Below are 243,032 nucleotides of genomic sequence, written 5' to 3' on the forward strand. Positions count from 1 at the left end.
GGTGCTGATGGCTCTTTTCTAGACACACAATTACATGAATTAAGTGCTTACAGAGAAGCTCAAGGCTGAGGCTGCTGGGGAAGGATCCCAGCAGGGATTTGTCCTGGTGACAGTTCAGACACTGTCAGGATTCCCGTCACATAAAAATGACAGATTTCTAACCTGTGACAAACACAAAACAGTGACTTGTCCATGACCAACAGGAAATAAGGTTTCACATCATTTCTACATTGTTCTCGTAGTCGTGCTGAAAGGAAAAGGTCCTCTTTGAAGCAAAGTAATTCTCCCCCTGCCATGAAATCAAGGTTATTTCAAGGTTTTATAGTTTCCTGTTGGCTATCAGAAAACAGGAGGGAAAATCAACAGCAATCAAACAAACCCAATCCCTCTGATTTCCTAGGAAAGGCAAATTAGGTGTTAAGAAGCACTTTTTCCATAACCCCAAGATGAAGGGTAATTGGCGAAGGAGCCTCTTTCTAATGAAGGCATTTACTCTGCTTTGCAAAGAAAAGCAAACTATAACTGGCAGGTTTTGTTTCTTTTGGCATGTGCAGCCTGCAGGATCTCAGCAATCCTCAGGCGCTGCTGTGCTGGGGTTGGATCATTTATAGGTGCTGAGCAGGGGTCAGTCCTTTGGGTACTTCAACAGCAGCTGCTGAGGATGTTTTGGATTCAGGAAGTGAGTTTAGCTACGGTTCAATAGAAAGCATCCCCCTGAGGCAGGAGAAGTGTCCATGGTCTGTCAGCCCTCTGTCCCTATCACTGATAGCTTTGAGTAAACCTGCAGGTCCCCCTCCTCCCCATCTGCTTCAGAAACCTTGCCACGACTGGGGACCGCAAAGGAAAACCACAGTTCCTGTGAACAAGGAAACACAGGTGGGAAATGAGATTTATTGATGTCAAAGATGATGGAGAGAAAGCTTAAGGTCATTTTCTTGGGGTGTTCCTTGCAGCATCTCCCAGTCTCCCCACCAGGCACCCACCTAACTCTTCATTTGGAAAACATTGCCCATCCCTTAGGAAAAAACCCTGGAGCAGCCAGAAAGCTGTTTCCTCCACCAGAACTACCTGGAAGAGAGTAAAAGAAGTGGGGAGGAAGGAAGCTGTAAAGCAGAGGAAGCTCTAAGGCGTTCAAACCCTCATTACGGTGACGCTCAGGAGCTGGAAAGGAATAAAAGAGTCTCTGGCCTTTGTTCACCACTGGAGCCACGGTGCTGAAACAGATGAGCAAGAACAATTAAACTCCCACCAGTCCTGGTTTTTCCTTGATGATTGTGAGGTATTTTCTCAACATGAACTCTGAATAGTGTGAAAATAATAGTGTAAATACTTCTCTGCCTCCAGGGAGGAAGATGCACATAAAGGGGTTTTCCTGGCTGGGTTGTGCTGGCAGCAGCCTCGGGTGTAAATTGCTGCTGCAAGGAGTTCAGGAGCCACCCTTGGAGAAACACTGGAAGGAAACGTGTCCTTCCCACCTTCCCTCTATCCTTCAGCTAATTTTGTATTTCTCTTTCTGGCTGTGCTGCAGACAGTCATGAACGTGGGTGATTTGCCATCAGATAAATTGCATGCCATTAGCTGCCTGTTTAGAGACCATATTTCCTCTTTGTGATGAGAGCTCAATATCTTTCCAATGAGTTATTACTCGGAGATCTTCTAGACCTGGACTTTAAGTACCAAGCAATTACTGTGCCGTAATTCCAGGGCTGCCCACCTCCCTGCTAGACACAGTCTCTTAAGCCTCATCAGGTTGACTGAAGGAAGCTTTTTCAGTTTTAAAAGAATGCCTTAATGGCAGCTGTTAAACCAGCTCCATTTTCCATCCTCCTTTGCCATCCAGCCCCGGAAGCATCACCGAGCCCCAGCCTGCAAACCTGTGCAACCAGTGCCAGACTTACTCCCCAAACACACATTTCTCTTTTATCAATGAATACAGCAGCAAGGAGCAGAAAACTCAGAGCTAAAGCCCCTAATGCAGAGTTCATGGTGCAGTGGAATGGGAACAGTGAGATGGGATCAGCAGGATGGCATACAGTAGGATGCTGTGTAGAAGGACTGAATCACTACAATGGGATGCAGTGTAATAGGATCCTGCAGGATAGGATGCAGTGGATGGGATACAGAAGGAGGGATCAGCAGGGTGAGATGTGGTGGGATAGGGGCAGTGGGATGGGTTGCAGCAGGATGAGACAAGTGGGGTGGGATCCCAAGGGATGGCATGCAGCAGGATGGACTTGGAAAGTCTCCCAATACACTCACAGAGGCATCGTGTGCCTGACCCTGGCCACTCCTGGCTGGGAAGCGACTTGTTTGAATCAAATCTCTTTCTATTCCTCTTACGACCTCATTCCCTCTATCAGGTGCAGGAATAGCACCCTATCCTGGGACAAACTGGCCCACAGTGAGGTTTGTCTCTGCCTTTTCCTACCCTAGAAAAAAATACAGGATTATGCTTTGTGGCGCTGGGGTTTTTCTGACTGACCAAGCAATGGAACAAACCTGCAGATATATTTCAGCCTCCCAAAGTGCTGACGCTGAAATGTACCCAGGAGATCAGGCTGATGCTGAGAGTATTTTAAATAGATCAAATAATCATTGCTTTTTGAAACCAGATTTTTCTGTTTCAGGCCTCGGGCAAGTAGAGTTCAAGTGCACTTCTATAGTGCATTAACCACGTATTAATGAAGCCCACATTCGCCGCTTGCGATTTTCAAAGCTGCTCTTGGTTTTGAACTGTAATTGTCACTGAGAAATGGCAAAACAAACAGCAATTAAACTGGGAAGGGGAATGACAAAAACTGTGCCAGTAGGACTGGAGCTCATAAACCAGCATTGGTGATGTGTACACATTAAACTGCTGCCAGTTGCTGGAGACTGGAAGCACAGAAGTGCCTCGTTTGTCTTTTTTGCCTTCCTTTTTATCACGTTTCTGCAGTGTGAGCAATGCTCATGGGTGAAGGCAGTTTTGTGCATCTGCAGCCAGACACATGAGGAGTCCCCAAGACATCCCCAGGCTGAGGTGGGGATTGAGGCTGCTTCTCTGGGATCCAAGGAGTCTCTGCACCCAAGGACCCCAATGGAGCCACAGCACCAGGAGCTCCCTTCTGGCATCACTGCCCTTTAGGAGTGAGCTACAGGATGAGCCCTGAAAACTGCTTCAGCTTCTCTAAAAAGATGAGAGCTCTCCCACAAGAGGACGTTTTTGTTAGCACGATGCTACTAATGTGACACTTTCATGAAGGTGACACTGTCCCGGCAGGATTCTTTTCCATGGGATAATATATCCCTGGCTGGAGCTGGTGTGCAGATAACAACATGGGGTCATGTATTTCGTGTGGTATTGTTAAAGAGAAAACACCAGCCAGGCAGTGGTGACCAATTACTGTCAGCTCCTACCTGCAAACAGGGAAAGATTCCCTTTCCTAGGAAGGAGAAAGAGAAGCTATGGACTGGACTTAGTGCTGCAGCAAGGGAAATGGTTATAGCAATTTCTGTGTCTGGAAAAATTAGGGGCTGAAATGTTCCCTGCCTGCTCTGTTGGGCTTCAACCTTTATATCTGATGTGTTTCAGACTGGTTTTGCTTTACCTTACACACCCTGTTCTATTAAAAACAAATGAGTGCATTGTTGAGACCTACACTCACGCAGTGTAAGTAGCTTGTACAAAAGTGTTTAGCAGCACATGGTTGCTGTCAACTCTATAAAGATGCACTAAAACTACTGAAGCATCTGAAGGGTTGGATCTGGCAATTACCAGCATCGTAGGCAAAATAAAAACCTCTCTGCATCACCATTTCCCACTAATTTAGTCATTGTAAACCAGAGGGATTTGGGATGAGAGAAAATGGAAAAGGTCATTTGCCTTTTCCTGCCTGTGAATAAAACCTAATATGTCAATTTTTAACCTATAAGGACAAATCAGGAGCAAAGCTCTCAGCTCCCTCATACAGGAGAGTGCTTCACTTGTTTAGGAGACCAGCTTTAACTGCATGCTCAGGTAAGCTTAGTTTTTAATCTGTAGCTAACACATTTAAAATGGTTTTATTTAACTAATAAAACCCAGGTTTGATGCTGGTTTTGTGGCGTCTGAAATTGAAAACCAATTTCCATCTGAATAGACCATAGCACATGTTGTGAGCATAAAGTTAATAATAATCTCATAAAAAAGAAATACATATTCCCTATACTATAACATAATAAAATGCAAACACAAAGCATTGCCATAAATGTACATTAAGCTACATAACTGCTTAAGTAACCTCACATACATAGTGTTCTCTTCTATACAGCAAAAAAGGAGTTGTAGAAGAAGTAAACCTCCAGATTAGTGGCTACCAACCAAGAAGAATTGAGTTAAGAAAGTAAGAAAAACTTACAAATGAGGAACAAGATTAAAGCTGATCATTTAAACTGAGCTTTCTGCTTTGCTAACTTAAATCATGATTAAAATGTATAGCTGAAATCAGTCACCTCCAAAGTCTTCAATTTTAAAGCTCTTTCCACTCTGGCATGCAGGTGGATGCAGTGGGATGCAGTGGGACATGATGGGATAGTGGCGGGGTATCTGCTGAATCCTGGGCTGCTGCCGAGGTCTCATGGATTAAAATCCTAAATGCCAAGAGCTGCCCATAGGCATTAAATATCTTCCAGCTCTGCCAAACATTGCATGCTTGGAAAGATGTTTGTTCCATAGTTGTTCCTGACTGCATGGGTTGAGGAAAGAAGACCTGGATGTGGGGAGAGTCAGGGGTATTAGAAAATAAGTGGTTGATGCTCCATTTTGATGCACAACCCAGGATGTTTTGGAAATGAAACATGGCCCAGAGCCCTGGTGTATGTAGATAGATTCCTGACACCTGGCAGTTACTGAATCCATCCCTTCCCAAGTTTTATATGGGTAGGATATGCAGGTTTTATGGGAAAGCCTTAACATGGATCCTCCCTAGTAGGTCTCTTACAAGCAGGATGGGGTGAGAAGAGGCAGCAGATGCGTGCGAGCCCCACGGGAGCATCCCATCTGCTAACCCATCCCAGCCTGAGGTACTACAGGAACCACCTTGTTCCTGCCATCACTGCAAGGGTGCTCTGGGGAGCCCAGGGATGCACTGTGTACATACAGCTCTATGAGAGCACCCATATCAGGACCCCTCCCACGTAGCCACACCACCTAACACAGGTTTCCCACCACTGGGGAGCAACAACAGCTTCACATCCCTCCATGCTGGGCTCCTGTCATCTTTCACACTGCTTTTGAGGATGCATAATCTTTGTGAAGTGATGTGGAGATGTCTGACGAGATGCTTTTGGATTTTAGGAGGGCCTGGGGTATCCAGAGACCATGTGGGGACATGGCACTGCAGCTTCCTCGGAAGACACTCCGGAAAAAACTCCAGTTCCTTCCTGGCATCTCTCACTCTGATTCACTTCCAAAGAACACCCCCGCTCCCAAGCAAACCAGACCATCTTTCTTTCTTATGAAGGAGACAGGCTGAGCAAGATGTAGCAATAATCTGTTGTTTTCTATTCCACTGCTCAGAGAGGAGCCTCTGGGGATGGTGGGGAGGGAAAGGGACCTCAAAATAGTGGCAGAATTTCTGTGCAGCTTGAGAAGCTTTCTGGAATAAAGAAAACCCTGGAATAGAGCAAATGTTCCCTCTTTGACTTACCTCTTGAAGCAAGGGTGCACAATGGACAGGGTGCACCCGGTACTCCTGCAGCAGGGGCTGATCAGGGACAGATGAGGGATAATGTGGTCCCTCTCCAGAAGCTATCAGAACTGGCTATCCTGGGATTGGAGAAGACTGAGGTTCTCAATGACTTCACTGGCAAATGCTCTGACCGTACCACACAAGACTTGGAATGCAGATGCAGGGACTGCGAGAATGAAGACCTTGGGCCCACTGTATGAGAGGATCTGGTTCGAGACCATCTTAAGTACCTGCAGGTGCACAAGTCCATGGGACCTGACGAAACCCATCCACGGGTCCTGAAGGAGCTGGCGAATGAAGTTGCAAAGCCACTGGCCATCATATTGGAAACATCATGGCAGACAGATGAAGTTCCCAAGGACTGGAAAAAGGGAAATAAAATCCCCATTTTCAAGGGGAAATGGATGACCCAGGGAATTACAGACCAGTCAGTCTCATCTCTGTGCCTGGCAAAATCTTGGAGCAGATTCTCCTGGAAGTCATGCTAGGGCGCATGAAAAACAACAAGGTGCTTGGTGACAGCCAGCATGGAGAAGATACCCTGTAGCCAGGGATCCAGGATCTGCTCTTCGCTGGGGATGGGATGATGGAAGGACCAGGACAGTGAATTATAGCTGGAACACACAAGCAGAGATTTGGTCTCTGGGAAGGATGAGAGGCACTTTTTGGACTGCCCAACCTTGAGAAGGGCTCAGCCCCAGGAGGGTGCAGAGCCCACATCCAGTTTCCTGCCCCAGGAGCAGGCAGCAGGGACCAAGCTGTTGCGATTTCTGTTGCCTGAGCTCTGGCCACATCCCAGCTCAGTAATTCCTGAGTTCCTACCACCTCCTTGTTAAACCCAACTGGGTGTAAGCTGAAAGCAAACCGTGGCAAGGGAAGTGTTTGTGAAGAACCAGCACCAGATGTCCCAGGTCCTGGGTGAGCCTTGTCTACTGTAAAAAGCACCACCTCGAGGCTTTCTTTGTCTTGCCAAAAACCGAGCACTAAGGCTAAGCATGAGCCTCATGCTGCCAATTTTGGCACCTATTAGCACCTCAAAATAACTCTGACTTGTTCGACATAATGAAGTGATTAAATCAGCATGAGAAATTCTGCTTCTTGAAGCCAACAGGACACGATGAGATAAATCAAATCTCAGCACAATTAGGGAGCATGGTTTGGGAAGGAGAACATTGGTGTGGGCTTCTTTGAGCTCATTGTGCCATGCCAGCAGCAGCAGGGTGAACAGGGTGTCTGCACTGACTGCTTGATTTCACCCAGTTTTCAGCCCCCCCGCTACCCATTATTGCAAGTGAGGCCATTGCTGCAATAGGCTCCAGCTCTAGCCTGTGACCTGACACCATCTCCCTCACCTGTTTTCCTGCCACCACACACCTGTTGTAGAAGGTCAATGTGTTGAAACTGGTGTTAACACAGACGGGTTCCCCCAGGGCAGCCTCTGTTAGCAAAGAGCATTTCAACAAAGAGTTTGCTTTGGCTTCACCAGACATGATGTGTGAGCACTTGCAGGGCCGGTGACTGCAGCCCTGCCCTGGGCAGCCTGTTCCAATGCCTGAGCACCCTTTGGGGAAGGAATTGTTCCTTAGCTCCATCTAAACCTGCCCTGGTGCAGCTTGAGGCCAGGATGCAGGAGATGATCAGCCAAGCATGAATGCATGGGTGAGAGCTCCAGAAATCAACCTTCTGCCAGCACCAGCTAACCCAGGTGTTCCCCAGGATCCCAATGGAGCTCACAGACCCCACAGCCCTGCGCTGTTTTGGGAGACCCTCAGGTTTTCCACCTCAGCATGGATCTACAAAGCACCAAGCCATCTGCCTCCATCCCTCCATGCAGGCATTTCCAGCAGCTGCTTAAAGACCTTCAAAGGGTTGTGTCTGCTTGGCCAGCTCTTGTCTCCAATGATTTGGTGCCTCTCCAGTTCCTGCCATGCAAATGGAGGGGTGGTAAGTCTTTGGCCAGCAGTAATTCACATCTAGACATCGCAGGGACTGAATATAATGAGGGGTTTGGAAAATCAATAGTCCTTAAACATTTTTGGGTGGTAGCTTTTACCTTTCTATCTTCATGCTTCAGGGACAAACCATTCCTTATGATCTATGTTCCCAGACCCTTCCACCTGAACTCTGGAAAAGGATTTCATTTAGGTCTAGCACAACATATGGCCATTTGTCATAAGATTATTTTTGTTCATTTATCTCCATCCTGCCTTTTCAAGTCCTTTCCCTACGTGCTACTTTGGCCAAAATCTCCAATTCCCTAAATTTATTATCACTATAAAATGGTTTCCTGCTCCAGAGCACGACACCCCACCGCGATGCTTTAGAGGCCTTCGTCTGTTCCTATGGCAACTGGAAAAAGAGGCAAGCACTGCAGCCAGCACGGGGATAGATCCTGCATGGATGCTGACATCCCCATGGCTGCCAAGAGTCCAGGACCATATTGAGGGGGTATAGGGAATGCTGGGTTGAGCAGGGCACAAGCACATCATCCTGGTGCTTTCTGGTTTTTGGTCACCTTAAAGCGGCTCCGTGCTGGGTCTCAGCAGGACACGGCTCCACTGGATTGCTGGATCGTACTGGCCTTGTTGCAGAGGGTCATAGGCTGCTGTGGTTGACACTGGTGTGGAATGGAGACAGCTGGCACTCAATGGGATGTGGATTTAATCACAGGGACATTTCTTCAAGTTGCACCAGGAGAGGTTTAGATTGGATATTAGGAAAAACATCTTCCCTGAAAGGGCTGTCCAGCATTGGAACAGGACAGTGATGGGGTCACCGTCCCTGGAGGGACATGGGTTAGTGGTGGGCTTGGCAGTGCTGGGTTAACAGTTAGACTTGATGATTCTATGACATGTATATCAGCCCATGTCACCCACAGTGCTGCGCACCCACCAAAGCCACTGGCTGCCTAATGAGGCACAGCGAGGGGCTTCTCATCCCAGAACATCCAGCACAGACCCCCTGAGCTGGTCTTCCTCTGGTTCCTTATCCTCAAACACTTCACACAGCCCCACTCTCCCCAAACCAGCTCCCCCTTTGCCTCAGAAGGCTGCTTCTGCAAAATCCACTGCCTTTAACCTGTTGCTGGACATTAACACCTTTACTTTCATTTACTGATGTTATTCTGTTTTAATGCTTTATTAATCAATCCACATCAGCCACTCCATCAATTTGTTCAGGATCAAAGTGGAGCCGACAGGACTGTAATTATCCAGGTCATCTCATTTATCCTTTTTAAACCTTGGCAGAGACCTCACCTGGGAAATCAGCGGAGCAGCTTCAGCTCTGGCTTTTTACACAGACACGACTTTGCTTTTGCTTCTGTGATGGGTCCCTGCCCTCAGGGCTCCCCTGTGGGAGCTGCCTAACCAGCACCTTGAATATAGCTACAGGCAGCATCCCTGCCTCCCATAGCATCCCAGCTTTTATTAAAAACTGGGAAAACAGCATGGAACGGCCCCTCATCCTTTCTGCAGTGCAGCAACTGGCTGCTTTCAGGGCATGGGCTGAGCTTCAGGTATGCCAGCTCTCGGAATTCACCACAATACACAGTGTATTTCCCAAGCATTCTGTTGCTGGGGGTCCATCAGTCACCCCCACATATAGCAGGATGCTTTTCTCCCATTTCCCACTTTGAAAACAAATATTCAAAACTGAACCAAGTAAAACTATTCAATCCTCTGGCCTTGACCCAGGGGGGAAACAGGTTTATTTCCAGGAGGCAATAATCCAAGGGGGCTGCAGATTTTGCTCACTGTGGTTCCTGACCCAAAGTCTCCCTGTGGAGAGTAGGTAACCATGCTCACAAGCATCCCTGCATCCTTGCATGGGGCTTAGCACTGAGAGGAAGGCGATGGGCAGGACTCTGTGTGTCCCTTTCCCTGCTGAAGGCATTGGTACTGGGGCAAGAAGCTGCCTTCATGGAGGACTCACAGCTCCTCTTTGGCTCAGGCTGAGCTTTCCCCAGTCAATCAAAACACTGTGAAGCTGTAACAGCCTCAAAGAAATGGAGAAAAAGAGCATTTGCAGGCAGCAAAGTTTTGTATTAGGGCTCCTTCAGCAGACGATTTATAGCCACCTATAAAAGCTATGTGCTGCTATGTCTTCTGATGCCAGGCTGCTTTTAACACCATCAAAAGACACTGTGAGGAAGCAAAGGGGGATGAACAAAAGCAGCAAGGCTGAGGAGATGCACCCTGGCTGCATCGCAAGGGAGGCAGCACGTTTACACACACCCATCGCCTTTGATCCGGCACTCCTTGCTTCTGATTTTACACTTCCAAAGGATGCTGCTTACCCAGGCAGTGCCTGGAGCAAGTGGCTGAGCCCTGCAGGGTCCTGCTGCAGGTGGAACAAAGCACAGAAAGATGGATGGGGACTGGCTTCTCCTCCATCTGTGGCCATGCAACCATGGCACACAGGCAGGAGGGATGGGCAGAAAAGCCTTTGCTCGCTGCCATCTGGCAGCCAGAGTGCAGGGACCAAGGGCTGGAGCTGAAGGGGAAAATGGCTTTTCTGTTCACCCACTGGTCGGAAGGAGGATGAGGTCAAACTGAAAGCAAGAGTCAGTTGCAAGTCTGGCAGGGGACGCAGAGCCATGTTCATGACCTCTGTTCCCTGCTGCAAGAGCTTGTCCATCAAGGGAGATGAAAACAGGAGGTGTTTTGGTACTGGGATGCACTGGGAACCAAAGCAGACATCACCAGGCTTCATCCAAAACCCCTCCAGGAAGCAGCTTTATACCAAAGGATTTGTGTGGGATTGCTGTTCAGCAGCAGAAGGGTTTGTTATGAGCAAAGGCACTGCTGGGGGATACCAGGGGATGAAAACCGCTGCATCTTAATGCCCAAGGTTGGCTGGGGCTCAGTGGCATTTCCCTCTAGCTGATGTTTTGTAATCCCAGTTTATGCTTCCCAGCAGGTCACAAGCTGGAAGCCAAAGGATGAAGCAGCAGGGCAGTGTTGCATGGAGGAGGCCAGGTTACAAGGGATGCTCTGCAGGGCTCAGCACTGCTGCGAGGATGGAGGCAGCAGCAGACACCAGCAATGCTTCCAGAAAGTGACAGCCTCCAGGCAAGTGTCTGCACGGGAGCTGCAGAGCAAGTGTTGCTGCAAGGGCCTCGCAGGGGAAGCTCAGCACTGCTTTGGGCCAAGGAAGGGATGGGGTCAACCGTCTTCCTTCCCAACACCTGAAGGCATGCTTGCCGGGTCCTAGGGGCATTGTGAGGGATGCTCCCATTCAGCACATCAAGCTCCAGAGGACCTGCATGGAGAGGGGCACTGCTCCAGCGCCATGGGCAGCCTACAAAGCAACAAGGATGTTTCCTACTGAGATCTGTGGACATGAAATTTCTGCCTATTCCCAGGCTGCTTCATTTTCATCTCTCCTGGCTGCAAGCTGCTCTTTCCCAGCTGACCTTGGGCTCCTCTTCCTACTTACTGCCTGCCCCATCCTTTTACCACAGAGGTGGGACGTGCCCCTCTTCAGTAGCACAAAGGGATGGCTGGAGGCAACACAGACATCAGAGGCAGATAAAACCCATGGGGTCCCTTGGCCCTCCATGAGCCATCAGCAGGCTGAATGGCCCCACAGGCTGTATGGCCCCAGCCAAGAGCAGCTCCACCGGTGCCAAAAGCCAGCCTCACTCTGCACTTTGGAGACCCACGACCACCAAGGTATGGCCAAACACCAAGCACTTTCTGAGCACAGCAGGCAGCGTTTCCTCATCTCCCTATTTCTGGCATGATAAATCCCAGCACATTATAAGGAGAAAGCCTACTGCTGTCTGCAAGGTGTCTAAAAAGCTGCCTTGGATACGTGCATGGCTGTTAACAAGCCTGGCATCAGTTCTCCTTGCACATCTCCAGCAACACATCCCTCCCTGACCTCCCAAACCTGCCTCTTCCCCAGCGCTTGTATCCCTTTGTGTGGCAGCACTATACAACACACTCAATATGATGAAGCTATGCGGCAGGACCCGCAGAAATACCTCTTGAGCACACCTAAAGCTGCTTGTTATCCAGAAGGGGGATTCAAGGAGCACAAACTGCTGTGATTTTATGGCTCGTGCGTGCTGCTTGTGCGCAAGCCCCATCGCTACCCGGCAAACTTCCCAGGGATTCAGCTGCACTGAGGATTTAATGGGTGTAGGGATGAAGCTGTGACAAATAAATGGGGTTTGTTTGGTGTCTTCTTGCTACTTGTGGAAAGCAAAGTGGCTTCAACTGCTTTAAAAGCTGGGTGTTTTTAAAGTTAAATAAATAATAGCAATCAGAGATTTCCAGCTGACGCATGAGCAGTGAGATGAGCGGGATTGGGAAGTGATGAGGAGTTGAAGGCCTTAGAAATGCTCATCCCTTCTCACCTCCTGAGAGAGCATGAGGACAAACTGAGAAAGCCTTCAGCCTCATGGGGTCTGCATTGCACCACCTCACTCCACAGTGGGATATTAGCCGCAGGGTTGAGGTTTCTTGCATATGCCATGGGATGAGCATCAGCCTCACTCACCCCAAACCAAGGATAGGGCAGGACAAAGATCCTCCAACCCACAGCAGGCAGACAGCAAAGTGAAACCATTTACCTGTGGAAATAGAGCCCAGCAGCTGGAGGAAACATTTCCCTTATATACAGCACATCCCAGGACCGCAGGTCTGAACAGAAAGTGTTGGCTCGATTTTGGAGGAGCTCTTTAATCCTCTACAGAGAAACACACAGCATCTCCATAAATTCCAGCAATGTCTGGAGGGCAGCAGGATCAGAGAACATGCCCTGACCATGAATCCATCAATCTTTTCAGGAAAGAATCAATTTTTATGTGCTTGTAGCTGCGGGGATTATTGTTGACCTTGTGAAATCATAAATAGAAGGCACTTCTGGCACAGCCCCTGCTTTGATCTGGCTTGTTTTTCTCTTCCTCTCTCCCCCACCTCCCCATTTTTGGAAGGTAACTGCCTACTTCACAGGCAGCCTGCCTACAGCAACCTGCTTTGGAAATATCCATGTGTCTTCTTTTCCTCAAGCAGAAGAGCCCCTTGATGCTCTTGGGTCCCATCTCCTGCCAGGGGGATGCACCCAGGAAGAACTTCTATGTATCTAACCTGAGCTTGCCCTGTTTCAGTTTGAACCCATCACCCCTTGTTCTATCACTACAGTCCCTGATGAAGAGTTGCTCCTCGGCATCCTTGTAGCCCCCTCCAGACACTGGGAGGCTGCTGTGTCGATTGTGAAGCTGTCAAGCTTTGAGGAGGACATGAATTAAGAACTGATACAAACTGTAAATGTCCTGTTTATTCCCATGCCTTTGGAGCTGCCCAACAGCTCACTTCACACAGGCTCTCACTTGGACCAAAGCCCTGGTTGTCAGCACTGTGACTCAAGGAGCATCAGGCAGTGCAGCATCCACCCCTCAGATGGGACCATTTTGCCTCATCATTAATTACCCATCGAAGGAAACAGCCAATTTTTGCACATTATGCCTCAGTGGAAAACAACACTTCTATTTTGATAGCAACAAGAAGCTCTGATGCCCCAAACCAGTGCCTAAACCAGAGCTCTTGCCTATTCCCAGTTGCACATCTGGACAGGGTGGCTGTGGATTTGGGGAGACATCCCTCATGACATGAGCATCATCCATTTCCTATTCCTGGGGCCTTTGAGTGGTCAAAATCCATGAGGGCTGCTCATGCTGCCCTCAAGCAGACCCAGACATAGCTGCAGTGTTAGGGAGGGTCCTATCCCAAGAGGAAGGAGGGTCAGAAGGGTCCTGGAGCGAAGACTGTTCTTCCCTTTAGGCATTGCCTCTTGTCAGACAGAAGCAGGCAGAGCTGTGAGCATCTTCCTTTAGCTCCCTGCCACAGTTTGAGCCAGTATCACCTGGGACTGGCACTTATCCTGCCTGAACCTCAACATCTCTTTCCTTTCCCTTCCCACAAGGAGACAGCAGATCTACCATTCCTCCATTCAGCTTTTGCCCCCTAGCACCATTGCAGACCCCATCCCAAGCTTGATGTTTTCTGCAAGACAGTAACATTCAATCCCCTGCCCCACACTAGTAATAGAAACAGGGCTGAGACCCTCATAGCTTCCAATGAGAGCAGGATCTGACCCTCAAAAAGGACAGGACCAGTGCTGGGGCTTGCAGTCATGGGCTCTGCTGCTACCTGAAGCCAATGCAGTGCTTGAGCAGAATACGATCAAATGAATAACCAAAATGCAGCACAAGCAGCATTTTAATCGGATCAGATGAAACATTAAGTTTAATCACCCCAAAAAATCCCAGATTCAAATCTAGTTTCTTCCATTACCAGCTCATGAGTGGCTCAGCTCCAGAGAATGAGCAAGAGAGGATGAGGGCTCTGCAGAGCATGAAGAGACCTGTCAGGGTCCTGTTCCTCCCTGCTCACTGCAGGACCAGCTCCTGGGGCATGATCTGGGGGCTGTTCAAGGCTGAGCTTTGTCTGAGCAAGTCCAATTGCACCCATTGCAGCCTCTTATGGGGACCACAAGCATCCCACAACCAGGATTTAGACCTAAATTGCCCTGTGCCAGATGCAAATCCAGATGTGGCAGGAATGGCTCCAAGCAGCAGCCACAGGCACCGAATGGTGCTAATCCAAGATCTCTCCTACCTGCTCGTCTAACCCTGGGCATCCAAGGATGGAAGATATGACAATTGCTCCTGTAGCTCTCCCCACTTCCAGTCCCTGTAGCTGGTAGGAATCCTGGACAATCAGCAAGATCCATTCCTGGTCATCATTAACTCATGGCCACTATCAGAACACAGGGATAAGCCAAGCACAGTCCATCAGCCGATAGCTGGGAGCTCAGTGCAGCCAGCTCTTTCTCCACATACACAGCCCAGCGTTGCCTTTTCTTCTCCAGGACCCAACCAATTAACTAAATAAACAAGGAAGCAGCAATTAACCCAGCATTGGCCTCTCCATCACCCTGATTGCAATCCTCCCTGGTGTGAATGCTAACAGCCCTCCCTGCCACTCCAGACAGTTCAAGGACACAGAATCAGCCATTGTTTTTCACCCTCTGCCCCCCTCCAGCATCCCATCTGTTCTGTGGTCCCCAGCCCCTCCAGCCTGTTCCTCACCACCACGCACCCAGCAGATACCTTTAAAGTGAAATCAGACCCAAAGAGCTTTGCTTCTCCCAGCACCTCTCAGCCTGGGGACATTAATGGATGCAAGTGCCTACAGGTGGTCTCAAGAGCTGGCTGAGCCCCTGCATCTGGTCACACCACCATAGCACATGGTACAGGCAGTGCTCAGCATCTCCCAGGTCTGAGAGTCACAGTCAGCATCACAGGTGCTGAGCAGTACTGTGGCAAGGTGTTACTGGGATCAGGAAGACCAGGAGCACACAGATAGATCACAACCAGTGGGATCTGTTTTCCCATCCAGCCCTGGACAGGCTTTGGGGCTTGCTGGGATCTGACAAGACATTTTGGTCATGCTGGGTTTGAGTTTCAGAGCATTTGACCTCAGATCAGGAGAGAGCTGCTCTTTCCTTCCTTCACTACATCCATTTGTTGAACTAGAACTGAGACCCAGCTAGGCCAGAGCATCCCTGGCAGTGTCCAAGGCCAGGTTGGATGAGGCTTGGAGCAACCTGCTCTAGTGAAAGGTGTCCCTGCCTGTGGCTGGATGAGCTTTTAGGTCCCTTCCAACACAAACCAGTCTGGGATTCTGTGATTCTATGATCCCCAGACTGTCCAGAACCTCATCCATGCACCAAACATCTCACAGATCTCAAGTGACCATGGGGCAGCCCAGCCCCACAGCACCCTTGTTCTGCCCCATTTGCTAGCCCTTCCCTTAAAAACACCCCATCTCACATCTCCCATGGAGCATCGTGCCCTGACAGATCCTACAGGAATGAGGCAAGATACAGGTTTTGTAGAACTACTAAGGGAGAGGGGAAATAACATGTATTTTACAGCCCCATCTTCTGCAGAGACAGGCAGCTCTTTGAAAGCCAGAGTGCCTTGTAAAATCTAGGTCAGTTTTGTGAGATTATTCTGAAGGGGTGGAAAATCATTTTGACAACTTCAAACTGCCCCGTTTTGGCTTTTTCTTTTTTCCCCTGAATAAAGTGCCTGGGAATGACTTTTTGTCTTTATAAACTACTGAAATGAAATCAAAGTTAAGATCCAAATAAACCACCCCAAATGATTGCTGTCAGAGCTCTGAAGGCTCCCTGTGGAGCTGGCAGGGAGCAGCCGGGTCTGACACTGGGACCAACACTGCCACAACTGATTAACTGAGTCAGTTAAATCACTCCTTGGCTCACCCCTCATGGAAACCCAATTCCCTTCTGTTTCCAGCCCAGCAGACAACAGCCTGGGGGACAGAGACCAGGGAGTTGTGTTTCCATCCAGGAGCCACTTAACAGGATGGGAATGAGCAAATACTCATGGAAAAGGAGCATCCCCAGCACAGGGATGGAGCTGGTTATACCCTGTCCTTTGTGCAGGCTGCCTGCACTGCCCCATGCTCCGAGGAACAGACAGAAACTGCCTGCAAAGCCCGCAACCTTCTCATCATGTGTGGGCAGGCCAAAACAGCCATCCCAGACACGATGAGACCCACTTGGGGACACAACTGTGGGTGACAGCATGAGCGCCCTGGGTGCCACCACACCAGGACTCACCTCCTTCACCACAGACCTCATCCTGATCAGCATCACCATCTCTCCTTCCCATCCATCTCTTCCCACCACTCCTATTTCAGGAGTGCCTGGTCACCATTCACTGCCATCACCTTCCTTAAGCATCCCAAGCAGTGCAAAACAAGGCTTTGATGAGCGGAGAGATGGAAAAGGAGATAAAGAACTCATCCCATGGGCAGCAGATCACACCCTGACTCCTCAGGGGCTACCACAGCCCCCTCCTCATGAGGACCTGCTCCCCCAGACTGTGCTCCCACGCGGGGGTGCTGGATGCTCCATGCACCCACTCCATCACCTCCCGCACAGCTCATCAGGCTCTGCAGACGATGCCTTCATTTCCCTTGCAAATGAGGCCCCGTTCCCTCCCCATCCCCAGCACCTCCTCAGCAGAGCCGTCATCTCCACCCCGCTCCCCACCAGCCCTCGCCACCGCCTCCTCCGCTCGCTCCTGTTTGTGCACCAGTAAAACCAGCCACTTCCATCTCACAAGGAGCCCTGGCTGCTGCTGGGCTCTTACCACCTCGCTGCAGATGGTTCATCAGCCAAGTCTGCTTCTTAATGAAGTTATGACAGTTGACTATTAATAACGGTGACAACAACTTGCTTTCCTAGCAAGCATGCTTCCCCAAGACCTTATCCTATGCTAGCTGCTGAAGGCCATTGCCCTGTGTATATGCTGCAGAGGATGGGATGGAGCAACAAGCTTGTGCCTTCTGGAAAAGGGGCTTTGTGTAGGTGAGAAAAGGGCTGACATGGCTGCAAGGAACTGGAGAACCCTGACAGGTCCCCTCTCAGCACAACCCCACTCCTGGCAAGGAGCATTTTATCCCCCTGTTCCCCCATGCCTTGCCCTCCTCCATCAAGGCTTTCCCAACCAGCCAGCCTGAATCCACAAGCTTTGCCATGACACCAATGGTTTTGCTGTATTTACTCAGCCCTGGGAGCACTCCTGGTCTCAACAGACCCATTCCCCAGTAAAGGTGGTTTTGAACTACTCTGTGCTGTAACAGAGGAGTTAAAAGCAGCACTGAAATCTTCCCAGGGAGCTCAGAGCACAGAGAAAGCTGCAGAAAGCTCCAGAAAACAAAGACTTGAGCTCAGTCCCAGGCTGGATCCATCCTGGAGATGGGATCCTGCACGGATGAGAGGAAGAGACATTGATGGGAGAGCCTCGCTGCACCTCCCAGCCCCGCACATTGGTGCCCCCACAGCCAGGCTCCCACACACCCCTGCCTTGGCTGGTGAGGCACCCAGTATCCCCAAGGCACTGGAGATGGGCTTCATCCTCCCCAGAGCAAAGCAGATACATGCCAAACCCACTAGGAAAAGCCAAGAAAGCCAGCAGGATCCAGCCGCACTTTCACTAATTTCTGTTGAATAATTAAACCCCGGGAAGCTGATACTTTCTGCTTAAAAACTCAAATTGCAGTGTTTGTAATTACCGTTTTATTGAAGCATTAAAAATTTAAAGGGCATCCTGAGGTTGCAGTTAAGTGTTAGAGCTGTGCTCAGCCCTGGGGAAGAGGAAGCTGAGCTCTTGGGCATCAGCTCAGCACAGCCTCTCCATCCCTCCCCCTGCTGCAGAGATTGGGTTTTGGGGATCAGAAGCTACAGGAGGATCTACCCCTTAAACATGGGGCTCACAGCCACAAGCCCTGCCCGGCTCAGCCTGGCTCCTGAGGCTCAGCCTGGCTGTCAGGAGGGAGGGGACCCCAAACCATCGCCCATGTTGCTGCTAACACCACCCCAACCTCCCCACAGGGGTGGGGATATCGACTCACTGAGCCAGCCCTGGGGCTCCCAAACACTGCTCCTCTATGGATAACCCGGAGCCCCATACCCTCAGTAGCACAACCCCTATTGCCTCCAACAGCCCTTTCTGGACTCCAGCTTCTCCTGCTCTCCCTGCACCATGGGGTGGGCTTGCAGGGGTCATGCTGGCTCCAGGCTGATGCCTCTGGACCCCTATGGGTAGGTAACAAGGGCAGAAAGGTGCTTTTAGGACCACAGCTGCAAGGAGTCTTCATTGCCCCCTACTAGGTCTTGTGCTGTCACCATGACCAGCTCATGGTGAGGTTCTCATCACCTGCTTGTGGAGGATCCCTCTCCCAGAAGATGCTGCTGGATGCAGGGGAAGGGTGGGCATGGGACACAGCGGGAGAAGACGGAGCTGTTACTCCTCTGGAATGAGTGTCAGGAGGTGACCCTCATCCCCACCAGCCTGCACATGCCAGCCTGGTCTGTGCCAGAAGCAAGGCTGGAAGGGCACAGAGACATCCTGGGATGTATAAAACATACTGCATGGCACAGAGAGAGTGGGAAGTGCGGCAAAAGCCACCTCAGTCCCTACTGAGGACACCTCTCTCTTGCAAACAAGAGGCTCAGGAGCAGTGATGACACCTTCCTCTTTTTTCCAAAGGAACACAAAACCCAAACAGGAGATGCTTTATTGGTTCTGGGTGGGGAGGAAGAGCTATGTGCTGCTGCCAAGCTGAGAGCATCCCCTGTCCCTCCTGCTGCTCCCGCCAGCCCCTCATCCCAGTCCTGCTCTTCCTTCCCAGCTCCAAGTCATTTCTCTTGGGAGATGTGGCTCACGCTGCATTTCCATCCTCAGCCCCTTTAATGTGCATGCTTCTGTGGAATCCACAGTCAGGTTTTGTGGCCGAGAGCCCAGAAATATCCATCAGCTCTTTCCCCACCAACCAGCGTTACTCCAGTTTGGGTTGCTCAGTTCCCCAGTTTGGGGCTGTGTAACTTCAGTTGGACCTCCCTCATAGACCATCTGGGGGACGCAGTGGGGCTCAGCCTTGCTTTTGAGCATCCAACTGTCCCAGCCATCCCATGCCACATGGACCAGCACCATCCCCATCACCTGGGCACCAGCCCAGTGGGATGGCCCTGCAGACTTCCAAACTGGTTTCCATGGCAGCCAGTTTTCAACTGTCTCATCAGTCTCTATGGCAATAACACTTCTCCCTCCCCATCCAGGGGAGTAAGGTGTTGCTCGGGGGTTCCCACAGCAGCTGGAGAGATCCTCGGGGTCCCCAGCATCTGAAGCAGCTCTGCCCTGCAAGCAAACCAGTACAACCAGTGCAGCTCACTGCAGCTGCACAGACCATGTCTGATCAGGTACCTGAGTAGCGAGATGGGACACAGGCTTCCCGTGAACAACAAGAGACAACATCAATTTTTCTTCCTTCTGCCCACACTATGCCATTCCTCATCCTTATCCCCATCCCCATCCTTATTCCCATCCCTGATGGTTTCTCACTGCCCTGTGCTGTAACTGGGACCACCTGGCAGGTACTTGGTGCTCTCTCACACCAGACAAGCAGGGCTGTAAACCACCCCTCTGGTAGGAGAAGGAGGCAAGCTTGGTAAAGATGATGCTCAGCAGATGAAGATGAGTTTTATTTCACAGCACTGATTACGAGCGAGTCACCAATACGGGAGCTAAAAATACCACCAAGGTCCTCGAGATTCATTTTCCCTGTTCAAAAACACTTCCAACAAAAACACCCAACCAAAATAGCATCTCCAGCACCGGACCCAGCCCCTCGTGGCAGGAGCTGGAGGTGGGGAGGTGCGAAGGCACCGGCTGCGTGTGGGGCGGCCGGAGGAGGATGCGAACGGCATCGCCCTTCCTCTGCAGCAAAACACGCGGCTGGTGATGATAGCCCCCGGGATCTGCAGTGCACGAGTTCTCTGAGGCTCTGGATAAAGCTGAGCCAAATGTAAGAAGCATAATCCTGTATTTTATGTGCTGCTAAATGTTGGCAGTAATGATTCCGGGGGCTGCTGCAGTTTGTCCTCTCTGGGGCATTTAATAGTGTTTTGCCCAACTGCTTTTGTGCATTCTGGATACTGGGAAACCAATATCCCTTTAGGATCATGTCGGGAGCCAGTCCCTGGGGTAAAACATCTCCAGGAGTTTCCCTGGCCAGTCCTCAGCAGAGCAGGAAAGGATTCAAAGCCAAACTGGTGCTGACAGCATCTTCCCCAGTGTGGTTGTGGCTGCCAGACATGGTTCTGATCCCACAGCCCCGAAAACAAGTTCCCCAAGGAGACAGGCCAAGGGGAATGGCTTTAACCTGCCAGAACAGGGGAGACTGAGATGAGTTCTTAGGCAGAAGCTCTTCCCTGTGAGGCACAGGGTGCCCAGAGAAGCTGTGGCTGCCCCATCCCTGGCAGTGTTCAAGGCCAGGTTGGACACAGGGGCTTGGAGCAGCTGCTCCAGTGGAAGGTGTCCCAGCCCGTGGCAGGGGTTGGAGCTGGATGAGCGTTAACGTCCCTTCCAACCCAAACCAGTCTGGGATTCTGTCATTATATGAACAAAAAAGCTGTTCTGCAATATTCCCATGGGAGCTCCAGGAGCAGGAGAGGGGTGCAGGGAAGAGGCATTGGTGTTCCACTGGGTTCAGGAGCAGTGGGGAAAAGCAGGATGGGTTTGGAGATTGTGCTGGGCTCAGTCCTGACCTGCTGCTGGGACTCCAAGGGGTCCAGAGACCATTGGAATCCATAGGACAATAAATGTGATGAAGAGCCATACAGGAGGGACGGACCTGCTGATCACATTTATTTCCCCCGCTGCTCCCTAACCCAGCAGAACCCCAATGCCTCTTCCATTCCCCCCATCCTGGGGAGCAGCATGTCAAAGGGACTAGACCTGATCCACTCCCCTCCAGGGTGGTGGCAGTGGTAGCTCTGGTGCCAGGGCCATGGAACTCCACATGCTCTGTTTTTATAATGAAGTGAAGGCAGATAGCACCGTTGTTGCTTGGGGGAGAAAGATTATTAACCACTATAATCCCAATTACAGCTTTTAATTGGGATTAATTTGTTGAGTTAATTAAGTGTGGAAATCCGTTGCCTCCCAGATTTCTTTTAGGAACTTCTTGTTCCCAAGCCCAGCCTCTCTCTGGCCACTTCTGGCCACATCTGGAAGGGCAGAGGACTGGTCACTGCTGTGTGTGATGGGGAGACTGTTGTGGTGCTGCTTCTGCTGGTGACACCCAGCCAGGCTCCACTTCAGCACCCTTCATTTGACCTAGATGGGGAGATGGCAAGGTCTGGAGGCAGGAACTGAGGTGGCTCAAACCACCTAAAGTGAATGAGCCTATAAAGAGGGACATAAATGTTGCGGGAGCCATGGCCAAGGACCATCTTCATTGCAGCTGCGTGAGAGCTGATGCACCGAGGGGCTGGTGATGGAGGATCCTTGGCAGGTAGAACTGGTGCAACATCTTCCCTTGTGTCCAGGGTAAACTGTGCAAGGAAATCCTGGTGTGCCGGAACTGGTGAGAGTAAAGGACAAGGGGGAAAGCACACACAGGGGCTCAGTGGACAGCAGAGGCAAAGGGTTGGCAATGCCAGGGAGCGGGAGATGCAGTGTGGAAGGTGTCCCTGCCATGGCAGGGGGCTGGAACTGGATGAGCTTTAAGGTCCCTCCAATCCAAACCAGCCTGGGATTCTACAATTCACATCTGCCCCAGCACTGCACGGCTGGGCTCTCCTCACTCCCATGCATGGATCCTGCTCTGTTCCCACCGCTGCATGCAGCACAACAGCTTTCTATTATTTTTCTCAACACTCTCTTGAAAATTAATTAATTCTATTAATTGAGGAAAGAAACAATCCTCCTGGCGCTGATCCAGATGCTTCCACATCAGGCTGCAAGAACATCACCCATTCCCAGGCTGATGTGCCAGGTCCTGGTCTCAGTGATGTGAAACTGGGGTCATTTGGGAAGGAACTGGGGCTGGGGGGTTGCGAAGTCCCTCCTTATTTCTTAGAGATGCTGTCAGCTGCTTTGAATCCTTAGATGAAAGGAGCTAAATTAGGGCAGATGGTTATTTCCTGTTTTCTGGTTTGTATTTATAGAAAAGCTGATACGTCTGATGGCTTGCTCTAAAACTTAAAACAAACCTCTGTCCTGTTTCCAACTGGTCTCTACTGGGAGTTGAGAGGTAATGGGAGCTGTCGAAGAGGCAGTGGGAAGAGGGGCTGCACATCCCACCACCCCCTATCCTCCTTGGCTTTCCAAAGCCAGATGCCGTGTGTTGGGAACGGCCACATTATTCATACATTTTTGCCCTCCTGAAGCCCTTTGTAGGCAGTGGGAGGCCCTGGCTGGAAGTCAAGGCCTATAAATACACCTAACCCCCCCAAAAAACCCACTTCTCCCTCTCCCCATCCTCTCAACCTTTAATTTTCCCCCCTTTTCCAAAGGCCTGGATGCTGAAGCAGGATCCTGGTTCAGCTCCCACACTGCCTGGGCTGGGGGGCATCCCATTTTCCCCCACAGGCATTGGTGGGAGAACCTTCATCCTCAGCAGTTTTAATCTGCTTTGTGGATGGCTCATTGGTGTTTCTCTGCCTGCCTGGGGAATAACATTGAAGGGGTTCTGTCTCTCCTGGGAAAATATTGATCCGGAGTTTTAATGGCTTTCCACTAAGGAGCCAGAGTGAGTGTCACTGGGCATCACTGCTTGAGCTGATATAAAAGGGAATGCTCAGACCCACAGCTCTGAGAGGGGTTTTCAGTGCCTCCCCCTGCCCCCAGGTCCTTTCTACCAGAGAAAAAGAAAGGAAAAAGAAGAAAAAAAGGCAGAAAAAAGGCAAAAGATTTCACTGCTCTTTTCAGTCAGGGTCTGAGGACAGCTTTTCAATTTGCTAATTGAAAGCGAGCAATGAGGGAAGGGGCAGGAGATGAAACGTGCGAGTTTATTGTGGGAAGTCTTTCTAAAGGGGGGAAAATAATCATTCAAGAAAAGGAAAGGAGAAGAAAAGCCTGACACCAGGGAGACAGGACTCAATTAAATCAAGACCTTGAAATATATGAGCCAGCAGTCCTGACCGTAGGTCCATTAGACATCCCTGTCAGGCAGCATGCTTTGGTTACCGCTGGCTGTGTGGCAGCTAGATCCATCACCTGGGGAAATAACCACCGGTGCTTACATCTTCAGCAGCTCCTTGATCTAGCGATAAACCCGTTAGGGGAAATAAATGGGTTTCTCTTTGCCTGCACTGTCCACATCGTGGATGAAATTTGCTGCTTTACCCGGCTGCCGATAAGTGAGGGATCAGGAGGGAAAAGCCACTTAAAGATTTCCTAATAAAGCCCCAGATAACAGCAGAGCAGCCCCATTACCTCCCTCCTGCTGTGATTTACAGCCCAAACTGCTGCTCTGGGAGCCAGCAGTGGCCCAGCCTCTGCAGCAGAGGATGCTGGTGGAGGGAGAGGTGTCCAGCTGGCAGGATGCTGTGCAGGGGACACCAGGGCTGGGACCTTCTCACTAGTCCCCCACTCTAAGTTCCCTGGCAAGGGAAGGGTTTGATGCCATCAGCATTAGAAACAGGGGGAAACCCTCCCCAGACTCCAAAAATGAAGTTCTGAGTGGAATTACTAACAAGAGTGAGGCTCAGAAACAAAAATTGCCCCTGGCTCAATTTCTAGGTATGGAAAATGGATTTCCACAACAGTATCATTCTTTTGACATACCTGTCTTGGTTTTACTGCTGCCAGAAGAGGAAAACGGGCTGAAGAATAAAACCTTATGGGAAGCTCTGCCCAATGGATGCCACCAGGGATGCCATCAACAGGTCTAGACCCATTGCCTCAAGGAGACCCCAGTGGCTCCAGACACACACGCTCTGGTTGTTAAAGAGACTGTCCCATCCACCAGCATCATGGGGTGTAGCTGGCAGCACTTCATTTAATTTCAAATGGTTTGATTTTATTCATAGCTTTAACATTGTGTCCCCCTCCCAGCTGAGGATTAGATCTTTGTAATCAGCTATGGTAATTAGAATCTCTTTCCTATGGCAGTGCCTTAGCTTCTCTTTACATCTCTTCCATGCTTCTACTTAATAAAAGTGAATTTCATGTCTGTTATTCTCAGGTGTCCCTTCCAGATGGAAATGTGTCCTGGCTGGGAGACCAGCACAAGTGCTGGAGACCTGCTTGGGCAAGAGCTCAGGAAGGCAGCAGGATGCTCCAGCAATCGCTTGGACACAGCCAGGGCCAGAAACAGGAGGAGAAAAAGCACTTCCGTGTGATAAAGTCCCTTCTCTTTTACACCAAATCCTGCAGGAGCTGCTGCTCACCCAGCAGCTCTGTCCCCTGCAGCCACCTCTGTGTCAGGGAGCCCAGGAGCAGCAGCGATGCAGGAATCAATATACTCTACAGGCATCCCTGGCATACACCCCACACACAACACAAACAATTAGGTGCCAATTTTGCAGCCAAAGGCACCATTAATCCCCAGTTTAGCATTATTGAACCAGCCAAGCCCCCCTATGTGGGGGATCCCCATGGGGGATTTTACAGACCAAAGCACCCCTTGCTCCCAGGGATGCTCCACACAGGACAAGGCCGGAGTATTCAGACTCGGGTCCCTGCTACATCCAGCATCCACAAGCGACAGGCGATACCAGAGTATTACTCAGTCCCATCACCCAAACTTAGAGGCTGGCTCAAGATCCAGCAAGGTTTCAGACAGATCCTTATTCCCCATGGCAGCAGCCAAGGTGAGCCAGCCGCCTTCTATTTCAGCTTGCAGAAAACTGCTCCTGCCAGGGGATAATCGGGACTCTGGTGGGAGGCAGGAGCTGGACTGAAGCCTGTTTTAAAAGCATCTGAGCAGAACAGCTGGAGAAAGCTGCCCAAGGAGCTGCTGTGCAATAAGCTCTGCCCCAGGAGGCATTCTGAGCCTCCTGGTCTTTAAAGCTCGCTTAGATCCCTTATAAAACCAGGGTTTATTTGGTCCTCACAGCCCCAGGAAGTGAATCACTGCTGGTTCCTGCTTACAAACACCCTGGGCTGGCTCCTGCCGACCCAGCACCCGCAGCAGGAGCCTTTGCCAGGGTTTGAGACTGAGATGAAAGGTGCCGTTAGAGGGGCACGGGGTGCTCCCGTTCAGCTCTGCAGAGAGGTTCATGCACTTTTATTTATACACACGCTGGCTGCAAGACAAGAATTACTTAATCAATTCTTCCCCTTGCAGGATGGAGGCTGCCTGTGCAATTCTGCACTGAAGATGACAAATTGCTCTGGGATAATGGCAGCGTCTCCAGCTCCTGCCTCAGCTGGCGCAGGATGTGGCACAGTGAAGGGATGCCTGCAGGACACAAGCACGTTGTGGTGTTCCCCTTCCTGGGACTAGAGCAGGGAGATGGCAAAGGGGAGCTGGGATCTGCCCAGTGCTGTTGCACAGTGGAAGGAAGCAGATTTTCTCCCCAAACCTGGCTGCAAACCATTGAGGCACAGGGAATGGGCTGGAGATGCCAGGACTGCATGACACAGATCCAGTGAGTAGCTGGATGGCAGGGGAGACCTCATGCACTTATCCTGCCATGCCACTGCTCTCCATCAGTCACGTCAAGCCAGGGGGTCAAGCCTACCAGGGCCTGGGACCCTGTGGTGACACTGCCAGGACAGGCTGCATCCCACCTCACTTCTGGGCTGGGATCTGTTCCATGCAGGGATGTTCTAGGAGGGAGTTTCCAGCCTGTAACCTTCAAGCCACACATTCTGTGGGATGCAGGAATCTCACCATCAAATGCTTCCAAGCAACAGGAGGTCTGAGCACCAGCACTTGCTCTGGTGAGCAGCACTACAAACCAGGCCACCCCAGGCAGCACTAACCCAGCAAGGGGACCTGCCAGGGGGTAAACCAGCAGCAGGGAACCCCCCTACAGTGAGGGGAGTGGCATGAAGGAAACAGAAGCCCATCATGGAAGATGGTTGCTTGGAGCCCACCTCTTCCTGTGCCTGCAACATCTGGGACACGCTGAGATAGGACATCACTCATTCGAACATGGAGCACTCCCTGTACCCCTGCTGCCACCTCCAGCACCTCGGTCCCTGGAGGGATGTACAGCTCCATGCACAGCCCAGCAGGGCACAGAGCAGCCTTAGGGCTGGTGGGGGACTCACTTTGGGCACCTCTGCCCAGCCAGTACCATCACCCAGGGGACCAGCATCCTTTCTGAGAGCCCTCCCCAGCCCCATCCTTCTCTTCCTGGAGCCCATCCATCTCCCAGTGGCTCATCCTGGGGGCAGCGCTGGTGCAGACCCTTCTGTGTCCATCCAACCCGGCTGCTCATATGGGCTTTCTCCTTCCCCAGCTCCACAACCAAAGTAGACACTGTCAGACCCCTATGCCCCCAGCATAGCTCTGCCCAAGGACTCCCACAGAAGGGCTGGGTGTTGCTTCCCCTTTAATTCACCACTGGTCAGGGGGGAGGGTTAAAAAAGAAATAAACCAATAAATAAAACAACCTCAGATGCTCGAAGAGGATGAAACCCCTGAAACTGCAGTTTGCTGGTGGCTTGTCCCATTGCCAGAGGAGGGGAAGGATGCTCCCACCCCCCCTCTCCCCATCACCCTGTCCCAGCGCCACCACGTCCAGGTGGGTTCGGATGCGGTTGGATGATGCTCCTCAAGGAGAAAATGAAACCAAAGGGCAGGACATGGTCATTCACAGCTGACTGGTGGACGACACAACCCCAGGGTCTGACCCCCGCCGGGAGGGACCTGTCCCACCTCCCTCGGCTATTGCAGGAGCTTTGAGAAGAAGCCACTGGTTGCACGTTGCGTGTCGCAGACACAACCCCAGTCACAAGCAGTCCCTGCACAGAGCCACTTGTCCTTTGCGGTAGTCGCGGCAGGGGCAGAGGCGCCGGTACTTGGTGTTGTAGCCTGCACAGCTGAAGAGCAGCGGCTCCTTCTGGAGGTAGCACTCGTGGACGTTCTCGGCCACTGCTGGGTAAAGATGGTTCATCTCGTACTCGGTGCTGTCGCAGGTGATGCTGAGCCTGGGAACGCAGACAGAGGTGGGTCAGTTCCAGTGAAGAGGCTGCCTGGGTTTCACTGAAGGGGTTTTAGTGATGTTCAGTCCTTCCCAGAGAGGTTCCTTCACTAAGTGTTGGGCCAGATCTTTGCTGGTTGCACCAAGAACCATAAGCACTACAGCTAGACGTGAATGCTTGTCATTAGCCTAACACACCATGGAATGTGTGAGCCTTGGATTGCCATGGAATGTGTGAGCCTTGCAAATCAACCCTGCAGCCCAGAGACCACCCAACCCTTGTGTTGGCCATGGATAGCTCAGGAAATCACACACAAAAATCCACCCAGATCTTCTATATCCCCCATTGACCAACAGGTCTGTGCTCTCCATGGACACCTCCCTCAGCAGCTAATGTCCTCTGGAAGGGCACATGAGTTCAGTGGATGCCCACATCACCCCCGCTAACCAGGACTGGCCAGCAAAAATGGAGTGGGCATCAGCAAACACCCTGAGGAGCAGCAGAAATGGCCAGTGTCGACCTCAGCATCCTGCTCATCCCACCCATGCCTGTGTCTTCAGATGGAGCAGCAGCACTGACATTGCCCTCCCACTAACCCCTCTCAACTGATGGGTTCCTGGGCAGCTCAGTTTAAAGTCTGGAGAGGGGGAATGGAGGGAAGAGAGTGAAATCTGATTTATCATATAAAAATGTCAGTGGGACTCACAGCACCTGCCTGACAGCAATGGTGATGCTCATGTTTTAATTGCCCTCAGAGCAGCACAGAGCACGGTGGCAGATTTATACTCCATTAAAACTTCACTGCTCTGTGTTCCAAATGCACTTTTATAGAGAAAGACATAAAAAAGAGAGACTGGGAGAGAGCATGGAGGAGGTGGAGAGGAACGGTGTGAGAAAGATACAGAAACGTGCCTGGAAAGGCTATTGGTGCCTTCTGAAGTGTGAAGCTGGTCAAGGCCAACACATGAAAGCAATGGCTTTAACCTGCCTGAGGGGAGACTGAGATGAGCTCTTAGACAGAAGCTCTTCCCTGTGAGGGTGCTGAGGTGCTGGCACAGGGTGCCCAGAGAAGCTGTGGCTGCCCCATCCCTGGCAGTGTTCAAGGCCAGGTTGGACACAGGGGCTTGGAGCAGCTGCTCCAGTGGAAGGTGTCCCTGCCCGTGGCAGGGGGTGGAACTGGAGAGGCTTCAAGGTCCCTTCCAACACAAACCAGTCTGGGGTTCTATGATAATGGGCTGCTTTGCAGGCAGGCCCTGCCTACATCATCTCGGGCACGAAGGCACCTCAACGGGATTCATCGGGGAGGACAGAGGGGAGAATGTCACAACTCACTGCAGGAACACGTCCTTCTTGTTGAGGAACCTGAAGAAGGTGGGCTCACAGACCAGCCCGCGCCGACGGCACGTCTCAGTGCATGAGTGCTGTGCCTCCGACACCCACACCTGCAGCGAGCCCACCGGCGGCCAGGCGTGGGGGTCCCGGCTGGCACTGGGGGACCACACGAGGTGAGTGGCGTTGGGGGACAGCGCCAGCACGCTCGGAGGGCTTTGCATAGCAGGACTCTTGGCCTTGGGAGGCAGGGCAGAGGATGACGTGGTGCAGAAATCCTAGTGGGAGAGAAGACAATGGGTCAGTGCTCAGAGGGACAGGGCGAGATGTTGGGGATGGGGAAGGGAGGCTGCTGATGGGACAGGAGGACACTTGGGATGCTGAGTTTGCTCCTCAGATTCATGTCACCTGCATGCATAGATAGCATCTCATGTTGTAGGAGATGAAGACACTGGCTACCTCTTCTTCTCCCAGTGCTCCCTTATTCTCTGCAGTATGGCCTTGACCCAGCTTTGGCACCCCCAGAGACCCTTCAGCAACCCTCCAGCATCTTTGGTCCACAACAAACCTCCCTCATTCCCTATCTCTTGGTTTACTCTGCAGTTAGGCCACAGGCTGGGACCTAGGGTCCCTTGATGGGGACCTGCAATGGGTAGGCTCTCTACTTGCCCAGAAGAACCCATAGGAGGTCTGTGATGGCTCCCCAAGGAGGAAAGGGATGCTCCCAACCTGGTGCTGAATGTAGGCATGGATCCGCTCCAGCATCCCCTCGCAGGTGTACTCGTAAGGCAGGTAAGGGTCCACCTGTGAAGGAGAAGAGCAGAGTGCAGGCAAGAAGCAGGGACAATCTTGCCTTCCCCCTGCACAATGGCTCTCCCCACCTGCTGAAGCCCACAGCTTGTGTCTGTCCACCAAAGGAAGCAGGGCAGAAAACTACAACTGGGAAAACTCCACAAGCCATAAAGCGCTACAGAAAGAGGTGAAAGATTCATCTGGGTTCAGCACATGTGTCAGTGAATATGAAATCCCCCTGCTCCCTTTTAGTCTCACATTTCCTCATTTTTGCTAAGATATAAAATTAAAAATCAGTTTTCATGCAAAAGGTCACTTCCAGTTAAAGTATGACCTGGTTCACCAAGAAACACTCAGCAGCTGCAGGCAGGTAGTGGGGGGAGTAATAATGCAGGGGAGGAGTTAGGACTGCTAAAGATGCAAACATAATCCAGAGCAAGAGCATTGCAGCCATGCCCTGGGTCTGGTCTGCATCCTCTGTTCCCCTGCCCCTGACATGGCTCTTCCTGCTGATGGGGAGGACCAGGCTTTGCTGCCCCAGTGCTATGATCCACCAAACCAACCAGTGAAAGCCCAGGACTGGGACCGGCTGTGCACAAATAGATCAATAAATAAAACAACCTCCGATGCTTAAAAGGATGGGAACAAATCTCTTTTCCCACTGCTGTTCTGCTGCGGGTTTGCTGCCCAGAGCTGGTGGCTGTGATGGGGTGGAAGCTGGTGCCTCTCCCAGCCCCAGAGCTCCCCACTGGGATGGGGCAGGGAGGCAGCACCTGGCTGCACACCAGGATGGAGCAAACATTGATGCCCACGTTGATGCTGCTGTCACTGCACCTCCACATTGATAACTGCTATTTATACAGAACCAGCAGCACTTAGACCACAGAATATTTTTAGTGTGTGTTACAAAACACTGCTGGTCTTTGGGAGATTTCTGCCTGCTCTCACTTCCCAACATCCCATCTCCCTGTCCTGAGAGTCATCCTTGGGTGCATGGCAAACCCCCTCCTTTGTGCAGCAGCCCAGCAGCATGCCCCAAAACAGGCATGTCCCCGGCACAGCGGTGGCACAGGTTCCAGGTAGAGCAGGCAGGAGCAGGCAGCCAGGCTCTTACCCTCCTGCAGGGCCAGTGCATGGCCACTGTCCTGGGGTCAGCACTGATTTCCCCACTGGAAGAACATTTCCATGAGGGCTGCATCACTGACGCATCCCTTCCCTCCGGAACAAATTATTTTTAAAGGAACTTCCTGCCCTGGGAAGTCAGATTTTTCCATGTCCCTTATTTTCCAGAGAGATGTTATGTGAGCAGCAGGGTGCTGGTGCACAGAGGGGCTGGTCCTGGGATCCCCTTTTCCCCCATGAATCTCTACAGAGCTTCATGCAAAAGGGTTATAAACAAACACACCCCATAGAGAATTCACCTGGAAAAACACTGCTGCTTCTATTTTCTGAGCTCTGCACCTCCAAAATAGCTATCACTTTTTGAAGTACCTGTCAAACCCAAGCTCAAAGGTTCAGTCTGATGAGAAGATCCCTCCAAGCATTTCCCTGCCATAAATATCCCACCTGAGATCTCAGCCAGGCTGGAAATCACAGTTGCTCCGTCTAATTACAGATGTGCACACTAATCAGGGCTGACACAATGACAGGCACTGCTCTTGCCTCTGCATTGCTGATGGGCGCTCAGTTAACTGGGGCAGAGCCCTACACAAAGCAAAACCTCTCATCTCAGTCACACAAAACCTAAGCTGGGTGGGTGGATGCTGCATGGCACTGATTTGGGGGAGTCAAACAATTCCGTGCTCAGCATCAGCAATGCTCATTCTTACCATTGCCTTTGTGGCTGCAACGCTGGAGGCTTTTCTCAGGACCCCTATCACCAGACAAGGTGCAGATGTAATCCCATAAAACAGCCTCTGTACCCTAGAACACCCCCATGGTACCCAGTGGGATGCAACACATCCACAGAAGGTGGAGGCAGAAAACCTCCTTGTGTCTGCATGTGTACCCAGAGGTGATGCTCCACAGGCTCCCCGGAGCCCTGTCAGGTCAGGAGGCTGCAGTCAGAACCCACTGCAGCTCCTGAACCTCCAGCCCCAGCACCCTCATGTGCCCCTTTCCCCTCCAGGGCTCCACCAAAGGCTCTTGCTCCTCACTGCTTCCCTCTCCGGACTCGTTGGGATTCAGCTCATGTGCCCAGGCCTGATAGAAAACGACAATTTCAAGAAGATAATTGTTTAATTAAAAATCTGACAGGCTTGGCCTCCTCTTGACAGCCACAGTGTTAATATCGCTCCCCATGCTGAGAGCTCAGCATCTCCCCAGAGCCCTGGGAGGAAGAAGGAGGAGAAGGACCTGAGGTGAGCACCACTGCATCCCACTGCCCAGTGGAGCCATGCATGGGATGCACAGGAGGGAGCAGAGGGGTTGGTGAAGATGGACTTTGCCATTCTTTCCCCTGGGCATCAGTGGGGGACACCGGGGCAGAGCTCTCCAGCCCAATGCTCTCCATCAGCCAAACAGGGAGTTACTGGTGTCTCCTGGGGATGCTGCTGTGAGAGCCCTGGATTTCAAGTGTGCAGCAGAAATCCCAGAGCTGAAGAGAGCAGTAAGTATTCCTCATTCAAAAGGAAAAGAAAGAGGAAAAAAAATAAACCTAAATGTCATCAGACAAATAAGCAGGAAAATAATGCAATTCTCTGCTGGCACGTACCACAGGCTGGGAACATTTTAACCAGCTATTTTCACTGTGATGTTTAATACGCCACTCTTTCAAGCATGGTCTGAAATGTATAATTTCCCATTATATTCCTGTATGTTTGACTTTAATATAATGAAGCCTTCTCCCTTCGCTACATCAGAATATTGGGACTATTGAATTGCTTGTCTGAGGACTATTTTTGACAATGGAAAAAGCTGAAGGCCAAGGAAATGGTGCTGTCTGAAAGCCTCTCTCCTTCTCCAAGAATCAGATGCTGCTAACCCCTGACTAATGGCTGTAATCCATCACTGGGACAAGCCTTCCAGGATCAGCTTTCCCAGGGGGGCACAATTTGTCTCCCGGCCCTGTGCGACTGCACCAGGATTTGATCTCTGGGGTAGAGGGGGTTTGGTGCTTCCATGATTTCAATCTTCCTTATAAAGAGGTGAGGGGTGAGAGCCATGGGGGAAACCCAAATCTGCTCCAAGGGGGGATGAACGGCAGAGGCACAGCTTGCCAAAAACCTTCCCCAGCACTTGCAGGGTGACCTGGAGCAGATGCCACATCCAAAAGGACAAGAATGCAAGAACTTTCTGTGGGGGAGAACCCATACTGCAAACCCAAGCCATGTCCAAGCCACGACTCAGATCTCTGTCCAGAAGCAAGAGGTTTCTTTCAAGCAAATCTGGGTTGGTGAAGGACATGGCTGCATCTCAACTGCTTCATTTGCACTCATACAGCAGCCAGCCCAGCTCTGAATACACAAGAGGAAGCTCTGCCAGCCTGGCTGGAGCAGAGCTACTACCAGGGTCAGGAAACCATCTCCCAAAGCCATTGAGGGGTTTCCAGCACCTTGGGTCCCAGCACCCAGCATGGCTGCTGCCAGGAAAAGCTGATGGCAAAGCAAAGGAGACATCTCACAGCTTCCCACAACATCCCATATCCCCCAAAATGTCTGAGTTTTGCTTGGAAGGTACAAAACTAAAGCCGTGGGGATAGGGATTTTTTCAGTCATACAACAACAGAAAAATAGAAATAGAATCTGCTTCAGGTCAGTTTTCAATTTCTAATGTTTCCACCCATCGGAAGGGGAAAAATGCTGTGTTTCAGGTTGGCAATCTGTTTGGGGTGGTGAAATGCATCATTTCGGATATAAACCTTCCTTTCAATAAACCGGCAGGGTATTTTTAAAGGCAGGCAGATGGGAAACAAAACCATCTTGTTTCATTCCAGTAACGTTGAAATGAAATGTTTTGACTGAAGAAATTTAAATCGATGGTGGTTATTCAGAAATACGCACGTATTTGTTAGATATTCTGATAACAAAACACCCTATATTGCTTTTGGGGAGAAAAAAGGGAGTCACTTAGATAGTTTCTTTGAGCTCCAGCACCTGGCTGGGAATAGAACTGCCCAGCCCCTGTGTTTTCTGCTGCTCCTCCTGCTACCGCCCTTGTTTTCCATTCCTCTGCTGTAACAAACAGCATTATAAAGACAAGATACCAAGGCATTCCTGAAGCCAAAGCCCATAATAAAGCTTTTAAACCTCTAAGGTAGGGCAATTTTTAGGCTTACTTCCCTTGACAGCATCTCAAATAAAGCAAACCTTTCTATTAAAAAGATAAAAATGGGGGGAAAAGGGGGGAAAAGAAAGAAATTGCTCTAAGTTATTCACATTCACTCCTTGCTCTGCTTCAGGAGGATTTATAGAATATCTTTAAAACAAAAGCAGAGAGGTGAGTTGTGAGATTAACCCAGTGCATTTCTTAGTGGGAAGGAGATGCTCTGCAGAGCACCTGCATGTTTTCAATGCAAACAGGACATCACCACCTGGTTTTACTCATTTGAGGCCAGTTTCAAGCTCCGAGCAGCAGAGGGTAAATACAGCAGTCGGGATGCTCTGCCGGAGGGACCCTGGGATGAGGGTCCCTGGTCCTGTAGCAATGGGCGGCACACTCTGGGTGGGCACCCAGTGCTGGAGACAGGGGGTCCCCCACCAGCTCCTCCTGCCCATCACACCACCAAATCTCCTAAAAATCCTTTTTTTCTCCTTTTATTTTTAACCAGAGTTTATCATTAAGCATCTAAATGACCTGGTGCACATCAGCACTGCAGTGCAACGCAGCTGCTCGGGAGCCAGCAGAACCCTTTCCCTCCCTCCCTGAACTCTCCAATCATTCCTTAATTATCTGAATAGCACCAGGCTTCACTCTTTTCTTTCTCCTTTCTGGAAGAAGGGAAAATTCCCTTCTCTCTCCTGAACAGAGCCCATCGCCTTGAGGCCATCTCTTCAGGCCAGATGGTGGAGGGTCAAGCGCTGACAGCTGGCCCAGCAGCACAGCAGCAGGGAGGTAATGATTTTCAATTTCATTTTAATCGAGCTATGGGAATGAATGTGCCAAACAACAACTGCTTCCCTAAGGTGGGTTTGTTTGGTCTTTGTGAACTCATAGAGAAAATCAGCTTGAGGTGAAGTGCTGCAGCCATCAGCCACAATAAGGTACAAGACCCAGGCAGATAGCATGGCCACATCAGCTGGATAAAGTCCCCACACTGTCATAGACACACACTGCTGCAGCCTCTAAAGCAGGAAAAGCAAGGATGGCATCTCCAGCATCATCCCTAACCCACCCCAAAATCCCACCCAGCACAGTGAAGCCCGACACAGAGCCCCATTTCCCAGTGCATCACTGTCCTCATGAGGCTCATCCTGAGCAAAGCACACTGCAAGCAAAATGGGTATCAGCACTTTTCTCCCCTCCAGGAAAATTGACTTTAATAATTTGGACAACTTGAAAGGTTCCTGCCACAGGGCAGGGGGGAAATATTCATGAGGAAGCATTTCCAGGGCAGGCACAGCAGGAGTGCTGCTTCCTGGAGGGTCCCTGCATCCCTCCACTTCCTTACATCCCTTCATCCTTCACAGAGGCAACTCCTGGAGCTATTCCTATTGATTTACTCAAACCTAACGATAAGGATGAGCAGTGGAATGGGGAAATGGTAGGCACAGAGGTCTGTAGCTCTCTGGGTAATTGCAGGGAAGTGCTTTCAGGGTTTATCTTTGCTTCACACTAGGTCCCAGCACTGCCGAGCATCACCAGTAACCTCAGCATCCTGCTCCCAAACCCCATCTCCCTTATCTCAGCTTCCCCTTGCTTTGGATCTGCCTGGATGATTCCCAGGACATCCCTCAAAGGCATGGCTCTGCCATGGGGAAACACCTAAGAACCTCAGTACCAAAGCAAGGTGGGAGCATGTGTCCCCCTGAAGCTACATGAGAGGATGATTCTCTGCCTTGCACGTGAGTGATTTCAAAGGGGAAGCAAGGAAGGACAAGAAGCTAACACTCAAAAGGGAGGATCAGGCACCAGCACTCAGTCCCCATCCCTTCAAAGCCAGCCCTGCCACCTCCTCTGAGCCATACCTGGGTCCTCACGATGGTTTTGATAGCAGCTTCAAACTCCTCAGAGTTATTGTAGTCGACAGTCCACACATGTGGCTTCCCGATGAAGTCTTCAGCATATGGGTGCTGGGAGGACACCTAAACCACAGCAGAATGAGCTGGTTTCTGCAGTCCCTGCCAGAATGGCTGCTGTCTACCACTCACAGCCACCACAGCAGAGGAGCTGCAGGCTCAGGCACAGACACGTTGGGTTTAACCCACTGCATAAAGAAATGTGCTGGAAAAAGGGTTCCCCTGAACACAGCTGCCTCTCTGCCAACCTCAGGCTGATGGTCTAAAATTCCCACTAGGCTGGAATGCTCATTCCCAACACTGAAATCATCTCTGCAGCCCTGAGGACCTACATAATATGAGTACAACTTAACCTTGACCTGAGCCATTTGTAGGTCTGGAGTGGCAAAAATAGACCAAGCCAGCAAAGGTCTGTGAAGGCAGCACATCTCCAAAGCTTGCCAGCTCCAGAAACAAGACAGAGTGAAAACCCATCACCACCAAGGGCTGGAGAAAGTCTGGCACTGGGAGAAAGCAGTGCTGGAAGCCGCATCACCACAATGGCACAAGCAGCCCCACACACTGGTACCCCACAGTCACCCCCCCTCTCACCAGGTGATTTTGGGAGATCTACCTCTTGTTTCAGCCCCTAAACTGTCTTTTCAGCCCCACGCTGCTGCAGAGCCAGAGCCCAGATCTCCTCTTGGAACGGGAAGTGAGAGGATGCTGAGCAGAGGAGGTGTTTCGGGGGCACCATGAAGTGTTGAAAAGGAGCCTGAAAACCTGCCAGCTGGAGGAGGAGAGTGCTGCTCGCTCTGTATTTCATTCTCCAGCTTGCTGTCCTTTCCCATTTTTTTCCCTGGCAGTTGATCACCTCCTTCCCCTCAGTGTATAAACACCCTGGGGCAATTCACAACCTTCATCCCCAGCTTCCCTCCTGGCTCCCAGCTGAAATACAACCACAGCACCCAGCAGGGATGGGGGATAACACCAGCAGTGAATTAGGGGGTGCATGTGACAGACACGGGGGTCCAAGCTATCCCAGTGCACCCCTCTCCATGATGGGTGCTGCTGAGCTGGGCTGTGGCAGGGCTGAGCCACACAGTCCCCCAGCAAAGCCTTTCTTGGTGGGAGTGAGCATTGCTCTGCATTATCCACATTATCTACTTTATTAATAATAAAAGAGGCAATTTTCTCAACCTTTTAACTTTTAAAGAGTTCCTGCCTCACTTAGATCAAATTCCCAGTGACAGGCAAGCCTGGAGGGATTTCATACCCCTGCAACACCATCGGGGTCCTGGTGTCCCCTGGATTTACAGAAGGACGAACATGGGAGCATCACCCTGATTTGGAAGCAGGGTATGGGATGTGCATGGATCTGGGCTTATGGGGAAAGAGAAGGAGCTGGGGTTTGTTGTCTGTGGTCTGCAGAAGTCCCCTGCATCACTTTCACCTTCACAACTTCAAATCTAAGGCAGGGCCCCTTGCATCTAACCACTAAGATGGAGATGATGTGAGGATGGGAGAGGGGACTCCATCTGCAGGTATCTGCACTTCCGCATTTGGAGAAGAAAATTATCTCATAGAATCCCAGACTGGTTTGGGTTGGAAGGGACCTTAAAGCTCCTCCAGCTCCAACCCCTGCCACAGGCAGGGACCCCTTCCCTTCCACTGGAGCAGCTGCTCCAAGCCCCTGTGTCCAACCTGGCCTTGAACACTGCCAGGGATGGGGCAGCCACAGCTTCTCTGGGCACCCTGTGCCAGCGCCTCAGCACCCTCACAGGGAACAGCTTCTGCCTAAGAGCTCAGCTCAGTCTCCCCTCGGGCAGGTTCAAGCCATCCCCCTTGTCCTGTCCCTACAGGCCCTTGTCCCAAGCCCCTCTCCAGGTTTCCTGCAGCCCCTTTAGGCACTGGAGCTGCTCTCAGGTTCCCCCTTCAGGAGCGTTCTCTTGTCTAGGCTGCCCCAGCCCAGCTCTCTCAGCCTGGCTCCAGAGCAGAGCTGCTCCAGCCTCAGATGCTCCCTTGGACATCCCAGTTTAGAAACTGCTCCCTGCCAGGCTGGCCCCCACCCCTCATTGTGAAGGGGTTTCTCCATCCAGCCCATCCATCCGCCTCCTGCCAGACTTGCCTCTCTGGACGTTGGCTTCCCACGGAAGAACTCATGGTTGAGGGAGCTGTGGGGGGGGTTGAAACGTGCCTGCAGGAAAACACAGCCGTTGGCGATCGCCTCCAGTGGGGCAGGACCCTCATAGGGGAACCCGAAGCCAATGAAGAGCTGGAAAGGAGAAACCCATGTGCTGGTGAGCAAACACGGCCAACCCCATAGGACAGTCTCTAGTCACCTGCCATTATCCCTCTCTGTTGCTCTCACCCTGCCTCTATGGCAGCTCCATGTAGTTCTACACCCCGTAAGTTACACGTGCTAAAACTCCCACTACCCCACATCTCACAGCACACTTGTGCAAGGCAATGGGGTGATCAGGAGCTGTAAGTTCCCCATAGTGGCTATAACTGGTCCTGTATGGAGAAATACTGCTTTGCCAACACCACTCGGGCTGGTGAAACAACATTTCCCCTAGACAGAACTGAAGGTGACCAGGATGTGCCCATAACCTGCACACTCACTCCAAGAATCCCATTTATTCTTATAACAGCTGGGGTGGGGGGAACCTCCCCCCTCCTTAGCAATAAATGAATTAATCAGGGAACTTTGTGCTCCATCTGCAGACAGTGTGCAAGGAGAAACTCATCAGGCACATCCTCATTTGAAATTATGTGCTCTGCTCTGCTCCCAGCTAATTAGTCCTGCTGATAGTGCCTGGGAAGAGCGCAGATAACAGTCTCTCCCCAGCCTGCCTCCTCCTTTAATTGGGTTTTCTTTCTCCAGGCGGCTGAGCCCTCACTACTGCTGGTTAACAGGATCTGTCCCACTGCCTCTTGCTGTCCTGGGTTCAGCTGTAACCTTTTTTTCTCCTTCGTAGTAGCTGGTGCAGTGCTGTGGTTTTGACTTTAGCCTGAGAACAGCGCTGATAACACCAATGTTTTTAGTTGTTGCTCTGTAATGTTTAGTCTGACCAAGGACTTCCTGAATCTCATGCTCTGCCAGGGAGGAGGAGAAGACGGGAGGAAGCAAAGCCAGGAAACCTGACCCAAACTAGCCAAAGAGGTATTCCATTTCACAGCACATCATGCCTACTATATTAACGGGGGGCAGTTACCCAGAAGGGTGAGATCACTGCTCGGGTCAGGCTGGGTATCTGTCAGTGGGTGGTGAGCAGTTGTATTCACTTCCCTTGTTATTCCCCTTATTATTATTACTGGTGGTAGCAGTAGTGGGTTTGTGTTGTACCTTAGTTACTGGACTGCTCTTATCTCCACCTGTGAGGTTTGCATTCTTTCCATTCTCCTTCCCCTCCCTCCCGGAGCAGAGGGGAACAAGAGGGGAGTGAGTGAGCGCCTGCGTGGTTCTGAGTTACCGGCTGGGCTCAGACCACGACACTTGCCCACCTTGGCCTTCCTCAGCAGCTGCTGGAACTCGTGCTGTGGCAGCAGCCCGTGGTTCTTCACGAATGCCGGGACCTCAGGCGGCCGCTGCGTCTCGTAATAAACCGTGCCATGGATCTCCATGTACTTGTTGAGGATGGCCAGGAACTTCTCCTTGCCCTGGGGAGGAAGGCAGAGCTGTGACCTGCACCAGAAGATGGACCAGACCCCCTTCATGGTTATGAGAGGGAGATTTAACACTCAAACTCCTGTCCTGGAGCACCTGTGATGCTTTAAGCAAACCCACAGCAGTGCAAACCCCACATCCTCCCCTCTGGTTCCCTCGGACACGTGTCCTGGATCATCCCAGATTCCCAGTGAGCCTGGATGGCTGCAGGACCCAGCACCCTGAACCCAGCATCTCCAGCCCTGCCTCTCCTGCCACCTCCAAGGGCAAATTCCACTCTGGAGCTGCTGAATGAAAGGTTTCATGGGACTCAGAGGGAAGTTTGCAAAGACCAAAGCTTGTTGATGGCCCCCCTGCTCCAACAGGACTTCCTAACTCAGGTTTAATCCTGCTTCACTACCTGGAACATTAAGGGGGTCAATAGTATAGATCCTTACAGGCCCTTGTCTAAAGCCCTCTCCAGGTTTCCTGTAGCCCCTTTAGGCACTGGAGCTGCTCTAAGGTCTTCCTGGAGCTGGATATCAATTCCCTAATACAAAGTCTTTGGAAGATGGGCTGGCACAGGAGACTCCCTTCCAACCACTGCATCAGAGCTGCTTTAACCCATGGGAGCTGGGCAGCATCTGATGAAAATGGCCTTTCCCACCTTATTAAAACCTTGGCTCCTGTTGCAAGCCAAAGGCAAGAAGCTCAGAGGAGCAGGAAATGAGAAATAGCAGGAAAGGATGTTTCATGAAATGTTCCCAAATGTCAAAAAGATCCTGCTCTGGAGACAGTACTTGGTCCAATGCTTGTAAAGGAGCACCCAGCTCCAGAAGACAGAGGTAGTTTTTTCCTTCCTAGACCTCAAAATCACTCAAAATAAGGAGAAGCTCCTCTTCCCACTTATTTCATCACACAAAGCAATACTCAGGCAGCCTGGCCTTGAGATACAGTGACCAGTGAGAACCAGCCCCTTTACTCAGTAATAAACTAGCCCAAATATTCAGTTTTGGGAAAACTGGTGCTGTTTGTGAATTCAGGTTAATAGGATGTTTGCAGCAATAAGGGTGGAGGGAAACATCGGGTCTGAGGTTTAAAGTCTCTTTAGTGCCTTCCCAAATTAACCTAACTAAGCCCAAATGGATAAGAAAGGGTGGAGGAATGATAGAAAATAAAGACAAGATACTACAGTTCCCCTAAACTGAGATGAAGTGGTTTTTAGTAGATCCTTATGGAGACTCTGAGGTAGCTGGATGCTGGGGTGTTTGCTCTCAGACACGGAAGGTGATGGAAAAGCCACAAACACCAAGGAACAGGAAATGTGGCTGGATCCTGTCCCACCACAGGCACCCCTGTGAGGTGATGGGGATGGGGAGGAGATTGCATTGATCCAGCAGCTCAGGAGGACTGAGCCTGTAACAAGGCAAAGTCAAGTCCATCAAAACCTCTCCTCTCACGAGCAGATGCGCAGAGGTAAAGCCCAGCAGTGTGTGATACAGTACCTGCAACTGGAGCAGCCCCAGGTGGTGCATAAAGGGAAAGAAATAGAAATAAATCAAGAGACAGCAAGAATTACCTCCTTTTTTGTAAGCCCTGGAAGGAAAACCAGCTGGCTAGCTCTGGGTATGACAGAGGGAAGTACACATGTCCCCTGAATGCTATAGGGATGCAGGGGGGATGTTTTCTTTTGCGGATATTGTCCCATGCATTGCCCACCCCTCTTCTACACTGTTAGAGGCACGGGAGGGCAGCACACCCCCCTTCCACAGGGTACTTGGAAGCAGAGATCAACCATCCCCATCACAGCACAGGACGTCACCTAACAGCAATCACTGTAATCAACTGCATAACATCAACGATGTGAAATCCTCAGTCTAAACATCCTTCTGGGAGGAAGCATCACCCGAAGCAAAGGGGATAGGATCTAACCATCCTTTGCCCTGTTTGCCTGGAGGTGCTGGACATGCCACCTCACTGCAGCAGCCTCAGCTTCCCCTCTCTGAATGGGACAAGGATGTTTCACACAAACACATTGAGACCTGAGCCTCAAAAGCTCGGGGTTAAAGCCAGAGGCTGCTGCTACCTCACAGCTTGTCCTACAACTGCCCCATCCTGCCTGGGTGCTCTCACCTTCCAGATGCTGGCCTCCTTCCCGTACACCACTGCCATGCTGCTCACTTTGTTGGACTTGATGAATTGCTTCTCTGTCTGGTTGAGCTCCTCTGACACGAAGCCCATGAAGGAGTTGTCAGGGGTGTGAGCTGTGGACACCAAGGGGAGAAGATGTGGCTGGACAGATGTTTTCTAGCACCTCATCAGGGTTGAGGATGCAGCCCCATTGTAGCAAGGGACTGAGATTTGCCCAGCTCCAGAGCCTTGCTGGAGCCTGAGGAAAAAATGGCATGGATCCCCATCCAAACGGCTCACAAAATACAGGTTTTGGTACTCACTTGGGTGACTCTTTAAGAAGTAAGATATTTTTAAGGTTGCCAAATGGGCTTTATCCAGGAAAAAGCAACATTTGAGTCACCGAGCACCCAATGGGTCACTGGGCTCCTTTCAGACAAGCACATCTCCTTTCCATGCGACAGGCAAACACCAGTCACTGAGCTGCCTCTCACCTGTAGAACCCCAGCTGAAATAAAACCAGGCTTTGCAACCCAGGCTACAAAGCTTTCTCCTCCCAGGATCTGCAAGCTCCTGGCTGTGCCCTGTGTTTGCACCCATAGCTGTGCTGGAGCCAGCAATCCATTGCAGAGGAAGAAGCCAGGTCTCTCTCCCTGGATCATTTCTATAGCCAAGAGATGGCCAAGCAGATGTGGGAACTGCTGGCAGGCAGGGGGAAGCAGGAGTGGAGCTGGGGAGAACAGCACTGCCCAGGCATCACTTCCTGATGGAGGTGAGACCTGCTCCTGTGGTCCCTGTGAGCCCCCAAAACCTCCCTGCGTGCCCCATATCCCACTTACGGAACATGGTCATGAACTGGGCGGGCTGCAGGTTCCAGTAGCCCCAGTTGGTGCGGTACCCGCGCAGCGTGGCGTACTCCTCATGGTTGTATGCTGGCTCCGTCCCAAAGGTATCGATGACCCGGACACGGCATCTGGGAGGGAGAAGAGGATCCAGGGGCCTTGGTTTGACCAAGTCCCACTACCAGGGACATGTGGTGTCCTCCAGCAGCTCGTCCCTTGTCTGCTCCCTGAGCAGAGGGTACAGGAACATCCCAAGCAGCTCTGCCCAACCCACTGCTCCCTCCTGGAAGGAGCAATTTCCCCTTGTAGGCTTTCATCTCCCTGATAGTCAGGAGAATGATGCATCTCCTGAAAACTTGTTAATGCTTTTCCCAGTATCCTGGGAATGCTGAGGCAGGCATTACCAGCACAAGACTGAGGAGAGAAGGAGAGCATCAAGCAAGGGAAGAGCAAAACAAGCTGAATGCAAGAGCAAATGTATTTATAATAAAAGCAATAACACCACTTGTCATTTTTCTCTCTAATAAAATTGTGTAGGATAGTGGAAGAGATGGGAGAAAACACAATAAATAGCAGGACTATCAGCAGTGAATTAAATTGCATATTTTCCTGGCTGGTGATGTACCAGGGGATGATGACATTTGTCTTGATGCCAAAGGAGCCGGGGACAGGGCTTCTTGCAAACACAAAAAGCTCATGTCTCCCCCTGTGGTGTGGCCACCCCTGGCTGCAGACTGCAGGCACAGTACATGGAAGCACACACACACTGCAGGCACATACAGGGATTTCTTTTCCCAATTCAGTCTCTTTTAATGAGGTTTTATCTTACACACGTGAGGCTGCAGAGTGAGCAGAATGCCTCTCACACAGTGACAACAGGGGGCACAGCAAGGCAGAGCCAGGCACAAATCAAAATCTTTGGACATGGGGACTATCCTTCAATGTCATTAACATTGATCTTTTCTTGCTAATTGATGTAATACAAAGTAAGAGAAGGGAATGGCTTTGCTCACCTGTATTTCTTGAAGGAGAGCCCCATGTGCTGCTTCATCTGTTGAAGACCGTGGTAGTCAGTGTAGATCAGGTCGAAAGGTAAGGGACTGGTCAAGGGGCAGTTTCCCCGTCCTGGAGGCACCCCTAAGTGACTGGGGAGAAGCAGAAGGGATCAGCCCCCCAGCACAACAGCCCTATAACACAAACATTCATTTCCCTGCTGGGAGTTAACAGGCATCATCAACCAGCTCTCCAGCTGATGGAGGGGGATGCAGATGGTTCTCTTCTCCCCAGTCTTTATTTCCTGGGCCAAAATTCTGAGGTTTTAGGCAATCCTGGTCCCCCCTCCATGTTTGCACCTGCTCCAGCTGGGTTCCTGCTCCTCCCATGTGGAAGATGAGGTTTTTGCACAGCATTCCCAGCCAGGACTCACCAGCTTCTCGTTCAACACACACATCCCCCTAGACCTCTATCATCGCAGACACCAGATTTCGTTTGCTTTCACTGCAGTCACATCAGTGACAGACTTGTGAAGCCACATCTTCCCTTTCCTCCCTGCCTGCAAGGCTCCCAGCTTAGCCAAGATCTCCATGTTCCCATCCCCATACCTCTGCCAGCACATCCCATTCACAGTTCCCCTCACTCCAGCCCTTACAGGTACCCACCACATCCCAGAGTACCTCAGCTTCCCCCTGACTCTGGGGGCACTGCCTGTCCTTGGATGCTGTGCACATTCCATTGACATTTCTCATGTTTTATCCCATTTATGAATAGTTCCATAAAGCTGGAGCAGCCGGCCCCCGGGTCTCAGTGGGTTTTCAGCCAGCTCCTTACAACAGCCATACTCAGCCCCTCTTCCCTGCTCCAGCAGCTAAAATGCATTATGAAAGATCAACTGCAATCTCTTTATCAAGTTCATCAGTTACCTGGCTGCCAGGGTGATGTGTGATTAATCTGGCAGGATACAAGGCTGGTAAACCTGTGGCAGGTCTCCTGTTTTCAATTACCTCTGTGAATTGATGAATCCTTCTCTCCAAAGCTGCTGCGCTAAGTGCACCACTGATGTCAGCCTGACAGCCCATCTGCTTGCCTGGACCATGTTTCTTCCTTCTCAGAAAGAACCCCCCTGTGACACCTTCCAGCTTCAGCAGCTTGCCCAAAAATCCTCACTACTCATACTTGGGATTTGAGTGCCAGTTTGCTCAGAAATACAAATGATCCATCCTCGCCTTCAATGTTCTTGTGGTTTCCCTGCTTCCTGAAGACTAATTCCTCATCCTCACCCTTATAGCCCCACTCACATCCAAAGAGCAACAGCAACATCCCCATGGAAATCCAACATGTTGAGCTGCCCCACTCGCACCACTTCATTGCCCTGTTTTGTTCCACGTCCTTCTGACAGGGCTGAGCAATGCCTGCTTTACTTTGCAAGCCGGAGCTCAGACAGTGAGAAATCTCACCCTCAGCTCCTGTCTGCCAAGATGTCTGTCTTTGTTTTCTTCTGGGCTCTTCACTTACTCCTGGCACCTATGTGGAGATGGGAATTTATCCCAGACATCCTTGTATTTTAGTTTTCCTTAGGAATAGAAGGTCCAGCCAGATTTTACATTCCCAAGCTTTGGAGCTTTCCCTCTACATGACCTCTCTTAACTGGTTTTCCTAATTTCTCTGCATTTCCCTTTCTGAACCTGAGAATCCTCCTACCAGCCCGTGGGTTTTATCTGTTGCTCAGCTGAACCTCAAATGAACCTGCAGTCCAAGGTCCATCCTCTGAGGAGCACTTCCACAAGGCCATCATCCCTTACCCAGACTCACAAAAAGCATTTCCTCTACTGATCCCATGGTGGATGCAGAGGAAATCCATGGCTCTCCCACCTGAGGAACAGCCAAGTGATAGAGTTATCACAAGTATTTGTTCTGCAATCGCTCCCTGCTCTTCACCAACATTACCAAGAGGGATCATATGTAGTCACTGAAATCGGTTGGCCATTATAGATACAATAAAGGGCTCTCAGTCTGCTCCTGACCATACCTCCCTCTTCTGATATGGCTGGCAAGCCCTTGAGCACTGGACACCCTGGTCCTTCTTTCAGCCCCATCCCAAAGTGAAACCAATGAAGGATCATCCCAAAACCCTGACCATGACTCCAGAGAGTGACTGAATGTGGAACCACATCACTCAGCAAAGCCAGGAAAACACCGGATTCCAAATGAAGGTGAAGAGCTGCATTTGCAACTGCTTCATTGCTCTTATCACAAGGGATATGAGCTCAGGGAACCTGCCCAGGTCAGCTGCAGGGCAAACATGCTCCAGTTTTATCGCTTTTATGCCCAAATTAGATGACATGGCTCATTGGGAAGGTGACAGGAATGAAAGGCTCTCACCTCAGTGCAATAACTAGGGCAATAAGGAGAGCCACCCCTCCCAGGGAGGCTAAAGGGGAATTTTTAAGGCAGGATTTTATATGGATGCAATATTAACCATCACATTTGCTCACATACATACTGTTTTCACTCATCAGCCAAACCCTCCAACTGTAACACATCTCTTGCAGCATACCTCATCCTCTAGCTGGTACCCATCACCCAGGCTGCTGCATTACAAAATCACCTGTAACTTTGGAAAGCCCCAACCAAGCTTGGCAAGGGGCTGTGGGTGACAATCAGTGTATCTCATAGTGAAGCCTCCAAAAAGCCTTTCCAATGGTTAGGTAAAGCAGGCCTGGCTCCTCCTCGTCACTGGGATCTGCCACATGTTCCTTCTCTGGGTGCTCAGGACTTGCCATGTCCATCTATACTCCCTGGACTAGATCTAAAAGTAGATCTTTAAAGCAGAGCATCTCTCTCATTTAGCCCATTATCCTTCCTAACCACTTTATAACCACTTTAATATTCTGTTCATGCAAATCCAGGCTGCACCTCCAAGGCTGGGGGGGACGACTTTTTTATCATTCCTCCTTATTTAAACATTCTTTATTCAAGCTTTCATCATTTGCCAGTTAAGTCAACTAATTTTCTACTAAACCCAATTTCACTCATGGTTGGAGTGCAATTTCCCTGATTTTTCCTTGTGCCATGTACTATTAATGGCGCTTGAAATTACGCAAACAAAATTGATGAGCTCAAATGCCTCCTCCTCAGCCAGTGCAGCCAAGAGATTTGGGGGTGAAAACTGCTTGATCCCAGCTCCTGGAGGAACCTCCCTTCTCAGACCAGCCAAGGATGGCCACCAGCTCAGCACCTCCAGAGTCCCATCCCAGCATCCCGGGTTAATGCATTGCCTCAACCCTCATTCCTCTTTGGGAGGCAGCATCCGAAGCAGCTTCAATCCAAGCGGATGCAGGCGCCGTGCTCGCCTCTGCACCAGCTGCCTCCACCAGCTGTGCCTACTCCAGAATAAATCTACAGCAGCTTCTTGTCCTGCTATTTTCCCCTTATAGGTACTTTAATCAACCAGGGGACGCATTCCCCTCCCCAGCGCGGTGCAGGCTCTCTGAAATCAGATGACTGCAGGGTTATCTTTACATCCCGTTGACCCATTTTCAAATTAACCCAACGTTTCCTTCCATGTTATCACTCCTGGGGCTCAAAAGTCCAGCACTAAATGGATCTCGTGGGCATCTGCTGGCAGGCTGAGCCAATAGCCTATATTATATTTAATTGCATCTTCTCTGCCCGCATCTGCTGTCATCAGCAAGGCTGACTGCAGAAGGGCTCTGTCCTTTCTGCTCCCTTGCCTTCTCCCTGTCTACAAGAGCCCAGCAAGCACAGGGCCATTAACCAGGGGATGAAAGGAGCCCAAGAAGCTCTCAGGTGTCTGCAACAAGCCCATCACAGTCAATTTAAAGTGCAAACCAGAGCCCAGGAGATGAACTCCCACTGCCCAGCCTCTGCTCCCAGACCTTCCTCCTGCTACAAGGCACATGAAGACCTCAAAAGTGAGGTTTTCCAAGCAATTTTAAGCCACCTGCATTGGTTTTACTTTTGTAATGCACATCTGGACTGTTTTCCTGGCCTGTCATCGATCCTGTGTGACACAGCCCTACCCATCCAGGTGGTGAAGTTCAACAATCAATGCATTTATATCTGAGGTCCAACAAAGCCCTGTCTTCCTGTCACTGCAGGACACAACCCTTGCTGGAAACCTTTGCAGTGCACCCTCAGAAGACAGCTAATGCTGAGGGTTTGTTGCTCATCTGAGCAGCAGTAGGTCCAGGCAGGGCTCTGCCAGGAGATCCCATCTGCAGGGAGTTCTATGGAAAGGCACTTTGTCTGGGCTGCAAAGATAAGACATGTGGAGTGCCGACTGCTGGATGCGTAGCATACATAAGGAGACTGAAAGCCTCCAGAAATGGGGAGTCAAGAGTCCTGCTTGAGGCTCGGTTTGATCCAGGAGCTCCCAGCTGAAGCATCTCTGGGTGTGTTGAAACCTCCATCCTCCTTGACCTTGCCATCCCAGATCAAGCCTCCCCACACTCCAGGCATAACCTTCTCTCATCTATGGAAAGTACTCAGCAATTTCTAAGGTTATGATAGCCTTTGTGTGACAAAGCAGAGGTTTCAGCAATAGCAAAGAAGCCAGTGAACAACTTGTCACCCAGCTGCAAAATAAACATATTTCATGAAGGAGCACAGTTTAACAGCCTGGTAACTCCAGCTCATTTATGCACTCTGCTCTCCTGCAAAATGAAGCCCTCAAAGGTGGAAGAAATCCCTCTGAGCCCCTCCTCACCACAGAAGGAGGGCTCATCCCTATTCCTCCAGTACCTGCTGCCAGCAAAACTCTAAGCTACCCCAACAGAGGTGCTGGGAAGCTGCTGGAACTAAACGGAGCAGCTTTTGCAGTCTCCTTTTGATGCACCTGGCTTTTCATTGCAGAGCTACATGGCTGCAACTCTGCAGGCAGTGGTACCCTGGTGAAGAGGGGAGGAGGATGGGATCCGTGATGCTCTGATGAGAGATGCCCTCATGGCTGGGCAGAGTCAGCCCCTGAAGATGCACAGGAGGGTACCAGAGCAAACAGCTCTTCCAGGTCAGAAATTCAGCAAATAATGAAGAAACTTTCCTGGAAAGGGAAATAAATGCCCACTAACATCCCTGCCGCCAGCCAAACCCTAAGTAAGATCTGTCTGCTGGCAATGTGCCCCAGTTAAACTACAGAATCCAATAAAGTCCAGATACACAGTGGTGTGTGCAGCCTCTTGGTTTAGTCTTCATCATCTCCAGTGCCTAAAGGGGCTGACAAGAAAGCCAGAGAGGGGCCTGGGACAAGGGCCTGTAGGGACAGGCCAAGGGGAATGGCTTTAACCTGCCAGAAGAGGGGAGACTGAGATGAGCTCTTGGGCAGAAGCTCTTCCCTGTGAGGGTGCTGAGGCGCTGGCACAGGGTGCCCAGAGAAGCTGTGGCTGCCCCATCCCTGGCAGTGTTCAAGGCCAGGTTGGACACAGGGGCTTGGAGCAGCTGCTCCAGTGGAAGGTGTCCCTGCCTGTGGCAGGGGTTGGAGCTGGATGAGCTTTAAGGTCCCTTCCAACCCAAACCAGTCTGGGATTCTGTGATCTCTGTCTTTGTAAGGGTTTGCAGTGGTTGAGTATCTACCATCAGGGGCCCCATCTTCAGTTCCCACTGAGACCTGTAACCAAACATCCAGCCTTTCTAGAGCTCACAACATCCTATACATAACCTTGTCCCAGCATGAACATCAAAGCCTGTCCAGAAAAAGAACCCAGCAGCCATAACAGCTTACAGCAACACTCCCTCTCCAGTAATAGGAACATCTGATTAAAGATGAAAGACTGAGGTTTCCTCCCCACCATCACAGCGCTGATAAATCCCACAGCCACACCACACAACTCCATCAGGACCACACACAGCAGGTCACTTCTGGCTGCTTCCACAGGGAATTCCTGGCTCCCCACACAACGGCAGGACTGTATTTGCCAACTGGCAAGGGAAGGTGAAGCCGGGAGCCTGGGCACTGCCCGTGAACAGAGGCAAGAAGAAAGATGGATTCTACCTGCCAGGAAATAATTAGGAATCCCTTTGTCCGGACACGGTGATCCCATCTGATCAGCCCTTTGTGCAGCCTGGATACACCCCGGGGACTGCGGGAAGGTGTCTGTGATGAGAGTGGTGGCAGCAGGTGCTCAGCTTTGTCCCACCACGGTGCTGGCCCTGGCATGCAGAAGGTGGCCCCTTGCCCACACCACACGCTGGCCATAGCTACTGCTCGGCAGGGAAAGGGCTGCCAGCACGGGATACAAGCACGTGCTGGAAATCAAGTGCCCTGCCAGGCCCATTATTAGGAGTCCAGAGCTCGGCACCAGAGCAATTAAGCTCCGAGAACACTTTGTAAAGCTCTGACCCCACGAGGCATCAAATCCTGTTTCCTTCGACTTTCTGTCCTGCCTTATGAGCAGTTAATTTCAAGGGGACCATTGCAAAAAACACCTCTCAGCATTGCTGAAATCAATACTCCCAGTGGCTCCAGCAGCTCACAGTACTGCATCCTGACTCCCCATGCCTCAGCCCCACAAAAGCAGCTGCAGATGCCACCATGACCATTCCCATGACTTAAGGACAGGGGTAGGAGCTGAAGGTCCCAGCAGCACCCCTTCTCCTAGGGGGAAAGGGCAAGTACATCCCTCCCCATGGGGCATGGCTGCTCCAGAGGAAGAGGTTTGGCTTGTTGAGGCTTTTGCCACGGCTCTGAAGTGCTGCTTGCAATTGTCCAACATCTAATCATCAGTTGCCTCATTAACAACCCAGCTCAGGTCTTTCAGGCACTTCCCACTCCTCCTTTACCAAGCAGCACACACACACATACACACACCTTCCCACTTCCCTGTAAACACATTTTGGCTACCAAAGCAGCACAGGGGGTCTTCAGCAAGGCTGCAGTGTTTGCCTTCAGATGTGGGATGTTTTTTCCCCTGGCTGCTTCAAAACAGAGTTCAAAATGCTGCTGGTTCCTTCCACTGCCTCTACCCCCCCAGCACCAGTCCTGGGTGGAAGAAGAGTCCTTGCACCAGGCTGATGCTTTGCTTTCCTCCCGGGGAGCTGCACATGCACCAGCCACCAGATAACTCCATGTTTCACCCCTTCTTTCTCAAGATGCATCAGAAGCAGTTAAAAAAATCACCAGGAAATACAAGAGGACAAAAATCTGCACTTAGCTCCACTAGGAGAGAAATTAACCTCTGGTAGGACATAGAAGCAGGTCTCTGAGGTCTACACTGGAAAACCAGGGCTGAGCTCAGTGGATTCCATCTCAGACCTCACAGGGGCTTTTGGACAGTGCTTAGCCAAGCCATAGAGCAAGCCTGCAGATCCCAGAGATGCTTGGCTTTGTTCTGGGTTAACACTGATCCCCCCCAAACAGGGGAAGACCCATTGAACCCCCCTGCTCTTCACTGCTTGGTATCTGCTGCTTTCCCTGTTGGAGCCCATCAGGAGGGAGAGATGCTCAGCACACCACAGCCATGCTCCCAACCTGTTTTCATCCCCAGCCCTCCATCACCAGATATTTTGGGCCAGGGACTTATTTTTCCTCCGTATCTCCCTGATCCCCAGCATTTTGACCCAATCCTGACCAGTGCCTCCAGGCACTGCTGCATTGCAATCAATATAGATGCTAATAATGAACAGCTCTCAGATAACTACTGGCTGAAGCTTATGCAGGCGAAGCCGCCAGTGATCCCTTGCCAATGATCAATATGCATAGAAAAATCAGCTCAGAAATGTGAAGAGACAAAGAACAAACCAGGAGGGAGGTTATTCTGTGCTGAATAATTTATGGGCACCAGTGTTTGCTTTGTGAAGGCCGTGCTGGGCAAAAGCAGCTATGGCTCCGAGCCATGAAAGGAGCATGGGGTGCCAAAGTGGACTGAGAATTACACATTGCTGAAGTAAAATAGCCCCAACCCCCCCCCCCCCCAGACACTGCTGCAAGCTCAGCAAGAGACACCAGGGATGGGAGAGGACAACTTTAGCAAAGCTCTGCTGCTTCAGGAGGTTGCACAGGGGCAAGAGTGGTAGGAAATAGAGTATTTGGGCTGATCCTTCCACGGCGACACGGCTTTAGCTCCGCTTCTCCCTGCAGCTCAGCTACAGTCCCTCACACATCCTCTGGTTCTCTGCATACCAACCCCTGCCCAAAGCTGCAGCTGCAGGTGAAGTCCCCTCCAGGCTTTAACAAAGAGCCCAAGATTAACTATTAGCACAGCTCAGGATAAATTACACGTGTTCTGCTAAGCCTCCCACACGCTCGTGGTTGGGTGACAGCTTATCTCAGCACTGCTTAGAGCCACCACTAATGCTGCACCAGCCTGAGTGCAGGGACCCTGCTGAGAGATCCCTGAGCACCCAGCAGGATTGCTGCCTCCCCTGCGGACACACAGCCCCCCCTGCTCCCCCTCCAGCACCCCCCATTAACCCACTGAAGGGCTGCAGGATGGTCCCAGGGAACACTGGGCTCGGTCTGCAAAGAGCCTCAGGTCCTGCCTCTGCTTGCCCCAGCCCTATCAACGTGGATGTGAGCTCATGATGTGTGTCCAGCATTTAAATGCCATCAAAGCCAGGCACAGGATGTGCTCAGGGAGGTGGGGATGGTTTCTGTTACTGGGACAGAGAGAAGTGCAAGATGTGCAGCGCCAGCCTGGCTCGCTCATCCCCCATTGCAGCGATGAGGGGAGGAGATGGAGCTGCTGCTCCCAGGCATCCCAGGGGACACATTCAAACCCATGTCAGAAGAGGAGGTCTCATCACTGCCAACCAATGTCAAAGCCCCTGTGTTTCTGAGAAAGGCCGAATACTACGAGTAGCAACGCAGAGCTCCCCAGAGCCACTCCAGAGGGATGCTGCAACCCACTGGTTGCAGCTCCTTCCCCTCACTAAACTACCACCGTGAGGCTCTTCATTAACAACCACAAACAAGAACACCACACCACAACAACACACCCCTCCCAACCATTAGCTTCTTTCATCCTGGAGCACACGGGTATTATTTAGCCCGTCAGTTTAGCTCAGCACGCCACATGTTGATCACTGTGATGCATGCCCGCCTCTTTGAGAAGCTGCTGCCTTTTGCATTAGGACTAGGATTATGTTTTTGAGTTAATCAGTTGGGAGCTAATTCTGTTCATTAATTCTGAACACTGCAGGGGCTGGGCTGGGGGTTTTGCTGGTTTTGTTCCAGGATCATTGGGGTTTTCACTCCCTTTTCAGCACAGCTCAGGACGTGGCCGATGCTGGCTTAGCATCACCCCAAACCTGCCTGATCCCAGAGGCAGCTTCAGGCTTTTCTCGATTTATAACCCATCCTAACGTGCGTTTTCCCTGGCACTTGCCATGCACTCCAGATGTCTCACAGAAGGTGAGAAAACTTTGTGAGGTTACAGGAGGCAGCAGCGTCAGCCCCGTAGGAATAGGATGGGAATGCAGCACAGTGTTATCTTCTCCGTCTCACAGGTTCCATCTGGTATTGGTCCCTCCCGGAGACAAGGTGCTGTCCAGACACCTGTAGCTGTCTCTGTGCTGTCTCAGTTGTTGTGTGTGCAGTGGAGCTGTTTGCAGACCCTCACCCTGCACCACCCCACATCCCATGGCACAAAAACCCCATCTCTCCTCGGGCAGTGCCCTCAGCAGCAGCCAGTTCCCCACAGGGTCCCCAGGTCCTCACCAGCACCTCCTGAGGAGGGACCCCTTGGTGGCTGCCACCCCCAGCAAGGGATGCTGGTTATTTCTGGCAGCCACCTCAGCTTCCTTGCGGCAGAACAGGAAGGGAGGGAGGGAGGGAAGGAAGGAAGGAAGGGAGCACAGCACTGCTCAAACGACGCTGGTGAAGCCACAGCTGCTGAGCACAGCCATGCATGGTGGGAATAGCCAGTGACATGCAGGACACTTGCATCCTGCAGCTGCATGGTCACCAGCCCCACAGAGAGCATCCTTGGGGTATGGGGGTAAAATGGAGCCTTTCCCATACCCACCTCTAGGCAGGCATCAGGGGACACGGGTGATGCGCATGCTGGCTAACACTACTCAGATCCAGCACCAGGACCCTGCCCCAGACATCTCCACATGCACCCCATGCCAAACTCTGCTGCAAAGCCTGGTTTTGCACCTGTCCTTCCCACTTCCCTGGGATGAAGAAGGGGTCCCAGCTGTGATGCTGGTGGTCTGCCCCCACCCAACACTTGCACTGGAACAGCACCAGTGCTGCCCAGAATGCAGGTAGGGGGAAAGCCCCCCCAAGCCTTTGCAGACCTTGTGCTGTCATGGAAGACCTCAATGTAACCCCCACATGTAGGAGCAGACCCTCTTGGAAGGGACCATGGACCCATAGCACCGCAGCACCCACCTCTGCAGCTCCTTCAGGGAGACTGTGACCCTCAGGCTGTGTCCCAGGAGGAAGAGGGCAGCCAGGATGTCAGCCCACTGCACCATCTCGCCCAGAGGACCCCCCTTCAGCACCCGTGGACTGAAAACATCCCCTGACTCCTCCGTCAGGAAACCGATGTGAATCAGGATCTGGAGACACAAAGAGAGGGGTCAGCACTGGGAAAAGTGGTGCTGGGGAACAGGGACAATTTGGGGTTTCCAGCCTAAAATGAGTTATGGTTCTTCCAGCTGCTTTTGCTCACTGAAATTAATGAGGGAAATCAGTTGGGTGTAAAACAAGTGATCTATGTCCAACTAGCAAAGACCCAACAGTCAGAGTTCACCAGCTCCCACCAGCTGGCAGTCTGGATCGTGGGACCAGGATCACATTCCCAATGTACATCATAGTCTATCCCATGGACCAGAGCTGGATCTCCTGGGCAAGGCATCACAAAACACAAATGGGAGGGCCAACAACCTTGGCACCCTGACAGAGGTATCAGACACCCTGCCCCCTGCCAATGGGTGATGACTCCCACCATCAGGACCCACCTCCAAAATGCATCCTATCGTTCAGCACCACCAGTCCTGTAACACCCCAAATGCGTGCGCATTCGTGCCGATGAGCCACAGGCCAACCCTGCAGACCCATGTGCTTCCGTAAAGGACTTTTCCTCCCAGCTCGCTCCCATCCCAGCTGCCTCCAGTCTCTGTGTCCCCAAAGGCTCAACTTTTCCATCTCCCCCACACAACCCCCAGCCTTGCAGTCTGCTCATACCTGTTTCTGGTCCCTTTGCCGGCCCTTCAGCTTCTGCTCCAGGCGCCGAGCCCCCCGCAGCCACTGCTGGGCCAGGTGCCGGATCCGCTTCTTCATGAAGCTGAGGGACTCCTTGCCCGTGCCGATGAGCTCCAGGAGGTGAGCCAGGTCCCTCCGGAATGCTGCCTAGGGAAGGAGCATGCTCTGCATTTGAGTGTAGGGAAAGGAGCTGCGAGAGGAGCCCCTGATGCCACAGGGGCTGGTGGAGGGTTGCCCATCGCAGCTGAGGTGTCATGGATAGACAGCATCCCCTGGTGCCACCGGAGCTCTTCCACTTAACGCACCATCCCAGGGGACCCAGAGCATCTCATGACATCCCAGATTATCTCATGACATCCCACATTTCTTGGTACAGGAGGACACAGGGTAGCTCCAGTGCCTAAAGAAAGCTTATAAGAAAGCTGGGGACAGACTTTTTAGTAGGGCCTGTTGTGACAGGACAAGGGGTTACAGTTTTAAACTGACAGAGGGGAGGTTCAGGTTAGAGATAAGGAAGGAATCTTTCATGACAAGGGTGCTGAGGCGCTGGCACAGGGTGCCCAGAGAAGCTGTGGCTGCCCCATCCCTGGCAGTGTTCAAGGCCAGGTTGGACACAGGGGCTTGGAGCAGCTGCTCCAGTGGAAGGTGTCCCTGCCTGTGGCAGGGGTTGGAGCTGGAGGAGCTTTAAGGTCCCTTCGAACACAAACCAGGCTGGGATTCTATGAAACCCCACATGAGCCATCACAGCCCTGCTGGCGCTGCTGGCTCTGGGAACACTTATGTCCAGCATCCCTGAAGCCAGCATCTCCCTCAGCCCCAGGGAGCAGCAGGACCAGGCTGTCCCCACCTTACCTGCACACGGGGCTGCGGTGGGGGTGAAGGAGGAGCCTCCGTCCGGTTTCGCCAGGGCAGGGGAGGGCAGAACCACTCGACTTCGCTGAGGTAGATGAGGAATGAGCACTCGGTGCCATCCACGCCAAAAAACGCATAGCAGGGGTCAGAGGTCCACCTGGCCCTCATCCACTGCGAGGGGCAAAGAAACATGTGGGGCTCATCCTCCTGCAGTCCTGCTATGGGCAACCTCTATTCTCCATCACCTTTCCCTAGCTGGGGGCTAGAAATGAAGGGCAGAGGGTGGGAAAGGGCTGCAAACCAGCGCACACCCAGCACCAGTGATGCTGATGTCTGCCCATCCAATGCCTCCAGGGCACATGGGGCAGAGGGACAGACAGGAGGTTTTGCTGAGGTTTCTAGCACTGGTTCTGGCACCAGCACGAGCCTCCTCATGGGACACAGCCATTAATCCCTTGGAAATAATACACCACAGGGTTTTCTCCTCGATAGCTTCACTGGGGAGTTAGCAGAGCTGCTGATCTCATCACCCTGGGCATAGCAGGGCAAAAGACAGATCCACCCCTGTTCCCCAAGGATGATTGCACATGAAGAAGAATAACCAGTGACCAGAGCAGTGATTTATCATCCCCCACAACAGCTCTTGCCAGCCACTTCCTAATTCAACTACAAAAACAAATCTACTCAGGAGACAGGTCGCTGCGCCCAATATGTAAAACACAGCAATCACCTGGACAGGAGATCGAATTCAGCCCTCCATAATCAAATTACCTCCAGAATTTACTCAAACTGGGGAAGGAAAGGATGTCCAGCACCAGGGGAAGAGGAAAGCGCACACATACACACACAAACACACACACATACACACACACACACACCGTGTCGTTTTAATACACATCTTTTCAGGAAGACTCAGCCTGAGCTTGAAGCAGGAGACTGGGAAGGGGAGAGAAGAGTGAGGTGTTTTTAATTAGTTCATATAAATATGCTCTCTGACAAAGCAATCGTGCTCCAGGCAAAATGCCAGGCTGCATTCAGGTGTAAAGAGCAGCTGGGTCAGGCAGGACATCCTGTTTGAGATGGAGCTCCTGGCCACCTCAACAAGATGCTCTTCTGTTTGATGCTCGGATTATTCCCCAGACACTAGCTAAGGCTCCAGATATTTAACAATGATGTGACAGTGCTTTCTCCTCACTGTGCTTCTGTCATTAAACACAGAACCTACACGCAAGGAGAGCTGCTGCAGGCAGAGGTGGTGTCACAGGGCTGATTCTGCTGCTGCCTGCACACCCCGGGTACTGTGATTTCAGTGCTTTGTGCACTAGAACTAAAGGTATATGCCTTATGATCGATGGGAAACAGTCACACTCATACAGCAAAGGCTCCTAGAGGAGGCTGTGTTTTTTCCTTGCAGCACAGCCATGCTTTGCTGTCCACATTTTTGGCTCTGCTCTGCAATGGTCTGCACCTTTCCTGTTTTAAAGCAGTTTTCTTCCCAATAGCATCCTCCTCCCCACCGACCTTCCCAGTTTAACCCCTGTGACTGTTTCTTTCTGCCCTTCCCAGCAGCTTTCACCCCAGCCCGAGACCCTCTCCCAGACAGGGGATCCCAACTCACCTCCACTTTCCCAGCGCAGTCAGGGTACTTGGGGTCCCTGGGCACCTCACACTGGTCCCTCCTGCCTTCCGCCACTGCAGAAAGACAGTTTGGATGTGGGGATGTGCCAGCAAAACCACTACAGATGCTGGGATGGGATGGGAGAGGATGGAGCTGCCTGCCCCAGAGCACATTCACAGGCATCACAGCTGGGCAGGCAAATAGCCCCATCCCACTGGATGGAGCAGGACACCAAGATATGAAGCATCTTCCCCACAGTCAGGGAGGACACAGAGGACTCCACACATCCCCCCACCAGCCCTACTTCAATGCCAACAGCGCATTCCCCTTTCCTAAACCTCAGCAGGTCTCTCTATAACACCTCCCTGCTCCTCCCAGCCAGGTCTAGACCCCAGGTCTCAGCTCTCCATGCTCTTGTTAATCATCCTTAAACAGGCTGCAGTATCTAAGGAAGCACTTGGCAGCCTTCACACTCTAAACTTGCAATAAAAATGGTCCTGCTGAGCTGTTGAGAGAACACTCAGCCCTAGGGTCAGCCCTGGAATAAGGCACAGAAAGGCTAAAAAGGCAATAGTCTTTCCTTCCTCTGGTTGGATTAACAAAAGACACCACCCTTCCTATAAGCCTTTGCCTGTAACTGAAAAAGCATGCGGTAGAAGAGGCAAAGGAATCATCTTCTACTTGGGATCACAGCCCAAACCCTGGGAACCATGCAGCCATGCAGAGAAACATCTGGAGACCCCAGGTGTTCTGCCAGCACTGTCAGAGTGGGATGGGAACATCTCTCCTGGTGCTGGATCCCAGCCCCTCGGCTTTGGATCCAAACCACCACATTTTTCTACCCAGGTGTTTCTTCTGGCCCTGCTCCTCATCTTTAACCCTGCATTTAATCAGGTAGCATTTCCTTCTGACAGCAATTCAGCTTTGTCACCATTCCTGCCCCTTGCAGGCAGCAGTGCCCCAGGTCTTTTCCCTCTGCAGGGTGATCTTCCCTGCTCTGAAGTCCTCTTGCCCAATCGAGGCACCTCCCATAGGAGAAGACTACTGCTGTCAGAGACCACGGAGAGGGGTTCCCTGTGCAGCCTCCAGCTTTTCTAGCCTTCCTGGCTCTAACAGCAAGGTGAGAGTCCTGGAAGCCTCTGAGGAAGCTCAGACCACACTCTGCACCTCCCCTCCCTCAAGAAGATGGTGTGCCCATGTGCTGCATCACACAGAGCTGGACACAAACAGCTCTAGGTGCTCTGCAAAGGGGCTTCAGGTGCCCTCCTTAGTCCTGCAGACTGGGATGAGTTGAGTAACCTCAGATCAGTATCCACATCCCTGTGCTGCTGCCAAACTTTTCATGGTAGGCTTAGCTAGATCTCCCTTTTGCAACTGCATAACACACAGGAGGCTTGGAGGACAGGGACCCCCCAGGGACACTCACCTTTCCCATTCAGGAGGCTGTTCCGGAGAATCTGATCTACTTTTATTGCGATGTCTGAGACGTTCTGAGCTATAGCTTGGATCCTCTCCATCAGGCCAGCTGCTGGCTGGAACCTGGGAAAACAAAACCAAACCAACCCTGAAAAACTTGATGTCTCCCACTGGTGACACCCAGGGATGCTTATAGCAAACTTGCTGCCCCTGGGAGCTGCCAACAGGTTGAACATGGCTCCAGGATGCAATATGGGAATGCCTGGTCCAGTGCATACTGGCCAAAGAGCTCACTGCCTTCCAAAAGGTTTGATTTAAAACCTGTGCAAGTCAATGTTCTGCCTTTTTTTTCACGGTGTGCTGATAAACACGGGTACATCTGCGTGTCTGACATGGGGAAATGTTAAATAGGCTGGAAAAAATTGTTCTCCTTATTTCGGATGTGCTGGGTTTGAAAATCCTCTGCTGTGGAAGCCGTGCTGGGAAAAACAGGGGAGGGACAAAATAACACAGAGAAAGGAAGGCAAAAATGGAGGAGGGCTGAGGAAGCTTGGGTGCCTGGAGCAGACTGCAGAGAGATGGAAAACACCCAGGACACATGGATGGCATCAGCCCATCCACCAAAGGTTTAGGCAAGAGCATTCCCAGGTCTCCTGGCAAGGGGCAGAGTGCCAGGATAAGCATCACCAGCACTTCATGAGCCGGGTGTTGCTGCCCCAGCACAAAGCCCACAGGCATCTTTCACTAAGGCTTGAGATCAGATTCCCCCAGTCTGAATCGCTGCATATGCCATCTATTGAATTCAACCCTGCAATCAATACCAGCCTTGGTAAACAGCACCATTAAACTCATCTACATAACACACTGAGCACTGGAAAGAAGCCGGGTGTCAACTAAAACCTGGTGTAATATACAAAAGGGCAAGAGAACTCAATCCATCAGCAGCAGTGCCCCGATAAGGAGCAGGCTCTCCACCTCCAGCATCTTGTCTGCCATTTCCATCACAAACAACCACCACGGCCCAACGAGTGCTGTTATAGCAGTAAATAATTTCCCTTCTGTAGCATCTGGGTCATAAGTTTTTCCTCCTGCTGCTGCTGGGATCATTATAATACAAGGAAATGTCAGACCCAGTGAGCAAATCCGAAAGGGCTACCTGGAGTACTCCAGGCACAAAATATATGTGCTGATGTCAGGTCCATCCCCTTGAAGTTTTACGTTTGCTCTCCAGCAGATCAGTGAACCTGAAGGCTGGGATTTAAAGTCCCTCTGTCCTCAAGGCTAAAAAACCCCATGGTTTATGAACCGATACTGCTTCGGTTGTTGATTTAAAGTCCGTTCGCCAGCAGCAAGCAGCCCACATTTTTCCTCCTGGTGTGATTTATGGCCATCAATATTCAGCCCGCATACCTCCACAGAGAGCCACAGATCTTTGGCTTTTAAGAAATAATAACTAAATGCAGAGGACATCATTGCCCCCGAGTAACTTTCAACCTTTGCCGAGAATAAACCCCAGGTATCCTGCCAGCCACTGTAACTGCTGCAGTGGGGAGGCTGCTCATGAGGCCATGGAAAAATACAGGCACAAAAATGACCTGTGACAAGCTCTGCTTGACAACACGGCTCTGAGAAGATCTAATGCTCCTGGTCTAAGGGCTGCACTGCTCAGTCAGCTCACAACTCCCATTCCTGCAAGCCTTTTGCACCAGCAAGAGCCATGACACCATGCAGGTGATGCACAGGCACTCAGTAACCAGGGTATGGCTGGGATGGGCAGCTCAGGAACAAATGTCACAAGGATGCAGTAAATTTGGAGCCAGTGAGCCCAACTTCCTGCTCGAACAACGGAAGAGGGATGTTGGCTTGGTGATGATCCTCAGGTTTCTCCATCTTTCAGGGCAAGGAGAGAGGATATCCACAGCAGCCCTGCTCCTGTATTTCAGAGCACCCTGATTAGCCCACAGTCCAATTCTCCTTCCAGAAGCTACCCTAATTCTCACTTGGGTTCAAACCTGCTCCCTGACAGCCAAGTAATGAGGTCAATCTCAAAAGTCAACAGCAGCCTGGGTCCCCATCTGTTCTCTGATGATCTCCAGACCTCAGCTCAGGCAGAGCAGGGCACTGGGCACCCATGAACACACTCAAATCAGGATCATTATCCTAAATAAGCAGCCTTCTTCCAAGCTCACAGCCAGCTCAAGCCCTGTCAAAACTCCAGCTACAGCCAGGTTTGCACCAGGTGATGGATCTGACCCAGCATTTTGGCCAGTTTGCCCAGCTCCTGTAAGCCACAGCTGCCTCCAAACACAGATTTCCTCTCAGAGCCCTTTGATGTAAAATGCCTGTCTGATAATCACAGACAGCTCTTCCAGTTCTCCCAGACAAGCCAGCCACATCGCATGGGCTCTGCAAGGCTCTGCTTGAATTGCAGAGGGTTACTGCAAAGTGACACAAAAAATGCCCACCGTGGTTCTTGGCACACAGTAAGAAGGTCCAAAACCAGTGGGAAACATCTCTCCAAAATAAGCAGCCAGGCTCAAATCTCCCACCAGCTGCCTGCTCATCACCCTTACTTGTCACACCAGTTTTCTAACTTGGATGCACTAGTTGTGGCTGCCCCATTCCTGGCAGTGCTCAAGGCCAGGCTGGACAGGGTTTGGAGCAAGTAGCTTGTCGTGGTTTAAACCAACTCCACACAGCTCATTCACTCACTCCCCCCCTTGCTCCCCTGACTCCTGGAGAGTTAGGAAGGAGAATCCAAAGAATGTAGCCCCCACGGGTTGAGATAAGAACGGTTTAATAACTAAGGTATAACATAAATCACTGCTGCTACTACTACCACAAATAATAGGGATAAAGCCAATAACAAGCAAAGAGAATACAACACCTCACCAGCCACTGACCCATAACTCACCCCACCCTGCCCGACCGAGCACCGACCGATACCTCCTCCATCCCCCCAGAGCTCCAGCCCTTCCGGGTCTCTCCCGGTTACATCCTGGGCATGGCGTGCTATGGTATGGAATACCTCTTTGGCTAGCCTGGGTCAGGTGTCCTGTCTCTCCTTCCTCCCAGCTCCCCCCCTCCCTGGCAGAGCATGAGCTCAGAAAAGGCCTTGGACAAACCAAACACCCAAGCAGTAACTCAAAACACACTTGCTATCAGCAACCATTCCCAGCCCGAAAGTCAAAACACTTCACTGCACCGCTACCAAGAAGGAGAAAAAATGACTGCTACTGCTGAACCCAGGACACAGCTCTACTGGAAGGTGTCCCTGCCCATGGCAGGGGTTTGGAACCGGATGAGCTTTAAGGTCCCTTCCGACGCAAACCAGGCTGAAATTTTATGATTCTCTAAATCCCCAGGACTTCAGGCAAGGATTATGAATCATAGAATAGTTAGGGTTGGAAAGGACCTTAAGATCATCCAGTTCCAACCCCCCTGCCATGGGCAGGGACACCTCACACTAAACCATATCACCCAAGGCTTCACCCAACCTGGTCTTGAACACCACCAGGGATAGAGCATTCACAGCTTCCCTGGGCAACCCATTCCAGTGCCTCACCACCCTCACAGTAGAGAACTTCCTCCTTATATCCAATATAAACTTTCCCTGTTCAAGTTTGAATCCATTACCCCTCATCCTGTCAGTACAATCCCTAATGAAAAGTCCCTCCCCAGCATCCCTGTAGGCCCCCTGCAGATACTGGAAGCTGTTCTAAGGTCTTCATGCAGCCTTCTCTTCTCCAGGCTGAAAATTTCATGCATGAAGAGCCCTGCTCCCACACTGGGAGCACTGATGGGCCTCAGTGTTAGCACTAATATGGGCAGCACCAAGTCAGCCACCTCAGTGTTTTTATCTGCTGGACAACAAGGCCATCACTTGAGCAGCAGATTTCATTTAATGTATTAAAGGGATGACAAGAAAGCGAAGCAGAAGTTACATCCCCTGCCATTACACTCATTTGTCACCTGGGCAGAGGGCAAGAAAATAAGACACTTAAACAAAACCTCAAATGTGAAAAGGTTTTCTGCAGCTCATCAGAATGTGATGCCTTGTTCTTAGTAACTGGAGACACGGAGCAGGACAAGGGAAGTGGCATGTTCTGCTCAGTGATAGCTAACCAGGAGGGGAATATCCCACCGTGTGTCTCCATCTGACCTCAGATGTCAGCATGGCCTCTGCCAACCCAGTGGAAAGCACTTCCAGTGCTACCACCACCCAGGGAGCAGCAATGGGCTTGATTTTGCCTCCTTTTTTCCTTGTTGCTTTTTAAATTTTTCCATAGTGACAATATAAACGCCATCAAAATGCACTGGGGCTGTGCCAGCCGTTGAAACTATGGTAAATTACTATGGGTTTTCTGGAACAATTTTTTCCCTGGGACCTTAAAACCATTTACTACAGCAAATACAGTCCTTTTACTTCTAACCATCAATATTGATTTCTTCTTTATTATTTTCAGATTTATATTTCCCCGTGTTGATTAAAATTCAGATCACGCTGTGACTTATAATGCACCATATACAGTATTCGTCTCATTTCAAAAACTGCTATTAAGATGTATCTTTCCCCACTGGCAGATCATTTGCCATATAATATAGCTGGAGGTTGAGTTTTCCTTTACTTTTTTATGCATTAATTTGGTTCCCTTCACTTTGTCTCTTGTCCCCAACCCCTCAGCAGCAGCTCAGATTCAGCCTGTTTATCCCTTTACAAGGCACTGTGTTTTTATTGCCTTTTATAAAAGTGTCATTATGAAAAGATGAATCTCTTTCTATTTGTGCGTTGTCTCCGTAATACAAGCCCTAAACATATTTGCTTGCTCATCTGATATTTCTTGCTATTAACTGGTGAAAGCAGTGACTTTGGGAAGGCCAATACAGATGGAGAAAAGCAGATGTTTTGAAGCTAATACATTCACAAATGCAACATTTGCACAGAGCAGTTTACCAGAGGATTCTTGCTCATTACAATGTCTGTGCTGACATTTGACTCTCAAGATGGGGGTTTCTACTCAAAGATCCAAGGCAGAGCAGAAAGCAGCAGGGAAAGATGCCTGGAGATGGTGCAGGGCTTTTGCTGCTCCAGCTGCAGGTCTCTCCCAATGAGACCAGAGCCCCTTGGGCAAGGTGGGAACACATGGATGGACCCTGCTCGAGGTACACAGCCACCTCTCTGCTCTGCCTTAAAGAGAAAGGCACCTTATCTTGACTGTCCAAGCATGATTTTCCCCATGCATGCCCTCCCCTGACTCTGGTGGGGACCCCAGACTGAGGGATCCTCACTGAACCCTGTTCTGTGCTCATCCCCCATGCTAATCCTGAAAGCATCCAGGACTGGGCTGGAGATGTCTACAGGAGCTGACAAGAATCATCTCACCACGTGTGCCAGGATGGAATGGGTTGTGCTACCTGTGAGGAAGGAGAGCACCAGGGAGGAAGGCTCTTACCTTTCCCACAGGCTCTGCCTGCGCCACCTTTCACACCACAGACATGAGCCTCACCTTGCAGATGCCCTCACTGATACCTGCAGCATGCCAAGGGGGCTATGGATAGAGGGGTCCAAGACTGCTTGGGACTCACCTGGATCACAGGGAACAGCAGCATCTGGCAGTGATTTTACTAAAGCCAGCTCAGCGACAGCAACGATCCAGGAATTAATAGAGCTAAGCTGGCAGGACACAGGAACATCACCCATTTAGTGTCATATTGGGCGACTTTCAATTACTGGGGGAATATGGAGTCATGTAATGATTACAAGAACAAATACTTAAAGCGTGTGGAAATTAACTGAGCCTTGGCAGTAATTAAGCTTGACGATTAATCAGTCGTTAGCAAATAACACCCTTTGCAAGCTAACCACTATGTGGGGATGAGGGATGACCAGGGATGCCAGTGCTGCAGACCTGGCCTTTCCCTCTGCCACATCCCTGTGGGCATGGGGCGGGCAGGGACATCCCAGCTCCTGCAAAAGGGCTTCTCTGAGCCCCAGCACTGGCTGGGTCAGCCACTTTGGATTCCTCCCCTCCCTCCCAAGCCCTTTCCAGCAGGAGAGCAGCACTTCCACTGCAAACTAATATTTCCCTAGCCTAGTAAATAGCTCTCCAGGAGGCTTCCATAAGTATTTCTAATTTTCTTCCCCTGTGATGACTTATAAGGGTTGCCTTCAATTAACAGTAGTATTGATTTTTCTGTAGCTGACTGGCAGGCTGCTGTGTGTCATTAGGGAACCCATCACTTACCTTCCCGGTGCGGGCAGGGTGCAGGCAGCAGGGAGCCCAGGCAGGGCTGGAGAAGGGATGCAGCAACACCCAGGGGCACAGCAAGTGGATTTATGGGTGCAGCCTGTGTCCCCTTGCCCCAGGTTCATATCCCACAGACCCATCGCAAGGGGCTCATAGGTTATACATAGAGGCACATGTACAGTATTCAATCAGACAGCATCTATAGAGCAAGGAAGATCCTGGAGCAACTTTTGGCCACATAAAGCTGCCTGCCTGGGCAGCTGGGAGGCTTTCCAAGGCAGGTCATTAATTACACGCCCTATATTTAAATTCCTCCTTGTGCTTCCAAGGGGAAAATTCACCCCTGCCCTCAGCTGGAGCAGTGCTGGAAAGGGATAGTGCTCATGGGTTATTCCATAAAGCCCACAGAAGCCTTCACCTCCTTGCTCTTCATCTGGTCTCTGCAAAACCAAGCCCTCTCCATTGTGTCAGGATCCAGTGCTAAGCAGGACAGTGCTTTGTGAAAACAAGGATTAATCCACTTTTGTGGAAGTGGAATTGCAAAGCCCATGCTTGCGGCTCTGCTGAGCAGCGGAGATGAAGGCAGCCTCCGTGCTAACCAGAGCTGCTTTAAAGAATAAAATCCCTTTGAAATCAGCACCCTTTAATTGTATTATCTCTTGCTGACAGCTTCAAGTCGGTCACTGGTAATCAAAGAGACACAGACAAGGAGAGAAGGCGGAAACAAGCCCTCGGTGGAGTCTCACGCTCCTAATACTGAACAGCACAAGGATGTCTCTGCTGCAATGGGGCTGACCTGGGTTCAGGAGACACCACTTGGTCCCAGTGCAGTTGGTGGTGCCCAATCCCCCTCAGCATAGGGGCTCCTGGGGGTCACCCCCAAAGGGACAGGGACCTCAGCACCCCAGTCTGTAGGATCTCAGCCCAGGTTTTGCTGCTTGATTCCCCTGGGATGCTCCATGCAGCTCTGGAGAGCATCATCCACCAGAGCAGCAGGTCAGCCCAGAGCCAGGCAGCAGACAGGGTGCACTGGCTCTGCACCCTTCCAACTGTCTTGTGCACCCTATAAAGGAGGACAGTGACTGGGATGAGCCAAGAATGGGCACCACAGATGAGGGAACATGACAGTAAATAGAGCCACTCAAACCCACTGAGACCCAGCACAGCTCTAACACTTCCAACATATCTCCCCCAACCACAGACCCCAGACACTCCTGGAGAAGGAGGGAACACTTGGGAAACGCTTCACAAGTACTTGCAGGTGCTGTCAGTGCTTCATACAGAACATCACACCAAAAATCCATCCACAAGAACCCACAATGTTTGCTTCATCTGGAGCTGCTCTGCCCCATGACCAAACATAATCTTCAGAGGCTCTAGATGAGGAGATGACACAGGTCAGTTTTGATGCAGGATCTAGTGAAGGTGATAAACTTGTCCCTGATTTTGTCTTCCTGAAAGTTAAGACAACCTTCACCACTCAAGCCCATCTCAGCACATACACAAACCCAAGCCTGTTTTGACGTGCTGGATCCATAAGCTCCTATCCTCTGCAGTCTTTCCAAGTGACAGCCCTGGAGTCACAGCCAGACGGCAGCTCTTGAACACAAGATCCCATCTGCAGTGCCTGCTGCCAGCACACACAAATGTGTTTGAGTTTCTCTCTGATCTGCTGTGGCACAGAGTCACCATCACCTGGAATTACTGGTTCTTTCAATATGAGAATGGCCAAGAAAATCATCAAATGTGCATGATCACCTTCCAGTCACTGGCTATAACAGTCCTACACATTTCTCTCCGGGTTACTGCTGTCCTCTTTGCACACTTGGGTACCATCCAGACTCAAAATGACAAAATCCTCAGCACCAAGGTAAGTTATATTCTTTCAGGGGTTGAAATGATGTTACTTAAAAGGCAAGACCATGCGCTCCATGCTGCCTGTGCAGAGTTAGCTCACGTGTGCATGCAGTATGGCACAGCGCAGCCTTTAATTACAGGCTCACTTACGCTATTTTCCATCATAGGCGCAGAAGAGCCATGTAAAGAAAGCTGGAGAGAGAAATGGAAGTGATGATGGAAACAGGGAGGCACAGGTACCCCAGCACCTGTTGAGAGCAGCCATGGCAGGAAGCAGAGGTGGGAATGAGAGGTGAGAGCCATCAGGATGCATTCCAGCTCTGGTGACATGGAACAGGGCAGTGTGACCACTGTGTGCCAGGTCCCTGCCACCCACTGCTCATAGGTCACCTGTGACTCCACCTGAGCAAAACTTACACTGAATTCTGCACTGCAAATGTTGTCCCAAGCACTGCCCCTCCACATTCACAGGCAGACTGGTTTGTGCTGGAAGGACCTTAAAGCTCCTCCAGCTCCAACTCCTGCCACAGGCAGGGACACCTTCCACTGGAGCAGCTGCTCCAAGCCCCTGTGTCCAACCTGGCCTTGAACACTGCCAGGGATGGGGCAGCCACAGCTTCTCTGGGCACCCTGTGCCAGCGCCTCAGCACCCTCACAGGGAAGAGCTTCTGCCTAAGAGCTCATCTCAGTCTCCCCTCAGGCAGGTTCAAGCCATTCCCCTTGGCCTGTCCCTACAGGCCCTTGTCCCAAGCTCCTCTCCAGCTTTCCTGGAGCCCATTTAGGCACTGGAGCTGCCCTCAGGTCTCCCCTTAAGGAGACTTCTCTTCTCCATAGGGGGTTCTGGGCTCAAGCGCACACTGAAGCCAGGTCATGGGGAGCTTCTCATCACCCAGCACTCCTAAGTCCTCTTCAGGGCTGCTCCATTCATTCTTGGCCCCACCTGTGTTTGTGCTTGGATTGCCCCAAGCCATGTGAAGAATCTTGCATTTGCCCTTGTTGAATTTCATGAGGTTCACACTGTCCCACCTCTGAAACCTGTCCAGGTCCCTCTGGATGGCACAAGTCCACATCACTTCAAGTTGCTTTAGCTATCATTTTTGCAGGTCTTGGCATGACAGCCACATTAGCATTAATAAATATTTAAAGTCTCTCAAAGCAAAGGGAAATATCTCTTTAGCAAACCAACATGTCATGACGGGGAGGTCTGACAGCAGCTCTCAAGCTGGCCCGGGTGGATGCAATGTGTGCATCAGGACACCAGCGAGCATTTCAGGACCCAACAGCTTGCTTGCAGTTTATTCTAAGCATTGCTTGACTCCAAGGCTGAACAGATCAGCCCTGGATTCCAAACAACAACCACATCCACAGCTACTCAAGGGATATAGGCACAAAGAAACCATCCTCATGGCAGAGGAAGCCCATGCACCAGGTACTGCTCCAGCCACCAGTGAGCCCCACCTCGAGTTCCACCCCAGACACCCTCCACACCAGTAGCTAGTGGACACCCTGCAGCAGCAGTAGCTGGGAGAGGTCCCGTAGGTCCCCAGAATAACAGTAATGTCAGAAATCCCAAAAGAAAAGGGTTCCAGACATGGCAAACAACAAGACTGCAGAAGTTCTGCCAAGCCCCATGGGCTCCACCATCCCCACAGAGCAGCTCAGCCCAACACCTCAGAGAACATTGGGGTTCTTCTGCTCCTGCAACCCCCCGAGCCATTCCACAGGGTCTTTATGGGGCATTGGCACAGCTGACTGACCTGTCCAGAGGGAATCGTGCTTCATCCCCTTTGTGGAAGTCAGTGCTATTCTCCAACCTGGCCAGGATGTCCATCCTCTTCATCAGCATCTCCAGCATGTCGCTCATCCGCCTCAGCACCCCTCGGGACTCCAGCGCACCCATCACTGCAGGCACACAAAGAGCAAGGTGAGACACATCACAGGCTGAGCACTGCTCTGTCACATCAAGAAAATCCCACTCCCCAAAGCTTCAGCCCCAGAGCTGCCCATGGTCCTCTGCTCGCAGCCCCACTGATGGGATCAGTGGGTTATGGACCATCTCGGTGCCCTGCTGTCCTGACATTCCCTCCCCTGGCTTTGCCAACAGACCCACAGCCCCATCGTCCTGCCCAAGCATGGGTTATTCCCTGCCTGTGCCCACATCCAGCTGGGCTGCTGCAGCTCCTGATAACCAGTGGTTAAACCAGCTCTGGATCCAGTTTCCTCCGCTGCCTCTCCAGCATTAACTCCTGACTTGTCCCCCAGACCTAGCCTGTCCTGAGTGCTCACAGGAAACCAACTTCATTCTCAAACACAAAACCCAGCCTTTCATGTTGAACTTCTACTTTCCTCTCTCCAAGACCCACCTAGGCCAGTATCCTGCCTTTGCCAGCAGCCTGCTGGGGATGCTCAAGCAAAAGCAAATCGGTGGTTCTCCCCCAGCACATCCTCCCAGCAGGACTGAATCTTCCTATTGCAGAGAGTTTCTTTATTACCCACATCTGCTACAGCATGTGCCCCAGCACTGGGTATAGCTTTGGCTCAAGCATTGCATCTCTGCAAACCCCCCGCAGCAGGGAAGGCCCCCAGTTCCCAGCCCCATTTAATGCTCTGCTTCCTATGGGTTTGCACAGCACCAACCCACTGCCGCGTTGAAAGCGCTGGGGGATACAGGAGCTGCAGGCTCCCAGTTTGATGTGTGGTCTTAGTGACAGGAGCCCTGAGCCTGAAGCCAGAGAACAGAAAATAAAGCTCCCGTTTCATCTCAGCGCTGCTCATTTCACACTGGTAATAACTTAATCAGTGCATAATCCCCTGAACTTCTCCCATTTTGCTTATCTCCCTCATTCCACTCACATGAGCTTTTCAGAAGGCAGCACACATTTAACTGAGGGAGCAGCAGGAGCTGGGCAGGTGGTGCTGGACACCTCGGTGGCTATGGGGAATGAGGGGCACATCACACATCTCCAAAGAGATGCCAAAACAGATTGCGCAAAGCCAGAGGCTGGCTCTATCCCCCCCCAGCACCCAGCTCAGCCCTGGCAGTGGGATGGAGCGGGGCTGTTCCCAATGGCATCAAGGGCCAGGGTCAGCCCCAGCACAGGCTTCTCCTCACCGCAGGAGCCAACTCGAGCTGCTGAGCACATCAAACAGCACAAAGTGTGAGCTCCAGATGGGTTTGGTGTCCAGACAAGAGCGATGTGTATGTCTATGGTGGGAACCGGCTCATGGCGACAGCTCCCACTGCTGCAGAGATGCAGTCCCAGCTCCCTCCCCACTCTCCCAGTAAATCACAACTAACTCCAGCTCCAGATGCTGCACTTGGTTCTCCAGCTCTGTGGAGGGGTCTGCATCAGTACGACAAATATGAGGGCTTTAGGTTCTGAGCGAGACAGAGTTTGTGCATTCCCCCTTGTGTGGTCCTGTGCCAGTGGGTCAGTCTGGAGGTCAGGAAAAGGACCCAATACAGCCCCCAGAGCTGCCCAGAAGGGCTTAAACCACAATCACCCCGTTCCCATGGATGGCGTGGTACCCCTGGCCTAAAGATCTGGCTCCCAGCTTGTTTGGGTGGGGGGGAAACCGAAGGGGGGGGATTAGGCCATGCTGGTTTTCCAGTTAAGAGCGCAGAATCACAGCCTGGTTTGTGTTGGAAAGGACCTTAAATCTCATCCAGCTCCAACCTCTGCCACAGGCAGGGACACCTTCCACTGGAGCAGCTGCTCCAAGCCCCTGTGTCCAACCTGGCCTTGAACAAGCTTTAAACATCCTTGAAGATACAGGACCATGCCTGGGAGGGCAATGGAGAGGACTGAGAGCTGCTGCTGCTGCTGCTCAGGACTGGGCTGTCACCCCAGTTTGTAGCAGGGTTGCATTGGGTTAATCACAAAGGCCTGTTTAGTGGTGCAGCTCATTTGAAATGGAAATGGCTGCTTGAAAAGCCTGGGCAGAGGAACAGCTCCGAGTCCTGATTAAAACCCAGACACAGGCACCAGCTCATCCCTGCAGAACAAACCTGGGGGCTCCTGTGGGGATGGGTCCTGCGAGCCCATTCAGCCCAATGCTGCTTGGGCAGGGGGATGAAGGAAACTGAGGCACGGGGCTACATAGGGCTCACGTTTCCAACAGCAGCAGTGAGCTGATGTCCATGAAGAGTGCCCAGGGGTGCTCAGCTGCATCCCTACCACCCAGGTAAAGCTCTCCAGGGATTGCCCCATGCTCAGTGAGGAGCAAGCAATAGAGATTTCCTACTGCTTGGGCACCATCCACACCCCAGGCACCCCAGCCAAGGATGCCTGTTGCAAGTCCTCCCCATGGAAGCATGGCTGACAAGACAGCTCTGCTCCCGAATCACTAAGGAGGGAGAAGGATATTCCCACTTGGAATGAAACATCTACCCCCTGGATCCCAGGCTGTAAGCCCCAGCCCCACAGCTGACCCCCTCCCCCCCCCCCAACCCTCCCACTGCCTTCACTGAGATCCCCCTCATGTCACTGTCACCATCCAATTTCCCAGCCGGTTTTGAGCAATTCCAGGATGCTTTTCAAAGCTTTTCAAAGCTCTGAGCTTTGCTGTCAACAGTAAGCAGAGATTTTCCTTCTCCAATGAAGAAATGAAAACCCAGCCCCAATCCGAAGTCAAAAATAGTAATGAAATAAGTAAATCTCAGCCTTCCCTGCGTTATCTTTCCAAGCACCCTGCCAGAGAGCAGAGCAGGCGAGGGCACAGCTCTCCACAGCCCTCCCCTTGCCCTTGGAGATAAAGTTGAAGCTCTTCTTCATCGAAACCTCTCATTTTCTGTTCCTGGTCTTTGCCGCTGTTGTTTGTGTTGTTCCAGAAGCTTAAGGGGGATAACAGGAATGAGTTGACATCTTTGGCAATGATTATTACATCTCTGGGAAAGCCATGTCTCATTAAAACCAAAAGAGAGGAGGAAAAGTGCTGAAGTGGCTCTTTTAAAACCAGGATTAATTTGTTAACCTGCAGCAGAGACCCGGACACCCAGAGAGCAGCTGCTTTGGGATGTGATGGGGATCCAGAGGATGGCAGAGCCTGGTCAGTACCCGCAGCTTCCCCCACTGAAACCAGTGACAAAGATCCACAGCAGACTTGCAAGCAGCACTGCAGGCAGATGGGGTAAACCCAACCCCAACTCAAGAGCATAGAATAGACTTGCGAACCCCTTCTTAAACAGCAAGCAAGCTGCTAATCAGAAAGGAAAGATACTCTCATTACCTTTGATAAGCAGCAATGATGGGCAAGAAAATCCAGCTAAAACTGATCAACAGATTAATTGGAGTTTGCTAAAGTAGGACAGGTTTCTGACAGTTTCCCTGAGTGGCAGCCACTCTTTAAAGGCAATCACTGAACCTGATGGAGGTTTTCATAGCAGCACTAGGAAATAATGATTGCAATCAATCATATCTTACTGGATTTCATGAGACATGCTGGTAAACACAGCAGAGGGAGGAGAATTATTTATGGTGCTTCAGAAGAGCATACAGCTAAGTAATTGGATGAAATCAGGGGAAAAAAGAAAGCAGCCCCTAAGGGTGATGTCTGGAGGAAGAAGAAATGGCTTCTCTGTGAAACCAGTGGCACAGTCAACAGCCCATATGCTCAAATTTGGTCAAAACCCAAGGGAATTCTCTAATGATGCTCTTGTCTTTAAAATACCTTCCTGGATGAAAACATCCCCAGGCAGGCATCCCAGCCCTGCCACTGAAGCCTCCAGGAATGGGAGCCAGGACAGAGCGTGGGTGAGTTCTGCTGCATGTGCAGACCTGGACACAAGCATGAAGTTCAATGCCAGATGCCTCAAGGCAACTACACAGCAGTGGAAAGAACTGAGAAAGCCACATTTCATTCCATGGAGCATTTCCAGCACGGCCATGGCTTGGGGACTCCCTGCAGGCAGTCCAACACTTCTGGCACCAGTGGAGATGATGTGAAGTGGTGCTGGTAAAGGCCAGGTTGTGCAACAGGAGAAGGAGCAGATGGGAAGGAGTTTCCTTGCTCAGGCATCATGGTTTAGGGTGCTGAGCATCCTCCCCAAGCCACCACACCATTACTCACACTGGGAGTCATACCATAGAATGGACCTTAAGATCATCCAGTTCCAACCCCCTGCGGTGAGCAGGGACACTTCACACTAAACCATGGCACCCAAGGCTCTGTCCAACCTGGCCTTGAACACCGCCAGGGATGGAGCATTCACAACATCCCTGGGCAACCCATTCCAGTGCCTCAGCACCCTCACAGTAAAGAACTTCTTCCTTAGATCCAATCTAAACTCCCCCTGTTTCAGTTTCAACCTGTTACCCCTTGTCCTATCACTACAGTCCCTAATGAAGAGTCCCTCCCCAGCATCCCTGTAGACCCCCTTCAGATACTGGAAGCTGCTCTGAGGTCTCCACGCAGCCTTCTCTTCTCCAGGCTGAACAGCCCCAACTTTCTCAGCCTGTCTCCATACAGGAGGTGCTCCAGGCCCTGATCATCCTCGTGGCCTCCTCTGGACTTGTTCCAACAGCACTTCACAAGCACAGAAGGAACATGCAGGATGCCACCCTGTCATACAGATTTATGTCATATGGACACTTAGGCTGAGGCTTTCAAATTGAGATAAAACCCCTCCGGAGACACAAAACCCCAGCACTTTGGGGCATGTTCCCATTGGCCCCTTGGACTGATTCCAACCTCCTTGCCCTGTGTAGCTAGACCTTGAGGGCAGCTCCCCATCCCAGGGTCACTCAGCTCCATCCTGCTCAAGGGGTCTCACTCTGCTCAGCTTCATGATCGGAAGATGGGAAAGAGAAACATGCAGTAGGTACAGTGTTTGAGCTCACGCTGCTGCTCAGTCTAATGCATCCCTTGTCTTTTCCTCCTAGTGGGTGCAGGCAGCCATGTGAGTCCATCACCAACTGTACTGGGGAGGGGAGACCAAGGCTCCACAGACCAGTATGGAGAGCACCAAAACACCCCCCTGACATTTAAAATGCAATTCTACAATGTATCTACCACCACTGTTCATACATGTCTGATTTGTTGTTGATTCCCCCCCTCCCACTTCTCAAACATAACTCATATCCCTGCCTGGCTGCCTTTTAACAGCCGAGTGCCCTGGTACAAGGAGGGAATTTGCTCAGAGATGGTAAGACATTACTTATGTCCATTGAAAATACCAGCTGAATTAATTTCACTCTAAAGCATCATTTGCTCTGCTTTGGTTTCCTCCTTTAAAGGACAACTCCGGGCTGCTTACACCCCTCAAAAGGACAATGAAGGGTTTTTTGAAGGAACCAGACCCAGACCTCACCACCCTGCTCCTTGAGTGGCTGGGATCCAGGGCTGGCCTGTGGACCCCATTATCTCAAGGGGAACACCATCCTCCCAGGGAGGACCCCAGCCTAGCACCTCCCTGGTTCCCAGGGAGCAAAGCACCAGCCCTTCACTTCTCTTCCCCTCCCAAACTCCTCTATTTACTTTCATTATTGATTTTGGTTCAAACAGATTAAAAGACCAAAGAGCCAACTAGCCACGGGCTCCAGCTCACCCTGACACATAATCCATTACAATTACAGCCCAGAGACCCAGCGCTAACTAGCAACAAGAAAGCCCAAGTCCAGGCTTGGCTTAAGCTGGCCTCTACCTCCCATCTCCATCCCTTTGGCACTCAGCCTGGGGGATGCTGCTCCAGGGACGGACCAGGTCCTGCTGGGTGCCTGCACCCCTTGAGGGCACCCATTCACAGCCCATTGCTGCCTACAGCAACCCATCCATATTTGCCATTGAACTGTTATGGATTTATGATTCTAAGTTATACACAAAAAATATGGACCTGCTTAGCCAATGCCCCAGTGCAAAGGAGCTGCACAGGGACCTGTCGCACCAGCAGCATCTGGGGGTGCCCCAAGAAGCAGCCAGTGAAGTGGACACTAGAGTACAGCTCCAACTACACCATCGATCTGCTGCTGAGCTGCTGGAAAAGGCTGGCAACAGAGTGGTTCCCTGGTAATCAGCCAACTTAAGCAGCCTTAAGTCATTGGCTGGTAAAGTAGATTATGTCCTGCTGCCTGATATCATCTACCCCCTGGATTCATCCATCCTCTCATCACTGCTGCACAATCAGCAGCAGACATGAAGCCTCAGTGGTGTTTCTCTCCCCCTCACTGCATCCAGGAGCAGGCAGAGCCCATCAGGTCCTGCTGTGTTCTGCACAGCCAGCTCTAGCACCATGGGGCCATCAGTCATGTGCCATGACCCATCTAGGCTCTTATCACAACCATGCCATGGGCTCAAGAGACCCCCCAGCTTCCCTAGAGCCAAGACATCACAGGATGGGGACCAATGTGCTGCAGAAGTCCCCTGGCTGAAAGCAAGCACCATCTGTGCCATGGCATTCATGTTGTCTAAACCAGCACCAGCAGATGGGAAGCAATGCTGCTCAGCCACATAAACCACATCCACAAGTGCAATGGCATCCTACAGCCAGACACTGCTCTGGCCACCCTGCTTCCAGACTGCCACAGCAAAGCCACATCCCTGGGCTCCGTGTCCCAGCACGCTGCAGGTCCTGCCCCATGGAAGGGTGATGCCCCATGGAAGGGTGATGCCCCAATAGGTTTCATGAAGGAGGTTGGTTAGAGAGAGGCCAGAGAGGTCCTGAGTCTCTACCCAAGGTCCCACCAGCCATCCTCCAGCCTGGATGGATGGTGCCAGCACCCCTGGGTCCCTCCCTAAGCACTCTGGCTGTAGGACCCCAAGCTGAGCCTGCAGAAAGGGCTTCTGACACCCCTCCACTCCATGCAGCTCCTCCTGCCCCACTGCCTGAATGGAAACACCTGTAAGAGCAGGCTGCAGCTCTGTCTCTACCATAACGCACATTTGTTCCTTATTTCCATATAAATAAGAAAAAGCAGGAAGCCCAGCAATACAAACAGACACTTACATTGACAGAAAGGAAGGTTTCATGGCTGCGAGGGAGAGAGCGGGACTGTTCCACCAACTTTTATTACTTCTTACCTCCACACACACACACATAAGAGATCTGGTGTCCCCTGTGGGACATGGGGACAGTGCCACAGGGCCTGCCACAAGCCATCACTCTGCAAGTGAGCAAAACAATCTCGGTCATGGTCTCCTCTTCCAGCAGCCCCAGGAGATGGGCTGGTGAAGAGGAGATGGGCTGGTGAAGAGGAGATGGATGCACACAACCCCAGCACAAGCTTTTATTTTCTTCTCTCTTTTTAACCCATCTTTTCCCTCCTCCTCATCCTCCATCATTTGTTTCCTTTCAAAGTACTAGCAGGGTATTTTTAGTTGCTCCCCTATTGCCAGCCAGCACTGTTTTAAATTGCATTTTAAAGCTGTTCTGCAGTGCTCCAGGCACCTCACGCTGCAGACAACGCTTTCAAAGCACAAGATTAACGCCAAGTTTAAATTGCTTCCTAAAATACAAGGGCTCCAGCACAGGCTGGCTCAAGGGCAGTTGGTGGTAGCAAAGCCCTGAAGACACCAGTGCTCCTGGGGCAGAGCTGGACCCTGCACTGGCTGGATGCTGATGGCTTTGAGAGCAAACTGGAGCCCAGCTTTGCAACTGGGACCCCCAGCTCCAGGCAAGGAGCAGCTCCACAGACCCCACATGCCAGAGACCCCTTCATCATTAACCCTCGACTCAGTTCTTTGTCTTTATAAGAGAGGCTCCTCTCCATGGGTATTTATCTCAAATACTTCCAGTTCTACTACAGCCCCAGTAGTTCTTCTGGTAGAGCAGAGATTTCGGCTAGAATAAGGTACAAACCCTTCCCTGTGAGGGTGCTGAGGCGCTGGCACAGGGTGCCCAGAGAAGCTGTGGCTGCCCCATCCCTGGCAGTGTTCAAGGCCAGGTTGGACACAGGGGCTTGGAGCAGCTGCTCCAGTGGAAGGGGTCCCTGCCCGCAGCAGGGGTTGGAGCTGGAGGAGCTTCAAGGTCCCTTCAACCCAAGCAAGTCTGGGATTCTACGATTCACCCACCCCAAGATCAGGGAGAAGAAGGCTTCAGCAAGCTGGGCACCAGCAGGGCTCTTTTGGCTCTGCACATCCAGCACTGGAGCCCACAGCCTTATTTACAGCTGCCCCAAATGCTGTGTTTCAGAAACAGCAGAACTCACTAATTTAACATGTCCAAAATTATTACCATTTCTCCTTCAGCCAAACCCATTGGCCAAACAGTGCCGGGCATCCTGCCACTCTGCTCCAGGGATGGGTAAACCATCCCCTTCCTCCAAACCCATGGAGGAAAACCTCAAACCCGCTGAGCCCAGTGGCTGGATCCTTCCAACAGCAGCAGAGTGGGGCAGCAGCCCAAAGCAGAACCCATGGGACCCGGGGTCATTGGCAGAGGCATAGGACAACCTTGGCTAATCTCTACCTGAGCCAAACTGAGCCCTGGTCTCTCATTTAAGCCCAAGAAACAAATAAATCAGTGGCAAAATCAGCTTTTAGAGAGGCTGCTATGGTTCCCACTGTGCTAGTTTTATTTTCTGAAGTACCTGCTGCCTGGCGGGCTCAGGATGAATTTTGATTTAGGAGTGAAAAGGGATAATAAAGGCACAAAGAGCTGTTACCGTTCCTCCCGGCCTGGTGGGGTGTTTGCTCATGGCACGTTGACGGAAATGCCATTTGACTTCCCTATGAGCTATAGAAAATCTATTAATTGATTTAATCATTCCCTGGGAGTCGCTGCTTATGGAGATAACGGAGTGCCTGGGGCCAGCAGGATGCTGCTCCTCCCTCTTCCAACACAGCAGCATGGAAGGGGGCAAGGAGACCTTCCTCTCCCCTCCACCAGCTGAAGACTGGTGGATTCACACTTCCATTCTCCAACCATGTTGGTGGCATTAAGGGTTTTGTTTTCAAGCCTGCAGGCATGAAATTCTGAGCATCAGTTGTAGCTAATGGGCACTTCTGCAGGAAGAGAGGTGTTCCCAGGGTGGATTAAGCACTGCTACAGCACTACGACAGCAGCCTTTACCCCTCTGTACCCTGCAAAGCTCCAATCCACATTTACCCCCCAGCACATCCCCTCACTAACCCGTGAGCCCCCTAAGACTCCTTTATTTCCATTATTTTAACAGCACTCATTTCCCTGCCTGCAATAGCGATTTAATCAGAGCAGTAAAGTTTTACACTTCCCCTTTAAACTCCCTTTTCCAAGTGCTGAGTTGGAGATGGGAGCACACTGCACATTCACCAACCCAATGGGGGACGCAGCGCTCCAGGACCAAAGCAGGGTGACCCATGGGGACACCAGAAGGAGCAGGAGATGACACATGTTTTAATCAACCCTCACTTTCCCCACCCAGGCAAAGCAATGGTCTGCTCCCTGTGCTGTCCATGCAACAGCACTTGCAGCCCAGGGAGCTGCATAGGGTGTAGATGACACCCACAGTAGCACTCATCACCAGCACCCATTGCTCAGCACAGAGCAACACTTTAGCCCATAATTAAAGAAACCTCTCTGTACTCAACAGGAAGAGCAGAATAAGTTGTTATTGCTGCTGCATGTGGCATTATCCATTTAAAAGAGCCCCTGGAGCAACTGAGCATCTGGCAGGAGCGAGCAGGGCTGGTGATGGGCAGAAAGTCCTCGCCCTGCATCTGGACTCTGCTTTGGGGTCTCCATTAAGCCCCTACTCCCCACCAATGCTTGGACTTGAGGAAGCAAGAGAACAGTCCTGAGCAGCAGGAGCTGGAGCACATCATGTCTGGGCCAGCTGGAGTCTGCCCCAGCATTTTAATAGGGAAAGAAAAATCAAAAGCCTGTGATTTCCCCAGCACAGCTCCTCATTAAGGAGGTGCTCCCAGCACCAACCAGCTTGGCTTGGCACTGACCAGGCAACTTCTGGCAGCATCAGCTGGCAGCTCTGGGCCCCAAGGCTGCTTGGAGCAGCTTTGGGTGGGATGGGAGCAGCGAGGCTGGAAACCAGCCGCGGGCACTGGAGAGCTCACAGCATGGTCCTCCCCATGGGTGTCCCTGGCTGGCACCCCTCCAGCAGCACACAGCCTCCAGGAGACCCTAATCCAGCTCTGGATGCAGGAACAGAGTAATGAAGCACGGGGGATGTGCAGTATCTGCAGGTCTCAGGGAGGTGACAGGCACTCCCTTACCCACACTTTCTCCATTGGGGACTGTGGAGTCCCTGTGGATAAGAGCCCCACAGGCACTGTGGGAAGAGGGGATCAGAGAGGATACCCCCGCTGCCTTATAAGAGGGTTTTCCTTAAGCAAATTCTGGATCCAGATGATGAGAACAGCCTCATCCCTGCTCCTGGACAAGCATCCCAGCGCTGCCTGGTGAGGCAAGCTCAAGCAGCAGATCCTGACAAGCTGCTTACAAGCTGCTGCACACGTTATCCAGAGCTGCCCAGCAGACAACACCAAAACACAGCACGAGCAGCCCGGGAGAGGGCTGTTCACTTAGGGTGAACCTGGGAATAAGCAGTGCTGGGTTTCCAGAGCAGGGTCTGCCCATCTCCCTCCATCACTCTGCCTGTGCCCTTTCATCACCATCACTTGCTTACACGAGTCTTTGTAGCTGGTTTTCGTCACACCCCCACCAGGCATTAAAGGCAATAAGATAAATTTCTAACTCTCATGACTTTTCGAAAGCAAAGGGAACAGGAGCATCCCTGGAACCACATCTCTCTGCATCAGGTCTCAAGGAGGCAGCAGCCTAGTCCCTTGCTCCAGGGTGCTCCCTCCAGCAAGGTCAGATAAGAAAAGGGATTGGCAAAGCCACAAAGCAACCCAAGCTCCTGCCAGAACTATGTGTTCTGCTGGAAAACAACTGAGGGGCAAATTGGGATATACCACAAGTGGCAGAAACCTGAGTTTGCAGATGGGTCCAGCAATTACTTTTCCCCAGAGAGAGGAAACTGGAATGTGAGGATGAACACATCTGTGCTTTGCTTTAAAGCTCTTCTGGGCTGAGCAGCATCTCGCTGCAGCCAAGACCTCTCAGGCAGAGCTGAACCAAGCCATTCCCTCCACTGCTGTCCTCCCTCACGATGAGCCGCATGCAGAGGGAATGCAGCAGGTCAGGATCATGCACACAGATCCCACCTTCTCCTCCTCCCTTCCCAGTACTGTGAGAGAAGAGCACAGAGTTATTCAAGCTCCCTCTGATCGTTAGCAAACCTGAGCTTGACCTTTCTGCATCTTCTGAGAGAACAAACAGCGACGGTACCTGGTCATGATAACTCAGCAGGGATGCTGCTGGAGCAAAAGGAAAACCAGCAGAGACAGGAGTGGGAGCAAAGGACCCCTCCGAGGAGATTATGTAGGTTCTTGCATTTCTATTTGGCCTTTTTGTTCCTCTCCTGGGGGAGCAATTCAAGGAACTGCAATAACATGAGATCCCATTGCTTCACAGTACTATGGCCCTGGAATGGTGAGGATGCCCTACAAACCCCCAGCAACCTTGAACATTACCTTCTTGCAGCACAATTCCCACCCCTCCACCAACATCCATGCCCTGGGATGAAACAGAAGCACAGACACCAAGGGATACAGCTGTGCCGTATCTCCCTCTCTCCTCTTCTGTGTTCATTGATAGAAGAAATCACTTTATGAGGGTGGGACTCCAGGAACTGGAGCAAGCAACAGCCACCGGAAAGGCAGAGCACTCCAATAGCTGGAACACAGATAGGGTGCTGGGTTTGGGAAAGCAGGGCAGGATTTCTGCCAGTGGGTGTTAAACACTGTTTCCAGTGCATCATGCTTAGCTGCTTGTCTGCTGGACCTCTCCTGAGTCCCAACACAGCAAACCAGAGCTATTCCAGCTCCCCAAGGGAGCAGTGATGCTCACCTTCTCCCACAGCCTGCATTCAGGACAAGGTGCCCCAAGGCAGCAAGGGGAGCTGCTCCAGCAGGCTTTCTCCATAACCTGTAAAAGTTATTTTCATTCCCCTGCAAAACGAGAGTGAATGGACAAATTCCAGAGGCTTCTGCAGCAGAAGCTGTTTGCTGCCCACCTCCAGACAGATTCCAGGCCAAATAAGTTAACATTGCTCAGCTGCAGAAAATCCCAGCAGCATAGGACTAGGAAATCTGCCCACAAGTTGTTTAGTATCCCATCAGGGTTCATATCCTGCACTGCTGAGGAGATCAGACCCTAAAACACCTCTCAGCAACCTAGGACAAGATGAGCAGCCTGGCAGAGGATGTGCTTCATCCCTGCTCTCTTGCATGTCCAGGCTTGTGCTCTGAAATCAGCTCTCCCCCTTGTCCTCTCCTCCTCTCTTGTCCTTTTGTGGTCCCCTGTCCTGGCTTGACCCTGTTTCCAAAGCAACTGAGGAAACACGAAGCAGGAGCCTGACTGTGGTCACCAACAGGAACCAGGCGGAGATGCTGCTGAGAGCTGCTTTTGGGTGGAAAAAGGCAGGTGCTGAGTCCTCAAGCTGAGCAGCAACCCAGGCAGGAAACACTTGAAAACAGGTTGAAAAGGCAGTTATGGGAAGAGTAAACACACAGCTCCAGTGCTCAGCAGGCCACCACTTCCCAAAGGCATTGAGCATCAAGGACCTCAGCATGAGAGCTGCTGTTGCAGCATAAACAGGCCAAACACTGATATATCTATATCTATAGATATCTATTCCCCCTAACATTATTTCCTTAATTCCCCTTAACTTACTCCCTTAGATATTCCCCTTAAGCAGGGGAAGTTTAGATTGGGTATAAAGAGAAAGTTCTTTACTGTTAGGGTGGTGAGGCACTGGAAGGGGTTGCCCAGGGAAGCTGTGAATGCTCCATCCCTGGCAGTGTTCAAGGCCAGGCTGGACGGAGCCTTGGGTGCCATGGTTTAGTGTGAGGTGTCCCTGCCCATGGCAGGGGTTTGAAACTAGATGTTCTTAAGGTCCTTTCCAACCTTAACTATTCTGTGATTCTACGTATCTCTCTCTCTCTCTCTCTCTATCTCTATATGAAACACCCAAAGCTCTTGTAGCCAAGTATCACCAAGGTCAGGTGAAATGAAATCAGAGCCCTCTTACAAGAATCAGCAAGGGCAGAGCTCAGCTCCAGCCATTTCAGGACATCAGGAATTGTCCTACACATCCGCGGCACCTGCAGCAAATTCCTCCAGCACCTCATACCCCACCATCCAGGATCAGGAGAAATCAGAAGTCTTTCAATGTTTTAAACTAGCTACTGCAGTTGCAGGCAATATTCCAGCCCCATCTAACCATGCTTTAATACTTAATAACCCATTTTCCTCCACTAATCCCCTGCAGCAGCAAGCCCCACCAGCAGGATGCTCATCACCACCAAAACCAGCCTGGAGCACAGCACTGGCCAGAGAGACCATGGCCAAACCCCTCCCCAGCCACGCTGCAAGCACCACCATTAAAGATTTGGGGGGATCAGTCCCTGCCCCTGCTTGACTCCAGCAGTGAAACAAAAGTAAAAAATGCTTGGGAAAAAAAACCAAACCCCAAACATTTTAATTTCTAAGGAAGAGGTGAGAAAAGGGCACAGAAAACTCAATCAGAGCCCTTCGGAGTGTGCCTCCCGCATCCAAAATGTACAGATTTGTCTGCTCCCCTTTATCTGGATCTTTGTTTGCAGAACAAACTCTCTCGGTGGCCATTTCAAAACAAAGGAACCTTTGTCTGTGTTTACTTGACAGCAGCAGATTAGGATAAAATAACTTGCATTTCAGAAGGGGTGCTTTGGTTCTTGTTAAGACCTTAAGCTGCTGCTGCATCAAATCACCGAGCACAGAGCCCATCTAAGGAATGATTTCTGGCACACGCCGAGAAAGTTGCCTTTTGGAGAGAGCCTCTGAGAAGGGGATTCACATATAAAAGTAAAATTTAGAATGGGATTAACTCTGGGACTCTGGCATTATCCACTGCTCCCTTTCAGGCTCCTGCTTTGCCTCCATCATTTTGGTTTTGATCGGCTGCTTACACAGTTCAGAAGCCAAGTTTGGGACATTTTCATCAGCTTCCCCTTGGAGTGCAATATCCAAGGTTCACTGCTGGGCTGGTCAGGACACCCAGGGGGAAACAGGAACTACCCTAGCCTAGATGGGACCATGAACCATGGGCTTCACCACTTGTCCACAATTGGTTTCCTTGGGTGCAAATGATTTTTAAGCCCTTGGGTGCTGGATTTGAACCCCCCGCTCTTTGCAGCCACCCCAACCCAAATGCAGACATTTAAGGGCATGGGCAGCTTCACTTGCACAGCATCACTGCTGAGCCAGGCAGGACACAGGGGAGCCAGGACTAGAGCAAAGAGCCACAAAAGCCAGGATCACCCCCAGGAAGGATCACTGGAGCCGACACTCGTTAGGCACAAGGCACTCAACTCAATACACCAGCTGCATGGGTAAGGCAGCCCCAACCCACGGCACACGGGGAGAGCTTGTGATGAAGAATTCATCAATTAATGAATAATGCTCAAAAGGGCCCATTAAATCAACACCCGATGAGCTCATGTGGAGAGGAGAGCGGCAGCAGGGACCAGGCTCCTTCCCCAGGCAGGACCACCAGTGCACTCCAGAGTGTTTCACACCAGGAGATGCTCCAGCCTTCAACACCCAGCAGGCCTGAGGCCACACACCCAATAACTCCTCCAAAGGCAACAGCCCTGAACCTGTCCATGTTTGTGTGAGCACTGGCCCAATTCCCACCATTGCCTACATCAAGAGCTCATCAACAATGCAAAATTAGCCCACTCCTTTGCGCTCACCTTCAGACCACACTGCGCTTACCAGCAGCAATAACTAGCAGCATTTCTTGGCTTTCCTTGGGATCCGTAACACGTTAATTAAATGCCAGTTTGTTATCCACACAGACCTATTAAGACATCACAGCGCTAATAAGCAGCACATTCAATTCTGCTCCCATCAACCTGCACTGGCTTTGATGTGCATCCAGTGCTCCTCCACATGAGCTCAGCACCACTCCAGACAGGAGGGACCTCCAAGTCCCTTCCCTAACCTCCTGCTTCACACAGAGCAGAGCTGGGGTTAGACCTGCCCACAGCCTCATGTGTTTGTCTCCAAGGATGGAGTTTCTCCACCTTGCCAGCCTCCCGGAGGCTTTGACTCCCTATTTCCCAGTGAAACCAGTGTGCATTGTCCCTGTGTACCAGTATGACAAGGAAGGCTGATCCCCAGCAGCCTGAACCTGGTGTTACAGAGCTAGAAAAAAGCCTCTCAGGTTAACCCCAGGGACAAAGAGTATAACCTTCCTGCACAGCATCCCTTCTTCCACAGACAGGAGAGAGGATGCTGCGTGTTTCAAAACAGTGTGCAAGACCATGAATGAACCAAATCTTCCCCAACAAGAATTGCAGCAACAGCCAAATTGGCAGCAATTCATCTGGAAGCACTTCCTTGCTTGGCAAATCCATTCAATAAGGGGAAAAAATGGTTTCACATTGAATTTCTGTGCTTCCCAACAAAGCACATCCCTTAGCAGAGCCAAGGGGGCTGGGAGAGGGCTGAGATCTCAGATGCAAGGCATGTTTCACACCTCACACCCACTTACACCCCTTGATTTAATCACAAAAGCAGTAATCATGGGGAAACCAGGTGTGAGAGCCTGAAAAGGGAGATTTCTTTGGATCCAGCTCCAGGACTCTGCTAACATTGTGCCCAGTAAACAAGAGACATGTAAGGATGGGAATGAGTGGAGTAAAATGTGGGTTAAACTGAAGACAATAAGGATGGGGAAAGTTATTCCACTCTAAAGCATCCAGAAAAGGGAAAAAGAAGCTGCATAATCATCTTGGTGCCACAACTTTAGAGTCCTGTGGGGTGGGACCAGGGGGTTCTGGAAACCTTTGCTGCTGTTCACAGCACAACTTGTGCCATCCCTCAGCTCAGGCTGCTCCCACAGTTAATCAGGACCCATGTGCCTTTCCTTTAGCTGTCTGCAACCCGCCCCCCAGGAGCACTGGGGCTCTCCTGGGACAAAGGGAAGCTGCAACAGGCATCACCTTTTATCCTGAACTTAGAAATCTTTCCAGGACCCAAGTCTTAAAAAGCCAGGTTTGGAGAACATGGTGATCCAAGGGCATCTTCTGCCCCAACTCCTCATGAGCTGCTTCTCAGCCCCTATAACCAGGCTTTACCCACCAGCCATACCCCAGGAGCTGTGCCTGGCATGGGGACAGGGACATTAACACAACACCTTGCAGGGCAGGTACCCCGACCATGGTAAAACACCAACCCTGAGGTCAGCCAGGCAAGCACCAGCCCCTTGGAGAAGGGGCTTAATGGAGCTGGTGATGGGGACAGTTAGGGGAGCACAGGGGGAGCAATGCCAGCTGCTGTGTGCTCCATCCATAGGGGAGAAAACAAAGCCAACTGCACATCCATCTCTCTGGAAGTCAACTGAACAGTTTATAAGCACCATTCCACTTCTGGAAACCAGCATGTTAGTCCTCTTCTTCTGCAAGAAAGCAACTAGCACTTCCAGCATCACAAGGAAATTGCCCCAAAATCCCATTGAAGGTGAGCTGGGGAGCTCAAATTCATCCATGCCTTTGGTGTGGAGGGGGAGACCATGGTGTGCTGACCAAGCCAGAAAGCACACTTGCTAAAAATCAGAATATTTATCTTCTACATTTCAGTATCTCCATGAAACCATAAATGCCTTTTATTTTCCCATCCCTAAGGGACAATTTCAACCCGCTGCAGATCAAAACTGCCCAAGGCTCTCCGAGCACCCAAGCCACATCCTCAGCACATCAGCCTTGGTGCAGCCCACACCACCTCCAGCTGAAGGTCTAATGCCACCAGCCCCAGTCACTGGTGTTTGCCCATCCCTCTGCTGCAAAGCCAGGTCAGCATCCCCATTCCAACACACACACATCCCCACTGTGAACACCTCTGGATGTGAGCACAGCCAGGCTTTAGCCATACGGCTGCAAAGTGCCCGCACCATGGAAAGAAGGACCATCAGGATCCCAGGCTGTCCTGACACCCCTGAAACAGGTCAGGAGGGAGCCTCGGGAATGGAGGCAACCGAGCTCCATCCTCCCTGCATCCCTGGCGCCTGTCAGAGCTGGACCACACACTTGGGGGCACGGAGCATCCTGCGGGATAGGACGGGCATTTGGGCTCACCTTCGGTCCGGATGGTGAAGGGCGAGTCCCCCAGGCGCTTGGCTGAGAACTGCCCTCCCAGCGACGTCATTAGGAAGCACAGGGTGAAAAATCCAATGCCCAGCACAAATATCCTGTGGGAGGGAAAGCAGAGCTGTAGAGAGGTGTGACAAGGAACTGGCTTGCTCCTGGTGCTGCCCCATCCTTCACCTCCCTGCGGTAACCCCTCTGCACAGCAGCAGGAGCTGCTGTTTGGGGTGTCAGGAAGAGGCAGCCAGGACAATCCCTGCTTCAATCCCTGTGGCTGAGCCCATACAGCCTGGACGAGGAGCACCTCTGCAGCCCCAGCCCTGCCAGAGCACACCAGCATCTCATCCCAGTGACAGTCAGGGAAAGATGCCCCAAGATGCTTCTGCCCAAACTCCAGCACTGAGCAGGGGGTTTGCCTGAGAGCACCCTCCAAAATCCCTGCAGCCTGCTCCTATGGCAGGCCTCGAGAGGGAGCAGAGGGCTTGCACCTTAGGTGGGAAAGCTGAGTCAGACCAAGACTGCCCTTACGATGCTCTATAGACCCAGCCCAATAACACACACCCCAGGAACCACTACAGTAAACAATACCCATCTTCCCCCTGGGAAAATCCAGGGAAAAGAGAGACCTTGTACCTTGCCTTCCTCCAAAAGGAGCTAAAAAAACCCCCAAACTACGTTTTTGTTAAGAAGTAAAGTCTTTTGTTCCTGCTGTAACTAGGCCACTGGTATTTGCCATTGTGTGCGGCATCGCCCGCATGGCACAAGCAGCCCTGTGCACAGCAGGATGAGAAGGGACCAGTGCTGGTGGCACACATGGTGACCTGGGACCATCCCATCACTGCTTTCCTCATGCAGGCTGGCAGGAAAGTGGTACCATGGGGATACACCAACCAGCATACTGACCTGCACATCATTCCCAGCCGAGCTCATGGTCACCCCCAGCTACAAGAGAAGCAGGAGCTCTCAGCACTGCTCCTGTTCAGGCTGGTAACTTTATTTGGGGGTGAAAAGGCTGAAGGCAGGAGCTCTGTGCATGAGGAGAGTTATTGTGCACAAAGGAGGGACGGACACTTGGCCTCTTTCCACCTCTTAGAGATGCTGTTGCTGCTTCCAAGTCTCCACAGAGGTGCAGCATCCTCCAGCAGGCACATGGGCAGTGCTGCTGCCAGGCATCATGTACAACAGCTCCCAGAGCCATGGCTGTACCGGGAATCTCAGCAACCAAACCCAAGGAAAGATTCAAGAAACAGAAAGAGAAAAGAAACCTCCTGCCACCCTTGTGAAACAATGGGGTTGTCTGCAAGGAGATGAATCTATGTGGGATAAAGGAGCTGAGCAAGCCCTTAGGGCTCGGAGCCAAAGGGAAGCAAGCCACTGAGGACAGGAATCAGTAACGCTCCTTTACAAGCTCACAGCATTATCCATAGGGCTCTGGAGCTGCTCACAGAAACACAGCACAGCCAACCAACACCAAGAGAGGGCTTTTCCAGAGAAAGGAACACCACAACCCTCCATCTAATCATTATTGTGCAGTTAAAAGGCAGAGGATTAGGAGCCAACCATTAAGTCTGGGCTACAATGTGCCAGCATTGCAATTATCTATTGCTGGAAAGGGCTGGCAGACAAAGTAACTGGCTTTAAAGCACTTGTTAGCTACAGGAGATGTGGAGAGCAGCACAGCATCAAGCAGCTCAAGGACTGAGCTTCCCCAAGGAAATCTACTGGAGCTGCTCCCAGGGTAGATCCCTACTGTCTCAGCACAGCATAGAGAGGTTTGCCCACATCTCCTGGACAAGACATAGAGCCTTCACAAGCTCCTTACCTCCATCCCATCAGCTCCAACGCTGCTCTCACACAGCAACACACACCAGACCCAGGGCAGCTTCACTCCCAGCATCAGGCAGCTCAAGAGTGAAGGGTTTCCTCTGCCTGCTCCCAGGAGGATCATCCCTGCCCACCACAGACATCGAACCCACACCCCAAGGCAGCCCTGCCCCTTCCCCAGCTGGGTGCCAGCAGATCAGGGTCCCCTGGCCATGGGTGCTGGACCAGCAGCACCCTGCAGGTCCCCATCCCCTTCTCACCTCCCACCTAATCAAGAGAAAAAGCAACACCTTGTGCCCATCAGCATCAATCTGCTCGGCCAGCAGCACCCCCAGCACCAGCACAAACCCTTCTGGAGAGCCACAGCCAGAGAAGGGGGGTGTTCAAGTGCATCAGTAGAACTGCCCAACATCCCTGCAGAGGCACCTGGGGAGTGAAGTCCCTTCATTTCTGAATGAGCCTGCCCTGGGAGGTGGAAATCAGCTCTGAAGAGCACCATGTGCTCGCCTCATGCAGCCATTCCCTCTCCAAATGCTGATGAGCCCAGAGCAGCAGTGTTTGCACACAGAGATAACTCCAGACCTCAGCCCCTTTCCCAAAGCAGACCTCAAGAAGGGTTTCCAGAGGGCTGTGGTCCAGCAAAGAGGTGACTGTGGAGGCAGCAAAGCATCCCTGATGCTGCAAAGCAACATGGTGGCCTGTAAATGGCTTGGAGAGGGGGTGATTTGGGGACATTAGTCTGTTCCCATTATCACACCCTGTGCTCAGCCACACAGCACAGCGCTGGATCTGGAAGAGACTGTTGAGGATTGCAGCACCCAGCTTGGCCTTGGAGGGCTGAATCTATCCTTAGAGCAGGAGGGGGGGACACTGTCCTTGTGGCACCTCCTTGTCAGGGGAGGACAACAGCACAGTGAAGGAAGCCCAGGCTGGAGAGGAGGTCACAGCCCAGCCATGCCCCACAAGCAAAGGTCCTCCCTAGGAGCACATCATGACACAAAACCCACTCAAAGGCACCTTCCTGCTGCCAAATGCCCCTTCCCCAAGGGGCACTTTAACAAAGCATCACCTGATGAAATAATCAGATCTGATGCTGCTCTTCACTCTTACCCCTCCTATTGACATCATCTTCATCATTATGCAAGACCTTTCATCTTCATAATTATACCTTGGCAAGGAGTGATGGTTAAACAGCAAGGAGAAGGGGAAAAAAAAAGGAAGGAAAGAAAAAGATGAAGGAAAGAAAGAGACACAGAGGTGAACTGTGCTGGAGCATCTCACTAGGAGACAATCGTTTTCATTTTGACTGGCTTACAAAGAGAGCAGGAAAGACACAGGATGCTTTTTCCTTAAAAACAATAAAAAAGAGATCAGAATCTAACTGGCATTGAAGTGCTTAGGAGAAGAACAGATCCAGCCCAGCAGCAGTGCTCCGGGAGCAGGGAGGATGCAGGGATGGGCTATCAGCCTGAGGACCCATCTCTTTTACTTGGTGCTGATCTTGGTGGATAGAAATGCTTGGCCCAGCTTTAACTGAGCAGGAGCTCTTCATGCAGAAAGCAAATACCACGAAGGAGGTAAAACACACCAGGCCCCAGAACCTCCAAACCATCCATCAAACACACTAGGTCCTCTGCCCCTCAAATACAGTCCAACTCACTGAAGAGCACGGAGCTCCAATGACCAAGCAGCATCTCCTCTGCTTGCTGGCTTTGCCTGACATCCCTCGTCACGTTCACTTCATCACCCAGGCACAGCTCTGATGCAAAGTCCTTCTCCACATCCTCCCCAAACGGAAGGAGAAGGAAGCCAAATTCTTTGAGTTGTTAGTGGAAATGGGAAGCGATGCCCCAGTCACTGCAGATCTGGTCCCATGGAACTGAAGGTGCGATGAGGACAGGAGGGTCTGAGTGATGAGGGGGAGGCAATGGGGGGAGTGGGGATGTGACACCGGGGCTGCAGCACCCAGCAGGGACCCACAAGGGGATTATTATGCAGGTGCATGAGGAAACCAAGGGCTACAGAGACAGGTAACAGCTTTTATTAGCCAAGTTTTCAACACCCAAATCTCTTCAAGCCCCAAACCTGAGCCATGGTTTCTCACAACAGCAGCAGCCAGGCTAGTAAAAGATGCTCCCTCTCCCACAAACCTTGTTTTGCTCAGAGCCTGACACCACCACAGCACTGCTAAAGCAATGCTCAGCCATGGTAAACATCCTCCATAGAGGGGACCAGGGTGAATTCTCTTATTGGTTCTAGACACACAGAAAGCCTGGCTTTGGTTTCCAGCCAGCAAGCTTGCCTGAACCCCCCATGTTCTGCAAACCCAAGAGCTGGGTCCAGGGCTCCACAGTTGAATTCTTGCCTGAATCCAGCCCTGTCACAACTGAACCCCCCTTTGCTGCTGACATGAAATCAGAGCCATCCTTGGGCATCTCCACAAATGGTTTCTACATTGATTTGTTCTCTCCCCTTCAGTTTACTGCAGGCGCTTTCGCAGCTCTGGGCTTTGCTCTGCTTTGTAAGCATGTCTGGAGCATGGTTAATGAAATGTTTTGGTGCAAAGGGTCAGGTTTCCTGATGGCTGTTTGCTGATGGCACTGCTGCCAGGAGCCTCTACCAGGCAGGGGACCACAGCACAGCTTCCCTAGACTTTACCCAGCCACCAACAAGCACTGGATTTACAGGACCCATCCTGATTGCCAGCATCTGCTCGCACTCCTGTAGATCACCTCTGATTCACATCAGCTGAGAACGTGCCTGCTGATTTTAGAGGAGCAGCACTGATTTGCACCAGGTTACAGCTGGGCAGTGCCCGGGCTGGGAACAAGGTGACACAGGACTGTGATGTGGAGGGGTCACGTTCAGCATCACAGCAGCATGGAGGAGGTGCAGGGCTGGACACTGTGGGAGAGCTAGGAAAGAGCCTTGGGAATTTCTCCTCCCATACATGGGAAGCCTGACTTGTTAACAGCAGGTTAACAACTGGTTCCACTGGCACACATGTGGGTCTGCAACGGTTTGAGAGCAGAAGCCACCTTAAGGCATGCAGACAGGATGATGTAGGTGCTTTGCTACAGACACCAGGGACTCTCCAGCTTGGTGCTCTCCTGCTATCACAAACCCTTCATCCACACACATCCTCATCTCCAATGGGACTTTGAGATCATCATGCAACTCACTCCCGGTGTTCCCCCATGCTGATGCCAGGTCACTGCTCAAGAGGGACTTCCATTGCCCCAGGGGTGATGCCCAGGGCATGGGAAAGAGGGATGCTCCAGACAGTCACTTCCTCACCAGACTTTAAATCCACTTAAGAAAGCAAACAGCCAAGCAAAGAGCGTACCCCTGGAGTGCACGAGTCCTTCCCACCTCTCTCACAGTCATTCCCCACGCTTGGATCAAGCTGGAGCTCTGGAGACCTTCATGCTCCTGCTCCACCACTGCTTTCCAACACCCCCTTGGCCAAGTTTCCCAGCCCCAGGGCACTGCTTCGGGCTCCAGCAGCAGGAATCCCTCCAGGCAAGCAGTGCAGAGCCAGGCAGCTCCCAGGGAGAGGGAGACGTCTCCAAGTGTGAGCACGAGCAAACAGCACAACCACAGCCCCATTGCTGCACCCAGCTCCGGGCGGGAATGGGCTAAGTGAAAAGGCACCAGGCAGATCCCTCCGATGATCCCAGGTGATCCCCAGCCCCCAAGCACAGCGGGAAGTGCTGGCAACCACTGGCCTGGGCTCACCCTGTGCTTTTCCCCCCCAGCACTATCCCCTTCTGTGGGCTTTTGGTCCCTCTCCCTATAGAAAATCCAAGCCATTACGAGCATCTCCCGTGTATTTCAAGCTTGGGAGCAACCAAAGCGCATCTCCGGTGCAATAAGGAAGCTGGAGATAAAAGGCTGGAGAGAAGTGAATGCATGGAGGCAAAGAAGAGGGGGAAAGGCAATAGCTGGGTACGGGCATACTGGAGCCAGAGGGTCTCAGGCTTGGACAGCAACCCCAGCTCAGGGTGGATTTCAAAGCCCCCGTCAGCAATAGCAGATTTAAACCAGAGGATCCGATTCCCCCCTTCCCCAAGTACCAGCAGCTCTGAGGAAGGCACACAAATGGCAGTGCCAAGCAGCCCTGTAATGAACCCCCCCATATACTGTGTGAGGAGTGAATCGGGGCCGCCAGGCAGCGACTGCTGCAGGACCTGGAGGCAAACTTACCTGGCCCCTGACATCCTCATGTGGGCTCAACCCCACCGCCCCAAGCTAAACATGCTCCGACGACCGCATCCTAGCCCGCGGGAGGGGGGGGGGGGGGGGGGGGGGGAAGGCAAGAAAACATCAACTTTACCTAAAGGGTCTCAGGGTGACGAGGCATCTCCTGACCATTATCTTCCCATCCGCGTTGACTGTGATCATCGTTCGAAGTTGAGGGAGGAGCGGGGAGGGGGCGAACACCCGCACCCCCCCCCCAAGGTACCCCCCGAGCGGGGCTCAGCGGGCGGAGCGCGGGGCTCCGCGGGGGCGCATGGCGGGGCGCGGAGCAACTCCCCGCCCGCCCTACCCCTACCCGCAGCCGGCAGAGCCCATCGCGCTCCGTGCGGGCGCCGCGCCCTGCCCCGCACCGCTCCGCGCAGCCCCGCGGAGCCAGCTCCGCCCCGCACCGCCCCGCGGAGGCTGCGCCGGGTGCGCTGTGCCATCTAGCGGCCCCTGGCACCGAGGGGCTCCCCCCGAGATCCGTTCTGGGGGGCAGGGGACACCCCTGGAGTGGTGACTTCATTGGGAAAAGGTGATGAGGGGACGGGGGGGTCAAAGCAGAGCGGCCACCGCGCAGCCCCCGCAGGTGCTGTTTGCTCTGGGGAGGCTACGAGGAGCAGGGCAAGGGGCAAAGGGGGCCTGGAGTCTGGCTCTGACAGAAGCCGCCCCAGGCTTTGCATCCCCATCACCCTGTGTTGTGTTCAAGGGTGTCACACTCACAGCCCATGTGGCTTCTCAGTGTCCCCAGACACCCCTGGGTGCTGTGGGAAGGGCCAGGGAGGTGTCCTTGGGAAGACAAAAGGGCCATAAGAGCTGAGGCAGGAGAAGCTGAGCTCAGCAGAGGTGTTCCTGGCTCAGGAACGGTGACAGGCACAAAAACCTTCCCAAAGCTTGGGACTTAAAGGAGCCAAATGTGTACAGAGCCCAGAGGCCACCCGACTGGAGCCCTTGACCCAAGGACACCCATCAGCACGGGCACACCCCACCGGTGGTGAGGGAGGGGACACATTACCCCATGGGGTGAGCACAACATCCCCGAGAGCTGGCACCATAAAGCATGGGGTGACACTGGGGGAAAGCTGGTTCTTTGCCACTACCCTCCATGGTTTTTCATGGAATCCCAGTCTCGTTTGGGCCGAAGGGACCTCAAAGCTCCTCCAGCTCCAACCCCTCCCACAGGCAGGGACAGCTTCCACTGGAGCAGCTGCTCCAAGCCCCTGTGTCCAACCTGGCCTTGAACACTGCCAGGGATGGGGCAGCCACAGCTTCTCTAGGCACCCTGTGCCAGCGCCTCAGCACCCTCACAGGGAAGAGCTTCTGCCTAAGAGCTCATCTCAGTCTCCCCTCTGGCAGGTTAAAGCCAAGGAGCCAACCACCCCTTCTTTCATAGACTAACCATGGGCTCCTTTGCTTGTGCAGGATCCTGGTGTTTTCCCATGAGGCTGATGAAGAGGAAATGCTGTGTTATGACTGCTGTGATACTGCAACTCCAATTCCCATAGGGATGCCATTCTGCTTCCTTCTCCCTGCTGTAAACCAGGGGTGTCTTCAGGCAGCAGAGCTCCAAGTAGCAGATGCTGCAACAGCATCAGCCACAGGCGAGCGCAAAGAGGAAAGACAGCTGGAAATTTCCCACAAAACAGCATTTTCTCTCCATGAAACAGCACTTTCGGCCAGGGAGAAGTGAGGGGAAAAACCCAAATCCTTTAGGGTTTAATAAATACCAAAGGATTTTTGTGTTCATCCACACTTTTCATGGGCAGGGGACAGGGAAAGAGTCATTGCCACACTGATGCTGAGCAGGATAATACAAGGCTGAGGCAGATGGACACCCAGACTGAGGGTCTGCAGAAAGTGTGGCTCAGAAGCAGCAGCCAAAGCTACCAACCCTGAGGTCAGCTCTCCCTGATCTTCAGTACAGGCAGCCAACATCTTGACAAGGACACCAATCCGTGAGCTCATCCCATGGGCACCACATGGACATGACCGTGCAGACCCACTGGGCTGGACAGACACCAAACCCCAGCTGGGGTGCCTCAGCCTTTGCTATTTTGGGTGCATTTGGGAGCTTTCTGGTGCATCTCTGACCCTCTCTGAAAAACCCACCTGGTTTTCCTAACCTGACCTTTGGGCAAGGAGGGAAGCAGTAGATTAATAACAAAGGTGCTGTGGGGATCCTGCCACCCCTGACCTTGTTTCTGTTTGCTCCCTTCATTCCCATTCCAGCACCTCGGACAGGAGACCCTGAGTCCTCTGAGCTCTAAAACCACCTTAAAGCCTGGTGTTTCTGCACTTGCTGCTCTTGAGAGCACCACTGCAGCCAGAGCCTTTCTCTCTCAGACCAGCTCAGCACAACGGGCTGGAAACCTTCCTGATGCACATAAACACCCAACATGAAGAGGTCAATGGAGCAGCCAAGTCACTGCCTCCCGCGTGCAAGGAGCCAGCTTGGGAGGACAGCAGAGCATCCCATCACGGGAGGGCAGAGTAGGGGGCTATGGAGTTCCAGTGTGGGGTAAGTTTGGCTGTTGGGCAGAAGCCCCAACTCTCACCTCCATAAGGATGGTGACAGTGTCACCACAAGCTCTGGGTCGTGCCAAGGGGCAGCTCTTCCCTGAGGCAGCAGCATCCCAGCAGGAAGAGGCTGGAGTCTGGCAAGGTCCAACACATCAGTTTTGTAAGACTCAGGGGTGAGGGTATCAGCAGAAGGAGATGGTTTTTTCCCCCCCACCTCCCTCCAGGGCTGACCCTGGGCTGAAAACAGACCCCAAGGGCAGGAGCAGCTCAGCTTTGGCCTCCTGCAGGCGCCTGCTGCAGCTCCAGCCAGGAAAACAATATAAAATTGAATCAAATAAAAGGCAGAAATCTGCTTTTGGCAACCTCCGTTCAACAAGCTTATATTTTGGCTCCAGCCTCTGCATTAGACAGCAGCTTTCCATTCCCCTGCATGGCAGCACATGGGCGTTAGTGATGCTGTAACAGTCCCATTAGCCATGTGTACCCCCCCATAAACCTGGTGATTAGTGGGGAACCCCAGTGTGCAGGGACATCCCCATGGCCAGGTAAGGGAAGGAGGGAGGGAAGGAGGCCACCAGAGCCCCCTGCTCCCGTTGCTGCAGGACATTCAGCCTCATCCTGAGTCCCCAAGGCCACTTGGGAGAGGGGTGTTTGGAGATGGTGAAAGGTTTGTCCCATAGACACATCCTGGCAGGGGCCTGGGGTCAGCAGGGAGCAGTGCCTGGTGCCTCAGCAGCTCTCAGCTCTGTCCAGACAGGATCCATCACCCTCCAGGCAGGAATGTGGCATTCATTGCCCCAGCCAGGGCCCTCATCCCTGAGGAAAAGCTCTGCAGCAGACAGTCCATTCCCTGTGCTGCTGCTTGAAACAGAAGCTTAATTAACTACCAGTTCAGTGCCTGTTTAGAAGGATAAATCTAAAATCCAAGGATGGTAATAAAACAGTGAATTATCTTCTTCGGCAGCCGAGGAGCAATGGCCCCAAAAATCAATGTGCTGAAGTTATACGTACACACAACGCCTGTGTGTGCTGTTATTACAAATCAGGCAGCAGCAGGGAATGGAAGGAACCAACTCAGGAGCTGGCTGATATGACAGAAACCAGTTTTCTGCCAGTTAGAACACTTGCCTGGCCAGAGATAGACATGGAGCATCTTTAGGATGGGCTTCATACAGCCACCTCCATAGTACTGCCCATAAGCCCATAAGCCAGAGCAGCGCCACGGTGCCAGCTCCAGCATCAGAGCATTCTCTGCCATTGCTGGGCAGAACATGATGGTTCAGAGCACCACAACTATAGCAAAGGGGTTATAATTACAAAGTGGGCTGTAAACCACAGTAGATAAGGCTTAAAATGTCATGCCAGTCAGCACTGCTCAGCTGCAGGCAGCACAGCCATGGGCATCTCCAGACACATCCCAGTGACAGCATTCGTGTTGGCTTTTGGTGAGCGATGCCCAAGTGCTGCTGAGGCTCCAAAGCTACCCCAGGGCCATCCAGAGATGCCTTCCTCAATGGTGTCCAAAGCCTGGGGCTTGGAATCTTCTTGTTTCTGCTTGAAGCCTCCTCTCCAGCCTCAGGATACTGGGTCTTCATGGAAAAGTAATGATCACAGAGGAGGATCACAGCAAACAAAGCACACACGACACAAGCTGCAATGTGCTATGACAAGCTACTTCCTCAACTTCTCCCCACACACAGTTCTGCCCTTGAGATAAGAAATATGATTTGATTGCAGGAGCTGCAATGCCCAGATGCTTTGGGCATCAGATCACTTAGTCACACTAACTTCTCCATCCCCCTCAAGCGACATCGCTGGGTACAAGGCACTCTTTATTGATGTAAAACAACTTAGCTCCATCACTGGCTCAGCCTCAATTACTGCATTCACGCCTCTGTCCATCTCTGAGCAACAAGGCAGAAAGGATTTGAGCCTGGTACCAGTTTCCCATGCCAGCAAGCATCACGGGGGTTGGAACTGGGTGATCTTTAAGATCCCTTCCCACCCAAACCACTCTGTGATTCTATGATCACGGGTGCAGAGCTGCCTGCCAGTACCACAATGTGCTCTCACTTTACCACCCTATCTCTGCAGTGCATCAAGGCTTTCTGCCTATTCCCAGGGGCTGCAAAACCAACCTTAAATTTGCTCATATGTTGGTGTTTGGGGAGATCACCAGGCAAAAAGCAGAGAGGGGATGGCGATGTCCTAAAGTCACCTTCGCATCCTTATACACAGGGTGCTCAGGAGCCACGTGGTTCACCAAGGCTGCTGAAAGGGACCAAGTGACACTGGGATGGACCATGGCTGCAGCAAGCAGTGAGGATGGCTTTGCTGCTGCCACAGCACTGAAGCTGTAGATGTTGAGGACTCATCCACTGGCTTAGAGTCCCTGTGATTGCAGCCTCCAGAAGATGCAACATTCCCCTTCAAAGCTTGAAGTGCTGCTCAGCTAAAGGCAGCAAAGAGGGCACCTGACACTACCCAGGGGTGTTTTACCCATCAGAAGGGTCCTGGGGCTGTTCTGGGGGCCCTGGGGCTCTCTACCTGTGGCCAGTAGCACAGCACAGGTCATGCAGCTCCAGCTCTTGGGTACCTGCTGCAGGTGCACAGCCAGGTCAGGTCTAAAACACAGGGTTCCACAGCTCCCATCAGCACAGGGCAGTGTCAGCACGGCCTTGCATGGGGAACTGGAGAAGTTCCTGCCCTTGCAAGCTTGTCAGCACTGTGAATCCTTCACTTCCATTTGCTGCTAAGTCACTTGCAGAAAAGAAAGAGAGGTAAGGATCACTCCTCAGCTCCCAATAGGATTCAGTGTTTGCGAGCAGAGGGGAAGCTGAATTCCCCTTTCTCTTCCTTGGAGAAAGAAATCAGTGCATTTTTCTCACAGTTTTAATTAAAACCAGCAATGAATAAACCTCAAAAGGTCACAGGGAAGCCTGAACCAGCTCCATCGGACAGCAGCGGTTCCAGAGGGCTGCAAAGGGAGATGCCCAGAGGAAACAGGAGCAGCAATGAAGAACTGAAGAGTGAGGGAGAGCTGTGCAGTGGGTTCTGGAGGTGCCTTTGTATCGCTGCTGTGCATTGAGGGGGCTGCAGCTCCCCTGGAACACAGACCCTGCTCTGTCCAGCTCCAGGGAAGAGGAAACCAAGAAGGGACCAAGCCAAGTGCAGGGAGGAAGATGCTGAACCACAGCTCCCAAATGGAAGCAGCCAGGGTGGCAGCACTTGCGGCAGGAGCTCAGTGTAAGGTGCTAATAAGCCTGAGAGGCTCCTCCAGCCTGGGAAGGGGGGTCCAGGGACCACCAGTGCCCTCTCTTCTATCCCACTGGATGGATTTTATATCCTCACAGCCCCAAGGCTCAGCCAAAGGAGCTCAGTGACCCAGTGGCACCAACACACACTGGAGAAGTGTTTGAGCTCAGGAAAGAAGGGGGATGCACAATGGTGCACTACAGGGCTGGGAATTAAAGAGAGCTTGTAACCCCCCCCACCCCCCCCCACCCCCCTCCAGTGTACCTGGCCTTAGCCTGGGACCCAGGGTTCACCCTGACAGTCCAAAGGAGCCTGGGCAGGACACCTGCACCCTCTGCAGCACACCTGGGATTTAGCAGCACTGCCATAAGGCTCATACCAGCATCATCCAGATGAAGAGGGACAAGGCAAGCCAAGCTTCAGCTGCCAGTAAAGACAATAAAGTCAGGGCTTAGAGGAGCAAGAACTGTCCCAGCCTTTCAGTTCTGCAGGAGATCCACCACAGAACAGCACCCACAGCCCTTCCTGCTGGGGGCTGTGAGGGGTTTGCTGCCTCTGCCCCCCATTCAGTGTCCCAGAACCCGGCAGCCACATTCTGAGCACTCAAAGGGGAGCGGCAGGTGTCCGTGTGTTCCCCTACCCCATCTCCTGCATCCCATCAGAGGGGAGAGAAGCACTGTTGTCTCAGCCAAGGCAGCCCCAAAGCTCCCCCCAAGTCCCCAGGCAAAGCACTTCTGCTTTCATGCATCCATCAGCAAGCACATCCCTCTGTGATGGAGCTGAACCTCTTCATTTCACATCTCATCAACCCACCCTGCTTATTCCTTGGCTAATAAAGCCCTGGCTGCTGCATCCCAAGCAGCCGGGAGTGATGCAGTGCTGGGATGCTCCACAGCAGCTCTCATTCCTCTCACCCTGGCTGGAAAGGAGCAGGGGAGGGTGCAGAGCCCAGCACATTATAACAGGGAAGTAATGCAGCCCTTCCAGGAGCCCAGCTCCAGAGGCTCCTGCCTTGCTTAGTAACACAGGACAACTATCACAGAGCTCACACACGGCATCTCCGCAACACTGACCCCAGCATCTCACTCCTCTTGGCTCCCATTTCACACAGATAATAGGAAAAGGGCTCAGCTGTTGCTGATCCCTGGGGGTTGGTGAGAGGAGATGGGGAAGAGCAGCCCGAGTGTGCCAGAGCCGAGTGGGAATGCCGCAGGAATGAGCCAACCCTCATCTCGCTCAGACAGATGCATCCTGGGGACACCTGGGACAATTCTGTGCTGGGATGGGTCCTGTTTTGGACATAGCAGGGGAAGAGGAGAGCCCAGAATGAGCCAGAGCTCCCTGGCTGCCCTCCCTGCATCAGGAGCCTCCAACAGGGTCTGGGGGTGCTCACCTCCTGCTGGGCTTTCCTTCCAGTCGTCCCTTCAGGAACTGGATGGACAGAGCCCCTGCCATGCTCTGAGTGCTGCCCGGACCCATCTCATAGGGTTCATTCAATCTATTGCACCCCAAACCTCACAGCAAGAGCAGCCACACTGGGCACTGAGCACCACAGCAGGATTGCACCAGGCAAACCAAGCACCCAGCCCAGGGCTGATGGAGGTAGATGGGGACACGGAGCACAGGTTGCTTTTGTTCTCGACCATCCCTCTTCACACAAAGCACCTGGTGAGCACCCTCCTCACCCTCTGAGCTCCATCCAGAGGTGAGCTCAGCAGCTGGTGGTGCTGAGGATCATCTGAGCACAGAGCAGGAGGGGGCATCAGCCCACAGCCAGCACAGGACGGTGCTCAAGGTGGTGTCTTTGGGAGCCACCAACCCGTAGCTGTGCTGAAGGCTGCTCCATTGGGACGCAGAAACTGTGAGAAGTCTCATCTTGCAGCATCTCCCCCAAAAGACACCAAAGAAATCAGATCCTGTCCTGCCATGTTCAAATCCATAAAGCAACAGTGGGAAACCCCCAGCTATGGGCTGAGATCAGGCAATTGAGACCATTAAAAACCACCTCTGAAACCTTCAGACGCTGAAGCCTGATAGGGCCACAGGAAGAGAAATGTACCCTTTTCATATACAATGAGTGGAAATCAGTTTAGATTGTTATTATTATTTTAGGAGGGGAATAAGCATATTCCAATCCAGTCAAGAGTGAAATTGAGTTTAGCAACAAAGCAATTCCTATTAGTGAAGACCCAGGGAAAAAAAAATATATGGATGAATAGAAAACTCGTAGAGAAATGTGTCAGACAATGGTGGAATTAGGGATTAAATGTGACTTTGCTTTACTGCTGATAATATAAGCACATAATGATCGGCCTCGTCACTTATGTGCTGCCTTCCCATATAAACACTGTAAAATCACTGAGGCAGAAATGATTGGGATTTAATTCTATCCCACTAGGAAGGGAGGAGGAAGAGAAAGGGAAAGGGGAAGGGGAAAGGGAAGGGGAAAGGGAAGGGTACTGTGCTGATCCCATTAGGGCTGGTCCACCTCTTAGAGAGTGCTTGGTGCAAGATCCCAGCCTTGTCCTCCACAGCAAGATGCTTTAGTCTGGGCTGACGATGGGGTGGCTCCACCCCCGATGAACGTCGGGGCTGCCATGCACTAAAGGCTTCGTTAGCTTTGCTTTGCTGAGTGATTTGATTCCGGGATGGCTCCTGCCCCTTCATCCCAGTGGAGACAATGGAAAAGGAAAAAAAGTGTGTCTGCCTCCTCCATCCTCGATGCCCCAGGATGGGTCTGCCCTCCATGCACGCTGTGCATTCTCCTTCGCCTCCCTCTATTCTTTCCCATCTTACTCTTCTTCACCTTCAGTCCCTGCTCGTGTTTTTGGGGACAGGCAGCATCCACCTCACATGTTCCCCACGACCACGGAGCCATGAGTGACCTCGAGGGTGCGCATCCTAAGGCGCACAGCATCACCTACAGGACACCACCGTGTCATTGCTTCTCGTCTTGAATCCTCTCCATTGCCAAGGGTCTATGTGATTGGACTCAAAACCGAAAGTTTGAACAGTCTAAAGTGTCAAATCTTAAAGCAATTACACCGTCCTAAATCTTCACTGGCTTCGAAGATCAGCTTCTCATCTCCAACGAGGCAGCTCCACTTCTTCCTCCTCAGCAGGGTTCACAATTTGAATGTGGAGACAAAGGAATATTGATCATGCAATGGAATGGATTTTTTTGCACTCTTTGCTCTCCTTTTTCTTTCTATTGCTCTTCTATAGACCAACCAGTGAAGAGGCAGTGCTGCAGGAGCTGGTGCTGGGGTCACCAAGTGCTCCATCACAGAGGCTGAGGAATGCAATGCCAAGCAAGTCCTGTTCCCTTTGAAGTCAGGCAGCTCCTGGGGACCTTGGTGAGAGGAGGTGGATGGAGGCAATCAGGGAGAAGCAATTGAGTAAAAGAGCACTAAAACCATAGAGCAATTCCCTAAAATGCTGCTGATCAGGATCTGTGAAGGACCTCAATGCTTGGTTTGATACGAGCCCTCCATCCTGACACCACAGAGGCCGGACCATGCTGAAGCTACCTCAGTAAGACCCCAGAACAGTGGGAGAGCTGTGACATAGCACACAGTGGGCTGTCCCTGCGGTTGGATCCAGCCATGGATTAGGGACCCAGACACATCCATTAGAGATGAGACCTCAGCCAGACTCAGACTCAACCAGGCTCAGGTGCTTGGTCCCATCCCAGAGGGATTCCCCTTGCTTCAGGCTCAGAATCCCCCCAGCAGGATGGGCATCCAGAAAGGGGCACCATGAGGAGCATGCAGCAGCATCTGTGTGGCCCAGAGGGGCCTGGCAGGGATGGAAAGCTGACCAAGAGCAATCATTCCTCTGGGTATGATGGTTCCGGCTTTTCCCCCTTACATTTCCTTATACACGAGGGAAGAGCTGCTGGCACATTCCCCACATCTTCCTACATTTCCCCATGGCAAAGCTGTCTCGAAGCCTGTCTCCTCTGCATTTCCAAAACCAAGAGGAGCAAATCAGAACCAGCAAATCAAGGAGCAACAGGGATGTGCTTGGCATCCGTGAGGATTGATACATCTCCTCCAGCACCAGTAAATAACCAGACATTGCTTCTCGCCCGGAGGAGGGAGCATCCCCCTCCAAACACCTGCAATAAGGCACTTGCAATTACTGCTTTGTCTCCTGGAAACTAGTAAATAATTCAAACAAAACCCTCGCTTTGTTTTTTTTCCTTTCCTTTTGTTTTTCATTTTAATTAATCCACATAGAATTTTGTCCTCCAAACACAATCACAGCAGCGCAGGAACAGCAGGTAGAGAATCTCATTACCCAGCTTAGCAGCCAGCTCCTGGAGCCATTATTAATAGAGACTTCACTGCATGAGGAATTAATAAAACCCAGCAGCGAGGGGGAAGGGAAATGTTCCTCCTGGAGTGCATCACCCTCTCCACCCCATCCCTGGAATGTCTGATGGCTTGAGGTACCAGCAGGTGCTCTAGGGACAGCAGCATCCTGCCTTCTGCAGCACTCAGCTACTTGGCAAGTGCCATGTTCCCCTGTCAGTGTGAGTGGTCTAGGAGGGACCTTGGTGGGATACAGGCTGGGGCAGAGGGGCAGCATGATCCGAGGTTGGACTGTGCAGTTCCGCCAGCTCCGGCATGTTTTCATGGTGCTATGTTTATCCTTCCCTTCTCTCTCCTTACATCAGTAGCAGTGAGTCTTCAGCACATCCTCAGAGCATCCTCGGTATCCTCAAGGCATCCTCAGAGCACTGGCTCAGCACCAGGGACTGATCTTGCCTGGGTATGATATTAACAGAGGGGCAAACACCCAAGCTTCTCCCACATACCTGTGCTGGGGGGAGAGAGCAGGATCGTGTCCAGCCCAGCTGCTTTTGGGAATTTGGATTCTGCCCCTGTGCTCATGGCTCTCCCACAAATGAACACCCAGCTGTCTGTCTGTCCATCCATCCATTCATCCATGCATCCCTCGGTGCTGGGTCCACTTTCTGGGTGACCCTGCGAGGGTGTTTCTGTAAGTGCCCAGAACACACCTCCTCCTTGGAGCACCCACTGTACTGATGGGTATTTAATCCTGATGGTGGAACACTGAACACGGGCCTGCACACAAGGGACACCCTTCTCCCAGTGGATACTTCATGCACAGCGATATGCCAGGAATACCTGGAGCCACTTGCACAGAGACAAGGCAAGGCCATGGCTGGCAGCACATTCTTGCCCTGTGCTTTCTTTCCTATCTGGCTTCTTTTCTCCTTACCTGCCCCTGCCCTAAGGAGCAGGGTGATGGGTGTGCAGGCTGCTGTGCTGCGAGGTGGGGAGGTGTGATTCACTTAGCCTTGATGGCTCCTCTGCCTTCATCAGCTGCACTTACACAAACAGCACTACATCAATAAGCAGCTCTAATTAGAGGTGTTAATAGCGCTGGGAGCTGGGGGGAAGCATCCAGGCAGAAGGGAGAACAGTTTGCAGCCTTAAGGAGGAGCTGGGAGACCTGGGATGCTCAGGACCTTCCGATGGTGCTGCAGGAGGTGGAGCATAGCCAGCGGGAGGGACAATCAAGCTTCAGGAGCCACATGAAATTGCCAGGGAAATATCCCCCATGCTGATTAGCTTGAATAATTTATGCAGACGTTATCATGTATTCATAGTTGGTGGAAGTCTTGCAAAGCTGATACTGGATTCATAACCATTTGCTCCCTTCCAGAAGTCTCCATCAGTGGTGGGCGCAAGGACAAAGCCTGGATGCAGGTTACACCTCAGAGACCTCAGTGCCCCATGGCAGTGGGGACAGGGCATGGAGCAGCATCAGGGCAGCCACATTGCCAGGGCACCAGCACAGGCTGTGCTTTACCCTCCATCCCAGCATCCAGCCCCAGCACCCCCAGGGACAGCCACCCTGGGGCTGATCCTGCAGGGCAAAGAGGCTCCATGGCCCCAAGGAGAGACCCAAGGGTCAGTTCCCACAGTGATGCTGAGCAGGACAGACAGGAGCTGCTCCTGGGATACAGGCTAGGATAGAGGGGGCCCCTAGGGCACCCATCACCTGGGGCTGGGCTCTGCAGTCCTGCCAGCTCCAGCCCTCCATGGCTTTCCCAGTGTCTGTCACCCTGGGAACTGGAGCCAATGCTGAGGTGGGAGGCAGGAAGGGGCATTGCTTCCCTTTAGGAAAGACAGTTGGACAAGCTGCACAGCAATTCCATCCAGCAAGGGGGGGATGAAAGGCCATGACCCCTTTGCTGCCTGCCTTGAAGAGTGATGGGCAAGACACTGCTCAGAACCCCCAAGGCTGTGGAGGGCCGAGAGTCATACCTACATCTCCCCATTGCTCCACATCTCCCTCTGCTTTAGGGTCAGGAAGACTTGGTGCCTTCACTCAAGGCTATGCAGGGGTGTAACAGTCACTGCAGGAGAAGCAAAGAACTTTGTGGGGAGCCACAAGGGAGCAGGAGAAGGGGAAGGTTGTGGGTGGGGTAGAGGAGAAAGACAGGAATAAGGGGGAAACCTGAGGAACCCAAGGAGAAGTGCTCAGACCATGCTGGAAGAGGCTGTGGCTGCAGGGAAGCCTGCTGGTACCCAGCAGAGCAGAAAGCCAATGCCATTAAAGCAAAGACACTGAGTATGTTAATTCCCCGCAGCTCCTGCGCCCCAGAGGACAGCAACAGTGTCTGAAACACAAGCAGAAATTAAACCACTTGGGTTGTTCAGCCTGTGAAAGGCCTGGGGAGCAGAGAGGGGCAGAAAGGAGCAGCACATGTCCCCAGGTGCTCTTGTGCCATCCATCCCTGGGAGATGCCACCAGCACTGCCTCCCCAGGAGCATGCTCTGTGCTGTTATCCCTTCCCTTCAGGGACACGCCAGGAATCTTGTTCCAGCCAGGCTGCCTCTGCCTGCAGCAGCCTCCATCCATCCCTTGCAATTAGAAAACCCTTCCAAGAAGGGGCCAGAAAGCTCAGGTCCTGCAAGGCAGAGCAGGGGACACAGACAAACAGCCTCTGCCATGCCTGGGGCTGCTGCTCAGAGCCTCATTTATCATCCACCAGCACCACAGGCATGCCCAGCCTCCCTGTCCCAGCAGGGGACCAGCACTACCCCACCACTGTATGGGGTTAATCAAGACTGGCCTCTGCCAACAGCATCTCAGAGCCTGGGGAAGGAGCATGCTGCATATCTGAAAGCAAACAGGAGCCTGGGGACTCACCCAGAGCTGAGCTTCCTCTGGAAGCTCACATCAAGCCTGGTTACAGGACTGGTGATTTATTAGGAGAGCTACTCCTTGGAGCAGCTGCAAGCCATAAGGCTGTAGTAAAGGCATCTGCTTCACTAGGGAATGGTGGTGAACAACACGGGGTGATTTATCATAGAATCACAGCATAGCTTGGAGGGAACCTTAAAGCTCATCCAGCTCCAACCCCTGCCACAGGCAGGGACCCCTTCCACTGGAGCAGCTGCTCCAAGCCCCTGTGTCCAACCTGGCCTTGAACACTGCCAGGGATGGGGCAGCCACAGCTTCTCTGGGCACCCTGTGCCAGTGCCTCAGCACCCTCACAGGGAAGAGCTTCTGCCTAAGAGGTCATCTCAGTCTCCCCTGTTCGGGCAGGTTCAAGCCTTTCCCCTTGGCCTGTCCCTACAGGCCCTGATGCAGAGTCCCTCTCCATCCACCACCACAGAATCCCACCCTGCCTGAGGCTGAAAAGGGCCTCTGGAGGTCATCACCCCCAGCAGGTTTCCCAGGACCAGGTCCAGGTGGTTTCTGGATATCTCCAAGGATGGAAACACTCCCACCTCTCTCCTCAGGTGATCGTCATCGCCTGTGTCTGACTGCATGAAGAGCACAGCGACCTTGCTCACAGCACTGACCCTGTTTTGTGCCAGCTCTATGGAGGCTTTGCCTCCACTGGTGCCCCTCGTTTGTCCTGGTGGTATGGATGGAGCAGCACTGGGCTGATTTGCTGGAGATCTGTCATCAGGGATAGAGTCCTGTGGGCACGTTTCAGTCTATTCCAATGACATTGTGATCCCCCACCAGCCACAGATGATGATTTGGGGACCTGCCAACACTTCCTTCTTTCTCTCTTCCTATTTCCTTTGAAACATTAATTATTCAGAACAAAACCTGGCCAAGGTAGTTTCAGGATTCAACTTGCTGCATAAAACAAGCAAGAGAGCAAAAAATAACAGTGGGTAAAGAATGGTTGAATTCAGTCCCTAATTCTCTATGAAGTAATTATTCCTTTAAAAACCTGGGATTTGCTAAAAGCGCCACAATTACTTCTTCCATTATGGCTCCAGAATGAAGCACCCATTTAATTAGTAAACATTTGGCATGCCTTTCAATAGGTTTTTAATTACATTAAAGGACACTGTCAAGGTGGCTTTCATCATTTTTAATAGCCCTGGAGGGTTTTTTTCCCCTCTCAGCTGAGTGCAGTACTTCAGGTTTCATTGGCTGCTCCAGACAAAGGTGGCAGAAGCCTTTTCCCTAGAAAAGATTAAATAGGAAAGGCCTCATGTGTAGGTTTGGAGCTGAGCTGTGGTCGTCCTGCCTCTTGTCTCTCAGCTTGCAGGCAGGAAGGCTTCTAGCCCAGTTTGAGCTGTGCTGCAGGGAGGTGGAGGTGTCCCCATCCCTAAGCACTGTGGCAGCTCTCCAAGGTCCCCCCATGCTGTGAACCCTGTTCTAAACCAGCTTAGAGCCTGTAGGGACAGGCCAAGGGGAATGGCTTGAACCTGCCCGAGGGGAGACTGAGATGAGCTCTTAGGCAGAAGCTCTTCCCTGGGAGGGTGCTGAGGCGCTGGCACAGGGTGCCCAGAGAAGCTGTGGCTGCCCCATCCCTGGCAGTGCTCAAGGCCAGGTTGGACACAGGGGCTTGGAGCAGCTGCTCCAGTGGGAGGGGTCCCTGCTCATGGCAGGGGTTGGAGCTGGATGAGCTTTGAGGTCCCTTCCAACACAAACTATGATTCTATGGTGAACCCAAGAAGCAGGAGAGCAGGCAAGAAGGTCTTGTAGTAAAGGCAACCCTACACACTGCAGCCCTACCTGCAGATCTCAGCTCTGTGCTCAGGTGCCATTGAGAAGTCAGGGGACATCCTTGTGCCTTACCTGCAAAACAGGGTCTTCAGCTCAGACCCCGGATTCTGCCTAGGCAGGACTCTGCCTTGTGAGCACCCACAGAGCTGATGTGCTGGAGCCGCACACCTCAGCACACTGGTGCTCCCATTCAAACAGGTCTGAGATTGGACATGGAGGGAGCAGAAAAGGAAACCAAGCACTCCCACCCACATCATCAATAAACACCCATCACAAGAGTTCTGCTCCTGCAGACGTTCCAAAAGCAATCCTGGCAAAGAAAGGGATATTATTTCCATCCTGGAGCAGACAACAGTAAACTGAACAAGCCTCTAAACCACCCAGCGCTGGGTTCTTAACCAAGGTGCATGTGGTCACTTCAGCCCATCAGCTCTACCTGGCTCTCCAAGAGAAAGCTTTGAACACAAGCCCACTTATCTAAGATGCCACCAGGCTGAGCCCAGAGAGAGGCAGCGGAGGCACAGCAGTGACCAGGCATCTGTGCAGGCAGGCAGGGGATGCTGGCTCCCAGTTGCTGGTTACAGAGGCCTTTGATAGCAGATGGAGTCTGATTGCTTTTGCTGATGATGGATTAGGAGGCTTATCTCTGATCTCGTCTCTCCCCCGGTTAGCTGGGTTCTTGAGGGGCTCTGCAGGGAGGTGTTACATGAGACTTATTAACAAGATGAACTACAATGCCAGGCAAAGCCACTTCTGCAAAGTGCACTTTCCCTCTCAGGCTTAAACCCACCCTGTGTGAACGCACTCAGCATCTTCTCTCCTCGGGGGCCTGGAGCAGGTCTGCTCCTTCCCTCGCAGTGGGCTGGCAGTGTTTCATCAGTGCAATGGGAAGCTGCTGCAGTCCTTGCCCTGTCATCCAACCACTTCCAAAATGTCTTTATTTGACAACAGCAAATGTAAGCACCTTAAAAGCTAGGCACCCAAGGAGAAGAAACTGTAGGCAGAGACAGCTTGTCCCCAGCATCCCCAGCACTATCACAGCCTTTCCCTAGGGAAAAGGGAAAGGCTCTGATATCCCTCTTCTTGAATCATAATCCCAGACTGGTTTGTGCTGGAAGGGACCTTAAAGCTCCTCCAGCTCCAACCCCTGCCACAGGCAGGGACACCTTCCACTAGAGCAGCTGCTCCAAGCTCCTGTGTCCAACCTGGCCTTCAACATTGCCAGGGATGGGGCAGCCACAGCTTCTCTGGGCACCCTGTGCCAGCGCCTCAGCACCCTCACAGGGAAGAGCTTCTGCCTAAGAGCTCATCTCAGTCTCCCCTCGGGCAGGTTCAAGCCATTCCCCTTGGCCTGTCCCTACAGGCCCTTGTCCCAAACCCCTCTCCAGGTTTCCTGCAGCCCCTTTAGGCACTGCAGCTGCTCTCAGGTCTCCCCTTCAGGAGCCTTCTCTTGTCCAGGCTGCCCCAGCCCAGCTCTCTCAGCCTGGCTCCAGAGCAGAGCTGCTCCAGCCCTTGCAGCAGCTCCATGGCTGCTCTTGCAACAAGACACAGGAGCCCGGCTCTTCCTGGGGCTGGGGAACAGGCAGCACCTCCCAAGCCATCCTGGAGAGATGAAGGGTTGGTTTTAACCCCCCTGCCCAGGCTCTGACTGGCTTCCAGCTCCTGGGCTCAGCTTCAGGAGGAAAGGCAGATACTGCCCTTATGGAGCCACCAAAACCAACAGACCGCTCCCAGCAGCATCGCCTGCCCCAGCTGCCCCTCCAGCAATGGGGAAGTAGCAGATACATAGACCGCTCCTGGGCACAAGGCAGCTCAGTTGGGCTGCCTGAAGGCACCACATCTGGAAACCCTCTCTGTACCCCAAAGCCCTTCCTGCCCCACAGTGTGCCTAACCACAGCCCTGAAGCAGGACTATTCCTGCAGGGATAAGCAAACTACTGAAGCTACATGTTGCTGCCCAACAAGTCTGAATAATTAATTTTCAACCGCTTTTCCTTGAACCTGACCCACTCAGCACACCTCATGCTACCCCAAAAGTGGGCTATTTTAGCAGTGGCCTCATCCTGCAGGTAGGGAAGCCAAGATTTGCTCTGAGGCATCTGTGTAAGGTCAGCAATGGAGCCAGGATTAGAAATTCAGAGCTCAGCTCACCAGTCTGCCTCATTTGTACCACACGTGGACATGGCACGAGGTGACACTGCTGAAGCACAGCAAGCTACAAAGCAGTAGCTACAGGGGAAGGAAGGAGCAAGGAACAAGGAGATAAAGGGATGAGTGAAGCAGACAAGCAGCAAGGAAAGGAGCAGGATGAAAGCAGGGAGGTAACTCTCACATCCATCACCCCAAGTCCTCCAGGGGAGTTTTAGCTTGCTCTCTCCAGGCACAAGCCTTTGCTGCTGGTGTGCTGCTGAGGCAGGGCTGCCCTGTGTGCTGCTGTCACCCCTACAGCAGTGCAGCCCCGCAGGACCCATGCTGAGCCAGAGCAGGGTCTGGCCTCAGGCTGGGCTGGGCACTGCAGAGAGGCTCTGGGAGAAACAAGCAGGTCAGACCCAGCCCTGCCCTTTCTCGCAGGCTTCAGCACCTCCGGGAGCAGCAGCAGGAAGGGGCAGGTAACACTGGCCATGCATCTGCTCCATTAACTGCAGCCACCCTTGTGCTGCACTTTGGCCCTTTACTCCCTGCCAAAGCAAACACAACATGGGAAAACAAAGCAGACACCGCACTTGGATGGATTCTGGTTTTCCTTTGCCAGCACTTCCAATCACTGTGGTTTCTCCTTGCTTTCAGAGTTTGCTGCTGATGTGCAAACCCTTGGCTAGTGAGAGCAGAACTCACCTGGCCCACAGAGTCCACAAACACCTCCGAGTGATGCAAAGCTGAAGTGCACATCCGTTTTCCTCAACAAAACCACCCACTGACCCACAGCACTGCTCTGAACGGGATGTGCTGTTTCATACAGAGACCTTAGGGCAGCTCCCAGTGCATACAGGAGCTACAAGAAACCTGGATTTCCAATCCAAACCAGCCTGTGACTATGATTCATATTGCAACAGCATTTGGAAAGCCAGGGCCCAGGCTGTATGGACACTGCTCCATTGAATCCAACTGTCATTTATTCAGCTCTCTGGTCCTCCTGCACAGCAGCGGCCACCCCAAGAGAAGGGTTTCACAGTTAACCACAGAGGCAACAGTCAGGATTCAGCCAGAACCCAAATTCCTATGAAAGGATGCAATACGTGAGCACAGGGGCACAGGAACAGGTGTCTCCTTTAAACAGTACACAGGCTGATGCTTGTTTGATCTTATGCTTTGGTACAAGTCAAATTAATAGGCTTTTTCTGAAGCAGCAGCCACAGCACATGCTGAGCCTGACAGCACCTCAGAACGAATGTCCAGGAGGAGCTGTTGAGGTTAACCAAACAGCAGCTCAGATCAGAGTGGTTGTGCTGCAGCCCTCTTGCTCTCTGAGAATTCACTCTTTATCTTGTCACCTCATCTCTCTGGGGACTGCTGTTGGACAATCTGGTCCCCAGTTGCCATTGCAAAACCCAAGCACAAAGTAACCCCAGCAAGCCCCAGTCTCCATCCATCACCACATGGGGTATTTGCAGTGACTGAGGCCGCAGGCAGAGCAGAAGCATGACAAGTGAGCAGCTCAGAGTGCACAGGAGGTATTCCCATGCCTGCCTTCAGACCCAGGGATGAAAAATGCCAAGCCACAATTCATCTCAGCTGGCCAAGGACTGCCTTTGCAGCTGGGATCCAAGCACAGACACCACTTAGCTTGGCCAATTTCCTGTGCTGATGCTTCACCCAAGACCCTGGTGGGAGAGTATCATTAATTACAGAGGCTGGAATTGTTTCTCTGCTGGATAAGGGGGAAGCCAAACGCAGGTCAGAGCTGTACGTGCCCAACAGAGCAATAACCTGCCAGCGAGTGCTGGTCCAGACCAGCCCTGGCAGGGGATGACACAAGTGTTGTGTGCTCAGCTCACCCCAGCCATGGGCTGCCCCTGTGACAGGTCCAGCTCAGTGCACAGAATGATGATGCCTTGGGGAGGAGAGATGGTGCCACGTTCAGGACTGCTGTAGCCAGGTAGAAGAGGCTTCCTCAGCTCCCCCAGGGCTCTTTGCCTGCTTCTTTCCACCCACTTTGCATCTGCAGGTGCTTTGCAAAGGAGGTCAGCAGTTCCACAGGGCACCATGTTCCATGGTCAGCAGCAGCCACAGGGACAGGACTGATTCCCAGGGCACGACTGTGACATCCCCATTGCAAAGCAGGGCAGGAAGGTGGGACCACACCTCCTGCACCTAAGCTCCAGCATGGACCATGTCAGTCACTGCTCCAAGGCTGTGCAGTCATCCTGGGAGGGGGAAGGTGCTCTCGAGGTCCCACAGAACCCCCAGCCAGGCTGCAGATGAGTCACTGAAATGCAGAAGTATCACAAAGTGCTTCCCATTCCACACAATATCCTCAGATGATAACAGTCGGTGGCTCTTACCTTCCTGAACCAACAGGATAAGGCTGCCACCCCACAAAGAGCAGGGGAGGTTTCCAGGAGGAACCTCATCCCCAAATGCAGACCAGCATCCTGTCCACCAGCTCCTTACCAGCTGGCCATGAATTCCCCACCAGCTCTGCAACATGTCCCTATCCCTTGCTGTGCTCTTCTTATGCTCCCCCTTCTCCAAACCTCCCTCCTCCACAGCTCTGAGGGTTTACTCCAAAACCCAGTCCCTTCCCGTGGGAAGGAGGTCAGCCTCACACCTTTCCCCATTCCTCCCTCCATTTTCCATTCAAGCTGATCCCAGATCCAGGGCCTACAGCCACCACAGCCATTCCAGCAGGGACTGCAGCTCCTCTTAGCTGGAGAGAGGAGTTACCTTTACACTTGTGTGCTGATCCAACTAAACCAGACAGCTTGATCATTGCAGGAGGCCCAGCTCCTCTCCCACCCCATCAGTAATTCCCATTTCATGCCCTGTCCTAACAGAATGGGGCTGCCCACATTTAGGGCCTCAAAGCAAACACAATCACTTTCATTCCTTTCCTTCTGCTCTGTGCAAAACATGCTACAGAAGCCTCAGTTATAAAGCTAAACCCACATCTGTACAGCATGAAGCACCTTGGGATTAATGCAGGACAATCAGAGTTACTGACACAGAGATAAATGCAGAATGACCATCAGAAGAGCTTATATTTGATCTGACATCCTGAACCACTGAGCACTATGCTCTGCTACAGGAGGGTACAAGAAACACTCTGCAAACACACAGGTCAATCCACCCTCACTCAAGGCTCATCCTGGTTTCTAGTACTTAGAAACTGGCTTAAAGCTCCCAGCACAAGGCCTAAGAATCCCTCTGCTATTCCTGTGGTCATTAGTTAGGACGACTGGATCTGTAAGGGGTTCACAGGATGGAAGGAGGAGCCATGGAGCTGCTGCGAGGGCTGGAGCAGCTCTGCTCTGGAGCCAGGCTGAGAGAGCTGGGCTGGGGCAGCCTGGACAAGAGAAGGTTCCTGAAGGGGAGACCTTAGAGCAGCTGCAGTGCCTAAAGGGGCTGCAGGAAACCTGGAGAGGGGCTTGGGACAAGGGCCTGTAGGGACAGGCCAAGGGGAATGGCTTGAACCTGCCCAAGGGGAGAGTGAGATGAGCTCTTAGGCAGAAGCTCTTCCCTGTGAGGGTGCTGAGGCGCTGGCACAGGGTGCCCAGAGAAGCTGTGGCTGCCCCATCCCTGGCAGTGTTCAAGGCCAGGTTGGACACAGGGGCTTGGAGCAGCTGCTCCAGTGGAAGGGGTCCCTGCCTGTGGCAGGGGTTGGAGCTGGAGGAGCTTTAAGATCCCTTCCAATATAAAGCAGTCTATGAAGGGCTGCAATTACAACAGTTAACATTATGCACAGCCTATTACCTCTTGATCCCCACAGCCTCCCATCTAAGCCACAGCTCTGCAGAAAGAATTGCTACAGATATGGAAAGGGGAGAAAGAAGTAAAAGAAAGATAGAAAATTATGTTGGCTCCCAGCCCAAGTCTTTCACTTTTTAAGATGCATTTGGATGATCTGAGGGCTGTAACCTGCTGGAGTTACAAGGGAGCTGCTTGTCAAAGCTGACCTGAGCTGGCTTTAATTGAAAGGCAGTTGCTGGCAGCTGGAGGGCATCCAAAAGGGCACCTTGGGAATGCTCTGCACAGGGCAGCCAGGCCAGGAGCCACATGAGCTCCTTCTGCAGCTACACTGAGAAGAGCCAGAGCCCGGATTTGGAAAGTGGGTTCTTCAGGCTTGGGCTGGAGAGCCCTGGGCTGCTTCCCTGTGCTCCTGCCTGTTCCATCGCATCCATTCTGTCTGCCTTGTGCTAGCATGAGCCTAATGCAGAGTACAGAGGGCAGCACTCTGTGTGCATACAGACCCTGCACTGAGAGCACTATGTCAAAGCAGCAAGTCACAGGTCCGTCCCACAGCACCTAGATACAGAAGACCATTTCAAGGCATTTGTCTGCAGAGGTTTTCCTCTGCCAACCATCGAGCAGACGCAGTGCACTTCCCTCTGCTACCCTGAACCACTCAGCTTCTTCCACTCAGGACAAATGCCTACCCTTTTCTTTCCAGCTGCTTCTCATCAGCCATCACACCAGCAACACAAGAGTGAGAGCCAGGTATGGACAAGCCAGTGTCTCCCCCAGGCTCTGCTGCTGCAGGTCCTCAAGCAGCTTCACAAACCAGTGAGTCCCTCCAGCACTCACAACTCAATTCTCTTTATCCTCCCATACAGATGCTCCTGTTCTCACTCTCCCACCCGAGCTCAGACAGGAGTGCTCATGTTAAGGTTTTGGACAGTGTTTTTCACCCTGGGACTGGGGGGGAGTTGCTGTTCACAGCTACCAGCAGCTCCCAGGATGGCAGTGCTTTGTGGAGATTTGCAGACTGGATTAGCGGGGAGCACCCAACTGCTAATCCAGGCTGCAGTGCTGAGGATGGATGCCTGTTGCCGTGGGCAGACCACATCAGAACTCTCCTCTGTTTTGCATTATTTACCTCCAATGAAGTTTCTCTGGGGAGTGACTTAGTAGAAGGCAAACAAATCCTGCATCGCACAGCAGTACATTGCAGGAGGAAATATTGAGCAGTATCCACATCTAAGTATTATCGATATCCTAAGCCTTTAATTCCACCAGAGACAAAGTGAGTTCATTCCACAGCTTCACCCAGTGACCCAGCAGCATTATCATTCCTGCTAAATATAACCTCTCATGAAAATATTGACCATCAAACTGCACTGCTTTGAGCTTAGCAGGGTATTCTCACTCCTTTCCTCTGCAGCCTGAGCACCCTCCACCTTAAGACTTTGTCACAACCCGAAAACAGATTGAATTTTTAATGGTGCAACACGACCCTTAATTCTCTTCACAATAAAGTGATGTGTACACAAACACACACAGGGTAAAGCCAAGCCACACCATGGCACGCTGCAAGTCAAAGAGCCAGTGAAAGCAGGTGCACAGAGCTCCTCCTGTGCTCTGCACAAGCCTGGCTCCCAGCTCCACACACACAAGCAGAACCTGAGCTTTGCTGGTTCCTCATTAGCACTGCTGATCCACACCTCATCATTCCAGAACTCTCAGTTGACTCAATATGAAAAGTAATCCCTTTCTTTTCCTCCTGCATGTTTCAGCACTCACCTCTGCTGCTCACATGGCCACATGTAGCTACAGCTTTGGCTCCCTCGCAGACTGGAATCTTTTGCTTTGATCCTGCAGTGTATTCACACCCTGGTGCTGGAAAGCAGAATGAAACCCATATATATTTAATTTCCCCCCTCCCCAGAGCTCAAACTGGAATGTGTAAAACTGCCCAAGCAGAACCAGCTTCTGCCCCAGAACCCATTCTCCAGCCCAGCCATGAATCCAAGCAATACTGCACTTACTTGGTGAAAAAAAATAATGCTCATGGTGGGTAAAAGTCAAGGTCTGAGTGCCCTTGTGACAGCCCCAGGGATGCAGCCCTCACCCCAGAGCTCCATCCATAGCAGACCCACTGGGTGATACCCCTTCATGGATAGCAAACATGGACCAACAGCAAGGTCCTGGTCTCAAAGATAAGTCCTGAGGGAAGCTGGAGGTTAGAGCAAGGTGGCCAGGCAGGAGCTCTGGAAATGGCCACGTGCAAAAGCACTCACAGCTTAACCCACAGAGAACAGTCCCTCAGAACACCTCAGGGCTATCACAGTCACAGCCCCTCTCCACTGGAGTCTAACAGGCACTTTCCTTAACTAATAGCATTACACAGCATGCCTGGGTCTCCCTCAGTACATCTGGGAAGCGTGTCTGGAACATGAAGCTTCCAGTGCTGCAGCATTTCAAGTCATCCTCCCCTCCCTGTCCCTGGGACTGGTGGTGTACTTGTTCGCTGCAGAACACCGTAAATATTTTTACCAGCTTGGAAAATATAAATCCAATCGCTTTGTGCATGAAATGAAATCCAGTGTGCATAATATTCTTTCCTTCCCCAACAGTCATGTTTTATGTGTCAAATCACAGAGCATGGGCAAAGAGCTGCTCCTTTCTGATGCTGCTGCACACCCGCAGGGGTGAGAAGCACTGTCCTCTGCCACCGACTGCAAGAGGCCAGCGCTTCATTTCCCACCAACACGGCTGAGAATCTGCAGAATTAAGCTTTTATGAAGTATAATCATTATAATTATCCATAAATGTCACTCAGACTTGTCTGCAATTGCTTCTCTATTTCTCTCTGCAGCGAGGTAAGGATGCCATGTGAATGCAAGTGCTGGAACACTCATTTTCCAGCCTCACTCACAGTGTATTTGCTCCAGGACTTCCAATTACAGCAGAAATGCTTGTTGTACTGGTGAGTTTAACGCTGCCAACTGTCTACCTGCTGTGTGCCCTAACACAACAACAGAGAGCATCAGCCTTATGCCTATTCTGCTAGCCTGATGCCTCTGAAGGCACAAACATTAGAGACATTCTCCTCTCAACAACAGCATCAGCCTTAAGATGAGCTCTCAAACAGGACAAGGAAAGGAACCCAGCTAGGACTGAAGCAGCCATCCTGATTTTCCCTAAGACATTTCACTAGTCCACACCACAACTAGAATTTAAGTGGTTCCAAAGGGCAGCTTAGCACTGAACCAAACATTTTCCTCTTCCTAAGCAGGTCCTCACAGGTGCCCACAAAGCACTTCTGAGATCCATCAAACTGCATCTCCCTTTTCTACAGCCCTTAACATGACTTTAATAAAAACAATGACAAGAGCAATTCTTACAACTGAACAAGCATATTAGCAAAACCATTCTCTGTGATTCATTTTCATTTGCATGGCTGTGACCATGAAAAAATATACCGTAAAGAGCCAGGACACTCACCTGATATAAAAGCATTTTCATTAGGATAATCATTAAGTCTGTTCTGATGCATGTGTTGAGAATGTCATAATTTCTTGTACAATTTGTCACAGAGTAATACTTCTTTCACTTTAATACCCCAATAAATACTTCTGAACAGCCTTGTAACATTATCTGATATTGTCAAACCAAGCAGAAGAGGGAAAAAAAACCTCAGATACACAGAGGTTCTGAAGCTTCAGTTCATTAGTATCCCTGGAACTCAGCCTCAGAATGGTTTTTGGGACTACCTAAGAAAATAGTTCACATATATAGGGGAACACAGGTCCCAGGAAGTGCTTCAACAAACAGAAATAATTCCCTATCTTAAAAAAAAGCTCTTTATCCATTTTGATACTTGGGAGAATACATAAATGTGCAGCAACAAGAGAACTCTCATCAGTAGCAGCCTGATAGTAGCCTATCAGTTATACCTTTTATGTTGCCTAGTATATAAAAATAGTTTGCTTCAAATTACAGGATAACAGGAGCGAGAGGCATTAGAATGCTGCTAGTCACATTAATCATACATATTGATTGATACTGAATGCTTTCCCAGTTTGTCTGACAAATTGGAGTGGCTCTGGTAACCCCTCACTCAAGTGTGTGTTCTGCCTCATTCTCTTTTCCATCATTCATTAAATCTCCTGTGAATACACAAGGGCTTTCTCTCCTGGCTGTCCTCATGGATTTGATTGCTTGCCAAGTGTTCAGGTGCCCTCTCATCCTCCCATTAACAACTTACTGATCTCACAGCAAAAGCCTGCAATGAATTTAAAATTCCCTTTCCATATGCCTGTTAAATAATCCCTCCTTGCTGTTTGACTGTGCATGAAGAAGGCTGTGCTTCATGGGAGCTGCATGTTATGTGCCCTGTGAGAGCAGAAGCGACAGCTGATGTCACAAGAAATACCATACTCCTTTCCTCAAGCTTAACCTTGGGTACACTTACTTTATCATGACATGTAGGAGCTACCGACACATATCGGGTTGATTTTTTTACTCACCTTATTAGAGACATTAATATCCTGATCTGTGCATAGAAAAAGGCTGGAAAAAGGTACCTTTCTAAAAATAGCCCAATGGAGTGTCTAAAAACAGCCTCTCATTGTTCCATAGCTGCTCCTGATTGCATCTTGTTTGCCCACTAGACAAACATAACTGCAAGTACTACAGTCATGTAGACAGATAAAAATCCAGGTGAGTTGTATTCACTGCCTGTATTACATCATCTATAATGATTTAGGATTAAAACTTGGCTACTCTGCTAGTAACCTGGCTTTTGCATTTGGTAGCATAAGATTACAGTAGAGTCCTCCCAAAAATATCCTGAATGAAACAACTTAGATCAAGTGTTCCAGGTCTTTTTAGACCATGCAGTAGATCAAACACTGCAGGATTATTCTTACAATTCACGTTCTGAGCTGTTTGTACTTTAAAAAGTTACCTTAGACAATGCTCCTATCACCAACTGTGATGAAAATTTCACTGAACTCAAAAGCACTATTTGGGAGCCTGGGAGTGAAGCTGTGCTTTGTGGTCCTTCACGTAGCATTACCCTGAGAAAGGTTCAGCAGCAATCCCAACACAGTAACACAGTTCAATTCTGAGATGCTGAACCAAGAGGCTCATTTCAACTATCAACACTTCACAGCTCTCAGGATCACATCTTCAAGGTGGCTAAGGGCAGCTACTTCAAATTCTCATCAAACTTTTGCATCACACTACAAGCTCATCTATTTTCTTAAATAAAAAAAAAAATGAAAAACCAAAAAAAACCTCCAAAACATGGATCTGATAAAATTTAAGCACATGAAATACTTTAATAAACAAATGGGAAACAAGGAACTGGATGATACAGAATAAGAAGGCAACATTTCCCACAGAAATACTTCTGCATGTCTAATTGTTGGCAAAGTCAATGACAAATTGATTTCTCAGCTGCACAGACATTCTGTATACCATGTACCCTATAAAAATATCACTGTTCAATACAAGAATTCAAGTGTCTGCAGAACCAGGATATAGGAAAAATAGTTTAGGGAAGAAAAAAGCCCCACTAATTCTGTAGTGCATGGCAGAATGAAACGAGGCAGTTACATTCTGAAAGGTACATCTCAAACCAGAGTTGTTCAATCCACATATCTCTGCATTCCCTTCAATTTCTAACACTGGATTTTTAAGACCATAAATACCAAACCCAGCTGATTAAAGCAAGAAAAGCCTTTCAAATGTGGCATTTTCTCTCATGTTCCACATTCAGTTAAACTGATGGTGATTTAGTAGTAGCTTCCTTCATCCCAAACTCTGCAGCAACTTGATCTTTTCACCTTCTCAGATCACTTCACAATAAAGGTGCCTGTGCTGTTGCTTACGTTGGACTAGGCACAGTATCTGGATCAAATGCTGCTGTAGTCCGAGCCACGGGCAGCAAGAGCTGCTGCTGCTTTCCGCTCCACCAGAAAGAAGGTAATTGTTCCAAAGAAGCCCACAACCACCATGATGAGGAGCTGCCACTGCAGAAGGAAGTAGTTGCTGTAGAAATAGGCAACTGCTGCACAGATGGACTGAGAAGAAAAACACGGTGTGAAGAGATTATCAGTGGAGATACCCAGTATTACTGCACCAGAAACATCAAATTGATACATACAGTTTAATGTTCAACTCTCAGCAGCATGCTTCTGTAGAAGACATGCAATCATAAAACTTTATTATAGCTCAACATATGGCTTGATATGATATACAACATATTTAGTTTTTACTTGTATTTAAACAGTGTTCATTGCAGAAAACTCAAAAGTGCTTGTAGCATCTCAAATGCACTTCTCTGCTATTTTAAGTTTGTCTACAAATAACACAGCCAAGGCTTTGAAGCCAGTCCTGAAAACTACTTCCAGTTTTACAGCATTACAAACTATTCTATACCAAAATTCAGGATGAAATCTGTTCAGAAACATTCTCTTTCTCAGCTCATTAAAAACTCAACCCAACATTTGATAACATTCCACAATCATACTCTCAAAAGGCTTTGTTAAGTAGTACCTGAACAAACTTAAAGATGGCAAAGGCAGGAGCACTGTCTTCCGAATACAGGAAGCCTAAAATACTGAGGAGCTGGGTGTTAAAGCAGCTGTCCCCCAGGCCCAACAGGAAGCTGCAGAATATGGCCACGTTTTTGCTGAAGGAGAGAGTAAATCAAATTTAAAAGCCATTCATTCGAACAGCTTACACATCTATAAACTACTTGGCAGACTAATTGGAAAATGAGAATGGAAGTTATAAACTCACTGAAAGAGAACTAGGAATGCCTGGCTTGGCAAAAAAAAAAGACTAGTTTCATCAGATTTTAGTTTCTTGAATGCCAAAACTACTGGTACTGTTACCTGCAATCAATTTTAGTCTGAATTAGAACCACTAAAAAACCTCATATTGGTACTTGGAGCCACAAAACCCACCAGGCAGACACTAGAAGCTGATACACACATGGTGAGTTGATAAAATCTGCAGGAATATTAGAAAAAAAACAGTTCATTCTGCAGCAAACACTCCAGTTAAAGAAAAGCCACCGGCACTGGCACACATTGACATGGTTTAGGGGTAGACTTAGCATTCCAGAGGTAGATGTTGGACTTGACAATCTTAAAGGTCTTTTCCAACCTTATTGATTCTGTGATTCTAAATGCTTAGCTGCAAGTTAGCAGCTGTGCCTGCACAAACTGACAACACTATTTTCACCCAAATTGACAAAAAAGCTCTTCAAAAGGAAGTTGCAATGATGAGAAAGCTCCCTACATTCTTCCCCTAACACTTGCATAGCACAGCACCAGTTAGACCACGCAGATTTGACAAGTATTGAAAGACTCTGGAAACCAGTGCAACAGCACAAGGCTGCTGCATGTAGTGTCTAAAAACACCTTCTCAGTATTCCTGTTGTAGTACAACTGAACCCAACACTGTTTCAAAATAAACTGAATTCTGACATCTAGTACAATAGTTGCTGGTCTCACTAGTCAGGCTGTCCTGCCTAGATGTCAGGAATCGCAGTTCACAAGCAACATATTTGCTATCAAACATCCTTATGCTTTTAATTCTTATGCCATTCAAGTGCCTAAATTGGATGCACACTGGTAGAATACATACCTTGAATAAAACCAGAATTCCTAAAAGCTTTTTCTATGGTCACTACACAGAATTAAGCAGCTTCAAGAAGTTTTCTGTTAGAGGAACAAGCTGTTTATATACATTGAGTTATAGCAGCCAAAGGGAAAAGTTCACATACCTTGGAATCATGTACGCAATATCATCTGTTCCTTCCATAGGAGCAATAGGAGCATCATTTGGTATGTTGAAAAAAATTAAGTAAAAGGCTAAGAAGTGGACAATGATGCCAAGCATCACCACAGGGCTCCGGCCAAAGCGTTTCTTCTTGCTCAGCAAACCAAAGATTCCTCCACCTGTAGCAGTGGAAAAGTTGAATAATTAAACCAGAACTGAAGATGTAAAAATAGAACCAAACTTAGAATACTGTAAAAAAATGTGCTGACAACTTAGACTATAAATTCCTCCATGCTGGATAACTAAAAGTTCAATGGACAAGTGCTTAGCTCTTAATTGCAAAAGCATGCACTGCTCTCTCTGCATGTACACTGTCAGTGAACAGTGAGTTTTGGTTAAACATTGTAGTACTTAAGTTTAAGAAAAAAACAATAATTCAATTTTATTCAAATATTACATCTCATTTAATACAAGCTAACCTCTTTAAAAGGAAGACATCTTTAGTGCAACAATTTATTAAAACATTAAGTTACAATATGACTTAAATAATAAAATTGTAAACATAATATTTAAAAACAGAATATCAAAAGGCTGAAAACTCCTCAATGACACCGTAGCCCAGTGTTTCTCTCATGCTAAGATTTAGGTATTTCTGTTGTTCCTTTAGGGCAATGAGCAAGCTCAGGAGCTGAAGCACCTCCCATATGAAGAAAGGCTGAGAACACTGGGGCTGTTCAGCCTGGAGAGGATAAGCTGCGTGGAGACCTCAGAGCAGCTTCCAGTGTCTGAAGGGAGCTCCAAGGATGCTGGGGTAGTCTACATTAGGGACTGTAGCTTTAGGACAAGGGGTGATGGGTTCAAACTGAAACAGGGGAAGTTCATGTTAGATGTAAGGAAGAAGTTCTTCCCTGTGAGGGTGCTGAGGCACTGGCACAGGCTGCCCAGAGAAGTTGCAAATGGTCCATCCTTGAGAGCATTCAAGGCCAGGTTGGACAGAGCCTTAGGCAACATGGCCCAGTGGAAGGTGTCCCTGGGCCATGGCAGGAATTGGAACTGGATAATCTTAAAGTCCTTTCCAGCCCAAACCACTCTGGGATTCTACGATTTGTACTAATTAAAAAAATGCAGACTCTTAGGATTCAATCAGTATGTCACCTCCTACTCCAGAACCACTTTAGAGTGTGACGTGTAATTCACAGTGCAATGAGGAGCCATGTTACCCATTTTGCTCCTACTAATTCAGGTTTTATTCACATACACATTGCTGGAAGCTTGAAAGACACTATCTGTTTAAATAAAACCCCACTTTGAATAACTATATCATCTTAATCCTTTTTGTGTACAAGGTAGTAAATTTAGACTCACCCAAAATTTCTCCAACACCAATAAAAATACCAGAGAGCCCAATAAGGCTTTTTGCTTCTCTGCCAAACCTATTCACAGCACCAATGCACGTTCCATATACTCCAGAAAAGAAGGTTAATTCCACACCTTTGAAGGAAACCCAACAAATAACAAATGAACCGTTACCAAAGTAATGACAAATCTTTATGACTAAAGTCTGTTTTTCTCTACAGTATCTTTCATGTAAAGATATTTAAATGAGGTAGTATGTGAAAGAGAATCAAACAGGGAATTTTAAACTATGCTTATGAAAACTGTATCAGAAATAACAGCATCACTAACTAGTGTCACAGGCACTTTGGGTCAGTGTTGTTGCTGTGACACAACCCTCTAGCTAGTTTATACTTCTGCTTTTCAAGAACTTTGGAATTTCATCCAAGTGCCATGTGAAATAACACAAAGTAACAGAAGAAAGAAAACAATTTCAGTGTAAGAATTCCCCCGCCCCCAAGTTACAGCAGTCCTTCTTAGTCCCCACATCCCAAATACCAATTAGGAACTAAGATTCCTAAAATGGACTGTGCTGCTTTTCTATACATACATAATGAATAAAAACTGAGAAAGAACTGCTGCTAAAAACACTTATTTTTATTGCCATTACTGGAGAAAAACTGACAAAGCTGAGTCCAACTTGCATGACTATAAGCAACCATCAGTATAAAAATACCTTTCTTTAATAAAACGTGTATTTAAAACAATGCAAATTTATGCCTAAACAAAGAAAAAGAGCTCAAAATAAAACTGTTTAGAATTGAAACCCTTTGCCTTTTGTAACTGCAAATATATAGTACACCATATCCTGGTCCAGGCTACCTGTATGGCAAAGGAACTGCAGAGCTTAAAAAAGGGTGTACTTTAAGCAGCCTTCATAATCTAATCATCAATTTTTGTTAATAAAAGCCTTGCTTTGTGATTCACAGCAGAAATGTGATGAGGAATGTCTGAGGAACATCGGGGGTTTAGTCTGGAGAAGGTTCGGGGGCACCTCATCACTCTCTACAGCTACCTGAAAGGAGGATGGAGCCAGGAGGAGGCTGGTCTCTGCTCCCAAGAAGTAATAAGTCCTAAAAATACATGTAGACGAGACCCTCAGTGACATGGTTTAGTGGTAGCCTTGGCAGTGCTGGGGAACGGATGGACTTGATGATCTTAAAGATATTTTCCAACCTATGTGATTCTATGATTTATGGGATTTTGTATTTTCCTACATAAAGTGGCAATATTGACCAGGAGCCACCAGGTGGCAGCAGCTGTGTTTAACCAAGCTGGACTGCTTTTTTCCTGTTACCTGTAAACCCAAATTTAGGATTAATCAGGCCAAACCTGCCTGAATGCCTCCCCTTGTTACTTTGCTCGCATCACCACTGTGCTACAAGAGGAATTCAAGTTAGTTAATCTGGGTTAACACAACACTGGGGATGCCGTGAAGTAACTTGTAACTCAGTAAATGGCTGGTGCAAACTGATGTTATACCTGTTTTTCTACCAGAAGCTGACTGCAAACTTCAGCAGATGTTGCAGCACTGTTTAGTCTGACCACATCTGAGTTTTTCTTTTCTCCTACAAGAGCTAACAACAATTTCCCATAACAGTGACTCAGAGCTGAGGTTCTAAGTGTATCTATTTTCTCTAAAACTTAATTTGATCATGAACAAAACTATTTCTGAAGCCAAATAAGTAGCAAGAAGCCTGCCCCCCAAAAAATCATTAAAATATCTCAGCTAGACTTTGAACATTTTAAGAGTATTTCTGTGAAAGAACCACTTCTATATGGCAAAAAATAACTGTATTTGGTTTACAATTCAGATCTTGGTCTAACAATGGCAGACCAGAATTAATTAGAAGTTGCTAAGGAGAGCCTTGGCCAAAACAAATATTAATGACAAAAATAGTTGAAAATGGTTAAATTTTCCCCCAACAGAACCAAGACTAAACCAAAAACTGTTAGAAATCTCCCATGACTTAATGAAGGTGACACAAAGTATAACGTACAAGCATTACTTTAATTCCAATGCAACTGCATTGAACAATCTACATCCTATTGATAATGGAATGCCAAGTGAGATAAAAGCCATTTTGCCTAACCCTCAGTTTGAGACCCAGAACTGTACCGAACCAAGAGTTACAACATCTGTCAGTACTTGCAGTCTTGGTGCACCTCTCCTCCTGTACAGAAATGTTTTTCAGAACACAGGAATGTTGTAACTTATTCAAAGTTAACTGAAATATTCAAGTGATGTTTGCAGAGATATGGAACTACAAACCTGCCCTGGGGTTAACATTCCGAACAATGCCCTGACATTACTACATTATACACTCTGCTTGCTCCATACCTGTGTATGCTGTTGTAACACTGAGCAGCATAATTTCTTTGGTGAAGCTCAGCTTTATAGATTTCTCTGTAAAGACATAATAATGGAAATTAATATAACTTCTGATAGCACTGAGATAATTACACTTTCTTCTGCTCTATTCTGTCATTCTGATGTATATGACATCAAACTCCAGTGGAAACTACAGGTGCTCCATTTCAAAGTCTTGTTTATTTGGTGACTAAATAAAACAGTATGTAACCATTTCTTCATCTTGCTAGTAAAGTTTTTCATTCTTTTTAAGCTTTCAAGTTTTTTTAAGCTTTCAAGTTTTTTGTGCTCATCTATATAAGCACAAATATAAAGAAGCTGTTATAAAGAAGCTCCTATATAAGGAAACTGTTTAGTTTCAGATCCAAGCTACTTTACAAGGAAGCACCCCTCCAAATTTCTCCAAGACTATACTAATACATAACTGAAGTGAAGTCTACTTCACTTTCCTTTCAGTCATCTGTTCATATGATACTGTCACCTGAAAGGAGTTTGGTGGTTCCCAGGCTTTTCCAGTTGCAAGCCCCATTTTGTCTAGGCTCAAAATCACAAATGATCACATAGACAACTCAATTCCTCTCAGGCTTAAAACTCATCAGCCCTGTGTCCCTATGGGAACTGTCATCTCCGGTCTGAAAGACATTATCATCTGGCAGTCATTCTTCCATCCCTGAAGGTCTATTTTCAAAGGGAATAACTGAAATGCATTCTTGACACCTTATTTGTTCACTATTTTTTCCTCTAAGTGATTAATATATGATCACATTATCAGCAGAATGTTGAAGAGCTGGAAAGGACATGCCAGTGTGTTTCAAAGCAACTCTTACGTGGAACAGTACTTACTGAAGGCAGCCAGTGCTCTTGTCATTTTGTTTTGTGCAGACCTAGGCAAATAAATGACTTGGTCAAAATGGAAAAAGAATAACCACAGTCTTGCTATGCTGGAAGGCAGATCAATTGATCCAATTTCCTGTATACTTTCTAGCCCAGCACTATATACCAGAATATGGTACTATATTATTAAATATTTCTGAGAATCTAAACTATTAGCCAAAAAAACCTGTATTTCTGTGCTAGTGAATGCCGTTCCAAAATTAACCTGCTTAACAGCATCTTTCTTCTGAGCTTTTTATAGCTTTAACCATTTTTTCACAGGCATATTTACTAACATTTCTAACATTTTTATTGTTCTTTAAATAAATCAAAAATATTTAAACTGATGCTTCGGGCAAAGTTGTACTGAAGCTATTTGTGTACCTGTGTGTTTCTAGTGTATTTATTATTTTTAGGGTGACATATATATATATATTTAGAGAAGATAGAAAAGGCATATTTCAGTATGTTAAGGATAAAGGGTTTTCTGCTTATTCCAGTCTTTAAACTGGATTAATGAGTAGAAGACAGACTATGAAAGGCAGATATATGTTCAATAATAATCAGAGGTAAAAGGTAGCTTTCCAAAGGCATGCACTTACTGGAAAAGCAATGTGCAGTACTGCACTTCACCCTTAAGAATACATCATATAAAGAGCATTCATTCTCACTTACTGAAGTACAGACACTATTCTATCAAATCTAAAAAGTTCAGGTTGTTCACAACATTCATGTTTCCAGTGTAGAGGGGAAACTAAATGCATGATGCTCCCATGAGGACTAGGAGCACAAACACAACATGTTCTTGCCACAAGCACTTACGAGCTGTCCCCTGGGATTTCATTAGTAGAATTTTCCTCCCCTGGAGCTTTTGTGTCCTCTTGTTTCCTAATCAGAAAGAACAGAACTGTGCCCACAAGACTGATAACAGTCAGAGCAATGAAGACAGTTCTGCGATCACTCTCTGTGGAAAAACAAACAAGACATAACTAGATGTGCAAAAGCAATTCAAATACCTTAAAGAACTAATACAGACATACTCCAGAGCTGTTTAAAATGCATACTCATTTTCTAACCTGCCTTCCAAATGGAGCACAAGGTACCCAGCTGCTGGAAAATTTCTGTCTCAGTTTTATGATGCTAATAAAATATCAGCATACTAAAGAGTGTCATTGGCATTTTCTGCCATGTAAAGAGTATGACCAAGGAGGAATGCATAAATTATTAGCAGAAAGAAGTACATCTTTCAAGACTTACATAATTCAGAGTGAACATAGCAAACTACCCCAAAGCCCTTAGGTTTCTAGGAAAGCTCTTTAGCAACACCAGAAATATTAGTGCCATAACATCAGGAACTGCTAAGGCTTGTAAATTACAAAGGCCTTAAACCCACCAAAACCTAAGTAACTGATAGAGCATGTGGTGTGCATCTAGAGGAAGGTAACTGCTGCACTCACCACTTGTTTAGCACAATACAGAAGTCACTCCCATTTACACAAATTTTAAGCAGGTGAAATAAAAAACCCCTAGAAACTGCTAACAATGACTGAACTAGTGTATGGTTCTCAAGATACTGTCAACACTTGTATTTATTTCCCCTTTAGCCTAAAGGTAAAGGTAAAATTATTACTAACATAACCTGTGTATGATTACAGGACAAAAAAAGAATATGGGCTTCACCTTGAAATGCCTGTAATATTTTCTGTAGGTTGTAAAAGGAAGGAGGAATTGATTTTAAACACCATCAAACCTTCCAGTATCAACATTTTGCAATAAAGAGGAGTCTCAAGATATTTAAAAGTGGAGGAAAATGTAAGAGCAGAACTCCCTCACAGTTAATTGCTCTATTCTGCAGTTAGCAAGAGCAATGAAATTTGGAACACAGGGAATTTCAGGCCCACCAGGTTCAAAGTGTTTCTAATACTTTCAATAACACTTAAACCTTTTTGTTAGAGATGAAGGAATATGGAAGATGATCTTCAAAAATCAACCTGTGCTGTGCTACCTACCAAGCTTGTGTCTGTGGAGAGCCTGAAGTCAGATCTAATAGCAGCATGAAGCAGACTGTTCATCTCAACAGGGCAGTACTTCTGAAGGCTAATAATCATCATTTAAAAGACAACATCTTATTCCTGACTGACTAGAGCAGAAGCATCCTCATCTTTTAAATGTTAAAAAGAATTGACACTTCCAGTAGACTTTTGACTTCAAAGACTACAATAACGAAAAATCTCACAATCATTACAGAACAGGAATCAACCCTATTTGTTTATAAAATGTTTTTTTCCCAGCAATGTTCAGTTTTTATAATTACAATCTTAGATTTTGCTCTGTTTTCTTAGTTGATACCCCCACCTACTTTCCTTGCTTACTTAATCAGTTGCCATAGATCTCTGCTTTAAAACCACTGAGTCTGAACAACTATCCAGCTTCTTAAGCATATAAAGTCCTGCTCTTTACAATCCCATCAGGAATTAGTCTTCATGAACTATGCCAAGAAAGGAAGACCAAATCTTAAACACTCCACCAGCAACACTGCCAGTTTAAGCAGCAGCAGCCCACTCTCAGTGCAGCTGCACATCTCAGCCTCTATCTTCCTACACTACTTTGCACCACCACAGTGATTAGTGCAGCTGTGAACTGGGACAGTTTTTCTTTCTTTTCCTTTACGTTACAGTTTAATCAATTTCAGTGTATACTAGGAACTTCCTTTGGAATAGGATCATGTGCATATTAAACATACAGCCATTCCAGAATACCTTTCCCCCAAAATATTTTCTGCCTAACTTTGCTATCTGTCATCATGAATCTTTCCTTCTTTTTATTTCTATTTTGGATGCCAGAGAGGGACTTTTCATCAGGAAATGTAACAACAGGACAAGGGCTGATGGCCTTAAACGGGAAATTCAGGTTAGATATAAGGAAGTTCTTTCCTGTGAGCGTGGTGAGGTGCTTGCACAGGGTGCCCAGAGAAGTGCTCCATCCTTGGAAGCGTTCCAGGCCAGGTTGGACGGAGCCTTGGGCAAACAGTCTAGTGTGAGGTGTCCCTCCCCACTGCAGAGGGTCGGAACTAGGTGACCTTATGGTCCCTTCCAACCCCAACCATTCTATGATTCTACTAAATGGGTATTTTGGCATGAGCATGTCTGTGCAGAGAAAATCCCAAAATAGCTATTGAGGAAAACCTTATTTGAAATTAGCATTGTGAAGACTTTCACAGACAGTATCCTAAAGGAAGGCACTCAAAGTGTACTGTGCGCAGAAAAATAACATACACAATACAAGGGCTGGGAGTACCATGGAACACTAAATGAAAAGCATACTTCAAAAATAGCTTTGCAATAAATTAGGGGGGAAAAGTCTGTTATTGAATAAGCTTCTTGCCACTTTCCAGTTCCTTACTTCATCATGCTACCATGTTTTAAAGAATGGCCTCTCATATAAGCAAGCAGTACCCACCTGATATGTGAGTTTTTCCTTGCCAAGCAAAGTATATATAGAGGTTTCCAAAAAACAAGCTGTAAACAAAAAGGACAAAGGTGAAAAGGATTTTCTGTGGTAAGATTATGGGTGTAGCATCACAATAACATTAATACTATGTAAAAAACAGTACTGTGCCACTGTGAGAGAAACAAAGACACTAATCCCTCTCCATGCAAACTACCTACTCTGTACAAAGCTTCAAACACAGCAGAAGATTCTTCCCTGTAATGCTGGCTCTTCACTTCTAGCCATCAAGATGCAAGTGGTAGCAAAAGTTAGGCAATCTGCATCTATGTTGCCTCTCATTTTGGAAGGATATAGGTTAGGAAGTGGACATGTTTCTGGAGGTAATGTTGTAACACTTTGTCAGAAGAGTCCTGAAGTATCCAGCACTGGTGTTAACAGCTCAAGGCAAATTCTGCGTTCCTACCTAGTGTTTCCTAAAATCTAATAATTCTGAATAAACAGTGATTCAAAACAGCCCCAGAGTCAAGTTTCCTCATCCAAAGCCATGCATTTTACTCACTGTCAAACACACAATTACTTGGGTTTGTGGAAATTGCTATTCTGATAACGTACCAATAGGATAATTATGGAACCTGAAACTCGGGGAACAGAAGCAGAATGCCACTGGTTGAGACATTATCAATGACCTCTAGTACAGACTCAAAAGCCTCAGTACCTTCAGCAATTAATTCCTCTCATCATCTCCCACTATCCAGAACTGCTGTATTAGTGGAGGCAGAAGGTCTCTCCAGGAAACATTTTTGGACCTATTGTCAGCAAATTTGTTTGATTCCTTTTTCACCTTTCTAACACCATCCATCTCTACACCCTCCTGTGGCAACAAGCTGTAAGAGTTTAATCACCCATTGTACAAAGCAGCATCTTATCTGTTTCAAGCCAGTCCTCTTCTGGTTTCACCAAGCCACCCAAGTTCTAGTGCAGCAGCATTTGGTGAGCAACATTCCTACATTCAGCTCACTTGCTGAAAACCTCCATGTTCAGATGACATTGCATAATACTCCTCAGCTGAGTCCCAGACTTCTTAGCCTCTCTAGTCAGCAACTCTACCTTCTTGCGTGTTTTTATTTCCCCCATACTCTAAATGCATTACACAAGAACCATAAACCATATTCACACAAAATAGTTAATGGCAACAATACGGCATCTACTACCTTTCTTGATACCAACACTTTTTTGGTTGCAACAGCACTCAAGCTTATCAGAGTACTATCAACAAGATCTCTTTTCTGATTTCTGACTGCCAGGTCCAGCTTCACTATCTTCACTTCACCTTGTCAGTAAGCAGCAAGGTCTGGCTGCTCACTCAGGAAAAAGGGGGGTAAAAGTCAGCTAAAAGTCAAGTGGATAAAACATCCAGCAAAGAAGGCACCTCAGCAGCTAGAGCCTATCCCCAGAGTCCTCAAGCAAGGCAAGCAGGATCAACTAAAGTCCTGACAACCATAGAAGCTCATATTGCCGAGACACATCTGAGGTCAAGCTGGGAAGTCAGCCCACAGGCCAGAGTCAAGTCCAGCAATTCCCACACAGTTCCACAGTGAGAAGACAGAACAAAGCCAAAACAAGAAATTAGCCTATAGACTGGACCAGCAAGACCCACAGTCCAGCACATATGTGACTACAGGTGAGCTGGAAACCCAACCTCTTGCAACACAGCTCTGGAAGAACTGAATACCCAGAACAGAGTTTAAATGGGATTCCTGGGCCCACGGGTAGATGGGAAGGGTGTAGTGGAGGTGCCAGGTGAGATGGTTCAGGGCTAATTAGAGCAATCAGGGTACTGACACTAATTAGCACAGCCCTCACAATCAACAAGATTTGTGTCACATATGTCAACACTCCCCTAACAGAAACAGCACATTGAGAACAGAAGTTTGCAATATGTAACTTTCATTCACTGTTCTATAATGCACAATAGCAATAGAAATGTTCCTTCCAACTCTCCCTCACTCGGGGTTGGAAGTAAGTGATGTTACAGCCCTTTCCAACCTACACCATTCTGTGATTCACTGACTATAAGGTACCAGCAGAGTGTTTTTTAATGCAGTCTCCACTTACCAAAATATGTAAAAAGTAGAATGTGTACACAACCAAATAAAGATTCACAAATAAAGCTTACCTGGACTGTAAGAGAGCCCAAAATACTCCACTGTTCCTTCCAATGGTGTTTTCATCTGAATTTACAGTCAAGCAATTTCCCTGTGCTGTCCACAGAACTGGAATAGATGGAATATATTGCTCAAGTAATAAAAATGTTTTACAGGTATATTCAAATATAGCAAATATAGCTTACAGTAAGCAGGGTAAGAACAATGCTTACCAGCAGCTGCGATCCCAATAAAAACAGAAGCAGTGTAGAAAGCCCATGTAGTAGGTTGGATAAAAACTGCAATGTATAGGCTAGAATAGAACAGATCGGTTTATTGCATACAGAGAAGTGAACAATGCTTATGAACAATCAGATAGCTCCCTTAGCTTAGGTTGTGTGTGAAAAAAGGGAATCTTTACTCCACTAAGCATGTAGCATTTTATTTTCTACAGTCATTACCCTGAGACCACACCTGAACTCCGAAGTCTGGAAATGCTGGAGGAAAAATATACTCTGTTTCCAGTAACTCTGCAGTTACACATCTACTGACACAGTTTCTCTCCAAGATGCTTTGCTCAGCCAGTACAATGTCATGTATGGCATGGTACCCTTAAATGTCAAAAAGACAAAGAATCATTTAAGAGGAAGCAGACAAAAATTCAAAAGTAATACTTACCTATAAAATACACCACTAACAACCATTGAGAGCTGAGGTTCTACTATTGCAACCACTGAGGGTGAGATAAGGTTTGATGCAGAGAATACTCCATAAATGATGGACATGCTACAAAAATAAACAAAGATGAGTAAGTACTTAAAACACAGGGTATAAGTGCAACTGATTTAGGAATGTTTACCTGATTCCAAAACATCAGGTACATACACAATTTATGTAACTGCATAACCTTCGGTGTCAAACATTTCCTTCCTTTCTTATGTTACTTTCATCCATTGCACTCTGTATGGGAGTGTTTCTTGGATTGCTGAATAGACTATTGCAGGCAAGCATGGTAATTTACAATATACATTTGTCACACTGTGCCTCAGCAATAGTTACTGTACTTTGTGCCTAGGACTTCTAGAGGAGAATGTTCCAGAGCCTCACTTGTCTCTCAGTGAGGTTTTTATGTTCTGCCAAATACACCACAGAAAATTTATACAGATGTATTTTCTGCCAACTATATTTTTAGTTTAAATGAAGATAATAACCCCTCAAAGCAGCAACCAGGTTCTCCTACATGACCCGTTAATTTGGGATACAAAAGGTCCATGCTCATGCTTGACAAGCTTGAATGTGCCAGTGCAATTAAACTTTATTAAACAATTAAAGCTTCTTGTGGCTTTGCTTCTCATTTCTGACTGTTTTTCACATTTATGTTCCAGTGTCTCCTGGAAGCTTATCAATGCCACCTATCCTAAACAAAGGTCTCTTCTCCCAAGTAACAAGTGATAAGACAAGAGGAAACAGCCTCAAACTGCACCAGGAGAGGTTTAAACTGGAGATTAAGGATAATTCCTTCCCCAAAGGGTGCTCAGGCATTGGAACAGGCTGCTCAGGGCAGTGCTAGAGTCACTGTCCCTGCAAGTGTTCACACACTGTGTAGACAAGGCCCCCAGTGCCATGGGTTAGCGGTAGCCTTGGCAATGCCAGGGAACAGTTGGACTTGATGATCTTAAAGATGTTTTCCAACCTGGTTGTTTCTGATTCTATGACTCTAAAGGCAAACAAGCAAGGCCTTACTGAGCAGTTTTATTTGCTTTAAAACTTCTACATTCTTCCTCTCCTAAGATAAAATGCTGACAATGTGATGACCATATGGTGGGTTTTCTCCCTAGAAAGAGAACAGGCAAAACAGATCTGTAGTTCAACTAGAAGTAATTCAAAGTAGAACCAGAGTGAATGTGAGAAGCCTGTTTAAAACTCCTTGAAGTATGTCACTAAATTGCAAAGTCAGGAGAATGATACAATCTCTTGAGAGTGTATCTCTACCAGACGGCATTATAACTGCCTTCACCCTGCAAGGAGCAAAGTAAGATCTGTGTAAATTACCTTGTGTAGCCACTGCCATGGAAGTCCGTGCTGTTTAAATTTGTGATAACAGTTTGCTGTGAGGAAAAAATCATACATTGTCATATGCTAGAATATATCTTGTAGTCTGAGAACACTTCCATCAGTTTGAAGTCATTATCAAACATAAGAATTGATCATTAATAGACTCTACAAAGTTCTTAAAGTGTTAATTACAACTCACACCACCTCCACAATGAAGGTGAAGGAGATACTTGGGAGGAAAACATGTTTGTAGTAGTAAGCAGTATATCATGATTTCATCAGAGACATTAAAATATTTCACAGAAGTTTTGTTTTACTGAACCCCTGTCGAAGGTAGGTTTGTATGAATATCTTAATTTAAAAAGTGGGAAAAAAGGAGAAGTTTCAAAATACTCTCCATTTGGCCTAACTCTGAGCTTCTGATTAGAGTTTCCGTTCTTTCTGGTTTCCTGTTATTTCCCTGTTCCTATTTATTTCCCTTGAATCAGCATTAATTATCATGAGACCATGGAATTAGTTGGCTTGACAGGCTGATCTGACTGAAAGTCACCTGGAATTACTTTAATGACAATAAATTACATGATAGCATGATCACTGGGTGTACTTTAGTGAGGTGCTCTCAATTCACTGAAGAACTTCCCAGATTCCTGGCCTGTACTCACATCCAGTATCATTCTGAATATGACACTTACAAAAACCATTCTAAAACAGTTACTCCTATAAAGCAGTGAAGGACATTTATACATCTGAACCTAGGAAGAATTCTTCTTGCACACAAGAAAAGAGAAGCTGCAAGACCAGTAGGCTCAAGAGATATGTTGAAATCTAACTGTCCTTCAGGCGCATTACTAACACTGAAAGCAATGTCGACAGCTCTGTAAGTTAGAGGATCTGGACTGAGTATATCAGTAGCAGGATTCTAAAACTGTAAGTAGCTAGAGTGCACTCTGCTTTTAATGGTAAATTTGGATTATGTTATGCTCAATTTTGCTTCAGCACACAAAGAGATACACACTACTAAAGCAGCAAATTACTTTTTCAGATGGTGACTTGGCAGTTGTAGCAATTATGAAAGTCTGACTACTTGTCAGATGTTATCCTCATACTCCCCCTCAGTATCTAGTTTGTTAGAACAGAAAAATATGTTTAGATTAGGAAAAACACTCAAGGGCATAATTAATAATAACAACTTCAGCAAATATTTTGAAAGAAACTATATGGAATAATCAGAAATATGACAAGTCCCATGTAATTCAATTGTTCAGTATTTCAAGTGTCAAAACAGGCACTATTTTAAACAGCAAACATTTGGTAAGATTAATTTTCTCCTTTCTAAGCAATCAGGCACAGTACCATGAGTAGCTCTGCTATCTTAAACTGCTTAATTATCCAGTTCAACAATTTCATCTAGTTAAGACAGAACCAGTAGAGATGTCTTGCACACTAAGAAACACCACATAAAGTACCTCTTAGAGTTCACAAAAGGCAAGGAAGGATGAATAACTGTGACAGAAAACTTGGCATGTTTTGAAATCCACACCTACCGCAATATTTCCACAGGTTTGGAAAGCAGTGAATATAAGCATAAATGAGACTCCCAAGATAATGATGTTGAAAAGTTTTTTGGATTCAGGAGACATCTTGTGTTTTCTTGCCAAGGTTTCAGCTTCAGTCTGGTAAAAGTCTCTTTTCCTTTAAAAGCTTCCTCCTAACTGCTGCTAAAAACAAACAGGCAAAAGGAATAAAAGAAAAAACAAGAAAGCTTAAAAAATGATGATTACTGCGGGCTACTTATCAGCTGTTAGGACATAACCATCAACCAACTCTTCAATATTGTACAGTAAAATCAGTAACTTGAAAAGCAAACAACAAAGAAAAGTCTGGTTCAAAGGGTAAAGACCCACATTCTCTACGTTTTCCCATGAAGTTAACTGAGCAGACTGCAGCGTGTTACTTCTTTACGACATCACTTTCCCCCAGATGAAGAAGTTTCCAAGGTATCAAGCTAGTTCATCAGCTCAATTGCTTGCCATTATTTGAAATCCAAATTCCAGAACACAGCCTCTAAATCACCTGACAAAGGAAAGATGAGACATTCGTCCACAGGACTCATTTCCATGCATGTTGGACAGGAAATAAGGAACATTTCCCAATCTAGATCAGCTGACTGAGCCTGGGTGCACTCTGGGAAATGCAGTTTTATGAAAGCATACCTTTGCTACTTAAAGGGGTGGTAATCTGCTAATCCTTAACATGAAATGATTTGTACTTGTCTAAGAACTGTAATCTCTATCCACTAAATAACACCTGGCAAGACAAGAAAAGCCTCAGGAAATCATCTAAGACAACTCTTTAATCCACTGAATTTGCACAGTTATTCCAAAGGGAAAATGATCATGCCTGGGAAAAAGGACTTATCTCAGTGCCACCAACACACAAGCTCCACATGGTGCCTGTGTCATCGTCCCAGTGACTCAGGATAGAAAAGCCTTCATAATCTTTCACTGCATTATCTCAAGGAACAGCTTTATAATTATCAATTACATGCCCTTAATATTATACTTTGTATTGTTTCTAAATAATAAATTTCAGAGCAATTGAACTTTTAAGTTGTGAAAATCTCTGTTAAAAGTCAAAAGAGGCTCGATCACATGGAATGGCTGCTTTTTACTGTCACTATCTTCTGCCTGCCCTGTTGGGCCTCCAATTAGACTACCGGGGTGGGGGGTGGGCAGGGCAGGGAGGGTGTTTTAGCACAAGCAAAGCTCTCTTCTTCCTTTTTTAAATCATGAATTCACAGTACCAGCCTCTTAATATCCTCTGGGCACAGTATCCCACTCATGCCTTTTCCCCTTGTGCCACCGTAAGGATTCATCTACCTGCAAAGCAAACTGGGCTGGTGCACTGGAGAAGTCCTTTTGGTACCAGCTTGTATTGAAGTGACTGAACCTGGGGAAGACGGGACACAGGAAACTTCCTCTATCACTTTAGGGAAATCATTGTAAAAAGAAACTTCACATTTGAGCAGATGAATTACGATTTTAAGGCAAAATTATCTGGGAAAAAACAGAACAAATACGGCACAAAGCAACGCACAATGTGAAAATCAGTACCAGTCCTTAAGTCCTGTTGCTTCTGGGTTTCTACTGATGTCACTGCTTATTTACTTCAGTGAAAAAAATATTTAACACAACTGCAGTAAGAATGAGAATTTAAATTCTGAGTTTGTTTTCTCATTGTTAATGCTATCATTTCATTGAATAAATCCCTATTGTCTCTATTCTTAACAGTATTGTGGAACAGATGGATAGACACTTATCTTTAAGAGAAAAACGAGGTATTGGAAGTTTGGGAATTTGAGTCGGGCCTGTAGTCACTCAGCAACACCTTTTGGGGAGGGGGAAGCAGCTTTCACGTTATTCCCCAGATAAAACTCTGTGAATCTGTCATTTTCACACAAGGCTTGTGCTCATCTCCCCGTCTCCCCACGCACGCTGCCAAAGCACAAACCCGCAGAGAACACCGTGTGTACATGAGGGTAGCTAACGTTTCCCAGCTCGACTCGCAGGCCCCGACACAGACAGGTGCAGCCGTGAGAGATCACCTCGCAAAGAGGGCTCTAACACCGCACCACAGCCCACAGCCAGCGCCGCACGGATCGAGGCGGCCTCCCCAGGCACCGCTGCGGTCAGGAGGTGAAGGACAACCCAGGAAGCGCAGTGCCTGCCCCTGAAGACCGCAGCCCGCCTGCCCTCACACCACCCGACCCGCAGCTCCAGCCCACCGCCCCTCATAGAGCTCCGCCATTTTGAGCCGCCTCCCCGACCGCCCGCGCGAGGGCCCGTCCCCTTCGGGATCGCTACGTTCCCTTTCCGCCCGGCGCCGTTCCCCGTCCCGCCCCTCCCCCAGCCCCCGCCCTGTTTCCTTTTGGGTTTTAGATTTTTTTTTTTTACCGTTTTCAGCACACATTGTTCAAAATTTCCCCGCCTCCGCCGAGTCCTTCCGGGTCAACGGCGGAGCCGCCGCAACGGTCACTTTTAACAGAGGACAAGTTATTAATTTAGCAGCCGCTTTCCCATTCGGGCTCCTGCGGAATCCGCGGCCGGTAGTGAAAAAAAAAAGAAAAGTAATAATAATAAGGAAAACGAAAACGTGGCTCGGGGAGGGCGGTGGCCATGGGGCGGGCCCTTTCACTTCCGGGTCGCCGTCGGCCATTTTGTGGCGCTAAGTATCCGCGCGCGGGCGGCGCCCGCTCATTTCCTCCCAGCGGCGGGCAGGGGAGGCCGCTGCTAGCGCCGCGCCTCTGCTCCGGCCTTAGGCCGCCTGCTCTGCCCCCACCCGGAGCAGCGAGGTGGGTGCCTGCGCTCCCTGTTCGCTGAGGACCTCGCGGCGCTGCCCTATGCCCTGTACCTCTCCTCCTTTCTGGACTCTTCTAGGCCGCCGCTCCGGCGCCCCCGCTCCGGTGTGAGGCGCTTCCCTCTCAGGGCCGCGCCGTCTCGTGAGGCGCCCCCTCCTCCCTTCCCTCGGGTTTCTTCTCCTCAGCCGCCTCCGCCCCTCGGGGGCTGTTGTCCGCCATGAGTTACGGGCGTCCGCCGCCGGACGTGGAGGGCATGACGTCCCTCAAGGTGGACAACCTGACCTACCGTACTTCCCCGGACACGCTCCGGAGGGTCTTCGAGAAGTACGGCCGTGTGGGCGACGTCTACATCCCGCGGGACCGCTACACCAAGGAGAGCCGTGGCTTCGCCTTCGTTCGTTTCCACGACAAACGCGATGCCGAAGACGCGATGGATGCCATGGATGGGGCCGTGCTGGACGGCCGGGAGCTCCGCGTGCAGATGGCCCGTTACGGCCGCCCCCCTGACTCGCACCATAGCCGGCGGGGTCCGCCGCCGCGCCGCTACGGGAGCAGCGGCTACGGCCGCCGCAGCCGCAGGTGAGCGCCTGGAGGGGTGCGGAGTTTGAGCAGTTAGACGGGCCTCGGGCATGTGCCTTTGTAGTGGGGGCCCTTGGGTTTGTGTCTTTTTCCGAGTGACTTTCGTGGCGGGGTTGGGAGCGGGGAGTTGGGGTTTAGTGGTGAAGGCACATGGAGTTTCCTCGGGGCAGAAGGGGTTTGCGCTGTAGTAGATTTAGCCCCCGGCCACTCACTCCGAACAATGGCGCCCTCGGAACACTCATTTTCTTGCCCACGTGGGTCGCGTTCCGCCCTCCCTGTCCTGAAGTAGTCGTTGAAGTCTGTTGCGCCGCCCCTGTTCAACTTCTAACGTGCCTTTTTTTCCTCCCCCTCCTGGTGTGTTTTAGCCCTAGAAGACGCCGTCGCAGCCGGTCTAGAAGCAGGAGCCGCTCTAGATCCCGCAGTCGGTCCCGTTACAGTCGATCCAAATCCCGGTCTCGCACACGCTCTCGGTCTCGCTCCACTTCCAAGTCCAGGTCTGCCAGGAGATCCAAATCAAAGTCCTCATCTGTCTCCAGATCCCGGTCCAGGTCTAGATCCCGGTCCAGATCTAGAAGTCCTCCCCCTGCTTCAAAGAGGGAATCCAACTCTAGATCCAGATCTAAGAGCCCTCCTAAGTCTCCGGAAGAAGAAGGAGCTGTATCCTCCTAGGAAATGGTAATGTACCTCAGGGTCAGCATATGTTGCATGTTACTTTATTATAGTACTTAGATGGGGTGTTGGGTAGTTTGTAGAGTATTAATAGCCTGAAGCAAGTGGATCCTAACGGGGCACATTGTTAGTTGGTTTTTATTTTCTTGAGCAGTGCTTTTTTGGTTATTGGTTTAGGGAAATTAATACCAAAGGGCTTTCTACATGGATTTTCTTTTTAAACAGAGAAAATGTTTTATTGAGAGATTAATGGTTTGGTTTTAATAAAATATTGTATGAGACGCAACCTATGATGAAAAATGACTATTTCTTACTGTATTTATCCAACATCTGCATTTTCCCCTTTAAAGCTGCGGTCTCCTGTTTGCTAAAAGAATATTGGCCAGTATTGCAGATTTTAACTGATTTGGCTGATCCTCCAGGGACCAGTTTCTGTGGGCGTGTATTGGAGCAGGTTTGTCTTTAACTGTTAAAGATACACTATCCTTTTATAACGGAAGATCGGTTCAGTGGCCGTTATACTGACTGGAGGTAATAACTGTTCTAGAAAAGTGGCAAATTGCAATGAGAAAACCACGGAAACTAGGTTTTTCCTCAAGTTGACATCTTGAAGAGGCATCTAAGGATACACACCGGGTGGGGAAAGGATAGTGTGTCTTTAACCCTTCAAACTGTTTGGTCCTGTTTTTGAAAGGAAAGGGCCTAAGCTAGAATTGAAGTTAGATAACTGTAGCAAAATTAGTCACCTTTTGTGTTTTGAATGCTACTTAGAGTTTAGTTAAGTCTTTTAAGAAGTAGTAGTTTTATAACTTTTATATAACTTTTAATAATCTATTGTTGAGTAGGCTGAATTGAAGTTAATGGTGGCTTGATCTCCAGCCTGATGCTTACTCTTCTTTGTAACTACCTATTCTGATACAGAACCTTACATTTGGCCTCTGAAGTAAAGCAACAGATTTTGGGGGGGAGGTGGAGCACTATGGAAACCTCTAAAACTTAATTAAATTAGGCAAAGCCAGTTGAAACACAACTAGGAGTATACCTGAAGTCATCCCCACAACCAAGAGAGACAAGGTAGAAACCTGGCTGAACTTTTCTTTCTTCAAACCTAGATGCATCACATAAATGAGAGCTTCCATAAAGGACGCCTTTGGGGGGAAAGGATCGCTTGAGTCTTCAGTCCCTTGGAGAGCCCTGGCCCGAGCAACCAGCTGATGAAAAGGTTATTTTGTAACATTTTGTCTAACTTTTTACTTGTTTAAGTTGCGCCTCAAGTGGCAGATTTTACATTTTATGTGCCATTTTGTTGCTGTTATTCAAATTTCTTGTAATTTAGTGAAGTGAACGACTACCGATTTCATTATTGGCTTGGATATTTGAGGTAAAACTTCATTTTTGTTTATATAGTGCTGACTTCTATTTCAAATTAAAACTGATGGTAACTTGCTGCCTCCAGTTTCATACTGAGGAAACGGGCAGCCATTACATGCTGAGTAGCTAACTCTTGTCAAAAACCACTTTCAGTTGTCTTCATTCCTTAAATAAAACCCTGCCAGATTTCGATTTGAAACTTAACTGTAAATGCTTTTTTTTTTAATTATTATTACTTTGACTTAAAATAGTATCTTTAAATTCAAATTGATAGAAATCTTTTCAGGTGACAGTTAATATTTGAAAAGGATTGTTTTATCAGCCTCAATTCTAATCTCTTCTCTTATGTATTTTTGTGCACTAGGCGCAGTTGTGTAGCAGTTGAGTAATGCTGGTTAGCTGTTAAGGTGGCGTGTTGCAGTGCAGAGTGCTTGGCTGTTTCCTGTTTTCTCCTGATTGCTCCTGTGTAACGATGCCTTGTCGTGCAGAAACAAATGGCTGTCCAGTTAATTAAAATGCCTGACAACTGCACTTCCAGTCACCCGGGCCTTGCGTATAAATAATGGAGCATACAGTGAGCACATCTAGCTGATGATATACACACCTTATTTTTTCCAGAATGGTAAAACTTTACCAACCTACATATATGAACTTATATATACGAGAAATGTAATGTTAAGACAAAAAATGGTTCATTCCTTTGTAAGTACTGATTGGTGTATCTTTTGCTTAAGACATTCTGTACTATACCCACTGTCTCTGTAGTTAATATTAAACATTTTTTCTGTGTTAACTTTTCTCAACTTAATGTCTGAGTCAGCTTATTTTTAGCTTTGAAAGATTTCTGCAATTCCACTGACAATGTTTAACTTCTCTCTAGTAACTGAATGCATTCTACTGCTACAAATTTTATCTACTGGGGTGGCTTTTAAATTACTAAGGGCAAACTTTAACCAGTATTGTGACTAACCCAGACATTGTATGGCAAGTGGTGCACACCAGAGTCCAAACCCCAAACCAGACAGGTCTTGTTGGATGTTGTTATGAAGGTAGACACTGAGCAGTACTAATTGCATTTGCTGTGTACTTGCCCTGATGCCACAGGCTACTGCTTGGCGGTAGCTAATCTTACAGTGATGATTTTTATTTCTTGATTTGGATACCAAATGAATTGTAACTTACACCATCATATGTCAAGGGTTATTGTAATGCTTTGTTAACTTTTATGCTGCATGTATGTTAAATGGGAATGGAAACATCTGAATACTTGCAATCTGGCTTGATTGAGGATTAAAAGTACTTTTCTACAAATGGAGGAGTTTGTATGTTCCAGGGCTGCATGACCAGACTGAGTCATCTTAAAGGGGCTGGGTTTTGTATGTGAATCTCTAGGGAGAAGCCTCCATCTTGGGAAACAGATCTGACTCCTTAATACTGAAAAAGTATGGCTAACTATTCCTCATAGCTGAAGTTGTAAGTTCAAGTTGGCTCTTCTGGCTTGTCAGGTGGTTCTGCTCTGTTGTATCGTGGCGCACAAAATTACATTGAGTCTTTGAACTATGCAGTGGCCTTTGGGGAGGAGCACAAATCTCTCAAGCTGAATGATCAAGCAGTTTTATTTTTACAATGCATGTTTTAAGGATTACTTAAAGGGATTTGCTTCCCAAATATGCATGAGGTTTGCTATAAACAGGACTCTTTTTCTGCTGGTCTGTGCTACAACACACAGTTCCCAGTTCAGTACCATTTTGTATTGGAAAGAAGTGGAATAAACTTAAGTACTATCTGCTTGTGCTAGTGAGATGATCATCATTTCAATGGTATGTCTTCCTGGTAGAGAAGAGCCAGCCAAGTGCTCTTTGTCTGCTCCGAAGGAGTGCAAGGGAATGGGAATGCTCCTCAGTTTCCATTTGTAGAGCAAAGCTTCGATAGACCAGTCAGCACTGAGGGAAGGAAATACCAGTGTGTGAAAACAGTCCCAGTTTGTAACTGCTGGGTAATTACAGGAATGTCACCAAACTCAATTACAGCACTTCACAAAACAAAGGTGGTAACAACTTTCTAGTCAACAGCAAATTGGTGGTTCTTGGATAATTATGATCTTGGGGTGCTTTTAGCTACTAGCCCTAGGATTTGGCTAATAGCAGCCTGATGGTCAGTCTGAGGAGCTCTGGAATGGGTGCAGTGACACCTCTGGGAAGTTTACACTCCTTTATAGCTGAGATGAGGCACAGGAATTGAGATTTGAGTCTTAAATGCACAAAAGCATTTACCTTCGGACTTGATAAGTAGTCCAGAATTGAGCATGTGGGTTCTTTTCCAGCAAGAAGTAAACTGTGGTTAAAATATCTTCAAAATCTGTGTAGTTTGGGAAGATGAAGCAGTCTTGGTTAGTCTCTGGGTTCTAGGTATTGTTAAATATGCCTGGCTGTATGAAATGGTAATTGGAAATCAATAGGGACCTGAGAAGATGGCCTTGAGCAGTGAGTCTACAACTCCTTTTACCATAGCCACCCTTTGGTGGTATTTGTAACAGCTTAATACTAAATTACCTCAAGAATAACGAGTTAATAGCACAGTGTCACCATCAAGGCTGACACCTGCTCTCTTGACAGTGTTCCCGCTATCACGTGGATGCGAAGTCCTTGCAGTTTGTCACAAATCAAAGATACCCGAGAGGATTAACATACCTTTGGGGTCAAAAAAGATATCCGATCCTAAAATGATGTCTACAGGCGGAACAGAGAGCAGCTCCGGGGACACGCGCCCCCAGGTGAGCCCCAGGACAGGGACCTGGGACAGCCCATTCAGCACGCAGGTCCTCCGGCAGCTCTGCAGGCACTGAGGCAGCTCCTCGCTGTCCGACAGCGTCACCTCAGCCCCGCACTTGGCAGCCAGGACACCAGGCAGGCTCACACCCGCTCCCACCTGGAACCAAAGCGGGCTCATGGAGTGGGAATGGGGGCAAGAGGGACTGGGAGGGATGAGGGGTGTGTACCTCCAGCACCCGCTTTCCGGGAAGGCTTCCCCTGCGGGCCCACAGGTACTGGGCCAGCACCACGGCGCAGGGCCACACGTAGGTGCCGTATTGGGAGTCCGGCACCTAAAACACACCGTGCACGGCGCTGAGGGGCCGGGCCGGGCCCCACCGCCCCGCGTTACCCCCGCCCAGGGCCGGGCCGGGAGGTACCTCAGGCACGCGCAGCACCAGCGCCTCCCGGCCCGCCGTGAAGCGGTACCGCCGCACGCGGGCCCGCGGCTGCTGAGCCGGCTCCTCCATGGCCAATTAGCGGCGGACACGTAGAAGCACCAGGAGACGCGGACCAATTGGCGGCTTCTCCGGGCGTGGCGTCACGGGATGGCGGCGGGAGGGTCCCGGTCCCTCAGCGCGCAGGTTCCCCCCCCGGCGGCTGCGGTCAAACCGGCACCGCTTACCCCGCGGGCCGGTGCCGTGAGGGGACCCGCGAGTCCTGCATGAACTGCGGCCCCGCGGCCGGGTCACAGCTCTCAGGGCTCTCAAGCAGTGGGAGCGGAGCGCGGCCCCGGCGGGAGGAGCGGCCAGGGGGAAGCGGGGGTCCTGGCGCGATCCCACCGGCAGCGCGGCCGAGAGCGCCGGGGCCCCACGCTCCGTTCGTGCCTTCCGCAACACCAACATGGCGGCCTAGAGCCGCTTCCCCGCGTCAGCCAATCAGTGTCAGCGGGCTGGCGAGGCGTAGCGGAAGTTGGAGGCGCAGGGAGCCAATGAGAGGGCGGCGTGGGCGGAGCCGCGGCGACAGCGGCGGCAAGGGGGTGAAATTTCTCGAAGGTGCGGCGGCCGCGCCGGGGCGAGCGGGGCCGGGAGCGGGGCCGGGAGCGGGGCTGAGCCCTCGGTACGGCGGCAGCAGCGGCTGCGGGAGGCGGCCCCAGCGCTGCCAACATGAATCATAAGAGTAAGAAGCGGATCCGGGAGGCGAAGCGCAGCGCCCGGCCCGAGCTGAAGGACTCGCTGGACTGGACCCGCCACAATTACTGCGAGACCTTCCCCCTCAGCCCCGCAGCCTGCAAGGTGCGCCCCGGCCCGACTCGCCTGAGGGGAGCGAGGGTTCTGAGGGTAACGGGGGAGGCTGAGATGAAAGCCGGGGAGGGAGAATGGGGATCTGACGGGGTTAGGGAGGCCCTGAGGAGAATCGGGGGGGGGGGGGGGAGTGATTGAGGGGGTCCTGAGGGGAATGGGGGGAAGGTGATAAAGGGAGGTCCTGAAGTGCTTAAGGAGGCCTGAAGGGGCGGGGGGGCTACGACTGATGCAGTCCTAAGGCGGCTGGGGAGGTCTGAGGGGAAAGAGTGGCTGAGGGAATTGTGGTGGGAACCACAGGGGAAAAGGGCCCTCTCTCGAGGCTGGGGATGCACCCTATGGGCGTGTAGACCCTGGGGAAGAGGGTTGGGATGGGCAGCGGGAGGTCAAGCAGCACCCGTGGCTTTTCATCGCTCCACGTGGCAGGGGGTGTGGGAAGGAGCAGGCCCTGTCAGGGTGGGATGCGCGCTCCCAGTGCTGGGGCACCCACATAACGCCCAGGAGCCTCAGGGGCAGCGAAGGGTTGAATGCAACAGGGGCTGTGTCAACCCAAAGGGGCAAAGTGGTTCCTCCACCTGGGGGTTACCTTGGTGGGAGGAGTGTTGAACGGCTCCAGGGTGCTGGTGCTACTGGTATGTGCAAGGACGTGTGCATGAGAAATAGGGCTGCAGCCTCGGGGAGCTTAAAATAGCACACAGCTTGCTGCCCTCGTCGTGTATGGAGCAGAGTGTGAGCGGGAAGCTCCTCCACACTGACTTAGCATGGTTCTAGGGCATCAGTCTGCCCTAATACCTGCTCTGTATTCATCTCTTGGCTTTGCAGGATAATGTGGAGAGGGCAGATGCACTCCAGCTGACAGTGGAGGAGTTTGTGGAGCGGTATGAGAAGCCTTACAAGCCTGTAGTCCTGCTGAATGCTCAGGTGGGCTGGTCTGCCCAGGAGAAGTGGACTCTGGAGCGGCTGAAACGCAAGTACAGGAACCAGAAGTTCAAATGTGGGGAGGACAATGACGGTTATTCTGTGAAGATGAAGATGAAATACTACATTGAGTATATGGAAACCACGCGTGATGACAGCCCACTCTACATCTTTGACAGCAGTTATGGAGAGCATCCCAAGCGCAGGAAACTCCTGGAGGACTACAAAGTACCCAAATTCTTCACCGATGATCTCTTTCAGTACGCAGGGGAGAAACGGAGGCCGCCTTACAGGTACAGTACAATGACAGCAAGATAGAATTGGGTCTTTTCCATCTCATCAACTCCTCCTGAATAGGTATGATTGTCTTGCATAAAACAAAGTGGTAGCTTTACATCCAGTCCTTTGACACGAGCATACATCTGTAACCCAGAGGCACGGAAGGGTTCATCAGTTTCTGGTTGTGCCACCAGCGTCACTACTAGTTTATGTCTTTGGGTTTATTTTTCTTTTCATTAAACATTTTCCATCACTTCTTGGATATTTCAAAGATTACATAGTTCCTGGAAGTGCTGAAGGTTATTTTCTTGCTGTGTGTGTGCCTTCAGGCTTTCAAATTTGAAGTACCTTGGGACTTGCTGCTGGGTTTTGCACCAGTTACTTATGTGCAATGTGGAATTGTGTTTAATTATGAGTCAGTCCTTTTAAGGTAAAGATCTTAAGCTGATTAGTATGAAGTGTAGAGACTAGTTATTAGCTCCACTTCAGATGATTTTGAGAGAACAATAGTTCATATCTATGTGGTCTTTGCAACTCCTTTATTTTTTTTTTTGTGACTGATTGGAAAAGGCTTGAAATGACATTGAATTCCTGAATTCAAAATGCAACAACCTTGTATTTGGGCTGTTAGATGCAAAAGTGATTTCTATGTTAATGCAACACAGCAGTGTGAGCATAAGATGCACCCTCCCAGGTAATTAAAGACTCCAGTGTCATTATAATCCAAGAATTCCTTGTCCTTTGAGTGATGTGAGGCTGTGATGTGGGGTTTTAATTGTTTAAGGTGTTTAAAATAGAACAGGTAGTAACAATGGTGCTCTTCTCTGCAATCTCTCGCATGTCTGTAGCCCAGCTGTGCTTTTGCAGGACAGAAGCGTGAAGCTGGTGCTGTTTAAGATCACTGAAGCAGGTGCTTTTACAATGTTGTAACAGACCCTTTTCATAATTTACTTTTAAGAACACACAATGCTGTGAGCAAATGCAAAAGCACACAAGGAATAGTAGCTAGTAGAAGCTGAATATGCTTACAGGACTGGGAATCATAGAATCATAGAATAGTTAGGATTGGAAAGGACCTCAAGATCATCTAGTTCCAACCCCCCTGCCATGGGCAGGGACACCTCACACTAAACCATATCACCCAAGGCTTCATCCAACGTGGTCTTGAACACTGCCAGGGATGGAGCATTCATAACCTCCCTGGGCAACCCATTCCAGTGCCTCACCACCCTTACAGTAAAGAATTTATTCCTTATATCCAGTCTAAACCTCTGCTGTTTAAGTTTCAACCTGTTACCCCTTGTCCTGTCACTACAGTCCCTAATGAAGAGTCCCTCACCAGCATCCCTGTAGGCCCCCTTCAGATACAGGAAGGCTGCTATGAGGTCTCCACGCAGCCTTCTCTTCTCTAGGCTGAACAGCCCCAACTTTCTCAGCCTGTCTTCATATGGGAGGTGCTCCAGTCCCCTGATCATTTCCTCAAGATATAGGTGGACCAGATAACCTGGATGTGACTCACTTGGGTTGCTCTCTTCTTCCCCCCACACACCCTCCCCACCTACAGGCACATGCTGAGCTCCTTGTGAGCTTGGTATTCACAATTCTTGTACTTTGTTCTGTAAAATGTGGGTTTCTTTGAGGTTGTTACCATTTTCTGAGAGATGAGTGATGCAAGAGAGCACATGGGTGCCTCTTAGAGTTTGGGGTTTCATTTAGGTACAGAAATGGATGAAGAACATCACGTAGTTAAGAGTATAATTGGAAATCCAACAGAGGGTGGTGCTTCCTAATCATACAAGCAGGAGATAAACTGCACAGATTGACCTCTGGATTGAGAGGTGAGTGACAGTGTATGGATAATAACAGAAGAACTTACGCTGTTTAGAGCACCTTTATTTGAATTTTCCCTATTCAAAATGAACTCAGTAATTTTGGGAAGTCATTTACTACAGCAGCTATTTTAGTTTGGGGGGCTGATGGGGTTTGGTTTTTTTGCTTTTTAGACTCAAGTTATAGGTTATGAAGCTTTTAACGGTAGATGAGATGTCTTGTGGCAAGCTGGAAGATGTTCATTGTGAATTGAACGCCTGGAGGAAGTTGCTGGTAAATGATAGTGTTGCAAAATAAGGGGTTTTAAAACTTCTAAGTGCGTAGTTCTAGGTTATAGTCAGAAAAATGGTTCTGAACAGTACATATGTCTCTGTACCAGACACATCTTTGTGTTTAATTTCTGCTGGCTCTTAGTAAAAGCTTTGACTTTTCTGCTTGCAGTTTTCAGCTTTCCAAGGGTAATGTGAATGTAAAAAAGAGTGAATTGGTAATAGAAGTGACAAACAGCTGCTTTATACCTTTTCTGGCTCATTTGTGAAGTAGGCAGAGTGCAGCTTGATAACCAGACTTAGTCGTACAATCAATGCTAGAAAATGACACTTGAAAACTAGCTTTATGCACATCTGCATTGGAAAGGGGAGATGGAGCTTTTCTGAACCTGTAAATGCCTTTCTGTTACCTGCCTGTCAGCCACATGACAGAGATCATAAAATAGTTTGGGTTGGAAAGGACCTTAAGATCAACCAGTTCTAACTCCCTGCCATGAGCAGGGACCCCTTCCATTAGAGCAGCTTGCTCCAAGCCCCTCTGTCCAGCCTGGCCTTGAACACTGCCCGGGATGGGGTAGCCACAGCTTCTCTGGGCGACTTGTGACAGCGCCTCAGCACTCTCACAGGGAAGAGCTTCTGCCTCGCATCTAATCTAAACTTCCCCTGTTTCAGTTTGAACCCATCACCCCTTGTCCTGTCACTACAATCCCTGATGAAGAGCTCCTCTCCAGCATCCTTGTAGCCCCTTGCAGACACTGGAAGCTGCTCTGAGATCTCCACACAGCTTCTCTTCTCCAGGCTGAACAGCCCCAATGTTCTCAGCTTGTCTCCATACAGGAGATGCTCCAGTCCCTGATCATCCTTGTGGCCTCCTCTGGACTTGCTCCAGCAGCTCCATGTCCTTCTTATGTCAAGGACACCGGAACTGCACAGTGCTCCAAGTGGGGTCTCAAGAGCAGGTTTAAAGTATCAGGATCACCTCCTTTGACCTGCTGGTTGCTCTCCTTTTGATGCTGTATACAGCTGGCTTGTTGATGCTTCAGTTTCTACCCTCTCTGCTGCCCATTAAACAACTGCTTTTTTTTACCCCTCTTGCTGCCTGATACTGTCACCTCGCGCTTAACCTGGTATGCCAGATCTGTTCTAGGGGAAATGAGCAACTGGAAGTGCTGCTGTTGTTAAACATGTGGCATAGATCAAGCTTTCCATTAGGAGAAATAAACCTTGCAAATCAGGAATGAGAATATACACACCAAATTCTGAATATTCACTGGAGAATAAGCTCCTTCTAGTTAAATGCTGGAATGAAAACCCTTTTGTAAATGAACAGAAGGCATAGAGGGAGGTCAGGGTTGCATAACTTTGCTCCGTTCCTTACTTGCAGTGCCTTTTGTTTGGTCCTCATTGTTCTGCAGCTCTGGATCTGTTTGAGCAGAGAATTTAGGAAAACCCAGGCTTAGGAGACTCCTTCTGCACAGAAAGAAACCCAACAATCTGTTGTGCCTTAATCACATTCATAAACATTGAAAACACTATGTATTTTATTACAGAACTGTTTAAAAGAAAGTACAGCTATGAAATACGAAAAGCTAGCTTCACTTTCTTGTCCCAGAGTCATTCCTGTCTCGGTTCATGTGGGTTTCTAGGTTAAACCCATCTTTATGGTGTAGCATAGGCCTAACAATCTCAAGAAGGTAAATGAAGGAGCTACAACTACCTCTGTTTCCAACTGGATGTGAAATGAACAGCTGGAATTTTCTTTCTGACGTGAAGAGAAGGTAGCTACTTGCTTGCTCTGTGACTAAAGTATTTTGTTTTCCCCTCCTGCAGATGGTTTGTGATGGGCCCACCTCGTTCTGGAACAGGAATTCACATCGATCCCTTGGGAACTAGTGCATGGAATGCCTTAGTCCAGGGACACAAACGTTGGTGCCTGTTCCCTACCAGCACCCCCAGAGAGCTGATCAAAGTGACTCGAGAAGAGGGGGGGAACCAGCAGGATGAGGCTATCACTTGGTTCAATGTCATCTACCCCAGGACACAGCTCCCCACCTGGCCCCCTGAATTCAAACCCCTGGAGATCCTGCAGAAGCCAGGAGAGACAGTGTTTGTGCCAGGTATGCACAACTCTCTCCAGTAAGGAAATCATAGAATTGTGGAAGAACTCTGGGGAGAGAAAAGCATATATTTTAACTTTTGTGTGTGGTAGACATGAAGAGACTATTTCGGCTTTCTTATATGACCCATCTCTTACAAAAAACCCTATTCTGAGCTGTTTCAAGAGGGATACATATTGTGATGCATATTTTGGGACTATTCAGTTAATTCCTGAATATCCTGAAACCATATGGCCTGTAGCATAGGATTGTATGTGGTACGGATAACAAAACAAGTGGGGCCTGAGTTGCAGCATTGCAGGACTGTGATCCTCAGCTAAATTGCTGTAGTAGGAAACCATCAAGGTATAAAATAATAGAGGTGTTTGAGTAGAAGCAACTCTCAGACCAAAAGGTTTGAATATATATGTACTGTCACAAATCCATAACTGAATTTTGTAGCCTCGGTAGTGGGACTGCAGAGGAATTTTTCTTAGCTGTGAGGAAAGAACTACTTCAAGGCACTGACACCTTCCACCCACATCCCTGTGGTTATGCTTCATCTTGCATTTGAAATCAAAAGCTAAAGCAAGAGCCAGTAGAGATACCATTCTCTCTGAGTGGCTGCACTCTGTGTGCCCATTGTAACTGGGAGGTGAAGGTGGCTTAGGGATCCAGAGGGTGAGTTCTCAGTGCCCAGTTCTAAACTCTGTGTCTTGCATTGTCTTAGCTTCTGTCTGCATTGCTCATCTCTCACATCCAGCTGACTTCATGTTTGAAGAGTGCCTTGTGATTGTCTTGGCACTTCTTGGTGACTCCTCAGTGTACCTTCTGTTAAGATTTTGTAGCTGTCAGGCTCTATTAAACTGGTTCCTTAGTCTTTCTTTGAGGTCTAAGTGGGTTGTGAGAACACCACTGTCTATTTTTATCTATGTGGAGAAGCAGTTTTTGCATCTATTTTTAAATGAAAGGTTAGTCTGTAGTCATAAGAACCCTACTAAATCAGCATGGAAAGTGCTCTTCAGCTTAACAAATCAGGGCTCTGTGCAGTCTGGGTTACAATGGTTCTTGCTACTAAGCCGTCAGCAGTCACTGTGTTCCTGTCCGGGCAGATCTTCAGTGTTGTTTGTGAGCTGGATAATTTGGGCAGACCTTTGAGTTGCCTTCTGTGGTGTATTTCTAGGTGGCTGGTGGCATGTAGTTCTCAATCTTGACACAACCATTGCCATCACACAAAACTTTGCCAGCTGTACCAACTTCCCTGTGGTGTGGCACAAGACAGTGAGAGGGAGACCCAAACTGTCACGGAAATGGTACAGGTAAGAGATTTAGTAGCTTTCTTTTCATATTACCTACCTAAAAGCCCAAATACCCTGTTCATTTACATGCAATGTTACTGCTCAAAGCTAACCCTGACATTTTAACTGTATTTAGGATCCTAAAACAGGAGCATCCTGACTTGGCAGCCTTGGCTGATTCAGTTGACCTGCAGGAATCTACTGGCATTGCTTCTGATAGTTCTAGTGATTCTTCCAGTTCCTCAAGCTCCAGCTCCTCAGACTCTGATTCAGAGGTAATGCTTTTTACCACAGAAGGTGATCCATAGCCTGCAGTTATATTGTTTTTTTCCATACCTGATTGAATGTCCTCATCCTTACATTCGTGTCTTATGAAGGAAGTGAAAAGAAAGCAACTAAACAAAACTGCATGGTGGAGGAGCCTGTGGTCTTTGCAGGTTCCATTTGCTGAAGCCTCTCTTTGTATTGCTAAATGGACTTGGTTTGTTTGGTCTATATTCTATATAAATCTGTCATTCATGTAGCTAAGCCATACTGTGTAAAATGGCTGCAAAATGAGTGTTTTAAAACTGGGGAGGGGGCACAAGCTCCAAAACAAGAGACCGTGACTTACGACAGGGGGCATTTTTATGCATCTGAGTCCTTGAGAAGGCACTAAGTTTGCTCTTATTTGGAAGAGTATGTCCTCCTAGGAGTCAAAAGGAATGCATCCAGTGTCTTGCCACACACCAGTCAGTGATAAAATCTAAGAACATACCTGTTCCTGAGCTTTAAATACTTAATTTCAAACTTATTTCATGTGTCTAATATAAAACAGAAAATTCTTTGGATACTGGTCATTTGGGGTTGCTGAGATAGCTCTTACAGTAAATTCCACAGCAGTGTTCTAGGTTTCTCTGAATTCTGGTTCCATCTCTTCATCCTTCAGTGTGACTCTGGCTCCGAGACAGAGGGGATGATGCACAGGCGGAAAAAGAGGAGAACCTGCAGCATGATGGGGAATGGTGACACAACTTCCCAGGACGACTGCGTGAGCAAAGAGCGCAGCTCCTCCAGGTGACCCCATGGCAACTGTTGGCTTTAAACAAGCAAAAGACAATACAAGGCAGAGCTGGCAGACCTCAGACAGGGTATTTCGTCAGGACAGAGGGATGGAGAGCAAGGGATTCCTTACAGAACATAAAGCAGTTGGCCAGTGGTGGTATCTTCCCTCCACGATTTATTTTAATTGCTCAAAGCTCAGATTCTTGATAGCTTTTTAAAAATGAGGCTATTTATTTAATAAACTGTTTTATTACTTTTCCTAGTTGTCTCTTTTAATAAAGTGGTTTATTTTTGTTTAATGGGAGAGGTGGGATATTTTAACTGCCCTCTTCAGAGGGCACAAATGAATAATAAGCAGTTAAAGACGAGGAATTATCAAGCAAGACTTAGGTTTTGATGCCTTGCTGTTCAAATGGAAAACCTTCAAGTAGTTGTATGGTTTCTCTTATTGTTGCCTGGTTACTTCAGTTTGGCTCACTGCTTTATCTGTTAAAGGCAAAATTCATCCAAAGTGTCTGTGCTTACCTTTAAAAAAAATGCAAGTTTCTAGTTAGTCTGGAGGGAGGGAAAGTGAATATTGCAGAACCAAGGATTAGGTATTGCTTAGGGAGAAGTTGCTAAGGAAGCTTCCTGAACTTCCCAGGTCAAAACCAGTGAAACGGTGGGAATCTGGGAGTATACTGCAAGGAGGAACTCAAAAAAATTTTTTTATTAAATTAAGCCTTTTTTTCTTACATAGCAAAGGCTTGCCAGTATTCTTAAGCAAGCCCCTTGCAGCTTGGTCAACTGATGCTGCTGGATGAGCTGCCCACCTACATTAGGGTTCTGTCTAGTTACTGAGCTGCTGGATGCTCCAGGTTTCAGGTGGATGATGCCCCATCCATCCCTAGCAATGTTCAAGGCCAGGTTGGATGAGGCTTGAAGCAGTCTACTCTAGTGGAAGGTGTTCCTGCTTGAGGCAGGGTGTTGGAACTGGATGAGCTTTAAGGTCCCTTCCAACCCAAATTATTCTATGAGTCTATGACTTAACTGGGTGATGTGCTAACAGCATGTGCAGCAGTTTACCTGAGGAAGTCCAGATTCCCTGTATCCTGCCTGATTTCCCAGTGTAGGATGCTGCACAAAGACCTGCTTACTCCTGTATATGCTGTCATGTGTCTTGCTGTGATACAATGCTCTTTTTTTGGGGGGAGTTGCTCATAACTGAGTACAGCTGCTTCCAAGTACAGAGCATCATTAAACAGAGAACTGTACTGACTGCTTTGCCCTGGAGGTTTTAACAATTTGTTTGTTCTAATGTCAAATCCCATTTCAGCAGCCCGTGTGACTTCAGGCAGGACACAAACAGCAGATAACAAACCTTAATGCAGAGCCTGTTCTTTTAGAGGAAAACAAAGCTGAAATGCAGAGTACATGTGCAGATCAGTTCCTTCGAAAATCACATGCAATTTTAAGTAATTTGCACTTCAAATCTTGAAATTAATACCTAAAATGTGAAAGATCAGCACACTCCCTAGAGCGTTTGCTTCCCAGGTTTCACTGCTCTTCCTCCTGTATGGTGGTTGTTTCACTCTGGGGGGATGGGTGGCCTTTCTGTTCCTCCTGTGTGATGGATGAGCTGACAGAAATGGTTCCAAACATCTTACCTTGCCTGTGCAATCCTGTACGGAAAATAAGCATACAATTAACCTGCATGCTGCAATCCTGTGTGTCTTCCTAGGAAAGGAATGCTATAGTTGTTGACAGACAGGTCTACTTCTTTTGACAGGATTAGGGAATCTTGTGGAGGCCGCAGCTACCCCTGAGAGATGCCACCACCCACCTAGAGGCAGCTGCCCGTCGATGCTCCGTTAGCAGCCAGCCAGCTCTGTTCTACCCCCTTCTGCTCCTGTTTCTCACAGTCCTTAAGTTCTTGTCACTCTTCCTCGATCCAGACATCGTCTTCATTTTGTGCTGTCAAAGGTTGGCTCCTTAATAACTTCTGCGGGGAATGCCCTGACTCTATGTTCTTGTGCAATGCTTTGTCCCCTCTGCGCCCCAAGTGAGTGCACTAAAAACCCACCTTTGGGTAAGGACATGCCAAGTATTTAATGGTTCACGTAACTGGCAAGGAAGGCAACGGTCAGTTTTTAAAGAACTCTTTTTAAAACCAGCGGGTAAGTGGAAAAACCTGCCTTGTTTTGACACTGTCATATGTTTACATGTTGTCCTGGACACTTGAGGAAAGGAACACCAGCCCTTTTGGCCTGTCTGAACATCCAGCGGATCTCACACCACAATGTCAGGAAAGGGAGGTGGGATGAATGCTCCAAACCCTGAAGTGACTTCAGTGGAGGTGACCACCAACCTGAAGCATCTTTCATGGTCGTAATCTACATCTAAGGTGCAACACCTTAACCAGCAACGGTCCATTTACTTTTGCTCTGTGTCTGTTCTGATGACTGGTGACAAAGATGCACTAGCACCTTGCGGCAGGAAGCTCAATGGAGCAGGAGAATCCTGGAGTTTCTTGTACAGCAAAAACTGGGGGGAAAAGTCAGCATTTGCCAGTAATCACAATCCTTTAGGTGCAGATGTGATGTTCGGCACCAGGCAACAACTGACAAAGTCTGACTGTATGATAACAGTTGCTGGGCTTTAAATACCAAGCAGTGACAGGGCCATGGGCTCACCCAGGCCTGTGCAGTTCACATGCCTAAATGGCTTTTCTTTGAGGTTATGGCTTCAGACATTTCCAGAACTTGTGGTGCCAATTTGAAAAGACTGGGAGGGGGGCGTATTGTTGTTTTATGCTTTTTAAAAATGCAGTGTGTTGCTTAAGTCTGTGTAGGTGCATTTGTATTATTCCAGGTACAGCTCTCATCCTCAAGGGGTCTGTTGGGAGCTGCTGGTTGTTTTTAGCAGGGGCTTGTGCTGGTAGTGTCAGTGAAGAGGTCTGTCTGCTGGAAGGTGAGCTGCAAGGAAATCCTCCTCCTCCATCTGAGCAGCACAGCCAGAAGGTGGCTGGGTTGGGGGGCTTCCTTGGATATTCTTCTGAGACCAGGAAGTGGGTATTAGATCTCTTCAGCTGAGGGGAAACTTGAAAGCAGGAGTAGTGTGTGTGTGTGTGTGTGTGTGTGTGTGTGTTGTAAACATGCAGTGGTGCCCTGGCACTGGTAGCAGAGTGGCAGCCTTAACTGTGACTTGCTTACACATGTTGGGGTTGATGGAGCCCAGGACATTGGTTGTCTGCTCTTCATGATCTGTTTTTTAACCTTGTCTCTTCCTGTTTATACACTCTCCCCCTTCTTGGAGAGTTTGTCAGGATCTGGTTCTGGATTTTCTGTGCCAGTCATTTTGTGTAGGAAAAATGAGGTGGTGGGAAAATGGAGAGAGGGAAGGACTTTGGTACACTCCTTAGCTGGACTGCCTGTGATAGCCAGGCATAGATGAGCACACTTACTCTGTAGACTGCTGCAGGTTCTTCCCCAAGATTACTTCATTTTAAAACAGAAAACTTCCCAAACTCCTGATGTTTCTGGCCAAGGTTGCCTTTATCCCTGCCTGGATGAACATGCACAGCACATGTCTCCTCAGACAGAGCAGGCTGAGGCTGCTGCCTTCTGCAAGAAGGTGGGGGCCTGGAGGGGCGAGGGCTCAGAAGTCTCAGCTCTATCAGGGCCCTTGGAGAGCTTCCCACTGCCCTCTTCGTGGCTTGGAGGGTAGTGCCTCAGTGAGAGGGCTCATGCTGTAGCTTGCAGTTGCCTTTGGTGTTCAGGGTTCAGTTTTACACTCTTCAAACCTTCCACACCCCTACCCCCAGAAGCACAGTGGGAAGATCCAGAGTGCAAAGGATTCTTCCATGCCTATGAACTCTTCCATGGTATGAAATCCAGCAATGCCAGATTGAAGCCTGTGTTTGCCACCCCTCACAGGAAGCAGTGTGCTTGAAATGGACTGCAGGCATTGCAATGCCAGCAACGCTCTACTGACTGCTCCACAAGGCACTTCCCAATACAAAACAAAGGTGTATCTGTTCAGGCTGCCTGGGAATCGAGACTCCTGGGATCTCTGGTTCTTCCACTTACAAGTTCTTGCCTCAGCTGTGAATGGGTGAGCTTCTGACTTTGTTTAGTAGAGGAGGAAAATACCTACCTCACAGGGGTGTTGTGAGGCTGAAATGTAATTACTGTGTAAGATGCTTTGAAGTCCTCCTCCCACAAAAACTGTTGCAGGCATCTGAAGCAACCCAAGACTTCCTAACCTGGTGTTACCTTCCTGTAGCAGAAAATATTGGGGATGTTGTTGTTCAGCACTCCTGGCCACGTGGGGTTCTGTGCTGGCCCTTCCAGAATTGCTGTGTGGTACATAAATTGTAGCAGAACAAGGGGTTTTGTTTTCACCAGTTTAACTGTTGGCATTTTAGGGCCTGATCCAAACAGGATGTCCTGCTAGATCAGGAGCCTTTGAAAATAGTACTAACTTAAATCTCCCAGCAGGGAGGCAGTTTCACTGGCCTTAGAGGAAGGAGGGAGCTGGTGCTTCCCAAGCCCTCCCTCTTTCCAGGCTGGGTGAATGAGGAATGAAGTTAACTGTGCTCCTTTGTGCCTACTGCTTTGCTTGTGAGAGGCTGACTGGGGAGAGCGGCTTTTGTGCTCTCGCCTTTCCAGGGTTGTGCTTCTTAGGGCATCCGTGTCTCTTGATCCCACCTCACTGCTTTTGTGACCTGGAGAACCCCTGGATATGGTCCAGTGCCCTCACTTCTTTGAGCCCAAGGCAGCAGCCGCTCTGCCTCAGCTCCTGATGGCACTTGCTCCTGCTTGCTCTGCAGGGACAGGCTGAGTGTCCTACTGGGTTTGCACTGGGTGCTTCCCGATTCTCCTGTGTGTATGGATGTTACTGTTCTGTCTGCTCTGGTGGAAGCTGAAGGAGTTTGTGAGCTCTGGCCCTCTGGTACCCAGTACAGGCTTGTCTGCTGTGACAGTTCAGGAGCAGAGCAGTAAATACCCCCTTAGAACTGTCCATATAGACACCAGGCATGGGGATCTCGGCACCTGCTCTCTGCACAAGTGCAGTGGGAGCACAGGCACAGCTTCCTCCCTTCCCAGCTGGGCTGTGCTGGTTCCAGTTTGTCTTCTCAGTTACATTAAGCATCTCCAAATGCTAGAAGAGACAGCAACCTCTTTCATGATTAACCCAGACCCTTTTCCTCCCTCAGTCCCCAGCCATCATGGGGCAGGAAGCATGACTCTTGACTGAATCAAATCCGAAATGCCTGTGAGCTAATTGTACCCGGAGGTTTCTGCCATCCTCCCTGTGAAGGAGGGAAAGGAAAGAGCTTAGGGATTCATTTGAGAGTCACACTGTCAGCTCCCAGCCCTGCTACTGCCCTTAGCTGCTTTTATCACCCATCCAGCAGAGCTGGGAATACTCTTAATTGTCTTGTTTGGATGATTGTGGGTTTGCTTTTTATTTGAAATAAAATTGATTATTTTGCATTATCCTGTTGGCTGGTCCCTTTTGTTCCTGTGAGCTGGAATAGCCCCACACGTGTGCACCTCTGCTTCCCAAAGCACCGCAGTGTGCTCAGTAGTGGTCAGTGATAGCTCCAGGGGTGCTTTGGGGACTTTTTCAACTCTTTCTCAGGTGTCATCAGTGTGTCTGTGTGATGAGGTGTGGTTTGGAAGCTGCTGGGGCCATCGGGAGAAGGTTTGTGTCTGTAGCTTTGTTACCAGACTGTAACAAGTGCTTTTGAGCCTTCCCTGTCCTGGATTGGGAAAGTGGAAAAAATCCTGTATTTGGTTAGTGAGCTTGTTGAAACCAGTAACTGCAGGGGAAAAAAGCTGAGTGTGGGATAGCAGCCTGGAGACTTCGGAGTTACACCACTAGATTGTAGCATTCAGCAGCACACAATTCCAGAACACAGCATAACCTGTGGCTCAGAGCTAGGTAAAGCCATTGCAGAAATGCTTTTCTAACCCATCTCTTTGATTTTTTTCATTCCGAAGAGAGGTGGTTTTGTGTTCTCCCAGCCTCAAGATAATCCTGTTGTTCTTCATTTCCAGGTGCTGCTGGTACCTCCTTCAGTGCCACTGGCCTTGTACTGGGACGTGTGTTAGTGGTGGCCTTGGGCAGTGCTGGAGGATGGTTGGACTTGATGAGTTTAAAGGTCTTTTCCAACCTAAACAATTCTGGGATTCTACGATTTATCTCCTGATTTACCTCCTCATCTTCCTCTTTGTGGGACAGTTGCAACCCAGTACCTCATGTCAATGAGGAGAACAGCATACTGGTGTTTAAGTGCTGCTGGGGAGCTGACAGGATTAGGTTACCCAAGTGGGAATGCAGAAGATTGTCTGCACTGCACCAATGCTGATGTTCAGCTCCTCTGAAGCTCAGGTTGTTCAGCCTTGGGAAGAGAAGGCTCCTGAAGGGGAGACCTGAGAGCAGCTCCAGTGCCTAAAGGGGCTGCAGGAAAGCTGGAGAGGGGCTTGGGACAAGGGCCTGTAGGACAGGCCAAGGGGAATGGCTTGAACCTGCCCGAGGGGAGACTGAGATGAGCTCTTAGGCAGAAGCTGTTCCCTGTGAGGGTGCTGAGGCGCTGGCACAGGGTGCCCAGAGAAGCTGTGGCTGCCCCATCCCTGGCAGTGTTCAAGGCCAGGTTGGACACAGGGGCTTGGAGCAGCTGCTCCAGTGGAAGGTGTCCCTGCCTGTGTCAGGGGTTGGAGCTGGAGGGGCTTTAAGGTCCCTTCAACACAAACAATGCTGGGATTCTGAAACTTGGGAAACCATCTACAACAAATGACAAGGTCGGGTTTGTGCCCCTTGAGAGCTGAACCAGCTCCCTGAGCATCACAGCAGTCAGCACTAGCAAAAGAATGGGTGTAAGAAAGCAATGAACAGCCAGAGGGGACACTGACCTCCAAGTCTGTGTCAGGTGAAGAACAGGCCAAGTACAGTGACAGTGCCTGGGATGGCATCAGCCCAGAGAGGATGCTGTCCTTGGCAAGGAAATGTAGTGTTGGTGTTGAGGAGCAGGACTGGTGCTCACAACCAGGACCTGAGTTTGGATCAGTTGTAACGCCTGTGTGTGCCCGGCCTTGATGTTGGGGGGAGAGGACCAGGGCACCCAGAATCATCTGCCTGGAGCTAGTGAGCTCTGTGCACACCAGCGGCTGCTGCTTGTCCTGCTCAGAACCAGCACGTCCCTGCTCTCCTCACGGCATCCTGCAGGCCTGGTGCGGCTTCCAGCAGCGCTGGAGGGGGGTACCAACCCCCCTGCTTCAGGGGTGGGAGGGATGCCCAGTGTGAGCAGAGCCCCTCGGAACAGGCGCTGCAATGCCCACTCTCGGCTGTCCAGCAGCAGAGTAGAGCACAAACGTTTGGCCTCTGCTCCCACAGCCGAAGAGCCATTTGAAATATGAATTCACTCCTCTAAACAAGATAACAAGGTTTTATTGAGGGACAAAGTCAATAAAGCAAAAGCAAACAGCGCTGGGCCCGTGACCATAGCCAGAGGCTCACGTGATTAGTATTTGTTACAGGTTTATATGCTTTCACAATTCCATTAGTCACATCCATATTCATAATTCCTGCATATAGGCAGGGAACATTATAATGAAGTCCAGTAATTTATTATCATAAGTCTCCTTCTCTTGGCATCTGCACACTGCTCTTCAATGAGTGTGGGCAGGGGTCTTGAGGATGAAGTAAGCAGTCTTCCTCACAGTGTACTTTTCACCTTTGGCACAGTTGAACACCCCAGTAATCACACAACTCACTAAAACCAGCCGTATCTGTCATTATTCTGATAACTAGCAAAGATTTAAAACAGTGTGACCTTCCTGCACAATTTACAGCAGGATGGGCAGACAAGGAGAATCCCAAGGGATGCAGATGGTTGGGAGGCTCTGTCTCTAAACTAACTGGTAAGTAGAAGGATGGTGTGAAATAACTCATTCATGTTCCCTGGGGTCACTAAATCTTGTTATCTCACCACAGAACACAAACATTGTTCTTTAAAACTAAAGATACTTTAGAGGCCTAGTGTGAAAACAATTAACTCACATTTAGTGGGGCCACTAAATTCCACAGGCTAACAACATAAACATTGTTCTCTTTCTACAACCTAAGTTAAGCTAAAAAGTACTTTATATTTTACAGCCACTAGCTTTTCTTATATCAAGCATGCAAACCCCCCCCTTCTCTTTACAGATTCTTCTACTATCCGACTCCGTGTCTTTATAGAGCTTTGTTTTTGTTACTATAAACTTGTATAGTTATATCCACATAACCACACCTATGATTTGCGAAAGCCGATACATTGATGTGTTTATCACAGGGGCGGCCGTTTCCTGAAGGAAGGAACGAACGGAGCGGATCCGCCGCCCGCACTACGCTCGCCAGCGCCATTTTGGAACGCAAAACTGTCGGCGCACGCGTGGTGCGGCCGTTACCGCGGCAACGCGGCCGCCATGATGGGTATGGGCATGAGCTGGTAAGAGGGAGGGGCTGGAATCAATATGGAGGAATGGCGGGTACACAGTGGCGTCAATGACGCCTCACCAATATGGCCGCCCACACGTGCCATACTTCAAGATGGCGCCTAAGTAGTTTGGCCGCCCCCAGCACCCGTACTCAAGATGGCGCCTTACCAATATGGCCACTCCCAGGTGCCGTACGCCAAGATGGCGCCTATCCAGTGGCGCCAGTGGCACCCCACCAAGATGGCCGCCCCCTGTCTCCCACTCCCAACATGGCGGCGCAAGCCGCACTCCAGACGGCGCGGGCCAGGAAATGCTCCTAAGACGCCTCCCGCCGCCTCCCTCATATATTCTTCTCCCACACCTCCCTCTTCACCTCCTCCATGGCCGCCCTATGGCGGCGGGCGGTGCGAGGCTGGAAGCGCCAGACCTGCGGGGCGGGAGGGAGGGAAGAGAAGGAAGGGAACCGAGTGGCCCCGAGGGGGTCCGAGAGGAGCCGACACCTCCCATTGCCCCCGTTACTGGGCAGGGCCCGGCTCGGCTCGGAACGGCTCCGCATGGGGGAGAACCGAGGAACAGGGGCACCGAGGAGGTGTGGGGCAGCCCGGCAGCGGGAGGGGGGAGGAGCCGCGGAGGGCCGGGGCTGCTGTCTCGAAAGGAGCCGAGTGGAGCCGGAGCCGCCCGAAGGGAACTGGGCGGAGCCGAAGGGAGCCGAGGGGTTCGAGAGGAGCCGCATCCCCCTTCATTGCCATTACCCCCCGTTACGTCCCACTGCCCCCCATTACCCTTTAGCACAGTTATATCTGATTTAGCCCAGTTCAGACCAATATAGCCCAACACAGCACAGTTTGGACCAGTTTAGCTAAGTATACTCCGGTTCAGCCCAGCCCACTTTAGCCCAGTGCACACCAGTCCAGCCCAGTTTATCTCACTTCAGACACTTCACTTCAGCCCAGCGCACTTTAGCCCTGTCCAGCCCATTCCAGCCCGTTTAGCCCACTTTAGCCCTGTCCAGAACAACTTAGCACAGCCCAGCCCAGTTCAGCCCAATTCAGACCTGTCCAGACCAATTCAGCACAGTTCAGCAGGGTTTAGCCCAATTCAAACCACTCCAGCACACCTTAGCCCTCTTGAGCCCATTTCAGCCCAGTTCAGCCCGGCCCAGCACCCTTTAAACCACTTCAGCCTAGTTTAGCCCAATTCACATCTGTCCAGACCAGTTTAGCACTGTTAAGGCAAATTTAGCCCACTCCAGCCCAGTTTAGCCCAACGCAGCCCAGCCCAGTTCAGCCCACTTTAACCCTTCACCGCCCAACGTAGCACACTTTAGGCCAGCTCAGTCCATCCCAGTTTAACCCAGTCCAATGCAATTAAGCCTAGCCAAGAACAGTTTAGCCCAGTCCAGCACATTTTAGACCAGTTCAGACCTCTCCAGACCAGTTTAGCCCAGTACAGCCCAACTAAACCCAGCCAAGAACATTTCAACCCAGTTTAGCCCAGCCCAGCTCAGCTCACTTTAGCACAGATTAGCCCAGCCCAGCCCAGCTCAGTCCAGCCCTGTTTAGGACACTTAAGGACAGTCCATTTAGGCCAGTCCAGCCAAGTTTAGCTCTGAGAGGATCCGATGCCTCCCATTACCCCCCTACTACCCCCTATTGCCTCCCATTACCCCCCTATTGCCCCCCATTACCCCCTAATAACCCCATTCCCCCATCGTTGCCCCCCATTACCCTTTATTAACTCACTATTACCCCCCTGCTGCCGCCCATTACCTCCCGGCCCCCCTGAGGACCCCACATTGCCCCCAGTGCCCTCCAGGGCAGAGGCCGCTGAGGGGCAGCGGCTCCAAGCGCTCTCAATGGCCCTGGCGGGGAAAGCGGCGGCGGTGGCAGAGACCACCGACGGGTGAGTGCCCCATAGGGCCCAGTAGGGACCCATTTTCCCGATTTCTAACCCAATTTTTCCCTATTCCTAGCCCTTTTTAAGCCAGTTTTGGCTGTTTCTTACCCATTTTTCCCATGGGTGACGGGTGGCCGGTAGCAGTCACTACCTCAGCCGGTTCCACCTCCAACGGCTCCTTCCTATTGGAGCCGAGCGGCCCACAGCGCCACCGGAGGGGGGCACGGGAGGCGGGACCGCCCCTACGGCACAGCCCCGAGCATCCCGCCCGCCCCACAGCCACCGAGCCCGCCCCCGTTGCTAAGGAAGTGAGGTCACGCAATATGGCGGTGAGGAGCTGAGGGGGGTGAGCGGTTTGCGCTGTGTGGAATCCGCGGCCATCCACCTCGGGAGCTGTGGCGGACGCGCTGAGCTTCTCGCTGGCATCAACCGGAGGACCCAGAGCCACGATGGCGTCAGGAGCCGCAGGGCTGTGAGGCAGCAGAGCGAGAGCCGGCAGGCCGGGCAGGGCAGCAGAATCAGGTCGCGGACGAAGCAGGTTGCCACCATGGAGCTGAGGGTTGGGAACCGGTACCGGCTGGGCCGGAAGATCGGGAGTGGCTCCTTTGGGGACATCTACCTGGGTAAGGAGGGTGGCTTCCTGGGGATCTGTCTGGCCGGTCTGTGGAGAGCGTCAGGGGTCGGGCTGGGATGGGTGCTGCTCGCTGCTGTACCCCTCCCAACCCCGGCGAGGCTGGGCTGGGGGCAACCCCAGGGCCCTCATTTAACTCCAGCTGGAGCTCGGGCCGCACTACTGAACAAAAATGCCCTTTGATATAAAGTACCTTCCTATTACAACAGTAACAGTTTAACGTTTCGTTGACATCATGTCCGAGTTTGGATAGTGTGGAAATCGGGAATTCTAGCTTATTTAGCCACCACTTCCCAATTTTGTCTTGTGACCTTGGGTATTGTTAATCTTCTCATCTGTAAAATCGGGATAAGGGTATGCATCCCTTCATTTGGAAAACAAACAAGTAAGCAAACCAAACAACCCAACACAAAGCAACCCCCTCAAAACCCCAAATCCACCATGTTTAGGAAAATAGTTTGGGAAAGAAACATGCATTGGTGTTAACCATCACTGCAGTGGTCTAGGAAGAATTGCTGCCACAGGAACGTTCTTTTCTCCTGTGAGGCCTAACAAAAAACCAAAAGACAAAAACAACAACAACAAAAAGAAACCAATTACATAACTGCAGATGATGAGGTTGCAGTTAAAAAACCTTCAGTCAAATCTTCAGATCCTTCCAAGAATCATCAGGTTGGTTATCCTGTTGCTTTAATGTTGCCCTAATACTTATTGCAAGTACCTTGTTCTGGTACTGTGATTTCTATGCAATTGTAAAATTTGCAGGGTTGGCGTTGTCTTTGCCTGACCATTGGTGTGGCTCTCTATGGTAATGGCTCTCTGCTTGTGATTATGACAAGCAGTGGTGGGTACAAGTTTTGAAAGCAAGTATTTATAAAACAATATATTCTGCAGACTCTTAAACCACAAGAAATGGGTTAAATCCAGAGAAATATGCATTTTAATTCCTGTACATAGAAACCAGTACTATGCTTTTGAAAACTGTGTCAACTTTAGAGAGCAAGTCAAAAAGGCAGGGAAGGAACTTGCAGGTGCTAAAATATGTTAACAGCACACATCTGGAGAGTAAAAACATGTCTTTAGCTAGCATGTGGTATGTTTGGCAGTATGAGAGGTGTTTTTGTTTCTTAGACAGCAGTGCTTCACGTTGCAGTGCACAGCGCACATTCCAAACTAATTTGTCAGGTAAAGGTGCTTGTCTGTGGATAATGAAATACTGGTTATCTGTAATACAGACCATATACCTGATGAAAAAATCCATGTTTTTAGCTGAAGGGGTGTTGTTGTTTAGAGGCAGAGAACATGAATCTTTCTCTCTGCAATGCTTGCATAAAAGATTGAAGACTTTTGTGAGAAATATAGTGGTAATACTTGTGCAAAAATCCTCATTAGCTGTCATTGGGATTTTGAGTGGAGATTAAGACAGAAGAATTTGAAAAATCTTAAACTGATTTGAGAACCTCCTTTAGTGTTTGACCACTGCTCAGGTAAGTCAGATTACGTTATAGTATAAATTTAAAATGCAGGTAAAAAATATTTTTTGGGTCACTTAATGCTTACAGCCCACACCAGTAAAGTTGCACAGGAAATAATAATTCTCTGTGCATTAGTGCTATTGCCATGCTGCGTTTTGCAGTTTTTGACATCTTTTTGTCTTGAAGTACCTGGTGTGGATTTACATTTAGGGCTTGCTGCAGATGTCATTCCCGAGTCAGAAGCTAGCAGAGAGTTACATGCTTTGAAGATCCAGCAATTGGTGTGGTGCTCTTTTTCCAGGGGAAATGACCGTGCCTTAAGAACTGAAGTCTTTTGAAGAGGCCATGTGGTTTGCCTACCATTATCTTATAAAACAGAGGTGTTCAAAATCTGTGCTTTTTGTGATAATGAAATGTTGGGATTTATTAAAGTTTCCTGTTTGGTTGTTCAGATTATGGTAGGACATAAGTGCTTTAAAATAACTTATATTCTTTTAGATGTCATGAGGTTTTTTTAAGTGCACGTCTTCTGACAGGCCTTACTGTTTTTACAGATTACTTTTCACATTTACAGATGGTGAGCTCTAAATATACTCGTTACTACTTTTTAATTACGGTCATTCTTGCAATAATCTTCCCTGGTGCTTCACGGATACTACTATGTTTTCCTTAAAGGAAACTAAGCTTTTGGTGGTTACAGAGTTACTTTAGATATTTTGTCCCAGGGTTTAAGTGGGGACAGAAGTCCTTACTTGGTGACAAGCAATGGATTGCTTGGAAAAATTATTTGTACTTTTGTCTCACTCTCATCTGTTTTGCTGGACTCAGATATTTTAATTTCACTATTTTAATATGAAATCTTTTGTCTCGAAGGAGAGGATTTATACAGAAGCAGAGTTCAGGCTAGGGGTTCTTGGCTAACTTGAGTGATAAAGACTTGGGAAGAGGAACTATCCTAAGAAATTACCTACTAGGTCAAGACCATGGTTTGTCATGTAATGGTTTAATACTATGTTGAGCAGAATGGGTACCAATACAGGTGTACCAATACAGACTTGATATGGGTTTTGATCCTCCCATGCAGTTTTTGCCCTAATAAAACACCGAAGTTTGCAGCCATTTATAGAGAAATAGGTCTTTTAGTATACTTGGGCAGCAGTTTGTGTTGGTTTTGGATCAGAAAAGTTTTTGAAAAATGAAAGAACAAATAAAACCCCCAGAAGATCATGTTTTCTGCTGCTCACCTATCAGATAATATTGTCTTTGGTCCATGCTTTCCCTGATCTCGTCTACTGTGGGATTTGGGAGAACAGATACTGAATGTAGGGATAAGCAAGAGAGGTCCAGAGTTCTGGGATTCAAAATTAAGATTTTTGTTTGTTTGGGGTGGCAAAGTCAATATTAGATCAGAAGATAAATACCTTCCCCCTTGTATTGTTGATCTGCCCTTTCACATTTCTGGATTGGTGTGCACCATAGCTCATTTAAAGTTCACCAAAATAATGTATTTATAAAATATGAAAACCTTAAATTACAGATTGAAGAGTTTCCAGTTGGCTGCTACTGTGCTATAACCAAAGTAGCAGTGGGAGATCCTGCCAGGTATTATGCCACTTACAAAAGAGTCATACAAGACAAATATATATATGTACAGCCTTATTTTTCTTATTGTCTTCTGTATGTGTTCACCTTGAGTTGTGTTTATTGTACCTAGAGTGAGTTACATTTGGTTTGTTTTCTTAAAGTGCCTCGGAAATGTCTAACAAATATTGACCTTGGTGTTGTCAGAACAGCACAACTGTACCAGCAGCACCACCTTCATACTCGCATGTGTGTACACACACAAAAAGATATTTTATTTACCTAAAAATAGTGAAGTCTTGTGTGAACTCAGTAGATAATCTATGCACCATCAGTTCCTTGCAAAGTGAAGTCACACTGATTTTGAGGTGCGGGCTGTTACCCAGTCTTTTTTAGCCTTTCGTAGCCTGACAAAGGCTATAAAGCACTGAAGTAGCTCCTTAATCTGGGGAACAGTATTTTGCAGTTATAATGGGTGCCCTTGTTTCAAATGGTGAATATGTTAGCTCAGTACTCTGTAATGGTCAAAGAAAAGCATATGCAGAAAAAAATGTGTACCTCTGCCTTAACTTCATTTTGTGACTCAAAGGGCATTGTGGAACTGGAAAAGGTATGGATAAGTGAAATGGAGAACAGTTGGGGTAATTAAAAATTACTTCGATACGAAAAATGACCAAAGTTTTTTAACTCTGAAAAGAGGGGAAAGTGAGGAAGAGTAGAAGTCTGAAACCCTGAGCATAATGGAGAAAGTGAGTACAAAATGATTATTTGCTGTTTCTTCCCAAACAAAAGCTAGCAGACCTCAAGTTGGGCTTATAAGAGTGTGGATCAGAACAAAGAGCAGGTTTGTTGTACTTCACGTCATCCTAAATTATGACATAATGCAGAAAAGAGAAACTCAAATTCTGAAAGTAGAGAGACTTGGCAATATGTCTGAAAAGTGTCTCACATCTCCTTTTACAAATTACTGTTTTCCTGTAGTTCCTAAGTTGCTTGGCTGTGAGAGTACGTATTTTCTTGACTCAGTGTTTCTCCTTAAAAATGACAGTTTTTCCCTGCATACTCTTAGACTTTGAAAGTGAACAGGTAAGCCAGTTTTTCAGTAACTTGATTCTTTAAGAGTTTAATGGGATGTAAAAAAGATTGTGCTTTTTTTTTGAGAGGACACATTATTGATTCTAGATAACCTGCCTCCAAGGATAAAATCATAAGGTGACAGAATACATCTGGAGTATGTTGAGATTTAAGGAAGTTGTAGTCTCCGTTTCCAAGATGTAAGAGGAGGTGATATGAATTCCTAGCATTCCTTAGGTTGGCAGGGTTACATGCCACACCTGTAAACATTAATTCTGAGCACTTACACCACAAACTAGAAGTGGAAAGACACCCCTCAAAAGATGCAGGCACTTGTTGTTTTTGTTTTGCTTTGTGTTTGTGGGGTTTTTTACTTCTAAAAATTATTATTATTTTGTTACTGGGTTTTTTTGGTGGATTTTTTTTTTGTTTTGCTTCTTTGGGTTGGTTTTTGTTTGGGTTTTTTTTTGGGGGGAGTTGTGTGGGGTTGTGGGGTTTTTTTGATGGAATAGAAGCAGTTTTGGCTTCCTGTGCTAGTGGCTAATTATCTTTTCAGATGCTAATCTGTTGGAGAGAATCTGTAAGACTTCAGAAGCACTTTTAGATAATCATGATAGAAAGCAGTTAATCTCTGGATGTTTGCCATTGAGAAGTAGTTTACTAATATTTGTTTTGTTTTAGTCTTGACAAAGGAAATGAATCTTAAAAGAATTTTGACTAATGTTTTAAATTCTTCTGGTTTTAGGAACTGATATTGCTGCTGGAGAGGAGGTTGCCATTAAGTTGGAATGTGTGAAAACCAAACATCCTCAGCTTCACATCGAGAGTAAAATCTACAAAATGATGCAGGGTGGAGGCAAGCAAGTTATTTTCCTTCTTCAGAGCTTTAACTGATTTTATAGTTTTGATTTATCTGCCACCTGGAAGTATTTAATAATTAAGATCTCTTTTAACACTTAAGGAGAAGGTAGGACAGGTTGCAAGGTGAGTGAAGCAGTACCTCAGCTATTTTGCAAGCAATGTAGGGTAGCAGTTCCAAATCCATGGCTGTTGAATTTTTATGATAACTATTAAAATCCTTCAGTGTTGCTCATGGTCCCTGAATATTTTAAAATGTGAAAACCTTGAGCAGTGTGGAACAAAGTTTGATCCTGTTTGGCAGTACGCTCGTTGATTTTTGTTTCTCATGGGTCAATAAAAGATAGTAACCACTGTTGTGGAGTGTTTAACCTGACTTGTGTATTATAGCAGCTCAAAGATAAACTTAGCAAGTTCAGATTAAATTTTTCATATATGTTAGCATTCTTCTGAGTTAAAAATAATTCCTTGCTACGGGAATTGTAAGACAAAATAGCATTAGCAGAGAACAAGAGTGAAGCAACTTCATAGCTACTGCATGATACTCCACTGGGATAACTCACTGGTATATTTTGAAGTTCTGCAAATGTATGTAACATGTATACATAAAATTAACGCAAAGTGATTGGATTTGGAATTCTGAATAAGGCTGCTTACATTCAGGTTTAATTCAGAATGTTTGACCAATTCTGCAGTTTTGCAATTAGCAGTGATGTTAGCCCATAAATGCAGTTAGCTCATAAAGCAGGTCTAATTTTACCCCTTTCAAGCTGAATGTATAACACATCTCAAACAATGCTGCTTTGGTAGAGATTCACCAAACAGCAAATACATTGGAACTGGAGGGAAGTCAAAGAATATGGAGCAAAGGTGAAAATTAATTGCAAATTGAAATGAAAGGGAAACGTATTTTACGGTGATCTTGTGAGCTTTGAAACTAAGCAGCTAATTTCTAAGGCCTTCTTCAGTGATAATATTTAGTGTTTTGTCAGGTTTTTTTCAGATTTCTAATTTGCTTTTTATTGCCATCTTTGAGTCTACATGAGTAGTAATACTTGTAAAATGCTTATGGTTCAAATCCAGAGAAAACGCTAAGTACTTTAAATTTACAAGCTAAGCACAAAGACTGAGGGCTTTCCAGGGAAGGGGGAAAAGGCTAATTTTAGACCTCTGTTGCTATACTTTTTTATTGGTTTTGCTGTGAAATTATTAAACCTTTCATTTTGTAATGGCTGAAGGTAGCATAAAATGTTAAGTCTCCCTGTAAATACAAACATTCACAGCAATGACCCTCCTAGAATTCATCTTAAGAACCTTGAAGATGTGTGCATGGATTGTATGAATCAAATTGTTACACCATTTCCTTTTTTCTAGTCGGCATTCCCACAATTAAGTGGTGTGGAGCTGAAGGGGACTACAATGTAATGGTGATGGAGCTGTTGGGACCGAGTCTTGAAGATCTCTTTAATTTTTGTTCAAGAAAATTTAGTCTCAAGACAGTTCTATTACTTGCTGACCAAATGGTAAGAAGCTGCTTTGTTGATCTCGGTAGTACAGTGTGAGGATATTGGAATTTCTTCAGATCACAACCAACTATGTTTTATTTCTGTAATTTAGAGGCTAATAGGCAGTATCATTACAGAAGAGACTCAAAAACAGTTTTGTTTGATTAAATATAAAATGCCCCATCAAATGTAATTAAATTACAAGTCTTAATTGATTTCTAAAAACTGACCTGCACTGTTTGCAAACCAGATGTTTTCATTGCTCAACCACAATTTCCCAAAACAAATTTTTGGAAACAAATGTGAAACAGACACAGTGAGAAAGCGAGAGAGAAGGTTTATCTGTTGTCTTCTAAATTACGTTCTCTTTAATGCTCTTACATTTTACAATAAAAAGTTTATTTACCTCTTATCATTAAGACAGTGTTTCTGGTGTTTTTATGAGAAAAAAAAGGTATATGCCCAGTCTCTTGACAATGATTTTTCTTTTTTATTTCTCCCCCACACACACCTTTATTTAGATAAGTCGAATTGAATATATTCACTCTAAGAACTTCATCCACCGAGATGTGAAGCCAGATAACTTCTTAATGGGCCTGGGGAAGAAAGGCAATCTTGTCTACATAATAGACTTTGGACTAGCAAAGAAGTATCGAGATGCTCGAACTCACCAGCATATTCCATATCGTGAAAATAAAAACTTAACAGGAACTGCCCGTTATGCATCCATCAACACTCATCTTGGAATTGGTGAGCTGGGGAAAGTAATAAATAGAAACTTTAGAAATGTCAATGCACATAATTCTACTGCAAGTAGAAGTTGCTTAATGGAGGCATAGAAGAAAGTCCCACTTTCTGGCACTAGCAGTGTAGCATGCTTGGCCTTGTATCTCTTGGTTGGGTGGGATTTGGTCAGTTTGTAATCCACAGGAATTAACACATTTTTTTTTAATAACTGTGAGGGTTTTTCTTGTACTGATAGACTTTTTAATACAAGCCTATCTTGTACTGATAGGCTTTTTTTAATAACTGTGAGGGTTTTTCTTGTACTGGGTGAGTTTATCATGGGCATAGTTTTTTCTAAGTTTTTATGACAGTCTTGTTGCACAGTCTTGCATTTCCAGTAGAAAATGAAACCTAATGAGTCCACTTTTTTATGCTGTTGTAGAGCAATCTCGCAGAGATGACTTGGAGTCCTTGGGCTATGTACTGATGTATTTTAACCTGGGCTCCCTCCCCTGGCAGGGACTGAAAGCAGCAACAAAGAGGCAGAAATATGAACGTATCAGTGAAAAGAAAATGTCTACACCCATTGAGGTTTTGTGTAAAGGATATCCTTGTAAGTTACTCTTTTGTGGCACTAGGCCTACATGTTTATGTTTTATCAGTATTTCTTCTTTATATTTAATTCTACCTATCTTTTTTTACTTTTCTCCTCCCCCACTTCTTTTTGTTCCCGTCCCTTCACGACTGGGCACATCTGTTATAAAGACTGTTTTTGAGACCTTGATCTTTGTGTTCCTGTACCATTTCTAGTTATCCATTGTCGGAATGATTAGTAAACAATCACTGTAGTGCCATCAAGTGGAGGGTGCTCGATGCATCTGAGTTGTGCTGTATTGTGTGCATGCGTCTGGGCTGACTGGGTAACTGATAAATAACTTTATTTCTTCATATGCAAGGGTCCTGTTTCTTGGATGAATCAGATTGTATAGTCAGATACACCTCTTACCTGTTTCAGTTGTTGCACTTGGGAAGGTTCATCCAGGTTGGACTGTTGATGGTCAACATCTGACAGAGACATAAGAAACCCTCCTAGTATCATGACTAAAAGCTGTTCTGTTTCTCAGATTTGGTAATAATGAGTATGAATTTTGAGCCCTGCAAAATGGTACTTGTGAAGAAGTTTTAAAACAGATTCATTAGCTGCCATCAGAAACTATTGTTTATCTTTCATGAGAGTTCCATCTCTCTTCTTTCCACACTCTTGGCTTTGGCAGCTAGGTACAATAACAAGAACTATGAGTTTTATTAGGGTTGTATGAAAACTTACTGCCTTCAGTCTGTTGCAAATGTTGCTTCATACATGTTCCCTTACATTCATTAACTATGTTTTTCCACTGGGTTAACAAGCAAGACAAGACTCATCAACTTTTCTTGGTTGGTTTATTAGAATTTCTTTCTTAATGTAAATTATTAATATATTATTTCAGCTGGAAAGACTTGAAATTAAAAACTGGGATTTTGATACTGCTGTTATATTTGGTGCATTGAATTGACAACATGAATGTTTTTGCTGTGTAATTAATATATTGTGTGCCATATAAAAGCAGGTGTTGCAAATCTAAAATTGTAGCTTGACACAGATGGGAAATTTGCATGGGTCCAGTAGTTTCTGTGCGTTTTGTGAGGTGGAAGATATGAATGTGTATGTGCTTTCATAAGAGAGGTGTTCTTCTGTGCCACACAATAAATGGCATTTAAATATATTCAAGGAAAGGCAAAAAAACCTCTTTGCTCAGCTGTACTTTTAAACCTGTCTGTGTGTCCCCTTTCCCTGCTGCCAGCTGTCAGTTAAAGAACTCCGATATTGGGTCCTCTCTGCTGTCCTCTGACATCTTTACCTGCTCTGGGATAGGCAAATAATTTCCTTTGCAGGGTTGATTTAATTGATGGGCCATAGTGTTGCCTTCAAGAGATTTCTAGTCTTAGATCATTATTATTTTTCTTATGATTAGGAGATTCCCTGTTTGCTGGGTTTGTGATGGGTTTTGTTTTGTAATTCAGAATTAAAAAAAAAAAGCAAATGCGGAGCTGAAGGAAAAAAACAGACTTTCTTTTGTTACAGCTGAATTTGCCACATACTTGAATTTCTGCCGTTCTTTGCGTTTTGATGACAAACCGGACTATTCCTATCTAAGGCAATTATTCAGAAACCTCTTCCACCGACAGGGGTTCTCCTATGACTATGTGTTTGACTGGAACATGCTGAAATTTGTGAGTAGCTAACATAACTTTCTAAATTTATTCCTTTTTATTTTTGTACTACACTGTCAGTTTTGCGTGTTTTAACTGATACTGTAAGATTGTCTTGGCTTTTTCCTCCTAGAAGCTCTATTGTCTAGGAAAAAAAGATCAGGAAATGAGGAAAGTCAGGAGATACAAGAGCAAGGAGATGGGGGTTGAATGACAACTAAGTTGGAGTTACAGGGATTTAAATGTGTAAGGCTTCTGAGATACTTCTTGGGGGCAGTCACCAGGCTAGGTTGCAGAATTACTATTTTCTCTCCCCTTGATCTTGAGCATGGGTCATTTGCGACTGCTGAGGAGGTGTCCAGCTGTGATAAGATACTGTAAGTATCTTACTGTAAGTATGTATGTACGTTAGCATTTTGAAGACTTATGTCAGCAGATGTATGAACAAAATTTAGAATTTATGGCAGGTCTCAAGAAATTTTACCAAAATAATTAATGACCTAAGTAAATAAACTTAATGGCTTGTGCAGTTCTTTATTTTCGGTGTTTTTGTCTGAATATATAGCTGTAAATTCAGTAATTCCCCAAGTTGTTCACCAGTGTCAACCCGTAGGGGGCAAGCAGAGCGGCTGAAGATTCTGAACGTGAAAGGCGAGAACGAGAGGAAAGATTGAGACATACACGAAATCCAGCTGTGCGTGGAATACCCTCCACTGCTTCTGGCAGGCTGAGAGGAGCACAAGATGTAGCTCCTCCTACTCCTCTTACCCCAACTTCACATGCTGGTAAGTAAGCAAATAGCTGGATAGATGCATCTTGTAGACTATTGTGATTTGCACTTTGTTCCTGGTCATTGGAAATTCAAAATTAGAGTTAGGATACCTGAGTGGTATTTGTGTTTGGTCAAGGTTTGGGGGTTTTGTTTGGTTTTTCTTCAGCTTGCTTTTCAGTGGGTTGAAGGTAATTGTAGGCACTCATTACCTGCCAATTGCTACTTGTATATCTGTGAATATAAAACAAAAGCCATGATTTCTCTTGTTTGACTCTGTGGAAACTTTGTATGCAAACAGGGAAAGTGTAACTTTTCCAGTGCTCATGTTATCATCCTTTGCGTTGCAAAAATGTAATACAGCTTTTCTCACAGCCAACACTTCCCCTCGACCTGTATCTGGTATGGAGCGAGAAAGGAAAGTGAGTATGAGATTGCATCGTGGTGCCCCAGTCAATATCTCGTCATCTGACTTAACAGGCAGACAAGATACCTCTCGCATGTCGACTTCACAGGTAAAAAAGATTTCTGTGTAATGGAAGAATGAGGGTAATTTGATAAAATTAACTTGCCAAAAGAGCATACCAGCTAATCAGTGTTTTCATACTGATTTTACAGGTAGGATTTGACTCTTATAAATACTTCACATTTTAACTGAATGTTTGTGGCTGTAGACTACCATGAAGAAAAGAAGATTTTTTTTAACCTCTGCAGGAATAAGTATAAAATACTCTAATACAGCATCATTGGTGTATGAGGTGGTGTAAAATCCCAGTGATACAGCATTTTTACCTTCAGTTAAGGTGTTTAGCTCCTTTGCTCACTGAACTTCTTACTCTTTTTCTCCATTGATAAGAGAGATAAGTTGAAGGCAGCTGTGAGTCGTGTTTCTAAATCAACAGAGCAGAGAATATTGATGCAGAATAGACAACAAGTAGTTGGTGAAGAGCAGGAAAGTGCAAAAGTGAAGAAATGTTGCAGTGCAGTACTGTAATTCAGAGCAGGTAAGAAGCAACATACATGGATGATGAATAGATTGCAGAAGGCTATTTGAAGATGCAGGAGGATGATTGATAGTGATTCATAGCCATATGCAGCGCTAAAATCATCCTCATTGGTCATGGTGACTTAGCAAAAAGATTTTAGGAATACTTCTTTTTGAGTTGGCATTGATAAAAAATGTGGACGTGCATTTTTAACTCTTTATGCTATAGTTATATGAACACTGATAGCTGTAGAAAACACTCATTTTTGAGGATATTCACTCAGACTTGTCCTGTGTAGTGTGTGGTCTGGATTTATACAGCTTGCTCTCAGTCTTGCCTTCAGAATGTTGCCTCTCCTTCAACATTACTAGAAAAGCATTCTGTTATGAGGACTGGTGCAGCTGCTTAAGAGCTTTTACATCATGCCTCAATGCTCTGCCGGAATTCTAACTGCATAATTTTTGCTGTGGACTTATTTTAGTCCTTACTGATGGAGCATACTTATAAAAATTAATACAGTTCCTTTTGGCATCAACATGTAATTGGCAAAATTAATTATTCTGGATAGTACATATGCTTATAAAATCTTACTGCTAGAGGGAATGCTTTTTTAGAGGAAGGCCAGGTGGGTATCCCTCATGGAGACCAAGGGTGAGCTGGATTGGAGAAACAATTGTGCTGTAACAAAAGTGGGGTTTTTTTCAGCTGAATGAGTTGTTTCACCATGTGACTGCACAAATGTTTGTGCTTGCACAAGGGATTAGCAGTTCAGGAACACAAATAACTGGATGAGAATAGGAGACAGGTGAGGTTTTCTGTGTTGGCTGTGGTGGCAATTTTTGTCAGCTTAAATTGTTCACTGAACTAGAATTCTTGCCACCAAGAATTCTCATGTAGAAATATTTTATGGCAGAATTTTGTAAATAGTATGAAAACTAAAAGGGTAGAACTTCACATAGTTACGGATCTTGTCATATATACTTGATAGAAGGATGTAAAGAAGGTACAGCCAGACTCACCCATATCTGGTGAATGGACTATGGACACAAATTTAAATAGAAGAAATTCCATTTAAGCATAAGAAAAATTCCTTTACTGTGAGACTGGAAGAGGTTGCCCTAAGAGGTTGTGGAGTCTCTGTCTTCTGAAATACTTGGAACCCAACTGGACATTGTCCTGAGTGGCCTGCTCTAGTAGACGGTAATATGATTAGCGGAATTGGGCTACATGATCTCCAGGGGTCCCTTCTGACCTCATCTGTTCTGTTCTGGCACTGGGTTCGCCCTGAACATCTACTCCAATATAAAGGTGGCTTCCTGGTAAAGTGTGTATACTCAGTTTGGCTTGCTCTCTGAGCAAATCTCATATGCTTTTTGTCTCTTGCCAATGAGATGATTAATGGGAGTAACAGCAATAAGTGCAGTTATGTTACTTGACTATGTTAAGAGAGAGTATACCTTTCTTTTTTTTTTGCTTTATTACTCACATGTAGCCCGTTGTGCATGTGACACTTTTCTAAACATTGTAAGGTATGAGTAATCCATGTGAATTTGCAGATATGTTTTGGTTCTGCCTAACTTGTAAAATGGGAATATCCCGAAACTGTAGGATTGTGAGTAGTCTTTGAATATCTTGGATATCAAGATACATACCTTGATAAATAAATATATCTAGATATATATTTTGATATATATTTTCATATAAAAGATGTTCAAAGGCTACTCACAATCCATATCATATATAGATTACTATGGATATCATATATGGATATCATTATGGATATACTCATATCCAAGATGTATATCTTGGTTATCAAGATATTCAAAGACTACTTTTAGACTATTTTTTTTTAGTACTATAATTTTTTATACTACCATGTATTATACTACTATATATACTACTATACTTTCTACAAAGTAGTGGTAATGGTAGCCAGTACAGACTGGTTTAATGGCACATTTCCATACCTGCCCTTTTAAACACTGCTCCAAGTATGGGATCACTTGGTTGACTCCTTTACAATGGCAGCAGCAGCCTAGTTGGGATCTTCTATGAGTTTGTTAAAATTATTCCTCATGTGTTGTCTTCCTTTAGTTCTTACCAAGGTGGTGATCCACTGCTGGTCTCCACTCATGATTACTGAGTAACAATGTACGACTAGTATTATTTATATGGCTTTCCAGGGGCTTCTTGGATTTGGAGAACAAGGGACATTTACTTAGACTTTACCTTCTAACACTTACCCTTGAGCTCATTGGAGATAATTCACTTTTCATTTTCTCAGTTCTTCCTTACTCTGTAGTAGGTAAGATGGCTCAAAGTTTTCATAGTTTACACTCATACTATCTGCATAACATTAAAGTATTTCTTCCATGATCTAAATATATCCTTGGATATTAACCAAGTTACCAGTTAAAGCTATAGGTTTCTGATTATCTTTATACCTTATTCTTAGTCAGTAAAACCTGAAGTATCTAACTTGCATGGCAAGGTTATTAAGGAAAATTTTGATTGGTAAGGTGTAAGAATATAGAAAATCATCCATGTCACTTCTTGTGACATTAACTGAAAGAACACCAACTGTCCATGCCCATTCCAGGTGTTAGTTTCCTTTGTAAGACTTAAATAAATATGCTACCACTGTTTCTTTTTTTATTTATTTAGTTTTATTTGAATGCCTTGGTTTGGTAAGGCAACACTGCATCTGCAATGTCCACCTCTCATTATAAAGAGGAAGGGCTCCTGCTTGTTAAACTCTGGGCAATGGAATGTGCAGAGGTTGCTCAAAATAATGGAAGCTGCTTACCTCTAAGTAGAGTTCTTAAAGATTACTCCACATTCTTAATTTTTAACAAAAAAGAGTTCTCATCAGTTCAGACTGAAACTGAAGACTAAGGTGGGGAATGTAGTTAATATAAAAAATATCTCTTATGGAAAATAGGTCTTCTCGGAGAAACAGAAAAATGGTGATTGGTAGGGATAGCAAAGTAGATGTCATGTATATTCCTTACTTCCAAGGTATTGTTGACATAGTAGCTAAGTCCTTCTCATTAGAAGGACTAGCACATTGTAACACTAAGTAACAAATGGTTATTGGAGTAACAGCTAGCATGTCTACAAAATAATTTGTCAAATGTGATAAGTGTTTTTAATTAAATTACAGAAATTCTGTCACACATTATTCAGTGTTTTTCTTGATGATGTGGAAGCAGATGCAGTAGCTAAAAGCCTGCAAGTTGTGAGATGTTTGACAGTGAGAAACGTTAGTGAGAGTTGAGCAGTCAGGTAAAGCCTCTTCAGATAAAATGTATTCTAGTTCACATTACTCCAAAATCTAATAAGGATGGAGTGGAGCCCCCTCTCTTACACATGAAAACTGTGTCTGTGGTAACCAGTGACTGAGGAAGCATTAGGTGTAATGTTGGAGAGGTTAGTGTGATGTCATGATGACAGAGCATAATTTCATCCTTAAATCTGTGTATGATACAGTAATAAACAGAAATGGAGAGCTTATTTTGTCATTAATGAGACAGGTTCTGGAATATTATACTTAGTTCAGTCCTCAGTATCTTAAATTGTTGGAAAACCATAAGTACCACAGAGAAGAGACATAAAAAATGAGCTTAGGAAAACAGATTGTACAAGAACAGAGTTTCAAGTCAGTGTCTTCAGTTTGTCTGAAAAGTAAGAGATGATCTTGAATTAGTTGGTGTAGTATTTTAGGGAATGATTTTAACATGAGTTGACATTTATGCAGAAAACATGAAGAACCTATTGCTTAAAATTAAAACCACTCATATTTAAAGAAAGGTGAATCAGAGGTCCAGTTGAAGACAGTTGCCACAGAAACAGCTTCTAAAAGGAGATCATCTTTGCATTTGCGTTAAAACTGGATTCATTTCTAGGTGTCATATTCAGGTCTAAAGCAAGCCCAAATTACAAGTTTCTGTGTAATGAAGAGTTGTCATCTGTGCTGATCAGGAAATCATACCCGCTGCTAAAAGATCCTTCTGTTCTTAAGCTCTGAGTGGATTGTTCACTAATTTTCCTTTACATAGTCTTTAAGCATTAAGAAATGTGGTAAAGGAGGTCGTGAGTATTCCAGTAAACACTGCTTTGTATCAGTTCTGTTGGTCCATATTGCAGACTGCATCTCAAAAGCAGTGGTCATGCATAGTTCCTACTGGTAATAGAAGTATTCTGTCCATAGTTAGAAGAAAAGATGGGGATGCTGCACAAAGAAGTATTCGATTAAGTCTCCTTGACAGGAGAAGTTTTTAGAAGACTGTAGCCAACACTGGCATTGAACAACTTAAATGTTGTGCTGCTTCCCTGGGGAAGAAGCAGCATGCTTCCAAGGCCTCTGCATCTTCCATCTCCTCAAGAGCAAATCTTTCTCCATATATCCATCTTAATAGGCATCTTATTCTGCTTTATTCTTCTGTCAGCTTTCTTTGAGGAATAATAATTTGTTCCTTTTGCATATCTCTTAATATGATAGAAATGACTTACAGCAGTCCGAAATCAGAGCTTCTAAAAACATAACATTTGCTACTGCAAGTTTAGGTTGGTTATTTGTTAGACATCTTTATATATTGGGGCAGTGGAACTGTTACAAATTGCTGTCTTTTCCCCTACCTCAGAATAGCATTCCTTTCGAACACCATGGCAAGTAGCTGCTCGTCTCCTTTCGTTGGAAGGCAGCACTGGGTGAGTGCTTCTCATTAGACACCAAAATTTTGGATGGGTGGGGGAGAAAAAAAAATGTTGGAAACATCCAACTTTGCTTCTTCTTCTCCTCACATTTTCTCATAGTTGAACGTGTACCTTCTGGTCAGATGCTTGATGGAGCACTGGTTTTTCTCTAACTTAAAAGTAAATGTTGAATTATTGCTGCTGTTCCACTTGGCCTTTTTTGCAGAATTGACAAAAATAGTGACTTAAAAAGTCCCTAAAATTGTTCAAGCACCAACAATAAAATAAATTAACTGGGTCTAAAGTTTTGCTGTTTGAAAATTACATGTCTTTCCAGGAATGTTCATGCAGCGATATGTCATCCATTCAAAAACTGATCTGCTTCAAAACAATAAAACCAAAATACTTACATGAAGACTTAATTAACTGTTACTCAATTGAGGCTCTGTCTTGTCATGAATGGAATGTTCTGCTGCAGATGTATCCACTTTTCACTGTTTTATATTCTTCTTTATTCCTTATGAGCTGTCATTTAAAAATACTCAGACTTGTATTTTTTAAATGTTCACATACTAGTAAGAGTCATTTTAACATGAACATCTCAAAGGTAGACAGACCTGTATTTGGATCTTTAAAACTCCTTTCCACTTGTCAGTGCAGTAGAAGTTTCTGCCTTTCTGTGTGCAGCCTTTGGCTTTTAGTCTGCTCTGCTTTTGGCAATAACAGGTTTCATCAGGGAAATAGCAAGTTTCAGTTGGAATCTGAACCTTAATGGTTGAAGGATGCTTTAAGTATTTCAGGAGCTATGTTGCTTTGCTTCTCATTAAAAGGCTATGAGATTTTTCAGTTTCTTAATAAATTCTGTTTTATAACTGTCTGCTACCTCACTTTCTCTGCAAAGCCTCAGCTTGCACTAATCCTGTATCTCTAGCTGGTGAAGAATCCTGCTGTTCATCTTCAGTTTTTTCCTCCTGCTTTGTGTGCTTGGCTGACTGTGGACAAGCTGCTTCATAAACAGGTTGTGCCATTAGAAAGATCCAACTGTAAATGGCAGCTTCACGATTGAAAGTTAAATTATCAAACCTTAGTCAAAAATTAAAAGGAAAAAATTAAAAAAAACTAAAAAAGGGGAAATCTAAAGCTTTGCATTGGAAAGCCTGTGTGTGGGAGACGTGAGGATTCCATTCTGCTTAGGGTTGTGCCTGCACTGGTTGGCCTTTACTGTATGTCTTACTGTTTGCGGCTGTTTGTAACTGAAATTAATGCTGAATACTGGTTTGGCTACTGAGATGTTTCTGGCTTCTTAAATTGCAGCAATGTGTGGTTGGTTTTCACTTTCACAGTGAAAGTATCTTTCAAATAATGTTACCCTGTTGCTAAAATAGGTCAAGCTATGGAATTAATGAAGTGTCTTTTAACACAATGTCCCATGAAAAAAGAAAAGCCATTGAAAATCTTTGAAGTTGGGGTTTTTGCGTGTTTTGGGTTTTATGGAGGAGATGTTTTGTTTTGTGGGGGGTTTTGTTGGGTTTTTTGGTTTTTGTTTTACTGGATTTTTTCCTCCTAAAACTAAGTTATTCACTGAGTCTGTTTTACACATCGGTAGTGTTTTCATATGGTTTGTTCTTTCTTCTGTGCACGTTTATGCTCTGTTTACTTTTCTCCAAAATGTACCTTCTGTCTGGAAAGATGGATTTTCCATGTTAACTTCTAATAAAGGATGGAAATGCAGGGAACTTCATGAAGCTGTGGTGGGTGTGAAACGTTGTGTAGCTGATTGGATTTTAAATTTATGTGCTTACTTTTGGCAATTAATTATTTAAAAGTACACTGAGAACCATTTACATGTTAACTGTGAGGATATGTGCTGATGTTGTCTTGTTTTTTGGCTTTGGTAGATTCCTGCTCGGGTAGCTACCAGTGTTCTCCAGTCTGCTGTGCACCGATGAAAATTAATTTTGCCATGGAGGGCAGACAATGCATGGCTGATCTCCTATGTTACCAATGGCTTTACTAGCAAAAATACCCTAAACTAGAGTGGAAACGTTACAATTGGAGTTCTCCATGTGACTTAAAAGCCACTTGGAGGAACATAGACAGGCTCCAGCAGCTGCCATTGCAGGACGCTTTTGCCAGAAACCCAGTGACCTTAAGAGAACCCTGGGGTAACAGGGCTGGAAGAGAAGGATGGTTTACAAAGTTGGACCGCCTGTTATCGGATGGCCATTTCAATTTTCCCTCCACAGGCGGCAGACTTTACCCCCTTTGTATTATTCTACTGTAACTATAAATCTTTTGCTTGGTTTAAAAGGGTTTTTTGTATAATTTTGCTAAAATTATTGGCTTAATTCTCTGTAAAGAACTCCTTGCTTTTGTCTGATTTAAAGATGTAGAATATAAACAAACCTAAATTAAAGATGATGACTTGAAATTTCTTGTTTAAACAAAAACAATTAGTCTGGCAGGGAACTTGTAAATGAATCAGAACTACGTGACTTTATTTAAACTGTTTGCTTGTTTCTGTGGTCCCATTCTGACTAAGAAGGTTATCTCATGGAAACTTAAAAACTGTTAGAATTTTACTTTGCTGTTTGCTGTCTTCATTCACACTTAACATTTAACTTCCGTGTTACCCAAAGGAATTTTTAAGTATTTGTTCCTTTTCATAAAAGAGAACTAAATACCCTGCAGAAGAGTCTAAGTATAGTAGAGATGGTAATAATGGAAGGTTGTTTTTTTTAGGGGGCGTTGGGGGTTGGTTTTTTTGGGTGGTTGGTTGGTTTCCTTTACAGTATATGAAGGGCAAAGTGAAAAACTGGCATTTAAGGGATTTATAATTTGAAAGCTTGTCCAGTGTCTCTGCTTATTTTGGGTAGATGGATAGTTTCAGACTTGGTTTTTACTGGTAAATTTTGCTTCCTGCACTCAGGCTGGTTAGCTTGGAGGGTATCGTAAGTCAAAAATAAATGCTGATACTGAGTCTTCAGTGAATTTGCACTTTTCATTCTTCATCTACATCTTTAAAAATAAATAAATAGTTTCAGGCCTTCTGTTTCATGCCAAGACTCAAAGGATAAATTATTTTCTAAAAGCAGACAAACAAAGCAAACCATTCTTGCTGTGAAATCCTGAGAATTTTTGCAATTCAGATGCATGCCATATTTTATTCTCAACTGTATTCAGCCTGAGTATACCCTGAATCATTAGCTAGGAATGAGTGATTCAAGATGCTTAGGTAATCAAAAAAACTGTTGCAGGTACTGTTAGCACCTGTTGCTTATGGAATGTGGGAGACTGTTCATATTGTTCATTGCTGTAAATGGTATCATAAAATATACCTGAAACAGTCTCATAAAAGTAGGTATTCTGTCCTCAAAGAACTTGAAACAGTATCAGAAGTACTGTTTGTATGGCTGTGACTGAAGTAATGAGAAGTTCCAGATTGGAAATGAAAGTATATATGGAGCTTTTGTTTGAACAGTTTAGGGTATTTTGAAGGGGAGTGGGAGGGGGGAACAAACCCCAAAACCAAATAAAACCAAAGCAAATGAAAATCTTTTTTGTAAGGCCTGTTGGTCTTCAAATTTTATGATGAGTAGTTTTTATTGTTTTGGTGTTTACAAATTCTTTTCTGCCCCTCTCAAAAGTCCATGTTAAGTATTAGTAACATCATCTACTCACTTGTGTGTATTCTGGGTGTGACTCCGGAAACCTGTGTTTGGGGAGAGTATAATGGAAAAGCTTAAAAGTTCGATCCATGGATAAGTTTGCGTAAGGTATTTCCTCAGTTGTTATAAACTTCAATATTCTAGGCATGTGCACTACCATTTGGACAGTTTTACACTTCACTGTGCTTTCTTTGTAAATATCTGTGGTCTATAATGTACCGTTAGAGGGACTTACAAAGGCAGCCTCTTTATTCTCTCTGTATCTAGAACATTAGATTGCTGTACTATACTTAAAAGTTGACTGCAGACTTCTAGAACTGTACTCACTTGTGGGCAATTTTTGTCCTTCGTAATAGTTAAATTTCACGATGCAGAAAATAGTTAGACTGTCTATATAAACCTGTGTATTGGAAACCAGTATCTGGGAATACTTCATTTGTACTACCACTGTATTTGTGTACTTTAACAATTGTGTAAATACATTCGTAACAACTTCTGTTCTTCCTGTGTGTAACTTACTTACAATGAGTCCTTACTCTTTGCTTGGTGTAACTTCTTTCTTTTTTCTTTTTTTTTTAAGGGGTTTCTGTAGCTACAGAGAGCACTGTCTGTTGCAAACTTATGAAGACATAGTTGTGGTACTAAACCTTTCACCGTAGTCGTGGTCAGAAAACAGCAGTTAGGGTATGCAGGAAGAAAGAGAAGGCATTCATTGCTTTGCTCACAGAAAGGATGTCTTTTGTCCCTTTAAAGGTAAATGTTTTTGTTTGGATATTGCTTCCTTTCCAGAAGTCTTTTTCACAAACACTTCTCTTACGAAGTAACACACTGTATTGATAGGAAGTATGGTCTCGGGGTTTAAGCCCAGGACATACAGGACAAGAATTGCTATCGAGACTTGATCAATTATGTGAGCTAGGATAAAAAAAAGAAAAATGGTGAGCTCTACCCACAGTGCCCTCTATAATAAAGGTCCTAGCTTTTGCTACGTAATTCCTAAAAGTCTGTTCATAATCTGAGGGAAAATGTACCTTCAGGAATTCTCTGTGTTTGATTAGCATGCCTTCAGAAGTTGGAAGGATATTTAATTTATTCTCACAGTTTTCATTTAGAACTGGCTGTGTGCTTTCATGTGGAAAACTCTTCCCATGCTGCTGTTTTACGTAATCTTGATGGTTAGAGTCCCTGAACTCTTTGTGATACAAGTACCTTGAAAACAAATGAAAATAAATCCTACATTGAGAGAGATACTATGTAAAAGCATTTAAGGAGTCCATATATGCCATGTTAACTTAATGAAAAGACTCAGAACCTCCGTTGGAGGAAGGCGTGTATAACTCAGAGGCATCTCATTCTTCCTTCTCCAGTGGGGAAAAATAGCATAGGCACAACTATTTGTTGTCTTCTTTTCCCCATGTTCCAGACCTCTTGAGTGGCAGCCTCCATAAAATCTGTCAAAGGTAACACTTTAGGAAACTGAATTTCCCGACAAGAATCTTTACGATGGATTTACAGATTTAAGTAGATCATCAGCTAAAGCATACATGTTTATTTCAAGAATATCTTTTTCTTTGTAAAAGAATGAAATAGAAGGTAATTATTTTGTTCTTTACCTTTTGCTTTACAAGTGCAGCGGTTCATGTGTGTAAAACACGAAGTGAAAACAAACAACACTGCTGTGCAAGGGTTTTCTAACCCTTGTAGTTAGTGCTGAGCCATCTGGTCAAACATCTAGATTTAATCCAATTGGGAGGAAATGTAATAATACACTGTGTACTTAAAGTAGCTTCTAAAATTCACTGGGTGAGAAAAGTTACTAATAAAAAAGGTTTTGCTGTTAACAGTACACTTCCCTCTGGTTCATTCAGATGACAGTTACCAGCATTACACGTGTATGTCTACATTTAAGTGATTGTATGAACCTGAATTGTATGGACTGTTTGCATTGTTCAGTAGTTTTGTACCAGCAGAGTGCTCAGAAGCCCGATCTCCAGTAAGAATCTTTTTCACAGAAAAATCTTACTAACTTTTATCAGGACATATTTGCACAGGACTAACACTTTGTGACTTTCTCAGACATTGGTGTTGGTTTTTTTTTTTCCTGCTATATCTTAAAATATGAAACCATTGCATACTGCAAGCAGAAAAACAACGGAAGATTAGATGAGATCTGTATTTACAGAATCTACAAAAATAATTTAAGAGCATTCTTTATTAACCTCATTTTGGGGAAATTCTTGACTTAAGGTGCATATGTAAGATTTGTGTCTGAAAATTATAAGCGTAAAGGACAAAGGAGAGTGGGAAAAGGAAAAAGTGTGTATATCATCCTAAAGGGTTATGCCCTAGTTTACTGTGTCTTTGCTGTGACCAGTCCAGGATAATTGAGATGGGGTGAGATATGCAACAAAACAGCAATTCATTTGGTACATTATGCATCAGGAGGAAAATCTCTAGTCCCTGATCACAACCAGACAAAACATTTGGTTTAATTACAGTTGTTTCAAAGCTGCAAGCCTTCCAGGCACAAAGGCAATGCAGACCTGCTGGCATTTCCCATTATCCTTAAGGAAAGGGTAAACCAGGGAGTCACAGTATTTCAAGGCCATGTACAGATTTTTTCTTGAAAGAAAGATGCCAAACAGCAAGTGCTTCTTTGCACTCACTGCTAACAGTTTGTATTTTATCTAATGTCAGTCCCTGACTATTATACGTTTTCCAGCACGACTGAAAAGTCTTTTGCTATTAAAGAATTTTAAATGCAAAAATCTAGATCTGCTTCTTCACTGGATTCAGTTTCCCACTGAAAGGCCTTAAATTGCTGAAGCAGTAGTAGATTAAGAGTCAGAAGGGCAAGAGCTACCCTCATTTCTTATTGCTCCAAAGCATTCATCTAGGGATATTGAGAAAAGTTGGCAGCTGGAATGTTGCAGATGATGGGGCAGGTACTGAGATCAGTCAAGGAAAACCAGCATATAACCAGAGGTAAGTAGCTTTTTACTCTGTCTGCCTTTAACTTTCCATACTTTCTTGGACAAATGCAGGACAGCTGATTTCAGAGACTGTCTCTTGCAAGATACTTTTAAGATCCCTGACTTTTACAGTAAATACTCCCTTTTTCCTGCTGTAATAAAGATGGGCTCTATTGCAGCAGCATTGAGAAAGAAGGCTGGTGAAATAATATATTCCAAAGCTGTTGCTTCTTACATGCAGTGCCTCTGCTATTGTTAGAATTGTTTGCTTCTCAAATACTGGTGCATAATCTAACAAGTCCAACAGCAGCAAAGAGCTGTGCAACTTGGGTTATGCTCATTTTTCTGCAAAGCCAAATGGCCTGACTCCTTTCTTTCAGACTCAAACAGTACCAGAGGCAGAGATGAAGTCTTTGGGTTTTCTGTCACAAGGATGTTAACTGCATGCTAATAAATTCTGTCATTTCAGTCCACCCTTAACAGTCATTCCTATAGCAGCACATGGCTTGATACCTGGCCAGTGGGATAGCAAAGAATCTAATTACACCTTGAGTTTTGCCAATTTGCATAACAGAATTAATCATGTTTATTCAAATGTTGGATTTTATGTAAATAGATCTATGACCTTTCCCATGTAAATGCACAGAGAAACTTCTGAAACAACCTTAGAGAGATTTCTTCAGAATTTCTCAGCAGTGCTACTTAGAATTAGACACGAATAGGTGAGAGCCATCTAGATAGCTTCTAGACAGCAAAATGTAGCTCCTGTTTGATTGAAAAGATTGTAATTTGGTTCACTTGGGTGTAGCTCAGTCTTAGCTGGGGTACCATAGAACCCAAAATACACCACTGTTGATATATTATTAAAGTGTTCTCTTAAGAGCTTTGAAGTTCTAAAGAGCATCACTTGATGATAAAGACAGCTTGCTGGTAGGTCAATACTCAGGGATTTATAAGTCATTGCAGTTCATAACACTTTACCTGCAAAACAAAACCTGGAGTGCTTTTCAGATGACAAGAACAATAATTTCTACATGGAGCACTGCAACAGTAATAGTTACTATTTTAAAATTTGATGATACCTTAAAGCAGTCTTCAGGATCATTTACAGGAGGAGCCCATTTCCATTTTGGAATTGGCCAAACTATGAGTCATGGCAAAAGCAGTCCCCTTGCTCCCATTAAATTCTGGCTGCCTGTCAGCTCCATGTCACCACTTTATTTTCTCTCTAAGAGCTCTGTATTGCTATTTGAGGATGTGCAGAGGAAGCCAAATTTTCAAATCTGGGTGATACTTTTTTAAGTTTATCTTCTCACACCCACAGTTTTTTACAATCAAAAAAATATTTATTCAGTGTATTCGCAACAGTTTACTAGAAAAGCATTTAAAAAAATTAAGTACAAATATACACATTACACTGAAGCACATTAACAAGAAACAAAAAGTCATCTCATTTGACAAACTGAAATGTACTCTTAATCCTAAAGACAGCTGTGGTGGGGAGACAGACACACATGCACAAGTCAGTACTTAATTGTTGTAACTTGTAAGAGTTTGCATTCTCCTGAAAGCCTTGTTTTCATTAGGGACTGTAGTGATAGGATGTGGGGTAACGGGTTCAGACTTACAAGAGGGGAAGTTTAGATTAGATATAAGGAAGAAGTCCTTTACTGTAAGGGTGGTGATGCACTGGAATGGGTTGCCCAAGGAAGTTGTGGGTTTTCCATCCCCGGCAGTGTTCAAGGCCAGGTTGGACAGAGCCTTGGGTGACACAGTTTAGTGTGAGGTGTCCCTGCCCATGGCAGGGGGGTTGGAACTGGATGATCTTAACCTTAACTATTCTATGATTGCCAACAGAATTAACACTTTTCTCTGGGACATAATAGAGGTGCATACATGTATATATTTTGGAACTTGATTGTTTTGTTAGGGGAGTGTTTTAATTTATTTTCAGAGAAAGATTTTTACATTGTCTAACACACATTTGGATGGGATTTAATATTAGCAAGCACAAGATCTGTCCACTCCTTCATACCATACCTTCATAGCATCTCAAGTCTCAGCTTGAGGGAAGTGGCTGCTTTCACAGCAGGTAACTGCTGAAGACTTTCTGTAATGCATTAAAGGACTGGAGAGAAACAAAATCTAGAGATTGTTATTTTAAAGAGAGCTCAACCACTTTTAGTTCTGCTGAGATCTTCCAGGTTCCAGATAGCTACAGGATGCTTTATATAGAAATTCTTAAAAAGCAAGCTTATTTTTGTATAGGAGGAAGAAGAAATTTTAACTTTGTCTTGCTCATTGTCTAGTAAACAGGGAAACTGTCTCTATTCTACTCTACTGGGTATTTTGCATGTTTGATAGATATAGATACATATATATATGTGCATGCACATATACACTTCCTTATATATTCTGTGTTACAGGCAGTTGTATACATACCTTCTCCTTGCACTATGAAACTAAGGGCCCAAGACCTATCATGAGATCAAACACAACATTTTTTAACCATGAATCCTGTAGTACACAATCTGTAGAATGCATGAAAATCTAAAAAGCCTTTAAAATGGTGCTTAGCCTTTAGACTAAAAGGCTGTTCATTAGTTTCAGATAAATAATCTGAAAATTATCTTTCAACTGTTTTATTGTATTATACGTGGAATTTTTGCACTTGTATTTTTCAGTTGCTTCCCTCAAGACTTAGGTTTGTTCCAGTAGTGGTTATATAATTACCTGCCTTCCCTCCCTGTTGTGTTGTTTTTTCAAATCACAAAATTTTAACCAGGAGCAAAGCGTCATCCAGGCAGATATTGCATTAAACCATTCTGCTTGTGCCCCCAGGCAGTTAGTGGCTCTTTAGCAATGCTTTATGACTCAGACTGTGCATGTCCTCAAAGTACATGGAAGAGCACATCTCTCAAACTGCTTTTAAGGGGATGTCAGTGGTGTTGAGATTAAAGAAACACTGTACCAAAATACCTGGAGGGGTGTAAAAGCAATTACCTGTGAATTTACAATAGGCAGAATTAATTCTTAAGGAACCAGGCTAGTCTTGCCAAGAGAAGGGGTTGCAGCACAATCCTCTTCTCTGTGTAACAGGTCCTAGCTGGTGTTCCAAGACAGCACTGGGAACCTGAAGACTCGCTGCTTGCCTTTTTTTGGTATGAAGGAGTGAGGTCTGTGATACAGGAAGTCAAGTGTGGCCATGTCCATAGGAGCAGTAGGGTACATGCCTCAGCGTAGCTGCACATGGTGGCCCACAGTTACTCAGGCTAGTGATCTGGCATGGAGTTACCTTTCCATCAGTATAATAAAAATCCTCCCAAGAAAATAAAGGCAGCTGAACAGAAAGAGGACCAGAGGGGTAGCACACACCTGGATGTCACACATGAAGGGGACAGAATGGAAGCAGAGAGCTTAACTGGCTTCAGAACTCGGTAGTACTAAGAGATCTGCATTAGGAGTTTCTTATCTTTCTGTTGATGCTTCTTGTAAATACTGAAAATAGTAAAAGATTTTGTAGCGTCTCTGAAACTGCCTAGCAAATTAAACTCACCCTTATTTCTCATAGTCGATGAAAGAGTCCTCTGATTTGACTGTCTTTCATGCAGGTAAGCATCTTATGCTCCCACAAATATTGCAATCCACTGGTAGCTCTGTGCTGTGAACAGCACAAGAGCACTGGCAGTACTACTCAGAATAGTTCATGTTTGAGTTGATGAAAAGAAGTTGCAGAGGCCAGTGAGGCACTTTCTATGAACACTAGATTTACTTCCGAAATTATGGCATCTTGTTGAAATGTGTTTCCCTTGTCTCAGTAACATCCTCTTCTGCCCCAACCACATAAAACTGTAATGTAACACTTCTTGTTTTCAGTTTCACCATAAAGGTATTATGTATGAAAAATGAAACATAATCTAAAAAGTCAGTATGTTAAGCACAGATTTTTGGGATACTACAATGTAGCCAATTTGCAGACTGTACAGAAACTTAAAATAGTGCTAAGAGCCAACAGCAAAAGGACAACCATTTAGTTTTGTGATAACAGTATAGCATTATCTAGCAAAGAAATCCAGTGACTAAAAACCACAGTAAGACAGAATTGGCTATTTGAAAATCTAAATTCACTTTTGGGGAGGTTTCTACTTTTTGCTTTTTGAAACAGAACAGGGCCTTCACATTACCATTGGAAGCAGCCTCCAGGGATATCATAAACTGATCTGTGGATTCCGTTTTCCTTTAGTCTTTCGTATGGTGGTCTTCTGGAGCTAGCAGTGTTGTGTTCCAACTACTGATTTAGTCTTTAGCAAACTGCAGCTAAGTTCAGTAGCTAAGTTCTTATAACTGGGACATGGCAGAGTAGTTCCTGCCACTAAATTAATAAAGGGTTTTAAAGTAATGTATTATACGTTATATAAAAATAAACAGTTTATTAAGTGCAGCATCCATTTCTTTTTAAAATGATCCAAAAAAACCCCACCATATCATAATCCTAACTTTTCAGTTTCTGTGCAATGTTGTCCTAACAGTGCAAAACCATTTTAAAGCAACTGCCAGAATGGAAGCTGGAATGTGAGATAGTTCCATTAGGGAATGCTTCATGGTTTTGGCACTTTGTTGGATTTACTGTATGTTTCTGTTAAAATGGTAAACTATAAAACAACTAATAATGTTGATTTTAAAAGGGATACAGGCTTTTAAGGGATTTGGGGCTTCTGGTTTTCAGTTACTAAGTTGAACAATTTTGGCACCTGAAAGCCAACATTCCTTTGCTACCAATGAGAAAACTGACTGTTACAGTTAGTCTGTTTTGAAGATTATTACTGCAGTCACAAAGCCTAGAGAGCTTTTCATAAACATATCTGAAAGGTGGGTTGCAGTAGCATGGTTTTATATAAGATTAACATTTTTGAGAGGGGGGGAGCATATAGAATGCTTTCCTTTTAACTTCCTTTAGAATTCAGTGTCATCACGATGAATCTTCCCTTTCTGCTTTCCTTCAAATATGCTGTCACTACCTTGTCTGAGCTGTTTCTTTTTCCCACATACCAATGTCAGAAGAGATTTAAAGGCTGGCCAGAAACTTACATTCTGTTTGTGCAATGAGTATCAGAGCTGACCCTGTTCTTGATCGGTCTTCATGCCATGTCATATGATCAACAGTTCTATGAAGTGTCCTTAACCAGCAAGAATAGCCCCTTCGACTTCCATAGATTAAGCAAAAGGACGGGGAAGTGGGGTAAGTAAGCTGGGGTCGACTACCAGAAAACCACTGCCAACATGTTAAAGATTTTCTGTGTTGCTAGCATTGCACTTTAAAGATGGCTAAAGTTTCTAAACAGTCTAGCCCCTTCCTCAGGTCTACCCACTCTTAATTTATAGGTCATCTGGAAACTTAACCTGTTCCTTTTATATGCAAAATGGACACTCTTTGGGAAGATTCTACTATACCCAGTACCTGTCTTCTCCATATTATATGTAATACTTTCAATACTGCAGGGAAACTGTACTGAAAACAGTGTATGTAAATGTAGGCTAACTTTGTTTACTTTCTGTCATGATGAATTTGCTCATTCTGTTTTCTTTAAGTACTACTTCAGAATACTGCTTTTGTGATCTGCTGAGGACAGTATCTGTAATGTGCCTCTCCACGTACAGTATTTCTAGATGCTAATTACAAAGATTATAGGTATAGACAAAACTTAGAAATACATTTACATAAAGTAATAGATATTACCCAAATTAAATTAGGGCTGAGCCAATTAATCTAAAAATCTGAAAATGTAACAAATTCAAAAACCTAATGAAGACCTTTAAAGTTCCTGAGATTTTTCTTTGTCTCAAACTCTTTCCCCTTCACAAAGAACACAGGAAGGGAAATTACATTTGGCTGCACAACACAGCAAATTCACTAATATTGTCTAAAAATGTACATGTAATTCCACTTTTCTTAAAAGATACACTTTCTATATCTCTTCAAGTGAGCAGTTTCTGGTGATGCATAGCAAGACTATACCTGTGTTTATAAAAGCTTTTTAGTTCACATAAAAAGTATAGCCACAATGTTCCACCTTTTACTGATCAAGCCAATTTTCCAATAAAACATTATCTAGCTAATCAGCTTCCAGAGCCCTGAGGAGCTGACCAGTTTCCAGTTTATTAAAGCAGATGGCCCAGCCCTAAACTAGTTCTATATCTAAAATAAATAGTGTTGAAAAATCTTTTGTTTCTAGAAGCTTTGTTGGTTTCCTGTCATGCTTACACACATGTTTCTGGGTTAGTTACAACTTCACCATTTTTTTCAGGCTCATCTTTCAGAAACTGCTCCACTTCAATAGAGTCCACCTTGGCATCTTCAGGAGTTTTGTCTTCAGATTTGTTTAATTCCTCTCTTTCTGCTGCTTCTTCTTTTGTGTGTGGTTCTTCTGGTTTTTTCTTAATGCAGAAGAAATTTCCCAAGGCCAATACAATTGCTGAGGTGGTAACTTCAATTCCAGCAATAATAAAAACAAACATGTACCTCTTTGTTGCATCCAGGAGTTTTCCTGAAAAAAATAAAAACAACATTCCAGGTAATTAACAAAAGTGATTGTACTACAACAAATATTTTTCTGCTTTCTTAAACATTTAAATGAGTGTCTGGAAGTACCAGGATGTCCTTGGTTAAGCAGTAGCAGTCAGCTAAACTTGCTCTCTAAGCAAGTTTTTTGAAGTAGCATTTTAACACGTTTATAATAAAATGTTTCTCAATTATCAGTTTAACATTCACTGAAATTGTCACATCCCAAAATACAATCCCCTGCGCACACAGAGTTATGCAATTCAGCTGGAATAAAACAAGCCTGGCCTTCATATGCAAGAAATGAGAAGTGCCATGTATTCCAGATCAAAATACGTGCTTCCATAGCTGCAGTCCATATCAGCAGCTTTCTCTTGCTTCCCATCTCATTTCCCTTCATACACAAGCAGTGTACTGACTGCTTAAAATATAAATCTTATTTAATAGTCAGTCTGGAGTAAATTACTGGTTCTGATGCTTTAGGCAAGTTTAACTTTCACAGGACTTGGTGGATATGAAAGAACAGGAGGGAAGATACAAAGGATGTGCATCTCCAAACCTGAAGATCAGAGAACATAATGTTTAGTACTGTTCTCTTCCATGAGGGGTTTTGTCACAATAAAGATACCCAATACTTTTTAGTGTCTGGCATAAACAGTAAACATTTTGACAGTGAACTGGTGCGGTTTGGGTGGGTTTGGGTTTTGGTTTGGTTTGGTTGTTTTTTCCAGTTCAGGGTCTGCAAAAATGACGTTCTTTGATTAATTTTTAATTTAATTTTAATTTAATTTAATTTTGACTAATTTGCAATTTTGAGCTTAAATTAATGAATTTGAGTCTCTTGAAATGTCCCCATATTCTTGGGGTGTGGGATATGAAGCAGAAGCAGTCTACCTTCCTTAAAACAGTTCCACTTTATAGTTTTCCATGTAAGGGTTGTTGTGGGTTTTGTTGGGTTTTTAGGGGGTGGGTTTTATTTGGGGGGGAAGGGGAGATTCCCTTCCTTACATTTTCTTTCCTCCTCAAAGAAAACTGTGGATATAGAAAATTTATCTTAGTGCTTTCCAAAGACAACTGACAGGTTTCTTAGTCTGAATCCCAACTCCAGAGAGATCTGAACTTCACAAAAGTTCATCAGTGTGTGTGTAAAACTCATACAATATTAGCCATCTACTAGTAAGAGGTCCAGTGTAGGCTTTCAGTGGAGAATGAGCAGCATCTCCACATGGCAATTCAGCCAATCTGAAACAGAAGGAAGAGATTTCATCCCAGCCTGTCTTGGACTGAAATAGGTTGTAACTGCAGAAAGTCACTGAAGTGTATGCAACACTAGCACAATATGCACTTGTTGAGCAACTCGTGTAATCTTTTTCTCTGCTCCCTTATAATACAATTTATCTAAATGGATACAATGCAAATTATTTTGAATTCTGAACTAAATGGAATACTTACCTGCTGATGGTGGACCAATTAGAACAGCCATAGCTTCTGCCAGGAGCACTAAGCCAATAGCGCTGGAAAACTTCTGGGTACCCACAATAGCCATGAGAACTTCAAACTGAAGAGCACCTACCATTCCATAAGAAATGCCAAAGAAAATACAAAACACCACCAGGCCACCATAATCAACAGACATAGAACCCATGAGATCTGTAAAGCCATTGAAAATCATAGCAAAACTGAAGAGGTAGACACAGCGTGGTCTAACCCATTTAAGACCAGCTACCATTCCACAAATAGGCCGAGCAAAGATGTCAATGAATCCCAGAATAGTTAGAAGAAAAGCTGCTTTGGTGTCTTGATATCCTAAATCCTTGGCATAACTCACAACGAAAACTGGGGGAACAAAGAGGCCAAGCACCATGATAGAGGCTGCTAGCGTGTAGATTACAAAACCACCATCTTTAAAAACGCTGAAATCCAGAAGTTTTTTCTTTGCTTTCTTCTCAGCTGGGTCTTTGGTAGCTTCAGGCTTTTTTGGTGGCTCCAAAGGTCTCATTAATGCGCCACATACACAGCAGTTGAGCAGCATCCCACCCAGTATAAGGAATCCTCCTCTCCAGCCATATTCGTGTTGTAGTATCTGCCCCAACGGTGAGAGAGCACAAAGAAACACTGGACTCCCCGCAGCAGATAGCCCATTGGCTAACGGACGGCGTTTGTCAAAGTAACGGTTTAACATGATGAGTGAAGGCTGAAAGTTTAGTGCCAGTCCCAAACCTGTAACAGAGGGTACGTAAAAAATAATAGTGGCCTACAGTATCAGTATTTAACAAATTGTAATTGCAGGTTTTCTGATTCCTGACTTAAATGTTTTATCTCAAATGGACAAAAGGATTCTAAGAGAATATTTTCAAAAGCATTCCACTTCCTGATATTCTTGTACTCGATGAACACTTCTGTATCTTCTACACTTCACTGATTACAGCACTGGATATTAAACATACCAGAAAAATTAATACTGATGTAAAAAAAAAGACGGATTTATTCCACATTTATCTGCCATCTTTAGAAAAGCTGATTTGGATGATACTGATGATTTAGGTAGTTGTCACACAAAATCTCAGCCTAAAGCCAGGACATAGTTAACTCATTTGCAACCATGCACATTACTTACCAGTAATCACACCTGCAGTTAGATAGATCTGAACAATGCTTGTGCAGAAGGAGGCAATCACCATCCCCATGGAGGCAAAAAGGCCACCCACCAGCATGACAGGGCGACAGCCAAAGCGGTTGACACATACACTACAGAGTGGACCTAGGCAAGAAAAGTAAGTTACAGTTGCAAAGATAAATCAATTTTTGCAGTTGATTTTATCTCTGCATTTCTTCCTTGGTGGACTTAACAGTGTTAGGTTTATGGTTGGAGTCAATGATTTTAAAGGTCTTTTCCAACCTTAATGATTCTGTGGTTCTTCAGATACTTTGTCCCTACAGTCAGCCAGTCTGGCAGAGTGTTCTTTCCTCTGTAGTCAAATACTTAGTGATTTTTGTCTTCAGAGTGCCATGCAGTTTTTCCTTTTAATCATCTCTAGTAGCTACTAAGTTACAAAGATCTAATTTTTGTGCAAGCTGGATGTACTTCAATAACTTTTGAATTTATGTGATAAATAGTAATTCTTCGGAATGCCTTACTTGCACACAAATAATGATATGCAATCATCATTTATGCTGTAAATGGCTGTATGATTTACAAACATAACTGTATAATGCAATGCAGTTTCAAAAAGAGAAAACTGCCTACCTGTTCCATAAAGCATGGCCAACAGAATAGAGGAAATCCATGCGGTGTCACTATATCCAATGCCAAATTCCCGGATAAGTTCTTTGAAGAAGACACTAACTGCCTTAGGAAAGGCATAGGAGAATCCTGTGATGATAAAACAGCCAAAAAGGACGGCCCAGCCCCAGCCTCCATCAGGGGCTTTAACACCAGATGGACCATCGTCAGCTACTACAGCTCCCATGACAAAGCTCAAGGGTGTTCCCTGAAAAACAAAAAGCAATTACAGTATATAGACATTGGGACAATTATCTAACCAAAATCATCTAAACAAAATAGGCATAAATTGCACTACAGTTAAAGTTAGAAATAAGATACAGGACTTTGAAATATAAGTCTTGAAGATGCAGTGCAATTTAAACTTCTCCTTGTTTTGGTTTAGTCCTTAACAAGCTTGTGTAAAATACATAACAATGAGATACACGCAGCTGAGTTGTAAATGAATGTCACCTCAGAGAAATCTGTCAAACCTGGATTTCCACCAAATCAGTACTTCATAGGAAAAAAACCATTATAGCAGCTCAGGGTTGTATTTTACTTTCACAAATATGTAATAACTTCTGCATTAAAGCCTGCAGGTTTTTTTGCTATAAAATCCTTCTGTATGAAGCTCTTGGAATATTCACTTGGGAGAGCAGGAAGCAACATCCTGGTGCATCACAAGTATTCTGTGCAACAGTGGACAAATCACCCAGGTGTTTTGTTCCCTACTGAAGACAGAAATACGGTCCTGATGCACTGATATCTTGAAAAGATAGATCTCTTTGAGCTTCTGATAAGCTATTAGTTTTCACACATCATGAAGCACTTATGCTGAACTGCAATGAAAATCTGCACAGGCAGTTTTTTGTGGATGATGCGAGCTAGTAACTGCAGCAGTGCTCAGTATCACTGTCTGCCTGAAGCAAATACTTTCCATTGTGGTTGTTATTACATTATCAGTAATGTGTGTTTTGCGGGGTTTTGTTTTTCATTTTATTTGATGAATCTTTCACATCTTTCATGTGCAGCCACAAGGACCTTTGCATCTAAAAAAAACCCGTCTTTTCTCATGGGAATGTTATGTAGCAGTGATGATTCAAAGTTTTAAAACAGATGGGGGAAGACACTGAAAAGGCAGATAAAGTGTACGTGCATGTGAGGAGTGGAGGGAGATATTGCATCCCAGCAATTAGGTTTTTATAGGGTCTGCGTATTACAGAAGTCTTGAAAATGTTAAAGTGAGCTTCAGACAAGTTGTATGTTAAATCTTACATGTAGAAAATGTGACTATTTCTTTAAAATGCAATTCATTACTTTTCTTGGGTCAGTGTTTCTTACAGTAGTGCCTAAAAGAGGAGTACAAGTACAGTTGCACGTCAGAGATGTTCGTCACTAAGGAATGCTTCAACTTCGAGAAGTCTGCATAGTGATTGCTGTGCATTGGGAATTACGTAGTGCATAAAGCTCCATTTCAGAACCAGACTACATATAGCCCAACAACCTAGTTAATGAAGCTTTGTCTAGACAACTGAGCACTGAATGCGTGGTTGTCAATAGGCCTATATGGGTGTACTTACTAAGGCATTTACACTAGCATTCCCACTTCCTGGAAGGAACAACTTTACCTGCATGATGCATAAAGAAACCTGGCCATGACTATAGCTGTTCTATTGCCCTAGGCTGCAGGAGGACAGTAAGCATCCTACTACTGGCTTCACCTCTTGTTTTCTGGAAATCAGGTATAAACAGGGAAAAAACTGTACAGTTTTTTCTGTAAAAAACTATAAACAGGGAAAAACTAGAACCTAAAATGGTTAAACACGAAGCAAAACAGAACACCTCAATACCACTGGACATCTGGGTGCCTGCTACTACAGATGGCTGATCTGAACTGAGCATCTGTAAAAATGCACAGCTTCTTAGGCAACTTCCGCACCAGGCTTTGGGTTGCTAAATGAAAGTCTGAAGGTGCATCTCTGCCAATCATCCTAACACTGGGATCTGTCCATGCTTCAGAACTGGTTTTCATAGCAACTTCTGTATGATACACGATATAAAGCATGCTTCAAAAAGTTATTTTTTTTAAAAGGAACATCTAGGAAGCACAGGGTACATGCACAAAGTGTAATCCTTCATGATACTGGCAGCTCTGTAATAGTAATAAAAGGGAGAATGGGGATTCAAACATCTCAGCACAAGTGTAGACCAGGAATAAGATGTAAAACTGAAGGAGTCTGGGAGGCAGGAACAAGTGTCCCACTACTTCCAAATTTCAAGACAGAACACTTCATTTGGAGTGAATGTTTAAAATGCTGGGGGAAGAGTTGTATCATTTTTAGTCTTCTGTGTTAACCATCTTGGTAGCAACACAAAGTCAGTAATGGTACGTGAGCATTCTGTTAAGAAACCAGCAGTTTCTGCAGGCTGCTCACACAGTGCTGAACAGCAGTCTCCAACCCTAAAGAAATGGCTCATGGCATCCACCTCTCTGCTTCTTCCTGTACACAGGCAGGAACCGGCTCCTTTCCCGAATCTACAGCTAAGATGTTCTGAGGGCAGACCCTGCCGGTAAAGCACATCCAAGCAGGTGGCATTTGAGGAGAGTCACCCCTGAAAGCCGCTCGGCAGCACTCCTGCCCTTAACGAGCCGGCCGCTCCGGGGGGCACGAAGGGACCAAAGCGGGGCCCGGGCCCAGCCCCGGGTTCCCCTCACGCCGCCGGGCAGGGCCTGCGGCCCCGCGTGACCCCGCTCCGGGGACGTGCGGCGGCGCGAGCCACCCCGGCCGGGCGCGCGCGCTGGCGGCCGCCGCCGCACTGAGACGTGCGGGACGTGACTGGGCGGGCGGGCGGGCAGGGCGGCGGGCGGGGCACGGCGGGTGCCAGCCGGCCTGGGGGAGCTGGCAGCACCGGGAGGCACGGGCTCGGAAACGGGTCTGGTGTCCGCTGTGGTGAAAGATCCGTTTACGGTATGTACATCAGGTCACGTTTAGCTGAGGATTCCCATAAACCAACGTCCCCCACTTTCAAACCCCATCCTGTTTAAGATTGGTCTACATATGCCCACACACACCCCTTGTTCATCCGGTTTAGTCCATGTTAACACACCAAATTAAAACACCGTTAACCAGAACTAAAGGAGCCCTGCCTCTCTGAACATACTGAGATGCACTTCACCGCGTTCCCTTCATCCTGTCACAGTGTGCTTTACCAGCCTACACTGCATCCGCTCCCGTTAGAACTGAAGGAAATAGTGGGGGGTTAGTGCCAGCAGAGGTGGGCTCATGGTTGATTTGCACTGGCGACATTTTCACTTGTAATTTGACTTCAGCACTGGGATACTGCCAAAGTGTATGATACTGTGACAGGAGGCTGCTACAGAACTGTTGCAACTGTTTCGTTTCCTGCTTTTGCTAGCTCAGCCCGGTTTAGAGGCAAAGGATTACATACAACAGGCTGCAGCTCAGTTTCTGTATCTCCACAACAGACAGGATAGAATTGTATTTATTGCAGATTCCTCCTATTATAAGTGCTTTTTCTTTGGTAATGTGTAAAACAGAGGGATTAAATGTAATTAGATCTGTGGGGCCTCATGCTCCTGAGAGTATCTGCCTGTTGCCATGGAAACTTAATACAGGATCAGTTAGGAGGAAATATTAGGTGATTGGAGGTAGCCTGCGGGTGCTGTGTTTGATGTGATGGTACAGCATATATAAAAGGAGAGCATTACTGTTATGAAAAAGGCCAGCTAGAAATGGCAAGAATCTATTATCAGTGTCTAGCCAATACCCTTATTGCCTATGCAGCAGTACTTTATGGTCAGCAGCATGGGTACAGAAGGCCATTTGTGAGTATGTAAGCTGACCTATGTAGCTTAAGAACTTCCCTTGAATTAATTTAAATATGTCAGCAATCTACCCAACTTTGGATTACTGGAATAGAAATAAACAACTGTTATCAAAAATAAAACATGAAATTCCATGCAGGAAACCTAATTTAGATGGAATTCAGTCTGGAACTGGACTAGGCTGAGAATTGTACAATTACAAAATGAGGAAGATGGTCTAAGCTGAGCAATACAGAGATTCTGCTTCAGTTTTTATCTCTTCACAGCATGTTGGGAGTGTGGATACGCTGAAAAGTGTAGCATGTTCAATATTGTGTTAATAGTCATAAGACTATATTTGCCCAAGGGTACTAAAATCTAAGCAGACTAAATAAAAGATGTAAGATGTATACTTGTACAGGTGTCATACTTGGGTTTGAGTGAACAAACATAACATTAACCAGCTTTACTGAAATTCTGCAGGAAGTAACCCCTGCAAAGATTTTGATGGGCCACTGGTATGACACATTAGTGCATTTCTTGTGGCTTAGCTGATTAAATATCAGCCAAATTAAATATATGCACATTTCCAAACACTGCTGCAAGCTCCTGTTCCCTACAAAACCATTACCGTATTTACTGATGCCTGCCCTGACCTCCTGTCCTCATAGAATCATCAGGGTTTAAAACGACTCTGGAGATCACCCACCTACAGGTGAGTTTGGAATGTCTCCAGAGAGGGAGACTCCACAACCCTCCTGTGCTGCCTGTTCCAGCTCTCCAGTGCTGACACACACAACATCAAGATCTCCCTCATGCTGAGGTGGAACTACTTGTGTTTTAGCCTATTAAAGAAAAGTGATGTTGCTCCTCATCCTGTTGCTGGACACCATCCTCCTGGCACCCACCTTTGAGATACTCATATGTAAAAACTCTGCAGTAACTTTCCCATTTTGGCCTCCTTTGTTTTCCTGTTCCACTGCCTTTTTTTTAGGGTTTGCCAGCTTCCATCATTCCCCCATCTCTCCCTCAAAACCCCTAGGATAAACTATATAATAATTCTGTGCTGTCTGTAACTGAAGGTGATGTTCCATACCAACACTTTACTATTAATCCCTAGTCCCACTTAGCCTCAAACCATTTTAGCGTGTACTGCTACAGCACAGCAAGTAATGTACATCACAAGTTACTATCAGACTGCAATGACACAGTAAATTCACATTGCAATTTATGTGTAGCAAATAATGCCACTGTAGATTCTATTATCTGGGTAAAGTCCTCTACAGGGGAAGTTGAGCTTGTTTATTTATTCGTTTTTGTAATACAAATGTTATTACCCCGTTCTTTACATTATCTGGCAAAATCAGATTATATTACTTTTTTTTTCCTTAATGAGTAGTACCCCTAACTTACACTGGGCCATAAGCAAAAGAATAAGCCACAGATCTGCACACTAGCCTCATGTTTAAAAATGAAGTATTCATTTGGCTTTCTTAGCAAAAAGAAAAAGATCTTTTGAGATCAATACCTACATAAATATTTTATTTAGTTACAAATACAACACTAACTAACAGTTCAATCTCTTCAGGTACCAGCTCTGAAATAAATATACTAGTTCTATAACAACAGCATTGTCAAATTCCCTAGTTACTATATCTATATCAAATGCCCAGTTTCTGGAGAAGTTGACTTCTTTTCCTAAAGCCTATGAGGTTTTTTTTACACTATATCCATTACCATAACTGCATTAATGTCAGCATCACAGTGGCACCTTAAGACCAGACAGTATCCGTCTTTTGTGTATGCACAGCAGAAGTGAAAAACATGCACTTGAATTATGTCTGCTTTCCATATACTTTCAAAAACAGAAGCTGTAGAATCCCACCTTTAGCTGAATACTTACAATTTATTTTTCTTATATCATGAAAACTAACTTCAGCCTTGCAGCTATGGTGGCCTGGCAATGTGTCAGAGCTTTAGAAAAATAGAAAATCTTGTCCATTTTTTATAGCAGAAGTGTCCTTATTTTATCTAGTATAAAGCCAAAAAGTGACAGCCATATAGTTATTAAGGGTACAGTCCTGTCACCATATGTGCTTATTTTTGCAGAATACCATGGGATTACCCTAACACAGAGTGCTGGTGTGCGCGTGCACTGTATTTCAAGCTAGGTTTGTATATGTAGCTGAATATAGCATGAAAAGGTCATCTGGCCAAGAGGTGTCATTTTACACAATGACTTTAGATAGTGCAACTGCATAAAATGGTGCCACACGGCGAGATACGTGAATTCCCATTTCAGCGGCAATTTAGAAAGTCACCCTAATATTTTTATGATTTACCTTGAGTTAGTGTTCCAACTGAATCACAACAGGCAGACTGTGCTAAGTCTGTCTCATTTTCAGACTGTGCTAAGTCTGTCTCATTTTCAGACTGTGCTAAGTCTGCCTCATTTTCAGACTGCCAACTGCCACGTCTTAACAAATTAACGCTCCCTCTGAAATAAAAATGGCAAAACTGTGTATGACTTCAGTCTGTGACATCTTTAAATGGATTTTCAACTGCTTTACCCAGAAAGCACACAGACTCGCTGGTCAAGCGTGTGTGCGTTTCCACAACCGACGCTAATGCTCTGAGCAGGTGAGGAAGTTGCATTGCCACAGCTCAGCCTCACCTCTGTGAGCTTTTTCTTTCTCCACAGAACTGCTTAGAATAAGGATGTGAGAACGAGCAGCAGCACCCGGGGGCTCCCTCCCGGCGGATGGAGTGGGGCTGCGGCGGCCGCGAGGGAGAGGAGCGGGGTCGAGAGAACAATGGGGGCGGTCGCGGCGCCGCGAGCGGCCACGGCGGCCCTTGCGGCGCTCCGGGTGGGGCACGTAGCGCTCGGGTCTCCGCCGCCGATGCTCACGGAGCCTGAAGCGGCGCCTCACCGCTCTCCGTGCGCTCGCAGGACCGAGTAACGGAGCTCACGCCCTGGACTCCGCGATGTCCTTATGAAGGCACGATCCCTCAGGCTGCGCGTCACTCCCTTTAGCGGGTCTGATTGTCACCGCTGTGACAAAGGGAAGCCCAGAATCTACTCCCCTGTGGCTGAAAGGAAAGCTGAGCAGCAGCCAAAGGGATCGTGGAGACGGCGCTGAGCGCAGGGACCATCAGCGCCCGGCACCGGTCCGAAGCTGGCGCTGGCGGGAACAAAGCGCGAGCTCGCGGGTGCCTCACGAGCCACCGGTGTACGTGCGCTGAGGCCGCGGCACCGCGCGCCTGGGCGTGACCCGGCCGCCTGAGGAAGCCGGGGGCAGCGGGGCTCGGGGTCTCGGCGCCCGGGCAGCGTTGTCCGGCCGATGGCGGCGAGGACGGCAGGAGACCCGAGCAACAGCCCAGGAGGCGTCCCCCGGCCCCCGTGAGGTGGCGCGAACGGGATAACGACAATCCGCGCCGTCTGCACCGACCCTCCGGCGCCCTGCGCAGCCAATGGCCGAGAGGCGAAGCCGCGCCGAGCTCTACTAAAGCTTCAGCCGTGCATCCCCCGGCCTGGGCAGCCCCACACAGAGACGCGTGCTCGACCTGCCCGGAGCTCCGGAGTCGGGTCACGCAGCTCCGGACCTCCCCACGCTCCCCACGGTGCTCACTCCCGTACTCCAGACAAGCACCCCACAGCATCACTCACCCCGGCTCCCCCTCAGTACCTGGGTCACGTCCCACTCCTCAGCATGAAGATGCCGGTGCTCCTGCCGGAGCTCTGCCCGCCTTCCCCGTGCGCCCGCTCAGCTCAGCCCCGCCCCGTCCCTCTCAGCCCCGCCCCGTCCCGTTAAGCCCCGCCCCCTCCCGCTCAGCCCCGCCCCCTCCCGCTCAGCCCCGCCCCACCCCACGCGCGTCCCGTCCCGCCAGCTGCGGATCAGCCTCGGGCTGAGTGGGTGTGTCTCTGATCACGTGACTACTGTTACAGGTTCCCCCGCTCACAGGTACGTCAGGCGCGTGCAGGCCGGCGTGCCCGAAGTGGGGTCCCGGGGGCGCAGTGGGTCGCGGCCTGGGCAGAGCGGCCGCAGGTGTGAGGCGGCCGCAGGTGTGAGGCGGCCGCGGGTGTGAGGCGGCCGCAGGTACGGGGCGGCCGCAGGTACGGGGCGGCCGCAGGTATGGGGCAGCTGCGGTGCGGGCTGTGTTGTCCCGACATCCCTGTGCTCCAGGGAGTGACCACAGTTGCTTTGTTATCTCCTCAGATAAGAAAAGGTTTTCGAGCTTCCTTGTGAGGTTTGTTGGTTTTGGTTTGGAGGGCAGGGGATGTTTGTTCGTTTTGGAAGCTTTTCGTTCTTCTTGGTCATTTTGAGCGTGATATTGTACATTCTGCAGATAACGTACAGGCCCCCTTCCTCATCCTTTACTAAGCAAGCACCACCTCCAAATACCTGCTTGAGTTACCTCATTTTGCATCCAGACGGGGTAAGCTTTCTGTAATGGCTCTGCTGCTAGTCATGCTAATGTTGAATTATAAAACTTAATGTGTGTTGATATTGCTGTTGATATTGCATTCATACAGGTTGTGATGAGCTTCTAAAGTGCAGTGCAGAAAGCAGCACTCCTTAAGCTGCTCAGTGCTTAAGAAATTCTGGAGTAGGTGCTCCACTCCTTTGTGTGCTTATAGAACACAAGTCAGTGTACAGGGTCATGCACTTCTACTCAGTACTGTTAAAACCACACCTTGAATACTGTGTCACTCACTATAAGAAAGGCATTGTGGTGCTGGAGCATGTCCAAAGAGCAGCAAAGCTGGTGAAGAACCTGGAGCACAAGTCTTGTGAGGAGCAGCTGAGAGAACTGCAGTGGTTCAGCCTGGAGAAAAGATTCAGGGAGCACCTCTCTCCCTTGCAACTACTAAAAGAGGGTGTAAGTGAGGTGGGGTTGGTCTCTTCTCCAAGTAACAAGCAACAGGACAAGAGGAAATGGCCTCACGTACACTGGGAGGGTTGTGGGGGTGTGATTGGATATTAAGAATAATTTCTTCCCTGAAAGGGTGGTCAAGCACTGGAACAGGCTGCCCAGGGGGTCACCATCCCCGGAGGTATTTAAAAGATTTGGAGGTGTGGCACTTAGGGACATGGTTTAGTGGTGGATTTGGCTGTGTTAGATTTATGGTTGGACAAGGTCTTTTCCAACCTAAATGATTCTGTGATTCTTATCACTTGTGTGGAGACACTCAGGGGTGTGTTTGCTTTGACTTCTGATTCAGTTTTGCTGTAGTACCCATTTGTACCTGCTTAGGGATTCATTGCAGTAATGTACAAAGATGAGCAAGGGTCCTTTGTTTTGGGTAGATAGCATACAGCCAGTGAGACATACATTGTTAATCTTAATGAGTAAAATGAAGTTTTGATTATTTAGCATTACCTTGATTTAGGCCATTCGCTTACCAGCTAGATTAAGATAAGTGCAGAAAAGCAAAAACCACTGATTCTTGTGGAGCTTCTGAAGCAAGCATTGCAGTGGCTGAGGCCCAGCAAAATTGCTGGAGTCTAGCAGCTGAAGACATTTTTATGTGTCTTTACAGGTAATCTTATTTCTGTAGGAAAAGGAAGCGTGATCTACATTGCTGGTCTCAAAGGACTGGAAAAACTCCTACAGTTCTTGAGGGAGACAGTTTCATTTGTCATGACTTCACCCTCTTGACTAATTTCTCAAGAACAGTTCCATCCTGCAGAATCTTCTGCTTTGTTATTGCACTTTACTTGAATCATGACATCATGGAAATGTAGAACCAGTGGAATCTTTAATGCAAACCTTAGAGGTATGTACTTTGTGAAGATGTTATTGGGAGGGACAGAGGTGTCTAGGAATAGAGAGGTGTAACAGTGGAAGTGAAGTTGGCAAAATACTTAAACCATCAGTATCTCTTATAGCTACTCAAATGATATAAGAGACTAGATAAGGAAAGAGGTTGTTTGTTAGCTACACGTGTTAAAAAGGCAAAAAAGAGGATTGTTGTGTCCTTCACATATCAACATTGCCCCTACTAGAGCCTCCAGCTCTCTGCAGCCTAGTCAGCAGGGTGCAACATATGCTTTTTAGTTAGAGTTCAGTTGTAGAACATTCACACTGTTTAAGAGGTCAGTGTTTTTTTACCTAGAGGCAGAGGAGAGTCACTTCAGTTTGTTTTTCAGAAGTGGATGTCCATACATATAGACCGGCTGCTGAAAAAACATGACTGGTGGTCTGTGGTCTCACTTTTGTAGTGGACAGCTTCTATTGTTTTTGAAGGATGCATTTTTCTGAAAGAGATGTGTTCATAAGAGTGTCAGAGTAAATGATAATCCCAACATCAGCATCCAGATCACTGGATTTGATTCACTATTCAATAAGGCAGTAGTGTAAGTGAGCAGAACACAGGGTTGCTGTGCTTGCAGAAGCCTGCACAGGGTTGGGATAACTTCATAAACATTTGGAGCAGAGATGAAGGCACAAACTCCCTATCTGTTAGGTAGGGTTATGTTGTACACACTTACGCATTAAATATGATGCAGTACACTTATAAGTAGAGGGAATATTAAACGTGCAGCAGAGAGGCTGTGACTTAAGGCATCTAACTACAAAAGGAGCTTTGAAAAATTCTTCCTTATGATTCCAACTAAATAAAAACCAAACCACTGCGTCTTCGCATTGTTCATCTGTAAGTATGCTGCTTGTTACATGTACCCTCAAAGTGGTGTTGAGCTCATGAAGAATCATTAAATAGGCAAATTCTATGTCTAGAGTAGACTCTGAAAGTCTTGGTTTAGTTTCTTGCTGAAGAGGATTCTTAATAGGAAAGTATAATATCATTGGGCTATACTTAACAGATGCTAGATTCCACCAAACCTCCACTGAAGTCCTTCACTCCATAATTTCTTACCAGTTTCCAAATAAGTAAGGATCCTGGTGTGTTCTTTTTTCACGTATTTAATTTGGCTTTGTTATTTTTTCTTTTGCATCTTTACAGCAAGGAAAGCTAATGATATGCTGGATGCTGAGCAGAAGGGCACATTGCTGGCTCATGATCAAGTCAATATCCATTAGGACCCACACCTTTCCAACTGGCTGGCCCCAGGCGGTACACATGTATGGGATTATTGCTACCCAGGTGCAGGACTTTCCATTTTCCTGTTAAGCTTCATGAGATTCCTAGATTGTTTTCTTTAAAAACAGAGTGAGGTAGTGAATCCAATAACTGTTTGCCACTCACATCAGTAAAGATGGTCAGAAAATGCTGGAAATGTTTGCCTCATCAGGTTTCCAGGATGGCAGAAGTGACTGGAACATTGTTGTTGTACAGTATAAATAGGAAGAGGGTAGCTAACATGAGGACAAAACTTAATGGCTTTGAAACACAGGGTTTCTGATAGTAAATGTCTTCCCTAGCACTTCCTGAACTGTAGAATTGCTTCCGAATATCAGCAGTTTTGGGTGGTTGCTCCTTCCTATTCCAAATTCTAGCCGTACTCTTCACTGTTCCTGCAGTTTGTAGGTTAATCCCAAATACTACCTCAAAAGTGCCTGTAAACGTTTATTCTTATTAAGCTTTTATAGAGTTAATTTGTTTTGAGGCTGTTTCCTTGTTTGCACTTGAATCTGTTGTATTAATTACGGATTTTCACTGCAGCATTTTTAAGAATGTTCACAGAAACACTGAATATTTCAAATGGTTTCATACATGGCTAACTGTGCAGTGCATACACCTCTGCTTTTGATTAAAAATGTAAATATAGCAGATCATGTTGCACAAAGAGTCCTTGTAAGATCTGTAGTGTAGAAGGGTCTGTAATACTCAGAGTTGAAGTTTTGGTAATATTTAGTTTGTTTCTAAAGTATGAAAATAAGGTCTTTTTATATAGCTCTCAAGATTCAGCTGAAGAACATGAACTGTACCTACAAAAATTTATAGTTTTCAAAAATAACACACAGTTGTACAGATAGGCATCAAGAGAGAGATGAAAATCAAATTCATCTAGTCTGGATAAAACTTGAACTTAAAGATGTCCTTTAGGTTCTAAATAATCACTCAAATTTCAGAGGGGACCAAAAATTCCTCTGGAGTCCTTTGCAAGCTAAAAAGTAGGGCACTTTTATTTAGAAGATGGTCTTTTAAATGCTTTTGAGCTTAGTAGTGTATTTGTAGCTGGGATATACTCTGCTTTTCCTCTGAAACAGCCTTTTTAGAGGGTGAATCCATTTTCTTTCTTTTGGGGAGCTACTTGTAAGTATTGATATTTCACAGTACACTGATGGGTCCAAAGGCTTGTGTTCAGAAGTGATTCTGACTGTGGTTCTGAAGGTGCCTGAAATTTAACTTCAGCCTCAATCTTAATGAATTTGCTACTGTTTTATAAAAACAGAAAATATCTCTCTTCTAAATTCTTGTTACCTTTTCCCTTTTAGCAAAAATTTTCTTTTAATTTCCATCTATGAAACCAGGACATTTTCTGCATTTATTTTGGGAGTATACAGGTTTTTACATTGATACCAAAATCCATGTTGTACAGACTGTAATCTGTTTGACTCACCAGTAAGATAAAAATTTACTCATTTTGGACGGTATTGAGTTACTAGAAATTACTCATTTGGGCAACTGACGTGTTTAACTGTGTGACTAGGGACTGGCTGAAGGTCCCTTGGAGGAAATTACAGCTAATTGGGAAAGGGGGTATGTGAGGAAGGGTTGCATAAGATAATGTGGTTGAGGGACTGGGCAACTCTGGAGTAAGCCATAAGAAAAAGGAGTATGCCGCCAGTTGGCATGGTATGTGGATTTAGATATTTGCCTATTATGTACTGATTTTGATGAGTGCTTTTAGGGGCCCACTGCAGAGTATAAATTATCCTGGGATCTGCACTATAATTTTTGTGTGCTCAGATCTGGAAAATCACTTGAAGTCAGATTTCACTGCTGTATTTTAAACCGGAGGTGAGTCATACAAACAAATCAACTAAATCACTTTAATATTCATAGTGTTATGAAATTACATGTAGATACACTTCATGTAGCTAAATGAAACTTGATTTATTTCTAAAGTCAAATTATTAGTTCTGATTCTGACTCTCAATAATAGTTACAGGTAGAAGTAAACACCTGCTCTCTTTAGGTAACATAGGGTTAGGAAATACTCTTCTGATGACCTAAGGAAATACACATATATATATAAAATAACTACTGATAATATTCTGTTTTAAGTGAGTGTACTTCAGGCATAATTCAGGCAACATTCAGGTTGCTGAAAGGTCTTCCATCTGGCAAAGCTGTGAGAGAGCGTTACAGGAAGTTTGCCCCATGACTTCTTCCTGCAAAGCGAGTCATTGAGTGACTAAGGGAAAATCATACTTTACATCTAGTTCGGGTTTTACTCCTTCCTATCTCATACAGACAGCGTAGTCTGGTTTAGTTGACAGATACATTTTTGAATAATTAAATACCTTGGTAGCAGAGCTTCCTTATCTGTGCTGCATGACTGCATGTTGTAGTTGGCCTGAGCTTGTTTTACAAGATTTTAAAAGAGTTTTTCAGGCGATGCAGTGGAATCTGTAGGGAATGGCTAGTTTGTTCCATTTGTGCCATTTCTTAACAGCTGTACCTGAAACGGGCCAGGACTCCCCTTCCTGATCTGCATGAGGGAGAAATTGTTTTATACTGAACAGTCTGATAAAACGTGTAGGAAGACAAGTGAACAGGAAAACGCGATTTGAGAGTATTAAATAATTTATAGCTGTGTTTTGGCAGAAGGGGCTGTTCCTGGGAGACCAGGTCTACAAAGGAGCGCGCACGTGCTCACACAATCCGGAGGTGCTGCTGTATTACAATGGAGAGGGAGGAGAAACAGGGAGTGAGAGAAGCGGAGAAGCTCCGGTTTGCTGAGCAAGAGGAGGGGCAGTGAAGGAGCTGCGGTCCCCAGCAGAGCTGCGGCGGCAGCACGGGGGCTGGGGGAGCCGCGGTTGAGCCGGGCTGCAGGCGGGGCCGGGCCGGGGCCGGCACAGCGCCCATTGGGCGTAAGCGATGCTCGCGACGAGCCCCGCCTGGAGCGAGCCGGGGCCGGGCTACGGGGCCGCGGTTCCCATGGACACGGACCCGCCTCTTGACCGGGTGTTTGCGCCGCGGCTGCCGGGAGACGCGGCCTATGGAGGTTGGTGCCACGAGAGCCGAGCCGCGACCGGAGTGATGCGCGGGGGCCATCAGAAGGCGCAGCGGCCGCTTGAGCCGCAGCGTGTCCTTGGGAGCTCCCGGTGCGACCCGTGCATCTTCCGCCCTTTTCTTTCTCTGGGGACCAGACCCTTCCTCCTACAGAGTGCCCTCTGTGCTGCCTCTGAGCCGCAAGCATTATCTTGTGCTCCTCTACTGAGAACTAAGAGGCTTGACCTTGACAGCCTGCCGGCCATCTGCCCTTCTGCCTCAGAGCATCTGACGCTCTGGGCCCTCAGTGTGACTGCCCACCCTTCTCCTGGGCTCTGCTGGCTGCCACTGGCAGTGTTTTCTTTCACTCCCACTTGATTACATCTTTATGTTCCTCTCTGCCCTCCAAGCATACAACCCTCTAGTCCTGCAGGATGCTTGATCCCTAGGTTCCCGGTAGCATTGCCTTCATCCATTTGTCTCTCTTTTCCTGTCCTCCCTGAGGATATTTGCTCTAGGGACTCAACGTCAGTGCTCCTCATGGTGCATTGCCCTCATTTTACATTCCTGACCTCTCTGTAGAATATGTACCCATTTCTCAGTCCCAGGAGCAATCGTTTCTTCCAACCATACCTTGTATTTTACTTATGCAGTAACTTATGCCTCCTATTCTTAAGACTGTCCTGCATAACAGTAAGCTGTCATGTACCCCACAGCATAGCCTGCACTGTACTTTGCCAGAGGTGTGTCACTGCTCAGTATCTGACATCCCAGGTTTCTCTTGTATGTTATTACTCATTATTCTATCCCCCAGCTTCTACAATATTTTATCTATTCCAATTGGGTTGTGTAATAGTGTACATTTGCTGTTTATATGGCTAACTTTACTTGTAAGGTAAATAGCAAACCAGCTCCTAGCAGTAAAGAAGGAGGTATCACGTAAGTGATGCAAACTTGGAACTTGATCTTTCTTGTTGGAACTGTTGACAAGATAGACACACTAGTTGTGCCAATGCTGATTGCTTGACATGCAGCACATAGTGAAACAGCTGTGCTAGTACTCATGTGGTAGGAATCACCAAGGAAGACAGTTGTAGCTGGAGATACTTAACTGATACTGTCTGTGTGGCATTTTCTTTTCTGTAGTTTTGAAAGGAAGAGATACAGTCTTGGTTTATTAGCTCTGCTAGTCTGTCATGCATGTATTGCTCATCTTGGTACAATAAGGGTATGTTATAAAGGAAGAGAGAAAAGTACAGCTTCTTTATACTTTAAATAATGTTTTAAAACTTTAGACCTCTGACAGAGAGAGATTGTATGGAAGCCTGAAAGCTCTTACTACTTTGAAATGTGCTTCAGCATCACTTTGTTCTCCTTACTTGGTTGAAAAGTAACTGTCTCAAACATGGCATCTAACTTCTTGTTGAAGTAGCATTTTAGTAGTAACAGCTGCAAAATCTCCACTGAATTGCCTCTTTCTGGGTCGGCTTTAAGTAAGTGGACAGTAATGGGTAACTTTGCTGTTTAGGTTGTATGAGTAAACTGTGCTTGTTATAAGATGTTGTTTCTTGTATGTACGCTCTTTCCTAAATCACCTGTTAATGTTCTATATAGGTTTACTGTTCTTTTGTCTGTAAGACATTCAGGCAATTGGTGTAATCTATATTTAAAGTTACACTGCTATTTCTGTTATGATTCTTATTAAAACTAATGTGAAATTATAAATACTGCTGCTGTCAAAGGCAAAATATTCCCTTTTCCCCTATTAATTTGCATTTCTAGGTAATATAGCTCTCTGGAAAGCAGTATTTTGAAATTACAAAAAGGTATAATCATTCATATTTTTATATAAAATGAATTGTATTATATGTAACCCAAGTTCACATCAAGATACCACATTCAATTTACGAGTGCTGTTTATTTAAGTGAGATGTATGGAGATAGAGAGGAGGGTTGTTTTCATAGGAAACTGTGTGGTGCCTTCTAATTTTAAGGTAATTGTAGAAAGAGATTGTTAAAGAGCTATATTTTTTCTTAACCACCTCTTTCCAAGAAAAATTGTGATTTCAATTTGATGATTTCAAGGAAATAATAGGCTGGAGCTGTGGTCTTGTTTTTTATTCCTCATGCAAAGGGTTTTGGCTAATAATGTACTGCTAACTTTAGCTAATAAAACATATATCAGGCTTTTAAAAGGCACTTATAAAAATACTTTGATGCCTTAGTGGGTATAGACTGAGCACAGTTTCTTTCAGTGCCTTGGATCCAGAAAGCATCTTGTGGGCGTTTTTTATTTTTAATGTATTTACGATTGGGGTGGAGGAGGGAAGTTAAGATTTATCTGATCTTTTGAACTGGTAGCCATCAGATGCATTTGGAGCAACAGTAGCTGAAAGGAAGATACAGAGGGAGCAAATCTTTTAGTGTTGCATTTCCTAGGTAGGGAGGATGTAATGTTCATGACGGTGACTTAAAAAAAATCTATTTCTGCTTACCCAAATGAAGAATATTCTACTTACACTGTATGCTGCATAGTAGCACAATCTGAAGATTGCCAACAGAAAGCAGAATATGAAAATAATTATTTTTTTTAATTGCCTTAGGGATAAATGTGAAATCTAGGCCAGCAGAATTGAATGACCACCATATCGTTGTGTCTCTAGCAGTGTTTGTTACTCAGTGTACATGCTGCAAGATGTCAAAAAGCAGCTTCAAGACATGCATGAAGAATTTTATCAAATTGAAAGGTTGTCGTTTTGGGGTTTTTTTCTATACCCTGAGAATTTTTAGAAGAGAGAAACTAAGAGTTCAAACAGTATGATATCACAGTTACTCAAATGAAAACATCAGAAAATGCTAAGAGGCAGAGATTGGTGTTGCTAGAGTACACCTGGTTATGCTTGTCAAGGAAAGAAACAAAAAACCTTAATTTCGTTATTGCTGCTGATGATACAACATGTTGAAGAACATTAATTAAGAGTTGGAACAGTTTTGCAGGTGAGATGTGGCTTCCTTAGAATTGTGTTCAGGAAAAGAGAAGTTTAGCTTCTCTGGGACATTTCTGGATTGGGATGGTGTGATAAAATCATTCATACAATAAAGAGCACTTTGAGCGTGGAGATCTGATTATCTATTCTGACAGAGGAACACCTAGGACATGAACAGAGTGAGGGCTAACAGAAGTGACTTAGGCTATCTTTGCACCTTCTGTATCTTGGTTTCCACAATGACTTGTGTGATTTCTGGTAGCCTGTTAGAGATACGATAGCATTATGTGAAAGTGAGGATGCTCTTAAACATGTAACTTGTCCCTATATAATTTATGTAGTCACTGGGGGGACAGTATGACTGGATGGAGATGGCATATGGGAAACACAGTGTGGGGAGCAGAAAAGGATTTGTCAGAAAAAGAATGCTTTTTCCTTGGGCACTGAACACCTCTGGCAAATCAGATGAATCTGAAAGTATTGTGTGATGTCTCCTGTGTGTTACATCAAGATGCACTTTCCTTCTATGTATGTGAGGAGACAAGTGATAATGGTGTCAACCATTGTCAATAATATCATCTAAGGTTATTAGACATCAGCTGCTATGTTGTACTGTGGATTCAACACAAATGGTTCAGCCCTTCAGCTATTTTAAGCTGTTGGAAGCTAATCTTGCAATGGGAGTTGGATTTGTGCACTCTTAAATGCCTTTTATCCCACCTTCTCTGGTAGGCCTCTGTGAAAGAAAGAAGTCTGTTGGGGCGTATCTGTCACAGGACCAAGATCTATGACTAATAAAACCAACTATAATATTAAGATAGCTAAAGCAATGCCTTTGTTTAGCTTGGCCACTCTCACTTATTTTTATTATTCTGTATAGACTTCCAAATCTTGTGGGGAGCAGAGGATAAAAGATTATTTCTTTCCACACATCATTCTTGTTTGATAGAACTATCATCTTCAGCTATAACAGTATCTTTGGGATTATCCTGTTTAAAATGTTAACTGCTGTAAAGTATTTGGGTCAAACTGCATTTTTGGTGTGGAGATGACTAGATAAGTTTTAAATAACTTTTTTTAGTTATTAGAAGTGATCTGGACATGGACCTGGAATTCCTCAAAGATCACTGACTGATTTATGTCACTGTAGTTCTGGAACGTGTTCAAATTCTAAGGCCACTTTCAGGAATTTTATATGGAGCATGTCTGTTGGGAATGGATGGAGGATTTTGAGTCTTCTATGCCCAGCATTGCCTTTTTGCTAGGCTAAGCTGGGTACTAATCACTGAGCAGTACAGTGACTACTCTTCTGATCTGACTTGCCCTAAGAAGCTGTGAGATGAACAAGGGAGGTGTAAAAGTGCCTGTCTGGTCTATGTGGAGATGCCGCTTCTGTTAGACTTTATTTATATGTCTAAGTGTTGGCTACAGAATTTGGATTGAGTCAGGTGAAGTGTAAAATTAAAAGCAAAATTATAGCAGAATATGAAAGTAAATATGTGTTTAGCTTTTTGTGACTATCCAGTTCTAGTTTGCAGTTCTGTCTATGTATTTGTTGTATGATCAAACAAGTGCATTGGTCATTCAGCTGCTGAAAATAACTGCAATATATTGTTGAAAGTAATTAGAAGGTTGCAGAACTGCACAATATCAATCCACGACTGTTTGGCCATCTACCAGACTGTACCAAGCCTATTGAGTCTTGCAGGGATGAACCCAGAGCTTGAAACTATTCAGGGTATCATTAGGGAACTTACTGGTCACAGTAGCAGTATTGGCTTTTTGTATTTGTTTGAAATATTGGCCTTACTACTATTCTTCCACTGTATCTCAGAGAAGCATTTTTTGTTAGTAGCAAATACTAGGAGGAGGAGAGGAAAAGATATGAGCTGCTTCTATTTTTAAATGTATCTAAAAGATCGGATTTCTGGTGGCCAGCCCTTGTTTTGCCATATCTTATGTAACAGAAACTTTGGGGGGAGGAGGAGCTCTGTTAAGTGAAAGTCTTAAAATCCTTTTCAGCAGATCCTCAATACTTCAAAAGTTGCATATATTGTTGAGAAGTTGCAGTTGTTATAATTGGTTTCAAACAACTTATGAGAAAAATTTTGATGGCAACTTTCTTTAGGGGATTACAGCACCTTGTATTTATAGTTATGTCTTACTGTTAAAGAAATTACATATGGATGCCTCATTAGGTCACCAGAGATGGTCTTTAATGTGTTTTAATGTGTTCTAGGAATAGTCACATAGATCATCAGCATCAGGAGTATGTGAACCTGAAACATCAGATGGAGAGAAAAATCCAAGACCTATAAGGAGAGTTTGCTTGTTAGAAAGGGGTATAAAAATATGGACACACAGTGTTGTGTTGCTGCAGAGCCATCTAGCAGTTCTGGTTTAACGTTGTTGGACTTACATAAGCTTTATTTTTTGTCTTTTTTTTTCATAAATTGATGAGATTTGTAATGACGATTTAGAAAATTATGCACTACTTGCGTAGTAGCTGTTGGTTTGTTTGCCTGGCAGCTGCCCCTTGTAAGGAACTCTTAAGAATGTGTTTCGTAATCTGATATTGTGTAAAATCGTTTTCTGTAGACAGCACATGGCTAAATTTGTTAGTCATGGAACTGCAGGAGAAGTCAGCATTAGGGAGTGGAGGCAGTTTCAGTGAGCTGGGTAAATGCTTCTTGTTTCTCATTCTCCTCATTGAAAGGCTTCCCCCCACACACTTCTGCCTCTTGCATTGCTGACCTTTCATCAAAAAGGATAATCTTACTAAGAATGAAATTTGACCTTCTGACTATGATACTTTATGAGGAACATTATATCTGTCTGTATTCTAAACTTTAAAGAATAACGAAGCCTGCTTTCCTTTGCTTTTGTGTAAAAATATATTTGATATTAAAATTACTTGTAATTGTTTACATGAGTGTGTGTGTGAGGAACTCTTTCTCATAGCTTCCTATTTCCTAGCAGCCTTCTTGTCACTTTATCTCTAGTGGAACACAGAAGCTTAAGTTCATTTAGGTTGGAAAAGACCTTTAATATCACTGAGTCCAGCCATAAACCTAACAGAGCCAAATCCACCATTAAACCATTGTCTGCAAGTGCAACATCTAAATATCTTTTAAATACCTGCAGGGATGGTGACTCAACCACTGCCCTGGGAAGCCTGTTCCAGTGCTTACTTCTGTTGATATTTGTTGGTTTATATATAAAATTTTACCTTTAAGTAGTGTCAAAAAAGTCTGAAATAACTTAATTTGGGTTTTTCTTTTTCCTATAGCTCAAGACTGTTCAATCTAATTTGTTAACTTCTTTTAACACACACTTCTGTCTTATTTTAAACCTGGTCTTTTTTTGTGTGAGTGCATGCTCAGGAGATTAATATATAAGTGAAAACTGAATATTCAAGTCAGCATTTTGTGCTCTATGGATTCCTACAGTCTCTTATTTGGGACACCAGACATAGCTCTCTTTCAGTTCTTCAATTAATGTGAAGAATATTTTCAGTATGGTAAAGGAATATGTTAAATGGAGTAGATTACCTGTTAAAATGGCTTCTTTATGAGTCATTTTAACCCAAAACAAGACAACTTTATTTTTAGGATTACCTGATCCTAATAATTAGGTGAGATGATGATGTGCTTTGTGCTAATCACAAGGTTAGTTATGTGATAAATTCGAGTTAAACTCTGCAGTGGCATAAGAAAGATTCAGCATTGGTCATAAGTCCAACTAAATAGTGGTAATAGAAGCTGCAGATGAGACATAAAAGTCTGGAAATTTTGCTATGCAGAAGAGAGTGGAGTCACAGGGCTTGCTTAAGAGAGGAAGATGCTCTCTTCAGGATGTAAGTGACCTGATTTCTCTTGTCTCATAAACTGTGCTGAAAGAAATTGAGAACATCATTCCATTTTTGTGCCCAGTTTGTGTGGAAAGCTCACAGTAATTCATGGTTAAACAGATGCCACACCTGAAGTACTGGGTCAGTTCTGGTGCCCACAATTGGAAAAAGACATGGGCAGACTGGAGAGGGCCACAGAGGAGACTGAAGAGCTAGAGAACTTGCCCTGTGAAGAAAGACTAAAGGAATTGGGTCTTTTCCTGGAGAAGGCTTGAGGGAACCTTGTTGGGGTTTTCTGGTATGCTACAAAGAGGATGGAGGGTCTCTCTTCACAAGGAGCCCCATGGAGAAGACAGGGGCCAGGGGTACAAGTTGCACTGGGAGAGGTTTCATCTCAATGTAAAAATGATTTTTACAATGAGAACAATTATTGCTGGAACCACTGTCCTAGGGACAGGGAAGAGTCCTCACTATTAGAGGTTTTCAAGGCCTGGTTGGACAGGGTACTAGATAATCTTATCTAGGCTCCTTTACCATGAAAGGCTGGACCAGATAATAGTTCCAACTCGGGCTGTTTTATGTTCTATGTATATTACTGCAGCAAAATTTGTAGCAAAATTTCAATGTATGCATATAAACATTAGTTTTATGATTGATGTAATCAAGAAACCTCTCAGGGCTTAACAAGAAAATGAGATCATGTGGAAAAGTATCTGGGAACAACACACCAGAAGGACTTCTTTCATAGCCAGCCTAGAAAGTGACAGTTGCCAGTTGAAGAAGATGACTGGAAACTAAAGAATTTCTGCATTCTGTATGACTGGAAATACTGGTTTGCAATATGCATTTGGCTCATAAAAAGGTCCCTCTGAGCTCCTAATTAAAAAAAGTCGTTGGATAGTTTTATGTTCAAGATTGCATCATGTGTTTTGTTAATTGTCTTAAGCAAATATATATTAACATGGGAGGGTGGTTGTTCTTGTATGTAGACTTCAAAACCAAATTGTGGTGCTAAAACCAGGCCAAGATTCTCATCTGATTGAGATTTCTTAGGAGTCTGTCTCTAAAGAATTCCAAAATCAATCAATGCATGGACAGGAAGAGAAGTTGAGGGCACAGATGGCCAAATTCCATAAGGATGAAGAGTAGTAAAGATGACTAAAGCTTCGTTTAAAGCTTTGTCTAAAATGACATTTACAATCAAGCTTATGAGCCCTCTGAAGTCTTGACAGCTTCATGTTTTAAAAGCTCAGCTTGTGCTGAAATTGGTTTTGAAAGCTCTTAAATTTTGCATATGAGGTTTCTCTCATTTTGTGCACCTCTGATCTCTCTTTCCTAGTTGTGTTTTCAGTGTATGCGTGTGCAGCAGCATTTGAGCTTAGGAATTTTACCCTGACAGTCCAACAACTTAGATTCCTAGCTCTTTTGTATCCTGTTTCCATTATTAGCAAATGGGAAACATGCTGTCAATGGTATTGCTGAGAGCAGTATTGGTGGTGAGCAGTTTATGCCAGCTTTGCTGAGGTGACCTCTGAAGATGATTCTAAATACCCATAGAGATGGACACTGGAGCCTGCTGAGCTCTAAGCGATTAAGATACTTTTGTCCAGTAAAATACTTAGAGTAGAATGTAATAGATTTGGAAAATAGAACAAGGAAAGAAGAGGACAGTAAACAGGGCTGAGATTTAAAACAAAACCAAAAACTCAAACTCAAAACATCCTCAGTATTTATCCTGCTGCAATCAACAGCTTCTCTCTGTGTGTCACAGGTATAAACAAATGTCTCTGGCAGCTGAGCAAGAATGGATACTGGAGCAGAATAAAGTGCACACGGAACTGGACTGGCAGCACCTCTGCAAGAATGCAGAAAGTAACTGGTATCAGAAATCAGAGGATGTAACACAAAGTCTGTCTTCAGCAAGAGAGCAGGTGAGAATTTCACATTAACATTTTTTAGGAACCATCTGTTGCGTAGAGAGTTCTGGAGTTTTTCCCACCATAGTGTTCTTCAGGGCAGGCATTACCTCAATTTTCTTTCAAAAATCTGTAAAATGGTAATTCTGTATTGTGTACAGCAGTTCAGCAAATATATTTGATGAGAGACCAGAGTAATTTTAATGGACAGTCTCTAATAGTGGCCTTTTACCCCTTGTAACAGGTTGGCTTGAGAGATGCCACTGCTTTTCTCTTGGCATTGTAGCAGAAGAAAGATTTCTTTTAGAGCAGTCCATGGCCAAAAAGATTTTCAGATCACAGCACAGCTTGAATTCTGTCAAGGGAACAGTATTAGTTCTAGAAAACTCAAGCGTATTTTTGTAAGGGGGGGCAGGGAATCCTATTTTGTGAAGTGTACAAGCTTCTGTTTCTGAAAAATGAAGTACATATTTATAGTTTAGAGACTTACACAATGGGCTAACCATTATTCTCAATGACCAGTTGCCTAGTAAACTCCTGGGCACAGAGAAAGCACTTGTTTCCAAAGTATAGGATGCATTTACTCTGGTGTTTTATTTTACCTTCATCTTCCAAAAAGTATTGATAGGCATCAAGGGGTGTGGGATAGGAACACATCTGAGAGATGAATCAGCATTGTCTGCATCACATACAGATGAGACAACAAAGCCAAGTTACTTTTCTGTGAAGACAGTTTTGACAGAACCAAAGGGATGTGCTTGAAGTCCCTGTCCTGTGACTTAAAATACTTTTTCTTCAGTTTTCTTTTTCTTTCCCTCCCTTTTTTCCCTCCCTCTTCTCCATACCCTTTGTACTAATGTCTCTGCTTTCCCTCCCTCCTAGTTTGAAGTTGATCTACAGAAAAAAGACTACAACTTGCAGGAAGACTGTTCTTTCTGCTTTGACTGTTGAGAGAGAACAGACAATACAAGCATCATTTAATCACAGTATTTTTACCTGAAGGAAACAGGGTCAACAGTGTCTTGAATTAGGTGACTTCATTCTGACAACTTTATGGGGCATTTTTTCCATTGCACTTTTTTTAAGCAGTTCATCTGTTTCATATGTTTAATTCAAAATACAGATGTATCTAGTCTGGAATACACATAGATTAGGTGTCATAGGCTTCATTATGGCTCTGGTCCATTACTCAATGGCAAAAAGAGCAAGCTGTATGTACAGTTGCTCCAAAACAAAAATGTACTGTACAATCATGGCACATCAGAATGGAAAAAATTAATTTCAGGGAAGTTCCCAAGGATCTGTGTTAGTTGCAATTCAGGGTAGATTTTAAAATTGTAGTTAAACTTTCAAGGCAATGCTTTAAAATAGTCATTTGCCAGCTGTTTAAAATAATGCCTTTTATTTCACTGTCACAAAATAGTTTTTCTTTGGTTGCTACTTATTAAAATACATATATTAAAAAGAGAACCATTCAAATTTGCAATTGTAATGCTGGTTTGAAACCATGCTGAAGGATAAGGTATTGTGAGTAGAAAATTGTCCTTTGTAAAGGAATGAAAGTAGAATGTGCTGCCGTGTGCCCTGCTGGACAGCTGCAGATGCTCAACAGCAAGCAGTTAAGAGTGCATTATCAGAGCTTGCTGATAAGAAAAAGCAGTGTTAAGCAAGCCTAGTGGTTTCTGAACACAGAAAGTGATGTATTCGGATACTTCATGTAAATATTTTTCTTAAAAAATTAGATAAAAGCAGACTGCTTGCAAAATCTTACCATAGAGCAAGTTAGTTTTCTACTTCAGTTTCAAGCTAGACTGATTATGGATTGATTGCTCACACCCCAAGAGAACCAGGACTGAGGAAGGGCTCCTTTACTGTTCACATTCACTGATTTCTTCCACTATAACTGACTGTTCTTCTTGTTGGCAAGACTTCGTTTCCATTTTCACACTTTTCTTTCTGTTGGTAATATACTCTGTCTTTGTTTTGTACTTTTAGCCTGTAGGATAAGCAATACCCATCACAGCAAAATTATTTTTGCCTCCTGTGAAGGGCTCTTGTTTAAAAAACAAATAAATGCCAAAAAATAATATTATTAGGAACTAGAACCTTTCATCCTAAATCTTCTGTACAAAATTAACTGTAAACAAAGGAGGAAAATTATTTAAAGTTTAAAATAGATAAAAATTGTGTCAGTGAGTTTTCTTAAAGAAGGAATCATGTGTTAGCTACCCTCTGGCTCAGATGACTGAGGCAAGAACAGTTTAAATACACCCTAGTACAGTATCTTCAGCATACAGGCCCTTTCTTCAGATTGGTTTGAGACCCCATGAGGATGCTACAAGTATTGCAGTAGTTATTCTTGACTTCAATTAACAGAGATGTGACACACACCAGCCTGGAAAATCTTGCTTGTAAATGATTTTGAGTATGACTTGGGCCATGTCTGCCTCGCTGGAGCATGCTAATAATATCACACAAGTGCACAGATAAAAGATTACTTAAAGTAGTTCTGAATGATTATGTGGTGTTGTCTAGATCCTTCTCCACTGGCAAAAGTCTGGATCTGCTGTATTTCTGATTGAAACTGTGATGGTTCATTTGTATGTTGCAGGTTGAGATGAAGATCCAGGCTCCAGAAAAACCCTGAGTGATTTGGTACCTCCTAGTGCCTTTCCCTTCGTGCCTTTTCAATCTCTTTCCCTTTTCTTCACCTTGACAGCCGCAGAGAAATTGTAAAAGCAGAATAGACATTATCCTCATCTTATGCATACCTTCTACTGTTAGGGCAGCAAGAGCCACAGGAGAAAGAGGCTGTAGGGCAGCTGTTGTCTTTGTGACAGGGATATTTAATTTGAAGGCTATTATGTTCCAGATCATGCTTTCACATTGCACTCACAGACCAGACTCATGACTGGGAAAATGAGACTGAAGGAAGTGCGGAATGATGGAGGAGATCAAAAAGGAGTAATGTTTGAGTCTGTGCAAGGCATAAATACTGATACTGAAGTGTTTTTCTGACATGTCTTATGTGCAAGGCCTTATGGGTTGCCTGTTCCTCTCAAGAGAGAGAGCTGCTGCTTTGCACAATTTGTTAGGGTTGAACACAAATAAACATTTTTTGAGGCTCAGAAATGTAAATTAGCAGCACTCGATACAAACATTCCAAATGGTCTTTTAAGAAGCATCTGATCTGGACTTGTCTGTGAATTAGGATTCATTTAGTGACTGTAGGAATGTGTAATTCACAATACCAAATAGTATCTGCATTTCTTAAATGGCTGATGACAAATGTTTCCATCAGCTACAGAGGATTTTACAGAGGTAGAAACTAAATTCTGCATCCTCTGTTTGGATGAAACTACACTTATAATACACTGTCATCAGACTGATGTAACTTCTTTAAACATGTTTGCAGTCACAATCTAAATGAAGAAAGCGCAGAAACAAATAATGTCAGCACCATAGTATCCTGGTCCTTATATCCCATTGATCCTACTAAAACTTTTTCCTGATGATGGTACTGGAATTTCAAGGAAATTCTAGGTGAAAACACCAGGAAATGTGTTCTCCAATTAATGTCTGTGTTTGGGTTTGTGGGGGTTTTGGGGGGTCTTTTTTTGGTTTGGTATGTTTTTGGTGGTTTTGGTTTGTTGTTGTTGCATCTGATTTTTCCTTTTCCTTCCCTTCCCCAAAATTGCAAATTTGGAAAATGAAGAGGCACATGAGATGAAGCTTTTCCATATTTGTCCTTTTTTCCTAAACATATGTTGCTGACTATTGACAAGAATTGGATTCTGGAGCTAGCAAACTTTGGTGTAACCGAGTAAAGCAGTTCTTACACTTTGTGATCTAGAATGTTTCGCATTCTAGTCCTGATTACACCATCATTTTATTCACACAGGACTACCTTTCTAAACTAAATCTCTAGAATAATCTGTAAGGTTGCATGCAGCCTGTGGAGAAAATGCTGAGCAATTTCCACTCAAAAATTTCAGAAATTGAATGATTCTGGGATTACTCTGAAATAAGCAAGCTGCTAATATGTTACTAATATCAGTTGGGTTGTTTACAGAAGTTAAACCAGCTTTGGCGACTTTGGTTTTGTCAGTTTCTTCAGTTCTGGAAGTCCAAGAATGACATTTGCTCATCAATTCATATTTGTATCAAGTACAATTCCAAAAGTCAGGCTTCAAAGCCTTTGTGAAAGCAGAGCTTCAGTTGTTATCTGACAGATGTTCCTTTTACATTGTTCACTGTTATCTGTAACTAAAGTACAAACGGAAGATGCTGATACTTATCTTAAATCTTAAGTGCTAAGATGTTTTCTAGCTGTTTGTCTAGGTGTAATCCATGCACTCCTTCCCCTTTTCCAGTTTGGCAAAGTATGTCCAGTTCCTTCATGTTGTTGTGAACAAATTATCTCCAATGACACTTTCAAGAATTTGGCAGGTCAGAAAAGTGACTACTGTTGAACCAGTAAGTTCTTTAAGGAGATGGGTTACCCACACATAGAAGAGCTAGAGATGGCGTGCTTCAAAGAACAACAGTGATAAGAGAGAGATATCTGTGCCTATTCTCCTCCCCATCTATGCCTTCTCCGACATCTCAGGCTCTCTTCGTAGCACTTTTTTCCCTGACAGATCCCCAGAATAACCAGATGTTATTTTTCTCTTTCTATGGTTCTTTTCTCCCACGTCTATTTATGGATTAAAAGTATTAGGATCTCTGTGTGGTGGTGTGGAGAAAATGCATTGCTCATTAATGAAACGTGTTGTATTGTTATTTTACAGATATTTCAGTATGATGATACAATTCCTCTAAGCAAAAATATTCCTACCTTGGAAATGAAAAGGCTTCAGGAGCAGAATTCCAGTCTTCGGGCCGCTGTTGCACAAATGAGGAAAGAAATGGAGAGTCTTGATAAGCAGATGTCCTCTCTTCCTTTGACAGAAAATGGACAGCTTGCAGAGCAAGGTAACTACTCTTGCCACAGAACTCTGAACTCAGTTAATGAAGTGTAGCTGTGGTGGTCATGACCTAGGAGGGCTGTCCAGCCCAGGTGTGTGTATAGATCATGACTGTGGGGTTCTCAAGATTCCGCAATACATCAACACACAGAGGTCTGAGACTCTCAGAATTTCTATATTATAAATTACTACAAAACTATTATTAGTAAAAACAAATATACACACACCATATGTCACTACAAAATTACTGTAAGGAAAGTAAATGTGTGTATATATATTGCAAGAGTAAAGCAAGTATAAATATATTACAAGTTATTACAGAATTCCAGATAGTGAAGCAAATATATAGAATCACAGAATGGTTTGGGTTGGAATGGACCTTTAAGAATCACCTAGTCCAGCCTCCCTGCCATGGGCAGGGGCATCTTTCACTAGAGCAGATTGCTCAAAGTCCTGTACAACCTGACCTTGAGCACTTCCAATAAGACATGCACAACTTCCCCGGGCAATCTCTCACAGTGTCTCACCACCCTCATTGTAATTTCTTCACAGGAGAAGTATTCAGGCCCTCTGATCATATTAATGGATACCCTCTTTAACAGGTCTATGCCTTCCTTACAAACCTTTCCCGTGTGTGTGCCTGTAATATATTACGTGAGGTGCTACTGGTGCTACAGTCACCACACCACTCCCAGAAGTGGGGCTAAATGATAACCAGGAAAAAAAAGTCTCATTTCAAAGATGCTCTACATCACTGAATCTTGAGTCAGCCAGGTCCCCCAGTGAGGGTCAGGTCTGTCTGGGAGACTTCATGCAGGGAAGCTCTTGCAGGGAAGCTCATTTTGGGTGGGTAGGTAGGTAGTACTTTTTTTGTGTGTAGGTATGTAAATGGACATAGGGTGTCAGTTCCAGGTATAGTTGTTGCAATCCCTGTTTTCATGAAAGGTCAGTTTGTTAACAGTTTCTTTGACCTGCATCTACCAAGCTTTCTTTGTCCTCCTACTATGCTCAATTAGTTCAGTTTTTTGAAGATTATGTTATCCAATATATGATAGAATTATGGCTGCTAAATTTGAGCAGTATCCAAGAGATGCAATAATCTCTGTCAGCTGATAAATGTAAGTTTTCAGAAATGCATTATCTATTTTCTTTATGGCTGAAACACCTCATTCAACTAATCTTTCTTGTATCCATTTTTTAAATTTATGGAGATTATATTCAATCACTAGAAGAGATTATAATATTACATCTGATATTTTTAAGATGATGTAATTTGGGGGGTGCTTCTGATTTCCAGAAAGTAACCTGTTCTTTCCCATGACTTGTCCATGCTCATCAGTAAGTTGGGACTCGCATTTTTAATGGCACTAAAAGAAGAATTGTTCAGGATTAGCTTCCATTTATTGGTGATTCTTTTTCAGCTGTGACTGAAAGAAGCTGCTGTACCTTAAATGTTCTCATTATATTCAGTATTGCCAGTTTCCCAAGAATGATTACCTGAGGCAGTATTGGGAGAAATAAAAACTTCTTTGTGCTCCTTTACCCATGAATTGGCCTTTCTCATGTGTCATCTCTATTCACTTCTGTATTTGGTAGCTGACTTATGTTTGCATATTTTAGGACTACTGTTATTTTTCTATTTCTTCAGCTCTGTTCACAATATATCTCCTCAAGTGGTATGCATGCATAATGATAGAACAAAAAGCCAAAGGAACTGTTGCTATGAAAGCCTAAACTGGATAAATACTTACATATTATGCTCATCTTCTCTTTTAGGTTTATTGTGCACAAACAAAATTTCAACTGGAACCACTTTGAGCAGTACCAAAGTCAGCTCAGTTGACTTGGATTGTATGGCAAACCCAGGCATAGAAAAGGTACAAAGAGGTTTAAACTCCTGAAAATACTTGTGTTCATGTGTGTGTAATTAAATACGTATTATTTTCATTTGAATAAATATTAAAAACTCGGGCAGTGTGTGCCTATGTGGTTAGCTAGTAATGAGTGTAACTGAGACGAAAGCCAGCAGTGATTTATTTCAGCTCATTCTTTCTGGGGCATACATTTTGACTGACTAGTCGTCCCCTGTCACAGATCACTCCTGAGCTTTCAAGCCCTTCTGGATATTTTTTTCGCACTTACAAGTTCTCAATCCGCAGTGTGTCGCCTGCTCAAGTTTTTCGCTGTAAATCCGTATTTCAGCCTGAAGTGTCTCAATACCCGTGCTGATCAGCAGGGAGGCAGCGCCGGGAGCCGTGTCCCCGCCGGCGGGCAGCAGCTGTGGAGCCACGCTCTACCGCTAGGGGGAGCCAGCCACCTGCAGTGAGTGCTGGCGAGGCGCTCGCTGGCGCTGGAGCGCCCTCACACGATTCCAGGCTCACAATGCCGTTCCCATCGCGCAGCTGTAAAGGGCAGGAACGACATCGGCATTAACGTGTAACAGGCGTCTGTCTGAAAAAGTAGTACAGGAATTGGAGACTGGGACAAATATCGAATACTATGTAAGGCTTAAATCACTGTATGTTCTCCCCTTCCTGTCTCCCAGGGATTTCATGGTGTAGTAAACGGAGTCTCATGTAAGATAGATTTGTTCTATATTGATAAGAATGTTTAATTTTCCCTTTATTGTGAAGAAAATTCTGAAAATGGGCCCTCAAAAATGGCTAGATTTCAACCTTACACTTTTTCTTCAACTAATTTCTAATGTGTGTTTGTAGAAATTTCTAAACCGTCAAACTTCAGTATCAAAATATTCATTATAAGCACTATCTGTTTTTTTTCCCAGGAATCAAAAGCCAAAGTTATTGAAGAAAAGATGGTAGATCTTGGACAACAGTTTCCTGACATAGGTCCTGGTGTCGGTCTTCAGTGTGGTGTCAGTGGCACTCTACAAGGAGTGCAAAATAAACTGAGGGAAGCAGCAAGACAAATTTCTATTCTGAGTGAGGAGAAGCAGCAGCTGATTGAAATGGGAAATGGACTCAGAGCAGAACTCAGAACGGTATTGAAGGAAGGTAAATTTATTCTACAGAAAAGTGCAAGCTTATGTATTTAGAATAAAACCTGGGAATCAGTTAATCCTTTGAGCTTTAATATGAAGACAAAGTGCTGTACCTGACAGATTCTTTATCTGTATAATTTGTGTGAGACTGTTGTGCTAATTGCTGCAAGAAGAACCATTCTGTGATAGGAGGTACTAGCACAGAACAATAAGAGCCTGTAGGCAGTAACTTTTGCTGATGAGCATCTTAGATGAAGGACTCCCTGATGCTCAGATGTCAGTGTGGGAAATAGAAGTTTAACTAAGACCTCTTTCAAGAGCAGAAAAGTAGTTTATCTCTTAGAATAAAAACCAATGCTTCGTGAAAGTGGAAAAGAAAGCAGAATAAGCTTACTATAGAGTAAACTTGAATCAAGAGTATACATAATGTAAGAAGATTTCACTGTGGACATATAAGTTCCCTTCAACAATTGCTCTGGCAAAGAAGCAAAGGATTAAAACACAAGACCCATTTCTTTATAGCACTGAATCCGTCTGCAATGAGAAGGTGTGTATTGTGTTTCACTTATATTCACTATAAACATTGGCTGGGAATGTAATATTGATGACAAATAACAACAGAGAATGCCTTCCTTAGTATTTTCTCTCCTTTATAGGACTTCTGCATCCTGTTAGCTCTAAGCACTGCACAGTTTGTGTTGTGTCTGGTAGCCTTTTTCCAAGAGAGCTTGTCAAAAGAATACAGTGTCAGCTATCAGCTTTAAAGCATCTACAGCACAGGCTTACAACACAGGTAATAATATGCTCTTGAAAACTAGTGATAATGAGCAGTTAAGCCAGTTGTAATTCCATGAATAGAACTTTCCTTAAAATTCTGCATTTAAATATCTTTTACTAACTTTAGCTCAAATTTTCCTTTGGTGCCTTGGAAGATTTCATAGAATCATAGAATAGCTTGAGCTGGAAGGGACCCATGGTGATCTTTTATTCCTGACTCCACACAGGGCAGCCTAGAAGTTAAAACTTGTATCTAAGAGGATTGTCCAAACGCTTTTTGAACACTGACAGGCTTGGGATTGTGACTAGTCCTTGGAGAGCTTGTTCTAGTGCTTGACCACACTTCTCAAGGAAGAACTTAGTCCTAACATGCGGTCTGCATGAAGCTTTAAGCCATTCCCTTGCATCCCATCACAGACACCAGAAGGAAGAGATCAACACCTCCCTTGCTGCTCCTCCTCATGATGAGGTTGTAGACAGCAATGAGGTATTCCTCAGTCTCCTTTTTTCCAAGCTGAGCAAGCCAAGTATCCTCAGCCGCTCCTCATAAATCTTACCATCTAGTCCTTTCATCACCTTTGTTCCCCTCCTTTGGACACCTTCTAATATTTCTGTATACTCTTCATATTGTGGAGTTCAGAATTGCGCACAGTACTCAAAGGGAGGCCACAGTGATGCAAGGTATAGCAGGACAATCTCTCCTTTGACCAGTTAACTGTACTGTGCCTAATGCACCCTGAGATACACTTGGCCTTTTGGCCACCAGGGTACACCACTGCCTCATACTGAGTTTACCATCAACCAGAACCCCCAGATCCCTTTCTGCAGGGTACTTTCCAGCCTCTTGTCTCCCAGTGTATACAGACATCCAGGATTATGCTGGTAATTCCAGATGTAGAATCCAGCATTTGCTCTTCTTGGATTTCAAATAGCTGGTGATTGCAAAGTGCTCCTGTCTATCAAGATATCTCTGTAAGGTCTCTCTATCTTGAAAGGAATCAGCAAGTCCTCCTAGTTTAGTACCATTGACAAATTTACTTAGTGTGCATTCAACTCCTGTGTCCAGGTTATTGATAAAAGCATTGAAGAGAACTGGATCTAAAATTGAGCCTTGGGAACCACCATTGGTGACTGGTCGCCAGCCAGATGCTACCTCATTTACTTAAAGGGTTATATATAAAGGGTTAAAAAAACTTTTTTAAACATGATTTTCCTCCAAGGAATTCCAGAAACACTTGGTTGATGCAGCATAAATGCAATCCTGAATTACAAGTATTAGTTTCATAAAGCTTAGCTTTAAATAAGTAAGATAAGCCATTTGAAGGATTTCTAAGATAAACTTGAAACAGTGAGCACATTTTTAAATGTCCACAGTGGTGGGATTTTAAAGCACCCTTGTCCACATTATTGTGATAGCACATTTTCCATCTATGAAAGGAAGATATATAATTAACCCATCTCTTATCTTTTGCAATTAGAATACAACTTCTGATGGATAAATTGCAGCTTTCATCAGAGGGACAAATGGATAAATCCTTGCTCCCTTAGTTGTTAGTGGCAGATCTCCCAGTAACTTCAGTAATCAGGATTTCACTATGTACTTTACTTGATTAGCTGATTTGTTCCTGTGAGGATTGAGTCAGAGCAGCTGATCGTTGTAGTTTTGAGAGCAGTAAGCAATGTTGTTTCAGAAAAGGTGAGGTTGTTGCTCCAATGTATAAAACTCCAGTAGAATTATTAACCAGGTTCAGCTAGGGAAATGCTTCCTCTAGAAACCAATCTGGGCAACTTGTTCCAGTGTTTGATCACCCTCCCAGTAAAGAAGGTTAGAGTTTGCTTTTTTGGTTTGGGTTCGTTGTTGGGCTGGGGTTTTTTTTCCATTATTCTTAAACAGTGTCCTGTACTTGAGCTTCTGGTCATTGCCTCTTGTTCTTCCACTGTATATCACTGAGAAAAGTCTGCCTTAGTCATCTTTACTTCCTCCCACCATCCCCATCAGGTGCTTATGCATGTTGAAAAGATCACTCCTGCCCTCTCTCTTCTGGAGGCTAAACAAGGCCAGCTTCCCTACCCTCTCCTAGTATGTCAGATGCTCCAATTCACTGCTCATCTTTGTGGCTCTTTGCTGGACTTGCTCCTGTATCTCTATGTCTTTCTGGTACTGGGGAGCCCAGAAGTGGACATAATGCTCTAAATGTGGTTGCACCAGTGCTTGGTAGAAGGAAGTAATCACCTCCCTTGGCCTGCTGGCAGTGCTTTTCCTGATGCAGCCCAGGGTGCTGTTGGTCAGAGGCCTCACAAATGCATTGCTGCATCATGTTCAACTTGTAGTCCACCAGGTTTCCTGTGTTTCTGCTGAGCCGCTTTCCAAGAAGTCAGCCTATTAGATTGAAGCTGCAATCTCCTCTGCCTTTGGGGAAAACTCAACTGAATTAAAGCTTATTTCCTCTGGAGGATCCTGTTTGTTTTTAACTCTTTCTTTATGCAGTCTTATTTCTCTTAACTGAAATCAGGCACAAATTGAGAGCCTTTTTGTGAATTACTCATCCAGGAATGTATAGGAGATTGAAGTTTCGTGTTTCTCTTTTTACATACTAAGATCTCTGTGATAATATGAAACTACACAGGAGATAATCCTATCATGTGGTCAGATTGCACTAAGAAATCGCAACTGTCAGTCACTTGAAGATTTTGCCATCAGAACACATTTGAAAAACACCTTAAGCATTTTTACATCTAGACCCAATCTAAAAAAATAAAGAATAACCACATACTTGTTTTGAGCATGTCATCCTGTTGTTTGGTTTGGGGCTTTTTTGAGCCTGAAATTATCACTGATTTCCATAGTTGTTATCTGGTTGGCTTAAATGTATTACAAAAAATATGAGCCATCTGGCCAGACAGTTTGAATGACAAAAGTGGGTTTCATAAAAGAGCCATTGGAAGTAAATTCTAATGAATATTTGATTTTTCTTACAGTTAAAAATGGTGTTAAAGAAAAAAGAATATTAACCTCTCTAGCTGCTTAGAATAAATGCTATAAATTAGGTAAATTAAGATTAAGGAACTGAGATGGTACTAATTTAACCAGCTGCATGTCTGCAATGACACTCTTTCAGTTTGCAGTTCAGTTCTGCTGGAAATAAATGTTTGGTATTTTTTCCTGTGGAGTAACATGGTGCTGCAGGAGGGCTCTTAGCTGCATGAATGACACAAACTTCTGGGTCAGATTCTGGATTTCAGAAAATAGGGTAAAATGTTGAAATGCAGAGATCATCCAGCAATTAAATTTGAGAGCAAGTGTTCTCAAGGTCAAGTTCAGTGTTCTGCTCTCAGGTCTTCAGGCAGAGTTATCCAGCTTCTGCACAGGATTGCTGTTCTCTTGGATAATGAATAGTAGTGAAAACAGGTGATGCTTGCTTGAATATGAAAGGCAAAGGCTCCCCAAGCATCCAAAGTATGCAGCAGCATGTCAGCTGGGAAAGGCATATTATTTGTGGAAGAAAATTGGTACACGTTTCCTGGCTAAGGTGAATCTATCAGATTGAATCTATGGCAACATTATGGAATATGTTCTAAGGAAACCTGGCAGGGAAGAACTCTGAGTTTGATGTCCTACCACAGGTGCTTGAATTTCTCTTAGTTTCTTCCTGGCAGAAGACAACCAACAAGAGAGGCACTCCTGTTCGGTAGAGAAAGGTTGCCTGAAGTCCAAAATGCTATGTTATTAGAACTAATTAGAACCAAATTTGAACATATTGCTTGAGTGAAAATAAACCCCTGTTCTTTACTGACCATTAGTCAGTGAAGAAGTTTTAAAGGCTGCAGTGTGAACAAACGTAAACCATCCAGCAGACAGCGATAAACTGAGAATGCCATCTGCTGTACCCTTACAGAGCTAATGGAGACTTATACATCCTTAGGTAGAGCAGATAGTCTAAGTTAACAGAAATAAAAACTGTAATAGGTCAGTCATATAAGTGCAGTGCAAGCTGGATAATCTGGTATATTTTATCCAATTTACCTAATCACATTCTTTTGAAATCAAAAGTATTATGGACGGCATCAAAAATACAAGATAGGAAATATCATAGTGAAAGCCATCTGGGTTCCAAGACTGGGAATGCTCAAAGCATATGAGCCCTGTGAGAACAGATCTGGGAATGCAGCACTATTTTGCAACTCTCTGTTGACAATCTGAGGACCTGATCAAGAGCTGTCACAGCAGCACTGTTTCAAGAAGTATTAGCATCTTGTAGTGTGAGGAAGGTCCTTAGAGAAAAGGATCAGGGCACATTAAATAAATACCCTTTGCTGGCAGATCAGTGGCACATATTATGGGACAGTAGTATTGGCTACTTCTGGAGCAGCAGATCTTAAGCCTCTTGCAACATTCCAAAGAGAAAAGGTCAGCTCCTAGGTCTAGGTCAGGTCCTAGACAAGAGTCCTGAGTTTGTGATTCTGATCTCCCTTTTGCAGGGATTCAGAAGGAAATAGGTGGAGCAGCTGTTAGTGTGCTGGAAGCCTGGAAAGTGGTCTGCCAACAGGTGAATTGGCTGTGGAATGTCTCAGTGTGCTTGTGGATATGTAATTTGTTCAGGATGCTTGTAAACAGTTTACTAATTTAAAGTCACAAGCTTGGCATCCTTGTTCACTTGAACTTTCAGTTCACTGAGCTCTTTCTTAAGATGTTAAACTCTTAACACTGGGAATAAATTTTTCAAAGGAGATTATAATCCAGCAGAGCATTTGAGTAGATGTTTTGTAGCCCATTTGTTTCATCTGTGCACTGCTTGGGTTGAGTCTGAAAATGATTAGCTAAATGCTTATGCAAATCATATGTAAAAATGATTTCCAGATGTGGGCAAAATTGCCACAATTCAAAACCCTCCTTTTTTTGTTGGGGTGGGGGGGTATTATTAATTTTTGTTTCATTTTCCACCTCTTTAATTTTTCTTTCTTTCACAAGTCATCTTAGAATTTAGATGACTTTTAAGTTGAGACAAATAAATATTCATTGTCCTGCCATCTTAGTCTTGCCTTGCCTTATTTTTACTGAGCTAAGTACTGTGTCTGCTGTTCTTCTGACATCGTGTGTCTCTCGTGTTCTTTTTGAAATTGAAGATTATTCTTCCTTTTTTTAAGAATAAATAGATTCTAAAATCACAATGTGTCCATGGCTCTTGGAGAGGTAGCATTTGACTATGAGTTTCCAGATGGTGTGCTAAACTCCAGGAGTAGAATTCCAGCCTCTTCAGCTCGTGGGGTTGTTTGGAAGTCATGGTTGAAGTGGCTATAATTGAGGATCTTTCCAGTTCTGGAACCTTTGGGATGATCTGTTTCTGCTGGAACTTGTCCAGACTACAAAGGGTAGCCCTTTTTATATGCAAGCTGTTCGTCTTCAGTAGCCTCATTCCAGGCTGCTCTTTACCTAAAAGATACCTGCTGAGGCTTCAGCTCCTGCACTGAAGCTGAGCTCCAGGTTGAGCTTCCAAACACCGGTTTTGGTGTTTTCCTTCTAGGTAATCACTCTTACTAGCCAAGATATGTTTGCTCTTATGTTAAAGATCATCATCCTTACCAAAACCAGAATTTATTACTGTCATACCTTCAGGAATTTCAGTGTCAGTTACTTTGTATGATGGGCTCCTGTTTATTTGCTTTTCTTTAGTTTGAAATGTATATCAAAAGACTGATGTTTATTTTCATCTCTTTTGACAAGGCTGAAGGAGATCTTAAACCTCTTGTAAAATTCCAAATCTTACTTTAATTGCTTCATGGTGGAAGTTGGTGAATTAGGGTTTTTTGCTTGCTTACAAGTGTCTTTTCCATAGCTGATTTATCTTATTTATGGGTTTCTTTAGGACTTCCATTGGAGTTTTGTTCTGTATTTTAATCACTGGAAAAGACAAAAAGGGAAAGTGACCCTGAGTCACAAAAGAAAGAGTGACAATATAAACTTGAGTGACAAGCAGGATGACAGTGACAGCAGTAAGAAATGTAGATTTTTAACAGATCTAGTAAGAGGTTTATTAGGAAAGTAGTTTGGCCGTGTTAATCTAAATGGAAAATAATACTGTTTACTATTATTTATAACTGATTATTTTAAATCTAGCAGTGTAACAGTAAACTGAGCTAAGGATATATTATTTTTAGAGATCACAGATTACTTGTCTTGATTTAATATTTCACATTAGGAGCGGCAGTATGCAAAGGAACAGCATCCATCAAAGATATCTTCTCAAATTGTCTGCTCTGTCTTAAAGGATGAAGAAGCTCCAAACAGATGTGGGGAAAAGACGGAATTACCATCCACTGAGGTACAGTGCAGTTTTATTATCAGTGTAATTTGCCTTCAGCTGGAATTTTCAATTGCATTTGTTCAGCAGTCACCTCCTGGAAGACTTAAAAATATATGCTTTTTTTTCCCAAATTATGCATTGTTTCTGGAGAAAATAGTATTTGTTGACACTGAACTTGGGTTTCTCAATCACTTTCATGATGTTGTAATTAATCTTCTTGTATGACCTTTCAAAATTAAAAATAATCATTTTGTTTTGACTTGCCTCTTGCTGAAACGTTCTACCTTTCCAAGACCAAGATGCCAATTCTCACTTGTATTTGACACAAAAAGTATGTATCCCTGTAAGAGTGTGTTTGAATTTGAACAGGTTCAGCTAGATCTGTCCATTGAAAATCATGGGCCAGAGCAACAAAAGGCAGATACATTCTTAAAGATTGTTCAAAGTCAGCCACCGAGGCAGAGTCCTGGTCAAGCCCAGCAGATCCAGCTTTCTTCACCTAGAGCACATAATTTCTGTCAAGGTATGTGGCAAACTTTAGAGGAGCGATCAAGCCCCTCTGCTCTCAGTCCCTAGAACACTCGCCAGGCTAAGCATGTTTTATAAAGTAATTAACAGTCCTCAACTCTTCCAGAATAATGGAAGTACAGTGGTGGATTCTGCCACCTTCCACAGAATTTTATATGACTGCTACTGTTGTTACAATCCTGTAATCAGAATCTGAAGATCTAATGAGTTTACTTGAAGTGAATTTCACTATTGCAAACTGAAGTTAGAATAAAAAGGAACATATATGTATCTCTCAATGGTTTTACTGCCATTGTTGCAAATACTTCCCCCCTTTTATTAAATACTCCTGGAAAATGCAAATATCCTTCTGTTTTGACATAGTCTAAAACTTATCTGGGGCAGATATGAAAGTGGCTGTCTGAGAGCTGCACACTTTGTGTTGCCAAGTGACTGATGGATCAAATTGTAATTTGGCAAATCCTTGCTCAATCGTTATTTTTGTGTTATGTTAATAGCTGCAACACTGCTTAGTATGCTAAGATCCAAAGGCCAAAGGTGAGATCGTGGGCATAATGTGGGATATGCTGTGGACACACAGTGAGCTAGGCATTGTTATTCACTAGAATTGTGTAGTCCAATAGAGAATTTTAGCAGAAGTGCCACTTGTAAGGTATGTGCAGTAAACTGTAGTCTTTTCACAGGCAAATGGTAAGGAAACTTTTTAATGGTAGTCATTATCTTAAGCAGTGTATTGCAGGTGAATCTTATGTCTCCCAAACTGTTGGCATGTTCATGAAGTAATTCAGCATCAGCACAACTTTGGAAAACTCCTGTGGATGGGACAAAAAAGTAATGGCCTTAAATTAAAATACTGGAAAAACTTAAAGGATGGCTAATAATGGAGAGTGTTCCCCAGAAGTATTGTGGACTCTTTTTTATTAAAGGTCTTTATAAACAGATGGATAAACATTTCTCCAGCATGTTCCAAGTAAAGATGACTTTCATTGTTTCATGAGATACACAGCATTCAGTGGGGCATGTGTGAATTGTTTGGGGGTTTTTGTTTTGATATTTTTATCATCATCATTATTCCTGAGATCTGATGGCAGCTGTGGGGTTATATGTCAGCCATTTAATAATTTTCAAATCACCTTTATGTTAGTAGTGACCTGTTACCATAACATATATACTCAATTGCCATTAACCAGACTGCAGGAAAAAGAATACAACCAGTGGGTTAAAGGAAGTGATTTGTTCCCATCTATTTGGTACTTGTGAGGCCACATCTGGAGTACTGTGTCCCGTTTTGGACTCTGACACAAAGGACTGATGAGCTAGGGTTTAGTGGAGAGTGACTAAGATGGCTACAGTGCTGAAACACATTTGAGAAAAGCTGGGTTATTCAGTGTGAAAAAGAAAGGGACAGTGGGTGGCCTGATTGCTGCTTTTTTAACTACCCAATGAGGGATTTTGGAGACAGCAAAGCTAGACTCTGAGATGAACAATGAAAAGAGGCAAGGGAAACAAGTGTGCCAAGATGCATTCTGCGCAGGGAGTCATAAGCACTGTGACATTTCACCCAAAGGTTCTTTCCAGCCTACATTGAATCTAGTTTTAAACCAGTGTATAGATGCAATGAACCATCTTTAGCAGCACACAAGAAAAAAATATTTAAAAGGGCTTTCAAAATGAAGAATGGATTATAAGTGTATTTATTCACAGCAGCAGTTCATTGCAGGGGCAAAGTAATGTGCATTGACAGACCTGTAGGACCGGAATGGACATGGTGCTGGCAGTCATGATTCATGTGCCTTTCTGTGGGACTGTAATAGGAAGAGTATTTCAGGTCAGGCCTATATTGACAGGATAAGCAAAAGGATGTCTTTGAAACATTACTGATAGTGTCATGCAGTTTCGTGCTGCTGGTGTGTGATGCAACACCATTGGCAGCCTTACAAGGACACCAGTTTCTTAATGTCTAGAAATTTCCAGCCACCGTTGCAAAACATTCTGTAGATATTTGGGGATCTAGAGAATAGCAAAGTGGAAAGATAATACTGCCAACATGAAACAAGTGAAACATCAATAAGGGGGGATATTTTCTTGAGAACAGCCTGAATTTGATCTCTGCATCCAGATTTAGCCTAAGAATACTAGAGTGGTGCTTCTCGGTCAAACATGCAGGCCCTGAAATACTGCATTGCAATAATAGCACTTTTAAAAAGTCTTTTACGTTGCTTAGCTTTCTCCTCTAGGAAACCATCCAAATGGTATCTGTAATTCTACTAGACTGAATTCTGCATTTCACAAACAAGACTGTGAAGCAAAATCTTTTTTTGGAAGAATCTCACCTCCAAATATAAGATTTTTTCTAGGAGTTCTGCTTCTGATTTTTACCAAAGTCTTGCCTTATTTTTCATGCCTGATTTATGGAAAAATAATAAAATATTTCCTTTGTAAAACCACTCATGTGAATTTAATACATTTATCAAAAGCATGGTTACCTTGGGTAGAACTGTCATTAAGGTGAAGTGACTTGGTACTGGACTTTCAGATACAAGTGACACACACATAGACTTGAAAGCTCAGTAACAAAAAATGCTTTGCAACAAGTTAGTTTGCTTATTCAAACATTTTTTACAAGTTCAACTCCACAGATCTGTCACACCAGTAATTGTGGTGTACGGGCATTTCTGGTGAAACAGAAACAATTGTAGCTTGAGAATGATTTTTCTGAGCCTGTTAAACAGCTTCATTAATTTTTTTTCATGTACGAAACAGCCTATTGGGACTTGAAATTGTTGGCATGTCAAGTAAGCCCTGCAATGTGCTGTATTTCCAGCATAAGACACAACTCAATGGTTTTTAAAGTGTTTGTGACTATGTTAGTACTGAGTTACTGAAGTGGACTGTTATATACTTCATTCATTTCACCACAGAATTCAGGACTTTTGGAAGCTTCTAAGCAGTCAGAAAGCTATGAAGGATTAATTCTCTCCTTGCCCTACCTGCTGATTTTTTGTTTGTACTTTAGGAATGAGATGGATTTAATAATTTGTATGATAATTCTGCAGATAAGTAGAAAGGGTTTACAAGGATCACAGGTTTTTTGTTCAGGTGTTTTTATTGCTTTGTCCTGTTGAAAGAAAATGATCCTACTGCAGAGGTAGACAGGTACAAGCCACGCTGGTACTAAAAGCCTTAGTGTTACATGCATAGACTCTACTAGTAAGAAATACATATCTGTGTCTTTCCTTTTTATATGTCCTACCCCAGAGGTTGAGAGCAGGTAGGAGACCTTAGTTGGTGATCCGTATCACATCCATCTTGAATGCTGACAGGCCATCCTCAAAAGAAAGTTGCTTCTCAGAGAAGTAATATGCTTTCCTCTGAAAATCATGATGTGTGTACAACCATGTGATAGCTTCTGTAAATGCTGCAAGGTTTCTCTATTCACATGTGGGCTACAGGACCTGTTTTGATTTTAGAAATAAATGTTAGACCAGAGGAGAGGAAGCTTTGTAAAACATTTAGAAAACTGGAATTTATTTTTCTTCAAATAATTTAGCTCAATCAAGTTTTTATTTGCTACTGGAGATACTTGCTAGTTTTTCTGGAAGGAAAGGTGAAAATCACTTATTAAAGTTCAACTGTAAACTGCAGTTAGAGTGTAGCCAATATTGTGAAGTGTGCTTTGTGGTGCCATGTGAAAAGCTCCTGATCAGCTGTATCTCCTCAGGTCAACAGAGGCTGGGGTCAGTGCAGAACAAATAAGGGCATAAGGCAAGCTGTATCTGCACTTAGAATGTCCTCACTTGTCTCTTGTTTTATACATTTTTGGGGTAGATGAAACTCTGTATTTTCCATGCCAGAGGAGGGCTCCAGCTGTGGTGGATGGTCCCCGTGTGCATTTTGAGAACCCCCAGATATAGATGCAGCTGAGTCCCAAGGGTATAAATCTGAGTTTATATTGTAGACTAACAAAGAATGAGATTGAGCTGCTTTGAAGCAAAGTAACTTTTCTGGTTTACTACTTGAACTTAGGGAGTCTTTTACTGTAATTCTCATTGTTACTTGCAAGGCTCTGTGATGTGAAATTCTACACTGAATGGATCAAGAGTTATCTTAAGTGTTTCCACACTAGACAGAATTTCAACAGCTCTGACATCACTGACAGTTCTAAGAGCAATCCATGTGGGTAAAAAGCTGGCTAGAGAAAGAATCTGGTAAAATATTAACAAACAGAAAGAGCACTCTAGCTCTGGCTTCATTCTGGCTCCAATCAGATTTAGACTCATGATTTCTTTTCTGCGTTACATAAAACTTCATCTTTGAAGTGTTTCACAAATATTAACTAATCTCCTAGTTACATTTGCTTCATTTAAATGGTCTTCTCCTGAATAGGAACTTGTTTGAGCTGGTGTTCCTTTAGAAGCACTGTTAGCCATAAGCAAATACCCAGTGACAAGTTTTTTAAATGCAATTTTCCATCTGGGGAAATTTTAGTTTGTATCCTTTTGGTTTGGGAGGGGTGGGAATAAAAATCTGATTATAGTTAACAGATCAAATAGAAGATACCTGCAGCATTGCACTAAAACATTTAGGCCCACTTTCAAAAGCAGTTTAGGCTCTTAACAATAATCTTACTAGCTCTTGTTGCCAAGGTCACTTCTGAAAGTAAGTTACAGGCTTGTAAATTAAGTGTGCTTTCTCATTGCTTGTGAAAACCATGCAACTGTGCATGTCCATGCTGATTTTGTTCAAGATCCTTCACATATGTAAGCAGTCTCAAGCAAAACCAATAACACACAGAGGTCCTTATTTAGTGTTCTCTTAGGATATTTCCCTTTAAATAGCATTTCTGTCTCTGTGGTATTGGATCTTTGTCTTTTGCTGTTTTATAGACCAATTCTCACAAGTTTGCAATTTCATGATTTTAAATTTATTTGTTAACATTGATTTTTGACAGTCTAAAACTTCTTAATAGCCATATAGAACACTTGCATTCTGTGGTGTTGTTCCAAACACCTAACTAAACAGCCTTAACTAGTTATAACTGTAGTGTCTCTACTGATGCCAAGAGACAAGCATAGAGAAGACTTCAGAGGAAGTAATGTATGTGATTCACTGGTGCTTGGTTACTTTGCCTTTGGATCTACAGGATGAGGGCCTCCCATGTTATTTCTGGAAGTCATCCCATTGATTGTATACAAAAGATGCTTCAAAACTGAGGGAGAATTTAAAAACCAGGCTGTCTGTAAGTAGTGTTGACTGTGTGCTGTTTATGGATGTGCTCACTGCTGTTAGATAGACCACAAAAAAAGAAGTATTCTGAGTCTGCTGTGGCTCCTGTTGAGGCAAAATGATCTTTGAAGCTGTATCCAGTACCTTTCAGACACTGGTGCCTGAACTCTTCTTAACTGTTGATGTTGTGAAATTCTGCTTTGCTATCTCCCAGATGTGGTAGTGGTCTATTGTATTGCATTCTAATGACTGAAGTCCCTTCTCCCAAGCAGAAAAAATACACCCAAAGGTCTTCATGGGCTCAGGCATCCCCTTTCATACCTTCTCCATCCCTAGGTAGCCACTAGATGGCAAGCTGAACAACATGATTGGACATGAATAGCACGAGTCCACTAAGCTTTTGCTACCTGCAATAACCAGTGCCATCAAGGCTGCACACACCGAGTGAACAGCTGTTTCTAGGGAAGCCTGAATGTAAAAATTGCTTTGAAAAGTGTCATGTTTTGACACTAGCCACAGTACTGTGCTTTGCTGAGAGCATTGAACATAGTAGCTTTGCATAGAGCTATAAACCCTCAATAAGATTAATTAGTTCCGTAGTTCAAGAATACTTTTTATTTCCTTCCATGTAGAATTTTGTCAGGACTTTCTAACATGTTCTACTATGAAAATTTGCCTTATCCTACTAATATCTTTCTCAATCTATGCACTTTTTATTCTTGCTCTGTGGTTGAATAGCTCCTGGGACTGAAGCCTGTCATGGTCAAAGAAATTCAACTAGTACAGTATGCTGTAGTGTATCCTAAGCAAGTCTGTTATATCAACTTCTGCTGTCTGCTTTGTCTCTCCATAGGAAATCTAAAGTTAAAATCTCAGTGCCTTGAAAAATAAGGATTAAGTGGCTGGAGCCAAGCACCTGTAAACTTTACCTATAGCTTACAGTAAATACTGTGACTGACCAATTCCACTGATCTTACCTAATGAAGCCTGTGATAAGACTAAAGTTCAGTTAGTTGGAGATAGTGGTTTTCAGAGAATTAAGTGAGAGGGTGCAGAATGGACGCCCGATTGGTATTACAACCAGTCTCCCAGCTTCACAACCAAAAGTGTTACTTTTTGCCCAAGTCCTCTGTAGTATACACAGATATTCTAGACAACAAAAATTAACATTTCCACAGTAAATGCCTCCCTCTGTGGGAGAACATGAAGAGAGGAAAAAAAAACCAAAGAGAAAATGATAGTGCAGCTCTGTCAAGCCACAGAATTGCCTTTGAGCCCTTTGGATCATGCATACCCAAACATGTTTGTCACAGCTTTTATGACTGCTCCTCATTTCTTGAAACAGATCAAACTATTGCAGGCAACTACTTTGTCACCATTTCACAATGTGGGAACATGCAGGCCTAACTTTGTATCACGTTGTCTGGTGTGTTGTTACTGCTTTGGGGGATATAGATGTTCTCTCACAATGGAGAGAAGGGTAAATCTGTGAAAATGGCGTATTTAAAAACATCTGAACACAGAGAGAGTGCTTGACCTGGGTAGTTAGACCAGCCTTCCAGCTGTCTTCCTTCTCCTCTCTTACGTGGTCTGATGCTAAAGGAGAATGAACTGCTACAGATGAAACAAGGATTGAGCAGGATATCATCAGCATAGCAAGCCCTAATGGACAGTTCTATGCCCCTAGATGTAGAAATGGGTCTGTTACTCAGTATAAGACTTTGACAGTGTGGCACTATGGCAGCAGTATATTTAAGAAAAAAAGAATAAACCAGTAGTCTTCAAATTTCCAGTCTCATAAGTAAATATGAACATAACTACAAAGTATTTTTCTTTCTTTTTTTGAGGAGTGCAGCTTGAAGTTACACATTCTGAAGAATCTCAGCAAAATATCAAAGCCAAGGATAAACTTGAAATGCCAGCTGCAGATTTGACAGTCAGAGGAACCAGGCTGGAAGTTCAGCAGAAGTTAAAATCCAAGAATGTATCTTATGCTTATCCCATAAAACCAAATATCTCTTCTAAGGTGGCAAAAATCCGTAACTATAATATTAAAGACTGATTTCTTTGTTGTCAGCAAGTTCTGGATCCACAATTGCTGTTAACTTTGAAATCTGTAAATCAAATCTAAATATCAGCTTCAATTCTGTATGTTGAGTTGGGATATTTGCAGCCAGAAGATAGAACAAATACCATGTTTCATACTGTGAACCCTAAAGCAAAGGGTTAATCTGTGTATATTACGGGTTAATGCAGATATGTGTTAAATAATGCTTGCATCATGGATTTAGAAATGTCCAGTTAATACCGACGTAAAGCCTTGTGCCTCTGAGCAGGGCTTGCAGGTCTTTAGCAAATATTTTGTTGAGAAACTATGGATGTGATTTAAGCTTAGAAGTGGGATGCCTCAACCTACCAGTTTTCTTATAATTAACAATGCAACCGTTAATCCTGCGCAGCTATCTCTCTACTTGAAAGAAGGGGGGTTGAAAAGATGGCACCTGAATCTGTATTTTCTCTCATCTTCTGCATCTCTTTCCATTTATTTAGACAGCATTAAGGAGTACAAAATTAAACTTCTATCCTTATACCAGTAAACTTCTATCAATATACCAGTACTTATATTTTCATTTAACAAGAGATTGCCTAGAGTTTAAAGCAGTGAAAAACATGTTCATTAGCAACACTTAGAATCTTACAGAAGCATTGTGAGACATAAGTCTTTCAACAGATGAAACTAAAAGAAAACTTGGACGAGTTCTGAGGCAATGAGGGTTATCTGTATAGTTATGAACATGCCGGGATATTGAAACAAGTAATTGGTGTATTTTTGTAACTTTTCCAGTAATGCTGAGCTGTCTTGGGTTATTATACTGAACTGTGATATTACACTACACTGTGGTACTACACTTGAGATATTACACATGAACTTTACTAAAAGTAAAAGAAATACATGTTAAAAAATGTAAGAAAAAACTTATTTACTGTGAAGATGGTCAAGTACGGGAACAGATTGCTCAGAGAGGTTATGGAGGCTCCATCTCTTGGTCCATCTGTGGATCAACTAGACACAGTCCTGGACAGCCTGTTCCAGCTGACCCTCCTTTTGGTGAGGGCTTGGACTAGGTGACATCAAGAGGTCCAACCTAAGTGATTATGTGATTCTGTGAGTGGTATCACTGACATGAATAATATTTCTCAGTTGCTGCTAAAAACATAAAATCTAACCAAGATTAATGAAGAGAGCTACTTACCCATAAGTGGGTTGTTTTTTTTTTCCCTGTAGCACTTTTCCTTTTGGAAATGCTTTCCTGGTTCATTTTGTAAACAGCTGCTGGTTTTGGCATCTGGCAAAGTGGTAGTAATTATTTTGAGAATTTTAATAATTATTTTTCTGCTCCCTGCTGAAAATGTTTTGTTTTAGTGCAAAGGTGCTATGTGATAATCAGATGCTAAATCTACAGTGAATTTCATTGAGATGTTACCAAACAAATATGAGGCCTGAGAGACCTTGTGAGCTTCTTTCTAAATCATTTAATTACTTGAAAATCCTGTCGCTGGATTCAACATTTAACATTGTTCACAAGCCGGAACAACATGATGCATTCCCTTGAACCAGGCCCTGAATGAGCTCTTTCTGTAGCTCAAAGCATAGAGGTTTCTAACAAGTGCAGGAATTTTGGCCCAGATCACACCAGTTGCAGCTCTCTGGTTATTCTGGAACACAATGTGTCAATTCCAAGTTTTGAATAGCTGTAGATAATCCTGATTTTTTTTTCAATAATTTCCAATTTTAATTTCCAATACCATGTTCAATATTGAACTGTGGAGATACCCAGCATTTCAGTGCTAATAGATTCTGTGCATTTACAGGTGTTAAAAGCCTTTAGAAAATAAAGCAGTTTGTTCCATAATCTTTGCAACACCGCATCTGATCCTGGAAAACGTTGCTCTTCATTCCTTACGTCATGGATACAAGCTCATGGGCTGCAGACTTCAGAATGCCTTTGTGCAGGTTTCTTTGCAGGTTTTTAAGGGTTTTGTTTCCTTCTTTGAGGGGTTTTGGTTTTCTTCTTGTGGTTGGTTGGTGTGACATGCCCTCCCCCCCGCCCAGCATATCACCTGGCATGCCTGGTCATGCAGACATCTTGCCAGAAATGCAACTTTAATTTATTCAGTTTCTCTGAGAAACAGGTTTCCTTAGGGGAATTGTAGGTAAGGGAAGATGATAGCTCTTTATTGTTTCATTTTGTTTTACTTGTGATAGAAAAAAGGTAGTTCAATCATTGTACATTTGTTTCAAAGTAACTGTAAGAACACAGTGTATAAGTTTGCTGAAAATTAAAGCATTCCTAATAACAATAAATAACATGAACTGTTGCATGAATCCTGCTTGGGGAGACTGTGCTAAGTGTGGACTAAATACAAGGGGGAAATTTTCATGTATTTGTGTTATGACCAAAATATTTAACAAACTGGCATTGATTCTTAGCAACCAGATGAGAAAAGAGTGGTGACAAGGGAGTACTGAAGGTGCTACAGAATTGTATAAAGAAAGGAGAACCTGTGAAAAGGGAATTCCAGCTGGTCAGAGAGTACTAAAAAGGTAAGAGTAAACTGGTGATTGTTAAAACACTATGATAGTATTGAAGAATAGATGGATAAAGACAAAAGTTCTGCCCAGAAAAGGTCGGAGTCAAGCTGCCTTTTGTGGCATCCATGTAAAGCACGGATGGCAGTGGGGCCTTGCCCAGTGTATTCAACCCCAGATGAGCGATGGCAGGGGTGGCTGCATCCCGGCGTCCGGGTCCACGTTTGCCGACCAAAAAGCGGAATGGCTTTTTTTGGATTGGAGTTGCAGTCCTGGGTAATACAGAACAAATTCAAGGTTGTTTAGTTTTAATTTACTCACTGTAAGGTATAAAGCGGATAAACGGAGCCCTCATGCAGAGCCTTTGGAAAGGGGCGTACCAGGGGCACGGGCGGCCAGCCCCCGGCCTGCGGCCCTGCTCCGCTGCTGCCAGTCACGGCGCCGCGCCGGGCCCGAGCACGGGGCAGCGCATCCCCGGCCGGCGTGCGGCCTGCCCTCTGGTAACCCCGGACCGTGCTCCGCCGGGGTGAACGACCGCGGCCGCCGGAGAGCGCCGGGTGCCGCGCGCGCCCCCGGCCGGCACCACATCGCCTTATCGCCTAGCAACACC

The 243,032-nt window shown here is 46.4% G+C and overlaps 8 protein-coding genes across 23 annotated transcripts; 4 read left to right on the plus strand and 4 right to left on the minus strand.

Moving 5' to 3' along the window:
* Window positions 1-26,589: 26,589 nt before the first annotated feature.
* MGAT5B (alpha-1,6-mannosylglycoprotein 6-beta-N-acetylglucosaminyltransferase B) lies at window positions 26,590-91,660 on the minus strand. Its single transcript, XM_034067562.1, has 17 exons — window positions 91,532-91,660; window positions 85,363-85,475; window positions 68,007-68,151; window positions 58,155-58,267; window positions 56,729-56,802; window positions 55,111-55,281; window positions 54,241-54,405; window positions 53,443-53,612; window positions 43,109-43,240; window positions 42,093-42,226; window positions 41,257-41,387; window positions 38,982-39,137; window positions 37,603-37,749; window positions 35,445-35,561; window positions 29,257-29,331; window positions 28,531-28,805; window positions 26,590-27,204 (listed from the first exon to the last, which is right to left on the minus strand). The coding sequence occupies exons 1-17, from the start codon at window positions 91,597-91,599 to the stop codon at window positions 27,006-27,008; spliced, it is 2,385 nt and encodes a 794-aa protein (XP_033923453.1). The 5' UTR covers window positions 91,600-91,660; the 3' UTR covers window positions 26,590-27,005.
* Window positions 91,661-117,419: 25,759 nt separating this feature from the next.
* MFSD11 (major facilitator superfamily domain containing 11) lies at window positions 117,420-136,319 on the minus strand. 7 transcript variants are annotated; one of them, XM_034067836.1, is made up of 14 exons: window positions 136,143-136,319; window positions 133,734-133,904; window positions 132,187-132,242; window positions 130,813-130,920; window positions 130,368-130,447; window positions 130,167-130,263; window positions 128,000-128,058; window positions 125,363-125,504; window positions 124,511-124,551; window positions 123,638-123,703; window positions 121,267-121,392; window positions 119,906-120,080; window positions 118,669-118,804; window positions 117,420-118,193 (listed from the first exon to the last, which is right to left on the minus strand). In XM_034067836.1, the coding sequence occupies exons 2-14, from the start codon at window positions 133,827-133,829 to the stop codon at window positions 118,026-118,028; spliced, it is 1,350 nt and encodes a 449-aa protein (XP_033923727.1). In that variant the 5' UTR covers window positions 133,830-133,904; window positions 136,143-136,319; the 3' UTR covers window positions 117,420-118,025. The 7 variants fall into 7 exon arrangements, with proteins under 7 accessions (XP_033923727.1, XP_033923726.1, XP_033923730.1 ...); XM_034067835.1 differs by having other exon boundaries at window positions 133,734-133,907; XM_034067839.1 differs by lacking the exon at window positions 136,143-136,319 and adding an exon at window positions 134,263-134,869 and having other exon boundaries at window positions 133,734-133,901.
* A 93-nt stretch (window positions 136,320-136,412) lies between these two features.
* Window positions 136,413-140,476, plus strand: SRSF2 (serine and arginine rich splicing factor 2). 6 transcript variants are annotated; one of them, XR_004079977.2, is made up of 4 exons: window positions 136,413-137,125; window positions 137,491-138,248; window positions 138,907-139,016; window positions 139,530-140,476. XR_004079977.2 is itself a non-coding variant. In XM_031044871.2 (3 exons), the coding sequence occupies exons 1-2, from the start codon at window positions 136,764-136,766 to the stop codon at window positions 137,792-137,794; spliced, it is 666 nt and encodes a 221-aa protein (XP_030900731.2). In that variant the 5' UTR covers window positions 136,414-136,763; the 3' UTR covers window positions 137,795-137,800; window positions 138,907-140,476. The 6 variants fall into 6 exon arrangements, 2 of the variants coding, with proteins under 2 accessions (XP_030900730.2, XP_030900731.2); XR_004079976.2 differs by having other exon boundaries at window positions 136,414-137,125; window positions 137,491-137,800; XR_004079975.2 differs by having other exon boundaries at window positions 137,491-139,016.
* Window positions 139,348-142,812, minus strand: METTL23 (methyltransferase 23, arginine). Its single transcript, XM_034067840.1, has 5 exons — window positions 142,356-142,812; window positions 142,164-142,268; window positions 141,856-142,093; window positions 141,439-141,523; window positions 139,348-141,108 (listed from the first exon to the last, which is right to left on the minus strand). Exons 1-5 carry the CDS (start codon window positions 142,443-142,445, stop codon window positions 140,940-140,942), a joined length of 687 nt encoding a protein of 228 aa, XP_033923731.1. The 5' UTR covers window positions 142,446-142,812; the 3' UTR covers window positions 139,348-140,939.
* A 151-nt stretch (window positions 142,813-142,963) lies between these two features.
* On the plus strand, window positions 142,964-156,430 carry JMJD6 (jumonji domain containing 6, arginine demethylase and lysine hydroxylase). The gene is made up of 7 exons (XM_031044820.2): window positions 142,964-143,210; window positions 144,039-144,427; window positions 148,343-148,629; window positions 149,792-149,927; window positions 150,043-150,181; window positions 150,835-150,962; window positions 152,719-156,430. Exons 1-7 carry the CDS (start codon window positions 143,082-143,084, stop codon window positions 152,753-152,755), a joined length of 1,245 nt encoding a protein of 414 aa, XP_030900680.1. The 5' UTR covers window positions 142,964-143,081; the 3' UTR covers window positions 152,756-156,430.
* Window positions 156,431-161,619: 5,189 nt separating this feature from the next.
* Window positions 161,620-183,375, plus strand: CSNK1D (casein kinase 1 delta). Of its 3 annotated transcripts, none has more exons than XM_013127812.3 (10): window positions 161,620-161,934; window positions 166,818-166,928; window positions 168,305-168,453; window positions 168,957-169,185; window positions 169,604-169,774; window positions 171,284-171,432; window positions 172,025-172,196; window positions 172,556-172,695; window positions 177,810-177,876; window positions 179,760-182,029. In XM_013127812.3, the coding sequence occupies exons 1-9, from the start codon at window positions 161,859-161,861 to the stop codon at window positions 177,840-177,842; spliced, it is 1,230 nt and encodes a 409-aa protein (XP_012983266.1). In that variant the 5' UTR covers window positions 161,620-161,858; the 3' UTR covers window positions 177,843-177,876; window positions 179,760-182,029. The 3 variants fall into 3 exon arrangements, with proteins under 3 accessions (XP_012983266.1, XP_030900651.1, XP_030900652.1); XM_031044791.2 differs by lacking the exon at window positions 179,760-182,029 and adding an exon at window positions 178,199-179,750; XM_031044792.2 differs by lacking the exons at window positions 177,810-177,876; window positions 179,760-182,029 and adding an exon at window positions 182,110-183,375.
* A 7,178-nt stretch (window positions 183,376-190,553) lies between these two features.
* Window positions 190,554-201,926, minus strand: SLC16A3 (solute carrier family 16 member 3). Of its 3 annotated transcripts, none has more exons than XM_034067396.1 (5): window positions 201,838-201,926; window positions 194,308-194,551; window positions 193,678-193,821; window positions 192,513-193,280; window positions 190,554-191,046 (listed from the first exon to the last, which is right to left on the minus strand). In XM_034067396.1, exons 2-5 carry the CDS (start codon window positions 194,528-194,530, stop codon window positions 190,760-190,762), a joined length of 1,422 nt encoding a protein of 473 aa, XP_033923287.1. In that variant the 5' UTR covers window positions 194,531-194,551; window positions 201,838-201,926; the 3' UTR covers window positions 190,554-190,759. The 3 variants fall into 3 exon arrangements, with proteins under 3 accessions (XP_033923287.1, XP_033923288.1, XP_005144268.1); XM_034067397.1 differs by having other exon boundaries at window positions 201,819-201,904; XM_005144211.3 differs by lacking the exon at window positions 201,838-201,926 and adding an exon at window positions 200,494-200,509.
* A 147-nt stretch (window positions 201,927-202,073) lies between these two features.
* Window positions 202,074-242,218, plus strand: CCDC57 (coiled-coil domain containing 57). The gene is made up of 9 exons (XM_034067823.1): window positions 202,074-202,113; window positions 216,886-217,045; window positions 221,821-222,004; window positions 223,774-223,874; window positions 224,783-225,011; window positions 225,655-225,791; window positions 231,973-232,095; window positions 232,447-232,600; window positions 239,679-242,218. The coding sequence occupies exons 2-9, from the start codon at window positions 216,896-216,898 to the stop codon at window positions 239,891-239,893; spliced, it is 1,293 nt and encodes a 430-aa protein (XP_033923714.1). The 5' UTR covers window positions 202,074-202,113; window positions 216,886-216,895; the 3' UTR covers window positions 239,894-242,218.
* The last annotated feature ends 814 nt before the right edge of the window (window positions 242,219-243,032 follow it).

This window comes from Melopsittacus undulatus, chromosome 11, assembly GCF_012275295.1.
Source record: "Melopsittacus undulatus isolate bMelUnd1 chromosome 11, bMelUnd1.mat.Z, whole genome shotgun sequence".
NCBI classification, from domain to species: Eukaryota; Metazoa; Chordata; class Aves; order Psittaciformes; family Psittaculidae; genus Melopsittacus; species Melopsittacus undulatus.

What these genes read in the sequence shown, in the direction of transcription:
- MFSD11 (XM_034067836.1), bottom strand. Translation starts at nt 133,829, where the DNA reads ATGTCTCCTGAATCCAAAAAACTTTTCAACATCATTATCTTGGGAGTC. An exon ending in TGGGCTCTCTTACAGTCCAG is followed by an intron (nt 128,059 to 130,166) that starts GTAAGCTTTATT and finishes TTTTGTTTACAG; the next exon opens with CTTGTTTTTTGGAAACCTCT. An exon ending in TGGTGTTGGAGAAATTTTGG is followed by an intron (nt 120,081 to 121,266) that starts GTGAGTCTAAAT and finishes CCACTGCTACAG; the next exon opens with GTGGAGGAATCTTTGGTTTG.
- CCDC57 (XM_034067823.1), top strand. Translation starts at nt 216,896, where the DNA reads ATGTCTCTGGCAGCTGAGCAAGAATGGATACTGGAGCAGAATAAAGTG. An exon ending in CGGAATTACCATCCACTGAG is followed by an intron (nt 232,096 to 232,446) that starts GTACAGTGCAGT and finishes GAATTTGAACAG; the next exon opens with GTTCAGCTAGATCTGTCCAT. An exon ending in AGCACATAATTTCTGTCAAG is followed by an intron (nt 232,601 to 239,678) that starts GTATGTGGCAAA and finishes TCTTTTTTTGAG; the next exon opens with GAGTGCAGCTTGAAGTTACA.
- METTL23 (XM_034067840.1), bottom strand. Translation starts at nt 142,445, where the DNA reads ATGGAGGAGCCGGCTCAGCAGCCGCGGGCCCGCGTGCGGCGGTACCGC. An exon ending in TGGTGCTGCGCGTGCCTGAG is followed by an intron (nt 142,269 to 142,355) that starts GTACCTCCCGGC and finishes GGTGTGTTTTAG; the next exon opens with GTGCCGGACTCCCAATACGG. An exon ending in TATCTTTTTTGACCCCAAAG is followed by an intron (nt 141,524 to 141,855) that starts GTATGTTAATCC and finishes CAAACTACACAG; the next exon opens with ATTTTGAAGATATTTTAACC.
- CSNK1D (XM_013127812.3), top strand. Translation starts at nt 161,859, where the DNA reads ATGGAGCTGAGGGTTGGGAACCGGTACCGGCTGGGCCGGAAGATCGGG. An exon ending in CAACACTCATCTTGGAATTG is followed by an intron (nt 169,186 to 169,603) that starts GTGAGCTGGGGA and finishes ATGCTGTTGTAG; the next exon opens with AGCAATCTCGCAGAGATGAC. An exon ending in TACCCCAACTTCACATGCTG is followed by an intron (nt 172,197 to 172,555) that starts GTAAGTAAGCAA and finishes CTTTTCTCACAG; the next exon opens with CCAACACTTCCCCTCGACCT.
- SRSF2 (XM_031044870.2), top strand. Translation starts at nt 136,764, where the DNA reads ATGAGTTACGGGCGTCCGCCGCCGGACGTGGAGGGCATGACGTCCCTC. An exon ending in TACGGCCGCCGCAGCCGCAG is followed by an intron (nt 137,126 to 137,490) that starts GTGAGCGCCTGG and finishes GGTGTGTTTTAG; the next exon opens with CCCTAGAAGACGCCGTCGCA.
- SLC16A3 (XM_034067396.1), bottom strand. Translation starts at nt 194,530, where the DNA reads ATGGGAGCTGTAGTAGCTGACGATGGTCCATCTGGTGTTAAAGCCCCT. An exon ending in GGCCATGCTTTATGGAACAG is followed by an intron (nt 193,822 to 194,307) that starts GTAGGCAGTTTT and finishes TTTCTTGCCTAG; the next exon opens with GTCCACTCTGTAGTGTATGT. An exon ending in AATTGGTCCACCATCAGCAG is followed by an intron (nt 191,047 to 192,512) that starts GTAAGTATTCCA and finishes TATTTTTTTCAG; the next exon opens with GAAAACTCCTGGATGCAACA.
- MGAT5B (XM_034067562.1), bottom strand. Translation starts at nt 91,599, where the DNA reads ATGATCACAGTCAACGCGGATGGGAAGATAATGGTCAGGAGATGCCTC. An exon ending in CAGCCTCCTGAATGGGAAAG is followed by an intron (nt 56,803 to 58,154) that starts GTGAGTGTCCCT and finishes GTCTTTCTGCAG; the next exon opens with TGGCGGAAGGCAGGAGGGAC. An exon ending in TCCCTGAAGGAGCTGCAGAG is followed by an intron (nt 43,241 to 53,442) that starts GTGGGTGCTGCG and finishes GCTTCTCCCCAG; the next exon opens with TCACTTAGGGGTGCCTCCAG.
- JMJD6 (XM_031044820.2), top strand. Translation starts at nt 143,082, where the DNA reads ATGAATCATAAGAGTAAGAAGCGGATCCGGGAGGCGAAGCGCAGCGCC. An exon ending in AAACGGAGGCCGCCTTACAG is followed by an intron (nt 144,428 to 148,342) that starts GTACAGTACAAT and finishes CCCCTCCTGCAG; the next exon opens with ATGGTTTGTGATGGGCCCAC. An exon ending in AGAGACAGTGTTTGTGCCAG is followed by an intron (nt 148,630 to 149,791) that starts GTATGCACAACT and finishes GTGTATTTCTAG; the next exon opens with GTGGCTGGTGGCATGTAGTT.